This window comes from Furipterus horrens, unplaced genomic scaffold (assembly GCF_987537825.1).
Source record: "Furipterus horrens unplaced genomic scaffold, mFurHor1.1.pri manual_scaffold_4, whole genome shotgun sequence".
Lineage (NCBI taxonomy): Eukaryota > Metazoa > Chordata > Mammalia > Chiroptera > Furipteridae > Furipterus > Furipterus horrens.
The window spans coordinates 180,880,129-181,168,486 of record NW_028327174.1 but is presented as its reverse complement, the minus strand read 5'-3'; the positions used below and the strand labels follow the sequence as shown (position 1 = coordinate 181,168,486).

Genomic DNA, 288,358 nt, shown 5'->3' with positions numbered 1-288,358 from the left:
GTCAACTTGGCTCAGCCAAGTTGGTCAACCACCAATCTAGATGTCTCTGTGGAGGTATTTTTTAGAAGAGTTAGCATTTAAATCAATAGACTTGGAGTAAAGCAGATCACCTTCCATAGTCTGGGAAAACCATCCAATCAGTAAGCACCCTTAAGAGAAAAACAAACAAACAAACTTGAGACCCCTGAGAAAGAGGGAATTCAGCCAGCAGACAGACTTGGGACACAAGCTGCAACATCAGTTTTTTTAGGGGTTTCCAAGTCCAAGCCTGTTCTGCAGATTTTAGATTTACCAACCCCCACAATCACATGAGCTACTTCCTTAAATCAACCTCTCTACCTCTCTCTCTCTCTCTCTCTCTCTCTCACACACACACACACACACACACACACACACACACACACCTCCTAGTGGTTTTGCTTCTTTGGAGAACACTATACACACAATATACTAGAATAAATTCAGATGGATTAAAGATTTAAATGTAAACAAAAGGATAAAAGTACTAGAAGGCAATATTAATTAAATATTTGGTAGGTGTGGAAAGGAGTGAAGGGCTTTTTAAAAAATGCACACTACAGACAGAAATTGTGAAGGGAAAGATGGACAGATATGACTAGGAAGACTATCTTCTAAATGTCTAGTGCATGACAAACTGGGGGAAATTAGCAATATATATGTCAGACCGAAAGTTAATATATTTAGTGTTAAAAATAAGCTGACCATCCCAATAGAAAAATGGGCAAGAACAAGCAAGTCACAAAAGAAAAATAAGTGGCAAGCACGTGGAAACATGTTCAATATCAAAGAAATGCAAAGACTAATAAAAGGTAAATTTTGCCACTCAGGTCATCAGAATCTTAACAGGTTGCTCATATTCAGTGTTAGCAATGATGTAGCAAAAGAGACCACTCACTGTTAGTGGGGTATGAATTAATAAACCTTGTCTTAGAATTCCCTACATTTTCATGCTTAACCCTGGGGACATCACAGCTGATCTGAGAGATACAAATAAACCTTTTTCTTATATATTGTTATATATATCAGGAGCATAGGTTCAAGGTCATGACTAACTGCGCATTTGTATGTGACTAAAGGTAAGCCATAATGTTTAAGTTGCCATTTGGTTATAACACGTGTCTTGTAAGGGTGTATAATATTCAATAGTAAATTGTGTCAAAATACTTTTGCAAGTGTTGTGAAAAGTATTTATGCCATGAGCATAGCAATATTATTTGAGATGATTGTTAGAAACATTTTGCAAAGCCAACTATTGAAGATTCTGATTAATTAATGTTAAAGACTTTTTGGGGGAGTTGTATTTTTTAACAATATCCATGTTTCCATTATTTGAAAAGAAAATTTTTTATTCTTTATGCTTTTTTATTCCTTTGTTTAATAATTTCTAGATCATAACTGAAAATAAAAATCATGTCTTTTATTATATAAATATAATAAATGCAAATTTGAAGTGTTTTGAATTTTTTTTGCATTTCAGCACATACCAGTAATGGATGTATCTCTCAGATACATGTGACCTATGCTGTAATTTTTTTGACCATGACCTCCACAGGGTTAAGATTACTTCCAGACAGATGTGCAGACATTTATAGAAGTGTGCAAACCCTGACAATATTTATAACTGAGTATAACCAAAAACAACTTAAATGTCCATCAGTATGGTAATAGTTAGATAAATTGTCATAAATCCATATAATTAATTAATTATGTTTATTTACCTAAGCAGATGCCCATTGTATATTAAATAAAAGGGCAGTTACAAAAAAATATGCACAGTATAATTCCAGTTATGAAAATATGTGTAATATATGTGGGTAAACCAACATTCTTGAGTAGAAGAAAGCCTGGAAGGAAATACATGGACATGTTAACAATAGTGGGCAGGCAGGTTATGGATGACTTAAATTTCCATTTGAGCGTGGATATGTGGTGGGGAATGGGGAATATGATCGGTAATATTTTTACTCTAACATTATATTACTTGTATAATAAGAAAAAAATGTCATTCTTCTTCTTATTTTTATTTATTTATTTCTACAGTACAGGATGTATGGGGTGGAGGAGGCTGCCAGGTGGGGAGATGGGGCGAGTGGAATCAGGAACCAAAAAGGAGGGGTGACAACTTATCAAACTTTGTAATAGTTCAGAGACCCCTGTCCTGGCCTCATGTTTGCCATTCTTCTGTTTCCCTGACTTGATTAGCATTATACTTATGAAAAGTAATGCTTACTTCAGGAAGCAGACAATGGGGAAGCAAAGGGGGCTGCACCTTGTTCCATGACTTGTCTGATGGGGTGAGAGTCGGAGGCAGCCCTAGAATAGGGCTATACAGCCTTTCAGAGTCTAAAGCAGGCAATCCTGGGGGCCACAAGAGGGGAGAAGGGTCTGTGCCAACCTGGCATGGAATGGAGGCAGGAGCGGTCTGCCCATTGAAGCTGGGAATTTGGGCGCCAGACACCTTTGGGTTAGATCCACCCCAAACACTTGCCGGCCCAGTGTCAGACACCCTCATACATATCTCACGATGTGCTCTGAAGTTGGAAAACCACTGCCAAATCTATTCACAAAAATCCACCAGGCCTGCATGTACTTCACAAGAAGGAAGAATTCTTCTCTGGAGACCCCGTTTCTAGGTGAAAGATTTGCTCATACTGACACCCCCTGGGAAGAAAGCCAGCTTGCCCAACAGTCAAGCCCATGATTTAACAAGCCTTGGCCATGCAAACACAGCTTGCATCAGCTTTTAGTTCCCTCTCACTAGCCATGAATGGACAATGAAGTTTCATGAAATAGTTAAGGAAAGCCTCCAACATATAAAAGAGAGACCAAACCAAGCAGGGGAGAAAAAACAATATGTGGAGCAATACCTTCAACGTTAGGATTAAAATTCTCCAAGAGGGAAGAGAAGATATGCGTTCCTCAAACAAGAGCAGAAGTGCTATATTTTAAAAAGAGGGACGATCAGAGAATAAAGTGGAACACACAGAAATAAAAAAATATGGTAGCTGAAAGTTTTAGGGGTTCCCATGACTACTCACACATTCAGTGATTCTCCAGAAGGACTCAGGCAATTGTAATCATAGTTATTGTTTATTACAGCAAAAGACTACACAGCAGGATCAGCAACAGAAGTCTGGAGGAGTCCAGGGCAAACTTCCCAAGTGCTCCCTCTGGGTGGTATGGGGTTGTTGCACAAAACACGCTTTGGCTTTCAGCAGTGTAATGTAGAAACTTGTGCAGCGTTTTTGCCGAGATAAGCCCTCCTAAGACTCAGGGTTCAGTATTTTTATTGCTTGTGCAACCAGCCACAATTACTGAAGTTCCAGACTCTCAGAAGGAAAGCAAATGTTCATCCGAAACTACATTATTCGCACAAACAATCTAGGCAGGCTGATAAATAGAATTCAGTGCCCCAGGCACACAGAACAACCTTATTACTTAGTAGCACTGGGTACACACTAGGGGCCAAATCTCAGAAGCTGTCCTCAAAACCTGCGAGAGACAGCGACATCAGGCTTGCTATGAAAACTTTTTGCTGCAGACTGACATAGAAAATTCAATAAATATAAAAAATAAAAACAAAACAAAATAAAAATAAAAAATTTTTGAGTATAGGATGGAAAAAAAAGTAAAGAAATGGAAAATCAAAAAATGATAAAGTTAGGGAATTAGTCCAGGAAGTCTGATATTCAGAATAAACAGAAAAAAATGGATGAAAGGAAATTATAAAAGACATTATAGAGGAGAAATCTCCAGGAGTGAAGAACAGGGGTTTCCAGATTTTAGGAGCCCATTAACAGCACAGCCTGATACAGGCCTATGAAGAAGAGATTGTGAGAACTAACTCCATTTCTGCCTGGGAACTCCAGCTTTTCCAAGCTGACATGTAACCCCCACTTGCCATTTAAAAATGAATTGACATTTTAGTTGATTTCTTTTTAGTGACTTATGTGGCCACCACCACTCTTTTCCATTTTCTGCCCAAAGCAAATGATTTGTGTATCTTATTTCTTCTTGGGGGAATTTGTTTGTGATTCATGTTACTCAGTTGCCTTGTGAACTGAGTTCTTTGATGTACTAAGAGGAAAAATCTTATCTTTTTTGGGAGATTATCTCATTTTTATAAAAAGGTAGGAAGTCTTTTTTTTTTTTTTTAACAGCTCTCTACATTTTAAGAGGAAGTAGAAGTTGCATACTGAGTTAGAATCAATCCTGATGGCAGTGACTGGTGTATCCAACGTTTGAGCCTTTTCTGGAAAAAAAAGTCAGTTTACATGTTAGCAATATCCTCCTCTTCAGCAAGTTTGTTTGCAACTTCCCCTGATTTGCTAAGTCACCCAGGAAAAAGCATCACATCTCTATTTACTTTTTGTCTTTCAAAAGTTCATCCTTATCTTTCCCATTATATTTATTCCTGTGTTAAAAAAAACTTAAAATATTTTCTTTAATATTAATTTATTTGGGTTTGGGGAAGGAGTAAAGATAAATATACACTTTCATTCTGTCATGTTTATACTGGATTGTTGAGTACAACTTTATGTAGGGTCATGAGGTAACTTAGCTTTTTAAAGGTTATATATAATTTTTTTTTTTTTTTTTTTAAGAAAAGGAAAGATTTTCATCCCTGGTTGGTGTGGCTCAGTGGATTGAGTGCTAGCCTGCAAACCAAAGGGTTGCTGGTTCGATTCCCAGTTGGGGCACATGCCTGAGTTGCAGGCCAGGTCCCCGGTTGGGGGTGTGCAAGAGACAACCACACATTGATGTTTCTCCCCATCTCTTTCTCCCTCCCTTCCCCTTTCTCTAAACATAAATAAATAAAATCTTTATAAAAAAGAAAAAAAAGGATTTTCAAACATTGGTATCTTAATTTTTAATAGCAGTGAGGCACCTCTAACCAACCTGTACACCTAAGTACTCTGGGACACTATACTGTTGAGAATTATTGGGCTGATCAAACACCTCAGGAATTTTTGCAAAACTTTCCATTACATTTTCCTCTGTGACTATTTTTTTAAATCTTGAATTACTGAGGAAGTTGCCTCAGCTTTCGTTTGGCTCATAAGCTCTTTATTTTCTGATTAACCATTGATGTGTAAGTTGTTCATGGGGTGTGATTGGCCTGTTTTTTCTCAACACCATTTAGGGACTAATGATACTCATGTAACAAAGGCCTGAAGACCAAAGACCTCAGAGTTCTTTTGTGGAAGCACAAAAAGAGAGTGTGAGTTACGGTGTGAGTGGGCATGTTTTCCTCTCTTCAGGAACTGTGATTTCTCTCCTTTGTTTTTGAACTCAAGTGGTTTTTACAGCTTATTATTAAAGAGAAGTTATTCAGATATTTTCTGTTTAAGACATCTTTCTGCAGTCTGGGGATCAAGAAAATCTTAATAAGTCAGTCACATTTTACAATTTTATTCACTAAGATTTATTAAGCTGTAGTGGATTTCTGTGAGTCTCTCTGTAGAAACTGAAGAAATACACCCCCTTAAAGTGTACAATTCAATTGTTTTTGGTATATTACATTTTAAATTTTTTTAGTTGTGGATATATAGATATAAAAAAATTTGTTATTTTACCATATTTTACCATTTAGGCATTTAATTCAATGACAATTACATTCACAATAATTTTCCCAAATATTATTTTATTATCCCCACATGGAGTCTCTGTAACCATTAAGCAATACATTTGCTTTTAACATATTAGCAATTATTCTATTTTAGATAAAACTTTTCAAAGACCCTCAAATCCAGACTGGAAAAAGACTAGTTTTAATTCCCAATCTCAGTCTTATTAGGTTTGTTATGTGCTATTACACATTTATACACACTCTGTGCATTGTTCTAAGCCTCATCATGGGCACATTAATGGCTCTACAGAAAGTCAGAGCCAAAGGGGTAAATGAAATGTGAGGTTTTAGTTGGATTTATAATTATGAACCACCAGAGAGTCTTCATCCTCCCATCAGCAGGTTTCAATTAACTTTCAAATGAAACCAGATGGCCTTCAAAAATAGTCACTACCTATTGGTGAACTTGGGAGCTCTTGGAGGCAGCAGCCACCAGTTCTTCTCAGGAAGTGATCAGAAAGCTGTTACGGACACCCACTGCTGAGAGATGCTCCACATGTCTCTGGATATTCCCTCAGGGTTTGTGAACTGTTCATGACACAGGAACTGGCTGTTTACTTGCTGGTCCTGAGTATTTCACGTATCCTTACACATTGGATTGTTGCTTCCTTGTATTGTTGCTGAATTAATAGCTGCATGAGATCAGGGAGAAACAAAACTAGTAGAAAGGTTGCATCTGTTTGCATATTGACCATATAAATCGAACATGCTGGCTTTGGAGTTGCCATTTTTCCCTTCCCTTGTTCTCCTTAAGTCCTTTGGTGACACTGCTCCATTATTATCCAGGAATTGCACCAGTGAATAGAGGAAGACTCAGGGAAATAAATTTCATCTGCCCTAAAATAACAAGTAAATTAAACAGTAAAATTTCTACCACTGGATGATTAAGCCAAGATGGGGTCATTAGGTATCAGTGATATAGAAGATCATTCATCAATGCAGTAGGGGATTGAGAAGGATTATCAATAAGTTTCCTTCAGATTCTAAAATTTTATGACATTATTGGCAGCATTGCATTGTGGTAAAGAACTTGGACTTAATCAGATAGACCTGGATTCAAGTTCCGGCTCGTTTACTTAACTAACTATATAGCTTTAAGCAAATTATTTAATCTATTCTAACACTCAGCATCTTCATCAGTGAAATGAGTATAATCATAGGATTAAATAAATTAATGCATGGAAATGCTTAGTATATGTGTTTGGCATTTTCATATATACTTAGTAAATATCAGGTATTATTATGACCTGTAACTATATTAGGGGTAATAAAATTATCCTGTAATGTCACTGCTAAGAATCGATAGTTAGTTGGTGAATTACTATCTGTAGAGTATGAAACTAGAAAATTTAAGATTTCTGAATTTGGGTGTCTAAATTACATAGACATTTATTTAATGTTCTGACTGTAAACATAAATTTTGGATTATAAAGAATTAGGGTGGTCGAGTAGTGGCTCTTTGCCACATTTATAGTCCCCAATTGCATTCTTCCAGCATCAGATAGAGTATCAATGATTATTTTATGAAGTTAGGCAATGTGAATAACCCATTATTATTACAGTAGCCCACCCTTATCCACGGAGGATATATTCCAAGAACCCAGTTGTTGTCTGAAACCATAGATAGTAACAAACTCTATATATACTTTATTTTTTCCTATACTGACATACTTGTGGTAAAGTTTAATTGTACATTAGGCACAGTAAGGAATTAACAACAATAACGAATAATGAAATAGAACAGTTATAATAATATCACGTAATAAAAGTTATATGAATGTAGTTTCTCTCTCAAAATATTTTATTATGCTGTACTCACCTTTTCACTTGAAGGAAGCACTTGACAGCTTCTCTCTGGTGTATTCAAGCTGCCAGCATAATTAATCTTGTGCTTTGGGCCATTATTAAGTAAACTAAGGATGACTTGAACACAAGCACTGTGATATGGAGACAGTTGATCTGATCATTGAGACTGCTAGATGACTAATGGGTGGGGAGCATATGCAGGTTGATATCCTGGACAAAGGGATCACATCCTTGGCAGGACTGAATGGGATATCGTGAGATTTCATCATGCTATTCAGAATCATGCAATTTAAAACTTATGAATTGCTTATTTCTGAAATTGTCTACTTAATATTTTTAAATTCCTGTTGACTGCAGGTAGCTGAAACCACCGAAAGCTAAACAGCGAATAAAGAAGGACTTAGGAAGTGCTGGTTGACCATGAGGGCAGTAAACAGCAAAGGATGTGTTAAGTTCTCAGTCACTAGAATCAGCAGAACCTTAGTGATCATCTAGTCCAAGCCATTCATTTTACAAAATTAGGCAGGAACCCACCCAAGGTCAAGTACCAAGAGCCAGAATGAGAGAAGCAGGAATAATATTCATTTTACCTACGCTCCCTTTGTAAATCTGAAGGTAGTTCACAGCCAACCTGGACATATCAGGACAAAAGTGTACTTGTTGTTTTCTTAAGTAAACTCACTTGTTTATAGTCAAGGATCGTCTTTTCCTTATGCCTGGATGAGTTCATCTATAGGTGTCAAAAACTAATGTTTTTTATACCCCAATCTATGTAGGGATACAATTACATTGTATGAATATACCAGACTTATTTAGCTATTCTATTGATTGACATTTACTTTGTATTCAGTTTTTGAAATGGTAAACAATGCATACAATGAACTTTCTAAAGATTAGAATTTTAAAGTTTTCATCTTACAATTGATTTATTGATCAGACATTTATCAGACATGTACTCTGTGACCTGCACCCTGGCTGGTTTGGCTCAGTGGATTGAGCGTCGGCCTGCGAGCTAAGTGTCGCTGGTTCGATCTTCCAGTCAGGGCACATCAGAGAAGGAAAACTCTGATTCCAAAAAACCTCCGCTGCCTTGCGGCATACCTCTTCAGGGGAAAGGCTAAGGGAGTAAACCCCGACAGAAAATCCGGAGCCGGAGTCCCTAAGGCGGTTTGACGTTGTAGTCAACACCGGCAACTCCTGCGGCGCACCTGAAGCCAAGCTGTATTGACTCCATCTTTCCCTTGGATCCTTCAGCTGCGAAGAGAGGGGGGGTCTGCTGCATGGGCAACAGCAGACCCTCCATATCACCCTGCCCAGGCTCTGTAGCTTCAGCTTCACTGGAGAGGACACTCCAGCGTCATCGCAAGATGTCGATTCAACACGGGAGGAGACAGATACCGTGTCACTCCCGAGTCGGACTGCACAGCCATTCTCGGCGGTGCAGATAGACTCTTAAGAAGCTACACCATCGTCTCTCGAGACGGACGGCTGCCGACAACGACTCTGTGACCTGGCACTGTGCTTTATTTATTTTTTTGATGACATCACCAATTAGAAGAAAAAAACTCTGCCTATCACAAAGTAAAAGTGGATTTCTCTATAAACTGCCCAGCCCACAGTAACCTTCATCGTGAGAGCTAGAATTTCAGGAGAGCCTGCTCTGTGCAGTCACTGTGTCAGACATTTTACAAGCACTTATCCATAGACGGTAAGAAGTATTCTCATTGTACAGATGAAGAAACTGGGTCCTGGAGAGGTTAAGTAAACTATGCAAGGACACATAATGAATAGGCGATAGAATTGAGTTCATTCATTTGTTCAACGTGGTTTTTTTTTTTTTGTTTATTGGTTTGTTTTCCAGGAAGGATGCACTAATGCCAGGCGTTCTTCTAGTCACATTGGGAAGGAATACAATGTTAAGTAAACCAGATATGGGGCTTACACTCTGGATGGCATACAATAAACAAGTAAACAAAGATCAAAATGCATACGGTCATGAGCTGCATAATGATGTTTCAGTCAACAGTGGACTGCACAGATGACAGTGGTCCCATAAGATTATAATGGAGCTGAAAAATTCCTATTGTCTAGTGACATGATAGCTGTCATAATGTCATAGCACAATGCATTACTCACATATTTGAGATGACACTGGTGTAAACCTACTGCGCTACCAGTCATTATAAAAGTATAGTGCATATAATTATGTATAGTACTTAATACTTGATAATGATAATAGAAACCATGTTACTGGCTTATGAATGTATTGTACGATATTGTTATTTTAGAGTGTGCTCTAGAAAAGTGTACTGCAAATCAGTAGGCAGCAGTCTTCATACATTTCATGTTTACGGTGTAATATGAATGCATTATTTTCTCTTGAACTTGATTTAATCTAGTGTTATTTTGTACAGTAATGTGCTCTGCAGGTTTGTTGCCTAAGAGCAATTGCTATACCATATGGCCTAGGTGTGGAGTTGACTGTACATCCAGGTTTGTGCAAATGCACTCTATGATGTTTGCATGAAGGTGAATCACCTAAGGACACAGTTCTCAGAATGTATCCCTGCCATAAAGTGGGGGTAGGGGCAGGAGGGGATTGCTGCTTCTACAGGATGGTTGGAAGGACTTTCAAAGGAGATGACATCTAGTCGAAACTATGAAAAGAGAAGGCAGAGTTCTTCCCGCAGAGGCCACAGCTGACTTGAAGGCTCTGTAGTGAGAAAAAGCTCGGTATGCTTGAGGACTGGAAGGACTCTGATGTAGCTGCAGGGAATGTGCTGGGGTCAGGGTGATACAGGATGAGGATGGAGTGAGGGCCATTCTGACCCTGTGGTATTTACTAGACCATGGAGAGGAATATGAATTTTATTTGCTATCAAATGGGACAGTCATCAAAGGCTTAAGCAGGAGGTGAAATTGTCCTATTTATGTTTTAAAATAATCACTTTGGCTTTTCTATAAAGAAGAGGTTAGAAAGAGGGAAATGTGGAAGTGTTGAGACAAATTAGGAGGAAATAGCAATTTCCAGGCCCTGGATGACCAAACCTCAGGCTAAGGTGGTCGTATTGAGGAGGGCAGGAAGTAGGAAAATCTACCTGGTTTTTGGTGTTACAAATGGCAGGATTGTGTGACCCCAGGGTCTGTCCTTCCCTATGTCACAGAAACTGCACCTCATGGGCTGGGAATGGGGGCTTATTTCTGGAAAACTTTAAGGCTTCTAAAAGTTGAACACTCTTTCAAAAGACTTGAAAATGCCCTTGCCCTCAGTTACTCCACCCACATTGATGATACACTGGTAAAACATTTCTGCAGACCAGGGATATTGCTCACACTGACTCCTGACTTCATGCATTTTGCAAATGCACAGCTCAGTGAATGTGACTTCCTGCTGTTTGTGGCTTACAGTGCTACAAGGGATGACTTTCTATGAGGCAAAAACTGGTAACGGTCTGTTATTTTAAGTTACAAAGAGTTGGGTGGCAAAGGGGGTGGGGATGGAAACCCTAAAAGCTTTCGGTGAATTATTGGACTTATAGAATCTGAAGTGACATTTCTTTTTTCTTCTTTTTATTTAAAATCTTTTTCATTTTTTTTTCTTTTCTCAAAACAATGAATATTGATTACCAGAAAATAATAAACTACAAAGAAGAACAAAACCTACCGTTCCACTCCCTCAGGGGTATCCACTGTAATGCTTCAGTGTATATAAAGTTAACTTTTGAACAATGAATTTGTTTTATTTTTTATTTATATTAAATATCAATTATGCTCATAATGGACAGTTAAGAGAATATAGAAAATTACAAGGAAGAAGGTAATTTACCATTGAATGACAGCTGTTAGTAATGTTTTAGTATGTTTCCAAGTACTTTTTAGTACAGATTATACATAATTGATATCATACCACCTATTTTTTGACCGAATATTGCTATCTCACAATTTTCTATGTTATTTCAAGCTCTTCAAAATTATTACATTTAATCCCTACATAAAACTGAGTTCAGTTTTTGCTACAATGCGTCTTGAATTCCGAACTGTAAAACAATAAATATATATAAAAGTAATACCAGCCTGTTATGAGAATTAAACAGGTTCGATGAGCCGATGAGCACAGCGCCTGATGCGTGGTGAGTGTTCAGTCGGTGTTACCAGCTGTCATCATTCCCTTCCCACAAATTTAGTCTACTTCATTTTTCATAATTATATGTAAATGCTTAATGGAAATCTTTGTGTATGAAGCTCTTTCTGTAGAGATTATTCCCATTTCTTTTAGACTTAATTCCTAGAAGTGGGCTTAGTGGGTCAGACAGTGGGCATAATGTTAAGGAACCTCACATTGTGTTTGCAGCTGTCCCTGTGAGGATATGTTGGGCACATGGAGGTTTGAGGGTGTTATGAGTGGCTGCCTGTGGGCAATTGCTATGAGCAGGTAGGCAGTGTCATAGGAGATGACCTGCAGGGTTAATATTCTGTATTCAGAACAGTATTCATTCTCAGCTACTACACAGGGGAGACGGAGAGATGCCTTCCTAACTGGACGTAGTGGAATCCCCTAGAAGGCTTTTGAAAAATGTAATTCTCACTTCTTCCTGAGCATCCTTATATCCCTGCCACGATAGCCTGGGGCATGCTTTGTTCTTCTGAAAAACTCACCATCTTCTCCCTCTGAAATCACTGATGCAATAACCACTTCATAGAGAGAGGTGCATCATTTCTTTCAGATGTGTTGGACAGGGGAGTCTGGAGCAGCAATCACTGGTTTAAGTGATGCATTTTGTTGTTAGGACTCAGGCTCTGAAGCAAGAGGGGAGATTGCATCTGTTGACTTTGAGAAAGACTGCTTGGTGCATTCCTGGGGTTGCCCGCAGTGGTCCACAGCTTCGCTCTGGGCCTCACTTTAGATGCCCCGGGAGACTACCTGCAGAACTGAAAGTGTGTGGTGCTGAAGGCTGCCGTGGAACCACAACCATCTTTTCTTTCAGCTCTGAGATCCATTTTCAGGCCCTGGGTGCTCGCTTTTAATTCCTATACCCCCAGACCAGTGGACTCAACTTGGCTGCTTTTCCCTTTATCAAAGCTGCTATTCCTGATCTACTTCATCTCCCTCACCTAGGACTATAAATGGCACACAGCTTTTTGGTTTCTCCTTTCCATGTTGTTTGGGTCAGGCTTAGCTTACCCCAGCCCCAAATCTGGCCAATCAGATGATTCCATCTCCTTGGCCACAGTGATTGGTTCAGAGGTAGGCACATGACCCAAACAGGATCAGGAAAGAGAAGAGTCTGTCTGAGGTACCAGCCGTACAGATGATGTAAGTACCAGCTGCTGGAAACCATTGTGACGCTTTCTGAGAGAATAGGCCAAATGCAAAGAGAAGCGGAGCTGAGCTGAGGAAGGAGAAATGGGGAGCTCAAGGACATCGTTTAAGCTCCTGCTTTTAGTTGTAGAAGCTGGAGGCTTCTTTTTAATTCTCCCCATGTAGGTTTTCTTTCTTTCTTTTCCTTTTTTCAACAGTCAAAAGCAATGGTTCTTCCAAAGAGGACCCATGGCAAATAAATAACATTAATTTACTTCATTAAATTTTTTAAAACTGAGGTATAATTGACATATAACATCATGTTAGTCTTAGGTGTACAACATAATGGTTCCGTATTTGTGTCTATTGCAAAACGATCACCACAATAAGTCTAGGTAATATCTATTACCATATGTAGTTAAAATTTTTTTCTTGTGATGAGAACTTCTAATATCTACTTTCGGAAACTTTCAAATATGCATTACAATATCATTTTTAAAAATTTTTATTGAATGTATTGAGACATTGGTTAATAAAATTCTATAATACATCATCTGTATGTTGTATTGTGTGTTCACCACCCCAAGTAAAGTCTCCTTCACTACAATATTATTAACTATAGTTATTATGCAGTACATTACTTCCCCATGACTTATTTACAACTAAGTTTCTATCTTTTGACCACCTTTATCCATTTTACCCCAACCCTCACTGCCTTCTCCTTGAGAGAAACATTGATTGTTCGCCTCCTGTACATGCCCAGACTGGGGATCATATGCATGTGGACTGGGGATCGAACCCACAACCCAGGTATGTGCCAGATTGGGAATCAAACCTGCAGCCCTTTGGTTACAGGTCGACGCTCCAGCCAACTGAGCTACACTGGCTAGCGTGCATCTTTTTTTTTTTTTTAACAATGTGTTTTGGAGTTCTTTTCACCTTGGTAAACACAGAGCTGCCGCATTCTTGTTAAATGTTACATAGAATTTCTTGTCTGGATGTGTTATATATTATTTGACCAGTTTCAGTTTCACTTATAACATATGTTGTTTACAAGCTTTTGTTTATAAACAATGCTAAAATAAATATCCTTATACAGTACATATGTAATTTCAACATACGGGAGGGAGTATATCTGTAAGCTCACTTACTAGAAATAAACTTGTCAGTAAAAGGATATGTACCCTTAAATGTTTGTTAGATGTTGTCAAATTACCCTACACAGAGGCTGTGCTCTTTTGCACTGCCTACAGAAATGTATGTGAAACTTTCTGTTTTTCCACATTCTTGGCTCCAATGTGTTTAGTCTTTTGATCTTTGTCAGTTTGATGGGTGAAAAAAATAGTAACTCATTAGAATGTTGTTGTTTTTAAATTTTTATTAAAGTATAGTTAGCATACAATATTACATTAGTTTCAGGTATACTTTAATTTTAATTTGCACAAAGGAACTTTTAAACTTAAAAAAGCTTTAGGAGATATGATCACAGAGTAAGACTGTGAAAGTCAGAGCACCTGCACTATCTGTTGCTTCTGTTTTGGGGAAACAGTTACTATAGCACTTTCCTTAAGCTAGAATGATCTTTGAAGTTTAGAATTTTGCAACCCTAACATGTTTTCTGGTGTGGGTTAATTCTAAAGGGAATTATAATGATTAAATAACTATTCTATATCAGATCCTCCATTGGTGCTTTCATGCATGTAATCTCATTAATATAAAATACTCCTTATAGCCTGCTGTGGTAGATATTCTGACCCCCAGGTTTCAGCCAAAGAAACAGAAGTTGAAATAATACTTGTCCGAGGTCCCAGAGCTAGTAAGAGGCAGTGACACGTGCAGCCTGTGAAACTTGATTAGAGTCTGTACTTATTTTCCCATGATACCAATTCTACTTCTTGAATAGGATATAAATGTTTTTATTCAAGTCTGTTATGTAATACTGAAGAGCTCCCAACTGCAAGTCCTGAACTACACTACTCAAAACCCTTCTCCACTCCAATTATTTTATACCCTAAGTTTGTTCTGGAGTCTCTCACATTCCAAACCTCCATTTTCTTCTCCTCCTCCTAGTGGTGATGAAAAACAAAAGTAAACAACAGCAACATCAAAAACTACTCACACACATAACATGAAATCTAGCCTCCTGACAGTCATTAAGTATACAGTAAAGTACTAACTATAAGCATGATGATAAAGAGCAAATCTCTGGAACTTTGTCAGATTGTATAATTCCAACTTCATACACATTGGACAGCAAATCCCCATCTCCCCCTATCCCTGGCCATTCTGTTCTCTTTTACTGTGAATTTGACTATTTTGGATCCTCATATAAGTGGAAGCAAGCAATATTTGTCCTTCTGTGACTAGCTTATTTCACTTAGCATAATGTCCTCAGTGTCTACAATGTACTATTTCACTATTCCCATCTTTTATGTAATTCTACTTGATATCTTATTAAGTTCTTCCAATGCTTCTTAGTCATATCTCTACCCATTCTATAGATTCTGCTTTTTAAAACACAGGAACTGGCCCAGCCAAGAGAAAGGGAGAAACTAAATGGAAAATAACACAGATTCCTTTATCCAAAGAGAAGATTATAAACATACATTTATTGAATTACTTCTGTAATAGCCACTGATACATGTCTTAGACAAAAGAGAACTATAGTTTTAACTGAGAAGATGAGAGTAAAAATCAGACTGAAATAGAAAAAAGAGATACAATTGGAACATGTTGTGTCCTAGAACAGCAATATCCAATATAGTAGCTGTTAGCTACATGTGGCTACAGAGCATTCGAAATGTAGCTGGTTCAAATTGACATGTGTTGTAAGTATCAAATATATACTGGATTTTGAATAAAGAGAAGAAAAAGAAAATAGTTTACTAACAATGTTTAATACTGATTATATATTTAACTGATAATATTTTGACTATATTGGGTTAAATAAAATATATTATTAAATTTTACATTTAAAAAATGAGGACGGGGAAATTAAATTTATATATGTGGCATTGCATAATATTACTACTGGATGAGCTATTCTAAGGACTCTCAGTAATCGAAGGGCAAGATGAAGGCAAGCTGCTAGGGCTTGAAAAATGTTGAGGGTCAAGGAGGAGGAAGAAGGACAAATTTGGGGAAGCAAAGGGGCCCTGAGGTCACACTTCTTTAATTTCTCAGTTGTCCCAAGGCTATTCTGACTGTGTTACATGTACCGTATAAACATAAGCACATTCATGTGCATATTTTTTATATTTTACAATTAATTTCATAATTTGGCTTTTTTAAATGATTTATTCTTTTTTCCCTTTGGCTTTTTTATGATTTCATAAATTTCTAGTGCTTTAAGAGAACTAATTTGTGTTAGTTTCATACAGTGATCCTAGGAAATTAATACACTGGGCAAAAACAAATTTAGTTGTAGGACTAATAATTGGAATATCTTAAAATCTTGAAAGTTTGACTTATTCATTCAACAGAATATATCAGTAAAGGAATGGCAGCATAACTATAGCTCACATTGTGATATTGCATTCTCTCTTTAACAGCGTCGATAGAATATTTATTGCAGCATTGTTTTTTTTAACATTTTATCCACATTTACTTTTTGCTATTCGTGTGCTCACAGAAAATGAGAACACCTTAAGCAGGAGTTTAATAACAATTTTTGTAAGCAAAGTTACATTCCATCTCTAAGTCAAGTTGGTCAAAGCATCTCCAATATTTACCAAACATGATAGACAAGATGCTACACAAAACCATTGCATCTGAATATTTTTCCTTTATTCTCAAAGATGACTGGAAAAGAAAGCATTGTCTGCTGTAATAAAAAACATACCACAGTACAAACAGTAACCGTTCCACTTGTAGTACTGCTTTAAATAGAAAACATTGGAAACTAATTATCTAATTATAAGGAATGGCAAAGTCAATTACAGTACATTTATACTATAGAATAATAATCAGCTTTTTAAAATTCATGTTTTTGAAAAGGCTTTTAATGACGTGAGAAATTGCTCATAGTGGATTGAAAATAGGATGAAAATAGTTGTCAGAAATCATCACATTATACATGTAAGATTTTTGCATTTAACTGTTTATGTTGCACAATCTATCTCAAAAAAAAAGAACGACAGTATAAACAAATATACTCTGGTCAATAGATTAGCTTTAAGTTAGCAATTCTTTTCTTTTTAAAAAAATTATTTATTTATTTAGTTTATTTATTTATAGAGAGAGGGGAAAGGAGAAAGAGAGGGAGAGAACCATCACTGTGCGGTTGCCTCTCACTCACGCCCCAACTGGGGACCTGACGTGCAACCTAGTCATGTGCCCTGGCTGGGAATCGAACCAGTGACACTTGGCTCACAGGCCGACGCTCAATCCACTGAGCCACAGCAGCCAGGAAGTTAGCAATTCTTAAACTACTTCCTCTGTATTCTAGGCTTAAGCAAGTAAGTAGATATTTGGAGATAATGGAAGCCAGTTTCTTTCAGCGTTGAGAAGGAAGTTAAAATGTAATGGTGGAAGCTGAGAGTGTACTCAATAAAAGGACCTACAGCTCCTTGGAGAAATAGCAGATTCTAGGACTGGGTCAGGGAAAAACAAGATGAATCATCTTGTACCAGAAAGGAAGAAATTTCTTAAACAACAGTGGGAACATAAAATAATACAAAAGCCAACCTGAAGAACTCCTACTGGCCAGATATGACACAATGTATGCATCATAATAAATAGTGACCGTAATGGGTCATAGCTCATCAAATAAAATTAAAATCTATGAGGTCATACTTACATCAGTAAATGAGTAAATAAAAAATGAGAAAGGAAGAAAGTTCCTTTTTCTAACAAATATTAAAGGAATGATAGAAATAGAAAAATCATTAATGGATGCTAAAACTAGTGGTTGAAGGTTTAATGAGGAATGGAATATTTACATAATCTCAAAGTATCTCCTCATAAATCACTTATTTATTTTAAGGGGGGAAATAGTGATGATGTTAGAGTGGAGAAAACTGGCAGACTCCACTGTAAGAAAGTGCTCAAAATTAACACACCAATATCATTTGTCTCATGGTGAGATGCACCAAGAAGGATATAGCATTACTTTGGTGCTATTGCCATCAAAAAGGCAAAACCCAAACCTGATCAGACAAATCCAAGTCAAAAACACTGTACAAAATCACGGGCTTGTACTCTTTAAAAATGTCAAGGTCAGAAATACACACACAAAATTTGAGGAACTGATTAAAAGTTGTGAGAATTAAATGAACTTAAGATTTGACCTTGGATCAAGAAAAGACCATCTATAAAAGACGTTTATGGGACAACTGATGTAGTTTGAATATAGATTGTAGACTGTAAATTGCATTACTGTTAAATTTTCTGATGTTGATAAGTGTACTGTGGTTATATAAGAGAATCAATGTCCATATTCTTAGTAAATACACACTGATGCCTTTGACTTACTCTCAAATGGCTCAGACCAGATAATATGCTTAAATACAAATATACATAGAATGATAAAATAGATGAGGCTGAATGTACTGGTGAATCTGGGTAAAGGGTTTGTGAGTCTTTGTACTGTTCTTACAAGTTCTCTATAGGGAACATTTGAAATTATATGAAAATAAAAAGTTATAAAAATTGAATACAAATCCTCATACAGTGTGATCATAAGTTTGAAGGAGTAAAACATGAGAAGATGTTTATTTACCTGATTTATATACATAGGAGAAAACTGGAAGGAAATACAACAAAATATTATCAGTGGTTTATTTATAAATTTCAATTATGTATATTTTCAAAATGTTATTGCTTCCTACCACATTCAAAATAAAGTCCAATGACTAAATGCCATCCACCTCTTTAGAGGGAGGTCTTGTTTAATCCTTCATCTAAATAGCCACCCTCCTCTTGCCCATTATTCCTATCCCCTTTTTCTGTTCGTGGTGTTAGGTCCTTTTAATGGCAAAACTTTGGAAACAATCAAACATCCAATCTCAAGGAATGATTATATATATTTTGATACTGCTATATTCTGAACCATTAGGTGGTCTATACTCTGGAAAATCTTTACTGTGTGTTATTTCTTCAGAAGCGCTTGGCTGTCCTATTTTGTTTTTGTTGGCTTGTGACCAAGCTATTAAAACACATTTCTTTCATTTTCTGGCCTTCTTCCCTTTCTTTTTGGGCAATTAGAGATAGCCAACAGAAAACCCAGATTCTGCTTCTCACTGCTTCTTTGCTTACTGGCTGGACGACTGTAGGGCAAATTTCAAGTTACTGAAACTCTAAGCTGTAGCTTTTCCATCTGCGAAGTGGGGAAAACAGTTAAATGCCTCAATGGTCAAATGCTTCTCTTACAAACTCTCATTTTTTTTTTTTTTTTTTTTTGGTGACATCTTCTCACAGTCACAAAATAAGCTGCTTAATCTTCTGTGCTCCAGAAATTTTTTCTTCCTTTTCCTAAAAGAACATTTTTCCGGGATGGGTGAGATTTTTTTTTTCTTTTTATGCTTCTCTTCCTGGCTAGGCTGAGAGTGTCTCCATGAGCACCAATGCACCCTCTCTAGCTCTGAATCTCAGTGCCTGACACAGAGTCTGCCAAACAGCAGAGCTCAGTAAATGCTTATTGAAAATGGGGAATTCCAATTCTAACATTTCTCTCATAAAATCTTTTTTTTTTTCCAGGTTTTAAAACTTTTTATTTGTATATTTAAAAAATTGTGCTTTCCAATAATTAAAATCATTTTAACAAAAAAGTTGGCACTCTGATCAAACTGCATTTTACAGTCTGCAGGACACCGTGGACCAGCTTGGTTTCTACTCTAGATTTCACGTCCTGCCCGGCTTCTTCCTTCACCAGCACGCAAGTTCTTGTCCTCCCCTGCCAGAGGCGGGTGCAGCCTTCGTTGTCAGTTGCCCTCTGATGTGAAAAAAGGCAGCACAGTCATTTAAAGTGATCAGACCTCTTTGGATCTTACAAAGTTAAACAGATAAAAGAAGTAAACTAAGAAGGCGATGCTTGTGGAATACACACTGTATGGTGCGTATAGGCAGTGTGTGTCTCGTGACGATTCGCCAGCGTGCTTCTCCTGTTCAGTTGTTTCTTTTGAAGGCAGTAGATTTTTCTCGTGCGATTCTGTCTTCTTCAGTTGGACTTATCACATTTCTCCATCTCAGCCGTATCGGGCTTGTCAGACACGGTTGCGGAGGAAGTGGAACGAGGCGCAGAGTGAGAGGAGCCCCATCTGCTCAGTGACCGCTGCCCAGTCTCTCATAAAATCTTTTGATCTTCTAACTAGAAATAAATTTTCCTTCTGGTGGAAACTGAGTGCTCTGATCACAGTCTGCCTTGAATCGTAGTTATTTGTGAATGTTTCTTTTTATTTTTAATTTACCTTCCCACTCCCTCATGCAGTGCCCCAGTCATGTGATTGCTGGAACTGCATCTTTTTCATCTCGGAAACCCCAGCAATGTCTGGCCCACGCATTCCATCCTTTGTTTAAGATGCGATTCTTCTTGAGAAAGGAGCAAGGGATATGACTCACACATTTAATGTACAAACAGTTTTTGCCTTTTTTGTGTAGACCTGCTCAGCAAACCACTTTCCCATTGTGCAATGAATTGGAGGGTGGGACTGCTCCCAACATTAAAATCAGTCAGGGTTACCAGAAGTCATTCACTTACCTCTGAATAAAACATCAATTCACAACTTGACCTCAAATCCAGGCCTCTCTATTTAACCTAGAATTTCAGGATAAAAATCTGAATCATTTTATATGGTGCAAAATATAATACAAACTCTGAGCAGGACAGGATTATTAGAACTGATGAGAAGATAAAGTAAACTAGTAATGTAATGTTAGTTTTATAGTTCCTATGGCCACAGAGTTTTTAAAAAGTTGTCTGGCCATAGCACCAATTACATTGCACTTGTACATATGGCTATTTAAGATTAATTGCATTGGTTGGCATTGTATTATATTAAACTTATATTATGGTTATAGGGCAGCTGAATAGAGATTTTGCCAGGGTCCAGCATCACCTTGGTGAATTTTTCATCTATAGAACAAATGTTTACTGAGTTTTTATCATGTACTAGCTCTATGCTAGCAATTGCTGATATGTAAATAAGATAAATCCTACCTTTGCTCTCATTTTTTTTCTTTCTCTATTAAATATTCCAAGTTGACTATATATATCCTGGTCAACAAACTTGCAGAATTGCTTTAAGAAATGAAAATAACATTTGTAAATCAGTTCAGGTGTTTTGATGGGCACTATATAAGGACTCTACATGATTATTCTCCAGCACAATGTTAACATGTTAAAAATCAACCATGAAATTGCATTTCTAAGGTTCTTTTGCATTTGACTTTTAAGTTTTTTTAATAGTCAAGTCCACTGACTCTCATTTGATGATCAGTTTTTAAAATTAAACTTGTTTGCACCATTTAACGAAGAAATAATGTTTTGACTACTCTTGGGATATAAATGTACCACTCTGAATAATGTTTCATGGAGTTGTTTTTCTTTTTATTGAGGTAAAATTGGTTAATACCATTATATAAATTTCAGGTGTGTAACATTATAATTTGATACTTGTATACTTTATTGTGTTTTTCTTTACTAACCATATTTCCTCCTCAATCTCACCAAACACTAGAAGAAAATTTGCATATCATCTAAGTCAATGTTGGTCAAACATTTATTTCCATTTAAAAAAAAATAACATTTGAAAGTGCCTCTTCTCTGAAGACCTGAGATTCTGGAGAATTTTTGCATACCAAACTGTATTTAGTTATTAATTGTGAATATTTCATTTTCTCATTTTCATTGAAGACAGTACTGCCAATCAGAGCTTCCAATTAGCATGAGCTCTTTAGAATTAGCAGTAGGCAGTGTGGCTCTTGATTCTGGAATCAAATTACCTGGGTTTAAATCTTTCCTCCACTACTAACTAGCCATAGCCTTGAGCAAATTCCTTAATTCTCTGTGCCTCTGTTTTCTCATCTGTAAGTCAATGATAACTATAGTACAGACCTCATAAAGTTATGAGGATTTCTGCATTTATCACAACACAAATAAAGAAAAGGGCCCCCTTTGTTATCCTGTCAAGCCTAATGGGTTTCTATATAATATTGGGTTTCTAATAAAATATTATAAATACTTTAGCTTGTGCATATTCATTACTACCTTTCAAGACTTCAAATGATGTTCTAAGATCCCAGGTTGGGATCTGCTATTTGAGAATAGATTTCTCGTTTAAAGATGAGGAGCTTGAAACCCAGAGAAGTGAATTGCCTGAGGACTCCCAGCTAGAACCAGTACTAGACTTTGTTCATAAAGCACCCAGACTGTGTGCTGTGACACAGCTATGGGATGAGGACATTAGAAGCACTACTGTCGCGTGTTCTCCAGACACTGAAAGCAATCAAGTATTGAAATTTCATGTCGTTTGAAATAGCAGAAGACCCTTGACATCTCCAGCATTTAGAAATTCTAAATTGTCAAATATTACTAAACTACATATCTTTCTCTTGAAAATGCATCCAAGAACTGAGAAACTGAAGTAACCCCAGAAGACCCCTAACAAAGTCTATAAATATTAGACGAACGTAACTGATAAGGCTCTTAAGATAAATCTGCCACAGAAATAAACTTGATACTATATTATGATATAACATCATCATTGAAACAAGGCAAACCATCAGCTTGCCCAATGTGCAAAAATTCAGTTATGGCAATGGGTGCCAATGACCAACGCTGCCCAGTAATGTTCTGACGAATGAAGGCAGTGTCGAGAAGTGGTCACATTGCAGGATGACATCAGCAAGCCCTGCTGCAGAGCTTCTACAAGGCTCTGGGCCCACAGCTAGACTCACTGGCTACTAAGTGACCTCATCAGCCAGTCCTGAAAGTTTCCCAGTCCTATCATGACTACATATCATGAGCCTTCTAGGAAGCTTCTGAAGAGTAGACATTTCAAAATGACAAACTCAAGAATACCAAAGGTCTACTGTACTTAGAGCTGGTGAGGACACATTTATACTACATATACTGTTGGGGAGACTGTAAATGGATATGAACTATGGGGGGACAATTTAATATTTTATTATTATTAGTTTAAAAAATATTAATTTCCTTTGACCGGTAACCCATGTCTAGAAACCTATTTTAAGAGAACAATTAGAGACACACGGACAAGCAGATATTCACAGCTCTCTAGTAACATTATACAATAGCAATATGTAGGAAACAATCTCAATGGCCATCAACAAGAAAATGATTTAAAATTATTGTATATTTATGCAGTGTAAAAATAAATTGCCATTACAAATGGTATTTTAGAATAAAGTTTATTGATGTGGGAAAATACTTAAGATATAATACTGAGTCAAAAAATCAGAATACAAATCTATACATGTACATTATGATATCATTTATAACAAAATGTTATCCTCAAATAGAAGAAAGAAAAAAAGGAAATACAGCAAATATAAACAACGGTATATTTTAGAAGTGGGATTATAAGTGATTTTTATTTTTCTGTAATAAAATTTCCACATGAAGTATGTAATATATTTTAATTAACTGGTTTTATTAAATAATACATGCACATATTTTCAAAATTAAATCTGGAATGAAAAGGACACCTAACTCCTCTTCATAGAAACTGTTATTAATAACAGTTTCTTGTGTATCTTTCCCAAGATTCTGTGGTATAGAAGTTATGTGTTTATGTGTACATGTTTGTGTGTATTCACATTCATTTTTTTAAAAATGGAAGAATACTACAAACACTGTCTGATCTTCACTTTTTTTACTTTGAAATACATCTTGGAAATCATTCCACATTAGTAAATATACCACTATTTCATTTTTAATGGCTGCATCATATTTCCTAGTATGGATGAAACAGAATTAATTTAATCCTCTATTGATGAATATTTAAATTGTTTCCTTTTTTTGATATTATAAACAATGTTACAATAAACAGCTTTGTATATATGTCTTTAAGAACAGGTACAGGTATATCTGTACAGTGAATTTGTTGGTATACAGTCATTGAGTCCAGGGCTTATACAAGAAAAAATACATACTCAACTTTAAACATTTATTTAATGCTCATAGCACACAACCCAGAAACACAGTTTTAAAAACTCTAAATGTAATAATCCTAAATATCTTGTTCATTTTTATTAAATATGATTATTTTGTCTATTTTATTTATCATGCCTTCTCCCCACAATCAAACAGCATTTATTGTTGTTTATTGCAGAGGCAGCATCTATCTTGTCCATTATACTTACCGCTGTATCTGCAACCATCTCTGACTCACTCTAGGTAATCTGTTAAATATTGTTGGAATAAATGAATGAATGGAAAAATTCAAATGTGTTTTCATTACTGGCCACTCATAATAATAGCACAATTTAAAAAATCCTCACCTGAGGATATATTTGTTGACTTTAGAGAGGAAGGGAGTGGGGAAGAGAGAGAGAGAAACATCAATTGGTTGCCTCCTGTATGTACCCAGACCAGGGGTCAAACCTGCAACCTAGCTATGTGCTCTGGCAGGGAATCAAACCTGTAACCTTTGGCACACTGGATGACGCTCCAACCAACTGAGCCACCCTGCCAGGGCAACAGCACATTCTTGTCTTAAGTCAAGTCTGTTAGAAGTGCAGCCTGAGACAGGGGTTTGGTTGTGAGTGATTTACTGAGGGAATGCTCACCAAAGAAATCTGTAAGGGAGTGAGGAAGCAGGATGGGCAAGGCAAGGCATCAGGTAAAGATGTCGCTTTAGGTATAGTCTAGCCTTGGCCTGTGCCATGGGGAGCTCGGAAGCACAAATCACACCACAGAGATGGTCCCACTCAGGTATTTTAACCCTATATCACTCAATTTTGGCTGCAGACTGAGGATGAGGAGAGTATAATCTCCTGAGAGAATCAGCTCCCATTCTTCAGAGGGCAATTTCTATGAGCCATTAGCAGTGAGCACTCATAGCAACTGGTAGATACAGAGATACCAACAGTGTCCACAGCACCAATTCAACCTTCCCAGTTTTATTCATTAAAAAAAGTTAATTCATAAATATACTCATTGTTATTTCTAACTATTCACCCTAAAGTTCCTAATTATCTAACATAAAAATACGTGCAGAAAGGTAAGCAAATAAATTTATTGTTTCCCCTAATGAATAAGAGTTGACTCAGTATAATCTTTTAATAAAATGTGCTTGCTTCCTTTAAAAATATATACTCAATACAAAGCAAAATAAATAAAATAAAATTAGCAAAAAAAAAAAAAGTTAAATTTAGTTTAACTTTGGGCAAAGTATTAAATAATACTTTCATTGTTCTCAAGTACACATTTTCCTGAGGTGGACTTTGGTATTAGGTTATGATTGGTGTTTGGGCTTGAGTTTTAATAAATATTAGTGTTTTACAGGTCTTATTTTCCTGAGATGTCTGAAATATTGGCTTCTAGTTTCAAAAAACTCTCCCTGCATTGAGAGCAGGAAGCAAAACTGCAAATACACACCAGAGGTGATGGATAATTAGGAAGAAATCTAAGGATCCACTTATTCGAATCTCTACGTTTACAAGTGCAGAAACTGAGGCTCAGAGAAGAGCGATGATTTAGCTAAGGCTGCATGTTGTGTTAGAGGTAGAAACTGAGTTAGGACCCCAGTTACCTGGTTCTGCTTGTCATCTCTCAAAATGACTAACTGCTGGCTTTCGCAAAGGAACCATTGAGATCGAATTAGCTTGAATTTGAACTTCTTTTTTCTTTTCTTTTTCTTTTTTTTTTTTTTTTTGCCTTGACAGTTTTTCCCAGTGACAATTAACTCTGGGGGAAAAAATAGGAATTAAAATTTTCTGTGACTACAGTGTATTCAAGTGTGAAATGGGACAAAGAGCACAATGGGTTAGACTTGGATACTGCTGTGTGGGGAAATTTATTGACACTTAAGCACTCTGGATTTTTCAGGAAATGCCTCAGAGAGCTGGCTTTCCTCTGTGTTGTTGTTTCTGGAATTGCCATGAGGCTAGGCAAAGAAATGATTTGCAGCAGCTTTCCGTGGGGATCACAGTTTGTCCTTCGTGGATGGATTTGAAGATCCCAGCCCTTCTGCATCTTCACCCTAAAGAGGCTGAGCTCTGAAAGGTTACCCTGGGGAGCAGGGGAAGTCTCAAGGCAAGATATCTATGCAGAAGGTAATTATAGTCTTCAGACAGAAGAGGTTTATGCTTAATTAACAGAGTTTCTTCTTTCCCAAGGGGTCGACACTTGCACAAGTTTTTCTATGGATAAGAAGGAAGAAAGCAGACATTTCTGAGTCCAGGAGGGTATTCTAATTTCTTTCTTGGACTTATAATTTAAAAAGAGGATGGGAGGTAATGCAAATGAGTGAGCTAAGCTCTGTTGAGTTCTGACCTTCCATCTGGTGGGGAAGAAGAAAGAAGCTACCATTTATTCAGAATTTATCACATCCCTGATGCCATGATGGATCCTTCTCCTTCATCATTTCATCCAGTCCTCCCACCACAACGCTGTGAGTTAGGAATGAGAGTCCTTATTTTATAGACAAGGAAACTGGCTATAGGGAGGGTGACTAGATTAGCCAAGGCCATAGAGCTGGTTAAGAAGTCAAACTTTGGTTATAAAGCCTTAGCTGCTCACTTTCCATTCAAAATGACCAAGATGTATTTCTAATGTTTTCTTTCTTTCCAGCCCTCTAAAATGTCTGGGTAAATCAAAGAAAGAATTTGGTAAGGCCAAAGTGGGATTCTACTTGGTTTTTTGTTTGTCTGCCAAAGGATGTTAACCCAGTCTGCTTTCTGTCTCTCAGGGGAAATAAGCTCCATCTTTCATATCTCAGCCAAAGGCCATCTCCTTGGGGATTTCTCATTCCCCTGTGTACTCAACTGCTCCCCTCTCAAACCTTCAAGTAATTCTATGTTTACACAGTCTATATTTGCAGCAGACTTGCCCTGAGTTTTTAGGGTCTGGCATCCTCGGAAAGGCTTGATAAGTCCCGGCTGCTGTGAATTCAGGATGAACTGAGCAGGGCAGTGGTGCGGTGACCACAGTGAGACAGCAGAGCTCCCACACAGTCAGCTGCTCCGGGATGCTCCTCCTCCCACAGCCACCGGATTCAAGTGACACATCCATATCTCAGTAGGGAAGAGGGAGGCAAGCCTGAGGCTCAGACATGAGACCCTTGGCTCCTGTTCCTGGGCCGTTCTTACTCTGTTCCTTCTTACTCTGCTCCTTCATGCTCTGTGCTGAGTGGAAACCTTCCAGCCCAGAATCCTTAGTTGTCAAGTGTACAGCTCTTCATTCCCCTTCCCTGGAGAGGGGCTAGGCTTGCTGCCTGGGGCAACACTCCCCATATTTGCTCTGAATACAATTCATAGTATTTATCACTTATCAACCCGTCCCTTTTTACATATTTATATTATTAAAATTACCCTGTGAGGTAATATTGTACCAATTTTACATTTGGAAAACCAAGGGTTGCTGAGGTTAAGTTGTGTGCTGAAGAGCAGGGGCTCAAATCTGAGATGTTGGACTGCAAATCTCATGTTTTCCCAGGAGCAAGGACTATACCTTAGGCACTTTATAACCTGTGTTGTGCTTCATAAAGAGTATTGTCTCTTACTGAATGGAATGAAAGGCCTTTCCTGTTGATAGAGGCCAGCAGCATAAATCATCCGCAAGAAGCACCAGGAGAGGCAGTTCAATAGGAAAGGGAGTGTGGACGAGGGCTTGACTGTATTTACTTTCTGTATCTCTACCGATAACCTCCTGGCACCAGAAAACCTTTCACTTATAATTCAAAAACAGGAATTTCAAATTCCAACACAACTATAGACTTGATCTGGGAGCTTAAGTTTGGGAAATACTTTCCCTAAAATATTTGCACCTGACATTGAAATTCTCCCATACTTTATCCTTTGAGTTATTCTTCCTCCTTTATTAATTCACTTGGGATATATTTATTGTCTACTATGTGCCAGGCACAATTCTAGGCACTTCATCCTATCTTATTCTCTACCTGCATCCATCCATTCATTCATTCTATGAAGTCACTCATTATTTAACCATGTGCAAGGTATGGAATTCCACTTGTTCTACATTTTTATTAAAATATCTCTAGGATAATTAGGGTAGAAAGAGAGAAACCTAGGGAGAGTTTTCCCAACCAGCCCCCATACCTGCCCTATTGGGGGTGTTGGGTCCAAATGTATAGGGCAGTGAAAAGGGTTGACTTTCAGCCATGAATTTTACCGGTTGTGTGATGTGGGGCTATCACTATTCCCTCAGAGCCTCCGTTTTATCCTCTGCGACATGGGGATCACACCACTTACTGGACGGGGCTGTGGAGGACGTATGGGAGTTCAAGTGAAAGTGTCTAGCAAAGGGCCCAGTGTGGCCAAAGTTCTCAGCACACAACACTCTCAGTAGGGTGATGATGTAAGTCTCCAAGCAGCTTTCTTCCTGCCAATACCACCAGGCAAGCAGCTCACAGAGGCATCTTGAGAGCATTGGACAGCACATGATCTCCCCCAGTCACCTCGGGGAGGCTGCAAGGCAGGGTTACATTAGGGCAAAAAACAGTCCAATTGCAGCCTTTGTCTTTTTCAGCCTGAGTAGAACACAGTTTTGGGTCTCAAGGCGATGAAATTCCAATTCCCTGACTCAAGGGAGGGGATTCTTGGAAAGAGACAAAGGTGGGAGGGGGCCACTCTGCAGCTTTTTCTGTGTCCCTGTTTCCAAGGCCTCCTCTCCTCGGGAGAGGAGCTGAGCTGCTTTTGTTTTTGTGATTCTGAGGAACAGCTGGGGCACTGAGGGGCAGATGCGGGTCGGAGGGGTGTGATTTAGTTCTATGCCCCTTCCTGGGTGATGCTCTTCATAATTCTATGACTTCCACATGCATCGAGGGGGGGCAAGCTCCCAGAGTCAGGAGAAGCAAGGCATTCCTACCCTTGGAAGCTCTCATCCTGTTTTCCAGCTACGTGCACAGCAGAATAGGTGCTAAGTACATTTGCTGAGTGACTGAAAGAGCCCTAATCCAGGAAAAGTCACACACACACAGACAAAGCTGTCATTTCACCCGCTGCCACACACAATTGAGGTTTTCCTTTGGGGCAGTCTGGGTTGAAAATATGTTCATTCCATTGCAACTCACCCAGCAAACACCAAGTCCAACAAACCATGAGCAGTGCATTCTGTCTGGGTTCTCAATGAGCTAACAACCCAACTATCTCCTAGAAGGAGAGGTTATTATATAATTCTGTAGTGGAAACCTGCAATCAGGAAAAATCCATAAGAACTTCTTTTTGGTTCCTTCATTGCCTAGGGCACTCATCCCATAGAGATTAAATCTCTCATTCTCCAAAGGTCTCTGGGGTAGGGGTGGGAGAACCTGAGCTTGAGCTCTGAGTTTTTTAATCCCTCTAAAACGACACAAAATCTCAACTCTACTGGTCTCCGTGTGATCCCAAAACCACTTTCTTGAGTCTCAGTTGCCCCAACTGCAAAAGGGGATATCAGTAATTCCCCCCTCAGAGGTTTCAGGTAAAGCTGGAAAGAGTGATGCCTACCGGGGTGCCATGTAAAATGTGCTACACTTGTTAGTTATTAGCACTAGGGCAAAAAACCAAAAACCAACCAACAAGCAAAAATCTTGAATCAGGGGCCATTTGTAGAAACTGCCCTTTGTTGATTGGATGACCCTGGGCAGTTACACGAACTCACTGCGCCTCAGTTTCCACTTTCGTAAACAGGAGGCCACATTCATAGCGTTGTGACAGTTAAAATAACGCAGTGGCTCGCCCAGCACCGTGTGGGCATACCATTGCCCTCAGTACGTGGTTGTTTACCCTGCACCAGGCCTGGACTTTATTTCCCCATTGAGGGTTGAGTGACAAGAATTTTCCTAGTCTGCTCAATGCCCCCCACCCACTCATCGCCTCATGCATGGCCCCTGCCACGGCTACAGCAGGATGAAATACAGACTTGAAGAAACTTGGGGAGGTCCCAACAAGCCGCTCAGGCCTGAGCCCGCCCGCCTGCACAAGCGTGCCTAGGCAATGGCCCAGAGCGTTGCCTGCTAGTTACCTTTCACCTAGTTCGCGCGGCTAGAGGCGCGGGGTAACTCGAGGGCAGACGCGGAGCCTTGCGCGCTTGCGCGCAGCACGCGCTCCTCTGCGGCAGGGCTTTCAGACCGTCTTTTTCTTTTCTCTTTTTTCTTTTCTTTTCTTTCTTTTCCTTTCCTTTCCATTCTTTTCTCCGTTCTTTTCTTTTCTTTCTTTTGGTGGTGGTTTCCGTTTCTCTTTGAAATAAACGGTTTGAGCTTTGCGGATTTGCCCTAATTTCTGGGTCTGGCGGGGGCTAGACACCATCTCAGGTCCTGCGGGGCTACCGTAGACCCCTCAGCCGTCACCTCCCCCCCGCAGGTGTCCTTCTTGGCCGGGACACCTCGTTACTTCTCTTTCTCTTTCCCCCATATGTTGCCTTTACATTGCCCCTTCTCCCATAGCTGGCCCCTGTTCAGCTCTGCTATCTCTCCCCATTTAGTCTCTTTCCAAAAAGGCAGTTAAGGGAAGGAGCCCCGGGCTTCCGAAAGGAGCACACGCCCGCGGAGAAGCCACGTGGAGGCAAAGTTACTGTTCCCGTTTCTGGCAGGGAGGGGCTCCGACCTAATGACCAGGTTTGAAGGGAAAAGGAGCAAATTTTCTGTTTTTCTCTTCCCAAATGGCTAGTTGAAGATAGCTTCGGCGCGCCCCGGGGTTACTGGCGGGCACGGGGCGGGGCACACTTAGTGCCGTTGGGGAAGGGAAGGCTTCCTCGCCCTCAAAAACCACATTCGCAGAAATGCTGTTTTTAAAAATATCATTTGGTGAGATTTTGAGCTCCCTACTACACAACCCCCAGTGAAGGATTTCAGGAGTCCTTGTTATCTCTTCTGTTCCAAGGGTCCTCCCGCTTCTGCTATTCCTCCTATCTAGGGATAGGAAACACTGTCTAGGATGAGGACTAAGAACTAAATATGTGCGTACAAGACACTGCTCTCCAGTGTGGTGATGATATGTGGTCTTTTGAAAGATATCTCTATAAAGGAACATCCCTCATATAATAGAAAAGAAGAGAGCAAATAAATATATGTATTTTATGTTTTTAGGAAATTTCCAAGGAAGATACATGCTTAAAAGGCTTTAAAATTATTATAAAGATGGTGTGAATTAAAATGTAAAACATGAGTATTAATTTTTTATGGGGGAAAAACTAGATATATGCAAAATATACCTCTTCTTCCTGTGGCCTGCCCACCTCTCTTCCTTCCTCTGGTTCCTGCTGACCTGGGTTTGCCTGGGCTCTGCCACTGTTTGATGTGATTTGGAATAAGCCCTTTTCTCTCTCAAGGATCATTATCTTAACCTGTAAGATGTCGGAGCTAGTCCAAATGTTACTACAGGTCCTTCAGCATTCAAGTTAGGTGATGAAACCTAAAATTTTCAGTTCCATATGTCACACCGTCTCCATTTCAGACAGGCCCAGCAGGGAATGCTATTAAAGAGAATTACCATCAACATGGCAAGTTTGTTCCATGATTGGACATTTTGAGGTTTTCTGGGTTTCTTTGAAAGATTGCATAACTGTCTCAAGACATTAACATTTAAGGTTAAGTATGTAGGTCATTTCACCAATGTACTAATAGACGTGAGGGCACCCACCCCAAATTATATTTCTGTGATTCTGACATTGCCCAAAAATGGTATACAATGCAGCCAATTGGTGCAGATTCATTCTTAATTAATAAAAGAAAATTTGTGACTGGGGGGATAGGGTTCCTATACTCATTTTATTATGAAGAGATTTTTAAAGCTCATGAGCAGATAAATGTGTCACATGAGAAAAAATGTGAAGGCTGAACATAGAGAAACCATTCGGAACAACATTAGCTTGATAAATCCTAAACGAATCTGTACATTTCACCAGAGATTAGTATAAACTCCTTCACTTAGTTTAAAAAACAAAACAAAAAACTAACATACTTTATTTGGGGAATGGAAACTAGGTAACAGTTAATACAGAGCTTCATTACATTTCTACCTTATGTAATCCTTATGATAATGCTGTGAGTTAAGAGAGTGCAAAATTATAGTTTCTGTTTTTCAGAGGAAGAAACTGAGGCTAAAAGAGGTTGAACATCTGGCCCAAGGTCACATAGCTAGCATGTGATAAAACTGAATCCAAGGTTTCTAAGGCCAAGCCTCCTGCTTTGGGAGAATGCCTTCCAATAATGGGCATGTGTGTGAACCTGGGTACAGGCTCATGTGGAGGTGGGGGAAATGGAGAAGTAGAGAGATTAGATTTGTACAGAAGTGGGAGAGAAGATGGGCAATTATAATAATAATTAATATTACAGCTAATATTTATTGAACTTTATAATGTTCCAGGTATTAGGTTAGCACCTTGCATGCATTCATTCACTTAATTTTTCTAACAGCCTTATATGGTAAATAATATTATCGTCTCTTTTAGAGCATCCAGGGAAACTGGAGCCTAAAAAAAAGAGGTGAGTTGTCTAAGTGTCACAGGAAGTGGGAAGCAAGGACTGGCCCTGGGACTGACTCCAGTGTTCAAGGAGGACCTTTGTTTTTAGAGGTTTCTGTTGGCTGGAAACTCAGGATGAATCAGCAATGAAATGTGGTTCGAGGAACCAAAGGGACCTCAGGTTGTGTGACTAGAAATCCAGGGTAAAGAGTACAGTAGAGAATACTGCTCTCCTGTGTGCTGGTTCTATCCCACCTGGAAGGCTGGGCTCAGGTCTGGGCACCGTATATAAATAAATGGACACTAAAGATGACAGCCAGGAGCACAGCTGGGGTCTGTCCAAAATGAAGGGCCCAGGATGAAGTTGCATTTGGCTTCTCTGCTCTCTGCCACCTCTTTGGGACACTAGAGTCCCAAGGCCAACCACAATGTATGATGAAGTGTGGTACAGTGAAAGTGGTGAGGGATTCCAAGCCAGACCCTCATGGCCTTGAATCTGTTCAGCCTTTCTCAACTAGCTGATCTTGGGTATATTCTTAACTTCTCTGAGCCTCAGTTTTCCCAGTTGTGAAATGGGGAGGATCAGACCTACCTTGCTGCATTGCTGTGAGAACTAACTGAGATAATCTGTGTTTGGTAGCCATCCTCTGCCCATTTCCCACCCCCATACAAACACAGAGCAAGGGTGAGTTTAATCTGTGCCAATAATTTAATGAAGTCCTTAAATAGGATCATTTCAAATTGTCACCAAGGTCATGCTGAAGCAGTGGCCTTTAAGGGTTTAGGCATTTTTTGTTCGTTTTTGATTTTTAAATATAGGGGCTAAGGAGAGCTTAAGGGGTTTTTCTGTGCAATGGAACAAGGAGAATTTGGAGTTGCAGCAATCTGAGAGTGAAGGTTTGAGGAGGAGAGATGTTAGGGGAAAGGATGAGAGAGGGATTAAGGAACCTAGCAGGAGGCTGGATCCTAAGATGTGGACATGGTCAAAGGCCTTATAAAGAACAGGGATGACCGATGCTGACTTTAAAATTGATTGGGCTGTTGCAAGGTAAATCGTTCATTCCCTAAAAGGTCTAGTAAAGTTTATGACCCACATGAACTCTTCACTAAATTTTGGGTGGATATTAATTTGAGTTAAATATTTGCGGGAGACAATGTGCAGAACAACAAAACAACCCCCAAATAGAAGACTTCCAAAGAAGCTGGTGTGTAGAGCCTGAGATAATCAAGAAATGTAAAATACACTTGGGAATTCAAAGAATTCTTGGGAGAGATTATTAGGTTTTTCCATACCCATTGAAAAGAAGAGCTAATGCATCTGAAGGGTCAGGGTAACCCCAGCTGGATTTCAGATGTGAATAACCTAAGGTGGAGCAGATACTTTTAAAAGTAGGTAATTTTAGAAGTTCAGTTCTATCCTTATATATCTTTTCTGAGTACTGGGAACTGTCCTAAATACTATACATATGCAGCACTTTTAATTCTCGTTACCACTCCATATGTACTATTACCCTATTTAAAGATGCATATACTAAGCCACAGAGAAGATAAGCGATTTGCTCAAGCTACCACAGCTAGCAAGTGGTGCTGCCTGAACTCAAATACAGGCAGATAGTTACTAGCTATTAATTATTATGGTCTACTTAGCTATAATTGACATTACTTTGCACTGCCAAGCTTAGGCAAGGGAGCTCCTTCTTCTGTGTGTATAGGCACAATTCTAAGCTCATGGATGACTGATGATGTAACAGGGCAGGGCAAGAATCCCCAAAGTCCCCACAGCCCATGGTTCTGGGGACAGGGGAAGGAGGTAATACAGCTTTTAAGGTACTTTGCATATTAGTGAGGAGGGTAGCTGAGCCTTTTCTGAAGGAGAGAGCCATAAGGAAAGCAGCCAGGAAAGGAGGGAGCCAGAAGGAAAGGGCTCAGCCAGAAGGAAGGGGGCCATGCTGTTTGAAAGGATGAAGAAGGGCCCCACCGTCCAACATGAGAAGAAGCACGATGGAAGAAGCATGTTAGAGCAGCATGATGGGGCAGTAGGTGTAGCAGCCATGTGAGAGAAGTAGCCATGCAGTTTATAGCTGAATTCGGCCATGTGGCCTGGATTAGTAGGAAAGCAGGCAGGCTGCTGCTTTGATTGTGCTGCTCCAGCTGACTCTGAAGCCACCAAGGACTCTGCCTTGCAGACCTGGACTCTATCTGGGCTCTTGGAACTCAGGACATGCAGAGAGGACACTCTCTCAGGACTTGGGCACCTTCCTGGACTCCACCATGATCCAGCGTAACATGGCACATGCTTTTCTGGACTATTATGTAGAGACTGATGACAACTTACCCCAGATCCTGAAGGAGAGAGCTGACAGATAAGGAGTGGGGAACTTTTGGGCTTGGTTTTGGCTTACAGCCTTTTGGGGAGCAAGGAGAGTGTTGGGTTTCATGGGAGAACAGGACTCTGAGCTGAAGTGCTCTCGGCCTCCCCTACCCCAAGGTTGGAATACTGTAAATAAAGACCTGTTTTTCTCAACACTAATTGTTGGGTCATACACCAAGGGCCACATGAAGGAGCTCCCCTTTGCTTGGTAACAGTGATAGACGAGGTTCCCCTAGGCTAGAACGTCATCATCAGAGGAGGAAGTAGAGTAGATGTTTCAAGTCTGAAGGCTTTCTGCCCACATATGAAGGAGTATCCGTTGGTGTGGTTAAGGATGACCCCATTTCCCCAGGCTGTTTGTTCCCCATAGTGGAAATTCTTTCGAGGAAATAGTAATTTGCAATAAGCAATTGCTTTCCTGACCACTGGCTGAAGTGTCCAGAGGGAGATAGAAGAGGGCCTTTTGAGGGATAGGGTACATAGGATGGCCGGAGGGCAGCCTAGGGGCTCTTGGGGGACATGCGAGAGGGGGCAGCAGGAAGTGTGAGCTGCAGAAGAACAGTAGGGCACTAAGGACACAGAGTCCGCGAAGCCCAGGGAAGCTGTAGCTTAGTTTCTGGTAGAACTGCACTCTTCTGTCCCCCTCCTAGCACTCACCCCCCATGTCTGGTCCCCTATGTGACCTTAAGTGGGCTCAGATGGTCTCTTAGTGTCTTTGAGAGATGTCAGGACCATGGAATTGGCCTGGAGAGAAAAACATCATTGAAACCGAGTGTATGTTTGGCAGAGATGGATCCCCACGAAGCCCTTTGTGGGATCTATAGCCACAGAGGCACATTTATTGGAGGAGCCAAAGAGAGGTGGTATGATAAGACACAGCCGGGTGTGGATAATGCTGTCAATTACCTTCTCTGAACTTCAGTTTTCTCAAGTACAAAATGTGGATAATGACACCTCACAAAGTTGTTGGTAAAGTAAAGTGAGACACTGCAGGTGAGCGTGCTTTGAAAATATAAGCACACCACATAAATGCTATTTTTGTTGCTGGGAAAAATGAGTTTGGGGACATTGTTCATCAACAGTCAAGTCAATTTCTAGCTATTTTGGTAGTGAAGATCCAACCTCACCCCCAAAGAGAAATCAGTAGCCCCTCATCAGAACAGAAAAGAAGAACACTTCAATTTGTTATTAGTTTGTGTCAGCTAGTGCACTATTATATATTCCACACTGTGTTACACGGAATCTTTCCACTGTGGTACAAGCCAAAAGAGAGATGAGGTGAGCCAGCTGGCCACTGGGGAAAGTGCTTTCTCATCTATTAAAGTATCTTCCTCATCCATCAAAGGGTTTACCTGTGATTGGGTGCTTTTTTCATCTGCTCCCTCTATTTTCCCTCTGGCAAGACTTTCTGTCTTTCAGTAAAACTGTAAATAATTTCCCAGATATAGACTACCTCCTTCTCTCCGCTCTTCCGCCCATCCCATCCACTTTGCTCTAAGTGCTGACGCCCTTGCCCTCTCGCATTCTGGCACCCGCAGCTCCCAAATAAAGATGTTTAATAGCCATTCCTGCTCTATAACAGAAATCAATATGCTAAAGGAAAATATAGATTTTCAGGACGGAACAAAAAGCTTCTAGGAGGCAGGACACTTGTCACCTGCATTTGCTGTGCCAAAGCTTTTCATAATTGAGGCAGTAAGAGTTCATTGCCATTTTCTGTAGACGTCTTTCACTTTATGGACATTTAGGGTAAAGAACAATGACTATTTGTTTCATAGTCATTTGCTGGATTCAGAATTACCAAGTACATTTGTGAGAAAGATGGGATTTAAAAATATACAACTTGGAAGCCTCAGTCATAAATGCAGCATCATCTGAAGGCAAATTATGGTAATCAGCATGTGAAGTTTCTGGGCTTGAGGAATAGGGAGTATCCTTTTTTAAATGTAAAGTTGATATGAAGCCTAAAAACTGATAAACACCCAAAGCAGTTATATAGGTTATTGTATTTGGTGCCTTAGTGACTATTTGAACCTACTAAAGCTTTAACTTTCACCTCATTTGACACTTTCATCCATACCAGATTTGAGAATAGCTATAATTATTGAACACTCATTTTCTTCTGAGCACTGGGCTTATCATCATATATACTTCATCTCATTTAACCCTCATAATGTTACCCAATAAAGTTCTATTTATTTCAACTTTGAAAAAGAATGTGTGGGAGTAAGGGGTTGTTAAGTAATTTGCCCAACATCATCATTTTTTAAAAATCTTCACCCGAGGATATATTTATGGATTTTTAGAGAGAGAGGAAGAAGGGGGAGGGAGAGGGAGAGAAAGACAAATCAATGGAGAGAAAAACATCAGTTGGTTGCCTCCCGTACGCACCCTGACCAGGTATTGAACCCACAACCTTGTGGTGTATGGGATGACGCTCCAACCAACTGAGCAGTCCAGCCAAGGCCTCACATCCCCATTTTAATACTCAGCAGTTCTGCCAAGTAGACTCAGCTTGTCTGGCTCCAGTACTCTGCAGCATTGTTGAGAAGTCCTTCCCTTGTTGCTGACACAGTATCTTCAATCTTCCCCTCCATGTCTGGCTTCTGTACTCCTCATTCCGATAAGCTACCTTTGTAATATTACTTTCCTCTTGAACAAAACCAGTTGTTGTAATAATTACAGTATCTATTATTTCAGAGGGTTTACTGTATGCCCATGACAGGGCTAGACTCACAGTTAAATTCAGATTCAGTGAACCCCCAACTCTCCCATCCCCTTTTCATTATCGTCATGTGTCAGGAAATCAGGAAACAAAAATGGAAAAAAAATTGGACTGAGAAGCAAAAGTCCTGGAATTCCTTAGGCGCAAAATTACAATAGCCGCTTTCTGTTTATTTCATAGAGTTATTGTGAGGATTAAATTAGATGATGAATATAATAGTGCTTTGGAAACTGGCCAGATTGCTATAAAGCATTCTCATAAGCTGTGCTAATACCCAGCTGTGTGACCTTGGCCAGTTAACAGCTCTGAACCTGTTTCATCACCTGCAATGGGAATCATAATTCCTACCACTCAGGGGTGTGGTGAGGATTAAGTATGGCTTAGTCCACAATGCAGGGCAATTACATCTGTATTTCACTGACACTCATTTAAAGTGTGTTTTAAAGGCTATTTTCAAGTTTCTTGTGTCTCTCTTCCTCCTCTTCCTGGTTCTCCTTTGCTGGCAGTCTCATCACTTACCTCCCCAAGTCCAGTCTGAACCCTCAGCTCTCTGACCTGACTGGATTCATTTCCATAGGGAGCTCGCTGACTCTCAGGAGCCCAACTGCCACTTTGTCCAGAATACACTCCCCTCTAGTCCCTGTTCTGTGCTACAAGCCTCCTCAGTTTCTAACATTTCGCTGTCTAGCCTGGTTCCGGAGGTCATGTTATAAATGCAGATTGTGATTCAGGAGAAATGGGGTGGGGCCTGAATGTGCATTTCTAACAGGCTCCCAGGTCTTGTAGATTATGCTGGCCCAGGACCACATTTGGAAAAGTGAGACTCTGCCCTACGTGCTACCCCATGACCAGCAGAGCTCTGATCCTGGAGTCCACACAGCACCTTCCTGGGTCTTTGAAGTTGGCTTTTCATAGGCTATTAACCTGCAGCCCTCTATGACAGAGGCTCCTCGGTCCATTCTACTCCTTTCTCTGTGGTGATAGAGCCTCCCCTGCCCAATGTTAGTTAGCTGGTACCTGGCCACCTGGAATGAAGACATGTCCTGGTCTCCCTTCCACAATAGCTATATATGGCCATAAGACTGTTTTCTGAGTGTGAGCCAAAGAGGTTTGTGCTGCCTTGAGAAGTATCCTTCTGGGGTGTGTCCTTTTTCTCTTTTCCTCTTTCCTGTTGGTTGCAGTGTAGTCATGGTGGCTGAAACTCCAGGGCCACGAGAGGGGTGTGACGCGCTGAGCAGGGGCAGAGCAATGGCATGGAACAACCCTGAATTCCTGACACCTCCAGGCTTCTTCCCCATGAGCGGGGAAGGCAAGACTTGCTTGGTTAAATCACTGATATTTGGGTTCTCTGTTTCCCAGAGTTTAATCCTGCTCACCACTCAACTGCCCTCCTTTCCCGTGTCATGTAGTGTCGTCCGGCGTGCTCCACCCCAGCCTCTGGGATATATGACAGTTGCAGCCCTCCTCCAGCCTCCATGTAACTCATTTGTCCAGCCCAGAGGCCTTCCCAGTTTCTGTTTTCCATTATACTCTTTCCCCCACACAAACTCTGTGTCAGTGGGGACACAGGGACTGGCTGGTGGCCCTGTTTGAAATATAGACTGCCAGGCCCAAGTCTGCAGCTTCTGGTACTAGGCCTTGGGGGACAGGCAGGAATCTGCATTTTAACATATATCTTCAGTGATTTTGATGCAGGTGGTTTGTGGACCAAATTTTGGGATACACTGCCCAAGTCCTGTTTTGTTTTGCTAATTTTTAAAATTGTGAAATATTTCAGCCACACAGAAAAACAAAATGAGCAATATAGCAAATCCTTTAGTACCTACCATCTAGCTTTGTCAAATTCCACTTACTTTAACTGTTGTAAAGAATTCCACACTATATGGATTAACCAAAATTGATCTATTCCTCTGTTGATGGACATTTAGGTTTTTTCCAAAGTTTGGCTGTTACAAATAATTCTGAAATGAACATTTTTGAATGTATCTTCTTGTGCACACTGGGAGGAATTTAAAATACACTATATGTAGAGTTTATCACCATCATCATAATTATCCAGGGCACTTTATATATGTGGTCCACCTTAAAATCTTAAAACCTTGAGAGGTTACATGGAAAGCTTTTCAGCAGCAGCTCTTCTTCCTTCAATTGTTCTGGTCACCACTCAGCATGTTCTTTTTCTGCACCACACATTAATGTGTCTCTGTAATTCACGTTGAAAACAATCATTATGGTGGATATTACTCATTCCTACTCATCTCATATCCATTTGTTCTTTTTTTCATTATTACCAGAGTGTCAGCTTTGTTTGGAATGGCAGTATGCCTAGTTTTTAAAAAACAAACACATTACTCTATTCCCTTATCTCCCATGCCATGAGGTGGGGGGAAGGGTGAGGGAGGGTGGGGAAATCTGGTCTTGAGGTTACATGGCTTGCTGGGGAATCTGCTGGACAGTTACTGAAAAATCTTGTTTTCCTCTTACCTGTGCTGGCCCCTTCCTCCTCCTCCCCCGACTCTTTTGTCTTTTTTGTTTGAAACAAGGATGAGAGGCTAGAGGTGGAGCCCCCACATTGAACCATGGGAAACTCTGGGATGATGCACATGTCTCTCCCACCTAGCCATGCTGACGGTGGTTTAGGTTCCATACCCCAAGACCACTCTTCTTCCTTTTACTAGCAATGGCCTAATAAGCTCTTTCTTTTAAAAAGATTTTCAGCTGTGAAAATTAAATTTTTTTTTATTTAACAACATCAAAAGTGTACAAAATTATAGAGAATAGTATAATGGATCCCTATTATACTATTTCGATCTTGATATAATTTGAGTATTTAGAGTGACTAGTGAAATAATTTCATAACTGACATAAAAATATAATGATTTACATTTATATATCCTATGGAAATGAGAAAAGATAATTCCTTTTTCAAAAAACATAATAGGGGCCTTCCCATTTTGGACTTTTCAGTCCCAAAAATATTCTAGTGTACTTTCACAGCTGTCTGATTTCACGGGCAGCAGGGTCATGACATCGGCCACTTCACTATGTCATGTGAACATCAGAATGTGCTGGTCCTCTCAAGAACATTTGAAAGAAACACGAAAACTTAATTCATTTCAATGGTCACTCACCCTTGCACTTTAGCACTTTTAGACAAAGCAAAGATAATTAGGCACTGAGAACTATTAAAAAAAAAGCTTTGAAAACAAAATTACTAAGATACTTAGCCAAAGAGATACTTACATACAATTCTTTGCATATGTTGGCCTGCTTCCCACCCCTAGGCCTTCGCACTTGCTATACCTCGGCCAGATGATGTCCCTGGGTTGATCTAGCAACTCCCACTTATCCTTCAGATCTCAACTCAACTGACCCCCCCTTTCCAGAGAAGTCATTGCTGACCCTCCTACTCTTCACCACCGACATAGATGACCTTCTCTGTGTTCCAGTGTTATCCTTTGCTAAACTCTGACCCTGTACTTGATTTGCTTCTGCCTTTCTAATTGTAAGCTATATGAGACTAGAACCATTGGACCGCATAGAGAGGCACCATAATGTAGGACTTAAGCAGCAACATATAAGCTACAGAGTTTATGAGACCTGGGTTCAAATTATGACTCCAACACTTACTGACTACGAGGCCGTAGGGAACTTCTTGAATTGGAGCTTGGGTTTTATCATATTTTAAGTGAAGATACTAAGACCTACGTCGCAGAGTTGTTAGGAGGGTGATGAGAAATTTTGAGTATAAAGCACTTAGAAGAATGAGTACCTAGCACATTCTTACTGCTCATAAAAATATATTGAAAGAAAGAAAAAGAAGGAAAGAAGAAAGAGAGGAAGGAAAAGATGTGAATAACCACACAAAAAGTGAATGGATGAAAATTTCCCACAACTGTTAGTAGATTCTGCACTTGAGAACTGGTCTTCTTTGTTTAGCTATGGTGAAGTTAGATGTACTTTTTAACAATTTTAGGAAAAGATTTATTTTATTCTCATTGGAGAGAGAGGGGAATGAGGGGGAGAGAGAGAGACAGAGACAGAGAGAGAGAGAGAGAGAGATAGGTTGCCTCCTGCATGTGCCCTGACTGGGAATCAGATGGTGACTGACATTTGACCTTATGATTACAGGATGCCACTCCAACCAACTGAGCCACACCAGCCCAAGTGGACTTTTTAACATTTGAAGGTGAAATGCATATATTGCACTCCTTTTATGGGAAAAAAAGATACTTTTCAATCTTTTGTTTTTTAATCCTCACCCGAGGATATGTTCACTGATTCTACGGAGAGAGGAAGGTAAAGGGAGAGAAACATTAATGTGAGAGAGAAGCATTGATTGGTCGCCTCTTGCATACTCCCCCATTAGGGGTTGAACCCACAACATAGGTATGTGCCCTGACCAGGAATTGAACCCACAACCTTATGGTGCATAAATGATGCTCCAATCAACTGAGCCACCTGGCCAGGGCACTTTTCAATTCTTTATATTTCACTACCTTGAGGGAGAATGTGTTGATCTGCCTTTCCATTACTTATCAGTTAATGTGATTTTCGTCTTTCACCTGCTCTTTTACATCTTTGGGCACATTTTCTTCCTAGGCTTCATATCCTTATTAATCTGAAAATCACATTTATTGGGCACCTACTAATACAGAGCATTACAGCTAAGATAAATGTGAAACCACATGGTCTTTTCAACTTTGCCTTCCTATCACCCAGGAGTTGACAACACTTAACACACAGGAGGTGAAGTCTGGGTTAGGGGAGTCAACATGTGTAGCTCATGTGCTTGGGCATTTCATTGTTGGAAAAGGGGCTCTGAGTGAAAGGTACTTCATCTTTATCAGAAAAGCTCAACTTTGGGCATCTGCTGTATGCCCAGCACTGCAGTCAACACTGCAGGGGACACCAAGGGAAGTAAGGCTCAGCTACTATTGTCAAGGAACTGACCACTGAGTAGGGGGGATTCGATACTGAGAATAGTACAAGCTAAAGAAAATGTCACAGGATAAACACAGGGAAAGTGCTCCAGGTTTCAAAGAGGGGAAAGGTGATACTACAAAAGACTATTCATTCATTCAGTGAAAAGTATTTATTGGGTACCTATTATATGCTAGGCACTAAGTTAGCTATTAAGAACAAGAGCTAAATGAGCCAATAGACTTAATAATAAAAGACTTAATAATAAAACAGGAGGGACACATAACTAAAAGAATTATGCAATTTGTCCATTCACTCATTTATTCAACATTTAGTGTCTGTTAAGTTCCAAGCTCAAGGATGAAATAAACATGGTTCCTATTGTAAAAGAATCCATAGTATAGTTCAGGAGATAGGTGCATAAACAAAAAAATTCAATACAGTGCGTTAGGTTTCATAATAGGTATGTTAAAAATTAGTGTCACAAGGTGGAGGTTGAAGGGGCCAGGCAGTTTTTTTTCTGGCATCAGGGAAGGCTTCTGTAGGGAACACAATGTACTACATGAATAAGAAACAAGAGTGGAGACGTATTAAAGATAGAGGCCAGATTGCAGAGGGCTTTGAAGCCCTCAACAGAAAAAAAGGAATGTCAAGGAGCGAAAACTGCTCTTACTCACCTGGACCAGGTGAATAACAGCCCAGGAGGGCCTGGAATGCATGTCAGGGAAAGGCACAGTGGAACAGGTGCCCAAGGGTCTTAAATGATGTTTGGGGACTTGCTAGGAGACCAGAAAAATAAAAGAATGCAATTAGAGAAAAAAACAGCATTCCTCAGGAAGTCGTTCCCTCTTCTTGGATTTTGATAGATGCACATAATGGAGAGAAGGAATTCCAGAAAGAAAACAGTTTGAGCAAAAGGAAGAAAGCTCTCTCTCTCTCTCTCTCTCTCTCTCTCTCTCTCTCTCTCTCTCTCACACACACACACACAAATTGAATAGTAGTGAAAACCTATGGAAGCAGAATTTCAACTCACTCTAAGTGTCTGCCTCTGACTTTGACCACTGTACAAATTAACAGAGCAGGATGTCTTCCATATACTCCTTTCTCATCTTCAAGGGTGCGTATTGGGTATTCAGTGTTTTTGTTTGTTTGTTTGCTTTAAGTTAGGGGACCAGACTTGTTTTTAAGGCCTTCAGCTCTATAGTGACTGCTACCTGGCTTGAGGGTCCTATGAGACAAAGGGCCTTGAGGCTCCAGTCAAAAAGTGACCACTGGGCTTAGCTTTCCCCTTCTGCCCCCTCCAGTTCTACATTGCACTTTGTATGTGGAGACACTGAGACTCTGGGAGCTTTAGAATCCACTGAGACCACACATCAAATTACAAGAGAAGCTGAAACTTGCCCTCTTCTCTCCTAACACAAAATTCTCCTTGAGAGTCAGCTTATAAGCCACAGAAGAAATGATCTCATAACTCTATGGTAGTGGTTGTTAAACTTTTTTGAATCATGGAGACCTTGGGCAATCTGATAAATGCTAAGGACATGATCCATCAGGAAAATACATATACAGTCAAAACTTCCACACATTCTAGGATGAGAATCTCTGCCCTATGTAAAACACGCACACAACTTTCCTCCAATTTCAACTGTTAGGCAGCATGATCGTCTTCCTCATCCTCTAGACCTACATCCAAAATGACTTCTGGCTGGTCCCAAATAGCAAATCTCCAAAGGACGACATGTTCCTTTGGAGTTACAGAAGGATGTGATGTAAGCTCAAAAAATATTTCCACAAAAAGCATTCCAAAGATGTTTGAAGAAAGTACAGCTTCCCCAGATAATCACTTGGAAGAGGATAGTGTCAGAACATGAAGGCAGCTAGAATGCACACCTGGACTTTTGATATATACTAATCAACCTGGGCCTGACCTGGGCTCCCAAAGGATATGCTGATGGACCTAGCCCATTCCCAGAGGACATATTAACTAATGGGGGGAGGGGGCAATGAGATGCAGATAACCCACTGAATATGTTGATAAGCAAACTCACCCTCACCAAAACTTGTGGTTGACAAGTATAAAAAAGGCACCTGCAGAAGTGCAGGTGGGACTCCTATGGGCCCACGAGGAGGACTGGGAATCCCCATTCCCTGTTCCCTTGCTCCCCATTCCCCTTGCTCCTATCGGCCCTCGAGTCAGTCAGTGAGTTGCCTCTCCTCTCCACCCGCCTCCCCCTTTTCCCTCAATATACCCATTGCCTGATCCCACAGTGGTCTCTGGGTCATTTCTCAAAGCAAGGCTGCCCTGACAGGTAGCATCTGTGTTCCTGTTCTGCTCCACTCTTTTTTTATTTTTTATTTTTATTTTGGTTTTTCAATTACAGTTGTCCCCTTTTTGCTCCACTCTTAATCAGCCCCTTCCCCTCTCAGACAAAGCTCACAAGGAGGCTTTAGTGTGATAACTTCCTATTTGCTAATTCAAAGAGGGGCAGTTCCAAAGCTTAGCAGATGCTGCTTCCTCCATGCAGGCTTCAGGAGCCCCTCCAGGGAGCTTTGTGCTTCTTCCTTCCTGTCCCAAACCCTTACATAAATGTGCATCTCTATGTTCATTTCCACCTCTTCCAAAAGATTTGGGCTACAGACCTGAAGGGCAGACAATGGATCTATGCATTTCATCATTTGACATTCACTAAGAGGCCACCATGTGTTAGTACTGCAGACACAATGGTGAACAAAACAGCACTGCAGACTCTCAGGAAAGGCAAACAAGAAATCCATAACAAGCTGTGCCTAAAGCTGTGCTGAGATATACGGGGTGTGTTCCATTTCTGAGCTCTTCAGCCAGCCACATGCTGCCCTTTCATATACTGATGCCCCCTCCCAGAGCAAAGGAAGCTATGAAAGCCATTTGCAAATTTAAGGACAGTATCTATCTATCCAACCATCTAATCTATCCCAGAGCTGGTCCCTGCTTTGTAAGGGAGGAAGAGGGCGTGGTAACCATAAATTTAAGAGAACCTTAGAGGGGACCTCGCTTTGCAGGATCTGTGCCTCAAGCCTTTCGCAGCCTCACGTGACCTGGATTTGGCAGGTAGGGGGCAGTTTGAATTCCAGGCGGGCTAAAAGGCCTTGGCTGAGAAGCTTTGGCAGATTTCACGACACAGCAGGTCAAAGCTTCCGACGGAGAGACAGCTGGGGAAAGCGGTGGGATGGGAGAGTGGGGGTTGGGTGGCCAGGCAGCAGTTCGGCACACTGGGGAAGGGTAGGAGGTGGCAGAGTCCCGAAAGGCAGGATGAGGCAGGACAGGAGAAGACCTCCCTGATTAACGGATAGCTTCCCCCATCTCCCCGCTAACAAAAACGACTTGCAAGCAGTATTATCTCAAACTTGACAGTTGCCCTTTGTCCCCCGCCCCCAGTACCCCTGAAAAACGCGGGTGGAGCCGAGGCCTCCCGGTCACCCGCGCATGCGCGCCAATGGTGCTGCCACTCAAACACTTTTTAGACGCTCATCCACGGCGCCCCGATTTTCTCCTTGTGTCTTCTGTTGTGTTTCGTGCTCAGTGCACAGCAGCTTCAGAGTCCGTTGGCTGCTGATGTGCGGTGGGGGCAGGATGAATCCAGAAGAGAAACGCAGGGGCCTGGAACTACAACTCCCAGCAGATATAGCGCCGGCTCCTCCTCCTTGTGGGCGGGCCCGAAGCACTCGGCGGCTTAAAGCGGCGAGACCTCTGGGGCCGCTGGGACCCGTGGCCTCTGAGTCGCGCTTCGCGTTACCACCCGGGCAGAGAGGGAGCGTGGTCGTGTCTTTCAGTTTGCGTTTGTGCCTGAAGTAGCAAGCAGCACATCACAGGCAATAATTAAGCCGGTTTAGAAGTTTCCCTCAAGTTCAGCCACTTGTTGCTCCTACTTCACAAATTGCAAATTGTAGTTTTAGCAAATGAGAAGCTGAAAAATTGTGTGTTATATTTCTATAGGATGAATTATTTTCTCTATTATGTCAGAGCAACTATTTTCTTCTTTGGTTGGCTTATGTTTATAGTCTCACTTATGCTTTCTACACAATAAGTGAAAGGGAAGGCTGTTGAAAGAAATCTTGCAGTAAATTATCCTGAAAAAGTAAGAGCATATTTATTGATTTGATAATTTTTTACTTTAATTTTCTAGGTTTTACCTTTTGTCATGAAGTGTCTTTAAAATGTAGCACACTTGAAATCCTGTTTTAAGATACAGATTTTAAAAATCAGCCTTGAATTGTAACCTCATCTTTGAATAAGATGTAGAGGGGTGGAGTTTGAAACTGCTACTTTATGCTTCTTGAAATAGGGGGGAAAAGTGAGGGTCTTAGATGGCTTGAGGAATAGCTACCAGAATACTGCCATTAGTGTCCTAGGCCTTCCCAACTGGAGTGCGTTTCTTGAACAAGAGGAGTTGTTACTGATTCAAGGCTTGTGTGCCCAATTCTTCAAAAGACCAATAAAGAAACTTCAGAGTTTGAAAATAAAAGTCATTTAAATTAAAAGAAAATGAAACCGGAAAAGCCGGTGTCCATGCGGCCTGTCACCTACCAGACCCAGTAAGCAGAGACAGGGATTGAATCTTTATGGGCGCTTTATTCAGATGGTCGGCGATCTGAGAAGACAGTGGGTTTGTACCATAATAGACTGTCTTCAATTCCAGTATAAATGGGCCCTTTTAATAAAGGAAAGAGTGGGTAATGGGTTTGGAATTCAGGGAAAAAGTTAATGGGATAATTGGGTAAAAGCTGCAGCATTCTTTCCTCTGTGCCCTGGGCAGTGGTCTTTGTGTCTTGGGTGGTGGTCGTCTCACCCTGGCTACCATGGCTCAGATACCATCTTGATTGCTTGCCATCCCCCTGAGGCACAGAGGTGGAACTGCTAATGGTTTCCTGGAGTCAAGGTGGGTCATACCTCCTGTTCCTGAAACAATAGCTTTTTACATGCATTGATTACTAAGCTTATTAGCTGTTACCTGAAACTAAAGTTTTCCAACATTTCAATCCCCCTTCAAAAAGAAGAAAGAAAACGTCAGTTAGAAGAAAAGGTGTATTGATGGAGAAGGTGCCAACTTGAGAGGCTGTGGGGTCTTAAACCTTCCTTAAATCCATCTGAAGAAAGCCCAGAATTTAGGCATCTTTTATGACAAGGGAAGGGAGAATGGGTGGGGTAGGAAGTTTGTGACACCTAGGCGCCCACAGGGATCAAAGGAAGAGCAGGAATTTCTAAACCTTTTTGTTCCCTATTCTGTTGATCCCTGCTGATCTGAGTCCAGCCTTGAGGCTTCTGCAAATTTCAGTCAAAAGCTCAAGCCTCAAGCAGAATCCCTCTCATAAATAGCACATCTATAGCAGGGACTATTGCCTGAAGGGCAAGGAAGAAATGGAATTAGCATTTTGCTCTGTTACAAAGATATTATGATTTAAAAAAAAAAAAGATTTAAGATTTTGTTGGCTTTAAGTCACTAAAATTGAAGAACTTCCCTACTTCCTAACCCTGATTTCTTACAGCCTCTAATAAACCACCTCCACATTCGAACAATGAACTCCTTTTGTTTTTTGCAAACAAGTACATTTTAAAGGCCTCGAAGGGAATCAATTCAGAACTTGAATACAGAATAGTTTTAGAGTTGGGTTTTTTTTTCCCCTTTGTTTTTGGATGTCTCAGTTTGAGCCTGTTGAGTTTTATGACTATGTATGCATTCAGTCTTTTTAGTGTGACATTTGTAGATAGTATGAAATTGGCCAACTTTGCAAAATATTAACTAGACATATAATTTTTTATTTGTTCTTTGTGTGGGGGTACATAGAAATAGGCTGGAAATAATAGTTGATGTATAGTGATTTTTGAGATGACAAAGCAGCTATTGTGCTCTGAACAAACCCTCCATACATTCTGAAACATTAAATAGAGTGAAAGCAATGCTCGTGATATTTGGTAATATTTAAGTTTTTCCCAAATTCTCAAGTGTTCTGTTTGTAGTCATGAACAGAACAAGTTTGATGGCTATCAACTCTTCTACTAAACATTCAGTTTATCAAGTCTTAGCCAGAAGAATAAGACAAGAAAGATAAGATAAAAGAAAATGCTATTGTGTACAATAATATTTTAAGAGAACATACAAATTAAGAGAGGCAGCAGGAAATGAGTGCGATATTCAGTAATCAAATTTATTTCTTTCACCATCAACAAAGGACAAACGTCAATTTGACAAAACATACCACTTACAGTAGCAACAGAAACAACAGGAACCAAGAATAAATCTAAAAAAGGATGTGTAAAATTTTAATGAAAGAAGTATAAAACTTTATTGAAAAGCATTTAAATAAATGGAGGGATATATCATATTCATGGATGAAAGGACTCTATTTTATAAAGCTATCAATTCAAATCTATAACTTTAATGCAACCTAAATCAACCTCACAATATTGATTTTAGTGTGTGTATATTTACATATGCAAAATAAATAGTGTATTTAGAGGTTGTGTATGTGTCAAGCTTATTAAATAAAATTTGTGTTTTAATGAATAATGTGGGACCCTACTAGATAACAAGGGTTTGCCCTACTAGATGTCAAGACATCTTATAGAACTGTAGTGATAAGACACTGTGGTGTTGTTGCTGGAACAGGCAAATAGGGAACAGAACAGGGCCTATGCATACATGGGGACTTATGTGATAGCTCATTGGGAGAAGATGGACTGTTCAGTCAATGGTGCTTGGAATAATTGGCTAACTACACACACACACACACACACACACACACAAAAGATCTCTCTCAACATACAAAAATAAATAAACTCTAGATAAATTAGAGAATTAAATATGAAAAGAAAAACTTAAAAAATGTTAATGTTTTTCTATACATTTTTATGAACTCAGTCTAGGAAATGATTTCTTAAACAAGTCATATAAATCTCAAACAATGAAGGAATAAATAGGTAAGTCTGACTGCATTAAAAAACAAGCAAGCAAGCAAACAAAACTTCTGTACATTAGAAAGCAAGTGAAAAGTCAAGGCACACGCTGGGAGGACATTTATAAAAGACTAGTATTCAAAACATTTAACTACTACTACAAATCAATAAAACAATGACTAGTGATACAATGTAACGATATAATATAATAAGAAAGAAAGATAGGAGTTGGCAATTATAAGAAGAGGAGAGGAAAACTGGCTAATTGTGAGAAGATACTCACCCTTTCTGCTAATAAGGGAAATACTAATTAAAACAACAAGAAGACATCATTTCGCATTTATCTGATTGGAAAATTTAATAAGACCAATTATATTCAGTGGTGTCAAAGATATTGAGCAACAGATACTCTTATCTACTGCTAATGTTAGTATAAATTTGTTCAGTTAGACAATATCACAAAAATTAAGATTACAGAGCAAGTCCACTTTGGGTATACATTCTAGAGACACTCTTGTTACATATGCATAATAAAATGACAGATTGGAAAATATTCACAGTAGCACTGATGATAGCTAAAAATAGAAAGCAGTGAAAATGTTCCTCAAGAGAAGAGTGGATAAGTAAATCAATTAATTCAATGGAATACTATAAAGTAGTGAAAATGAATGAATTAGAACTGCATTATCAACTGCATTAAATCTCAAGAAAATAATTTGTGCAAGAAAGCAAATTACAGATTGATGTGTACAATGCCAATATAATACCACTAATACAGTTTGGAACATACAAAACATACTAGTTATTGATTATGGACACTTTCATATATAAAGTATAAAAACAATATAGGATTAATAAACACCAAATTCAAGGGGAAAGAATAAAATTGGAAGGAGCTTCAAATTTGTCTAATATCTTATTTCTTTATTTTTTTAAATTAGCCATTAAAATAAAGACTAGCTGACCTGTTTGGTGAACTAAAGTTACACTTGCATTTTAAAATAACTTTGAGCTTCCCTTATAATTCAACCCAATGAGTCATCACTCTCTATAGGATTCCTTGGCACTGAGACCTAAGGCATGTAGGGGTCTTGCTGACAGCCATCTGCCTAGATTTCTGTCTCCACATCCCTACAACACAGTGGGACTAGTAGAGATAACATGGTTAGCTGGCACTGAGGAGTTTCAATTTGGCTGAGAATCTTTACTCTAGGGGCAGGACAGTTGCAAGCTAAGAACATGGCTCTCTACTACTGATCTGTAGTGGATGCAGATAGAAGCTGTAATTTTAAGCAGTTGAACTCCTCAGTTTTCCATGGGCATCTTCCAACAAAAATGGGCAAATTAACCTATTGGAGTCCCAGATACTAGTGGGATGGCAATTGAGCCAAATTCTTAAACAAGGTTTCCCTTTTTCCCATCTGCAGTCATTTTTCAGTTTTAGAAAAAATTATTTTAGGGGTGGGCCAAATGGATGAAGGTGGTCAAAAGGTATAAATTTCCAGTTAAAAAATAAATATTATAGTTAATAATACTTTTTGTATATTTGAAAGTTGCTCAGAGACTAGGTCTTAAAAAATCAAAACAGACTTCTGGGCAAGATGGAGGCCTAGACAGACACCCTGCATTTCCCTCCACAAATAAGAAGGAATACAACTACCTCAAAACTAGAGACAACCAGAACTTCCAGAAAATTGAGCTGCATGGGAAGTCCAACAAACAAGATATAAAGAAGAAATACTCATCCAGACAGGTAGGAGGGGCAGAGTTGGGTTGGAAAGAACATGATGTGTTGGTGGCAGCGGCGTGGCAGCGGCAGGCCAGCAGAAACTGCAGTCACACATTTTAAAAAGTCAGGAGGGACACCTGGGGAGTGTTCCCAGCTCCTCACTAGACTGTGCAGCTCATGGTCCCAGCGCTGGGGAAAATCAAACCTTATTACTTCTGACTGTGCAAACCAGTGGGGGTTGGGGTGGAGGCAGAAACTGCTGGTCTCTCAGCAGAGTCCGCTTGTTTAAAGGGCCCCTACAGTCCTAGAATGTCTGAAGACCCACCCACTCTGGGAACAACAGCCAGGCAACAGCTAGAGAAGTGCCAGGCCCATACAGAAGAGGGAGAAGTGCCTGGAAAAGGGGCGAGTGCCGAGCAAGTGGCATTGTTTCCTCTCAGACCCCTCCTCCACACACAGTGCCACAACTTGGTGAAACGGGTCACCCTGTACTGACGAATACCTAAGGTTCTGTCCCTTACAACGCAACATGTGTGACAGCTCTACCTAAGACACAGAGACAAAAAACACAGGAGCCTGTCAAGATGAGGAGACAGAGAAGTATGGCCCAAAAGAGGAAATGGATCAAGGTTCCAGTGGGAGAACTAAGTGACAAGGAGATAGCCAACCTAACAGATGCAGAGTTTAAAACACTGGTGATAAAGATGCTCACAGACTTGACAGATATCTTAAGTGTGGCAAACGCATAAGGGGAGAAGTAAAGGTTATGCTAAATGAAACGAAGAAAAATTCACACAAAAACAATGGTGAAGAGGAGGAAATCAGGGTTCAAATCAATGATTTGGAATATAAGGAAGAAAAAAACAGTCAACCAGTACAAAATGAGGAAACAAGAATTTTAAAAAATGAGGAGAGCCTTAGGAACCTCTGGGACAACTTTAAGCATGCCAACCTCTGAATCATAGGGGTGCCAGAAGGAGAAGGGAAAGAGCAAGAAATCAAAAGCTTATGTGAAAAAATAATGAAGGAAAACTTCCCTAATTTGGTGAAGGAAATAGACATATAAGTCCAGGAAGCACAGAGAGTTCCAAAGAAGCTAGACCCAAAGAGGACCACACCAAGACACAGCATAATTAAAATGCCAAGGTTAAAGATAAAGAGAGAATCTTAAAAGCAGCAAGAGAAAAGCAGAGAGTTACCTACAAAGGGTTGCCTATTAGACTATCAGCTGGTTCCTCAAAAGAAACTTTGCAGGCAAGAGGGGCTGGCAAGAAGTATTCAATGTGACGAAAAGCAAGGACCTACAACCAAGATTACTCTACCCAGCAAAGCTATCATTTAGAATGGAAGGGCAGATGAAGTGCTTCCCAGACAAGGTAAAGCTAAAGGAGTTCATCACCACCAAGCCATTATTATATGAAATATTAAAGGTACTTATTTAAGAAAAAGAAAATCAACACTATGAACATTAAAATGACAACAAACTCGCAACTATCAACAACTGAATCTAAAAAGTAAAAACAAAAACGAACTAAGCAAACAACCAGAACAGGAACAGAATCATAGGTGTGGGGGTCACATGCAGGGTTATCAGCTGGGAGGGGAAGGGGGAGAAATGAGGAAATGGTGCAGGGACTAAGAAGCATAATTAGTTGGTACAAAATAGACAGGGTGAAGTTCATAATATAGGAAAGGGTGAAGCCAAAGAACTTATATGCACGACCCATGGACATGAACTAAGGAGGGTGGGATTGCTGGAGGAAGGAGGGTATTGGGAAGGGCTCTTGCTCTTTCCCAAGCCCGGGATGATATAATTTGTCTAACGAAGATAAACTTTCTCTGCCCCCACTCCCCACTCTCTCTCTCACCCGACAACACAAGTTTGGCACCGTTCAGTCATGTGGTCTCTCTCCATAGCAGCCATGCAGGCCTAACAGCTGCCTGGGACCTGGCAGAAGCACCGGCCTCAAGTGCGGGTCTGGGCACAGCAGCACCAGCTGGCGCGCCACCTGGAGCAGAGACGCCACTAGCCGGACAGCAGCAGAGGCTGAACTGAACTTAGCTTTGGCATGGTACAGTATTTCTGGATCCTGCCTGTATTTCTGGGCTTGATGAAGTAACAAGGCTGGACTTTTTCCACCATGGAATGGACGGGTAAGACACTGGGAACCTGGGGGCTGTCATTTACTTTAACTCCAGTCTTACCGCTACACTTTGTCCTGCCATGCGTGGGTCCCTGGAAATGCTTTTCTCGCGACTCCGTGAAAGGATTTCATTTCCATTATCAACAATTATGCTGTACACCTGATCTAATATAATGTTTATGTCAATTATCTCAATTAAAAAGAAAAGAAAAAGTACTTTTAATATTCTTTTAAGAGATTGAAATGTCAAGACATCCACCTGCAGAGAAATTATTATATGTTGCTTTACTAAAGACACTTCATTGTGAAAATTCAGTTTGGCTGAAAAGTTTTAATCCTTGTTTTCTTATTATTTTGATAGTACACAAGTCACTACCATAATTGGCTACTGAAAAAAATGTACCCAGTCTTTTTTTACTCCAAAAGAAGAGCACTTGGAACGAACACTTCATAGGACTTATTGGCTCTTTACCATCTTCACCTTTATACCTTGAAACACAGGTCCTCCTGGATTCTCAAGTGATGTGTATAGCCTTGGAATGTTTTCCCACTCATCAGCAAACAAGGCTTATTAATTAGGCACCCACATTTGCACAGTACTCTACTGAGTATGTCATAAATAGGTTTTAAAGAGACACTGTCTTTGCTCCATGGAATTTATAATCTAAAGTCCTACCAGTTGTACAGGGCTGTTCAGTCTTCTTCTTTGGCCACACTGTCATTGCTCAGTCCTTTATAACCTTCAGGTTGTTGGAACCACTTGAGCCCAGGGCTGTAGGGTATCCGTACTCCACTTCCATCCCCCAGTCAGGCAGCGGGCATTCACTACTCACTTTGGCTAAGGGTGGTAGGAAAGTGTTTCCCTGTCTATAGGGAAAGTCTGTTAAGCTTCTGCCTTGGGCAATTGGCTTTTATCTTCTCAGTTTGTTTTAAACACTTGGTTTTCTATGGGCAAAAAGCCAGATATAATTTGTTTAAATAGAGTTGCACCCAGAGAAGAGAAAGTAGTCCACATTTAGACTCCAGGATGGAGCTCCACCAAGCAAAATTCACCAAGGCGATACCGAAAGCTCATAACACCCACCCACGTACACACTTGAATTCATTTTATGGGGCTTTTCCCTTTACATGGTAAAGCAAAAAAATAACAACCATTCACCTGCATAAACATGATAAACGTCTAGTATAATACCACTGAAGTAAATGCAGCAGTTTAGAAAAAAATAACTTCTCAGTCAACAGAGGTATGATCAGCACAGTTCAATGTGAAGAGTCAATTTCCATCAAAAAAGAGTGATGGTTTTAAGAGTGGTTTCTGTCTTCCAGCTCATTCATCAGTTAGTTTATCAATTCACAGCCCAGGCTGCCCCTCTCTTGAACAGCACAGCTTTCCAAGGCAGGGGTTTCAGACTCCAGGAAAGCTAGGAGAAGGACTTCGTTCTCTTGGAGAAGTGAGGCGGTAAGGCTTTCTAGTGTAGAACAGGAAGTCAGGCAACTATTACTGAGGGTCGTGGAGACTTGTGGAGCCATGTGTATTTGGGGGTCGAGAGGAGCCATCAGCAAAAGGCATTGAGTACCTCAACACTTTTCCAGGAGGTCATGTAAAAATACTATTTCTTTCTCTACCTTTTGTTGGTGGAACCATGTAAGGTATTATTAATCATCAAACAAATACTATCCACATGAGTAGTGGAAACCTTTGTTAACATGGGCAGGGAGAAGTTCCCACTTAGCTGGGAAATCAGACATGTGTCACAGCATAGTCATTCCTAATTTTCAAGCACTCTATCCACATGATGTCAAAAAGAACTATTTCCTTCTTTCCATTTTTTTCTCTCTCCATTTCCCTCTTCCTTTCCACTCATCCATTCATTCACCATTCACCCATCCATCCAATATTTACTGAGTACTTTCTATGCACCTAGTTCCTTTGACCAGTGGCTGTGGTCCAGGAATAAAAAGAGTGGAGGCTTGTTTAAGGGCCAGCCCATGGTGATAGAGAGTAGGGCAGGAGGTGAGGGAGTTGACAAGACATGACAAGCAGTAGGAGGTGAAGGATGATAAAGACCCAAGGATAAGTCCTGACTGGAAGACTCTTCCCCACCCCCACCAAATTTTGCAGAGGTCTAGAGTCCCTGCCAGACACTCTGGAACTTGGGTGCCACCTGAAACAAACAAAATGTGATAAATACAACAATCTTCATACATGTATTTATAATGCTCAGACATGCTGCCCCCAAGGTTCTACTGGGCAAGGTTTCATTTAATAACTATAGTCAGCTACTCTGCTATCGTCCAGTGATTGTGTATCAGTTTACATATTTAAAAGTTATAAGGAGCTTAAGTAGCTAAACCATATACTTTTAAATAAAATTTTGAACCCCCGAAAATCACATAAGAAAAAATAATGAAATATAGAGCAATCAGATAATCCAGGAAACCAACTCTAAAGACAGAGACCACTAATGAAAGAGAAGGTATCAGGCACGAAACTCATAAAAATGCCCTGGGATGAATCATATAGAAATCCTGAGGGCAAATCATTAACAAATCTGGAAAGGCATAAAAACAAATATTTTTTATTACAAAGAGCACTTTAATGCAGTAGCTAAAAATATACACTAAAGACTGTTATGACAGGATTTCTCTGGATCCTCTGCTTTAGACACCTGTGCTATCACAAGAGTTGGTCCAGGGGACACAAAGCAGAGCCAAAGGCTGCAGAGAACACAGACAGAAGGACGACCAGTATAAACATCTCTGTGTCACTAAATCTAATCACAAACACCCGTCTGTTGCTCCCTCAAGATCCTGCTTATTGAACTCATTAAGCATATCTAAGAACATAATTGTTAACTGTGCTTATAATGAAATGTATGAATAAATGAATACATTAATACTTTAGTAAAACCTATTAAAACATGATGGCTTGTGGAGATGTAAAACAGCAGAGGAAGACCAGGAAGGGAGAGTAAGCTACCTTCTGTGTCCCACAGTGTGTAGGTCCCAGAGACATTGAAACAATGCAAAGCTGACATTTTCCCCCTGGATGTTCTACTTTCTAAGGCAGGCACATCTTTTAGAGTGATTTTACTTATTTATTTTTTCCAGGTGTATACATTTGTTACTGCTTCATTTCCTAAGTTAGTGCAGGTGGTGGTGTTATCTGGGGCAGGCGATGCCTGAACAAAGGTGCTGGAGGTGGATTGGTATGCCATTCGGTAGGGTAAAGGAGTTGGAGGAAGAAGAGCAATTTCTGTGGGTAGAGACGGTGCTGGTACAGCTGGTGGTGGTGGAGGTGGCCCTCCAACTGCCTGTGGATGGGGTGGAGAAGGTCCTGGAATTTATGAGCAACCTGCAAGTCCATATTCTTTGGTTTGATGTTGCTGGAATTGTGTTTCAAGGCCTTTCCATTTTTATTTCTGATTTTGCAGCTCTTTTGGAACTTATGGATGGTTAGTTTCAGAATTCTCCATTTTTCTGTAATGATCATCACTTACACAAGTGTGAGATCAGTATCTGCTCTTCATCTGTGCTTGGACCCTGGGTCTACCCCACTGCAGTGCCGCAGAAGCTCTGGGTCACGCTTTACATTTTTTTACAAAACTGTGACCTGGCTGAGGCCACACCAGAGGAGAATACTGGTTCTGCTCTGCTGCTCACATGGGGCTGCCAGGCTCCTAGAATCATTTCAGAAAGATTGGTAGTGATGAGAATAAAAGCAAAAATAACTTTTGTCTGTAGGGCTAGAAAGGGGAGTGGAGTTAGCAGAAGAGAAACGTAAGTCACCTGAATCCCAGTCCAGCAGTCTTCCTCCTACATCTCATGATGACCTAAAATTTTACATTCATTTATTTTTATATAAGGCAAAATTCACTTTTTTAAAACTACAGAGTCATGCAACCATCATCAAAATTAAGATGCAGGATAGTACTATCACCCCCAAAACTATACTGTATGCCTCTTTGTAGTCAACCCGTCCTCCCACTTTTAATTCCTGGAAACCAGTGATCTAGTCATTGTCCCTTTAGTCTTGTCTTTTCCAGAATGACATGCAAATGGAATAATACAGTAACAAACAAACAACCAAAAAAGTATATATAGAGAGAGCTCATTCCTTGAATATTCTAGTTAAGTGAAATTTACTGAGCCAAACTCTTCACATCTTCCTAGTCCTTCTCAAAATGTTTTTCTTGATTGAAGCAACTTTTGTTTCTCCCCTTCGGTCATGACCCTTGATTGCTTAAGAATCTGGGGGGTAGCTTTGCTATGTGGCGATGCTAGTGAGTTTAACTGTACAGAGGAGACTTGCTTTGTAATATTCTGTCTGAGAGAGAGGCAGTGTTGTGCTTTTCTAAAAATTGAATAAAGTCTGAATTGCAGAGAACTCACTGCATGGAGTTCAGTTAGAATTTTCCTGCAAGATAGCAGACAAGAAGGGTGTGGGAAGCACAGCTCTGCACATAAAAATTAGAAAAATTCTAAGGGCTTTCATTTACAAAGGTCATCTTCCTACAAAGGAATATAAGATTCCTGAAACATGAAATCGTGAGGCATGCAACGGAAAGCCAATGCTTGTGGGTTGGTGTGGATGCACACATGAACTCCATGCGTCCGACAGACCAGCTCTGAGTACAGCAGGACTTAGTCCCCTTACTCTCTTCATTGCCCTTTCTCCTCTTCCTCTTCATGATTGGGAACATTAAATATAAAAACAAATGGCACAGGAGCTGGATTTTACCTTGCCTTTTCTTTGGCAATTATTGGTTTTTAAACAGTAGATTTGGGAATGTGGGCTTGTTTTGTTCCATTCCATGAAGTATGCAATCGATAACACTTAGTTATCGGGAGTAAGAATGGGGTAGAATGTAGGCCGCTTCCTGCCTGCTCCCCCTGCATGGACGGTGTTCATTGCACATGCATACCGAACTGGGATGGTTGTTGCTTGGCTGGTGCTATCACAGGGCAGTTATCTTCTTTCCAGTATGTCACCTTGGTTTCCCTGCCAATTGCTTAATCGTTCGTGTCAAACCTCTGTGTAGGCCTGCTGCTGTGGGCTCTGCCATTGTGCTCATCACCAGTCCTAGACAAAGGAGCAGTGAAGGGCACTATAGGAAAACACTATATAAGCACAATAATGAACATAATGGCATGGGGACTTGCGGGGCAGTGTATGCATATGATGCCCATATTTTCTCAACTCTCAAGTTATGACCAAATCAGGGCCTAAGTGAGGCATTAATATATATTTTTCTTTGTGAATGTGTTATATACAAAGTGTTACCCAAACCCATTATGCCTAATTAATAAAAATAAAACAAAATTCAGACCTGCATGTAACATATCTAACTTACATTCATCGAACCGGTGGATTTGATGTACAATCAGTGGCATCAGGTGGGGAAACAGATGGTCTGTAAGCACATGGCAAAGGAAACAGCAGGAGTTTACCCACAGCAAGCCATGCTAACCTAACCTTCTTCTCCTCGGTTATACAGTTGACACTGATAGAAAAGAGGAACTCCTTACAATCAGCCTATCTTGCTTTCAATAAGATTAAATAGTTTCCTTGAGGACAAGAGGGAGGAAACCCACCTGAATGATAATGTGGTAAATATGTTGCAAGTTAAACAAGGAGCTAATGGGCCAAGGGCAACCTTCAGTGAGGCGTATAGTAGCATTCAGGACTCTTAATTGTTCTCCAGTTTTGTCAATAACTTGAATGAAATTTGTACATGCCTTTAAGGAACATTCTGAGAGATACTGAATACAATGAACATAAAGATCAAGTTTTTTTTTTTAAGAAGCAGAAAAAGGGTAAACTGAAATAACACCCCTAATTAATACATGATTTTTAAGTTTTATTTTTTTATTTTAGTTTAGTTTTGTTTATATATATATATTTTTAGAGAGAGAGGCAGGGAGGGAGAAAGAGAGGGAGAGAAACATCTATGTAAGAGAGAAACATCTATCAGTTGCCTCCTGTACGCGCCCTGACCAGGGACTGAACCAACAACCCAGGCATGTGCCCTCACCAGGAATCAAACTGGTGACCTTTTGCTTTTTGGGATGATGCCCAACCAACTGAGCCACACTGGTGAGGGCAATAAATGACCTTTAATGAAGACAAATATGAAGTCCTAAACCTATGTCTTAAAAAATGCACGAGTAGAGAATGGGAGAGAATTGACTTCTTGTGGGTTCATGAAAAGAAGACATGGCTATTTTAGTCAATTTCAAATGTAATATGAGTCAACTGTCTAAAATGAGGCTCTGATATGATGGTGAGGGTCTGAAGATCCCATGACAAGAAGAATGGGGGGAAGCATCAACATGTACAGAATGTCTACTTTGAGCACAAGAGAGGAGACAAGGCTGGAAGTAGAAAGGAGGACAAGGTAAAGCTAAAGGAGCTCATCATCACCAAGCTATTACTATACAGAATGTCAAAGGGACTTAAGAAAAAGAAGATCAAAACTATGAACACTAAAATGATAACAAACTCACAACTATCAACAACTGAATCTTAAAAATAAAAACAAAATCCAAATAAGCAAACCAGAATAGGAACAGAATCATAGGTATGGGGATCATTTAGAGGGTTGTCAGCTGGGAGGAGAGAGGGAGAGAAATGGGAAAATGGTGCAGGGATTAAGAAGCATAATCGATTGGTTGAAAATAGGGGGAAGTTAAGAATAATATAGGAAGGGGTAAAGCCAAAGAACTTATATGCATGACCCATGGACATGAACCGAGGGGGGTGGGATTGCTGGAGGGAAGGGGAGTACTGGGCAGAGGGGAGCAAAGGGGAAAAAAAATTGGAACTACTGTAACAACATAATCAATAAAATATACTTAAAAAAAAAAAAAAAAGAACAGGTCAGCTCCCTAGAGGTTTATCTGTAGATATGTAGGAAGCAGCCCTGGAACACATTTTAGAACAGGGAAGAGTTAAGTAGGGCATTCTACAGCTGTGACTCTCTTGCCCTGAATAAGGGTAAGAGTTGTGTGCATGTGTGTGCACACATGTATGTGTGTGTTATATGTCCAGATAAGTATGTAGCTAGGAGATGATCAGAATGTATATTTTAATCAGTTTGGGCTGCTATAACAGACTACTACAGAATGGGTGGCTTAAAAACAACACAAATATATTTCTCACAGTTATGCAGGCTAGCAGTTTATAATCAAGGTGCCAGCCTGGTTTTGGTGAGAGCCCTCTCCCACGTTGCAGACAGCCTACATTTGACTGCGTCCTCACATGGCAGAAAGAGGGTGAGAAAACTGTCAGTCTCACACATGAGGGCTCCAGCCTCATGACCTAATCACCTTCCAAAGGCCTCGCTTCCTAAAACCAAGACATTGGGGGTTAGGATTTCAACATGTGAATTTGAGACCATAACAGTGTATACTCCTGCTCTCTCTGCTTTCAAAATAGCTTCCCCCAGGAGGATCCTATTTTTCCTCAGACACATTTTTCATCATCCCATGTTCACTCTTGTCACTTAGTCCCAGACCTTGTGGTAGGAATTGCAGAACAAGGATGAATAAACCCAGATGCTACACAAAATGAGCTCACAGTCTGGAGGGAGGTGGGGGATGGGTGCTGTACCTGCAGATCAGCCCACGGAGAGCCTTTAGCATAAGGTTAGGAGTCTGGATTCACTCATAGTGTAGAGTCACTCAGTTATCAGTGAAGTGACCAAGTGTCATCTTCACAGACTCTCAGAGCTAGAGGGAATTTTGCATGTCTGCTCAGCGCATGGTTTTTAAACAGTGCCTTGTGGAACCCTAGGGCTTTTCCAGAGCCCTCATAAAGGTCGCTGTGTGTGAGAGACAGATTGAATCAAAAGATGTTTGGGGCCCTTCCTGACTCACACTTCTACCAGAGCAGTCCACTTCTGTTTTATTTATTCACTATTCATATATGAAATTAACTTGAAGAAAGGCTTCTCCTGCTGATGTGTTGAACCACACTGCAAGCCCACATGGAGGATAAAAACAGTCACCAAAAGGTATTGTGATTTGCTTGTTGTAATTAAAGAAATGTTTTTGTTGTATACCTAATATGTGCTTCTCAAGACTATAAAATCTATTCTTTTAGTGATTTATTGAAATACCATATAAGCAAAGGTTCTATGTTCTTCTAAACCATCCTAGGATCTTCCCTTGGAAGTTTAGATTTTTTTCATAAGACTTCAAACTCCCTGAGGGCAAAAACTTGGCCTTACTCATTTTTCTTTCTCAAGTGAATAACAAGGCATAGCATATATGTGCATTCCAAATTTTTGCTGAATACGTGAAGAAGGAATTAAAATAATGTATTAACTGGACCCAGAACAGATCTTCTGACTCATTATTAAAAACAAAATAAAATTCTAAAACCTTATTTAATCCTCATTCACCCTATATATAAATATAGTACTGCATCAGCAGTAATTATAGCAATTAAATTACATATTGATTGGTGTCAGAGAAGAGCTGAACATTTGGTTCTGAAGCAGTCTCGTTTCTTCCATCTGTGAAAACTCAGTCTCTTGTCTCTTCTTAGTGAATCCTGGGATCTAAGTCATAAATAATAATAGAATTCTGCCAAAGATATGTCTCAGAGGAGGGACATGTAACCAACTTCCTTTCCTGTGATGCACTGACTCACTAAGCAGCTACCCTTGTGAATTCCAATTAGCAACAGTTCTTTTTCTTTCTGGTCAGACTTTCAGGCAAATCTGAAATCTTCAGGATTTGTGTAGCCATTTCTGAGTGAGGGCTGGAAGCATTCAGACACCCCAGAGGCACTTGGTAACCAGCCGATCCATGACTGTCTGGCTTGGGCTTAGCCAGACCGAAAGCTGAACATTGTGGCTGTCCTCTGAGAAGGTGCCTCTTGGCTTTGAAATAAAAACAACATGACAATATAGTGCATGGGAGGAGGGGGTGCTTTTCCAACTTTTACCAAAAGTGTTAACCGATAAAGCTGCTACCAGTACACACACGCACAACACAGACACACGCGAATAACCGCTGATATTAGTCATGGAAAGAGTCTTTAGTAAAAGATGAAAGCCAAGATGTTATGTATAGACCAAAATTGGGGAGGGGGGATGTTCTTGGCAGGGAGCTGACAGGCAATAAGCTATAAGTTATCCCAAGAAAGCAAAGAAAGACGCTAAAAAAACTAGGAAAGTGGTTAAGGATCCTGTTTTTGATTAGCAATTCATAACCCTTGAATTTTATACAGTCTTTTAAAGACTTTCCTTCTCTATCTAGAGTAGATGAAATATTTTATGTATTGTTCCTCAGACTCATATTCGTATATTCTGAGAACATGAGTTTTTATTCAAGTGCAGAATGGGTGTACTGTTTCCCTATGAACTGAAATAGAGCAGGAAGTAGAAACTCATTTTTAGCTACAGTACTGGTGTCAACAGTACCTGTTTTCCTCAAAACAAGTCCCAAACCTCAAAGATGGCCACTACCTTTTCAGTGAAGCTCATCCTTTGGAACTTGCTTTTCAAAAGCTGGAATTGTGTTTTATTCTTTCATCCATATTCAGTACCTAGAGAGCCCTGATTATAGGCCAGGTTCTGCAGATATATTAGTTAATTAGCCACTGTCCTTATCTTCAAGCATGTACTGGGAAAATGGACAAGTGTTCCCAGTACATATTGCTGCCTAAAAAGCCACCTGAATTTAATGTTGAAAACAAAGCCAATAATTTATTTTGCTCACAAATCTCTAATTTTGTCAGGGTTCAGAGCATCGGCTCACAGCCCATCTCTGTTTCGTGTCTTCCGGTGAAGTTCAAAGGCCGGGGGCTGAAATCACCTGGTGGTTGCCCAGTAACCTGTCTGCACATTGATGCTGGCCGTGGGCTGACATCTTAGCTGGGGCTGCAGCTGCAGCACCTAGATGTGGCCTGTCTGTGTAGTCTTCCCACTCCTTCACTGCATGGTGATTGGGCTCCAAGAAGGAGTATCCCAAAAGAAACCAGCGGAGATTGCGTGTCCCTTCCTGACTTTGCTTTAGGAGCAACACAGCATCACTTCTGTGCATTCTGTTCCTCCAGGCAGTGACAAAAGCCCACGCATGTTCAAGCGGAGGGGACATAGGCTCTACCTCTTTGTTGAACAAGAATCAATATGCACATGTGTTTTAAAACTACCCCAAGAATAGCCCTGGCTGGTGGGGCTCAGTGGATTGAGTACTGGCCTGTGAACCAAAGGGTCGCTGGTTCTATTCCCAGTCAGGACACATGCCTGCATTGTGGGCCGGGTCCCTGGTTGAGGGCTCATGAGAGACAACCACACATTCATGTTTCTCTCCCTCTCTTTCTCCCTCCCTTCCCCTATTTCTAAAAATAAATAAATAAAATCTTACATGCAATGGGGACAGTGCTAAGCAGAAAGGATAAGCACCGAAGCCTGGGTAGGACCTCAGATTAACACCTAACTCCATGGTGGGGGGCAGAGAAGGCTTCCTAAAAAATTATACAGGAGCATAGGGGCAGCATGATGGAAAGAATGGTACGTGTAGAGGAAAGTAAGAAAAGACCAAGCAAGTTTACAGAACTACAAGTAATTTCATAGAGCCAGGTGTAGAGTATGAGTAAGAATGACAAGATATGAAGCTGGACAGGTGGCCATGAGAGACCTTGTAATTTATTATATGGGTCTGGACTTTATACTGCAGGCCACGGAAGAGTCATTAAAGTCCTTTTAAGCAGGGAATGACATGATCAGATTTGCACTTTATAGAAAACACTGTGGCTGTAGTGTTAAGAACTTAGTAAGGAGGAGGGATGGGGGTAAGACTGGCAGGAAACAACCAGTTCAAAGGCTGTTGGAGTGACCCAAATAGGAAATGATGGTGGAGTGGGTTAAGGTAGTGTTGATGGAAGCAGAAAGAAAAGGACCAAGTTACAAGTTAGAATTGATGGGACTGGGGTTGGTGGGAGGAATAAAAAAGAGCCAAGGGTCAGAACAAGATTTCTGCTCTGAGCAACCAGGTGATATCTTTTACTCTTGTATGGGGCCCAAGAAGAGGAACCATTTCGGTGGATGGAATAATGGGATGCTGCTGAATTCTATTTTGAGTTTGGAGTACTTATGAGAAGGTTTCAAATGGAGCTATTCAATAAGCTGTTGGATATGTGACTAGAACTCATATAAAATGCATGAGCTTTGAAAAAAATATTTGCTAGTCATCAACATATTGAATTTATAGATGGCAATTGCAGAGTTGGGTGAACACAGTAAAAAGAAAGGCAGGAAGAAATCTGAGTTTCACCAGTATTTAAAAAATTGGGAAATAGAAGAGAATCCCATAAAATAGATGTTAAAATAAGTTAAGAAAGTAGACAGAAAGCCAAGGATTTGGGCATCCTATAAGCCAAGGGAAAATTGTTTCGAGAAGAGAATGGTGAACAGATGGAGGTTGTAGGGAAGTCAAATAACTTGAAAGTTGAAGAGGCTTCTGTGTAACTGAGACAACTGGCCCCTTCACCCTGGAGAGGTTAATCTCAGAGCACCGGGGTAACCCAAGTAACTGTCATAATCAACTCCAATATTATCAATGCATGATGTGGAATTGTACTGAAGATTTTATGGGAAGGTGGAGGTGTAATTGCATACCACCCAGCAAAACTTCATGAAGATCCTTTTATTCATCTTTTGTCTTTCTCCAAAACTTACCTTCCTTTACCTCCTCGCTCTCTTCTCTGTGCACAAGCCTCTTTCTCCAGGCTGTTTAGTACAACATTCCCCCAATTTTTGTCTTTTATCACCCCTTTGCATTTTATGGAGCCATTAGTAATAAGAAAAATTAGAAAAATGTGACAGTTGTGTTTAGTGACTAGTTTGGAAACTAGGCTAAGAACAATTTTAATATAGTGGTTGGGATGGAGGACACAATATAATTGTTGAGAATAAATTAGGCTTCTCTGTTAAGCAAGTTAGATTCCACGTATTCATTTATCTCCATTCCTTTTTCAAACCTCACTAAAATGACAGCTGTAACTTTCACAAAAAAGTGCTCTTCAGATTTCCTGCTCTTTGGAACATAATTCACCATTGGCCTCAGTTGAAACCCCTCTAGATCCACCACTGCCTCCACGCCAAGGACACACTTTCTGCAGGCTCTTCTTGATGGTGCAAGTCCGTTACTGTGAGACTTTATTCCCCCAATGGGAGACATTGGCAAGAATGCTCCTCAGTGGCCTGGTCAAATCTTTCTTGGAACCACGATGTAATCCTGGGCTGTTTCTACTCAATCCTTAAGTCCTTCCCTCCTTCCTTTCACAAGCATCCTATCTGCATGGCAGTTGGAAGGCTCTGCTGCTCCCCCCCCCAATAAATCTCTTATAAATCTAATATAATCTTGACATCTGCTTCTTAAATGACCCAAACTAACATAACTGTAAAATAAAAAAAGGTAGGCATTCACAAGGAAAAAGAGATAAGATGGTAGCAGGAGAGAGATGTCAACAAAATTCTCAAAGCTGGAAAGTCAGGGCATGAAAGGTAACAGCTTTACAGAGTAGAAAAACAAAACCTAGATGCGAACAGAGCAACTAGCCAACAGGAAGGAAGCTGATTAGCATTGTGGAGTTGTCAAAAGGCTTAGGAATTAGAGGCATGAAGCACTGGGTTAGGGCTAAAAATACAAGGAAATTGGTTGAAAAGTCTACATGAAAGAAGAGCAGTAGATCACTAGACTCCTTATTTCATCAAAAGAATGCAGGGGAACTACCTCTCCTGTCATCCTGTAAGGAGTAGGGAGGTGCCAATCTTAGAAACACCAGGCACAGGGAGAGAGGGATTGAACTGTAAATCTACAAACTGGTGAGAATTACTCCCCCAATCCTTGGCACACTAGCAGCCCTCTCCTTAAGAAAGGACCTCAGAATGTCAAATGCCAGGCTTATATCTCCCCAGATAGGAGACTAAAGAATTATTTTCTAGAGGAACTAGTGTACTCATTTTGGGGGGGTCTCTAGAAAGCCCAGAGAAAATAACTAGCGCTGCCATCATTTGGAGTCCCCCAAACACAATCCCTAGGGCCAGAGCCAGTCATCATATGGTGAAACTTACCAGTCCATATGCTAAATCTCTATAGAGAATAGACAAGCAGAAAGAGATAAAAGTAACTCAAAGGAGAAGAGAAACAACACAGCAGCTGGAGAAATATTTAAATATAAACCTTGTTCGTTTCTTTTTTGTTTTCCCAATTTTTAATTATCTTTATTTCCCTCCCAAAGGTTTTCCTGTCCTCAAGTTACATTTACCGCTGAATATGATAAAATTTAAAAATGCATTACTAATCTAAATTTGGTAAATAACCTAGGATTTTACTTATCTTTTATTTATTATTATTTTTATTATTTTTAAATTTATTGAAGTGACAGTGTTTAATAAAATTATATAGGTTTTAGGTATACAATTTTGTAATACATCGTCTGTATATTGTATTGTGTGTTCACCACCCCAAGTCAAGTCTCTGTCCATCACCATTTATTCCCCCTTTACCATCTTTTACCGCCCCCCCCCCCCTTTTTCCCTCTGGTAATCACCATGCTGTTGTCTGTGTCTGTGAGTTATTGTTTTGGCTTAATCCCTTCACCTTCTTCACCCAGACTTCCAAACCCTCCTCCTCTCTGACAGCTGTCAATCTGTTTTTGTATTTATGAGTCTGTTTCTATTTTGTTCATTAGTTTCCACGTATAAGAGAAATCATATGATACTTGCCTTTCTCTGACTGGTTTATTTCACTTAGCATGATGTTCTCCAGGTCCATCCATGTGGTCACAAATGGTAAGATTTCTTTCCTTTTTACTGCTGAGTAATATCACATTGTGTAAATGTACCACAGCTGATGGACGCTTTCACTGCTCCCAAATCTTAGTGATTGTAAATAATGCTGCAAGGTACATATGGGTACACGTATTTTTTTGAATTAATGTTTTGGGCTTCTTTGGATATATCATCAGAAGTGGAATCACTGGATCATAAATATAAACCTTTTAGTTAGCAGGCTCAGAGAAATAAGAGTTGTTTTGTACCCATGAAATAAAAATAAGATTTCCAAAAAAAAAAAAAAGAAAGAAAGAAAGAAAGAAAGAAAAGAAAAAGTCATGAAACAACAACAGCAAAATCTTTTGGAAATTAAAAAATGAAGACAGAAATAAAAAATTAAGTAGAAAGTTTGATGAGGACAATTGTGGAACTATCCATTAAAATAAAATAAAAAGTCAATGAGATTAAAAACAGGAGGAAAAATAAGCCAGAAAATGGGAAGATCAATCCAGGAAATCCAAATCTGAGTAAAAACAACTTTCAGAAGAACCATAAAGAAGAATAAAAAAAGGAAGAAGAGGAAAAGGAGAGTTATCAAATAGAAGAAAATATCCCAGTATTGAAGTCACTGTTTCCAGAATGAGAGGGCACACTGAACACCCAACACAATGAATGCTACGTTTTTGTGGAATTTCAGAACCCTGGATCAGAGGAGATCATAAAATCTTCCAGAGAGAGAGCGAGCGAGAGAGAGAGAGAGAGAAAGAGAGAGAGAGAGAGAGGAGAAAGAACAAGAAACTGATCACACACCCAGCATTAGGAACCAGAATGATGTCTAACATCTGAACAACAACCCTAGACTTTAGAAAACCATGAAACAATGCTTTCAAAATTCTTAGGAAAAACGTTTTCCAACTTTTAGTGCTACACTCAAGCAAATCTACCAATAAAATACAGGCTGGAATAAAGATAGACAAGATTTTAAAAATGTACTCCCAATGCGACCTTTCTCAAGAAGCTACTAGAGGATGTGTTCCACCAGAGAGAGAGAGAGAGAGAGAGAGAGAAAGAGAGAGAGAGAGAGAGAGAGAGAGAGAGAGAGAGAGAGAGAGAGAGAATAAACCAAGAAAGTGATGCAATGCAGGAAAGCTGTGGGTTTCTTTATTTAAGATCACCAATCAAGTAACACCCAAGACGTATCAGGGGCTCCCCTCTGCTATCATCACTTCTTTCCCAGCCCTCCCTTCTCTCTTGTTGCAGCCTTGCAAATTCGAAACCCTAACTCTTACACAATTATTTGACTAATGTCTAAATTGAAAGGACAAAGTCAGCGCCATTTGCCATTGTGGCATCATTTGCTGAGCAGGCCTATGACCTTGTTAAACATGACTGCCATTTTACCCTTCTGAGCTTCTGTCCCCAGGACTGGAAATTATTGGCAGCAAGAACAGAATGTGAGTCCCAGAAGATAACATTGGCACAAACTGCAGCCTTGTGTTACAACGCCCCAACAGCCTAGGGGCCACCCAACAGCAACACCCCCCCACCCTTTTTTAGCTAATTATAATCCAATAATAGTTCAAAGCTCCTACTCCTCAGTGCTGGTGTAGCTCTCCACACCATGCTTCTCTCCTCTCTTGGAGAGGGGATAAAATCTTTACTCTCCACACTTTCTTCTCTTTGTGAATTCTTTCACAGCGCCCATCACCAGCCACCCTAACGTAAATCCCTTCTTGTTATCAATCGATTATTACAATGACCTGGTCCAAAGATTTCTTTAATTCATTTATTAGCTCACTCACCCACTGAGTGCTCACTATACTGCAGTTGAATTTGGAAGGAAAAAATAGGAGGAACAATCATTCTTTTTTTTTTTTTTTTGCTTCTCTTTGCATTTCTTTTTCTTTTTAAAGTATATTTTATTGATTATGCTGTTTCAGTTGTCCCAATTTTTCCTCCTTTGCCCCCCTCTGCCTGGTACCTCCCCATTCCCTCTAGCAATACCCCCTTAGTTCATGTCCATTGATCCTGCGTATAAGTTCTTTGGCTTCTCCCTTTCCTATTCTGTTCTTAACACCTCCCTCTCTATTTTGTTCCTACCAATTATGCTTCTTAATCCCTGCACCTTTTCCCTCATTCTCCCTCGTCCCCCTCCCAGCTGATAACTCGCCAAATGATCTCCGTACCTACGATTCTGTTCCTATTCTGGTTATTTGCTTAGTTTGTTTTTGTTTTTATTTTGTTTTTTAGATTCAGTTGTTGATAGTTGTAAGTTTGTTGTCATTATAATGTTTATGGTTTTGATCTTTTTCTTTTTCTTAAATAAATCCCTTTGACATTTTATGTAATAATGGCTTGGTGATGATGAACTCCTTTAGCTTCACCTTGTCTGGGAAGCACTTCATCTGCCCTTCCATTCTAAATGATAGCCTTGCTGGATAGAGTAATAGTTAATAACCTATGTTTAACTTTGTCTCACTTTCCCTACTTTCTCACTGTTGCATCCTGGGATTGTCTTTCAAATGCGTATTTACTCCCATTTCTTTCTCAGCTTTTACTTTTGGTAAACTAAGTCAGACATTACTTAGAAATGATTATCCTCTCCACCCAACCCCTCCCCTGACCCCCAGCCCAGGGGGGATTTATTTAAGCTTATGATGAGTTTGTGATATGATTCCTTCAGCTGTAAAGGCATATTCTCTCTGAGGCAGAGCTGGGACTCAGATGCCTGTGGTGCTCAGGGTTAGGAAATTACTTCCTTCCAAAGAAACACATATGGGCATTATTTGTTTTTGGGGTGATTGAGAACGGAGGTGTTACGTATTGTTGCTCCTGGTATTTATTTGTTTGTTTGTTTGTTTATTTATTTTTGGAGAGGCATTTGGGGTGTATGAAGGGAGATAAAGACCTTGGAAGGATAGGAAGGCAAGAATTGTCTAGGTAATCTCAAACTTTTCCCTCACTTTGGTCTCCTCGCTTGAGGGCCTGCTTGTGAGCCCCTGTGGGAAGGGTGCCAGGGCAAGGAACAGAGAGTTTGTGAAAGAGATAGGAAGTTTAAGATACACCCTGTCCTGCTTTGGGACCAAGGTAGCTAAAGGCAGCACATGAGTGACACATGTCCTACGCCGTCCTTTCCCACCGTGGCCTCAGCCCTGGCCACAGACCACAGTGCTCATTCTGGGTCAGAGACTAGTCTGCAGAAATGTGCGGAACTCAGTGGAGCATCAGGGAAAACCCAGGTCGGGGAAGAGCAGGGCAGCTATGTCCCCCTTAAGGGGCTGGTGGTTTGCAGGTCGTCCCTGAGCAGGACAAAGCAAACACCCTGGGTAGGGAAGACCTGGGGTTAGGGGTGAGTTCCTGAATGAGCAGGCAGAGACACAGAACTGACAGAGTTTACGAGACTTTGTTCATGTGACCTACTTTATATTCACAGGCAGGTGAAGCTCGGGCTATTTTCAGCTGTGTGATTGCCATAAGCTTGTTGGCATCCACATGATTTAAACACCCTGTCAAGCAAGAGGCCTGGCAGTCAGTTATCCGGGTCTCTAGCTTTGTCACTAACAATAACCTTGGGCCAGTTGCTTGACTTCTCTGTGCCTCAGATTTTTTCATTTTACAATGACCTCATTGGGCAAGATGAAAACTGAAGTTCTTTTTAATGTTTCGATAACCAGAATTCTTCCCCCAGAAACTGTTCTTGGACACACGGAAGCCTGGAGAATGGCCCATCGCATGGCTCCTGCCTTGGAGTTCAGAAAGTGGCTGTGGCCTGGGATCCTCTTTCTCTTGGATAAAATATGCCAGGTTACGACCAGACACCGTGGAATTGAAGAATGGTGTCAGTCACAGCTTTTGCACGAACGTCTACTTTGGGCCTTCGTCTTAAATGTTTGAGAGACAACTCTTAAACAGATGTTTTATTGTCCTCGAGCCACCATTCCTTTGTTGAATTATTTGTAGATCATACATTTAAGCATGAAACACAAGTTTGCTAAGCTGGAAACCAACTGCACTCCTTTGTGGTTAGTTTGGAATGAACCCGAATGTAGCTCTTGCCGCCCTCTGCTTATTTTCTGCCCAGCCTCTGATTTCTCTCCCATGCTTTATATCTGACACCTTTTTATTGTTTTACTTCCCGCAGACTTGGCAGATTGCTGTTTTAGAAAGTTAAATGGAATGCTTCCAGTGGAGGTGTGATATCATGGTGGTCCCTGCTTTGGAGAGTAAAAAGTCCATTTCCAGAGTGCCTTAATCTGGGGGCTCCAGGCTGAGATTTTTCCAAGTTAACGGCCCCTCCTAGCCCAGGCTGTGTTGTCCAGGGCACAGCTCAACTGGCTGTGAACTGTCCATGCATTTCTGATTAGGAGCCAGGCTGGCCAGTGATCACACAAGACCAATCTGATAATAGTAGATGGTACTCAGCTTCAGAAGTAATTTTTAAGGAAGGATATTGCCCAAGGAGGTGGGGGGAGGGGGGGGAGGAGGAGAGGGGGCACCCAGCAGGGCTGTTGTAAGAAAGCAAAATATCACATGTAGTCTAATATCAGAGTCAGTGGGAAAGTACATAATGGAAAAGAAACTATTTAAAGCATAGTGTTAATTCTGAATATGCCAGTACAATCTCATAATAATACTCTAATATTTATTGAATGCTGACTATTTATCAGCTATGTTCCAAGTACTTCTCTATATAGTAACTCATTAATCCTCACCACAAATCGGTGGGGCAGGTACTATTATCCTCACTTTCTAAATGAGAAAACCAAGACACAGAAATAAGTTGGCCAATGTCACGCAGCTACTGAAGGGTCAAGGCTGGGATTTGAAACCCAACCATATGATTTCAGAGTGTTCATACTTAATCACTCTATTGTTTCCATCCAAGTGACAAATGAAGAAAGAAGCACAAACTATAAGCATATTTCAGGCCAAATCAGAAGTGGAGGAGACATAAGAAAAAAAATTTTTTTTTTAAATTTATATGAGATGAGGGAGGTTAACTAAACTTATTGTGGTACTCACTTCTCAATGTATGTAAGTCAAGTCATTATGCTGTACACCTCTTATACGGTGCTATATATCAATCACATCTCAGTAAATCTGAATGGAAAAAACTAAAGGAGGGGAGAGCCACAGTGAATTTAAGCCTCTGGCATGGCTTCTCTGCCCTTCCCCAGATGGCTTTTTCCAGTCTTCTACCTTGTATGCTGCCACCTCCCACTGCATGACACTCCTTGGCTCCAGCCGCAATAGGCGACTTTATTTGAACCCATCCTGATTTGCTCAACTCCCTATGTTTTTATGCCTTCACATACTTTTCCATCTAGGTTTGAAGAAATCCTCAGGTTTTCAGACTCAGCTCTGATGTCAACTCTTCCTCAAAACTTCCTCTGACCTTCCAGGCTGGGTTGTTTCTCCTCATGCCTCCTCAACACCCGGCTTCTCCCTTCACCATAGCTGGCTTCAGGTAATACTGTAATTTCTCTCTCCCTCCTCACTGAGCTGTGAGTTCCTTCAAAGCATGGTAGCACCTGGCACAGTATGAGGCACATAGCTGGTCCTCCATAGATGTTCAGTGAAAAAAAAATGCCTAAAACAAGTTCGACCATTCGACGTACCACCGTTCGACAATTATGGGTATCCAGAGATTCTGCGTTCAAACTTATGTAAAGAGCTTTATTTTTGGCTCTATATCTTAATCATTTTGCTTACTTTGATTTGTTCGCATAAATTGTTGACACTTTATACATATTTGGCTAATGATGAGATGATACTAACATATGACTTAAACAACCACCCTAGTGATGATGTTGTTGACAATAAAAAATACAGGGTGGAGCAAAAGTAGTTTTACAGTTGTTTGTATGGAAAATAATACAGTACTTAATAAATAATAATACAAGAATAAACTCTGTTTTGTGTACTCACAACTGTAAACCTACCTTTGCCCAACCTTGTATATACAAGTCACACCCTTAATCCCAGGGCCAATCATGAAACCCTCCCTTTTTCATTCTTCCAGGTAGGCAGACACGCACGGAGAAACTGTAGGAGAATATGTTGTGCCTGTCCTGGACATGACAGGAATTTGGAATTTTTGAGATAACTAATGAGCATCGGAGGTTCTTAAACAATCTTTAAAAGTGGCATTTGTTTGAGAACAATTTGTTAATAAAATATAGGCAAATCATCAGTTGATTATACTAGCCAGTGAAAAATTACAACTGATTACAAATTCCGCTTTTGCTGTCCGTATGGCTCTACTCTTTTCCCTAAAGAGTTGCTGACCTCAGCAAGGATACCTGGCTCAGAGTGACTTAGTCCCCTCATCTTCTTTGATCTTTTCTCTGCCTTTGTCATGGAGTGTGCCATCTCCTGCTACAATGCATTAATATCTCATCATTTGCTTGGCAGCAGATCTTACAGACTCCTTTCTCTCTTTTAAAAAATTTTTGTATTTATTTATTTTTAGAGAGAGGGGAAGGGAGGGAGAAAGAGAGGGAGAGAAACATAGATGTGAGAGAGAAACTTCAACCCATTGCTTTTTGCAAGGCTCCCTGACTGGGAACTGAACCAGCGACTTTTCGGTCTGCAGGTGGGTGCTCACACCTGCCAGGGAAGACTCTTTTCTTACTCGTAGTTTTTATTTACTACGTTTTTCCCCTTGTGCAGTTTACTCTCTTGCTTATTAACTTTTCCTCTTCTGTGGTTTGTTTCCTTTGTTCTTCTTAGCACTTGACTGGGATCTTGGAACCTCTGCTTCTACCTTTATCCTTCAGTTTACCTTTGGACAACCTCTACTTAGCTCAGCGTTAATCCTATTTACTCACTAAAATAGTTGTTTGGGGTGTGTAAAGTTTAAATCAGAACTTCTAGTAATTCAGTCTTGTTTTTTAGAAAGGTCATTTTCTTAATCTCTGGGGGAAAGAGACAGAATTCTTGGCAAAGTTGCCCCCAAGATGGTCTCTCTCCACTTTCACGTCTGTCCTTCCTCAGGACAATCTCCCTGCCCATGAGACATCTTGGCTTATTCACTTTACAGCTAAGCAGAACATTTTACGTAATGTTTTCATGCAGTTGTATAAAACTGATCCCTGCTGACAGAGAAACAGTTTTTGAAAAAAGTTTTAATTTTCAAACAATGAGAATGAGCTGACTCCCCTGACCCTTACCCCATTTCTGAGCCTCCCCTCATTGGGCTGTGGTGGGAGCAGTTAGTAATAATAAAGTTCAGTGTTTAACAATTTATGCAAATGATTGAAGAAACCTGATTGAATATTTCTATAGTCCTGAAATGAAGAAGGCTCTGTAAACCTAAAACCAGAAACCTTAAAGGAAAAGATTTATAGATTTAACCAAGTTAAAAAAAAAAAAAAAAAAGAGAAAGATGGTAATTTAGGAAAAATATTGCAATGCATGTCAATGAGTTAAAACACTTGGTTTAACATGTGTTCAACAAATAAATCAGAAGAAAATAAATACTTGAATAAAAAGTCAGTAAACACACGAAAAGATCTTCATTCTTCTTAGTAATCAGAAATATAAATCAGAACAAAAATAAGTTAGATTGGACATAATTTAAAGACTGATAAAATGTTGATATGAGGGTGAAAAACTTAGACATATTTATACCAATATACACCTATTAGAATAGCTAAGGTAAAATAATACTGACAATATCAAGTGCTGACAAGGAGGTAGAGCAATTGCAACTCACAACTGCAAAATGAAAGAGTGACACTGGAAAACAGTGGCAGTTCCTTGCAAACAGACACCTACTATATGACCTAGTGCTCTCTCACTCCTGGCTATTTACGCTAGAGAAATGAAAACTTATATTCAGACCCACACACAAACTGTATGTGAGTGTTTATAGTGACTTTATTCATAACTGTCAAAAACTGGGAAAAAATATCCTCCAATGGATGAATGGATAAACAAACTCTGGTATATCCATATAATGAAATCCTACTTAGCAATAAGAAACCCGCTGGAACTGTCGACACATGTAACAACTTGGATGAATCTCAGCACTATGATGAGAGAGAAGTCAATCTCAAAAGATTACATCTTGTATGATTCCATTGATATGATATTTTTGAAAAGACAAAATTATAGGGACAGAGACTAGATCTGTGGTTACCAAGGGTTTGGATGTCAGGGGAGGGAGAGGTGTGTCTATGAAGAAATAGAATGAGGAAGATTTTGGGGAGACAAAACTGTTCTATATCCTGATGGTGGTGGTGGTAACAAATCTATATATGTGTTAAAATTCATAGAACTTCATACCAAAAGAAAAAAGTAAATTTTACTTTATAACAATTATTTAAAAACTAGGCAGTCTCATATCCTGTTCATACATTGGTGTCAACTTTATGGAGAATAATTTACCTACATGTATCAAAATGCAATGCATGTCTAGTCTATTACTTGACAATTCCAAATTTACAAAAATGTTCTAAGGAATCTTTGCATAGTCCGAAGATGTTCATGGCTATATCATTTATGGTATTAAAAAGAGCTGCAAACTGTATGTCTATCTGTAAGGATTTGGTTTTAAGTCATGATACATGTGTACAATGGAATATTATCCATCCATTTAAAATGATATAAATCTACGCTTGTTTACATGGAAAATTGTCCATAATATGTAATGAAATAATAGTTTACAAATAGCATATAGGGCATGCACTTATTTTTTAAAATAGGGGGAAGTATATATCTAAATATATATTTATTTATAGAAAAACTTCTGGAAGAAGACACATTGACAGACATCATCTCTCGGTAATGGGCTTACAGTGATTCTCCCTTTTCTTCTTTATACTTTTTCTATACTCTTTTTTCTTTATACCTTTGTTATAGTGTTAACCTTTGACTATGTGTATGTATTACTTATATATTAAAAAAAATTTTTTTTTTACAAAAAACCCTTGCAAAGTTTGAAGGTTTGGGTTTTAGACTATGAAAACATTTTCTGCAATCAAAACAGGTTTATTCAAATGTCATGCACACCCCAAATGTATATTTCTAGGACTGCTGAGACCAGCAATATTATTTCCATTGTTTAACTTTTCACCTCCAATTCGTGTTATTTATTAACAATTCCTCATTTTTGATGAGTTGTCTTTGATATTTAAAATGTAATTCTGGGGCTGATAGAATATAACTTGAAGGTGTTTATAGGATTAAACAATAAATAAAGCACCTGGTTTAGCATAAAACTATAAAGTACGATTCTATGCATATGGTGATTGGGAGGACAAAATGGAAAGGTTACCTATTACTAAATTTAGAAATTATGTCCTGATAGATTTGATGGTTGATTTAAATATAACTTCTTGTCAAGCATCTGTTTTTCGAATCAAATTACTATGACTCTACAGGTTCCTTGAAGTCTCAAAGTTTCACATTTCTGTTTGCCTTTGCCTGGTTTTAAGTAAATGAGAGTGAGAAAAAGGCAAAGGTAATTTTCACTGTATCAGATGTTCTATGACACACTGGTAATTTCATAGAAATATAAGGTGACAAACAAGTTGTCTTCGGAAGAAATAATTGCCATTATTTCATAGAGTCTTAGGTCATTGGAAACTCTCACACACACTGCAGATTCCGTTGGGAATGCTTTTTTCTTCCCAGCTGCTCACATGTTTTCCTGATCCATCTCTTCTCCAAATTTGCCTTATTGCCCACCCTCCAGTGAAATGCTGCCTGCTTTTTTCAATCTTGCTTCTTTTGTTTATCTCCAGGGTTTAATTCAATAAACACAGAGTCTTGGACCAAACTTGGGCCTCTCATGGGTTTGGATGTATTTGTTTGATCTCATTTTTAGTGACCAAAAGAGAGTGTTGCTTCTGACCTCTTTGACATTTCCCTGCTGATTTTACTAGGCTTTTGATACTAGAGAAGGGTGAGATTTTTGAGGAAGTGGTATGTCTTTTGTTAGAGGTGGTGATGCCTTTTGCTGCTCTGTGACTCAAGTTGGGTTCTGTTCCAAATGTAATTGTGTGCCTTAAAAAAATCAAATTCAAGCTAGCAAAAGTAGAAACCCAGGGTTATAATCTCTAAGGAAAGATGCAATTCTTATGAATGCAGAGAGTTCAGTTATATTGTAAAAGGACTCTCAGATAGATTTAAATTTCATCAACATTTAGGTAAGTCGGGCTGTTTAAGAAAAAAACAGGTATTACTGGGGCCTTGGGCAAAGCGCAAATGGCATATTCCATCTAGAGAGACTCTCTTTTCAGTGTCAGATCATTGTTACTATGTAGGAATAGGCCTCCTGTGGTCAGGTCCTCCACCTTTTCAACAGAAGCAAGAAATAAAGATTTTTGTGTGTTATTTCCAATCTTGACAACTATTTCAAATAAGACACCAATACACTTTATCCCAAACCATGTGTCAGATTGCTGCAGGCAGCCATGGGCTGCCAGTGTACAAATTCTGATAAAAACTAAAGTGCATACACTTTGGGAGTCTAAAAGTTGGGTACGACGAACGCTGTTCCATGGTCAGGACCTAATTCCAGCAGTGAGCTTCGAGGCACCAATTTTCAGTGGTACTACTGTGTGATAGTGACAGAGCAACTGGCTGGTGATAGCTAGATTGTTGTGGAAGTTCCCAGGGCTCTTAAGCAATTCTGGGGGAGAGAGAGAGGGAGGGAAATCCCAAGAAAGAGATGTTGAACTTCCAGCTAATAGGCAAGTGGGTATTTGAGGAATTAAATAAAAGATTGAAAAGAGATATGACCATATTTGTATTTGAACTCCAGGCTGATGATGTAGTTTATATTGGTTAATCTGATTAAAAACATCAATTTAAAAATCCACAAACTGGAATTTTGGAAAGGAGTCACATTTGTTAAGTTTTTAGTAGGCATTGAGGAACAGTTATATTGTTGTTTGGGATAATAATAGTAATGATAATAAATGGTAATAATAGTAAAAACAGCTGTCGTTTGTTGAGCACTTACCATATGTGAGGCACAGTACAAGCACATCACATGTACTATCTCATTTAATACTCACAAGGTAGATTCTACTATTACTTCCACTTGATAGATGAGTAAACTGAGGCACAGAAAGATGAAGCAATGTGCCCAAGGACACACAGATATGTTACACAAATAAAGAATTTTTCACTTAGCCGTGGACCCTTAAGATTGGTTTAAAATCCTCTCATTTTATTTCCTTTTTAAACAATTTATAGACCTATTTACCAAAAAAGTTTTAGCTGTCTTAACCATTTTCATCTCTCCACATTTTCTTCTGTTTTTCATTACTGTGTGTACATTCTTCTGAAATATGTTAGGGTTTACTGTTTCCACGTGGTAATTCATGGTCTGCCTTTCTGCAGTTGTAAACTATCTCCTCCCACTACTTATCTACAAACTTAATGCCATTTTTCTTAGCTAAAAAATAGACTATGTTTATCCTAGAAGTTTTGTAAAATATAGACATGTATAAAAAATTTGCTTCTAATTGCACCATCCACAGCAAATAGCTGTTAACTTTAGATGACATTCTTTCCATTCTTTCTTAAACACATATATTTCAATGAAAAGAGTAGAAATATACTACTAATTAATTTTAACAAATATAAATTATTTATACACATAACTGTATCTTTGCTTTTTTTTATTAACATTTATCATAAGCAGTTTCCCATATCACTACCTTAAAAATTATTTTTATTTTAATGACTACATGGAATTTTGTTATATGAGTTTATCAGAGATTGTTCTAGAATTTTCATGCTGTTAGATGATTAAATATTTTAAAAGTGTTCACTTCTGCAGATAACATAGTGACAAACATTTTGAACATAAATAATTGATCATATATTTGGTTCTTTCCTTAGCATAAATTCCTCCAGGCAAAATTAGTGGGTCAAAGCCTCTTAATACATATTGCTAAGTTGCCCATCAGAATGTTGGACCAATTCACATGTCACTGACACCCTCAGATTTTATGATCTTCATTTTTTACATAATTTTCCTCTTTCTTTAACCTCTGATTTTATTTCCTTATATGTCTTAGGACTAGATCCTCAACTTAGCTTTTTTTCCTCTTCTAGGAGGGTGTTCAGGCCTGCCTACTCACAGTGGTGAGTAGTCAGAAGTGGGGACTTCCTGCTGAGCTCTGCTAGGTCATAAAGTGAATCCAGAGCAAACCAGCTTTAGGGTCAGCTCTGTGGAAAGCCCCTGGCCTCTGGGAATGGAGCTCACTCTCTGCCAATTTACATCCTTGTGGGTGATTCTGCATGTGTAGGTTTCTAGCACAAGTAACCACCTAAGAAATTGCTCACACTTCACTGGACAACATTAGTCAACAGGAGCATGGCAGCGAAAATGGAAGTAAAGGCCTGCTTCTCTGGTATGGTCACAGCATGTCATCTGGGGAGCTAGTCTTTGAGGGGACAAAACATTCATTCTGTCAGACACACTGCGGAAGCCATGAAGGTACTGGCACTAGAGCAGGTCAAAAGCCCAACACAAGGCCACTGAGGGGCACATCAAAGCGAAGACCGTGCTGCTTCTGAAGGAACAGTCCCCAAAGTGCTGAAGGAGAAAAGAGAGGCTTGGGGCCTAAGAGAAAAGGGAAATTTGGAATATTTTTTAGGATTTCCTTTTTTTTAAAAAATGACTTGGTCTCTTATTAATATGCTGGAGAGAAGGAAAGCTCCTGGCTAAGAAATAAAACACAGCCAGAAATGTGGATTCTTAAGAAGTGTCAAAGAAGTACTCTGAATAAGGCGAGAATAATGCAGATGCATCACTTCTGTTACAATAAATGCTTAGTTTATTTTAATCCACAAAGTCCAGTTATTTTCTTTTCAAACTTAAGGGTACTGTCTCCCCTCTCACTTACTAATGGATCTGAGCTGAGGGTATTATTTGTCTATTAATCTGAGTAATATTTCTCTCTCTCTCATATCTACCCTCTACCTCATACTTGCCATCTAACGGGGGGGGGGAAGTGGTTTCTCTCTTTTTTTTCTGTCGCCTTTGCCTCCTGCTTCCAGAGTAATAGCACATCAGAGTTAGTTATTTAATTCCATCCATCTCTTTCAATACGTACTCTTAAACAGAAGGACAGAGTGAAGATGAGAAGGATTTCCAAGCAATGGGAAACTACGCGGAAGTCTGTGGAAGAGGGGATAGGCAGAGACAGCATGGGGAAGAAGGGCCTACAACTAGGCTGCGTACACCTCCAAACGTCATGTTTGCAAAGGTCTTTGTAGATTTTTTAAAGGAAATTTGCAGGTATGTTTTTCTTTGTAAGCAATGGAGCATGGTAGAAAGCTTTGAGGAGAAAAAAGATAGACGATTAGACAGTTTGGGGATTTGTATTGGTTTGCTTAGCTCAGTGGTTCTCAAACTGTGGGTCGCGACCCCTTTGGGGGTCGAACGACCCTTTCACAGGGGTCGCCTAAGATTCTCGGAAAACACATAATTACATATTGTTTTTGTGATTAATCACTATGCTTTAATTATGTTCAATTTGTAACAATGAAAATACATCCTGCATATCAGATATTTACATTACAATTCATAACAGTAGCAAAATTACAGTTATGAAGTAGCAACGAAAATAATTTTATGGTTGGGGGTCACCATAAAGGGTCGTGGCATTAGGAAGGTTGAGAACCACTGGCTTAGCTTTTTTTGCCCCCAAGCAAAAATGACTCCCCTGTGGTAGGGAAGGTAAATAGGAAGGGGAGGAAAATAAAAGCAGGCAGGAAATGGCGTTTGGAGGTTACTGCAATACAGAAGCCCAGACGTTTGGCTTGGACTTAGGCAGTGGGGGTGAAGATGAAGGAACACACTTAAAAGATATTTAAGTCTGTTTGACCTGACTTTGGTGCTTTTCAGAATAGGAAGAGAAAGAGACAGAGCGATGAAGAACTAAGCAAGTATGACTATGATTTCCCCTAGTTGGTGTGTGGATGATAATGTCATTAAGTGAAGTAAACACTAAAATGCAGGTGGAGGAGGGAGATTTAAAGGGAAGATTAAAAAATTGGCTCAGGGTTTACTTGGTAGAATGTCCCATTCACTTTTGTGCCGATAACTGTCAACAACCGGCTTTCTGAAAAAGAAAAAGCCCTGATTGTATTGGATTTCCAGTGGGGTAAATATTCCCACCCCTGGTGAGTTTGAAAGTGGACCAGTGGAAGTCACTTATTGCTGAAGTGGGGAGAGATACACACCTTCAGCTCTTCTGAGCTGGAGTGAGCACATCACAGGTGCTGCTGACTGCTCTACGTGTGTTGGGGAGCATCGTCCAGGAGCTTAGCAAGGAGAGGAAAGCTGGTGATACAGGGTTTAATTGAAGTCACTGGAGGGGAGTGTGTAGAAATAACGAAGAGAAATAGAAAGAGGAGTCAGGAAAAGAACATTAACCGACAGGCAGAAGAGTTAGAAGAGAACCAGATTCACGCAATACAAGAGAACTAGTTTCAGGAAGGAAGGTGTGGTCAGTAGTGTCAAATACCAGTGATCAGGTGGCCTAAGGACTTAAAGGAGGTCATCAGCAATACCAATTAAGCAGGTGTTGTTGTTGTTGTTGTTTTTTAAATAATGATAAAAAAGAAAGCACTTAGCCTTTCTTGCTCTCTTTTTAAGGAGGTCATTGATGAGTTTGGATGAAATGGACTCAGTGGTGGGGGCAAGAGTTTGCCTGAAATGGGCTGGAGAGGGAATGAATGGAAGGAGTAGAAATGAAATCTTTTCAGCAGTTTGGCTCTTAAGGGAAGAAGAGCATGAAGGGAGGCAGGTTGAAAAGATGGCTTTTAAAAAAGAGTTGTAACTCATTGATGAATTAGTAATTCAGGGACTATACCTGTTTATAGGCCAGAAGAATTTGTTGGTCCCACTGATAAACAGAACAACCATCTTACTCAAGCCCAGAGGCATAATGGTTTTGAATCATGTTTAGATGTCAATGGGAGTCACATCAATACACAAGGGGACTGCATTGGTCCAATTAAATTGAATTTGTAGGTATCGAGAGCTTATGTAATATATGGCTTCTCCACAAATAATGGTAATTTCTCGTGTTTTTGTTGGTTTGAACATTGATTGCTTGATAATTTGTTTATGTGTCTAACCATGCATTGGAATTAAGCTGACTCAAATATGAACTATGGGTGCTTTTGCGCCTCCTTATACGATATGAAAGTATTACCTATTTTTCTAAATTTTATTTTGAGGCACCTCTCATTGTCCAGGAATGCTATAAATAAACAAATAAATCCAGATATTAGGTCTTTTTAATTGTAAGAAATTCAACTTGAATTTAGAACACTCTCTTTTTTATTCTTCATTGACTGTCTGTAATGGTTTTTTTTTTTTTCCAGAGTTTCCAGGGACCAAACAGAATATATAATAACCAAACTACATTTATGATGAAAATCATTTATATTTTAAACAATGTGTACAAAGGGGACAACTGTAATTGAAAAATCAAAATAAAAAAAATAAATAAAATGAAAAAAAAAACAATGTGTACATGTACATTTATATAGAGCAGTTAACAGATATTATATATTAAAGCAACGTCCAAGAAAGCCTTTTAGATAATCCCTAATTGAAAAGTCTCAATGAAATGATTAAATAGAGCTTCTCTGTAGCTCCATGATTTCTATCAGGGTCTCCAAAGTCACAGCTGCCTGAAGGGCAATTCTGTGATTAGGAAATGCCAGGGTCATCTCAGAACAGAAGCCACCTGGGCTACATTTACAGAATCAGCTTCTTCAGAGCAATAGAAACTCAGAAGGCTCTTCCCACTTATTTGGAAACAGTCATGTGAGGTGGAGACTTGGAGTTTTGTTGTTGGTGTTAGCAAGAATCTAAAGACTTGGAGGAAAGTTCACTAAAATGTACTCAGGAACAAATCAACCCACGGCATTCAAGGGAAAGAATTCACACTTGTAAACTTTCTCAAGGGACATGTTTTCTCAGGCTCTAACTTTTGCAATCCAGTATTTTAATCATATGAATCTGTCACAGTTGGCAAAGAATGGGTTTGGTGTCATCAGACTCATGTCCCTGTATCACCTGGCTGAATTGTTACTGAGCAAAAGCGGGCTCGTTCACGTGGCACCTGGTGTATGACCCAACAATTAGCGTTGGGAAAAAGAGGTCTTTATTTACAATATTCCAAGCTTGGAGGGGGGAGGTGGCTGGGAATGCTCCTGCTCAGAGCCCTGTTCTCCCACAACACCCAGCACTTCCCTGGCTCCCTAAAAGGCTATAAGCCAAAACCAAGCCCAATAGTTCCCTACTCCTTATCTGTCAGCTCTCTCCTTCAGGATCTGGGGTAAGTTGTCATTAGTCTCTACATAATAGTCCACAAAAGCATGTGCCATGCTACACTGGATCATGATGAAGTCCAGGAAAGGCACAAGTCCTAAGAGAGTGTCCTTTCCTTGTGTCCTGAGTTCCAAGGGTCCAGAGAGAGTCTGGGTCTGTGAGGCAGAGTCCGTAGTGGTTTCAGAGTCAGCTGGAGTGGACATGATCAAAGCAGCAGCCTGCCTGCTTTCTTACTTGCCCAGGCCGCATGGCCGGATCCTGACTACAAACTGCATGGCTGCTACATCATGGCTCTTTCTCCTACACACCAGAACGAGTAGTCGACTCCCGTCTACACCCTTTCAGACCGCGTGTCTTCTCTTCATCCTTTCAAAACTACATGGCTCCTTCTTCCACACCAGACTTCATGGTGGACCATGGGGTCCTTCTTCATCCTCTCAAACAGCATGGCCCTCGCCATTATCGCTGGTTCCTTTTCTCAATGGCTCTTTCCTTTTCTTCTGGCTCTCTCTTTTCCTTTGGCTCTCTCCTTTAGGAAAGGCTCGGCTCTCTCCTTGTCACTGATATGCAAAGTACATGTATCTTAAACAGTATCATCCATCCTTTTATGGCCCTAGCTACCAGCCTGCCATAGATATGCAAAGTACCTTAAAAGTTGCATTTTTTTCCTTTCCCCATCCCCAAAACCATGGGCTGTGGAGAGTTTGGGGGTCCCTCCCCAACTGTTACAAAGTCATTTAGTCTCTGTGGAGGCTTGGGCTCTTTTATTGTTCGAAATCAATGAGACTTATAAACAGGTCTCAAAAAGTACAGTGTGCATGCATTCATTGTAGAGGTAACATCACAGGTTGTTCAAGTTTGACTTTGAGGCTGTTGACTTATGTAATTAGAATCAATGACTGTCCTCTATCTGGGGCTTTCATCTTCTTCTTGGGCTCATCTTCTTTCTCCAGCATCCTATCTGTGTCATTTGCATAGGACTTACTGTTGCTCATTCCCCAGTAGAGCAATCTAAGGGACTGCTTTTTAGTAGGTGTGGTCTTGGGAATAGTAGCCTTCAAAATTCTAAAAGGAATAATTTGGTGGTGGGATTTTAAGCACTGTGATAAGTGGGTGGGTGCAGGGGTGGGGGTGGTACAGGGAATGAAGAGTCAGGGAGGCCTAATCACTCCCCCAAAACACATGTGGAATGGTAACACCTCCTCCAAGAGCTTTACTTTATATCTAGAGGGTCAGCGATAGACCTGGAGTTTTAAAAGTTTGGCATGGGAATAACTTTATAGGCCATGGCTGGTACCTGAAACTGACATTAATAGTCATCTAATAACAACCTCTTTGTTTACAATGCCATTCTTTCAAGAAGCTTAAATGAACAAAATTGGTGAGGTCAGGAGTGAATACATATCTTCTCCATTTATAGATGAAGAAACGGAGGCAGAAAGTTGTGGATCATAGCCTTGGTCAAGTTGCCCCAGTGGTCTAAGCACCTGCCTGAGAAAGTTGTGGATCATGTGGTTCAGTAAAATTTGACCCCAGAATCCAAGTCTCTTGGCCAGGGTTGTCCTTTGACCCAGGCAAGAGGGATCTTTCTCCTGTACCCTGAGCTTTACAAGGCTTGGTTCTGGCCCTCTGCAAACTCCATCCCTTCCTAAGTGTGAGCAGTCCACAGGGCCAAGGGACCATGACACCAGAGTGCTAGAATCCCAGAGTTCCTTGACCTAAGGTCCCTAAGTGCACTTTCCAGGGTCGGCATGGGTCTCCTCACTGGTGTATGCACTTAAGCTCAGGTTGTGGCTTTAACTGTATGCATGGAGGAAGCTTATGCAGCTGGGAGGCCATATGCACACAGTGGAGGTTCTGGATTATGATGGGGCTGGAGGTGGCAAGAGAAAGGGACTGGGACAGGCTCTCCCATTTCACCACCTTCTTGCTAAAACTCAGGGCAAACTATAAGGAGTTTGAATGTGAACCTACTCTTCCAGATTGCTTCTAAGTTATCTTTGTCAAGGCAGGAGACATTTATTCTACAGTTCGTTGTCTTGATTTATAACTTAAATATTTAGACATAAGTATGTGTGCCTCCATTTGAAATCTTGCCTCTCTGTCCGTCAAATTTTATGCGCCGTCTTGCTCCTGACTCAAAGCCAAAGCTAGAGAAAGAAGTTGGAAATCTGGCACGGTTATATCATTTTACACAACTACGATTCTCTAGCTACACTTTGCAAATCTATGGAAGCTAAAATACAAGCCTTGTGCATTTATCACTGGGACCCTGACCAATACATTGAAAATAAGAGGGGGCTGATCCATATTGTCCTGTCATTTGGGCTTCCTGCCTTTTCTTAGTTTATGAAGAGAAGAAGCAAGATGATTTTCATTAGCCTACCCAGGGACCTGGGAGGCCCAGGCTAGAAATCCCAAAGGCAATAGCTTGCCTATTGATTACCAAAGTCTGGGTTTGTGGTGAAAAAACACATAAATAAATAAAACGACCAGCCAATTATCTAGAGGACTGTCCGCCTTCCTCCACACCCTAGGCATCTGGAAGGAAAGAAAGACTGAAGGGGTGGGGTCAGGATGGTTTTCAGCCTCGAGTTCCCACTCACTGAGTAAACGGACAAACAAAGGGGAAAAAAATAGCTGAAAGCAGGAGTTCGGTGGAAGGGATTTTCACCAGCGCTGCTGGCTGCCAGAAACATGGATGAGACAGGCAGTGTCCCGCGCAGGCACAGTCTCCTCGTTTCCAGCTCGGGCCGGGTCAGAGGGCGCAATCTGAGCAGCGGGCGCTGCCTGCAGCTCCCCTCTTCCCCTACCTTTCACCCGCCGCCTTGCGGGGAGCTGAGGGACGTCGCCCGTTTAAGGGGCGGGGCGCGGCTCCACGTGCTTTCTGCTGAGTGACTGAGCTACAAAAACAGAGGCTGGGGAAGGGGGCGGGGAAGGAGGGAGACAGAACAGGCTTTGACCGATAGTAACCTCCGCTCTCAGCGCAGCCGAATCTATAAAAGGAACTAGTGCCGGCAAAAGCCCGGTAATTCCGAGGGCGAGTGAGTGGGACTAGGACCCACAGAACCAAGCCGATACCTCTCTCCCCGGGCGCAGGTGGGCAGGGCAAGGGGCGCCGCAGGACGAGGGCTACCAGAGCCAATTTCTTGGGGCTCTCTGTTCCTTTCCCCCTTAATTTCCCTCCCTTCTTCGGAAGGGTTTCTCAAGGGGTGGGGAAAAGAGACGAAAACACAAAAGTGGAAAACAGGTAAGAGGCTCTTCAGTGACTTAACGTTATTGTTTTGTTTTGGGGCTGAGGAGGTTTTGGGAGGCGCTAGGTTTTGGGGACTTTAGTCCGAACCCCCATCTCTTGCAATGTAAATGGTGCGGGGGTGGCATAATGCGGGGAGGACGTCCTAGGGACAAGCTCTGGCGACCCGAAGACGCGGCGCTGCTGCGCTCCGGGCTTGCCCTGCGGTGGAGCCCGGGGAGCATCTGTGGGCGTGGAGACCTGGGCACAATGCCTCGGGCTCAGTGGGTTGGGGGGCTCCTGGTCGTGCTGAGGGCGCTGTTGCCGGAATGGGGAGAGTGGCAGGTCCTGCACCGAGCGCTTCCCATTGTTTGGAAGCGCCCGAGTCTGCTAGAAACCCCACTGGCTGCGGGTCAGCGGGCGCCCACCGGGATGAATGCCTACACTTGGTCCCCACTCCGTTCTTAAGGAACTGGGGATCCACCCCGTGCGCCCTCAGGCCGGAGCGGCGCGTTCTCATTCCCTAAGAACTCGATTGGGAGGTGTCCCAAACGGGGTCCCGTGGCGGTATTACTCACTTGAGGCCTCAGGGGCTTTGTTTGACTTGGGGGTCCTGCTTATGGTCTCCTGCGCTCACGCGAGCTGGCGTCCCAGGCGCCTCGGGATGGACGAGTTTTGTTATTTTTAAAAACAAGACTTGGAGAGCCTTCGCAAACCTGGAGCTGAGGTGCCCATTCCCCCTCCACCCAACCCCCCCACATCTTCTTGCCCTTTGCTGCCGGTCTCTTGGGGGCAGCCTAAGACACGGATGGAGAAGCTGGGGCGAGATGGTGCAGAGGAATGACCGAGAGTAACCCCGGCGGGCGGTGCAGAACTGGGAGCTCCGCGGCTGGGCTGGGCTCTGCGGTGGGGGTGGGGAGAGCTGTGCTCCGGCTGCCGGTGGCCTCGAGGGACTGGCCCGCAGCGCCTCCTGGCCTTGTGGCTTGAGAATCCGCCCGGTGGCGGGAGCGGAGCCGGGCTCTGCAAGGCGTTGTCGCTCGCGGGTTCCAACCGAAATCCTGTGAAGAAGGAAACCTGGGAGATCAGGCGAATTCTGGTTGTTTTTTGTTAGAATGTTTCTTGACTCCCAGACCATTGCTATTTTGGAAGGTTCTTGGGGTGTGGGCTACTGCCAGAATTGTGTGTAGGTGCCTCTTTTCAGCACTTATTAGAAAGAAGGAAATAAGATTAAAAAAAGAAAAAAAAGAAAAAAAAGCTGGGGAGGGGGAGAAACTTCTGGCAATGAAGGTAATTGATCCTTATCTTTTACATTATTTATAAAAAAAACCTAAGGCTTTTCAGTGATACTTCACAAAGTGCGTGGGTGGTATTATATGCATTCATATAATAGAGGACAACTTTGATACTTAAAAAAGTCACTTTCTAAGGCCCGAACCTCCCCCCACCCCCGCCCCTTCCAAAGGAACAGCTCACAAAATTTTCCAAGTTCCAGTGCGAAGTTTTACTGGTTCTTTTAACAGTAGTTGGGGACCCAAACCTAAGTTTTGATCTTCTTTTCAGACAAAACTTAAATCTCAACTAAAAGTGCTTAGTTTCTCATCTCCCTTTCATTCCAGCCCTTTTTTCTCATACCTACCACACAAGTAACGGAGGCTTTCTGTTGTTCATATCATTCTGGTGAGACACTTCTCCCAAATCAATGAAAGTGTGAAAGGATGGAGAATGTTAAGGAGGAGAACCACTTCAGATAGTATAATAATTTTCAAGCACAAAATTTCCATTGTCAGCCTGTTCCCCAAATGCACCTATAAAGCATTAATATAATTCATGATAGGGAGAATTTGGAAAACATTGCATACACAGAGCATATCAGTATCAACTTGAGCAAAAGCAGTAGAATCAGAGTGATCAGCCTTAGAGGTGACCCAGTCCGTGTATGTAGTCAGAATAATTCACAAGCCCCCTTTCAAGGACAAGCCATGTATCTAGTATGACATGTTTGTGAAGGAGACACCTGTGATATGTGTCTCCCCTCACATGAGTATTTGAAATCTCAACCCTTAACAAGTATTTTGATTTACATATAAATAGAGGCCTATAATGGATGCTGGACACATTTTGACTTAGGACTCTGTTACAGTTCATGTGAGACAGTGATTAGGATTGGAAAAGGGTGATTGGGACTTGGTTGTTTTCAACCTTGGCTCTAGGAAGCCTCAGTGTTTATATTATTAAACATTAATGAAACTGAATGAAACAATGACACAGCTTTTTATTATCTTCTGCAGTATTTACCTTATATAGAGAGAAGTTGTAATGATTACTCAGTTCAATTTTTTTTTAGGGATCTTCTGTCCCATAAAGCAAGTTGTTATGCTATATCTGTAGTGGTCATACATTGTTAATATCTTATGATTTCAGTTTTTAGCTCTTAAAATAATTAAATGAACATTGCCTTAGATCAGTGGTTCTCAACCTTCCTAATGCTGCGACCCTTTAATATAGCTCCTCATGTTGTGGTGACCCCCAAACACAAAATTATTTTCGTTGCTACTTCATAACTGTAATTTTGCTACTGTTATGAATCGTAATGTAAATATCTGATATGCAGGATGTATTTTCATTGTTACAAATTGAACATAATTAAAGCACAGTGATTAATCACAAAAACAATAATGTAATTATTTATGTGTTTTCCGATGGTCTTAGGCGACCCCTGTGAAAGGGTCGTTCGACCCCCAAAGGGGTCGTGACCCATAGGTGGAGAACCGCTGCCTTAGATTCTTTAATTATGAACCTTTTGGAGATCTAGAAAATACCAATAATCTCAAATCCAAATCCATTTTTATTTACTGTCTGGATACTAAAGAAATAATACATGTATAATGCTCTGTATCGTCAATTACTCCAGCATCAACTTTTAAATGATCTTTCTGAAACTTTGTTTTATTTAACTCTTCTAGAAGAGGGCCTACACTAAAAACTGAGACCCTCTCCATATCTTCATGTGGTGATCATCATAAATGCCAATGTTATTGCAATGTTTATTTAATAAACACTGTTAAATAGTACCATATGCCAAAGCACTGTTCCAAATTCTTTTCTAACACTAACTTAATCTTTACAACAAACTGATTTATTATTCCTATTTTGTGGATTAAAAAACTGAGAGACTAACTAACTTGTCCCTGACCACACGTCTTACAAGTGGCAGAGTTAAGATTTGAATCTAACCAGTGAGCTCCAGTTTTTTAAATCTCATACTAAGCAGTGAGGTCGTACAGTTTCAGCTGCTGCTGGCAGAGGACTTTCCAAGGATGCTCACTGTGTTCTGGTATGTTCGTCTGCTAAGTCCTTATCAGAATCCACAGCCTGTGTCATATTTCCCTTGTTTCTGAGTGGGCCAGCCAAGTTCTCTTCAGCTTATTGGGACATTGGTTGCATAGGGATTGCAACATCATGGAAAGAACAGACAATAAGATTTATTCAACTCAAATTCTTGGTTTAAAATGAAAAATGAACTGTTGCTTCAGCCAAGTATTTGTGAGTAGGTATATGATCTCAAAATGTTTCCCTGTGCAATACACAAAAGATGGAATGACAGAGTATTGGGCTATAAGAGTATGAGGAACAAAAGAGAACCCCTAGTTTAACTGACCATCCTAACTTTGGTGAAAAATTTTTAAAACTTGGTTGTTATACAATACAATTCCTGTCTGTTCTGTCCTTCTTATGTTGTGGACCTTTTTAAAAATTTTTATTATTTTAATCCTCACCTGAGGATATGTTCATTGATTTAAGAGAGAGAAGAAGGTAGGGGGCAGGGAGAGAGAGAGAGAAAAGAGGGAGAGAGAAAGAAACACAAACGTTAGTGTGTGAGCTAAACCCGTAACCTAGGTATGTGCCCTGATCAGGAATTGAACCTGAAACTTTTTGGTGTATGGGGCCACACTTCAACCAACTGAGCGAGCCACCCAGCCAGGGCTGTTGTGGAGCTTTTGAAATGAGCTGTTTCTCTTAACTGCCATTACTGCCTAGGAACCAAATTTAGCCTTTTCTAAAGGCATTTTTCTCTGAAAATAAGTATAGTTTCAAAGTCTGCTTTATAAAAAATGAAATCGGATGGGAAACTTTTAGCCATTAAATTGGTGTAGCAAATTACAAATAAACTCTTGGAAAACATTTCTTCTTGGTAAAAACAGTCACATTGTTGATTTACTGTATGCTGGATGTTTTAAGAATTTTACATGTAATAATTCAGTTCATTCTCAGGAGAACCACATGAGGTGGCTACTGTAATCTTTCTTTGAGGTGTAAACAGGTTAGATAGCCTGATCATGGAGTTTGTAAGTAGTGGAGCTGAGGTTGCATTTCAGGCAGTTTGGTTTCCATGAATTTATCAATATCAGGGTAAGGACCCATCAATATCAAAGTTCTGACGATTGAAGTACCAACAAGAGGCAAAGAGTGAATACCCATTTTCACTTGGATTTTTTTTAAAAACTGGAAATAGTTCCCTGAATACATAACCAGCCTAGATGTTGTTGGAGAGGTACAGTTTAGAAATATTTGAAGCCAGAGAATGAAAATCTCATATTTAAAATTGTTTTCAGATAGAGCCTTCCATTACTCTGCATTCTGTTGAGGTGATAAACTGTATTAAGGAGTGTTTACTCTAACAATGAATGAAAATGCATAAGACTCGGATCCTAAAACAAAATGAACTTTGAAACCCTGTCTTTTTCCACTTTGAAAACCTACTTTAAAACCTGATTTAAATACCATCCTCCTCATAAACTCTTGTGGATTCACTCTTCCTTGCCAACACAGAGTTAAAATTAATTATCCTCTTCTTTTTCACTGCCATAAGATTGGATTACAGCACTGTTCTTGTCATGTATTCAATTGTGTTTCGATACCGTTAACATTTATTTGTCTTCCTCTTAAGTGTATACTTCTCCAGGAGGTGGTCTTTGGTTGTTTCTTCCCAACCCTTAATTCAACCCCTTTGATATAAATGCTGACTTAAACAAGTCAAACAAAGAGAGTGGGAAACTGGTGTTTGTTTTCTGTATTGTAAAAGATGAATTAAAATGATGAGATAATTATAGAAAAATATTAGAAATAGAATTACGTGAGAAGTAACTAGTTTAAGGTTAGGTTTATGACGGAGGAATTTTAGCACACACTTAAATTGTCTAGACCAGCTAACTTTGTAGGACAAACAGTTCTGATTCCATTTAGTTTCACTTCTCTTTTTGAGGCGGCTGCAGTTTGAGAAGCTGTAGTCTGACATTTCACATTTATGCACTTTGATTTGCACATTAATTTATTTTTAAAAGAACGAGATAATTTACTAAGCAATTTACAATTTAAATGTTTTTTAAAGACCAGAATAACCTTTATGCATAGACTATTACGCTCAGCGAAGTAGTCAGAAAAGCTGAGAACCATATGACTTCACCCATATGTGGGATATAAAACTGAAGCTCACAGACAGAGACAGACAACAGCATGGTGGTGACCAGAGGGAAGTGGGTGGGGATAGTAAAGGGTAAAGGGGGCCAATTGTATGCTGATGGAGGATGATTTGGCTTTGGGTGGAGGGCACACAATGCAATATACAGATTATGTTTCCTAGAAAGGTATGACTGAAACCTATATGACCCTATGACCCCATGTCACCCCAATATAAACCTACCCCCAAAAACCCAAATAATCTTCTATGCATAGGGTCTTCTATTCTTTCTCCTTTTCTGTCGCTCTCTCTCTTTGTGCGTGTGTGTATACATATTATATATGTATGTGTGTATATATATAATTCTTATGTAATATATATAAGAGCAATCAGTGGTTGTATTTAGTAGATGAAGATTTTTGACTACCTTGCGAATATGATGAAAGCTATGGGTTCTCCAGAAAAAATATATGTAGGCTTGTAGACTCCACATTTTACATATGATTACAATTTTACATATAATTGTATTTTGCATATAATTCCAGTAACTTACTAAGGAGCCACGTAACCTTAGGCAAGTCATTTTACTTTTCTGAGATTTAGGTTCTTGGTTTATAAAATTAAAGAGGCTGTGGTACTTTTAAGGATCCCTTCAAGCTTTTACATCCTCTAACTCTAGGTCTGTATTTAGCAAATACGGATCCTTTGATTGGAGCTGCCTAGAATTGTGCCTTGAGGGACATTAGTGTAACAGAGTTTGAGAGATAAAGGGGAAACACCCAAGGAATGCATTAGAGCACTCTCGATGGGAATAATGACAGAAGAAAGGAAGATGATGGGGGGAGAGGAAGGAGGAAAGAAAGCTGTTGGAATTGCCTATTTATGTGCATTAGGTGGATGGAGACCGGAATCATAGAACCAGAAGGAAATTCTCATATGAAATGAAAAGGAGTTCGTTCGTCTCAATAAATTTCACTAGAGTGAACGTGATGTAGTGAGACACTGTGAGACGTTGTTCTTATCTTCGACTCACCACTTGGAGAGTCTCTCTGGAATAACTTCTTCATTTGGGCTCTCCATCCTGGATGTCTCCATTTTGGGAGTAGGTTTTACTTCTTATATTTAAATTGCTGTCCTGTTAAGCCAATATGGGATAAAAAGAAAAGCTAACCGAAGACTCCTTCATCCTTTAAGAAACGAATGTTAATTTTCATCCTAGAGTAGTGATTTTCAGCCTTATTCATCTGATGGCCCACAGAAACTAATTCCTAAAATTCTGCAGCACATCAAAAAAAACCTTTTTTTTGTTTGCCAATCTGACAAAAAAAATAGGTATAATTTTTGTTCATTCACATTGGATGTCAACTGTTGCATTGGCTGTTGCCATTTTTTAATTTAACAATCTACGGGAAAAGAGGTCAGTGCCCCTGACTAAATAGTCAGCTATTGCATGCATTAAAAATTCTGAGGCACATGGGTTGAAAATCGCTGTCCTAGAGAATTGGACTAACCTTAAAAGGATATTTCTAAAGATCTCAGAAGACTCATTGCGGATAGGTGGGCAAGACACAAAGCTTTCTAAAGCATTGTCCTAAACTTGTTTCAGAAATCATAATAAATTAGAAGTAGAAGGAAGAAGAAAGGAGAAAAAGGAGCAAGAGGTTTCAGGACTAGGGGTGGAGCATGGGAGGAGAAAGGAGCTGCTAAGTTGTTTGCGTGTCATATCCTTACACTTGCTTTGCAGAATTCCTGTAGGGTGCCAAGTTGGGAATAATTGTTTCTGCCAATAATCAAACCAAGCTTGTTTTCTTTAAGAAGCAAGTCCCCAGGGGTATGGCAGCTTGAGATTGATTTGCTCTGGAATTTAGATGATACAAATCTGACATAAAGGGAGCACTGATGGAGGGAGCAGCCATCCATGGAAAGGCAGAGAGAAAGTGAAGACCCAGACTAATGGGTTTAGATTGGACTGTAGACCCTTTTTCTCTCCCAGAGGTAGGTCCTTGTGATGGAGGCTGCAGTGTATCTTTGCTGGGGTGAGGTGTGACCTCTGATCCTCGAAAAGGGAGGGAAGATAGAATATTAAAAAAATATGTATACATATAAACTACATAAATTAAGTGTGTTAATATACAGAAAATACCATTGAATTTTTCGAAGACTATGTAAAGTACTAGGTGCTGAACAAATGTCAAGACTTTAAGGATCTGCCATCATAATGACCCTTAGCTTGCATTCAAAGCTCTTTGAAATAAGACTTTTTTGACAGCTTTGTCCTTGACTGTAAGAGGCATACTGGAAGGAACTGGTTTTCTCACCAGCGATTAGCACATAGTATGACTCAATAACTTATCACTGAGCCTACCTCTACAGGTTTTCTCTGACTTCTACTTGAAGAACAGCTTCTTGCTGTTTCTTGGCTCCTCCTCGTTTTGGAAACTCACATCCATCTGTGGTTGCTTTTGTTTGCACACTACCCTCTACTCATATTCCTCACTGGCTGCAACGGTGCCCATCGACCACGAGTAGGTGAGGGCTCAGCGTGGACTGGGCCTTCCCCGCATTACCGTGTTTAAGCTTCACTGTGGCCCTGAAATGGGCAGCGTATAGGCCACCCAAGTTATTTAAATTGACTCACATTTTTGTGATCGCCAGTATATTTTTAAAAGTTAATGTTATATTGGTTTTCTAAATTGGAAACTGGTGTCACTTGTCTTGAATAGAAGGTAATTTTTTAAAAAATCAAAATAAAAACCACCTATTTTTTAAAAGTCTGTCTATACAATAAAATTGCCTTCTGAAGGCCCTGCCTGGCTCAGACTTGCTCTTATTTCGTTAAAAAGGGAAATTAGCCTGTGTTAAAGAGGTGTTGAAGGGAAGATCAAGCAAAAACGTTCTCTTTCATGTGATAAAATTTGTACGAAGGCTAAAGAAGTGCTGAAAAGAACAAACTTTTCTCATTCCCTGATTCAGAGTTGAATATTGTGCCTGTCCGTTTCCTAAAATCTAAGTAGTGCTTAAATTCATCTTGTATAACTCTCACATTTGGGGAAATACTGAGTTGGCCCCTTTCTTCAGATGGTGCATCTGATACAGAAAGAAGTTAAATAACATGTTCGTGGTTTACATATTTTGGCAGAGCCAGGGATTCAAACTAGGGTCTGATACCCTAGCTACACACAGTTTTTTAGACTAAGAAGATTATCTAGTGCAGCCTCCTCATCATATATGTGGATGTTTTTTTCTGTTCTGTGGCTCAGAGTGGTAGAATGGGTTGTCCAAATTCACTCCCCAGCTGTCATTGACTGGCAGTTAAAATCTTGACCTTTTGCCTTTTTAATCCAGGCTTGTTTACACCAGAATTTTGGCTAATATTTTAGGGTCCTTTTAGGAGAGAAGTAAGCGATTGTGTCTACAGAAGCCTGTCCATCTCAGCTTAAAATGGACCCTGAAGCCTTGAATATGGACTGGCCTCATGTATTTATTCTTTCTGTTGGTACAATCTGAATAATCTTAAGGGGTTTCTCAACTGAATTTTTTTTCTCTCTCACAAATAAAAGTTGCTCTTTGGCTGTAGATTGGAATTGGAAGGACATCGCCACAGACTTCCCCCCGATGGTTGAGTCTTTCCTAGGAACCGTTTCCTTTAGGCACAAGTACAAAACCTTGTGCTAATTTTGGCCAGTTAAGACTAATTGTGATTCAAGGCAGGATTTTTTTTCTTTTTTTCTTTCTAAAAAATGTTTGTCTTAATTGTAGTAAGGACCTTGATCAAGATAAAGAAAGCCTTTGGTCAAGTAGGGTTTGCAAATTTAGGGGAGTTGGTACCATTTTCTGTTTCTAACGCCAGTCACATTTCCCATGATGACAACGTCTCTGACACTTGGTTCAGGTGGCCTCCGTGAAGGGGAGTGGGTGTGCCCAGGAGGCTGCAGGCAGCAGCAGGACTCTCTGTCCTTGGGTGGAGCTCCATTTGGGGACTCCTGGGTGCTCACCTGATATAGACACTTAGCACATGGTCCCTTGGGAGACTGAATTGTTTGAACGTTTAAATGCCACTACAAAACTACAGTCGGAGGCTGACAGGACTTCCACTCCATACTTTATCTTCCTCTTTCCTTGAGCACTTTCTAATCTGGCACCGAAAATGGCTGCTTTGTGAAAAACTAATGACAGTAGTGCTTTCTAGAAGGGATTCTCAGAATCTTGATAATATTGGCATGATACTGATCTGTTTTCTCTGGGAGAATCCTCTCAGACTTCAAATAATGGAGTTCATGGTGCCAGTATTTTTTTTTTTTTTTAAACAGCCTCCAGTTTTTGCTTTTCAGAATCACAAGTATGTAGATTTTAACTTGTGATTTTATTCCCCTTTTTTCTCCTCTTAATTTATCAAGCCACCTAGCAAAGCACTGTGTTTTTGGTTATCCTAAAGAAGTCATTTACCAGGTTGGGAGGGGAGGGCTTAGATCCAGACCCTCTCTGCTCTGGAACCCTGACCGAATACCCACCCACCTAGCTAACTGGTCCTGGCCAGGCTGCAGAAGCAGGGGTGTCTGGGACCCATGATATATGCCTGCACTGCCTGAAGACCTGGCTGGTGAAAGGCGACCTTCTGAAGAAGGTTGCTGGGTTTGGTCATATACACTATGAGCTAGAACTGGACAAGGGCCTGGCGATTAGACCACGGGTTTTGGCGGAAGAAAAGGGAATTAAGTGTTGAGGTAGAAAAATTGTATTCAGGTGTTGCGAGGCTTCATTAAGTGAGTTCTTGACTTGAGCCTATGACTTTAGAGTTCAGTGTTCTTGACCATTGCTTGCCGACAGTTCTGGTATTCAGGATTGAGCCCCTGAATACTGGGGGGAGTGCATGTTGGTTGGCATATTTACAAGGGGGTTCTCGAGCCTCAGTCCAGTGAATTACAGGTTCTCCTTTGCTCACATGAAATCAATGAAAATGAATGTCCTTTTAAACAAATTAGAGTGGCTTTGAGGAAAGCCAAATTAAATGCATTCCTGCTTGAACCTGTGTTTCTTTGAACACAGGTGGAAAATGTGTCATGGTTTTAGGCTACCCAAACCTTTACTTTTAATGACATTTCTCCTTTGTTGCTGTAGGGAACCTGTGTTAACTATTTTTTTCCATCCCTGAGGTCCGACTTTAGAGAGCTTCATTCTACAAATGTGTCCCGAGCCCCAGTGTGGCAGGAAATAAGAAGATGCTGAGACACATTAGCTTGCTGTCCATGACTTACAGAGACCACCTGTTAAGTGGGTACGCTGGAGAAGATTGTGGGGAGAGCTGAAAAGATGAAGGAATTGTAAGGCCCAGGTTGCAAATAGGTAATTGTCACAGAGGCTGGAGGAAGTAGGGTGGAGGGAAAACTCAGTCAGATACTGAAGACTTGGAGGAAGGGAGGCCGTGTGCCTGTAAGGAGTAATGTAAGTGAGTGGTGGGAACCCCCCAAAAGGGGTTTTATAGTAAAACAATGGCAGAAATGGCGCCACTATACCTGGGTAACCTCTTTACATCTTCCACTGAGTTGGGCATGAGAGAGATCTTCAGTTTGTTCTGGAAAGGCCTTTGGGGGTCCTGGGAATAGCACCTTCTGTGAATAAAGGAGACAGAAGAGAGATTTCTTTAATAAACTGCCCACTTTGTGTGTCCCCCCCCCCCCCTTGACGAGTGCTTTATCCTGTGAAGGCCGTCACACTAATAATCATAATAGCTACCGATTACTGGATATCTACTTTGTTCCAGGAACTGGAGAAATGTTTTATGTACATTACTCGCTTTATTTTAATGGACAGGATACAAGGGGCTCAGAGTCCCGAGGGTCCCAGAGCTGCTGAGGAGCAGTCAGGATTCGAACTCAGATTTGTCTGATTCCAAAACCTTTATTTCTACTGGGCCAGTTAATTCAAGAAAGTAAAAAGAGTTGAGGATATTTGGGGGCATTTGCTGCATCATAGCACAGGGCCAAATGAAGGGGAAGGCAGCGGAGGGATTTGGGTTTGTGTGTCCCTCAAATCCTTTGAGCCCTTTTGTAAAAACAAACCCCTTAGGCCGGGAGACGAATGTCTGAAGATGCTGACCCTTCAGAGATGTAAGCCAAACAAAATGGGCTTTGCTGATTGTCACTAAGCCTTTTATCTTAAAATTCTCTTGGAAAGCCTTCCTACAAGAGGGAACATTATCCAATCAAGTTTTTCTGCAAATAAAAGACTGTTTGTGGATGCTTGTTGGCTTGTTTCTATAGCTCAGGGTGACTTCAGTAGTTTCTTCCCTGCAGTTCCCACTTATTTTGGCATTTTGATTGTGGTTGAAATTTTCTGATTTTTTTTTTTTTTCTATGACAGGTTGATTTCTTTTCTAGGGGAAAGGTTCTTTTCCCTATGTTCTGCATACCCCCAACCAGGGAAAAGGCAAATAGTTGTATTGTTTGATGAAGTCTTCCTTTGAAGGTTGCACTGTGTGTGTTTAGCAGAAATCAGCAGGGGAGTAAGGGCTGTCTCTAACACTTTGTTAGAATTTCTCCATAATTCTACAACGATGAAACAAGAACTTGGTTACAGGGCAGGTTTGCTTTCAGAAATCCTGGCTCTTGACAGTTTTAGAAGTCCCAAGACTGTTTTAGCTGGAGAAACTGTAATGTTGAGTGTTAGGTAGGATCTTTGGTTGTACAGATATCAGTGACATGATAGAAATAGATTTAAATCTTTTAAATTTCCTTTAAAATAGAATTTAAAAAATTTTAATTGATTTTTAGAGAGAGAGAGAAAAACATTGATTTGTTGTTCCACTTATTTTATGCATTCATTTGTTGATCTTGTATGTGTCTTGATCGGGGATTGAACCCTCAACCTTGGCATACTGGGACAACGCTCTAACCAACTGAGCTACCCTGCCAGGGCTAAAGTATTATAGTATCGTTGATGCCTGAGAAGTTAGAGATTTGTACAGTATTCATGGATCTCTTCTAACTTTGAGATTTTGTGTATTTATTTCATAGCCCTCATTTTGAAAATTAGCTATTAGCAAATAATTTTGTCCAGGAAATTGAATAATGTATTCCACGGTAAAAGAAGAGTGTGCAGTTATGTATAAACTTATTGCTACAATAACCAAGTAAATGGGGTGCACTTGGCAATCTCAAAACAGTGCCACTAAATTACGGATTGCTGGACTTGATAAAATTTACCGGGTCTCTGTTATTTAACTGGGTAGTACAATAGCAGAGTCTCTTTTAAAATGATAAAATTCTTCTAGAATAGTTGAATGGCTTCATTTTATTCTTGGAGGTCTTCTTACACCTATTGCCTCCTCAAATGTGAGTACTTAAATATTACAGTGTATGTAGAACAAAATTTCATGGGTGACTGAGTACCAGCTTAAGGTCTTTCTGCAGGCCTCTAAGGGCCCAATGGCAACTGAGGGCAGTTTCACTGAAATTATGGGTAGTGTATGGGGGTAGGATTGAAGGGCTAGCAAGGAGAGCCTTAAGAGTAGAGTGCTCAGTAGCAACTGGAGGCCATGAAAGTTAGACTGAGGCAGTTAAATCAGCTTCAGGCTTAATAAAGTTGATATGTCAACCCGGGAGAAATCGCAAGATGACTCAAAAATCCCACCTTGCCACCACAACAGCCACGTCCTGTCTTTAGTCATGGGCGTAATGAGCCTCTTCTAGCCTGGTCTTCTGACTTTCAGTAACCTCATGAGCCTTTTTCCTGAATGTGGCTCCTGATCCAGCGACATATGCTCAGGGGCAATTAAAGAACAAACTTCTCAAAGGAAGCGTGCTCCGTTGGGTTTACAGGTTTCACATTCTAACTCTCCAGGACCCTCTGCATCTCCCTGGAGATGAGATGCATAAACATCTGTGATTCTTGCTTTTGCATTTACATCTCATGAATAGGCAATCACTTGAGCTTTAGCACCAACACATTTTCAGTTCGTATGTGATATAGTTAAATCCTGCCTTACATCTGCCTCCTGCCTTGTAGGTTACTGGCTAGCTGTTTATTGATATAAGACAGCTAGAAACAATGTCACGTGATAGATGTCAGAAATTTCATCTTCTGTCCTACTTCTGGTCACCATGTGGAAATTTGCCTGGCAAAGAAGAACACACACACACACACACACACACACACACACTCTTAATCAATTTCAAGTTTAGAGAAAGACCTGTCATAAAACATAAAACCACTGTTTTGATGGATGAAAATGAGTTGCTGAATGCACAGTCTCGGTATATGAACTACGTATTCAGAAGGGCAAACTATTGCAGCAGAAATATTGCAGTGGGGAAGGGCATGTGATAGTTGTTGAAAAGTTATTTCCTGAGAAACCTGGGGGTGATTCTGGGCAAGTCACTTGCTTTTGGGGGGGCTTCAGCTTCTCTATAAGATCTGAGTAGGTGTGTGGTAAGAGCAGGTCTCCTAAACCCCATTGAATCCTTTTTATCTGCTAATACAAGATTTAATGTCTAAGGAAATGTAATAAGGAAAAAAAATGCTCACGGGTGCACTGCTACCAGAAACTTGTAGTTTGTGCAGTAAGGAAAGGGGCAGCTGGGCCTTTTCCTGCCCGCAAGAGCACTAGGAGCACATGAGGTCGTGCCCTCTCGCTTTGGAGTTGAGCGTTCTTCTAAGGAAGACATGCTACAAGAAAAGGCAGTCACAAAAAGTAGTTCCTGAATTTTTTTTTTTTGGCTTGCCAAGTTGGGGAAAAAGGAACCAAACCCCTCCTACCTTATGTTTTTAGCATGTCTTCCTCTCTCTTTTTTCTTTTTATATATCTTATCTCTCTTTGAAACTTACATGTGATATTCAGAAGGGTCAAATGTTTTGGTGAGAAGGAGGAGGGGGGAAGTGGACAGTGGGGTAGGCGCCGGCTGGGGTCACCATTTCCCCCTTCATACCAGCTTCCTGAGGACCAGCATGTCAGTCTTTTGCCAGCATCACTGAGTGTCTGGCACTTGTGGTTTTTGTGACCCTTTTACGAGTACCATATGGCCTATCCTCTCTTTTCACTGTCCCCAAGGTGCTTCATCAGAAAAGTTAGCACCGCCATTCCTTTCTGACCCCTTACTCTGCTTTACTTTTCTTCATTATTCCTTCCATCCTCTGCCTTCACAACCCACTGTTGTTTATCTGTTTTCTACTTCTTGCTAGACGTTTCTCGAGAGCAGGAACTCTGCTTTTGTTCACTGCTGACTCGCCGGTGTCTAGAACAGTGCCTGACGCGTAATAGGAACTCAATGAATATTCGTTGCTGTAAAGGCAAGTTTGCAGTTGTTGGTTGAATGAATAGGCGGTGAATATTTTATTCACTAGTCACCTCCCTAGGGAATCACATATAGTCAAACTTTACACCCTGCAGTTCTTAGGTCATCCAAGGTATGATTGGACTTGTGGAGTATGTTAACTGTTATAATAGAAGGCAAGTTTTTATTTTGGTGGTGGTGGGGTGTGAGTCAGGTTATTGATGTATAATTTACTACATACAGTTAAGTTTGTCTCCATTAAGTGTATGGTTTGATGAGTTTTAATAAATGTAAGTAGTTGTATAACCACTGCCAAATCATGATGTAGAATATTTCCATCACTCAGGGCTCTTTGCCAGTCCGTCCCCTCCCCACCCATAACCACTGGCCACCAATGGTCTGATTTCTGTCGCTATTGTTTCACTTTTGCAGAATGAAATGTAAGTGGAGTCATACAGTATGTCGTTTTTTTTGTCTGGGTTATTTCTCTTAGCCTAAGGCTTCTGAGATTTATCCACTCTGTTGCATATATCAGTAACTTGTTTCTTTTTATTGCTGAGTAGTATTCCGTTGTAATTTATTCACTAAGTTGATGGACATTTGGGTTTTTTTCAATTTGAGCTATCCTGTGTAGGACTTCTACAAAAATTTATGTACAGTTATGTGAGCATATGCTGTCATTTTTGGGGGTAAATACAGTAGTTTCTCTTTATCTGTAGTTTCATTTTCTATGGTTTGTTACCTGTAGTCAACAGTGGTCCAAAAGTATTACATGGAAAATTCCATAACAAAACAATTTATAAGTTTTAAATTGCGTTCCATTCCGAGGAGCGTGATAACGTCTCACACCATCCCATTCTGCCCTGCCTGGCACGCGAATTATCCCTTTGTCATGCATATCCACGCGTTATATGTTCCCTCCCCACCTGTCAGTCACTTAGACTTCTCGATGATCAGTTTGACTGTTACCATATTGCAATGCTTGTGTTCAGGTCACCCTTCTTTTACTTAATGGTGCCATATTCACATGACTTTTACTATAATATATTGTTGTTACTGTCCTACTTTATTTTTAGTTACTGTTGTTCATCTCTTAGTGTGCCTAATTTATAAGTTAAACTTTATGATAGGTATGTATGTAAGGAAAAATCATGGTGTATAAGCTTCAGTACTATCTGTGGTTTCAGGCATCCACACTGGAGGTCTTGGAACATACCCCTTGTGGATGAGGGGGCACTGTTATATGTAGGATGGGGTGCCTGGGCTGTATTATCAGTCTGTGTAACTACAAGACACTGCCAAACTGTTGTGCCAAGTTGCTGTTCCCTTTTACATTCCCACAAGCACTGTATGAGTGTCTGTTGCTTCACATTCTAACACTTTAAAATTAAAACAAAGTTTTCGTAGTCCTAGTGGGTTTGCAGTGGTAGTTCATTGGGGTTTTTAAAAATTAAATTATTATTTTTTTAATTACAGCTGAACCTGGTTTTGCTTGGGTGTTCTCCTTTTGGCCGAAGTAAAAACTCGAGGTCTATTGCAACAGCAATAAAAAGCGGAGGGAGGATTTTGGCTGCTTTTTCTTACTCTCTTTTTTAAAATTTTATTTTTCAATTACAGTTTACATTCAATATTATTTTGTATTAGTGTTAGGTGTCCAGTATAGTGGTTAGACAATCATACACTTTATAAAGTATTCCGCCCCCATCTCCCCCTGATATTTCCAGTACCCCCCTGGCACCAGACATGTATTGCAATATTACTGAGGATATTCCCTGTTCTGTACTTTACAACCGTGACTATTTTGTAGCTACCAATTTGTACTTCTTAATCCCTTCACATTCTTAACCCATTCCCCTACACACCTCCTCCCCTCTGGCAATCATCAGTCTGTTCTCTGCTACTATGAGTCTGTTTCAGTTTTGTTTGTTCATTTATTTTGCTCTTTAGATTCCACATATGAGTGAAATCATATGCTCTTTCTCTTTCTCTGGTTGACTCATTTCACTGAGTATAACACCCTCTAGGTGCATCCATGCTGTCGCAAAGGGTAAGATATCATTCTTTTTTATGGGCAAGTAATACTCTGCAACTATAGGGGTTGCACATCTTTATTTATTTTCAGAGGTCATGTTTTAGCAGTCTGTTGTATTTTCTGGATATGAATAACTTTAAAATATCACTAGCATCTGAAGTAAAACTTTCTGTAAAAAATTGGCCGGAGTTTGAACAGTCACTCCTTCCAGACTCATACTGTACAAAAGGAGGTCAGGGTTTGGAAACTACCTGTTGGATTTGGGCGAGGGGTGATCCATCTGGGTGACTGATAACAAGACCTGGAGCGAGTGCACACAGGACTTGAACATGGAACTCAGCAAAGAGCGTATTTCATGGCTCCATTGGCCGTGGGAGGGTTGGCTCCACGCTTAGCTAAACCTGCTGTTTGCGGGAAGCAGACCAAGATTCAATTAGTTTCCCGGATGCCTCAGGAGTCACCTGGGAAGCTCAGCAGTCCTCTGTGGCTGTCAGGAGTGTATGGTAGAAGCCTGTAGAACACAGAGCTCCCTCTCTGGGGACAATTTATTTGAATTAGTTAATCAAGCTTGAGAAATCGGTTACCACAGGCCCAGAAGTGCCACCACCTTTATATTCTGTAACCCTATTTCTCGTGTCCATCTCTTAGTTAATTAATTAAGCAAACATTCCCTGAGCATTTACTGCATTGCCAAATACCTTTTTCATACCAGGCAGGGGCAGGAATGGTCCCTACCTGGACTCAGCTCCTGGGAGAAGTGTGGCAAGGGGCAACTGGCTGCCCGGGAGCACCTTGGAGGGGCCCCTAAGTCAGGTGTCAGTGCAGGGGTGACAGGAAAGGATCCTGACCAGGAGACAGCTAAGTGGAGACCCAGGATTTAGGAAGAGTTAGGCAGGCTGATGGGACAAGGAAGTCCCAGTGACAGGAGAGAGTGTGGGCCATTCAGAACCTGTAAGTAGTTTTCCAGGGCGTGTGGAGGTGGGGGAGTGGTGAGAGGGGAGACTGGAGCTCACAGGGACACTAGGTAAAGATGTGAGGCTTGAACTTTATCCTCAGGGGGTTGGTTTTAAGTGGGGAAGTGGCGTAGTTAGATATTTGGTTTCGTTGACTAAGTTTGGTTGCTCTGTGATAAATGGATGGAATGGGGCAAGACTGGGAGACCAGAGAAGTGGCTGATGTGGGATGAGAGTGTCCTCTCCATTGGCAGTGACTGGAAAGTGGGATCCTTTCCAGCCAGTAACTGGAAATGTGTAGAAGGCTAGAAGTGAGTGTGCTCCTAGCTTTGAAACATTGAGAAATCTAGTACACAGTACTTACTGCCTTCTTTTTAGTTTTGGTTTGTTTGTTCTTTTTTTTTTTTTGGAAAGCTGATGTAGAAATGTCCCTTTGGCTTCAGTTACCTAGCAGAGGGGTCTGGGCTTTGCCAAACCCTTCTCTTTGCACAGCATTGCTCCTCCCAGTGATCACTGCTTTCTGAGGTAGGAGGAGGGGGTTCTGTAGGCGGCCAGGGCCGTGCCAAGGTGGGTGGGGGAATTGGGGCAAGAAGCCTGACTGTCTGCACCCAGCAAGGCCCGGGCAAACCTTCTACTGCTGCTCTGGGCACATTCTACTGCTGCTCTGGGCTCCTTCTTGCTAACCTTCTCTGTGTGTCTCCTGGAGGGTCTCTAGGGTCAGAACCTGTATCTGGAGACCCAGAAGCTCTTAATTTTAGGAAAATACCCTCCCCAAAATCTCCTCCTGATTTTCCTCTTCTCATGTACCTTCTATAGAGGTATGTCTTCTCTTCCTCTGAGATTCTCCACTCAAGTTTAGTGGAGGCAGTACTGTGCTCTGGTTTGGCCCCATCCACCACCAGGCTCTTCATGTTTGTCCTTTCTACTGTGCCCTTCTTGCCTTTCCGGACACCCACAGTGGATTTGCTAGAAATCCATTGGAAATTATGTAACCATTTCTGCGCTAGAGGGTACTAATAGACCAGAGAAAGATAAGTGAGGAGGAAGGAACTAATTTCTTTGGCACTTATAATGTATCATGTACTGTGTTGGAAACTTATTTATATTATCTCATTTAATCCTTAGGACATGGTGCAAGGTAGTATTGTCATCCCCATTTTATACTGAGGAAATAGATGCTTGGGGAGCATAAAGGCTTGGGCAAGGGTACACAGGTGGAAAGCTGCGGCTAATTCATGTCTGGGTTCTTTGTACTAAGTTGCTTTTCCCGTTTTTAATCACAAACTTGTGTTCTAACCTTCTCATTGTTGCCTTGGAAATCTGAAAAGATTCACATAGCTTCTAAAGCAGCTCAGTAATTCCTGGCGAGTAGCTTTTGCCTGAGAAAAATCTAGCTAATTATTTATGTCACTGTTTCTGGAATGCAAACCCTGTACTAGGCCACTTGGAAACCTTTTGGGATTACAAACACAATGGCATTCTGACTCTTAGAGGCCAGTTATCCTTTAGACAACAATTACACACTGATTCTGTGCTGGTTTAACTCTTCTTTGTTTTGGAGTGAGGATGTGCGCCTTTCTATAGGTTTGCCGTGTAAATATATCCTAAGTCTTGAGTACTTCAGAGGAATTTCTGATTTGTGGGATTGTCAAGGAATGAATTTGACGACACGATGAATGACTGGGCCATTCCTTCTATGTGGATTCTGCAAATTTCTCCATTTTCTTTTCTTCTCTAAAAGTTTTTAATCCAAGTCCTTGTGGAGTGGGGGACAGAAGGGTAAGGTCCTACTACACATTGATGTTTGTGCTGAGATCTGATTTGGATTCATGGACTTCTGGTCTACTACTTCGTTTTATATCCACAAGTGGTCACTACATTCTTAGCTCTTTTTGCTCTCTGTTCCTCATGCCTAATATCCCATTCTCACCTCGACTCCACTAGAGACCACGATGATTAACTGAGCCATTTTAAAAGGAAAGCTGGTTTCTGGTTTCCGCTGAGGGTTCCTGACTATGAAGTGCCAGCAGAGTCTAGCTTTAACCTGTGTATCTCTCCCTTCCTCCTTCTTCCAGTTTCTATTTTTGTGCTCCCCTCTCCCCCCCTTTAATTTTAGTATGACTACTTGGGATCATTCCAGCATTAAATAAATGCAGTTGTTGAGTGGGCAGTTAGGGCACATAGAAACGTTGTATCTCCCTCTTTATGAGAACTTGCCCTTCTTGTAGCACGGCGAGACAGCCCTCTAAGGGGGCACCTGTGACACCTGGCAAGGAGCAGCCGGGCCCTTGGTGCCGGTGCAGCCGGAGCAAGACCAGAGGGTGCAGATGTCTAGACAGTGGGAGCTTGTCAGTTTCGCAGGCACTGCTCCCGCCTGCCTTAGCTGACTTGTTTCTCCACAGGATGTTGTTTTCTTTCCACAGACACACATCACTGGGGTTGTCCTCTACACCTGGGAGCCAGGTGTCGTGGCATTTCCTGGGTGTTTATTTCCAGTCATCTCAGGCACACAGCGGCTTTCCAGATTGGGAAACTGCTTTCTCAATGGAGCCGTTTATCATTTGAATGACTCCACTTTGTGGCCAGATGAAAACGTGGTCTGCAGAGAATTTCAGGGAACAGCAGAAATGACTCCAGGTTTGAGGCAGAGTTTATAAATGCTGCTGACGTTTTATGTGAGGGGAGGCATTTTTTTCAGAGAAGGGAGGCAGGTCTCTGGCATGCCAGTATTCCACGTCCACCCTCAGCGTTTTGACCACCTCAGATTGCTCACTTAAGTCTGTTTTCCTAAGTGTATTTTTCATTCCCCGATGATCACCCCAGTGGCGCTAAAATGAGTCCCTGTTGACTGGAGAAGGCTGAGGCCGGAAGTCGAGGACCCATGACCTTTTGAGAAGCGGTTATGATGCAGCCCTGGGACTGAGGTCTCAGGTGAGGGGGCTGGAGCCCCAGCCCTCATTGGCGTGTGTCTGGCTTTGCAGCAGTAACTGACCGCTGTCTCCCTTCCTGCTTTATCTTTCAGTTAATGACCAGCCACAGCGCCTCTGCTGTGAGCTCCGGCCACTGCCTCCACGGGTTCCGGGCCACACGCAGGCTGCTGTGGGTGCCGCCTGACGGAACATGGCGTGCTGGCCTCAGCTGAGGCTGCTGCTGTGGAAGAACTTCACCTTCAGAAGGAGGCAAACAGTAAGCTTGGGTTCTCGGTGGGGGCACGGGGATCTCCTGTGCGTTTCTTCATGGCGTTGAGTTGGGGATTAGAGGAGGGAGGAAAGAAAGTCTTACTAGTTTTCTCAAAGTGATGGAATGAGGTGGCTCTGGTGGCTCTGTCACTTGTCACCGAGGGCAGGTTTGCAGCCAGGCAGATACGTCAGCTTTGGTTTGTGCTGCCGCCCAGGCATGAGTTCTGACTTCTGGAATCTGGTGCGGATCGCCCTGCCCATCCCACCGGTTCCGTTTCCTGCGGCCTCGGGGGCCAGCGGGGTCTACAAGAGCGCTTACCGGGCCCCGGAACTTCTGAAGTGAGCTAATGGCCCAGCTTTTAGAGGCTGAATCTTTTAGTGTCTGTGCGGACTCTTTCGGCTTTGACTGCAAGCCTGGAGGAAAATAAGCCAGAGACGTGCTGTATTTATGTGTAGGGTCCTAAGCCATTCCCTTCCCAGATGGCACAGGAATTCTTGCAGTAATCCCGAGAAGATCTTCTTTAATGCACAGGTGAATGGTATTTTTCCACAGAGGAGGGTGAAAGCTATAAGACACGGTCAGCTCCTGGAAGCTCAGATGTCAGCTCTTTGCTTCTCTATCTGAACACTCTTGGAAATCACATCTAGTCTCCTGGGTTCAGCTATACCTCTCTGTAGTTGGCTTCTAATCTGTTTCCTGCTCTGCCTTTTGCCTCAGTTCGGAGCCTGCCTTTCCACTTGGCTGTCATAACGAAGCTGAACATGTCTATAAGCAAAATGATCATTTTCTTCTTAGACTCAAAGAGCTATAAGGGACCTTGGGGATAAATTAATTTAGTGTTTCTCAAACTAGAATAATGTTTGGACCCTTTTTAAAAGAATAAAAATGTTAAGGTCCCTTTGTGTTCACTAAATTTCTTTTTATTATAATGTTACTTAGATGTACATATGTGGAAGTAGATACAAACCCCTTATTGTATCTGATGTTATATTACCACATGATTCATATATAATTACAAATTAAATGCAAACAAAATCGCAAAATCAATACAATTCCAATGGATATAGTAAGACGGCACACATTGTTTAGCTGAAACCACATCCAAGTAATAACATGAATATGGTAATGAAGGCTGCAGTGCCATCCTTTTGAGTCTGGACAGTCTTATGTTCTAAGCATTCAGTTCTCCAGCCATTTTTCCCATGGCCTTCATTTGATATCATTTGACTTTCATTTGGACCACCAACCTCATCATTCATAAATCATGTCTGCATCTGTTCCTTTCTCATTAGTCTGCTACAATTATGTTGGTGCCAACACAGTCAAACACAAATATAAACTTAGGCTTTGAAATCTTGTGCCAGAACTTGTTATGAAGTAGGCATTTAGAAAATCCAGATATGTTTGTTCTAATTTGTTTAGATGACCATTGAAATGAAAATACAAAATGGTTAAAATGTTCACAGGGAACTCATATGTAATCCATCAAGAATACATATACATACCCCAAACACACACACACACACACATACACAGATTCTAGTTTGAGAAACAATGATTTTGTCCAGTCCTTCATGTTATTAGTGGGAACGTGAATCTCAAGGTCACTAATGAGAGAGTAGGAACTAGAGTCTAGATATCTAACATACCCCACCTGTCTTAGTAATAATAATGGTAAACTATAAAACCTGTTATTATGTAAGGAAAGAAAACACTTAGAGTGAGCTTCCATGTGCTAGGTACTAACTAAATAGTGTATTACTAACTGGATTATCTTTTTGTGACTCCATGAAGTACTGTTATTTCTTTGTTACAGCTATGGAGATTAAGTAATTTGTCTGAGGTCCACAGAAGCACATGTAGGGTTCAAATCTAAATCATCTGACTCCAGAGTTGGTATTCTAAACCACTATGTCAAATTGCTTTTCCATGGTATCTTTTATTATGTCCTATCCTTTGTCTCAAGATCTTGAAGTTTCAGACTTCTTCGCCTTTCCTCCTGCTTTCTATGGCTTTTCCCAGGTTCTGGTGTCCCAAGTCCAAATTCATCTCTCATCCTCATTTCTTAGGTCCAGGTCCCTTGTCTCTTCTCGTCCTGGTTGTAACAGCCCACGTGGTAGGAAACCATTCCTGCCGTGGTGTGTCCATTAGCCAATGAGTAAGTGGAAAGAATCATATCATCTTACTGATGAAAGGAGGTCTCAAGGGCAATACAGCCCAAAGCCTCTCATTTTACAGTTAAGAATACTGAGGCACAAAGCATGGAAGGAATTTCCCCATGGACAACAAGGAATCAGGGTCATGGAACAGGGTGTGGGGGTTGGGCCCATTTCCACAGTACGTGAACTTGTTGCTTCTTGCTCATGATAGCTCTTGGGTTTTAAAAGAGTTAAGGTTGAAGAGACAGGCAGTCTTAGTCAAAGGCACTCTGTGGTCTTGTGGCAGAGTTCCTACTGAAGGAGGAAGTAGGGGCACAACATCCTGACACCAAAGGGCTTTTTTAAATGATCTGTCACTGCCCCTTAGCTTGTCCTGGTGATCTTCCTTCCTGATTTCTAAAGGAAATGTATTTTGCTGAACCAGAAAGAAAGGTGGTTTATTTCAGGTTGCAGGTGCTTAGATTGTCAGAGTTGGAAAGATCTGGCCTGCCCCCACTTACAATTGACAGAGCTGGGATTTGGGACAGGGGACAGGGGTCCAGAGTGGATCATTCATGGAAGTAGCCCCAGAACGAATTTCCCGGTGGTCCTACAGGCATAGGCCCTCCTTAGCAAGTTTTGCTTTATCTGCACTAAAGGTTTAGTGCCCCTGGATCCTAAGTTCGAACTGGTGGCTCCTTCCCCATGTACCTGGCTTGGGTTCCTGGATTCTGTTGTTAAACAGTGGAACCTGTTAAGGATTTTGGTGCCACTTTGTTAGCCCGCATAGTCAGAACTAATCAGTGTACAGAAAATCATTGCTTGTTTTCCTTCCTGTGCGATCCTAGAGTGTACACGTGGCCCCAGAGCCTGGCATCTGGGCTATGCTTAATAAGTATTTGCCGAATGAGTGGTGAATGCATTCAATGGGCCATTAGTTTGCAGGTCTGAAGGAGACTCCCCTGCTCCAGGGGCATTGTGGGCTGCTACCAGGAAGAACAGAAAGAACATGTAAAAGCTGGGACCAACCAGTACTCCCCAGAGCAACCCGGTTGAAAAGCGGCTGTTTCCCCTTTCGCTCTGTGTCCTCATTTGCTGGTGAATTCTGGGGGACCTCCCTGTGGTGCCCCCATTGTGCAGACTCATGGGGACCATCAGCCAGAGTTCACTTTCTTCTGTTCTTGTTGGGCAAAGAATTCATTGAAATTGAGTTGCGAAAGTTGGGTGCAAAGCTCAGTTTGGGTCCAAAGTAACGATTAACTAGTGTGGGTGGCAGTCATTCAGCACAAACAGGACAGGAAGGGCGAGGGGCTTCAGAGTTTTCAGGATCCTCATCTGGTTTTAGGATGAACCAGAGGCCAAGGTCCCCATGAAACAGATGGGACAGAGTGTGGCCATATCATTATTTATTTATTTAGCTTTGCCTTTGCTATTAAATATTTTCTTTTTCTTTTTAAATTTAATCTTTATTGTATTTTTTCCCATTCCCATTTAGTCCCCTTCTACACATACTCTCCCCGCAGCAATCACCACACTGTTGTCCATACCCATGAGTTCTTTATCCTTTCTGCAAACTGTGGTACTGTGTTGGGTGCTACCAGGCTGTGGATGGGGACTTCATTTAGAATGGAAGGCCGTGACATTTATACTGAGAACTCTGAAGTTCCAGCAGCAGTTAGCCAGGGGAACATCAGGAGCCCAGAGATGAAAGGCACTGTATTCCAGGCAGGGCCAGATCTTACAGGGCTCTGCAGTTGGGAAGGGCATTGTGTTTTCTTTTATGTGCCAAGGAGCCCCTGGGGCCCAGACTGTGTGTGGTCCTTGGCACTGAGAGGACTGGAGTGAGGAGAGCCCAAGGAGACAACTGAGTCATGACCTTCATGGGTTCCATTTTATGCTGTTTCCCTCTTTCATGTCACATTATTGGCTGTGTCTGTTCTCATATTTCCAAATAAGCTTCATATTTATAATGATTCTTGGTATGTAGGCTGTGTTTTGTAGTTTTGAAAGTACTTTTTATCCATTATCTTGATTTTCACAGCAATCCTGAGAGGTGTGCATAGCAGTTCCTGTTTCACAGTGAAGAAAGCATTATAGGTTAGTTAGTAGGGTGGTTACAGGTTAGAGGAAGTGCTGAATCTTTTGGTCCCAAAGTTACTATGGGCTGATTCCATTGACATTTCTAGTAGCTTCATAGTAATCCATCAATACAGTTTTTATTTTATAAGTTCATACTCTATTGCCAACATTTAGATTGTTGCCAGTGTTTGCTGTTATAAATAAATTACTATAAAGATTTTATACATCTAGTCTTTTCATACTTTTGTATTACTTCCTTATACCAGAATCTCAGGACTACAATTAACAGGTCAAAGGAACATGGCCCTTGAAATCTGTGATCAGATGCCCTCCCAAAGGATTAAACCAATTTAAAAAGCCACCATCAATGCATGATTATATAGTTTTGAAAGGAGGGCAGGTCTGATTTACAAAATTGTTTTTCCCTCTAGCATTTCTGATTGAAGCTTAAAGATTTCACTTTAATTTACGCAGACCTAATTGAGGTATATAGTTTCAGGGATGGTTCTAAAAATAATTTTTCTTTCACTCATATCATGTCATTCCTGCAGCTTTTATTAAACAGTGATTCCTTTTCTAGTTAATTTTTGGGATATTTATCAAAATCTTGTGTCTGTAAGGAGCTCTTTGGGGGTTATTTATTTGGTCATTTGCTAAGTATTTTTTTATTTTGATGCTAATATAGCACAGAGTGTGCTATTACTTTGAACATGCTGAGATCTGGGGTAACTCATTGTCTCAATTTTACCCTTTGTGACAGCACGGATGGACCTGGAGAACATTATACTAAGTGAAATAAGCCACTCAGAGAAAGACAAGTACCATATGATCTCACTCATATGTGGAATCTAATGAACAAACTGGACTAACAAGCAAAGTAGAGACAGACTCATGGATAGAGAGCAGGCTGACAGCATTCTATGGGGGAATGGTAGGGGGTGAGGGACTGAGCAAAAAGGAAAAAGGACTCATGGGCATGGACAACATTGTGGTGACTGCAGGCGGGGGTGTAAGAGCACTAAATAGTAATGGAAGAAAATACAATTAAAAAAACAAAACTCAAAATATAAAAATAAAAGACCACACTTCCTTTTTTGTCTCTCTGAGAATATACTTTGATAGTTTCATCAGTTTCTTTTTCTCATTGAATCTTATTACCTTGTCAAGTTCTAAAAGGTATTTTAGCACTACTTTAATGCCTAGGGCCATTTGGTAATGTTTGGAGATACCTTTTGGTTGTCTCTGTCCTGGGTGAATTTTGTGTTCGATGGCAGAAATAATTTTAGAGGTACAGAGTCAAAGGGCATGGATTAAATTTTATTTCTCAAAAGTTTTTGGTTTGTGGGGTGTGAGCTCTGGAGGCGATCTCTTCATCTATTCATACATGCTAGTGACTCAGGTTAGCAAGGGCTTTGAAAGATCAATAATTTGGATACTCTGGTAGGAAGGCAGGGGGCATTTGGGTGCGTAGTGGTTAAGAGCAGGACCCTGGAATCTGACTGGCTTGGAATCCTGGCTCTGCCATTTAGCAACCTTAAAGCCTTGGGCAATATATTAACTCTTTAAGCTTCAGTTTTTTCACCTGTAAAATGAATAATAATAGTACTAATAGGGTTGTTTGAAGATTAAGTGAGTTAATATATATAAAACACTAGTATCCAGTAAGACCTATTTAAGTGTTAGCTATTATTCTTATTCTTTTTCTTTTTTCCTGATCTGCTCATACCCACTGGTTTTGGAAGCTGGAACGATTTGTAAGATTTTCTTTGTTCTCTTTGCTTTCAGAGTCATGGGGAAGATCCATTCTCTTTTTTTCAATCAACCAACATATTGTGAGCCTCTGCTGCCCTATGGGGTCCTAGATGTGGGGGCTGCAGAGGTGTCCAGGAATGTAAGGGTGGATTCATTGGGTCAGGTCAGTGCTCAGGAGGGCTACTGAGTGAGAGACTAAGTGGCCATCTTAAAAGGTGCATGTCCCAAACTGGTTCCATCAGAGGCAGCGTGATGAACGCAAAAGGACACATAAAGGGGTCAGCAGATTTGGGTTCCAGTGCTGGTGTGCTCTCTTAACCAGGATATGGGCTCATTAACCTCTTTGAACCTTAGTTTCTTCACTTGTGCAATGGTAATGATACAACCCATCTCACAGTTATTGTGAGAATTAAATATCAGAGATGAGATATATAAAAATTCCTGGTACACAGTATGTACTCAGTATTGGCTGTAACTATAACAAATCGGTGGAATGAGTTGGTGTTTTTTGACCATGCCACTTAGTGGAGTCATTTCCCACCTGAACTACTTACTGTGCCAAAGAGAATTTTATGTGGCCTCAGGGGTTGGGAAGAACTGGCCGCTGACCTCAGTGCTGCCACTGACAAGCTCTGTGATTGCCCTTCCTCCAAGCTTTGGCCTCGACACATACAAAAGCGAGACAACAGTGGTTCCTACATCACAGGGCTGTTCTAAGGATTTAATGAAATAATCCACATACAATGTGCCTACTACATATTGGGCTTGAAATAATGGTAGCTACTCTGTCCTAAAAGTACAAATCATAGTTTCAGAGCTTGAAGGCTGATGACTATCTTACTCGTACTCTTTATTTAATTTTTTTTCTGAGTTTATTCCTCTTTTCTGAAGTGATTCACAGTTGTGCCATTTTAAACAAGTTTTATTCCTGTCTGTTAATATTTGTGATTTTATACAGCTGTAAGCTTTGAGTGGATACAATATTGTGTTTTTTCACTTAATATTATATGGTTAATAGTGTCTGCATTTCATAAATGTTGTTGTAATGACTGCATATACATTGTTGAGTAGATGTGCAATAATTTAATCATTTCCCTATTGCTGTGCAATTGTTTCCAGTATTTCTCAATTATAGCGTTTCAACGAGCAAATAATTTCATCTATGTAGCTTTCCATATTTTGAATTTAGTTCTGTAGGATATATTCTCAGTGGTATTACTTGGTCAAAGGGGATAAACATGTCTTTTGATACCTGTGGCCAAATTGCTTTTCCAAAGGGCTCAAGTGATTTGTATTTCCATCTTCATTATTTGATAAACTTTAGTTCATTTTCTTACTGAACACGGTTTTTAAAGTCCTCATGGTGTGGAAGTCTTAGTGAGGCGACAGTAACACTGGGGAGGAGCTCCCATACAAATAGGGCCTCTGCTGTGCCAAGTGCTGATAAGGGCGGGGAGCACCTGGGGGGTGCCCCCCAGGAGGGACTTCCACTCAGCTGGTAGAAGAGGCCACTGTCACTTGAAAGTTTGGAGATTTCAGTGTGTGTTGCTCCTGTTTGGGATTATTTATAGAAATACTTAGCAAGCCCCGTCCTGTCTTTGGCCTTGGAGACCCCATTGATAGCATGTGTTCTTTCAAAGAGGGACACATCTGTTATTTTTTTTTTCCTCCTGGTGTGCTATCTATAGCAAACTATGAGTCATTGTTATATGGCAACAGTAGTTTTTTGTTTTATTTATGGAAAATGTAGGAAACACAGGAAAGTATTTTAAAAAATTGCCCATTTTCTTATCACCTCAGGACACCCACTGTTGTTATCCTTATATTTCCTTCCAAAAAGAAGACTTTTAAAAAAGAGGTTAATGTGGAACCATAAAAAGGGCATTTGGATATTAAAAATGGACTGTTTAAAATTCTAAAAACTCAACCACAAATAATAAAAACAAAACAAAACTCAGAACAATCTGAAGCATCAGCAATAGCAGAAAGGTTAACTTAATTATGATCCATTCTCAGTGTGGAATATTAAATGGTCATTAAAGGCCATATTGCAAGGGAATATTTATATCATAGAAAACACTCCCAGTATGATGTTAAATGAAAAAGAAAAATATAAGACTATATATGATATATAATCTCAATTTTGTAGAGAAAAAATATTATTTGTGTATGCATAGAATAAAAGACAAAAATATTAACAGAGAACTATAGTTAGCTCATTTTACTAGGGATTCTCTCTGTGAAGTAGGATTAGGGGTGATTTATATCTATTTTTTGATTTCAGTTTTTCTATAAAAAATACATGGACTTGAGGATCAAGAAAGAAATTCTGTTAAAAGAAAAAGGGGTTTTTCATATCAGTGTTCTCTTGGCTTTATGGCTCTGAAGCCACAGTTGTGATTACTCCTTTTTTAAATTTAAATTAAATTTTATTTTATTTATCTGTTTTTAGAGAGAGGGGAAAGGAGAAAGAGAGGGAGAGAAACATCAATGTGTGGTTGCCTCTCATGCGCCCCCAGCTGGCGACCTGATGTGCAACCTAGTCATGTGCCCTGACTGGGAATCGAACCAGCGACACTTGGTTCACAGGCCAGCGCTCAATCCACTGAGCCACAGCAGCCAGGCAGTTGTGATTACTCTTAACCACAAGACCCCGCGACTCTTTTGGGCTCTTTGGTGTTCATCCTAATTAGAAATGAAAGGAAGAAAGAGGTGAGAGATTTTAGGCAGTGGAACTACAGATGGTCCATGACTTACAATAGTTTGTCTTACAATTTTTCGACTTTACCGGGGTGAGAAAGTGAAATCCATTTGGTAGAAACTGTACTTTGAATTTTGAATTTTGACCTTTTTCTGGGCTAGCAATATATAGTCTGGTGTTCTCTTGCGATGGTGGCCAGGCCGCAGCAGTGAGCTGCAGCTCCCAGTCAGGCACGCAATCACCGGGGCCAACACCCCATACTCTACAGTGTATTTATTGTGTGAGATGATTTTGCACAACTATGGGCTACTGTAAGTGTTCTGAGCATGTTTAAGGTAGGCGAGGCCAAGCTATGATGTTCAGAAGGCTGGGTGTATTAAGTGCGTTTCGATTTACGCATTTCCAATTTACAATGGATTTGTGAGTTTACATAACTCCATTGTAAGCAGATGAACATCTGTAGTTGTCTGAACACCTCTGGTTCAATTAAATTATGTCTAATGATTTCCCACCTGTCCCTGTGATTATTTATCCCTTGGTAACTCGTCGAGGCAGGGTTTTCTTTTAGAGAAACCTCATTGCTTTAACCAGTGCATCATGCTTACTTAAAAAGTTAACTGATTTTCTAACCTACCAGACCTTGCACTCTTCCCAACTCTTTCCAGTCCTGGTTGTGTGGAGGTCAATACGGAACTCTGTGTGAATTTCCATTATTCTTTGGAGCCCTGTCCTCAGCCCCTTCCGGGCAACTTTGTGTGCATTTAGAGGAGCAGAGCGGGTGTGTATTTAGCACAGCAGGGCCTGCTGGCCCTCCTCTTTCAATAAATGGTCATTACCTACCTGAAACTGTGCTAATAATGCTGGGGATGCAAAGAGGCCTTGACCCACTGCTTGCCTTCAGGGTGCTCATGTTGCAGCGAGGAAGCCAGTGATAGAAACAGATGATTTGCATTTGCAGGGCTCGGTTACAGTGGGAGCACAGGAGAAGGGCTTCTAGCTCAGTCTGAGATTTTAGTAAAGGAGATTATGCCTGGTTGAGTCTTGAAGAATGAGCAGAAATGAGCCCGATGGAGCAGGCTGGGAAGCCTCATCCCTTTCTTAAGGAAAACTCAGAGGTATGGAATTGTATGTTACAGGGTAAGAACAGCAAACAGTAAAGTGTTAGGGAAGCTCAGAGAGCGCTGGGAAAGCCTGGAGAAGTGGGTCTGTTGTTTCACGTTTCTGTGGATGTCCCCAAGCTCAGTAACATCAGGCCTCCATGTTACTGTTTAAATTCACCTTGCTCTGTCTTCTTTCCCACTCAGGGTCAGTTATTGCTGGAAGTGGCCTGGCCTCTATTTATCTTCCTGATCCTGATCTCCGTTCGGCTGAACTACCCACCCTATGAACAACATGAATGTGAGTATCTGAGCATCCTGCCTGAGACTTCCCACTGGCAAGTGCATGCAGGGCATGGGCTACATTTGACTTTTCCTCAGATGCTGCCTTTAGGAAACACTGTAAAATGGTTTGAAACAGAAAAGCTAGGTTCCCAATTTTTTCATAAGGCGTGAACTCAGGCAACTATTTGCAGTCCTAGGGAATGGTGATAATAGTAACTGTAATAATAGCCAACGTCTGTTTCATACATTATAAATCATAAAAGTAAAATAACCTTACTGATAGTTCAGAAAGTAGTGATTAGAAAAGACCCCTAAGGCAGCCCCTTACCTCCACTGTCATCTGGTCCCTGCCAGTCTTTTTCATATGCATGATGTCTTTATTGCAGTGCAGGTTCAAATCATGGAACACATAATTTTAAGCAGTCTTTGTGTGGAAATTCTCAGATTGGCTAATATTATTTGATTTGATTCTTATAACAACCTTGCATATTAGACTTTATTATTATAATTTGCTTTATAAGTGAATTGGGGCTCAGAGTAGGGCAGGGACTTGCACAAGGTCACACATTAGTAAGTGACAGAGGTGAAATAAAGCTGAGATCATCTGACTCCCAGTCCTGTGTTTTGAGGGTAGCCTTTACAGTGAGTATGGAAAATACAGCAGTGGCCAAGAACACAAGCTTGTGATGTCAGGTTCCTTGGGTTTGAATCCTGGCTTCAGCAATCACTAGGTATATCATGTTGGGAAAGTGGCTTGGCTTCTTGGTACCTCATCTCTATAATAAAACCTATTCTTTATGGCTCTCAGTATCCCACGATTACATGTTTCTCTCCTGGCTTGGCTTGCTGGAAGGATTGGCACTGCAGAAATGTCCCAGTCTAAATGATCAATATTTATGTAGGAGGTTTATCTGGAACTTCTGTTCCATGCCCTATAACTTTTCCTACCATTGACCAGCTCCACCCATACCATGCCAGCCCCATAGACTTAAAGGATGCTGATCTTCAGGAAAGAGATGGCTCCAGGGTCACCCTTTGATTGTGTTCTTGGTCTGGTCAGTGGCCCATAGAGTCAGTTACTTACCTACTAATTTGCTAGTACACATTCTATTCAGAGGCGGGCACGGTAGGTTTACCATTGTGAGTATGTAAAACATAGAGCTTATTCTTGTACTGTTTATTAATATTACAATTGTAAACCTACTTTTGCCCACCCCTCTATATTCAAGTTTTTAAAAACCCCACAAAACCACAGGGGCATTCTACTAGAAGTGATTTTTAGATTTTACCAAAAAGGAAAAGAATATAAAATGAAATACATACTCAATTTGTGGGCCCAGGAGATAATTCTGCCTTCTCTTTTGGAACCCCAAAGATGAGTGAGCAAATGCATATTTGATTTTATTCAAGAAATACCCTAAGCCCCACCAATGTGCATGTTTTAGGGAAACTCAGTTTTTTCATCTGCTTAGCTGTTCTCTCCCTGGAATGATCACATGTAGGCAAAATGGTGTAGTAGAAACAGGCAGACTTTGGGTCAGACAAATTGGGGTTTGTTTGTAGCCTGTCTCTGACACTTATCGAGGTTGTGATCTCAAACAAGTTGTTGAATTTTAACCCAGACCCTGAATCTAGACCATAGATTCCCAGAAATGTGGAACTGTTATACCTATCGAAGGCTGCTAAGACTCTTGCCTCCCACCTGTGCACTCCTTGTAACCTCCCCTCCTGTTTTTTACTACCCTAGGGACCTAGCTGGAAGGTGGATTGCTAAGGTGAATCTTGCAGAGGTGTCTTGTCTCTGCAGATAAAGGAACGGTGCATAATTCTTCTGCATAAATCATTCCCAGGTTGACCCAGAGTCATCAAGGTCCCCATGACTTTCCTGGCTCCTGGGATTCCATTACGCTATGTGATTGTCATTCTGTGCACCTGTGCCAAGTCCTTTCCCTGCTTTTGCTTGCAGATAAGGTGGACACACCACATAGGGGAAGGTCTTTGCTTCACCCACCGAGGTATAGCCTGAAATACCTTCACCTTCCATTGTCCTGTGGTACCTGGACCACCAATACCTTGTCCTCAGTGCCAGAATCTCTGGGAGGTTAAAGGGGAGACTCCCATGGTCCTTTGAGTACTTGGCTGGGTTACATAAATCTCCCCTGTATGAGGAGCAGCTGACAGAGGCAAGGGATCTTGTTTGGTTTTCCTTGAACTATTAACGGGGAGATAAGGAGGTTAACTGTGTAAATGTTGAACAGGCCAGAGTCCCTGCAGACTGGCCACAGCGATCAGATCTTGTTACATCCTTGCTTTGGATGTTGCCTCTTTGGTTGGAATATGGATGGAAGGAAAAGATGGATAGAAGTGCCGCAATACTGAAATGCAGTGTAGCAAGTCCCGGCTCTGGGTTAAGTTCTGGGGAGACTCTATTAGCATCTTTGCATGAAAAGAATAGTATGAATAACACAGGGTCCCTGCTTTGGAGGAAGGTTGTAGCTGTGAGATTTGGAGTGTTCCCAGCTGGACAGTAGCAGAGTGAGTACTGCTGTAGGCTCACTGCTTGACAGGCCCATTCCCTGAGCCTTTACCCTGGGCTAGGCACTCTGCTACCTGCTTTGCCGGTCAGAGGTCATGGAATACTCACTACAGCTCTGTGGAGTCGGCTGTGTTTTTATCACCATTTTACAGATGAGGAAACTGAGAGTTAGAGGTTCAGTGACTTGGTCAAAGTCTCTGCTCAGTGTGTTGTAGGGATTGGATGTGAATTCCAGCTGGTCTGATCCCGGAGCCCCTGGAGCTCCACAGGTCTTGGTTCTCAATGGTTGTTTCCTCTCTGGGGGTCACACATAACCCAGGAATATGATGAAAGCCGCAGCCATGACCTTTCTGTCCGAAGGAATTCACACACACTTGGTCCTCAGCTTAAGAGCGCCTGTTCCAGGGCGCATGGCACATGTATCTTGGTATCCTCATAAGCAGCCCCCATGGCAGACCGCCACAAACCAAACTCTGCCTCTGACACCCAGTACTAGCCAAATACCCCCAGTCATGCTGTCTGTCAGAAGCTCCTCCGCAGTGAAGGCAAAGGAGAGCGAGCAGACGACCTATTGATTGGGGCTCATGGTTTCGATGCGGGACGCAGCAGCAGCAACAAACGGAGCTTTGCAGGCGGCATCTGACCCCGTGTTAGCATGTTTATTAGGTGCCTTTGAGGAGCTTGTGAGCTGGCAGAGGAGGTGACACGAACATAGGTGTGACCAGCAGAGGACAGTACAGAGGGGACTGAGAACGGCTCAAGTATAAAGGGGGGCGCCGGTGGGAGGGAAGGAGATGGACTTGGGTCACGGAAAAGTGGGTTCTACCCCTGGCCCTGCACACTGAGTGTTCTCCACCGACCACTCTTTCTTGCCCTAGTTTCCTCCTTAGAAATGAAGGAACTGAATTGGTTTCGGTCACCCTCAGGGCCCCTCTGGGTCTCTGAAAAGTGAGGTGGGCTGTGAAAGACAAACTAATACACTAGGCTCTTTCTGTATATGGTCTAATCCACCCCTCTCGCCTCTTCTCCAAGGTTTGTGCCAGGAATCGCATTCTACCAATGACGTCAAGTCGATTACGCTTCACTACCTGATGCCAAGTTTCCAAGTCAGGGTCAGATCAGTTAGAGGCGTCAGGTCTCTGGGATATGGGGAACGTGGCCGACAGGTTTGGGATGGAGAATGTAGGGAACCAATAGAGATAAAGATCAAGTCCCAAACTGCTTCAAAGAACTAATGTTTCTCCTGTGTTTTTCTTCTCCTCAATGTCCACAGGCCACTTTCCAAACAAAGCCATGCCCTCTGCGGGAACGCTTCCCTGGGTTCAGGGGATTATCTGCAATGCCAATAACCCATGTTTCCGTTACCCGACTCCTGGGGAGGCTCCCGGAGTTGTTGGAAACTTTAACAAATCCATGTAAGTACCAGATCAGGTTCTCTTTCCTGCATTTGCCAGTTAGTTCTTTTCCTCCCCTTCTCAGCCTCTGGAGGGTTTTGAATGGTTGGATTTGAGTGAAGTTGCTTTCATAAAGGTTTGTGTATGAATCAGTAAAAAAAAATGTTTGTGTATGAAGTCTGCGTGTGCAGAATGAGGGCAAGGACCATTGCTGTCAGATTTAAGAACCCCCCTTTGGTGTCTTTTAGGAGTAATGATGTGTCACTGAAAGTTATGTGGCTGGGGTGTAGGGGGCGTTCCTCCCCAGACTGGCTGATATGTTGGGAAGGAAAGAGAAGGGGTGCGCTGGCCTCCTCCGGGGAGACATCTGCTCCCTTTGTTGGTCAGCCCACTCATTTAGCAGACATTCACTGTGCCTCTGAGCCCGACCTGGGAGCTGGGAGAGGGGTCTGTGCATGAGTGGGGGCCTGCCTTCTGGGAGCCCACAGCCAAGGCCTCTGAGTCCACAGATCAGGTCTCTTGCTCTGTCTGTGCCCATCATACTGCAGCGCCCCATTGCCTGGTCCTTCTCTTGCCTGGTGTAGCTTCCTGAGGGCCAGGATACCACTTCCTTAGCTTTTGTATTCCTGGCTCCTGGCTTCAACACCAGATACAAGCATGGGCTTAATAAGCGTTTGCTGAATGAGCCACTGAAGAGTCTTGATATGCACAGGACCATGGTATGAGCTAGAATGGACTGTAGACCATGGTTTTTTTTTTTTTTTTTAAGTAAAAGATTTTATTTATTTTTAGAGAGAGTCGGGAAGAGAGGGAGAAAGAGAGGGAGGGATATATCGATGTGTGAGAGAAACATCGATCGGTTGCCTCTCACGTGCCCCCAGCTGGGGACCTGGCCAGCAACCCAGGCATGTGCCCTGACTGGGAATTGAAACGGTGACCTTTCGGTTTGTAGGATGACGCCCAGTCTACTGAGCCACACCAATCAGGGCACAAGACAGTTCTGAGGAAGCTTCAGCTAGGGCAGGCAGGGCCACGTTGTATGGACCTTGGGCTTTGTAACTTTCATGGACCCCTTCTTCCATGCAGAAGTATTTAAAACTTTATTTTATGAGTATGTCGGTCTAAAGATGAATATAATCCAGGCTGGATCCATCTTATACAAATCCTGAATTTTGGTTTTTATTCTGAATTTAAAAGAAATTAGAATTATTTTTGTGGACCTTAAGAATGTCCTGAGCCCTAGGTATTGATTGTACCTCCTGTGTCATGGATATGTTGGCCCCGGGGGAGTGTGTGTGTGTGTGTGTGTGTGTGTGTGTGTGAGAGGGAGGGAGGGCTTCCTGGGGAGGAGGCACACGGGCTGGGCCTTAAAGGAGATGGTAGGAGCTGGTGGACACGTGGGAAAGAGTGTTTGGGGCAGGGCTAGTGGGTGGGTGTTTAGAAGCACTGGGTACCAGCGAAGCTGGGCGTGGGGAGCAGTTGGGGTGGAGGACCAGGCGCCCAGGCTGAGCTTGTGTACCAGGCAGGTACTTTCTTTACGTGGGAGAGGCAGCTGGCCTAACCAGAGTGTTTGCGCTTTTCCTGTCCTCCCTGCAGCGTGTCTCGCCTGTTCTCAGACGCTCAGCGGCTTCTTCTATACAGCCAGAAAGACACCAGCATGAAGGATGTACACCAAGTTCTGAGAACATTACAGAAGATCGAGAATAACACCACAGGTGAGCAAAAGCCTGGCTGTGTATTGGTTTGGAATTGGGAATTGACCTGCACCAATGAGAAAGCAACTCAGGCGGCCTGGTGCTTGTCCCTTTCAGCTCCTCCCTCCTGGGGTTTCCTCCTCTATGGCTGGGCTGTAAGGCCTTTCTGCAGGAGGCATTTGAGAAGAAGCTGGAAAGGCAATGAGTGCGCTAGCCTCCTTCGGGGTGACAGGAGAAAAGCCCCCAGAGAGGAATGGCGCAGGCCCAGTGTTAGGACAGTTCGGGGTGCAGGTTGCTTTGGACTTCATTCCCTTGGAGATGGCCATATGGTTGCAGTGAATTGGGCAGATTTATAGATGGGGACACTTCTGTGCATATAAGGGCAATAAAGTTGCAGCTTGATATGGATAAGCGAAAGTAAGCATTTATTTCCAAAAGGAAGATGCACTTCATCTTCCTCTTAGTCTGATGGACATTTGAACTCTGATCTTTAAAATGTGAACTCTTTATCTCTAATCTGATGAGTGCCCAGGAGTGCCATTAAGGAGGTGTCTGAGGAGGAGGCAGGGTGCTGACTGGGGTGTTGGCTGCAGAAGTCAAGGCACAGCCTCCCATGCAGTGGCCTGCGGGGGGGCCAGGGATGTGTTAATGGTCCTCTGGGTGCGGACAGTGATGCTGTGCATGGTCTGCAGGGAATTTAAAACCAATAACGAAGCCCACTAGAATACATTTTATCATCACTATGCATCCGTGGTTGTAAACAATTCAGTGGTAAGTGACTCCCCACTGCTGTCACTGCCAGCTGCTGTCACTGCTCCAGGAAGGTACTTTTTACTCCATTTGGTGCTAGGGAGGGCTGCGGTGGGCTGGCCTTCTCTGAAGGGCCTCCCAGTTTTTGATCTGCTTGGCAAAAGAAGAAATGGTGAAAAGTCTTAGAGTTTAAACCAGACTTGGATTGGAGCTTTCTCGTGGGCAGACAGAACTGGCCTTTTTCTGGGCTGGAAAGGAGACAGTGGGCAGTGCGGGGCTTGTGGGCAAAGGGAAGCAAAGCTGCGTGAATGCTGGCACGGAGGAGGTGTCGCTTCGCATCGGAGAGTGGAGCGGTGTGACGGTGCTCAGGGTTAGCTCTGAGGGGCCCCCAGCCGGACCTCTGTTGGCTGCGTGGCCAGGCCACCTGGGGGCTGTTGCCTTCCCTGTAGGCTCCTGGTCCTGCACATATGTGTCTGTCCCAGCACAGGACACAGAGGGGAGCAAGCACCAAGCAAAGAGCAGTCAGTCCCTCCTCATCTACTGAAGGACGCCTGCCTGGTAGATGAGAGGCAGAGCGCAGGCACTTTCTTCTACTACAGAGAGACGGTGTGGCCCAGAGGAAAGAGGAGAGAGCGTTAGGATATTTTACTTTGTAGTTTGGTGACTGTGTGAATAAGTCACTTAGGCCCATTTGGCTTCTCATCAATGAAACGGGGGACAGTAGGAGAACCTGCCTCATGGGATTATTTTGAGGAATAAATGAGATATAACATTTAGTTGCTTAAAAATAGCATCTGGCACATAGGAAACGTTTTGTGACTATGAAGTGTGTTTATTTGGGAGGGGTGACATCTTGGTCAAGCTGAGCCTTCATTTCCTCAGCTAAAAATTAATAGGTAACTTGAACTGTAAAATCTAAGTGTCTGGCACATAGTAGGTGTTCAATAAATGAGACCCAGTGTTATTCTTACGTGTCAGTGATACATTTCTGGGCACCTGGCCTTGCTCTTCCGCTCTCACCTTCATCTGGAGAAACTGATTGGCTGATGGGGGGTGAGTTGTTAAATTGCTTCAGATCTCCGCAGGGGGCTTCCTCAGACATAGAACTGTTTCTTCTTTGAGTGACTAGCTTTAGGAGTTGGAGTGGAGGAGAGAAACCAGAACTGCCTTAGGAAACCTTTAACTGCACGGCTCCTCTGATCTTGATGGTATCCTATCCGTGCTCATTTCTCCATTCACCCAGTGTTTCCTTTTCTGCCCTGCAGCTGTTTCTTACGTGACTTTCCCATTTCTCTGACGGTCTTGCAGCACAGAGTTAGGCCTCGGGCTAGAGGGAGAAGGGCGATGTTGCTTCTTCCTCCGTGAAGTTGGTCATTTTTGCTGAATTTGCCTAGCACCGGGGGTTTCAGGGAGGATTGGAGGCTGAGGGCATGCCAGGGTAGCTCCTGACTTTGAGACCTGTGTTTAGCTCTCTCTCTCTTTTTTTTCTTAAAAAATTATTTATTTGTTTGTTTGTTTTATTTATTTTCAGAGAGAGGGGAAAGGAGAAAGAGAGGGAGAGAAACATCACTGTGTGGTTGCCTCTCACTCGCGCCCCCAACTGGGTACCTGACGTGCAACCTAGTCATGTGCCCTGACTGGGAATCAAACAAGTGACACTTGGTTCGCAGGCTGACGCTCAATCCACTGAGCCACAGCAGCCAGGGCTCAGCTCTCTTGCTCTGTCACCATCAGGGTGGGAAGGACCCTTGATTGGAAGCATCCTTAGTTGGAAGCCTTGCCCTCCTCCACCTTCTCTCCCATACACCCCTTCCTGAGCTGGGGACTTACCTCCCACACAGCGGCTCCTTTTGGGGTATTGACAGCTTTAATTACCAGGAAATATCCACTACTCTGCTATACCTTATAGAAAATGAGGCTAATTCTATTTCCCTTGAACTATTTAAATATGGCTCTCGTTTTTTACCCCTTCTCTCCCCAAATTTGTGATTTTTCTAGACTTCTGGAAGGATTCCCGCCCCCCTCCCCCACTCCAATTTCTGCCTCTCTTCTGGTTGCGTGTCAGTGTGTCTCTGTCTTTCTTGAAGTTTATCAGAAATTACACCAGTATTCCAGCTCAGTGTAAAAGGGACTTTCGCCTCCTTTGCTCTGAGCCTGCATCTCTGTTAACGCAATGGGAGGTTGCAGTAAGCCTTTGGGCACCAGCGTCACGCTGTTGACTCATAGTCCACATGCAGGCAACCAGAACTGTGGAGTCTGTTAAATACTCACTATTGCAAGTTACTTGTTCTCCATTTCTTAATTGTGCTGTTGGCTTTTTGAACCTCAGGAAAATATTTCTCTCTTTTCTATTCTCCGTTTTTAGATACTCTAGGTCATCTCGTCCTACCAGAACCATTTTAGATTTTGATGGTGCCACGTACAGTATTTGCTGCTTCTTGTCGTTCCCTGTCATCCAGCTTTTCGATAAATAGCTCTTTCTGTGCTGCACCAGGTTAATGATGACGGTGGGACTGAGGCTTGCGGTTTGGGTCAGACCACTGGAGACTAGCAGCCCCTTTGGACACTCCCACTCCGCATCTTAAAGATGTACCAGCCTACGTTTTCGTTCATGCTCGGCTGTCGAGCTCTTGCGTCTGTGATCCAGTTGGAGGACTTTCCTTCAATTTGCATCTGCTACATCCTTTGGACTATCCACAGATAGTCTGTGCATATGGAGGTCTCTACTCAAACACTCTCTTTTAGTCCCTGGTTTTCTGGGCTTTATTTTCACTTCCTGGGTGAAACCTTAGAGGCCGTTAGTTCATTTTATAGATAAATGGGCTGACTGATTCAATCATCAACCCGAGGTGTTAGGACTCAGAGGGGTACAAATCAAATACGCCCCCTGTCTATATGGAACTTCTAAGTTCTAGACAAGAAGAGGGAAGTGGCTTTCCCAGTTTCACAGCCACAGGAGGGATATTCTGGGGAGAGGACACAGCTAAACCTGCAGTTCTCTTTCTCCAGTGCCGCCTGGTGCTGGCCTGGTCATCTTCCAACTGGGAAGTGCTCTTAGTTTTAAAATTAAGTCATAGACAAGTCTAATTATCCTTGAAGCCATCCTGATGAGAAATCCACGTAGAAAGCCTTACAGAGGGACCTTATTTGGTTTTCTCATCACTGGAATTTTTTGGACATTTTATTATTTTCTTCCTAAACGTACGAACACACAGGTTGAGTGGTGGCTGACTTAACCTTTGGGAGTCAGTGTGAGGAGCATTCACTCTTCCTAAGTCCCTATCATTGCTACGACCCGACGGAAATATAAAAATTATGCCAATTTTCAGGAACTCTAGAAAAAGGGACAGATCTAGATTTTGTTTCTGGGACATGCAGACTGTCACGGGGTGTTTCTCTGAGTGAGTTCTGTGCGGTATCTACAATGATTTCAGGCAGCACACAGATGACATTTCATTTTAACCCATATCAATCGCCATTTCTTGGGTATGATTGCTTAGGAGGATGTTAAATAGGAAAAAATTAAAGTTGATTTAAAGAAGACACCCTTTTATGTGGATATGTTAAAACTGAGAAAGTAGTTTGTACATGATTGAAGATTGGAAAACACCGGTATAGGAGAAAGATAATAGGGCTTTGCATTAAGATTCATTTTGGGAATAAATTCAGCTTTGTTATGTGTGAACCTTAGGCATGTTTTAATTCTTTCTGACCTTCAGTTTGCCTGAAAAGTGTAGATTAGCTGCCCCGAGGGTTGTTGAGCGTTAAACTGGATGAAATCTGTGCGTGACCGGTGGCAGGGGCATAGCATGTTGTTGACACACCATGAATCTGAGTTGGTTTACCACCCCTTCTGTTCCTGGCTGACTCTTTGGCTTTTGTTTAACCTCCATGGGCCTCAATTTTCCTCGCCTCAAAATTGGGACTTGGGCAAAACCACCTGGAAATGTTTTATCTTGGAACCTTGGTCAGTGCTTGGATGGGGGATCACATGGGACTCACTGGTGATGTGGGGGCGGGGGGTCCCCTATATTGCAGCCCCTGAGGGCAGGATCGGCCCGTATTCTTGGTCTCTCCCCAGCATCAGCACAGTAGCAGGCAGGTACTAGCTGCCAGTGAATATCTGTGGAATGATGGTGAAAGAAGATACCTGTCCTGCCCTGACTGTTATGCTCAGTGGGTTGGGAGTCATCCCACAGACTGAAAGGTTGCTGGTTTGATTTCAGTCAGGGCACATGTGGGCCAGGTCCCTGGTTGGGGGTGTGCAAGAGGCAACCGATCGAAAGAAGATACCCATCACAGAGATTTTAAGGGTCAAGTGAAAGTGCTTTGAAAAGTATGAAGTCCCACTGCGTGTAACTTTCGAGTTGATTGCCTTATGTGAACCCACATCAACAGGACTTGAAATGAATAATAATGACAAAAGTTCCTAAAACAGTCTTGGCTTTCTTCTTCTCACAAGGTTTACACTTCCAGAATTTGATTGGAAGGGTTGCCATGAGCCAGAGGCCCGAAGTGGATTTACTGAGAAGAGAAAAAAGATTCCCATTCATAGTTCCCTTCCAAGGCCCTCGCAGGGATACTAGAAATCAAACATTGCCAAAGTAGGATTATAAAAAAGTATTCTTTTTCTTAAAGAAAGCCCCCCACATCTGCCCCTGCCAGAGGCACTGGAGAGATGGAGAGCACTTCCTCCTTCCTCAGCCTCCTTCTCCACTCCACCTGCCAGCCTCTCACCATCCACCTGCCCCCACGGTGGTGAATCTGGCAGACAAGCCAGAGCTAAGGCCTCCCAGATGGGGCTGGTGCCACGTGGTCAGGCCTGGGCTGGAGAAGGCGGTCTCCCTTTGCTTCTTTGTTTTTACTGCTTATTTCCTTTTGAGCTCCTGGACTGCATCTCTTTGTGCTACCTGACGAGCTCATCAGTCTGCTTCCTGCTGAACATTCTGCTCAGACACCCGCTTTGCCCCAGTGCCTTGCTTCTTTCCCAAGTCCTTCATCTCCAGGTGATACCATGGGCCAAAGCCCCTCCTGAACTTGCACCATGTATAGTAGTCAAGGCTTTCTACTTGGCTGGAAGTGGGGAAGTACATGTTCTGGAGCTGAGGCCTCTTGCCACCCTTGGGTGGACCGTCCTGTACATCTTGTATATGGAGTTTCCCCAACTCCCCTGCTGTTCGCCATCCCCACAGGTAGCTGGGCTCTTGCCCACTGCCGCGTCCCATGGCCGCGACCTCAGCATCACCATTGCTTAGGCTGGCTGGGGACAATCCCTGGGTGTGGGAGGGTGCTGTGAGTGTTCTCTGTCTTTATCAGCTGGGGCCTGGCCCAGGGGACAGGGCTGTGGGGTCTGTGGTGGGGCTGGATGCCAGATCCCCAGTCTCCCCTGTGCAGGGGGCTCAGCAGCTTCCATCCTTAGCCAAGATTTTACCTTCCACGTGCCAGGCCCTGTCCCAAATTATAGCCATACCAGCACCTTTTAACAGAAGCCCAGAGTATGCTCTGTGGGAATTCAGGAGATGATTTTCAGACCTGATCAATTAGGCCAGGCCAGGTAGGTGAAGAGGGATGGCTTTCAAGCTCTTTTCTGGGCTGCCGCATTATCTGTTTCCGTGGCTTCCATGCACACCGTGGTCCACGTGAATGGCACTTCCCATGAGAATGGTGCCCCTGAAGTTAGGTAGTGCACAGCCTATGTGGCCTTTGCTGTGGCCTGGAGTACCTTATCTCAGCTTCGTACACCCAGGACTAGGGTGACAGCTGGCTTCCCAGAGCCCCTGAAAAGGGGTTTCTGAAATACCTTCTGTCCAGGACATAGAGTCCTCTGAAGCTTATGAGAACTTTACTGGGAAAGAACAAGGAAGAACTTTAGGCATTTTGTGGCTGGGCTGGCGCCATCCCTTTGGAGGACATTCCACATTACTGAGGTCAAGGTTGGAAAGGGGAGGGTCTGGAGAAGAGATCCAGAGCAGCGCTGTATGCATCCTGGCATCCTGACTTGGGTCTTGAGCTTTCCCATACCTTTGGCTAGATTTCTGAGTGTCGCTGGTGTGGTTGCCATTTTCTGTATTTTCATGGCACAAATCTGGTTTGTTTGGCCTGTCTGATGTGCTCTGTAAGACTTTTGTGAAATAAGTCCTGGGTGTTATGCTGGAATTTATTTAGGGGAAAGGGTCATAACTTCCTGGCTGTTGGATTTACTGGCAATACCGAGAACCAACTATGTGGAGCTTTGATTCTGCTTTGATCTTTGACAGACATGGTCCCCGGAGGGCAGGGCAGGCTTCAGTGACATTGCAGTGTCGTTGTCTGTGGCAGAGTGTTGAGCGAAGGAGATGTAAAATTATCATCTTGTAAACATCCACTGGGCAGGGCAATTTAGTGTTAAGGCAACAGACTTGGCAGCCAGACTGCCTTGGTTCAAATCTCAGCTCTGCTGCTTACCAGCAGGTCATTCCGTAACATTTCTGTGTCTCAGTTTTCTCAAAGTAGAAATATTAACAGAACCTCTCTTAGACACTTCGTGGGGAATGAGTAAACTAATAACATAAAGCATTTTAGTACAGTATCCGGCACATAAGAAGTACCAGGCTTGTACTTGAGTTCACTGCACTTTCATGACTGTCATGTGGGGTAGGGAATTTTGTTCCTTTTTTTGCACATGAAGGAGATGAAATTCAGAGAGGCTAAGTAACTTGTCTAAGGTAGCACAGCTGGGAAGAGGCAGGAAAAGGACTACAACTTCAGTCTCTCATACTCTGCTGTTATTGCATCCTAACGAGAGCAGTGCAATATAGCCAGAAACTTTTCCAAGGCCACAGGATGGGATGGGGTCACAAAGGAGACAAGAGGGCTTCTGAAGGAGAAATGCCAGACTTGCTCCACTTCTGGGCTCCGTGGGTGACAGGCATGGGTGGAACGTTCCCCGTGGCCCGTGCAGGAAGAACATCCTGTGACTCACAGCCACATCTTCCCTGCCTGAACCCTCTCATCCCCTTGAGCAGCCACTTAAGTTGAGGTTACAGCCCCAAACTTTGTTTTTCGCCCTTGTGGGCCCCCTGTCACCTTGTTGGGAGATCTGATGACATGTGTCAATATTACATCATCGAACTGGAAGTTCCTTTAAATCTTTGAGTGATTGCAATTTATTGTCTGTATGTACTTGTCAAAAGTTCTAATTTAGAGTCTTAGGGTTTCACGTTGAAACCTTTCTACCTAGCGTGAGTAAGTTTTCCTAGACCTCCCCCAGTCAGGCTGTATCCCAGAGCCCAGGCCACTGGCTTCCATCCGGGATTGGGGCTGCTCCCAGCCAGGCTGTAAGCAGGTGGCTGCCAGGCTGCAACGCTGTGTTGAAATATTGCTTGAACCAAGTCACATCAAAGGTCACTTATCCCAGGCGAGAATAGAAAGCACAAGTGAAGTCAGTCACAGGACAGCCTGTACCCCACAGTATCAGACAGCCTTTCAGCATTTGGATTGTTATTACCCAGAACAGTATTGAAAAAACACACACAGTATTTTCTGACTTGCTTTTCCAGTATAAGATTTATTTATGATCTTATAAACTTAAGATTCTATGTATGATCTTGGGGGACAAAGAGCAGTTTGGGAGTCCAGTGTGTTTCTAGTGGAGAGCTTCCCGTTTCTGACCCCTTTATCATCGTTGTCCTTGGGCACAAAAGGGCAGTGTCAAAGCGACACTTTGTCCAACAGATGAAGTTGCATCAGGTAATGATGATGCCATTTTACATTTTAATATACTGTAATCTTCAAGATGTACACTGGCAGAAGCAGGTTGATATTATCATCCCCATTTTATTGACGAGGAAACTGAGGCTGGAAAGGCTGACGTCTGTTGCCCAAGGTCCTAGAATAAAGCTGTGAATTGAATCCAGGTTTGTCTGAGCCCAAAGCTCAGCATCTCCCCACCACACTATGCTCTCATTTTCATTCCAATACTGAGAAGTAGCAGTGCATCGTTAGCTCTTGGTGCTAAAATCATGACGGGGCATTTTTTAAAGAGTATAAAGAGATGTACTTAATTCCCGATATAGTAGAGAGATCCAAAGCTTTGCAGCCAGAGCTGATTGGTTTCAAATTTACCATTTGCTTGCTCTGTAACCTTGAGCAGGATATTAATCTCTCTGGGTCTGTTTTCACATTTGAAAAATGGGAGTAATACATTTCTTGTAAGTTTGTTTTAGGGATTTAAAAAAATTAATACACATAACATGTCTGATGATCAGTAAATGCTTCTCACCTTCCTCTGGCCACAAATCCCTACCTTGTCCCTTAATATATTTTATTGATTTTAAAAGAAGAAAACCTAAGCTATTTATACATTATATATATTAACACTGCTTCCTTAGTCCAGCCCTGGAAAGGCTCCCTTCTCAGCCCCTAACTCATAAACTCATTTTCCTTTTAGTTCCAGAACTCATTTGGGCCAAAGCTGTCTCCTCAGTGTTACCTTCATTTCCTTGTGGGCTTCCAAAGCCAGGCCCGACTGTGCCCACTACCCCCATTGCACCAGAAATGCTCCTGGCCAGTGTCAGCAACTCACCCTCTTCCCTGGGGCTCCAGTTTCCATGGCTCTTTGAGGACCTGGTGACTATTCAGGTGCTTAGCAGTTGATGTGAGTCCTCTTTCCAGGGGCTACCAACAACCCCTCTTGCCTTGGCCACTTCTCAGGAAGACATGCATGTGCTATTGCCTCAGTAGATGGATCTGGAGAAAGATGGGTAGTATCTCTCTCCATCACCTGATTTCAACAAGGACTGATTCTGGAGTGGCAGAGAGGGCTGGAGGCTCACCACTCTGTTCATTGACCTCTCTCCATCTGCTCTTGGGAGGCAGGGGGAGGGGTCATGTCTTTAGGTAGCATCTCTTTTGTTACGGGCTCCTGCCTGCAAGGAGCGCCGAGAAATATTGCTGCTTTGAACAATAGCACTAGTGTTTGGGGTTCAGTAGTTATTGAAAAGTTTGTTCAACTAATACAAGTTTACATTACATGTAAAATACTTTAAGGACTCTGGCTCCTAAAGTTACAGAACTCCCAGTTGTTTCAAGAGAAGGCTCTGGCTTCCCCAGTACTTGCCTCAAGGAGGTCAGAGAGCATAACCCCAAATTTTCTGGTTTCTTTTGGGAACCCTTCACATAATTGTTATCATGACTTTATCAGTAAAGTCACAAGTTTATTTTGAACTTGTTTAGTTTTCAGCTTGTATTTGCTCATACATAATGAGTCAGTAGTATTCAGGGTGCTTTACACACTTAGTGTCGTTAGTGCTTACCCCGCGTGAGACAGACCTAGGCCGGCTCAGAGAGCCTAAGGGACCTCTGCAAGGCCACAGAACTGGAAAATTCTGGAACTGAGATTTGATCCAGGTCAGCCAGACTCTAGAACCTGAGATCTTTTCGTGATGTCTTAGTATCCCTCAGCAAGCCTTCCATGTAGAGAAGGAAACCTCTCCTGGGATGGGAACCCCAGGCTCAGACACTCAGCAGGGGGGTCCTGAGGCTATGGGCACCCCAGGATCCTGGCCTTCTTTCACTTGCCAAGGGGGTCCCCCCAGGGAATAACCAGGTCACACTGCTTTACCTGCTTCTCCAGAGCCCTGAACTCCCCAGAGAAACCCTGGTCTTCCCAGAGGAGGGTCCAGTCATCTCAGTGAAACAGGCTGTACCCATTTTTGAAGGAGAAAACACAGCCCTAGCATCAGGAAAACAATCCAAACAAGAACAAGAAAAAAAACCAAACAAACTAAGAAGACACCTTAGTGTGTTTGTTACCAGCCCTTTTATAGCAGAGAAATGTTTCAAGGTCTTGTTTATAAAGCCAGACAAGCTCAGGCTGAGTTAGACTTTGGCCCAGGCCCCTCGAGGTCATTTGACAGGGCGAGGGCTGGGAGACCCTCCTGGGGTCCTTTTAAGAAGAGTATCTGGGCCTTGGATGCTGACGTGATCTATCTCATTCTCCACTTCTCCTTTTTTCATTTGCCTTCTCCACCCACTTCTCAAGCAGCTGATTGCTGTGGTTCCTTTTCATGTTGAACAAAAGAGACTACAGCGATCTTGAAATCCGAGCAGGGGACTGGAGGGCGCTGACCGAGAGTAACCCCAGCTCTCTGGCTGAGGGCTTCCCTCCTCCGCCTTCCTGCCGCTGCCCTCCCTTCTCCCCCCTTCCCCCTCTTCCCTCTTTCCCTGGTCCTCCTCTGCCGGCTCTGGCGGGCTGGAAAGAACCAGGCTGTGAAAGCAACCCCCAGGTGCAGGCCTCTCCCCGTCACACCTCTACCTGCTTTGGAAGTATTTCCTTAGTTTGGTCGGAGAGGTCTGGCCCAGAGAATCAGCAAGAAACAGGATTCTGTCCTGTTTTTCCTCAGCCCACAAAACACACACTTCACTTGTTTTGTTCTTTAGACTCCAAGGTCCTGATTTTTTTTTTTTTTCTCCTTTCCTTGGCCCCACCTCACCGCACCCAAAGAAGCTCTTGGGAATTGGACAGGCCACCGTTTGCGCCTCCAGGCAAAAACTGAGGAGGCTGAGTTCAGTGGATCAAGTATTTAGCACCATGTTGGAGAGATCACAGCAGGAAAGCTCTTGGCCTTTTGCTGGGTAGTGACTTGCTGTCTTCTCTGCGGGCAGCAGGGACTCACAGGGTTGTGACCAGTCCAGCTCCCCGATGGCCATGTTCTGTGACAGTATTCATACCTTCTCAGTTACCTGTGGAAACTCTTGAGGCTCATCAGCTCTTTCCCTACAAAAGACTCCTTTCACAGCCTCAATCTTGGTTTTTACAACCACCTCTGAGTGTTAATAGCCCCCTTTTATATTCAAGAAAACTGAGGCCCAGAGAGATTAAGAGTGAGGTTCATGGTTACACAGTTGAGGAACAGCAGAGATAGTACTTGAATTCAGATCTTCTGACTTTAGATGCAGTGCTGATTCCTGTACTTTCTAATACCATGGATGAGAAGACCCCTGAGATAATCTTCTCAAGCCACATTTTACAGACAAGAAAACTGAGGTCATGTCAACTCACTCGGGCAAAGTTAAATGGCTATGGGACTGCCTTTTCCACTAAGTGTTTCTGTCTTCTTCTAATTACTAGGTCACTTTCCGGTCATCTGCCACCAGTGCTAATCCTTGTAGTGACCTCGTAAATGTGATCTTTCCCCTTGATTCTCTTTAAAATGCTAGATTTATTTATTCGTCTCTAAAGTTCTGAACAGATAAATCAGTCAGCTTCAACCTTTTCTTTATCTTATAGACAGGATCAGCAGAAAGAATTAAGTAATTCTGTCCTGCTCAGGAACTCAGTCAGTCACATACATAACACACACACCCATACATGCTCACACACTCACAGTCTTAGATCATGAATTCGACTTCTCCATTTAGTTGGCAAAGCCACTTCTGCATTTTTGTCTGTTCTAAAGGCATATGCTTTCAGGACAAACTGGCAAGTAAGCTAATGAAACCAGTATTTTCTGAAAGTGATGATGATAGTAGCCATCTTTATTGAGCCCCTTTCTTGGTACTTGGCTTTACACTGGGACTTTACATACATTTTCTCATTTAACTGCCAGCTCAGTCCAGTGAGGTAGATGCCATTGTCATTCCCATTTTTTCTGTTGACACTTCCCCACTCCCTGCTTCCAGCTTCCACTTGCCTGTCTTCTTGACCTGGGCTCATGCAGCTGAGGCAGCTCTGAGAAACTTCAGTGCTATATTCATCTGGTTTATTTCACATTCATGCCCTGTTCCACTTGTCCCTAACCTCTGCAAAGTGAATTAACTTCTCCAGTTGGCCATTTTCCAGATCATCTCAGTTCACTGGTTAATTCACTCATGTGTGTTCATTCATTCCTTCATACACCCACCATACACTGAGTGCCTCCTCTGTGTCAGGCACTGCTGCACCCCAGAGCTGCAAAATCCTGGCCCTCAAGGCACTTCTGTTCTTCTGGGGAGAAAGATGTGTTCTCAGACAATTGCACCTTAATCTGTGCGGTGCTCGAGGGAAACATAGGATGCTGTGAGCGCACTGAGGAAGGCCACCTAACCCAGTTTGTGGATGGGAAAGTCAGGGCAGGCTTCCTGGAGGAGGTGAATCATGGCCCAAGTCATAAAGGAGGGGTAGGAGTTAGTGAGGCTGAGAGGAGGAAGACTGTTTCAGACATCTGGCTTTCTCATAATTCTTGGCTTCTCCACTCATTTTCCTGCCAGCCACATAATGGCGAAAAAGGAGACCAGATATACAAAGCCACCCCTCTCTGGCCTCATGCCACATTCCTTCCTCTTCCTTCTCATCCTCATTCCTTTGGTTTTGAGGAATCTCCTTTTTTCTATGTTTATCTGCATGCTGATAATTTATTCACTTGAAAACCAGTTTTGAGAACCTACCGTGTGCACAGCACTATGACGATACAGTATCTAGGCCCTGCTGTCGTGAAAGGCCTTGCCCTCTTCTCACCAGCCACTGCCTCAAGGGAAGTGTCGCTCTCTGTCCTCCTCCAGAATTTGGCTTCAGCCTGACTCCCCACCATGAAACACTTGCAGATAAACTTCCTCTTGGTCAAGCACTTCCAGGGACTGTCTTCCTGGGCTTTCTCATCCCTCCTTCTGTTTTATTGATTTGCCTCTTCATCTCCCTTATTAGCCATGGGCATTCCTTGAGGGCAGGGACTGCATTCTTACCTTTTCTCTATACTTCATTGGTAAAGTTGCATGAAAAAACCCTTTTCAAAATTACAAATTACCATTTATTGAGCACCTACCATGAGCCAGTTGCTCACTGTTGATGCTTTACATATGAATACCTCTAATTCTCATATCTTTGAAAGGTGGATACTGTTGGCCTTACCTCTTAGGTATGAAAACTTGGGCTCATAAAAGCAAAATGGATTTCTCAAAACCACACCATTAATAAACAATGGGGTCCAGAATCAAATTTATGTTTTTACGTCCCATACCGCTGATCTTAGTACCATATTATTGTCTGGAATCACCTGGGGAGTTTTATAAAATTCTGATGCCTGGGTCTTAGCCCCGGTTCTGGTTAGTGGTTGTGGTTGTGGTTGTGGCCTTGGCATTGGGATTTGTGTCAAGCTCCCCAGGTGAGTCTCATAGGAGCCAAGGTTGGGAACCTGAGCACTGCACCACTTTGCTGGTCGGTGTCCACACTGGTGCCACTGCTGTTGATAGTGTGTGAGTCTAAGTGTCCACATGTGTGGTGTCCAAGTGACTAGGATACAAGTTCTTTGTGGCCAAGAGTCTTGGGCCTCCTTGCTGCTTCCCTACCCAGTGACCTCGCCACCTCTGCACGTGCACTGCCGAGTGTCCTTGACTGTTTAATTAGCTTCTTGGTTCTTATGTCTCATCCAGGGGAATTCACTGATAGGTGGCTGGAGTTTGATCGCATCCAGCTGTTCTCATCCTCAGAGCTTGTTGACACAGCAGAAGAGTCTTATAAACACACCGAGCACACTCGCTGATCTGGAGAGTGTTGCTCATGACCTAGGCCTGTTGCAAGTGCAGCCAGGGCCACTTGCCGCCAAGGCCGGCCCTCCCACACCTTAGCAGCCTGGCCCGGGTGGGAGGAGTCTGTTCTAAAGTTCCCTCACCCAGTGTCCACACACTGCTCTGGTTTTGCGCCCTCAGGAGGGATTTGTGGCCACCTGGCCAGTGAGAGTCAGCGCATGCGCATGTTCTGTTTTGTCCAGAGCCCCAGTGAGGTCTGACGCAGTGCGGTACTTTCCTTTATTCCACAATGCTCAGTGTCTGGCTTTTGATGCCAGGCCTCAGGTGAAGCCACCAGCTTTCCTATATTCCCTCCTGTTTCCCCTACCACAGGGAGAGTGGGACACCCCGGGTGTCACTTTGTGTCCCTGGGAGTATAATATAATATTAGCAACTGGGGATCCTTTCTACTGCTAGGGGGTGAGGGGGGCAGTTATGCTGACACCCCTGGACCCTTGCTGGACCTGTCAGCTGAAAGGAAGTCTCCTGTGGTTCTGCTCACATCTTCTGGAACCTTCCTAGTCCTAATCCCATCTCCTTATATTTATTATTCAGCCCCCATTCACTGACCAGCTGTTCTTGGGCAGGCCCTGATCTGGGCGCTGCGATGCGGAACTAAAACACATACCTGTGTGCCAGAGACAGAGTCTAGTGGATACAGTATACAAATAAAACAACGTTCCTAGAAGTATGGTCCCCAGAACCCCTGCAGTAGAGGTATAAAGGGTGCTTATTAAAATATAGGTTCTTAGGCCCCCCTTCTAGATCCGCTGCTGCAGGATCTCAGGACTGGGCCCAAACGGCTACATTTTAGCTTCGACAGTTACTGCAGTGAGCCCTAGGGTAACAGCACAGTGTCATTTGTGATGGTGAGCACGCGCAGTGGCCATCTGCGGGCAGGAGTGCCTGTTTCGCGAGAAGGAACACCAACTGGGCAAGGCCAAGCAGCTGCTTGAAGGTGTCATGAGGAATAACTAGATGTAGCCAGAGAATCACTTCTCTAGAGATGTGCACTGTGCTTATCTCCTTTCTGTGAACTCCGTTCCTCAAGTCTGCTTCAGCAGAATGTACTGAGATCAGGTGGCCTTGAAGGCAGTCTGCATGGGCTGTGGGGCCCGCCTACTCTGTCTCTGCACACGTAGCTCCAGGTTTGACTCCTGTCCTTAAGCCTCCTGTTGTAGCCCTGTTTTCAGATCTAACCTCTCTTTTGCTTCAGTTAAATGCTTTGGGTTTGCAGGGTTTGCCCCCTAGAGGTCGGGCAGGGTCTAGGCCTATGGGCTGCGGTCTGCAGGTGTTGACTGCTCAGCCACGTGCTCAACTAGTTTTCTCTTTATTGGAAGAAGTTGGGTTTTAAGAGTGGAGCAGGAGAAGAAGTGCATAGTCCAATGAAACAGAGCAGGGAAAATGATGGTGTTTTAGAGTCGGGGGACCCCTACCCAGCATCTGGTCAGAAACCACTCAGTTTGGAGATGAAGAAGCTGAGGTTCAGGATGATGATAGGAAATAGCCAGAGACACCATATGCACAGCCTCCAATCCTGGGGACTAAAATTCTGGATTTCTGGCCAGTGCTTTTTCTGCTTCACTACACTGGATTGGAGTCTTTTATATATGTATGTGGAGGGCTTATTGTTTAAAGGGGTCTGGATAAAACCCTGCAGTACTCCAATTATTAGTTGGGGTGATTTTTAAATATATACTTACGTGTTTCCTTAAAGCATGGCAGACCTGGATTTTGGAGCTCCATTATCACATGTTGCGCGTTTGAAAATAAAACAAGACCATGTCTGCGGAAGAGATTTCATATGGTTCCCAAACTGGGATCTCTGGCCCTGCAGCGTCAGCATCACCCGGAAGCTTGTTAGAAATGCACATTCTCCAGCCTCATCCTGGGCCCTCTGAGTCAGAAACTCTGAAGTGGGGGGCCAACAATCTTTTAAACAGGCCCTGCAGGTGACTCTGATGCCCACTCAAGCTTGAGAACCATGTTCTTTAAGAGGAAATCAGCCCCGGGGCTTTTGGGAATAAAACTTTAAATATCTCTGATGGCAATGAGAGGCAGGGGCAGTGGGTTTAGCGTCAGAAATCCCAGGTCGGGTGGGTGAGATCATTTGAAAGGTTTGGCTTTTTCCTTGAAAAGCAAGGGAAGTGCGTGTGTGTGTGTACGTACAGGGCTGCCTCCCTGTTTGAATCTAGGAGCACATGCTGACTTGCGGGTGGCTCTCCACCTCTTCAGAAAGCAATGTGTTCATGTCATTGTACATATGACGCAGCTCCTGGACCTCGATTCTCGCTGTGTGCTTAATTAAGCCAGAAGCCTGTGGCTGTCAATTAGTTTAAAACAAGGCAATCAATATTATGATATTTCTCTCCACTTGCCCCATCGTGCAGAGTTTTTATTTTTTATTTTTGAGTTACTTATTAAATGAAAATAAAGCGCCACTTCTTGGCAGGTTTGACGCTTCAGGATTTCCTGGTGGACAATGAGACCTTCTCTGGATTCCTGAATCACAACCTCTCTCTGCCAAGGCCGACTGTGGACAGAATGCTGGGGGCAGGTGTCAGTCTTCACAAGGTAAGCTGCGACTTTCAGCTTCCTTGGAGGGGCCGATGACAACAACATTGTTCGAGAGTGCCTGGAAAGAAACGAATAAGCCAGTCTTTGTAATGGTGCTGAAGGAGCGTGCTAGGTCAAATTCACCTGTTTTCACTCCTCTGCTCAGGCAGGCATTGCTAAACCATTCAGAGAGTAAATGTGCAACCTGCTGTCCTGGGCCAGCTGGTTGGAATAAAACTGATTTCCTGCCTGTCAACGGGAATTTGTTTATAACTTCCCTCTACAAGGGACGTGAATTTAAGTTGATAGGGATTAAGCATTTTCTTTAAAATTTCACAGTTTTGAGACAATTACCAGGATTCAGGATTATTGAGCTGGAGCAGCAGCTCTGTCAGCAGATTAAAAAAATTAATATTTCCTTTAAAGAAAGATCTATAAGAAGACAATGTGTTCTTTTCTTATTTATATAACCAGGAAGTAATATTGGTGTTCATAAAGAATTTTAACTTTACATTCTTAGGAAACTTCCTCTGGTATCATCCAATATCACACGGCTCCTGTTAGTGGGTAGTAGACCCAACTCGTGTGGTTATTGATTTTCAGAGAAGCTTCTCAAGTTGATTCTCTGGCAGAAAGGGGAACTGCTTCTTTAACCTGTCTCATGTCCACATACCAGCTCGTCTTTTCAATAAGCAGAAGTAGTGGAAATGATTATGCCTGAAAATAAGAGCTTTGCTGTACGTGCTCTAGAACTTTTAAAATTAGAAAAATGTGCTTACTGCTCGCCCTTGTGAAACTAGGGAAAAACATGCCTTGTGTTAAGCAATTGTGTGGTCGGGAGATGGGCCAACGGCAGCACTATTTTCATACGAAAATACTTGCATTGAGCATGATTCCCATTGCCCCCTGCTGGATCTGTCGCATCTGATCAGCTTAAAGTAGGGGGTCTCCTAGGGATGGAGATGGTCCTTGAGTGTAATTAGGTTCCATGTGTCGCCAGTGCTCTTAAACACTGATACTAAAGGTCCGCTGACAGTGAGCCAGACTGAAGTGCGCTCAAGTATCTGGCAGTCGGGGAGAATTTAATGGAAACCGTGGCAGGCCAGATGCTCTGCGGTGTCGCAAAGCTGCATGGGTTTTGTGAAGCTGCTGTCTCCTCACTCACAATAGGTTGTACTACAAGCAGGTCCAGCTGCACTAGTTTAAACCAACAGGGGAGATAGTAATGGGGTAATGAAGAGTCTGCACCATCCATTCATTTTCCACAAATATTTACTGTTCGTCCTGCTCCAGCACTGTGGACACAAACTGAGTAGGAAAAGCAAGGTCCTTCATCTTACCGAACTTACTGTCTAATGAACAGTAAGGACCATACATGAGGCTCTGTTTATTTAGGCCCAGAAAAGCTAATTAGGTAAACAAAGTAAGGTCAAGCAGAGGCTCTTTAGGTTATTTGCTATAATGAAGAGATAAGAATGTCATAGAATTGTCCTATCAGTGAAATGAGAAGCTTGGCTTCCTGGTACTTGGCTCTGGGGCAAGTAAAATGAATAGCTCCAAATTCTAAAATTGCTTGAATAGTTCTTTATGTCAGTTAAATATCTGTACCTACAAATAAATAGTATAAATGTTTTTTCCCATAATTCAGCCCAACCCCAGTTAAACAAATTATAAGTTCCAAAATAATGAGAATGTTTTTCTCTAATGTAAGTGGTTTCAGGAGTTCCCACTCTAAATTCCTAGTCACTGAGTTGTGTGTCCCACTTTTGAGAAAAGAGTTGGATTCGGGATTTCCCTTTTCAAGGACGAGAGAGTGGGAGACAATGAGTCAGACACAATGTTCAGGTTTTAAATGTCCTGTCCGATCATGCCTTGATACATTCTGAAGCTCATTAAAGAGACCAGGTGCACTGGACTATTGCATTGGCATCTACTCTTCAAAGCTGTGCTGATGTAAAGTCCCCCAAAAGGCTTCCAGGACCCAGCTTCCCATCTTTGTAATCCAGTTTTGCCTGTCTCTCTTTGCATGAAATGCTTCCAGGTATTTCTGCAAGGCTACCAGTTACATTTGACTAATCTGTGCAGTGGATCAAAGTTAAAAGAGGTGATCCAACTTGACGACCACGAAGTTTCCACGCTTTGCAGCCTACCACGGGAGGAACTGGAGGCGGCTGAGCAAGTGCTGCGTTCCAACGTGGACATCCTGAAGCCAATCCTGGTGAGTAGGCGTGCTGGGTGGAGAAGCTTCAAGCACTAATTCTTTTGGAATGTGACATTTTTCCTTGGACAGCATGACTTTGTTTTTGTAGAAACATAGAGCTGGCTGGGAGTTTGAGATGTAATTTAGCCCAGTGGTATTCTAGCTGTTCTTTCAAACTTTTGGGCTATCTCCCAAAGAGTAGATGGAGGAAGAATGAGTTGGGTGTGACTCTGAGTCTAAACCCAAGGTCCCTTGTGACTGTTTCAATCAGAGAAAACCTGTTTTTCTTTTTAATTATAATTTGAGATTATAAGAGTTCATTTGAAGAAAGAGTTCTCAGATTAAAAAAAAAAGCTCACAACTATTGATGGACAGATAGATATCTATTCATATTAAAAAGCCTATCAGAAAGGAGATGTTATGAGCTGTCAAAGAGGGAAAACATTGGAATTGAATGGAAGCCCATTCAATAATTAACTTAATCAATGATAAAACTGCACTTATAAAAAAAAAATGCTGATGAAGTCTGATTAGTCTATGAACCAATAGTTCGGAGAAGCAGTCCATGAGAATACATGTTTATTCTTATTCAAAGAATGAGGATGAACCTGAGCATTGAAGTCACTGGAATGTTGTTGTATATAGTTACAGAACAGGTGCTTTTTGGGAAGTTCTGCAAGACCTCTGGTGAAATGCCCTACCAACAATATCATTTCATGTTCTGGTTTTTTACTCAACAGATAGCACTCTGATTTGTCAGTAGTTTCTCTTAAAACCAAAGGAAGAGCCCTGGAAGAAAGATGTGCCTGGAAAGAGATGTTCCTCATTATAATAAAAAGAAATTGGAGTTCTCTGTGACTTCGTGACACATCATTTCTTTATAGAGAGATAGTCCTCCCAGGAGTGCTATCTCTCTCTGACTTCCCTTTCTGCCACATCTCTCTGCCTCTGGCCAGGGAAAGTTCACTGCCTTTCAGGGCTCGTGTGATGAGATGGGACATATCCAGATCATCCAGGGTAATTCTAATTTTAAGGCTGAGATAGGTAACTTGAAGAATTTCTCGCAAGTACTGGGGGGCTGTAGAGTGAGGGCTCCCATCACATTTTCACCGATGACCTCCCAACAGCTCCCTGATGAGAGCCTCTGCCAACACCGGACACTGGGAGCCACAGTGAAAAGAATGTGGGGTTAGCGAGGCTTGGCCTCTAGTTCTGCTCATCACTGTCTCGGTGATGTGGGGGTGGTGTCTGATCTTTGAGGTGAGGAAATAGAGTCTGACTCTTGAGTTAGGAAGGATAGGCATAATTTACCTCCATTTCATTAACAGCTTGGATTGCCCATCCAATGGGACTAGAGTTAGCCTTGACCTCTGATGGTACCTTCACCCTAAGAGGGAAAGTTCTGTTTCTGTGGAACAGAGAGTTCTGTTCACATGTCTTCTGATTCATGCAGCACATTCTCGCAAAGGCGGAACTCAGTTTATGGGACAAAGGAGGTGCAGTGAGTGGTGCCTTGAGGTTCCCAGAAGGCCAGTGATCTCATAGCTGGGCTCTGTATAGACCAAGGGAACAGATGGAGGAGGGTCAACAAAGTCATCCTTGTCTTGAAGGGTCTTTGTTTGCTGCTTTTTGACTCTTAGACCAGGACTCAGAATACTGATGGGGCTTGGCTTGTGGCTTTCTGGGGCTAGATACTTCAGCTGGTCCCATGCAGTCCTTAAAGCATTTGTGTGGATTCTTTTGCAGGAGAAAACACTTGCTCTTTCTCCTCTTCTTCATGAAATTCAGACATTTATGTGAAGTATTAATTTTGTTCAGCTTTGTTTAACTTGGTTGCGCACCTGTTTACAACATATGCTTTCGCTCAGCAAGCCATTGCAATCCTCACGATTTGGTAAATGGTCGAGAGACATGCCTCGTGGATTTACTCTTCAGACTCTGTGTTCACCTAATTCCTATGGGAAAAGGGGGGCACAAAACTGGGGATAAATATTTGGTGAATTTAGCAGTGTGTTAATATGACTACTCAACCCCATCTGTACATTTTTGCCTCAATTATATTGTTTGTGCCTTGAAAAGTACTGCCATTTCTTAGAGGTTTGATTTTTTTTTTTTTTGGTCCTGAGCTATGTGGCAGTAGGTATATTTAAATGTTTTAAAACAGAGAAAAGGGAAGTATTTTAATGCATTAAACATATCAAGTTAAAAAGTTAATATTCAAATTATTGAATTTTCTTAAAAAATGAATGCCTTCCTCAGACATGAGTTTTATAATTTACTATTTTGATTTAAAAATATTAAAATGTTCCTCAAAGGAAAATTTTATTGTCATGTAAATCATTGGAAAGAGACAGTGGTTGCTTCTGGGTGGTAGTAGTCATGGATGTTGGTACGAGGTGGTTTATTTTCAACCTGAACTACGACACAAATCCTAGTCCTGAGCTGGAGTTTCTGAATATGGGCAAAGTGAAGGAGGGATTTTAGTCTACTTTACGAGAGTATTTAAGGGAAGTTTGAAAGGTCCCAGTAAATGGTAACATGCATTGGCAGGAGGAAAACAAAATTCTATATTATGTTGAAAATATGTCCACATTACGCTTTATTTCCTGGTAGAGTCCCTGAAAAATTTCTGTGTAGAGAAGACTTTTGTAAATTGAAGAGTGTTCAATTACATTTTATTTCACAGATGTTCTGTCTCCTATTTCTAGTTGGCTGTGACTTCTAATGCATTAGGAGTAATGCTTCCCAGTCTTCATTTTGTATAGTGATCCTCTATAAACCAACACATTCATTCAGTAAATATTTATTGAACCCTGATCTGTGCCATGTACTGGTCCAGGGAGACAGTGGTGAGGTGAGCAAGGTACAACTTTTTTTCAGAGATTCCCTGCTCTTGGGGGAGTTGATGGGACAGACCAAGCAAGGAGCAGATGCTATGCAGAGAGATAGCCCCTCTGCGAGGTGTGGGCAGGGCCTGACGGGGCCTCTTAACCGAGACTTTGAGGATCAGGAAAGAAGCATTCTCTAAGTTAGAACCGAAGAAGAGAGATGAGCCAGGTAAAGAACAGGAGAAGACTGTTCTAGGCAGAGGATACGGCATCCGCAGGCATCTGGAGGGGAGAGAGGAGAAGGTGGTACCTTAGGGGAACCGACCACAATGGAGAATCTCAGAGCGGAGTGGATGTAGCTGTGGGGAGTTTGATGGGAGAAGGAATGTGAGACATGATGCTGCAGAGGCAGGCAGAGGTTAGCTGATCACAAACCTGTTAGGCTATTGGGCCTCATCGTTAGCGCAAGGGGAGCCGCCAAAAGACTCTAGAGGGTGAATGACTTGATATGAGGTGAGTTCAGAACAGGGTAAACCTGTGAATTTGAATGACCTTTGAAGCAGGGCTCACTCCAGTCCCTCTAGGCCTCCTAATGTGCTTCTCCCTTTCTTTTGATTTTTCTTCCACATTTACTGGACATATGGTTATTATGTGCCAGGAACTGGGCTGAACACTGAGTTGAAATAAAACACCAGCTCAGAAATTAAAGTCAAATTGTCTTTTAAATATTCAGTCTTTTACAATTTAACTATTAAGCTAGGGAGGAAAGAAAAAAAATAATGAAGTTATCTGTTAAACTCAGGAAGGACGGGGCACGGTGGCCTTTGTCATTAAGTGTACAGCAGCACCGAATGTCATGCATTTAGGAAATGCTACTCTGCTGCGATTGATACATTTTGCAGAAGTAGGTGGGAGCTTTTGAGTAATGCAATAAGTGTTTGTGTATTCTTCCTCTAATGATATTACAGTATTTAGTTGCGATCTAAAAATATTGAATAATACATGAACTCCTGTTAGCTCAACACAGAATGTACAGTTCTTCACTAAAGGATTTATTTTCCCTCTTTCCCCTCCTTTCCTTCATACAAGAAAATCACTTACCTCCAGTGGTCATAGCCAAGGGAATGTTTTTGGTTAGGAAAAATAATAGTAGGAATTCCAGACTGAATTGTTTACCGAAGCTCTTCGGAAAAAGGATTTGGCAAGGTTTGCCGGCCTTTGTCAAGTATGAGTGGGAGACCGCAGTTAATAGTACTGCAGGCACATGGTTCTCAGACTTCATTCTGTGGCCTAGTTTCAAAGCATGTTTCCTGGGGTTAATGTTATTCAAGGAAGTAATATCTTTCAGCTCTGACATGCACTCAAGCCAGCTTATGTTCTTCGCCCTTCCTTCTTTCCTGCGCATCTCCCTCCATTCCTCCTCCCCCTCTTGCTTCTCTTTCATTGAATTAAAAAGCAAAATTAGGAAATAGTACAGATATACACAAAGGAACAGAGAATAAAAAAAAGAACACGCATGTACCGCCATCCATCATTTTATCATGCTTGCTTCGGTGTCTTGGCCAGAAATAAGACATTACAGATACAGTTGATGTGCCTGTGGGATCCCTGCCTCTTCCATCAGAGGGAACTGCTGTCCTGCAGGTGCGCGCTTCTGGGCAGATGCCTGGATATTTGCATTCTGTTAATAACAGAATGCTGTGTTGCTTTGCGTGTGTTTCCATTGTATTAATGTGCACATTCATCTGCAGCTTGTCTTTTTCACTCAACATTAGATCTTTGAGATTTATCAGTGTTGATACATGTGGCATCTGGTTAGTTTTAACTGCTGCATGGTATTCCATTTTTATACTAAAATTTGAAAAAAAAAATCTTCAACTCCCTCTCCCCCTTTGTTTATGGTGTCTTTTGGTGCACAGTTTTTACTTTTGAAAGTTGGAGTCTTTTTTTTTTTTTTTTTTTTTCCATTTGGTATGGACTTTTTAAAATATTTTGTTTAAGAGGGCTTTTCCTACCCCAAGTTCACAAGTATATTTTCTCCTATATTTTTGAAAGTTTTACTTTTAGCTCTTCATTGAATCTACCTCAAATTTAATTTTATATAGTAGTGTGAGATGGAAAATTTATTAATTTTTTTTATATGAATAACTAGCTGTCCCAGCAACAGTAATTGAATAGCCATCCTTTCGCCACTAACTTGTAATATTGTTTAATGATTTGCATCAGTTTATTCTTTGCATTTTTAAAATGTCCAAGCAAAGAAAAGTAAAATGGAGTCTTGAGCAAAGTAATAGCTCAATAGATAATCTAAGTTTTAACCTTGGTCTGAATTTGAATTGTGTGTGTGTTTTTTTTAACCCTGTGACATCAGCCTACACTTGTGTAACTCTAGCCAGCCTTTCTTTGAAAATGGAAATTTGTATTGATTATAGGCTGCCAATACTGTTAAAGAATAATGATCATTTATCTCAAACAGTGCAAAAAAGATCCTAGAAATAGCACTGATTGTTCTACCCATTAATTATGGATGGGTTTAGCTAATGTTTCTCTGAGACCAAAACCTAAATCAATAAGTTAAACAAACATACCAAAGCTCACACTATTGACAACAGTCATATAGTAAGGTACGGTATTGCATTGGTGTCAGATATCCACAGTAAATGTCACGAGGTCCTTGTATTTATGTCCATGGTCAACTGCACTCATAGGTTAAATAGTCATGCAGGAGGCCCTGCTGTGTGCATGGAGTTTTGCTGAATTATGTAGCTTTTAAAACAGGAAGAATAAACTAGCCCCAAAGTTAAGACATGCAAGTTGAAAAACCTGAAGTAAAAATCATTACTTATGCAGTTGTAAATTCATTCAGATGTCAAAGACACATTCTAAGAACAGCATGAACTGCTCAAGGATTTGTACCCTTCCAGGGAAAGATGACTGCTAATGATGACAGGGGGGTGGGGGTGGTGTTGAGTCTGCAGGCTTAGAAACTGGTCTTCTGCACTTGGTAATTGATGTACACAGTTGGTATGATTACCTGGCCTCTTGTGTGCTTGGCACCAGCGTGGATCCCACTCGGGACCAGGTAAACTGATTGACTTCACTACTTCATGATCCAAAGACTCCAGTATTGTGTGGGCCACGTGTTGAATGCACAACCACCTTCATGCAAAGAATACTTTAAAAAATTGGTGTGAACATTGTTTCAGTTCTGTGTCTTAGTGATTCTTAAACTTCAGTGTGCAGTGTTCCTGGGTAGCACTCCGAGCTTCTGATTCAGTAGGTTTCTGAAGGCTGCATACTTAACGAACACCGCAGGTGGCCTGGTATAGGAGCTCTGAAGACCACACTGTGTTAGCAGAACCCAGTCATTCACAAGCCTCTGTCATGATTGTGGTATTCAAGTGCAGTTGGTACTATTTTAATTTAATATTTCCTCCTATATAAGTTAGAAAGGAAACTCTTAACACTACATAGAAGTAAAATCAATATCACTATATACATAGAAGGTACACATAACTAGCTACTAAGATAAAGATGTGTGTGTATATCTGTATATGTAGATATAGATACATACATATATATAATCACAACTTTGGGGCCAGTTTGTATTTGTGTGTGTATAGTATAAATATCCTTAGCCTTGAACTGGGCAGTATTTATAATTTTAGAGACAGCACATTGGAGTGTGGCCGATGTGCTTTGAGATGAAAACTCTTAGCTCTGCCACACAGAGAGGGCACCTCAACAGGAGAAAAAGTTTAAGAGCTAGCCAAGAAGCAGAAGGGAGGATTGGTCGGTGAAATGATTCCTAGTACCTAATGTGACCACTATTGACCTAAGCGAGCTGACCTGATGACCAGTTCATCCCTGGAGAGAGGTGGGCCTGGATCACCTGAAGGGAATGTTGTTGCGCGGAAAAGTGGGACCAGTAAGCTGTTTATTGCTTTGGATTACACAGCTCTTAACAAACCCGTGCCATGTGGCTACAAGCCCCCAGTGTTAACGTGTGCTCCTTGGTTGTATGTATGCTATCACACCTCCTTCTCTTTCTGGTGTGGAGCTCTACCGTCTTGCTGCTTAAGATCCTACTTCTGTCCATAAGTTTCTTTCATAAACTCCTGTGATTCTGGAGTTGCCAGCCTCTTTCTTTGGTCTCTTGGTCCCCGGGAAAATTTTCCAAGGATGTATGTCCTTTTAAGAACTAGAAAACTCTGTTTGCAGATAGAGCCCATCTGTTTTAATAATAAACTGTTGAGGAAGGGGAGGCAAAGGCAGGGACAAAGTAATTTGTGATTGTGAGGACTTATGTGGCAGGCACTGTGCAAGATGCTTTGCATGGGGCCTCTAATGTCCGTGGAAACGTGACGATCCATTCACAGCATTATTTACTCTGTTGTATAGGTGAGAAAATAGAGGCAGGAGGAATCTGAGTCATTTGCCCAGGGTTCTGTAGCTACCCCAGGTCCCCACAACCCAAGAAGAGAGGGCAGAGTGACAGGAATCAGAAGAATCTTATTTCTATTCATACTTTATAGACGGAAGGGACTGATTACCAAATTTTAAGTTTTAAAAATTTATATCCATTTCACTTGGCATTTTTTATGTTGCTATGCAATCCTAAACATATATCATCTTGCATGTCCCATGGTAAGCACAAAAGTACTTTACCTCCTATGTCTTCCAACTAAGACCTCTCAGTTTATAAGTTTTCCTTACTTCAAGTTCTCTTGTAGGGTCAACTTCTAGTGTGGTCACTTTTAGTTATAATGTAAACTTGAAGAGAGAAAAACTAAAACTAAACCAACTCAAACCAAACCCAGCCCCGGCTAGGTAGCTCAGTTGGTTGGGGCATCGTCCTGTACACCAAAAGATTGTTGTGGCTTCGATTCCCGGTCAGGACACATACTTAGGTTGTGGATATGGTCCCAGTCAGGGCATGTACAGGATGCAACTGATTGATGTTTGTCCTGCACATCAGTGTATCCTTTTCCCATCTCTCTCTCCCTTCTTCTCTTTCTGAAATAATAAGCGTATTTGCTCATGAATTACTTCATGGAAGGAACAGTCGCTGACATAGTCTGTGAGCTGTGTCACAGAGACCTACCTGAGTACAGTGTTTAAGGGGAACCATAGGTCCATTAGGGACTGAGCGCATGCAGATGCTGGATGCTGCTGAGTAAGCCATTCTGGAAGAGATCGAATCAGGCTGGACAGATTCTTGTATGCAGCCTGTAGACAGGTTGTCTCAAAGGTGTACACTGAGGATTAAGCTTAGATCCTGTGATGATCATGATGAATGTGATGATACTCTGCATTTGGGGTACTTATTAAAGGAAAACAACCCAGGCTATTGTTTCTCAGAGATAATAATGAGGTCCATCCACTTTTAGCCATTCTCCTTGCAGTCTGATATTGAATAAAGCAATGGCCATAGAAGCACTGAGGAAAGATGGGTTTTCCCTGAAGAACTTTATTCCCGCATTTGACAAATAAGAGCAATGAAACTGGCCCTGTGTCTTTTTCCCTTTGGAAGCCTGAAAACTCAGAACCAAGTCTGAGGCTCCTCAGCCATTGTGGGCCTGTTTTAACAGTGCTCCTTTTCTTCTCCAGCTTAGGTTTTCTGCCCTAATGGATCTTTTCCTCGGGCCAATTTAATTATTTTCTTATATGTGCTGTGTAGCTAGGTGGTATATAACAGCAATTATATATGTATGTGAATAAATAGAAAGATTTGACTAAAACTAGATGTAAGTGTTGTGTGTTAAAATTCCAGTGTTAGAAACAGTGCTGACTTTGGCAGCATGAAAGAGAATTCTTCTTCCCAAGGTTTTGGTACCTTTAAACTTGATATTTTCTCCTTTTCTTGTTGAGCTATCACCAACTTGATTTTCAGGGTTATTTCCACATTCCTGTCTTGCAGAACCATAGACAGAATTGGGCATTTGTGGTCAGGGTTCCGTTTGGATACATTCATACCCCGCACATGAGATATTTTTATCTATTACATATTAACTAATTTTTAATATATATATTTCTACACTATTTGAAAGCATTCATCAGAGAATTAGTCATTCTTATCTGAAATAAACAACCTGCAAATACAGAATAATTTCAATGACCTATTTAGGTTAGGATTGGGTTTTTTTTGTATTTTAAACTCAAGGTTGTGAATGGTTTTAATTCTCTTTTTTATTTTGAATAGAGACTAGAGGTTTATATTTGAGCTTAAAAACAAAGTATTTTTTCTCATTCCAGACAGGACTAGATTCTATATCTCCCGTCTTGAACAAGGAGCTGACTGAAGGCACAAAAACTTTGCTGGATAGTCTCGGGACTTTGGCCCAAGAGGTAAGTTCTGTCTTTCAGTGACCAGAAGGCAGACCATCCACTGTCACTTTTTTTATCCTAACTTTGCCTAACAGGGTTCTTTTTATTTGAATATCATATGAAATATACAATCAATAGTAGAGGCTTCAGTGATCTTAAAAATGATATGGTTTGATCTGCTTACTTTAGAGGTGAAGAAACAGACTCATTGATGTCTCAGAGGTGATTAGTTAGTGGCTAAAGGCCCAGTAATCTGGTCTAGAACTTTCTTCCATGTTTACCCCTGCTCCTAGCTAATAACGCCTTTGGAAAGGTCTTTCCCCCTGGCCCCCCATGTGCTATGTTTGTCTGACCAGCAGCTTCTCCATATTTCTTCTTCAGTTGCAAGGCCAGATAATCTTTTTACCAAAACATTGGTTTGCTAACTAATTCACATCTTTCCCTTGTACACACTTGGCCTCTTTGGGAATCCTGTCTCATGGTGAACATTAAGTTGAGTTTGCCTTTCAGGTCCACATGTTGACAAACGTATCAGAATAACCTTTGTCGTGGGATCACAGGCCCTGTAGGTGCCTACAAAAGCAGCTCACCTTTCCTTTGCCTCTGAGCCAGGGTGTGCTTCACCTTCTGACACCCCCACCGTGTTTCACATTGGACTTGGAAAGGAGGGGCTGGCTGGAGTCCAGTGTGTACAGCACTGAGCCAGTGGGCAGTGACCAGAACAAGATAGGCCTTAATGTGTAGGACATTGGCTGGGACTGCTATGTGGGGAAATTTTCTCAGACTTGGCCCAGCCTTTATTTATTTATTTATTTTTTGAGTTGCTTCACTAATTCATATATATATATATATACATATATTTTGGTGTTTGTATCATTTTCCTCAAAAATCAAAATTCACTTTGTTTTCTGGGAATAAAACTATTGTATGTTCACTGTGGAAAATGCAGAATGCTTGGAAAATATAGAAAACACCAAGATCAAACAGTTGACACTTAGTATATCGTTTTTGGTTTTCCCCAAAAGAAAAAATGTTTTAATTATGCTCATGTGTCTGGCTGAAGAGGCTTGGTTTTTGCATCCCTTTCATGGGAAAAAAAAAAGAAAGCCCTCTCCCAGCCTGCCATTTACTAAATACTTCCATTGTGAATGCTGGTGACATGTCTGTAGGTGGAGGAGCTAGGTCACCTGGGGTTCTTCCAGGAGGCAGAAAGAGACACAGAAACTGCCCTGCAGGTCCATCACTTTCTCCAGGGTCCTGGTAGCTGACCTTGACAGCCCAGAACCGACTGCTGATCTTCTAGGTGCTCTCCCCGCCTTGCAGAGAGCAGAGCAGGGACTGTAACATGGGAGGCTGCCTCTCAACTCAGGGTCTGGGTACAGCTATTTCCTCTTTCATCACTGGCCTGCCTTTTGTCTGGGGTAAAAAAAAAAAAAGTAAAAGCATGTGATGTTCCCCCTGCTGATGTGACGGAAACTTTCCAACTGAGCCATATACATTTATTGGCAGCTGTTTCCGTGTGTGCTGCTTGCTTCCTGGTCTGGGGCAAGCGGGGCCATCTGGTCTCTCAACGTAAAACCCTCTAGTCACTTGACCTAACTTGCTGTTTCTGTGGGGCAAATGGGAGAAGAGAAATAAATAAATGCACTTGTTTATCTGTTCAGTGTTTGGAGAGCAAGTGGGTTGTCTTGACCAAAAAGCACAACCCTTGAAGGAAGAGGGAGCTAAGATGTTCTGAGATGCTCCCCTGTGTGTGTAGTTCCATGCAGTTTTCCTGTATGATCCATGTGACAGATATGAGTGAGTCTTATTGTGCCCATTTTATACACGACAGGCTCATAGAAGTTAGACACTGCCCACATTCACCTAGCTAGTTAATGGGCAAAACTGATATTCAGACCTAGGACTGGTGGACTCCAAAGCCCATGTTCTTGCTGCCACAGTGCACTTGTTGTCTGGTGAACGCTGATGGTAACTGGTATAGAACAGAAAGGAGACTTGTCAAAGAAGGAAAATACAGATAAACAGGACCTGACAGCTGAGCAGATCCAGATGAGTCAAAGCTGGCAGGAACTTCCTGTCTGGGTGACAGGGCAGGTGTGCCCGATAATATTGGGAAGGCGGGACAGGGAGCAGCATCTGTTATCCACCCAGCAGCACCTACCAGGTGCCTGGCATTGCTTGATGTTGGGACTCAACAGTGAACACAGTGACGTCCCTGTTCTCCTGGGGTTTGTGTGGGGTGGGAGACAGGTCCGTGTATACTGTGACAGCAGGGATATGTTCAGTGAAGAAAAATAAAGCAGAGGGAGGGAGATGGTGATGAAGTGTTGTTTTAAAGGGGAAATTAGGGACGTCCTCTCTGATAAGGTGGCAGTTGAACCTGGAGGAAAGGACAGTGTGTCATTGGAGAAGGAGGAACACTTCATGCAGGAGGAACCACAGAGACACTTCTGTAGGGCATAGTGGGAATGTATTTAAAGACCAGGAAGGACAGGGTAGCCAGAACAAGGTGAGCAGGTGGGAGGCTGGTTGGAGGTGTGAGGTCAGAGGAGGAGGTGTGAGGTCAGAGGAGGAGGTGAGAGGTCAGAGGAGGAGGTGAGAGGACAGAGAAGGAGGTGCATGCAGGGAAGCCTGATCAGGCTGGGTTTCGGCTAAGTGAGGCAGGAAGCTGGCAGGCAGGGGGTTTAGAGCAGAGGGGCGGGCTTATGATGTGACCGAGAGTGTGAGACTGTTTACGTTCTGGCTGTTAAATTGAGAAGAGATTGTGGCGGGCACACCTTGCAGTGGGCTGAGACGGCAGCCAGTCTGTCGGCCATTTGTTGACACCACAGAAGACTATCCCACCCACCTTCCGATGTGGCCACCTCCCACCATGAGGAGGAGGGCTTCACGGAGGAGGTGTGGAGCATGAGCTGAGGTGCAGAAAAATGAGTAGGCATTTTCCCCTAAGACAGGTACTGGGAAGAGGCAACCGTTTGGAGTAACTTGATCATCTGGGGTGCTTCTGTCCAAAGATGTGCTCGTTTTATGTGAGAAGAGATATATTCCTTTGGTTGGGGCATGGCAGGATGGCAGGGGTGAGGCCGCCTGTGGGAAGAGAAGTGAGTGGCTTCTACTCACTATTATTTAAAAGTCTCCAGGGCTGTTCCACCCACCTGCCAAAGGAAAGGTGGTCTGGCATCTTTCCCTTCCCTGTCGGTAGACCTCAGACAGGCTGCGAAAAGATAAGGAAACACTCACCACCTAACTGTGTTCTCATGGTATGTGTTAGATGCTCCCTCTCTGGAGGGACAAACGTTTGTGGCATCCGACCCACCCCCGAGTGCCTGGTTCCCCTCTGGAGGCCGAAGGCTGTTAGGATGTACAGCATCCAAGCCTGTGCTACCCACCGGGACCAGCAGTCTCTGTGAGGCGGGCACATGGGGTCCGATTCCAGGCCTTCTCTAAGGGGCGGGCAGGGTCCCCCAGCCTCTGCCCTCCACTCTCAGGCTCCGTCTTCCAGGTGGTGAGAACATGCAGTGGCTTTTCAAAGAATGTAGGGATCTGTTAATGATTCACTGTGAAATGTGTGGAAATACGAAGTGCTCTATAAATATTTAATTGTAAGAGCCGTTGGGCCAAGAACTGCACAAGGTGCCGGAGTACATTTGTATGGGAGACAATGCGCTTGTTGAGTGGAAGTCAGAGACGTAGCGCCCGGCTGCCAGCAGCGTCTGACTCATCGCTTGCAGGGCCCCTCTCGTATATCATGTGATTTATTCCTCACCACCACACTCTGTCATCGTCTTGATGACAAGCTGGGCCATAGAGGAGTGACCTGTCTAAGGCTGTAAGCTAATGAGAGACATAGCTGGGATTCAAACTGGGATCTCCCATCTTAGGCTTTTTCCACTGCCCAGCACTTCCCTGAGGTTGCACACGGTAGCTTTTCTCCCAGGGGCAGAGGGTCCCTGTTTCCACACTGAAGTTGGAGGTGTGGCAAAAATGTGTCCGTGATCGAGGGTGCGAGGGGTTCCTGATGTGTGTATATGAACGCATAGCTGTTCAGAGAAAGCATTCTCTCCTGGCAACCAGAACATAATCGGAATAAAATAAAGCCCATCACCAGGGGCTCCATCTGGCATGCGCATGAGCATCTTGCGAAAAGGCAGCTTTGACTGGTAGAGTGACAGACCCGAATCTGCATCTTAAACCTCTCAGGTTTCGCTGGTACCGGTGGCCCCCCGGACCACACCTGGCATGGTCCTGCCAACCCCACCACAAAGCTTCGAGGAGACGTCATACCAGACAGATTCTGGGCTGTGGCCTAGGCGAGGTCGAGAAAATAAGATGTTTCTTTCTCTTCTCTGTCTCCAACCCTTGCCCTGTGCCTTTCCTCTCTCCCCTCCCCTTTTCCTCCTGATCCCTGGCCTCAGCTGTTGAGCATGAGGAGCTGGAGTGACATGCGGCAGGAGGTGATGTTTCTGACCAACGTGAGCAGCTCCAGCTCCTCCACCCAGATCTACCAGGCTGTCTCCCGCATTGTCTGTGGCCACCCTGAGGGCGGGGGCCTGAAGATCAAGTCCCTCAACTGGTATGAGGACAACAACTACAAAGCCCTCTTTGGAGGCAATGGCACCGAGGAGGATGCTGGCACCTTCTATGACAATTCTACAAGTGAGTGTCTGTGCAGACTGAAGCCCTGGCCCCAGCCTGCCTTAAAGGGTGACTCAGTCCGTCCTGTGTCACCGCTTCCCTCGTGCTTACCCTCATCCTCTGGAGCAGCATTGGATGCGCACATGCCTGTTTGCCCTCCGGGCTGAGCTCCTGGAGGCGAGCAACTCTCCCTGCAGAGCTGACTGTCTCCACTTCTTTGAACGGGGCCTGGCACATCTCGGGGACACAGTGTGTTTATCAAATGCATGAATGACAGAAAGCCAATCTCCCAGTGTTCTGGGGGACACTGGAGAGTGGTTCCCAGAGTAAGCAAGGCTCTTCTTCTCCTCCCTCTCCCCCCCTTCAAAGTATGCCTTATAATAAACACTTAACAATGACAGCAATAACAATAACATACAAGTAAACATTTAGGGAACATTTTCTATGCATTCTGTTTGTTGTCTCATCTAATCCTTACAACAACGCTTCAAGGAAGGTTTCATACCCCGCATTTTATAGGCTCAGAGAGGTGAAGTGACTGTTCAAAGCCACACTGTAGCCAATCCATGAGAGCCAGGATTAAGCCCAGGTGCTCCAGGCTCCAGGCTTTTTTCTCCTGTAAACCACATGGCCTCTGAAGTACCTGTTAGTGTTGGCGTGTGTCTGCCCGCCCACTTGGGTGTGGGATCAGCTGTTTGTTTTCGGTTCTTAGCCGCAAGGCGGTGTTAAAGAACCTTGTAACTCCATATCTGCTCCTCACCCCTGGGCAGCTCTGTGGGCATGTGTGTCCTGTGCCTGGTGGCAGTGAGGAGCCGGCGTTACAGTTTCAGACAATGGCATCCTTTTCCTTGAAAACTTGATGCAAGCGAGCGTTTCTCCATTTCCGACCGCAGGTGTGTCTTTCAGACATGGAGTGAGGCAGCTTTTTGTGCATTACTGTAACTCAAGAACCTTTTTATTTTTCTCTGGAGTAAAGCACTCCAGACATCGCAGGTGGCTTTGCAGGCCTGGAGGGGGTGGCATTACAGGCAGTTTTCTGAAATGCCATCCCCTCCACACCCTTGCTTTGCAAGGCAACCCAAGGGAACCTTTTTTAAAAATTATATTGTGTTTGCAGCGTATAGAGGATACTTGGTGTCTGTAAGAACTCAGAATGAAAGTTTTTTAAAAATCTGGAATCCTTCTGGAAAATTAAACCCCAATGTCTCTTATGACTTTGGATTTCTCACTTTAGGATTTTTATTACATTTATTACATATACTTGTGATGACACTTATTAAATAAAGGGAATTATTTGGTTTTTGCCTGAAAACTAAGGTCTGAGTGTAGTCCACTATTTTCAATGAAAAAGTGATGAGGCCTGGCATAAGAGTATGAATCTAGAGACACGCAAGTTTGTGCGTAGTAAAAATGTTTTCTACACCGCCTCAGTTGTGAGTTTTCCATCATTAGTGCTATAGTAAGCTCTGATTATTTAGCAAGCATTGCTCTAAGAGCTCTACAGATAATATCTCAGTTAATCCTCCTCACATCTCCGCCAAGGAGATGTTATTAACTTTACTTTTATTGGGAAGCAAACTGAGGCTCAGATTGATGAAGTTATTTATTATATAGCTATCAAGTGGTAGAGCTGGGATTTGAACCTAGGACCATCTCGCTGGCTCCAAAAGCCCTGTTAGTTCCCACAAGCATATGACCATGCATGTGAATATTTGCCTTTCCTCTTCATAGCTCCTTATTGCAATGAGTTGATGAAGAGTTTGGAGTCCAGTCCTCTTTCCCGCATCATATGGAAAGCTCTCAAGCCTCTGCTTGTTGGGAAGATCCTGTATACACCTGACACTCCAGCCACGAGGCAGGTTATGGCTGAGGTAAGCTGCCAGGCCCAGGAGTTCCCCTCCAGGATCCTGCTAGAATTATAGGCAAAAACGTAAAGGCAGTTCCAGATGGAGTATACTGAGCAAGCTCCTGGCTTCTCTGGGATTTCCAGAGTGAGGGCCTCAAGTCCCATCCAGGCCGGAGCTGACAGTTGAGGTCCGGCTCTCCAGCCTTGGGTATTTGAATCGGAGCTGCGGGCAGGCACTTCTTGGGGATGGGAGGTCTGGCAAAGGGCTGCTGTGATGGAGCAGTTGCCTTTCTCATGTCTCTGCCTCTCCTTTTTTCCTGCTCGCCATGGCTCCCCTCCTGGCTCCAGGTGAATAAGACCTTTCAGGAACTGGCCGTATTTCATGATATAAAAGGCATGTGGGATGAACTCAGCCCCAAGATCTGGACCTTCATGGAGAGCAGCCCAGAAATGGACCTTGTCCGGGTGAGTGTCCTGATGAGTATGTGCCTACTTGATGCCAGAGAGGTGGGTTTCTGGTCACGTTCCCAGAAGTGACTGACGTGAGAATTCCTTATGTTTAACCAGAATAAACATAACAGAGCAGAGCTCAAGCCACAGGTTGTCCCCTTTGTAGAGCTAGAGGTGACGGTGCACAGACAACACTGTTTTCATGCACATCAGCATCAATGCATCTGGTGATCAAAAGTCAGTTTTCTAAGAAACTGAGTGAGGGCTGGTATTTGGAGCAAGAGTTTGGTGATTGCAGGGCCCTGACTATTTTCCTTTCCGGCTCTAGAGCCAACCACAGCATCTTGTTTAGCCTTCCTATGTCTTGGTAGAACTTGGACAGAGGTGTGGGAGCAAAGAGCTCATCTGACCCATAGACTGGTGTGAGATCCTCTGAAGTCACTGCATGAGCACGGAGCCACTATTACCACATGGGTGGGAATTGTGTGCACTTACTGCTTCCAGATCACTTGACAGGGATTAGTGCTCTAGAGACAGTTGGATTCAAAAGCCAAGGAGTCTGAGCGAGAACAGAACGTCTCCTTTGCTTGAGCTTGAGTGCCATTTAATCACATCATCCCTGCTTTAGGCTGAGTCAGAGAATCATTAGACTGTTTCCTATCTCCGTGGTGAAGGAGGCCAGGTCCTCTTGTTTCTGCTGCCATTAAGAAGCAGGAATGGATTTGGTCAGGTTTCTTGTCTTTGACACCTCATTCATCAGAGGGGCAGCTGGGTTTTAGAGGCAATTCCTATCTGGAAGGTACTCTCTCAGGCTTAAGACTGTCCCCTGATACCCTGGGAGGGGTGATCCCCAGGGGACCTTCTTCTAATGGGAAAGCTGGAGTCATCTTTGTTGTGGGACTCTTAAAATCAGGGCTTTTAAAAACCAAAGGGCTTTCGTGAGAAGAACATGAGCAATAATTTTATGGGTTTACTGAATAATTCCTTACTAATATTAAGAACAACTCATGCCCTTCAAGTATGGGTCTCTGTTTGGCTCCTGTCTCTTCTCTATCGAAGGATTCATGTGATCCAGCCATGGACAGCGACCTAGACCTAGGTGTGATCTCAGGCCTCTTCCTGGTCCTCCCCTTGCAATCGACGTCTCTCGCTGTTGAACTTCTGTCCTTCTGAGTCTCAGAGGGTTCCATGAGTCTGAAGGGCTTCCATGAGGTTGAGTTGGTAGGCAGATCGATGCTTTCCCTACTCTGAAGTGGAAAGTTTGGATTGGATGTTCCAGCCACTCCTAGGCTCCCAGTTCTGTGGGACAAAGCCTCATCAATGTGGCTGTAGCATGCATCAGGAATCCTGCTGGGAGAACCCAGGATGTGCAATAGGAAATGTCTGAGCTGTGGCTGGGGAGAAAGGCATGGTGTGTAGTTTTCTTAGGACCTTTACTTGAAGCTCTAGGGGACCTTGAAGGGGTTATAAGCAAGGGCAGAGGCAGATAACATTACTCTGACAAGTGGATTCAAGATGGGGCAGATGGGAAGCAGAGGCCAGGATGGAGGCCATCCCAGTGGATGGCCAAGGCATTGGCAGGAGGTGAGGCATGATGACTGCTTGATTGTGGAGGGGAGCAAGAGGGGGAGGCTTTAGGATGAGTTTTGATTTCTAGCTGGTGGGTGGTGGGGATGTCCAATAGGCTGATAGATATTGGGGCCTGGAGAGCAGGGGGTGGTTAGGCTGGGGATGCTGACTAGGGGCTTAGCAGCCTGTGGGTAGAAATTAAAGGAGGCTTCTCCAACTTCCCTTTCTCTTGTTAAGGAATGTTTATTTCACACCACAAGCTTGGGATTCTCAGTACGTGCTCTGTACCCCCTGTAGCCTGGTATCTGTGTGCATGGCACCTGAGGCCACGCCTGAGGTTTCTGCTTGTATTGTGGTATCTCTCTCTCTATCTCCCCCACTCTCTCCCTTCTTTTAACTTTATTGAGGAGTAATCAACACATAAAAATTGTATATATTTAAGGCGAACGACTTGATGTTTTGATATACATATACATTGTAAACTGATAACCACAATTGTTAACATATGCATCCTTTCACATAGTTACTGCTTAGCAAATTTCAAGCAGAGCATGTGGTATTGTTAGTATAGTCACCATACTGTACCTTGGATCTCAGATTGCATAACGGAAACTTTGCACCCTTTGACCGCCCCTACTCCCCTATCCCCAAACCCTGGCAATTACCGTTCTACTCTGTGATAGTGCTTATCTTTCTCTTGTCTGTGGTTCTGTCTATACCTGTTGCATCATCTCACAGACTCGAAATCATTTCTCTCTTGCATCATGGAATCCCCTGAAACTAAATGGTTCTGGTTTCTAGCTGCTCTCTGCCTTTTTCATCTCAAGGCCAAGCTTTCTTCCTAGCTACCATCCCTAAGGGTGAAATGAGGTCTTCTGGTCCCCTCAAGTACCCTAGAATGGCCATGTGATCAGGGATTTCACTGGGCTCATCTCTTTGTTTCCTTGGCCATATGACTGAAAAGCCACATGGGACAGGGTCATGTCTTACCCCAAACACCATGTGTCTTCACTCAACTCTTATTCACTTACAGTCTCCAAATAAAGTAATTCCAGAATTCCTAACCCAAACCCCCGTGAACTTTTGTGAGGTATAGTTTTCTATCTGTTTACGCTAGCAAAAATACTTATCTTACTGTTGACATTATAAATTGTTTTTCCCTATTGGAAAGCAATTTGGGATGAAAATTGCAAGAACCAGAAAATAGGTGCTATCCTATTTACCTCCATTCCATACACCCTCAGGGATGTAGCCTACAGAAATAATTTTAAAATAAATCACTGTAGGACAGAAAATGTTATTACTATAATAATTGTTATTGTGAGAAATTAGAAATAGGCTAAATGCTTAGCAGTATGAGAATAGTCAAGTGAAATTATAGTATATATAATCTATGAAATCATTGTGCTTCCATTAAAATAATAAATATGAAGTCACATGGGGAAAGAAGCCTGTGCTAGTGGAAATGATACTGATTTAAAAAGCAGCCATGTTTGGCCCTTTAGAGATTCCGTTTCAGCAGAGCCAGGATTTCATCGGCCCCTGCGAAGCTGCGAGAGGAGCTGCAGCTGCTGCTCCTTCTCCATGAGCTGAGCCATTGTTTTGCGCTCTGCGCCTGCTGGTTGAGCACCAGATTGGCTTGTCCTTTTTTTCCATGTTGACTCACATGGGAGCCAACCAGCTAGGGAATAAGGAATGGAAGACCGACCTTTTTTGCATCATGACCTATGTGTCCTGCAGTTGGGAAAGATCATGTTTTACTTGATTTAATAACAACATTGTTTTCCTAAACTAAACAGCAAAAGTGGGTCTGTCTTCATTCAGTCTAGGGATCAGGGTCTCTGCGAGGAGTCATCAGATGGGTTCCAAAGAGGGGAAGGAAATACAATGCAGTGGGAAGGTGCAGTAGAATCAGAGACCCCATGGTTCATATTCTAGCTTTGCTACTTATTAGCTGTGCAGCCTTATGTTAGGGAGTTGACCTCTCTGAGCGTTTGTGTTCCCGTCTTTAAAATGGGAACTATTAAAGATGCTTTCCTCATGGAGTTGTGTGAGGTAAAGCATAGAAATAATTCAGTATAGTAATTGTGCAGAGTAAGTATGAGTACTGTTGTTACTGTAGATAATACAGTTAAGCTAGCTTGATTGATACAGTGGAAAACATGGGGACTCTGGGTCAACTGGTCTGACTTTGAGTCTCAGGTCCATGGCTATTAGCATTATGGCTCAGCCTTGGTTAAATTCGTATTCATTTATTTTCAACGCCAATATTCTTATCTTTAAAATGGGGATACTTTTACTTCACTGCCTTCTGTGAAGATAAAAATAAAAAGGAGACAACATTTTGAAAGTCATAGTTGGTGTTTACTACTTGTGATTTCTCATTGAAATGGCAGACACTCTTGAATGCCAGAGGCTATGACCACTTCTGGGAACAGCGATTGGCTGGCTTAAATTGGACAGCCAAAGATATTGTGGCATTTCTGGCCAAGTACCCAGAGGATGTGCAATCAGCGAATGGCTCTGTGTACACCTGGAGAGAGGCCTTCAATGAGACCAGCCGGGCCGTCCAGACCATATCTCGCTTCATGGAGGTGAGGATCTGTTCTATGGATCATTTAAAAAAGGCTATGGTTTCTATTTTTTTTTTTCCCTACCCCCTCTGAGATGGTGCAATAAGTCAGATTAGAAGAATGTTTAGAAATAATGTACAGACTTATTTACAGTAGCATTCCTCAAACCTAACACAGGACTTGGTGTACAAAAGGCACTCAGTAAATGTCAGTTGAATGGTCAAATGAGTAAATAAACAAACCTAACCCAAGCATTATTCTGTCTGACTCCAGAGTGTTTCTATCCATTGTCTTCTGGGTTTTCTTATGTTTCCATATTTTAGTACCTAAGGGCAACAAAGCAGTCCCTTAAGGCATTGTTTATGAAACTTATCTACAACCTAATCAGACACACTACATTTATAAAACATTACTCTTAAAAATTATGTCACTTAATAGGGACAAATAAAAGGTTTTTTCCCCTCTATTTATTTGGTTAGTTGTTAATGACTCAAAATTGCTAAGAAAACAAAGAGGAAAAGGAGACATGATCATTGTTTGAACCTCTTTTCTGCCACAGAAGTCAGTATAAATAACTTATCTCTAAATTTCAGTTAAAAAATATGAACTGTTTTTGGTTGAATATTGGAAAATGACTTTTGGGAAGATTTGTAGAGTGAGGATAAAAATGACACACAAGTTAGCCCTTCCCTCTTAGGGTAGGGTCTGCCTCGGTCACTGCTGCTTTGTCTGGTCCCCAGAGTTCTCATGGTGGCTGTTCTTCCTTCAGTGTGTCAACCTGAACAAGGTGGAGCCAATAGCAACAGAAGTCTGGCTCATCAACAAATCCATGGAGCTGCTGGACGAGCGGAAGTTCTGGGCTGGGATTGTGTTCCCCGGAGTCACCCCCGGCAGCACTGAGCTGCCCCACCATGTCAAGTACAAGATCCGAATGGACATTGACAATGTGGAGAGGACAAATAAGATCAAAGACGGGTAAGTTGAGTCCCATCACCCCACCAGCCATGGGGCAAGGGGGGTGTCAAGCACAGCTAAGGTGACTCATTTGGTAGAAACTCAAATTAGTGGCATGATTTTTGTGAAATGGCCAAAGTTATTTCAAAGGTCATAAAATATCATTATCTTTTTATAAAAATATTATTATCTTTGATTTAGCATGCTCACTTAAGGGGCTTAATCCCAAGGAATTAAATCAACAGGAAAAAAATAAGAAAAAGAGTTTGAGTTCCCTATGTTAACAATTTTACAAAAAGGGGCAAACAATCGATAGGAAAGGGAGTGGTTAGGCAAATTTTGGTATGTCTACTTGATGCGATATTAGGTAATCAATGGAGGGGAAGAAACCAAACTAATAAGTGATATGCTTTTTCTGACATCTATTTAAAAATATATGTACATACCAACTTAATACCAGAAGGTAAGCTACAAAAATAAACAGTGGCTCGGGAGTGGTGGTGGATTGTGGGTGACTGGATTTTTTTTATTGTGTGGTTCTAAGAGACGTTTGGTCACCTGTGGTTTGCTTTTAGATACTGGGATCCTGGTCCTCGGGCTGACCCCTTTGAGGACATGCGGTACGTCTGGGGTGGCTTCGCCTACCTGCAGGATGTGGTGGAGCAGGCCATCATCAGGGTGCTGACGGGCACCGAGAAAAAAACTGGTGTCTACATGCAGCAGATGCCCTACCCCTGTTACGTCGATGACATGTAAGTCACCAGTAAGCCACCGTCTTTATTTAGCTGACTAACACGTTACCCAGATGGAGCACAGACACACACACACAGACACACAGACACACACACACACACAGACACACAGACACACACACACACACACACACACACACACCCCCAAGGGAGGAGACAGAATGCTTTGATCTTATTTACTTTACACGGGTGTTGATACCAGTCAAAAATTGTTTTTGAAATTCTGTGAAGATTTCAGGAAATAAGATGCCAGATGTGGGCGGTTGACAGTTTGGCCCACATCAGAGACACATACCCATGCACACACTGGTAATCAGAACTTTATTTGTTTTTTACACTCTTTCGGTCAACATTTCCCATTCTGTGCCCTGACAAACACGCAAGCGCAGGCACAAACACACGCATCCCCCAAACACAGAGACAGCGTTCTAGACCTATAAAAGCTGACTGCATGTAAATTTGTCTGCCTCCTCTATGTAAATGGTAAATCACATTTTGAAACAATCTAAATAAAACTGAACAAGGCCTTTTTTGTCTTAGACTTCTAAGATAATCTTTTAGTGCTTGGTACATGCTGCCAAATTCTTGTGCGAGATGTGTCTTTGGATCTAATGGTTTCTAGGAAGAGAGAATGAGGAGAGGTGTAATTATTGCAGACATCTGAAATACATAATGTTTCCTCCAAATGGGAAATTCTTTATTCTCTAGTGTGTGTGTGTGTAGAGACTGGAGTACGGAAGGAGCAGGGTTTCTCTCCTTGTGTTTGCTCTCTGCTTTGCATTCAATAGTCTATGTCTTTGTATGGCTCATTCTGGCTTTTCCACATCACTCAGAATTATCTTGATTTTTATTTTCAGAAAGTTTAGCCAGAGCTTTCCAAAGGAAGACTTTTCCAAAGGTCCCCTAAGCCCAGACTTACTCTAGAAAGGATGGCTTAAGATGAGGATGTGGTGGGAGCTCAGAGGCATTTAGAGCCATTGCTGTTGTCACACAGCAGTAAGTGCAGAAGTGGTCGCGCGGGGAACCTGAGCCTTGAGTTTCAGGATCCAGACTCCGTGTCCCATTTACTTCACTGCATTTCCTGTTCAGTGTGGAAATATTCCTGACAAGAGCTGCCTGATATGTATTTGTCATCGTGGTTATGCAAGGCAGCTTAGTAATGAGATGAGATGACCTTGGAGATGGTGAACTTTATCATGTGAGAATGAATTGGTTTTTTTTTTTTTTAAACTATTTTTTAAATAATTTATTTGTTTAATTATTTTATTTTTAGAGAGAGGGGAAAGGAGAAAGAGAGGGAGAGAAACATCTCTGTGTGGTTGCCTCTCACTCACGCCCCCAACTGGGGACCTGACGTGCAACCTAGTCATGTGCCCTGACTGGGAATCGAACCAGCGACACTTGACTCGCAGGCCGAGGCTCAATCCACTGAGCCACAGCAGCCAGGGCTGAGTTGTTTTTTTTTAGTTTTTCTGTTTTAGCACTTTAAAATCACCTGCATTTAGCTTAAGTGACATCCTATAGTTACCTAGTTACTAAAGTAGGCCCCCAAAGAAGCCGATTTTGGCGATACTTTGTTAGTCTAATTTTTATCAGTACAGTGCACCGCTCATGCAGTGTTTGATAAAATAACCTGCACGTTTCAGAATCCAGAGGGCCTGCCATCTTTGGCTCAGTTGCGGTGCTTTCTCTTGCATGCATGCCTGGAGGCGCTGGCTCATGAGTCTGGCTCACACTTGTCTTTAACTCTTCCCCCTTCCCTTCCTTGGGGCCTCTAGCTTCCTGCGGGTGATGAGCCGGTCCATGCCTCTCTTCATGACACTGGCCTGGATTTACTCTGTGGCTGTGATCATCAAGGGCATCGTGTACGAGAAGGAGGCGCGGCTGAAGGAGACCATGCGCATCATGGGTCTGGACAATGGCATCCTCTGGTTCAGCTGGTTCCTCAGTAGCCTCATCCCTCTGCTTGTGAGCGCCGCCCTGCTGGTGGTCATCCTGAAAGTAAGGCTTCCTCCTTGGCTCCTCCCTGGTGGGACCTCCTGAACAGCCCATCATGGACTATATGAGAAGAAGAAAAGCCAATATTCTTCGGGAGGGAAGGGGTCCGACATACCATCTGCTGCAATGCCCTCATTTTATAGTTGGGAAAATTGAGACCCAGAGAGGGGCAGTGACTTCCCCAAGGTCAGCTAACCAAGAGTAAAACCCGGGGTGCTTGCTTTCCAGGTTAGCACACATTTAAGTGTGCCGTGCAATCTGCTTGGCAGAGGTTCATGGTAGCATCTGAGAGCTATTTATTGCCTTATTCATATTGGGTGGTGATTCTTCTGCAATATCTAGAAACTATAATCAGAAGGATGCATATTGTTGCAGGTTAGGTTTTCTGGAAGCAGAGGCTGAAACAGAGTTTGGCGTATGAATCTTTATTAGGGGTCAATGTCTCTAGAAGGGATGGAGGGGATGCAAGATTGAGCAGAGGGAGTTGAACTGCAGTGGAGGGTCCACCCCCTTGCTCTTAGGAGCATATACAGCTTGTCAGAATTGTCCCTCATGGAGCTGAAATGTCCAGCTCTTTAGGTTCTTCCAAGGCTTCCTGCCTTGACATCCCATGCCCCTGGCCCCTCAGTCAGCCACTGAAAGTGTCTCTGCAGCAGTGATAAACCCAGGGGAGTTGACACGTGGAGGCTGGGACAAGTCCCCCCATAAGGGGACTGTGGGCACAGTTCTGTGTCCGACACCACATATGTTAATAGTTTATATGCCAATTTTCTTTCTCCACAATCATTTCATTTAAGGATGCATAAGATGAAGAGGGGGTAGTGCAGGCCCTGGCTGGTGTGGTTTGGTTGGTTGGGTGTCGTCTGCGAGCCAAAAGGTTGCCGATTCAATTCCGGATCAGGGCACATGAATAAGTTGTGGGTTTGGTCCCCTGTCAGGGTGCATCCAAGAAGCATCTGATTGATGTTTCTCTCTCACATCGATAATTCTCTCCCTCTCCTTTTCCTTTTCTTCCCCTCTCTCTAGAATCAATAAAAGAAAAAAATTAAAGAAGGGGTAGTGCAATGGCATAGGAACTAACATTTAATTTAATACTAGTTACTGTTGACTGCAAATGAGCACTAACTGGTTGCCAAGCCCTGTTTAAAGCACATCGCATGTACTGTCTTAGTATTTCCTCACTGAATAACCCATTTAACGTACAAGGAGATGAGGCAGGGAGGGTCACGGACTTCACTGAGGTCATCCTACAGTTCGGCAGAGCAGTTCTCGCTCAAGTCAAACCTTCTCTCGTGCTCTGATATCTGACTGCAAGGGCTGGAGCTCTGTGGCAGGGTCGTGGTCCTGTGGCAGGTGCTTGGGAGCTGCTCTGGGACAACTGCGTGCTGGCAGAGCCTGCTCAAATATACCCCGTTGCTAGAGAGAAACTTCAAAGTCCACAAGAGTTTAGCTGATTGTGGGAATGCAGAATCCATGATGGGTTATCAAGGGGGATATTAAGATCTCCTTGGCTTTTGGAAGGAGAAGTCGTGTGGGTTGCTGTCTCCCCCAACTCTTTCTTGGCGCCAAGAATCATAGTTCTTATAAAAGAGGAAACCAGGTAATATTTCTTTGAGAAACAAAGAACAAAATTGTTGAGATGAACCTTGATGCATATCAACCCTGGACTCTGCTCTGGTCCTGACTTTACTACTGTTTTGCTGTGTGGTCTTAGTCTAGTCATTTCCCTTCTCGAGCCTTCAGTTTCCTCCTCAGAGAGATGAATAGCATTGCTCCTCGATGCCATTTTTAAGATGAGTAGGAATAAGCCCTGCTTCTTCTCATAGGTCATGTGAGGATGTGCTCACTTGTCAAAGCGGCACATTTATTAGGTTTCTTCCTTCCCAGTTTGGAAACCTGCTGCCCTACAGCGACCCCAGCGTGGTGTTTGTCTTTCTGTCCATGTTTGCCGTGGTGACCATCCTGCAGTGCTTCCTGATCAGCACGCTCTTCTCCAGAGCCAACCTGGCAGCAGCCTGTGGGGGCATCATCTACTTTACGCTGTACCTGCCCTATGTCCTGTGCGTGGCGTGGCAAGACTACGTGGGCTTCACGCTCAAGATCTTCGCGGTGAGTGACTCTGGCCTTCTGCAGTAGCTGCTGTCACAGCCACCCCTGGTGTTTCACCTCTGTATTATAGTCCACGCTGAGACAAGAGGATGGGAGTCACTTTCCCACGATGCGTGAACGTCAGTGCTATATCGTACGCTTCTTCACGTCGGGGGTTATGCCTCGTTAAATTGTTTATCTTGAATCCTCTCAGTGAATGCTGGTCGAATTGAATCGGATGGAATTTTTTAAAGCTGGATGGTCCCCTAAATCCATCTGGAGACGTATGGCATTGGGGACCCCCTTTTGACAGTAGATGCCATCTCCACCTTTTCTCTCCACCTTTGTTGACCATGTTCAGCTCACCATAAGGCACAGCTACAAAAAAAACCTGAAAGCTCTTGGGGTCACAGCTGGTTCCTTCTTGACTCTTGTCTTCCTTGTGTCCCGTATGGGGTTTCGCTTGAGTAATGTTTTCTGAAATGAAAGAGTGAGGAGCAGGTGCCCCATCTCCCCAGCGGCCACTGACTTCAACACTTCCTGCCCCTTGTGCAATCCTGTACAAATAAGGGCCAGCTGCCAGCTGTCCCCTGGGTCACTTGTAAGAGCCACATGTGCCTCAGTCTGGGCCCCTTAAATATCAGCAGCCCCCGGCAGGCTCCTCTGACATGAGGCATCACTAGGCATGCAGGACCTTGATGGATGTATGAGTGTGTGTGACGTGCAGCATTGTTGAGCCCTTCGGGGCATGTGTGGAAACAAAAAATTCTTAAAATTTTGTACTTCATCTTACATACGTTTCTGAAATGCGTATGCGTAATGAGTGGTTATAAATAGAATCATTTCATATACTGCCATGGAGCCCACTCCCCTAAAGGGACTCCGTAGGTGAATGCTTCCATGTCTTGTAATTGACCCACTTTGCACGTTCAAATTTCTCCAGGTGAAATTGACATTAGAAGTATTAGAAAAATGAAACAGGAGGTGGATGGGTGACTTTTGCCTCTTTCTCTCAGAGCCTGCTGTCCCCTGTGGCTTTTGGGTTTGGCTGCGAGTACTTCGCCCTTTTCGAGGAGCAGGGAATCGGGGTGCAGTGGGACAACCTCTTCGAGAGCCCTGTGGAGGGAGATGGCTTCAACCTCACCACCTCGGTCTCTATGATGCTGTTTGACACCTTACTCTACGGGGTGATGACGTGGTACATCGAGGCTGTCTTCCCAGGTACACTGAGCTCCCACATTGCTTTAGCCACCTGCTAGGGAAATAGGAGTTTTAGTGGAAGAGCCCTTTCCCTGCAGTTTCTGCAGGGCCTGGAGCTCTCTGGAAAGTGGCTAGGACTTTAGGTCTACGGCAAACACACAGACCAAGGAGAAGCAGCTGGTGCTAAAAGTACAACTCTCACTACTGCTAGAGCTCATTTCTTGAGCACTGTGTGCCAGGCACTGTATACAGTGTTTGTATACTTGGGTTCATTGAAAATCCTCCTAAGCCTACTCTGAAGGAGTTACTACTGTAACCAGTGTTTGCAAATGAGAGAACTATGACTCAAAGAAGTTAAGTTATTGCCTGTGGCCACACAGCTGCTAAGTGTTCGTGCTTGGAGGTGATGCTGGGTTATACTGGGTGGGCTCGTCCAGGAGGTGCCTTCCAGTGCTGACCCAGTGGAGGTCCTGGTGGAGGTTCTGTTTCTGCAGCACAGCTTGTGAATAATACAGATATTGGTTCTAAGCCCTGGCTTGCAGTTTAATTGAATTAGTATTCATATAAATTTATTTGATTCCTGTCCTTAATAAATCTCCTTGACCAAGACCTGCCTTGGAGGCATTTTCATGTAAGATCAAATTCTGAGAGATGAAGGTTTAACTCTGGTTCACCTTCTAATTTTCCTCTCAGGGGGCGGGGAGTATGTGAAATATTTATGTACCCCGACCTGAACATCCTGTATAGGATATGCCGTCTTGTATTATACAGATCTGGACTCAAATTCTGAATCCTCCGCTTACTGGCTGAGTGATCTTGGGTCAAGTGTTTATCCCCCAGTTCCCTCATCTCTAGAATGGGGACAATAGCTGCTTCATAGGGTTGTTGGGAGCTTCAGAGACGTGCAGAACTTATGTCATATATGGTAGGTCTCACCAAATGTTAGCTCCCTCTTCCCCCACTTCTAGTCCAGTCTGTCCCGTCTCCAAAGACAGAGAGAGTGGGTCTGGCTGGGGTATCTTGGGAATGCTGGAATGTGGACAAGCTTGATTTAAACCTGTACTTTGCTTTCAGGCCAGTATGGAATTCCCAGGCCCTGGTATTTCCCTTGCACCAAGTCCTACTGGTTAGGTGAGGAGAGGGATGCGAAGAGCCATCCTGGTTCCAGCCAGAAGGGAGTATCTGAAAGTAAGTGCTGCTGTCCCCACTGAGTGTTGGGGGCAAGAGTCTAAAGCCACTCCAGGGGCAGAGAAACTGCATGCAATGTCCCTTTGCACGTTCTCCCATGCTGTTTGTGTGTAGTGCTGTTGACTTATCAGGGAGTCACCGTCTGAGTCCCTGAGGGACGTTGTCTTTGTTTTCTTGGAATCTTGAAAAGTGACTCTAGAGCTCCCCCGTCCGGCTCCACCGCCCACTTTTCATGCTATCCTAATAGCTAGAAGGAAGAGATAAAGAAAACTATGACTGTGGAGCCGTAACCTCACTGCCTGCCTTGTCACGGTCATAGAGGTGGGAACCCATGTAGGCTGCCCCCAGGTGGCTGCCACCGAGCTCAGCTTGTGCTTCTTAATGTTCTCACCCTTCATTGCCCAGAGCCCTAACCCCTCCCAGTCACCAGTGGGAAAGTGTGACTTTCCTTAGTGTGGTCTTCTTACCTGACCTCCTCCCTCCATTTGGCTTCTGCATCGGCCACCAAAACTGCTCACAGCTGCTGGAACGCGTCTCGTTCTTCCACGCCTCCCGGCCTTGCGTGTCGTTTTCTCTCACAGGAGAGGGTTCCCAAGCTTGCCTGCCTTTTAAACTCCTCCTTGCTCCTCAAATCCCTTCCCCCGAGTAGCCCTCCTAGCTTCCCAGTCAGTCATTTCCTTCTCTGAAAGTCCATAGAGTTAAAAAACACCCCCAAACCCTTTTATTTTAAACTAATTCTAGACTCACAGGAAGTTGCAAAAAACTTGTACCTTTCACCCAGTTTCCTCCAATAGTGACACCTAACATAACTACAGTATAAGTCTCAAATCCATGACATTGGTGCACTTCACAGACCTTCAGATTTCACCAGTATTACTGTACACAAGCATTTGTGTGTATGCGTGTCTGTTTAGTTCTGTGCAGTTTCATCACATGTATAGATTCATGCCATCACTGGCTCAGAGACAATGCAGAACTGTTTCATCCCCACAAACTCCCTCGCGCTGCCGGCTCCTAGCCACAGCCTCGGCCACCTCCCCCATTCCCCGACACCTGTCAATCAAGCATCTGTTCTCCTCTTCTATAATGTTATTACTTCCATAATGTTATGTAAATGGAACCATACAATATTACTTCTTTGAGATTGGATTTTTACTCAGCATAATTCCCTTGAGATCCATCCACATTGAGATGTGTATAAACACATCTCATTCTTTTTCATTGCTGGGTAGTACTCCACAGGATGGCTGTGTACCACAAGTTCCGTGCCACTTTAAATGTGTTTTTTTGAACAGTTTTTAGCATCTTATATTTTAATTGTTTGTCAAGTCTTCCCTGCCCGCCCAGTTGAATCCTCCAGTATCATTGTATTCTCATCCCCAGCACCAGTGCCCAAGCAGGCCCTAAATAAATACAGGTGGGGCAAAAGCAGGTGTACAGTTTGAGTGTGCGAAACAGAGTTTATTCTTATATTATTATTAACTTATTAATTCGTGTATTATTTATTAATATTAACTGACTTTTGCCCACGCCTGTATTTCTAGCCTGCCTTCCTTCCTGAGGAACCTGAAGTAGCCGTGGAGAGAGGACAGTCCTAAAAGTACACACACTTCTGCTGTGTCTTCACCTGCCTCTGTTCATTGCCTTCTGTGGGGTCATTGCTATTTTCTCTCTTCTCGCAGTCTGCATGGAGGAGGAGCCCACCCACCTGAAACTGGGTGTGTCCATTCAGAACCTGATGAAGGTTTACCGAGATGGCATGAAGGTGGCTGTCGATGGCCTGACCCTGAACTTCTACGAGGGCCAGATCACCTCCTTCCTGGGCCACAACGGAGCCGGGAAGACCACCACCATGTACGAAGAGGGTGTGGCTCTCTCTGAATCAGCCTCAGGAAGGGTCTTTAGTACAGTTAGAAATTCATACCTAAGAACATGGTGTTGGTTGCTGGGGCAAGGGCGGAACACGTGAGGAGTTGATGACTGTAAAAATATTATCTAATCATGACAGTGCTTTCCAAAGGCTTTCTTCTGCTGTACATTATTAATTCCACCTAAAGCAGTCTGGGGGTGGTTTCTTTTTGTGACTGTTCCCATTCAGTTCTCTGAATTCAGGAGTGTTCCCAGAACCTGAAGCTGTGGCAGCTTTGGGAAAGGTTCTTCTTTGGAGCTGATTTGCTCAGAACTGTGAGGCAAAGATGTGGGAAGAAAGGCTACACGTGTTGGAGGGAGGTAGTAGTCTTAAGGAACTCTGCCTCTAAGCAGATGGGAGAAACAGCTGGGCAGCTGGTGATATGATTGTCTTCCCTGGGACCTACAAGGACCTTATTGTGGGCAGCTTCAGAAGGGCGCATGGGCCATACAAACACCAGAATTAGCTTCAGTGGCTTTCAGTGTGGTCCCTCATCCATTGCAAAGGATATATCATTGAGGGTGACCTTATTTTCCTATTTTATCTTTTTTTAAATGCAAAATCTATATATTATGAACATTGCAGAAAATCTTTTAAAAAGGTGTACAAAAATCCCACTACTTAAGACCGACAAAATGCTTTTTATCTTTGAATAATTTCTTACCATTATTTTATCTGGACATGATCTTAGGCAGACAAAATGTGTGTCTTAAAGTGTATTTTCCATTGCAACTTGGAATTCATGTAAAAAATGCTCATACTGAAATGGCCATTTCCAGCGCGTGGGCCCACTCCCAGTTATTCATTAAAACGAAGGTTTCTTTGCTTTGTGGGATGTCAGAGTCCACTAGGAAGGAACGGGGGGGGTGGGAGGAGGGCGATGCTTGATGCACCTGGAATGCGCCGGGAATGGAGCATTTCTGGGGAGGCAGGGTTAATGCTGACACCTGTACTTCACAATTTTTGTCCTCAGGTCAATCCTGACAGGGCTGTTTCCTCCCACCTCGGGCACCGCCTACATCCTGGGGAAGGACATTCGCACTGATCTGAGTACCATCCGGCAGAACCTGGGAGTGTGTCCCCAGCACAATGTGCTGTTTGACATGTGAGTACCAGCAGGCACACCGAGGAGCAGGACCTCTCAGGATGTGTGTGCCCTAAGTCGTGGGTGGGGTAGGACTAAGCGTTTGATGTTCTCTGGTGAGGCAGGCTTTGCCTGGGCGTTTTAAGACCTAGTTGTCCTTTGATTTTAGGAAAAGGAGGAGGTAGACTGCGTGGGAGACGCTGCATCAGTCCAGGCAGGGACGGGGGCTTGGGAAGTGGTGCTCTCCGTTGCTGTCCTCCAGGAGCATCAGTTGGCCCATCCTTTCTCCTGCCACACCCCTCCCTGAGGCTGGCTTTCCCCATCAGCCATAAGGGGCCCCCAAGGGCCCTCCTGGTGGAGCAGAGGAAGACCTGAGCTCTGTAACCTTGGCCAAGGACTTTTTTCCCTCTGAGCCCCAATTTCCTTTAACATAAAGTGAGCATCTCAAGCTCATGTCCTCCACAGGGGTCTGTCTCCCTTCTCTCAGGGTCTGAGGTCCTCTGAAGTTTACGGGGGCTGCTCCAGATTAATGCAGAGCCAGCTTCTTGCTTGGGGTCCTCTGAGGACTTGTAGTTGCCTGATGGCCTGCTCGGAAAGGTTGGAAGTAACCTGTCACATCTCAGCTTCAGTATCAGAAGCAGCTCATGGGGTTGCTTACTGCTGTCTTCCTGGAATCCTTCCTGAAGTTTATTTTTCAGAAGTTGGTTAAGTTAAAAAAGGGTGCGGGAAAGAAACATGTGCCCATGCCCTTCTCTTCTGGGTCAGGAGGCACTGTATTCTAGTGCGTCCTGCAGGCCCCAGGACTGACCTGCCCCTCTGTTCCCAGGCTGACTGTCGAAGAACACATCTGGTTCTACGCCCGCCTGAAAGGGCTCGCCGAGAAGCCTGTGAAAGCGGAGATGGAGCAGATGGCCCTGGATGTCGGCTTGCCACCCAGCAAACTGAAAAGCAAGACCAGTCAGCTGTCAGGTGAGGCTCAGAGTCCCTCCCCTCCCCCCTTCTCCTATACATGCACCCCCCCCCCCAAACAGTTGCCCCAGGGTCCCCTACTGGGAGGGGGGCTCAGAACCATGTCCCTGGCCTGTCCCAGACGGCCTATGCGCCTCCATTCTTCTCTCACCACCTCTGCCTTAACTCGTTGTCTGGCGCTGGTCCTCAGCCTGCCTCTCTCTTCCTTATAGGTGGAATGCAGAGAAAGCTATCTGTGGCCTTGGCCTTTGTTGGGGGATCCAAGGTTGTCATTCTGGATGAACCCACAGCTGGCGTGGATCCTTACTCCCGCCGGGGCATATGGGAACTCCTGCTGAAATATCGACAAGGTAAACGATGTGCATTTATTCCGTGTCATAGCTCGTGGATGTTCTTGCTAGAGCAACAAAATTGCTTCTCAAGGAAAAGGGGGAACTTGTTTCCTTAAAGCTCTGTGATCACCCTTAATGTGGAGGTGGGAGTCCTGGTTTATCAGATGCTTAAAGCTTATGCTTCCATTACCTAGGGGCCCACAAAGAGAAAGGAAACAGGGATAAAGGTCACCTCCTCTGGGCACCCCCCGGCCCCCAGCACCATTTCTAGCAAAAAACTTACCCACGTGTCTTATAACCGTGTGCCCTACAGACTGAGGTTCCCAAGAGCAGAGGCTGTGCCTTTGTTCATCTCGGTCCCCAACACAGTGCGTTAAATATGTTTGTTGAAAGAGTGGATGAATAAATGAGTTGGGGTGGGGGGAGGCACAGGAGCATGATTGGCAATCTGCTCAGAGATACAGAAGATATGGAAGGTTACCACCTGTGGTAACATAATGCAACGTATGGGCTTTGGACTAGCTCTGGTTGGCCCAGAGACCTAGGAAAAATCATTTAACTTTTCTCCATCTCTTTATAGTAGTGCTGACCTCGTAGCGGATCACGTTAAGTAAGAATGTGTATAGGCTGCTTAGTGCACTGCCTGGCAGGTGGTAGCTCCGAGATGTTGCTGTTTTTATTTTTATGAGGATGCAGTAGCGGTCCTCACTCACAGCCTTGCCTTTGTCAGGGTCATGACCACACAGGCTTCCAGGGCCTTCTCCTTGCCTCCCCCTGCTAATAGTTTTTCAGTTCTATCCACTTCAGTCAGTGGGAACTGACAGGTGTCTCCTACCCCGTGCCCTTGTGCTTGTGCCCGACAGGCCGCACCATTATTCTGTCCACACACCACATGGACGAGGCGGACATCCTGGGCGACAGGATTGCTATCATTTCCCATGGGAAGCTGTGCTGTGTGGGCTCCTCCCTGTTTCTGAAGAATCAGCTGGGAACGGGCTACTACCTGACCCTGGTCAAGAAGGATGTGGAATCCTCCCTCAGCTCCTGCAGAAATAGCAGTAGCACTGTGTCGTACCTGAAAAAGGTGAGCTGCGGTGTCCGTGCTGGGCTGGGGCTGCGTCTGGGTCTGGGGAGTCAGGACTTGCTGGCTGTGAATGGCTGCTCTGCCTCCACCCCACTCTGCCATGTTGACGCTGCCCTCTCTGCGCTGTGGTCCCTTTGGAGTCACATCAGACCGCATATGTGGAAAGCTCAGGAGACTTCTGTTCCCATCAAGCTAGCTCTGTTGGGTCCCATTTTCTTTTTCCTATGGAAGCACATAGGATGAGTGATGGAGAAGGTCCTCAGAGGACTCTATTATGTGGAAGAGAAGAGACTTGTTAAGAGTTAAGAGCCTTGACTGCAGAATGCCCTGCTGTTTCTGCCCATTACCTTGAAATGTCATTGACTTTACCTTTTAAACTGCAAAGCAGCAAACATTTACTGAGCACTGATTTCATGCCAGGCACTCACTTTAGCGGACTCTGGGCATAAAAGAAAATAACGATGATAATTAATTCTTTGCAGCATTTGTTGTTACTTATGCATTTTTTAAAAAACATCATCTCAAAGTGCAGAGTAGTAACCCTGGGAAGAAGATACTGTAATTACTGTCCGAGATGAGGAATGTAAGGCTTGCAGTGACTTGCTGGTTTATTGGAGTTCACCCAGCAGGTAAATAATATAAGTGGGGCCAGAAACCAATATTCAAGTATGTTTTCCGCTGTACAACAGTCCGTGCCTGAGATTTGTGTGTTGAAACCAGTGGCACCTAAAATGTTTACATCCCAAGCCACCTTGAACTCCTGTCCTTTTATGTACCTTTTCACTAGTACCTGGTTACTCCAGGCGTGGTCTGAGAACCAGCCACGTCGGGGATCACTTGGGAGCTTGCTAGAAATGCAGAAACTTGGGCCCAACTCATACCTACTCAGAATCTACATTTCAGCCAGGTGTCCTGGTGATTAAACACACACACCAGCTTGAGGAGCACTGAAGTCGACTGGTAGCCAGGTAAACGCCATGCCTCAGGTGGCCGACGAATGCCCGCCTGTGGCATTCACACTCAGGCCACAGTTCTGTTAGCTCTGCTTGCTGGCTTTCTACTCCAGGAAGGGAGGCTGTCTGACAGCGGCCTCAAAGCCATGGCCGCCCCGTGCATGCCTCTCAGGAGATGCTTTATGGTCTGGCTCTCACCCAGCAGAGCCTCTCAGAAGCCCTCCCTGGCCACGGTGGCGGCGGCTGTGCCTTGCTTGGCCCCTGACCCATTCTCACCTCCTTCTTTGCCATCAGGAGGACAGTGTTTCTCAGAGCAGTTCTGATGCTGGCCTGGGCAGTGACCATGAAAGTGACACGCTGACCATCGGTAAGGATTCTGGGGTTTCTTATTCAGGTGGTGCCTGAGCTCCCCCCAGCTGGGCAGAGTGGAGGCAGAGGAGGAGAGGTGCAGAGGCTGGTGGCACTGACTCAAGGTTTGCTGCGGGGCTGGGGCTGGGGCTGGGCGGCCGTGGGAGAGGGTGCTGCTTGGTGGCAGGTTGGCCTAACGCTTGCTGGGAAGCCTGGGGCTTGGTCTGGGAATGGACAGGGCAGTGTCCCAGCGAGCTGAGATGATTAGGGGTGAGGGGGTCCCTTAGAGGGGGTGGATCTGGCTGAATACTGGGGCCCAGGGATGCGGAGCTAAGGGCGAAGCCAGTGAGCAGGGACGAGAGCTTAGGACCTACAGAGGGTGTGAGCCCAGGAGGTCAGGACTGGCCTGGTGGGTTTTGCTCTGGAAGTGTCCATGAGAGGCCAGTGTCACCAGTACTGTATATTGGACAGAAGACTTTACCACGGTCATCTCTGCCCAGTCCTAATAGCCGACACTTTCTAGGAAGACTTCTCTAGCTATGCACTGTTTGATTAGCCTTCTCTTGAGGTAACTAGAAGGAGCCTTCTTTAAAGGTTAGGGAAGGGTGAAGAGTCTTTTAAAGTTTGTTTCGTCAAGTTTTCCATTGAGGAATCCTAGAGTGGAGGCAGTAGACACCAGGCTTTCATTTTACAAGTGTCTGGTTTTGGTGATACATAGTCCTTGTCCCCAGGGACTCAGGCCACAGATGAACATGTGGAGGGACTTAAGTATCTGAGACAGGTGTGGTGTATGGCCAGTGGGATAGGCAAAGGGAGAAGGCAGGGGATGGCCGGCCCTTCACATGGGGCCGCTGAGTTGGCTCAACCATCCTCGCGCTTTGGTCTCTACAGACGTGTCTGCCATCTCCAACCTCATCCAGAAGCATGTGGCCGAGGCCCGATTGGTAGAAGACATTGGGCACGAGCTGACCTATGTGCTGCCCTATGAAGCTGCCAAAGAGGGAGCCTTTGTGGAGCTCTTCCATGAGATTGATGACCGGCTCCCAGACCTGGGCATCTCTAGTTATGGCATCTCAGAGACAACCCTGGAAGAGGTGAGTTAGAATTTAGCAGGGCCAGCAGTCTGAGGGCTGGACGTGCAGCCTCCATGTCCACTGGGAACAAGATTCCCAGGGAACTTGCCATTGAGTCCTTAGATCTTCGGCATCTGGGTAATCTGGGTCCTGGTTAACCCATTAAGGTTGTAGTGGGAAATAGTAGGAAAGAAGTATTAGAATTGCTCCCTGGTGTGACTGTGTCTTGCCATGCACAAGAGATGGCGAGCATTTGTGGAAAATCTCTGTGCCACGTGCAAAGCTTGGTGTCTTTTTAAAAAATCATTATAACTTCGTTTAATCCTCATAACAAGATGAGAAAGTGGATACTCAGAATGCTGAGCTAGGATTTGAATCAGGGAATTTGGGCTGCAGAGCCCATATTATTTTTATTGTGCAGCAGCAATACCTCCCTTTAGAGACACAACATCACAGGCCTTGAGGGCTGGATGGGATATCAAAGTTGTCTGGCCCAGTGGTCCCCAAGCTTGACTGTGCAGCAGTATCATTTGGGGATATTATTGACAATAAAAATTCCAAGGCTCAGCTCCAGGTTTTTTCCGTCAGAATTTCTGGAGGTGAGGCCTCGACGCTTGTGCTTTTACTGCCTGCTCCCTAGGCAGTGGTCTGTAGATCAGAGTATGGAAATCATCGGCCTAGTCCAGGTTTTCTTCTGAGGTTTGAATCCCTGCCAGCACATTTCTAGAGACGGGGGGACGCATGGTCTCCTGATCATCCTGTCCTGGATAATGCGTCACAGTGCTAGCCCCCGCAGATATCTGGGGCCATACCCCTGGGAGAAGCCACTTGGCTCCTTCTCTTTAGGCTCGGAACGAATTTCTTCTGCTGCCCTGTCCTAATACTGTAGCCTTCATGTGGAAATGATTGTTGGATTGATAGTCTTACCACTGAGGATATGTTCTTTGGTAAAACAAAACAAAACAAAATGGCTTCTCTTCCAAGTGATTCTGACAAAGTGGAATTAATAAATGAAGCTTCTACGTTTTTGTCTTTAGGGTCTAGCATACCATCTAATAAAGTAATAATCATAACAGTGGTGGCTGCTGTCATCACATGGTGCTTACAATATTCTCAATTACTCTTTATTTTTCAGATCTTTCTCAAAGTGGCTGAAGAGAGTGGGGTGGATGCTGAGACCTCAGGTAATTCTCTGGGACTGCGCGCTCCAAGCTGTGCCTCCTGCAGGCTGTCTTAGCTCAGCCGTGTTATGCCTTTCCCTTCGAAGGAATTGTTTCAGTACATCCTTATTTTTAGTGCACAAGTTTGCTATGGATGTAGAGAGTTTATTTCATTACAAATAAAATGTGGGAATTCTTTCCCCTTGCCTTCAGATGGCACTTTGCCAGCGAGACGAAACAGACGGGCCTTCGGGGACCGGCAGAGCTGTCTCCGCCCCTTCACTGAAGACGATGCTGTTGATGCCAACGATTCTGACATAGACCCAGGTCCGTTTGGGCGAGATCTGTGTTCCGCTGCTTGAAAGTGACTTTTTCTCTTTTGTTCTTCTCTGGTGTTATCTTTTGGTGGCCTTGAACCAGGGTGATAGATGCCTGCAGGGTCCAAAGGGAAGTGAGAAAATGAGAAAAGCCGCTTTCCTTTTCCCAGTGTTGTATGTGCGGTCGAACCTGAAAGAGCCTGGCCTCATCACTGCCTTCACTGTGCTGAGATCTTCCTCTCAAGATACACGTCAAAAGACGATCCCATTGGGGGAAAAGGGGACAACTGTAATTGAAAAACCAAAAAAAAAAAAAAAGACGATCCCTCCATCCTCTGAATCCATTTATTATCTTTTTTGTAGACCCCTGGTTTCTTGCATACATTAGGTGGTTTGATGATTGACTAAATATTCTTTGAATGGATGGATGATTTTGAAAGACTTAACTGTCCCCTCGACTTAGTTATTTTGGACAAGTGTGTCTCCCTGTGTGTTTGATTGGGAATGGAGGAAGGGAGGTAAGAAATGAAGCAGATACTGGTAAGATGTCAAAGCACTACAGCTAGGAATCGTTTGTTTAAGATGAAGATTCTTATAATTAATTTTTAGGAATGGAAACCTTTCTGGCTCTCCCTGCTTATGTGAGTGTATGGCTCGCCTGTTCTCCCTGACTTCAGACACTGTCTGTACTTAGATCACTTGAATGTGTCTACCTTTTACCAAAAGTATAATAGATGGAAGACAAATGATCATGGTGTGCTCTCCAGCATGTCAGCCTATGTACATAATCTGTTTCATAGAATATTCCCTAAGTAATTGAGGGTGACTTGATTCATCTGAAAGACTGGATGTAACACCCAGTCGTGTGTGGAGACAGCTGTCTCAAGGCAGCTTAATTTTCTGCACTCATCAGACAAGAACCAAAAGGCAGAGCCTGCTGCGGTTGCACATTTGGGGCCCTAACATTGTCTTGGATGTGAAAGCCCTTTACTTCTGAAATACTTTTACCTTCAACTTCAACCTCCCAGGAGGTGCTGAAGATACTGGAGGGAGGAGCATGGTGATGTCAAAGTGCTGAAGATAGTAGGTGACCTTCAGTGTCGGCTTTTTGCAGAATCCAGAGAAACAGACCTGCTCAGTGGGATGGATGGCAAAGGCTCCTACCAGGTGAAGGGCTGGAAACTCACACAGCAACAGTTCGTGGCCCTGTTGTGGAAGAGGCTGCTGATTGCCAGACGGAGTCGGAAGGGATTCTTCGCTCAGGTGAGAAGTGCTGTTCTGGGCCAAGGACTCGAGCCTCCTGGGTGGGCTGCAGGCTTCCTGACCAGTGAAGGCAGGGTACCATGGTGATTATGATATGGATGCTGAAGCCAGATTATCTGTGTTTCACCCCCAGTTCTGCTTCTTGTTGCCACTCATGTAACTGCTGGCAAGTTACTTCTCTGTGCCTTGATCTCATCTGTAAAATTGGGATAATAATATAGTACCTGTGACACATAGTTGTTATAAAGATTAAAATGAGAAATACTTAGGGTGGGCCTCACATTCATAATTACTGTGTGTGTGTGTGTATGTGTGTATTGTAGAGGAGAGCATACTGAGGATAAGGTTAGAAAAATTAGCTGGGCAAATTAAACTTTCATGACTTGAAGGTGATATGACCAGTGCACTTGGCATAATCAACATATTGGAAACTTGATTTTTCTCTAAATGATGTTTAACTGCAAACTGATAGAAAAGATAACCAGAGAGGTCAGAAAATGTTGACAGAGAAGACTCATCACATTATTGCCTGCATGTTAGTGTTTGCACGCTAACTCACTAGGTTAGAAGGGGTAAGTTATTCCTCTCCAGAAAAATCAGCAAGTATAAAGAGTCTGCAGAGATTCTTCCATGCAGAGTATAAATTTGAATCATACAAACCTGGATTTGAATTCTGGTTCTGCTACTTATTGGCTGTGTGAACTGGGACAAGTTACTTAGTCTCTCTGAGCCTTGGTTACCTTGTTTGTTGACTGGTATAATGATACTACTCCTTAGGGTTGTAATGATCATTAGATAAGAGAATTCTCTTAACTGTACCTTTCCAATGAATTAATCACTCAGTGATAATTTTCAGCATTGAAACCCAGAACATTAGAACCATGGGTATCATTTGAATCTTTAAAGTTTGTTTTTTTTAAGGAAGAATAAATTTCTCAGGAATAAGTAGAGAATTAGAGTTTACTTATAAAGGGTGTACAAGTTATGGCTTTCAGAGAAGGTACGAGTGTGAAGTTTGAGGTGGTTTAATAAGGACTTAGATAATTATACTTTTTGAGGCCATGGGGGAGACAATGGTGGTTATTCCCTTTCAATGGAGATGTTGCTGTAGAGTGGTTTTATCACAATATCATATCTGAATGGGTCTGCTAGTCTCAGGCCACAGATTATGAATGAGAAAACCAAGGCCAGCGGGGGAAGTGACTTGACTTAGACAGAACCAAGTTCTGGTCCTCTGGCTCCCAGTCCAGGGCTTGTTTGCTCAGCTTTCCTGAGCTGAGCTGGGTTCATGGCTCAGTGTGGTCTTTCTCAGATTGTCAGGGGGAAGAGGGCAGGACCCAGTGTTCCAGATCACCCTGACATGTGACACTGTTTACTCTCAGCGTGGTGCCCCAGCCAGATGGCCATAGCCTCTTGCCTTGTGCTTCCAGCTTTCAGCAATGCCCTGGAGGGAAGAGGTTTAATTTACAGGTTCCAGGCTTCCAACCTGCCAACAGTGCCTTGGCAGTTTGGCCATGGGTCTTGTACTCCTCATCTATGCACAGGCTGGTCTTGGGGGGCTGGCTGGATTCATGGGGGCTCGTCCTATGGCTGGCTGCCTTTCTAACATTTGTCCCTTCCTCCTCTCCCCTCTGGCTATATAGATTGTCCTGCCAGCAGTGTTTGTCTGCATTGCCCTGGTGTTCAGCTTGATTGTGCCGCCCTTTGGCAAGTACCCCAGCCTGGAACTTCAGCCCTGGATGTACAGCGAACAGTACACGTTTGTCAGGTATGTATTTGCCTTCTATGCCCAAGGAAAGAGCAGAGCTCAGGCAAACCAAGGGTCTGTGCTATGCTGAGGGCCAGCGGAAAGGGGACTCAAGAATCACACAGTGGACTGGATTTTACCATCTGGGGCTGAAGCCTCTACACAAACTAATATTATATGCAAAGGATATCAGTGAGCAAAACCTGAAGAATAGGCCAGTCTCTTATTGCCACATTTGAGTTCCTTTCCTTCTCTTCATACTGCTGTTGTCAGGAACAGATATGTGTTTTACGTAAATAATCTCCCCTTGCCAAAAAAAAAAAAAAAAAAAAAAAAAAATCTATGATTGGGCTATAATATATCTAGATTTTCATAGCTGTGTTTTAATTTTGTGGTTTAACACAGGGCTTCCAGACACTGCCAATGCTGTATTTTTTGTACAGTACGATTTGTGTATTTACTATCTAGTCTTCTAAGTTGTAGATATTAGCTCGTATTTGTGCTTTAGACAAAAATACCAGCTCCTCTATGACAATCTAGTGTGTTAAACAAAAGGAAAAAGAATTTCTCCATCTCGTTACACAGGCGTTTTCTTCAGTCCTGTGGTATTTGTAGTGTTTCAGTGATGTAAAAGAGAAGCTAAAAAAAAACAAAAAAACCCCAGAACCCCACAGAAAAAATTCATAACCATGTGAATCAGTCTCTTTTTCTCTGACCCCCACCCTTCCTTCCTATTTAGTGCACGTTTACTTTATTCTTTCCTTTCCCAGGTGTTGACCCGCGTTGCCCAGGGCTGTGGAAGGTGGGCTTGCTTTGTGTGTGTAACCTGAGCTTATTATTGTCTGTGTCCCAGTTGTCATGTGAACAGGCAGCCAATAGAGTCTTCCTGCCCTTCCCTAGAATAATCTGGTTATCTGTGCCCAGTGGGTAATGTGAAAGTATTTTTGAAAATACTTATCCTTAATGAATTCATTTACTTCATGTTAAAATATGTATGTCATTATGTATAATTATGTGTTACACGTGCGTGCATGCACGCGCGCGCACACACACACACTCTTCTGTACATATAACTTATTTACACAGCTCCACTTTGGAGCGCTGTGTGTTACTGTGATACCAAATATATGGCCTGAGTCTGAGCTCTGTGTGGGTGGGCTCTGTTTTATTCACTTCTGTTTTGAGCTTGGCCCACAGGAAGTACTTAATAAAGTATTTATTTTTAAGACACTTTTCTTCCTTCGAATTTATGGTTTCAATGATGTGCTGAGCTGGCTGCCTCTTGTGTACCCACAGTAATGACGCGCCTGAGGACAGGGGCACCCAGGAACTCTTGAACGCCCTCACCGGCGAGCCGGGCTTCGGGACGCGGTGTATGGAAGGAAACCCAATCCCGTGAGTGCCACTTCAGCTCCGGCACCCTCCGCACTGCCTTCTGTGCTTGTCGCCGGCTTTGGTCTCTACTGCACTGCATTGATCAGTGGTGTGCCACACTGTGACTGCCATCATTTGCCCTTTGAAGCATTTTTTTATGTTTAAAAAGATGATAGAGTAATTTAATAAGACCATCTAGGAACAAATGTAACAGGCTAGGAGACTATAGCAAAGCAAATGACTATAGATGCTTGTTTACTACTTTAGAAATTAATGTTTAATTTAAATAGCACTTCATACTTACTGATCAAATGTTTTTCCCTTCTCCCTTCCCACCCCCCGACTCCTCTTCCTCCGTGCAGAGATAGGCTGCCTTATATATAATTTGCAGTTTTGCTTATCAGCTTCTTTACTTTAATAGCCCGAAAAGATGACGTAGTTTGTCTTTATAAAAGTAAACATTTTCTTCTTTTAGGGTTACATAGTTTTACTGTATTCTCCTTCAAGATTCTTTAAAAAAAAAAAAGAGTAGGCAGTGTATAAATAAATCCAGTTAAATACCTGTAGACAAAGTAGGTGTGCGGGGAAGGTCTCTCCAGAGGTTTTAGTGAGTAAGGACATGGAGCGAAGTGAGCTCGTGGGAGAGCCCGGTGATGGTGGAGGGGGGTCCACGTTTCCAGGCTCAGGTAGAAATTGCAGTTGAGGTTGTTAACCACCAACTGAGGAGTTAAGGAGAGTGTGGGAAGGTGCGGCCACGCTGAGGAAGGGCTAACAAACTCCAGGTTTTAAAGGGAAGATACTCACCCTGCCAGACTCCCAGACCAGTGAGCATGACACCTGTGTACGCCAGGCGGTGGAGCACGTTTCCGAACGGATAGCTATTATGTACTTGTTATGTCTTATTAAGTGGATACTTACTAAGTGTTTGTTAGTACTTACTATTTAATGGGTAGTAAATCCTAGCAGCTAATATCAACTCCTAAAGAATAAGATGACTAAAGTGGAGAAGGACAAGGAGACATCCTGTCTGGATTTTATAAGACTTTCGAGGAGATCCAACTTGGAAGTTTTGCAGGCGACGCAGAAGACTGAGATGAGGTGATAACAGACTTAGATGGATTCCTCACCTGCCAGCTGGACAGTGTGGACGCCTAGGTTAATGTCAGCCTAGCGAGGACTGGTCGGAGCTGGGTCTCAATTGAGATCTCACCTACGGAGACAAAGGAGGCAGGACCCGGGCATCGGAGGGGTCCTGGCCTTGGGGCCGAGCACCACTGAACGTGGGTCGGGGGCAGTCTGATGTAAGGGCCCCGCTCTGGAAACTTTCAGGATTTTCAGAAAGCAGCGGCACGAAGGGATGTTTGACCGGAACATTTACCTGTGGCATTGACCTTGGTCTCAGCCCATCATTGTGTGAACGGTTTAGAATGTGAGATTTAGGAGAGCACTGTGTCCTAGAAGTTCCCATTTCACTGGGGGCACTTGACAGAGAACTAGGGAGCCAGCCCCAGAACTGTTCATTTGCTCCAAGAATAATTTAAAGACTCTGGCTGTGCTTTAAATTGTAGAATTTTGGAGCTGGAAGAGATCCTAGAAATGGCTTGTTGAAATATGACTTGTTGAAACAAGTCATTCTATGCTTTCATTTTATTGGAGGAGAAAACAGGCCCGAGAAGGCAAGTGACTGGATGATCTCACAGTAATTCAGGGCTCAAGTGAGGCATAAAGGCTTTGTCTGTTGTCACCAGGGGCTTGCACACAACCTAGCTCTTCATGTACCCATCGCTCTCACCCCCATTCAACCCAAGTTCTCTCCTTGCTTTGAGACATAGGTGAATCTTGACATTCTCTACCAGACGATCCGCACATTGAGCATCACATTGAGACTTCTTCCCAGGCCGATGTCATCTGGCTCCTGCCTCCTTCTCTTCTTCACAGCTTGTCACATTCCAGCCACACTGTGTTCCTTTGTCCCTGAGACAGAAAACTCAGGGCCTTTGCACCTGCACTTCCTGTTGCTTCTGCTTGTAATGTTCTTTCCCTCCAAATGTCCGCCTGGCTGTTCTCCCTCATTGGTTATATTTTGGCCAAAGTATAGCAAAGTATAGCATCTTTCAGTGGCTCCTTTCTTACCAGTCACTTTCCCTGTATCTTGCTACATTTTTGGCCATCTTAAGATTATATTACTTAGTTGTTACCTACCTCTTTGATGGGAACACAAACTCCGTGAAGGCAGGTACTTTATCTTGTTCACTCTAGACTTTCAAATGTGCAGAAGAGTGTCTGGTATTAGAGTTGATGCTCGATGAATAGTTTGGAGAGAACACATGGGTGAGTGATCGAATGTTGGTGGGTTGGATCGACTGCAGTCTGGTCCACAAGCATTTAGGCCCTCTTTGCAGTCCATTGTTCTTATTTGTGAAGTGAGTTTGCAGCTTACAAGTATATGGAGAGATCAAATAGTCAAATGGGGAGAGAGGGAAGCTTATCTGCAGTTATTGGTGGATCCTGCACTCCTGAGGCAACAGGAAAGGCCAGGCCCTCTTGGGTGACCCTACCCTTGCTGTCACCTTTTGCAGAGACATGCCCTGCTTGGTTGGGGAGGAGGAGTGGACCACTGCCCCAGTTCCCCAGACCATTATGGACCTCTTCCAGAATGGGAACTGGACGATGGAGAACCCCTCACCCGCCTGTGAGTGTAGCAACGACAAAATCAAGAAGATGCTGCCCGTGTGTCCCCTGGGGGCTGGCGGGCTTCCTCCTCCACAGGTGAGTCCCTCACAAGGTAACAGAGCAGATGGGGTGCAGGGTGGGCTAGGGAAGAAGGGATGGATGACATATCAGGAGGGTCTCTTTTAGTCTTGATCTTAATTCTTTTCATAGGGAAAAACACGTGAGTTTTGAGGGGATAGAACTTAAACCACGTTGTTCCTAATATCTGAGGGAGCTTAGCCTGTTTCTTTATTTTGAAAAGTCAGCCTAGGTTACTTGTTTGAGTTAAAACCAGAATGCAACATTCTGGATCAGTGGGCCATGGAAGACACACTGTGGTCTTTCCCAGAGTGGTGGTGTCAAGGACAGACCATGACAGATCCATCTCTATCCCAGGCTCTGCCACCAGTGTGCTGGTCACCTGCTATAGGCCACTTTGAGTCCCTGGGCCTGTTTCCTCACGTCCGAATTAGGGAAGCCGGCCCATGACAGTTCTGCATTTTACCAACGCCGACTGTCTCTGAGAGTGAGTGTGTGATGTGGTTCTGAGTCATTCTTTTCTGAGAACAATTTTAGGGTGAGGCTTGCTTGTGATAGCTCTCTGCTGCTTCGTCAGCATCCAGGTTGCAGGGCGAGGACAAGCAACTTTAAATGGGTGTGCGAACTTGAGAAGCTCTGTTTCTCTCTCTTTAAAATAATAGCTAATCTATTCATCAGTATAACCATTGAACAAAAGAATTCACTAGGCATAGTCCATGATACTACTCCCTAAAAACCTTTTGTGGAGAACCATATTTTATTAACTGTTGTTGAGTTGTCCAGAATAATTCCCTGGGGCACTTCTTGGCTTAGCATAAGTATATGGCCAGAGCCAAGGGCAGAATGAATTGGGCTTTGGTGGTTGGCTTGCTGGTGCCTGGGACTTGTGAGTAGGGTCTGGTCACACTGTGGTACATGCTTGAGGGACATGTGTCAGTATAGTTCATAATTTGCTTTTTGTCTCAATTCTGGTCCATAAAAACACATGTGCTTGGATTTTCTGTGATAACAGAGAAAGCAGAACACTGAGGACACCCTTCAGAACTTGACGGGAAGAAACATTTCAGATTACCTGGTGAAGACTTACGTGCAGATCATAGCCAAAAGGTCATTATTCACTAAACTTGGTCTTTGCTTTCTCATTGCTGATCAGAGGAATGTGAGTCCTAAAAATAGTAGGCTGAGTGGTGGGGGAGACATCATATTTTGACCTGATGACAAGATGAGAATTATTATGAACATTCAGCTTCAAGATTAAGTCTGCCTGGTTCCAGAATGAAAATAAATCTGGATTCAAATACTAATTCTGCCACTTACTAGCTCTTTGACCAGGGGTAGCCTGTTATCCTTTTAAAGCCTTAGTTCATGTAAAATGTGAAAGTAATGTTGCTCTTATGGGTTTGTTGTGAGGACTGCATGAATAACATACATGAGTACCTCGCAGAGATGGTTGTGGAGCCTTGGAAGAGCCATGTAGTTCCCTGGGCATTGGCAAAATGTTGAGTACTTAGCTGATGCTCAGAAAATGTTTGCTCTGGTTTCCTTCCCATTGATCTGGTTATTTGGGCTTCTTGAGAGTTCTCAGTGACTTTAAATAACAGTTACTGTGAGTTGGAAAAGAAAGAGGCATAAACTCTTCATATGGCATCCATAATTGATGTATTACTTTGAATTTCAAAAGTTTCTACTTTGATCACATCTTTGTCAATAAGTTGGTTTCTGAATTGGTTTAATCCAAGGCATGGTTTTCATATACCTAAGTTTTTAAGAATGGGAGCAGAAACAGCATGCTGATTAGGGCTATAACCACCAGCCTGATCATAGCTTTATTTCTGCCGCTTTGTTGTATCCTCAGGTAGATAGTTACTTCCTTTGTATCATCAGGCATAGGGTCAGTGTTTCTTTGAACTGACTTTTGGTTTGCCTTTGCCTCCTGCAGCTTGAAGAACAAGATCTGGGTGAATGAATTTAGGTAAGTGGCCTCTTTCTGTGCTTTCCTTTGCTTTCCCTGGACTCCTGTAGTTCAGGAGGATGATTTTGATGCCAGTGTCTTGGGATTCTGGGAAGTCGTTAGTGTTGGGATTGTATTGCCCTTAATGTTTCTGCTCACTGCCAAGCTGCCACTTCAGAGGCATCTGAAACTGGCATCCTGCCTGATTTCCTCACGCAGACTCAGAAGTTTCTTATGAGTCTCTAGCGACTTAATGGGAAGCACTATGTTGTGAAAGGCATACATATGCTAACTAGACTATGCCCCCACATCAGATTTCCCCGGGGCCTCTTCGATGAAATAAGGGGCATCAAAACCATTTATTTTCACTCTGCTTCAACTCACTTATCCCTCTGGGTTTTGAAGGAACGGGTGGGACCAGGGAAGAAAAAAAGGAAGAATCCTTGAAGCTAATTAACACCTTATGAAAAATGGGACAATGTATCTGGCCGCCTCATGACTTGTTTCTTTGACACTGCTTTCCACTCTTTGCCTTTTTCCCGAGGTTCAGAACCCACAGAACTCTTAGCAGAGCAGACTAGGGCTCCCAGAGTTGTCCTTATGCCAGGAAAGAGTCAAGGCTCCTCTAGCCTCTCTGGTCAGTGAGTGTCCCTCACTGCTTGTCCTGGCTTCCTGTTTGAATACCTTGAGGCACAAGTTCAGGCCTGAGCCACCAGGGTGGGAGGCGCTTCTTCGATATGAATGATCATTATTTCTGTCTATAATCAGGCCCAGATCCTTCCTACTTGGGCAGGAGCCATAAGGGTAAAGATAGAGGTTGTCAAATTCTTTAGAGAATGTCAAGTTGTAACTTTCCTTGAGTCTAACTTCAGTCCTGCTTCAAATAAAATACACGCAAGTGGCGTCTGTTAATGAGTGATGTGCACTGTGCTATCTATGTTTTAATGTCAGGCTGTTCCTCTAGGTACGGCGGGTTTTCCCTGGGTGCCAGCAATTCTCAGTCTCTTCCTCCAAGTCAAGAAGTTAATGATGCCATCAGGAAAATAAAGGAAATCTTGAATCTGGCCAAGGTACAGTATCTATCCCAAGACATGTCAGAAATGGGCTCAGGGTTGCTGGTGCATGGGAGCCGTTGGCAGGTAAATCTGGTCACCTAATACCTTATGGTTTGAGACTTACGAGTACAAAGTCGTCACCAGCTCTTAGTGTATTGTGCCGGCTAAGGCTGCGCTACGACTCAGTGACCATTTCCTCTCTGAAAGTGTAGACCAAAAACAAATCCAGAGATTAAAAATCTCTCACACTAACTTAAATTTATGAATTTAGCCAGTACGTAAATAAACTCAGCATCAAGCTTGCTTTTCTAAAACAATCACTGGTTAAACAAGAAATGAATCATTTTCTTTTAAGTTTTCATCAGGTTTTAGGACCCAATAAACATTCACCATTTCTCTGTATCTGTAATTTCCTATTTTCGAGTAAGATTTGGACACTGGGATCATAGACAGCAGTGATATTCCGAGTCTGTATCTCTGCTTTGGAGGCACCGACCCCATGAGTCGGATGTGTCTGCACGTTGAGTGTAGTCTTGGGTCTTAGGATGACGCCAGGGGAGCATTTTGAAGAATCCTCACCAACCAGTTTTAGAGAGACATCGGTGTCTTGGGACTTTGAATCACAGGGCTTGCCTGTGATTCCTTTAAGACTTGTGACCCGTAGCAACATCAGCGCGTTAGATTTCTGGTCTCTTGTTTCTCAGTGGCTTCAAATTTCATTTTAATGAACAAAGTAGGTGTGGTGCCCTCCCCAAGGTAGCTGTGTTGTTCTTAGGAGCCATTTCAACTGAGGCAGGTTTCTGTTGTTCACAGGACAGCTCTTCAGATCGATTCCTCAGCAGCTTGGGCAGGTTCATGACAGGACTGGACACAAAAAACAATGTCAAGGTAAAGCCCATTGTTCCAGTCACTTCTTGATGAATAATAATTGTTATGTTCCCTGAAGTACTTACCAGCTCAGGATGGCCCTGACGGGGCAGTCGTGACAGAGAGAGCAGTCTCGTAGGTTTGCCAGGGAGGACCTACAGTACAATGATTACGAGAATTCGTTTTGCCACCAGACATACCAGGCAAACTATTGTGACTTGGACCAAATTACTGAATCTTCTAAGTCTCAATTTCTTAATCTCTAAAACAGAGAGTAATCATGGCTCTCTCAAAGCTGGGGTGAAGATTAGGTGAGTCACTGGAAGAGGTAATGAGTACCGTAAAGAGATAAGGTAGCTGGCACCTTGCCTGGCCTTGGTGCTCCGCACACCCTCAGTGCTGTGATCACTTTGCCATGTTCTCTGACCATAATGTTTTGTTGTGGTGTGTGACCGGCATGTTTTTTTTTTTGTGTGTGTGTGTGTGTGCACCCACTTCCAGGAGCAGGGTTTGGAAGCATTATCTTATACTTGGTATGTTTTCTTTCAGGTGTGGTTCAATAACAAGGGGTGGCATGCTATCAGCTCTTTCTTGAATGTCATCAACAATGCCATTCTGCGCGCCAACCTGCAGAAAGGAGCGAACCCTAGCCAGTATGGGATTACTGCTTTCAATCACCCCCTGAATCTCACCAAGCAGCAGCTCTCGGAAGTGGCTCTGTAAGTGCAGCTATGTCTGAACAGGGCAGGTGGGGACGGGAGAGGGTATGGGGGAAGGAACCGTGAAGCTGGTGGTAGAGTAGCAGCTGGGGAAACACTTACTTTGTGGTGTGTCTGGGTTGGTCCCAGCTCAGGATAGACGACTTCTGCTTTATGAATTGGCTGGCAGGGATTAAAGTGCATAAGATAAATGACTCGTACATGTAAAAACCATGACCTTTAGGGAATTTGTATAAGGTAAGTTAAATTGCTAATAAAATCCTAAAAATATTTTAACTCACCATCAATACAGTGTTTAATAAAAAATCAGTTTCACTTGTTTTTATACCACTGGTTTTAAACTTGGTGAAAGATACTTTTATCAGCTTGTGTTTTGAAGGCCGGAATTGTGTGTGTATGTGTGCGTGTGTGACAAGTTAAAGCCAATAGGAAATAGGCCACGTGTATATAGCCCCTGGATATTCTATAGCCTTTGGAATCGTGAACATCTGGGTTTGAATCTGGTTTCTAAACTTTCTAGATGTATGATGTTAAACAAGGCAATTCATGTAAATTGCCAAGTCTAGCACTTGGTATATAGTTGGCATTCAACACACGTTGGGCCCCTTTGCTATGTATGGGGCATGGCACAGTCATTATTTTTGCTTAACTTGTATAAAATATCAATATATGTCACTGGGATCTTTATACCAAACTTATATAAAATTTATATATATATATAGTTTATATTAAACATTGTTTATTGGGCTTACAAGACTGTTCTTATAACCATCTGATAGACATGTTAGAGCATATGTGTTAGATTGATATGCCACCCGCTGGTGTTTTCAAATTTATTTACAGCCAGGAATGAACTTATTTGAATAGTTTCATACTAGTATTTCAGCTTTATTTAGTTTTCAAGCTACACTAGTCCTTTTTGTGAAAATTTGCAGCTTATTGCTCTCACAAGGTCAAGAATAGTGGAACAAAGAGAATGCCATTAGGCCACTCTTGGACGTCTCTGAGTAGTTTCATTGGACAGTGGACTCCTTATAACCTCAGTTGAATTAGTTTTGCATTTGAATGGTCATATTTGAGTATTTTTTTTGTTTTGTTTTTAACTTGAATATAATAATCTTTAACCCTGAAAAAATATATTTGGTGACCAGGTTATTTTTCCCTGGGCCATGCTTCAGACGTGTGTGTGTGTGCGCATGTGTCTCCTCCTGAGTCTTCAGTTGTATCAGGGGACCCTCATATCCTCACTGCCTCTTTTATTTATTTATTTTTTTCAGGATGACCACATCAGTGGATGTCCTTGTGTCCATCTGTGTTATCTTTGCCATGTCCTTCGTTCCAGCCAGCTTTGTCGTGTTTCTGATCCAGGAGCGGGTCAGTAAGGCAAAGCACCTGCAGTTCATCAGCGGAGTGAAGCCCGTCATCTACTGGCTGTCCAACTTTGTCTGGGACATGGTAAGACCGCCAGTCTGCTGCTGCTGTAGACATCTCCCTCAGGGCCGTGGATGGGATGAAAGAGGCCCTGGCTCTTGTCAAAGTGTTCTCACTAGTCTGAAGGTGAATGAAAGGAAGAGACAGAGGCAGTTGTATGCATTCACATCCCCAAACATGGTGTTAAGTTCAGAGCTGATCTCACACCAGAGAGAAAAAAATCTGTCCACACTGACTGCAATTAATACTACCACCACCACCTAATTTCCTCATGGGAAATGTTTCAAAGAAACGTTGAAGTGGAAGATTTAGGCTTGTCTGATAGGTTTTAACCTCCAGAGTCAGGCTGTTCTTTGTCTCACAGGGAAATCCATCATTCGTTTGAAAACTCTATACATTTTACCAGAAGCTTATTCATCAATTGCAAATAACTTTTCATGCCAGCTGCAAGGTATTGCTTTTGTTCAGACCAATATGGAGGGCTTCAAAGAATCCCAAAGTTCTAATTTTTATAAAGTGGAGCTGAAGTATATCTCCCTGTGTATTCCATTAATTGTAAGCCATACAGAGCAAATTTAATTCTTCTCCCACTGGATAGCCCCTCTGATATTTAAAGGCAACTTTCATTGAACCTAAGTCTTCCTAGATAAGGTGCTATATGAGAACACATTTTGTAATCTCTAAAGCACAGTACACATATGAATGATGATCTGATGATGATGATGATGATCATTATGTCTGTGCTGATTAAAGCAAACCTCTCAGACCTGCCACTCTTTGGATCTGATTGCCTTTGTATGGCCAGGCTCGTATTCTTAATAGCCCTTTTGAAGAGCAATACCCAGAATTAACCTTGTGGTCCAGGCTGTAGTCTGAATGATTATGGTCTGAATGGGTACCAGTCTAGAGGGAGTTGATCTTTATCCTATCCTTCTATTAGCCTAGGGCCATTACATTTTGGAAGTAGCACTGTCTTGTTGACAGTTTGGTAGTGAACTGAAACCTCTCTTTGACAGGTATTGTTAAGTGGGTCTCTTTCACTCTTTACTAATGCAGCTGACGTTTTTGAGCCTAAATGTTATATTTACCCCTCTTTTTTTATAATTAATTAATTAAAATTATTATTTACTTATTTCTAGAGAGAGGGGAAAGAAGAAAGAGAGGGACAGAAACATCACTGTGTGGTTGCCTCTCACTTGCGCCCCCAACTGGGGACCTGACGTGCAACCTAGTCATGTGCCCTGACTGGGAATCGAACCAGCGACACTTGGCTCGCAGGCCATATATTTACCCCTCTTAAACTGCATTTTGTTAGTGTCCATTTGCTTTTATCTTGATTCAATAATTATTTTATTCAGTAAACACATACTCCCTTTGTGTGCGATTCTGCCAGGCACAGGAGATTCAGAGATGGAAGATCAAGTCCCTAACAAAGGAATGTCACTTATGTTCCTTTGCAATGTCTGTCCCTCCCATGCTTTAGAGCCTCTGAAGTTTGCTATAATCATGTCTTCTTCTAAGTTGTTGATAAACACATTGAGCAGAATGAGACTGAAGCAGAGCCCCGAGGCTGAAGCTGCAAATTCTTCTTACAGCTGACAAATGCACTGTCACGTCCCTGCCTGTGCTTCGTTCTGCCAGCAATGAATTCTCATCACTGTCTCATGGTCAGGGCTTCACTTGTGCATTTTTAAAAAATTTATTGTTTAAGAGAATTTTTATAAGACTTTATTTGAGCCAGACTGATGACAGATGCTGTGGAGCAAGATCTCAGATGCTCCCTATTTGTGCCTTTTAATTCTTGACACTTTGTCTGGACAGACTTTCAAATTATTCTCAGTGTGATGAAACAGATCTAACATTCATGTTATAAGCATTTACCTCATAAATAGATTACACATGAGATTGAACTTGGGCAGACTGTAATATAGCATTCACAATGAAACAGACACAGTCATCTTCGGGAAGAATAATGGAAGCTTATTTGCTGTCTGTGAAATCAAAATGTCTCTTAGCGGGAATCCATTGTTCAGCAGGTTTACTGAGCGTGACACTGTGGCTCAGCTGTTGGGAAGACAGAAAGGGCATTCAGTTTATAAAATCAGCCAAGGGTAAAAACGCTTGTCAAAATGTATTGTCCAGTATATTGATTAATATTTTATGTGGCTTCATTAATTCAAAGGTACTCACCAATATGTCTACCTGCCCTTGTCCAATGACGGTGAAGACTTGGGAGGTGTTGTGTCTTTGACATAGGGGTGAACTTGGTTTCCTTGTTTCACTTTTAGTGCAACTATGTGGTCCCTGCCACGCTGGTCATTATCATCTTCATCTGCTTCCAGCAGAAGTCCTATGTGTCCTCCACCAACCTGCCTGTGCTAGCCCTCCTCCTTCTGCTGTATGGGTAAGGCACCTCTGGGTGGTGATGTCGGTGGGTGAGGCACGTGACGCCCCATGTCAGAGAGAAGGCAGGGGACACCCGGTGGACATTTGTCCTTGTGTCTCACCAGGTGGTCGATCACGCCTCTCATGTACCCCGCCTCCTTCGTGTTCAAGATCCCCAGCACTGCCTACGTGGTCCTGACCAGCGTGAACCTCTTCATTGGAATCAATGGCAGCGTGGCCACGTTTGTGCTGGAGCTCTTCACCGACAACGTGAGTGCTGCGGGAAGAGCAGCTCCTGCTGGGAGGAGCATCAGCAAGGACAGTGTTTGATCATGACCTTGCGCCGCCTGTCTGTGGGACTGACACCCCCCACCACTCTGTCCTTTTTCATATTCTCTCTTCCTTGGCTTGTGTAGTACCTTCTTCCTTCTCTTCCTTATATGTCCCCGATCAAACCTTTCTATTTCCTTGGACAAGTTCTTTCTTACTCCTTTCTGTTTAAATATTGCTTTTCCAATATTTTTTCATCTGCCGTCTTTGCCTACCACTTCCGATGCTCTCTCTGGGTGGCACCATTCATTCCCGTGAGCTTTAGTCTCACCTTCTCACTTGTGTGGTGCATAGCTCTGTTCCGGTAACTTACAGATACCCCAGACCCGGTATGTCCTAATTGTCTTTCTCCTTAGAACCTAACATTTCTCCTGCCTTCCCTGTCACGCTTTCCTGGATGCATTCCCATCCACTCAGCCCCTCGAGCTGGCAGCAGCTGAGCCATCTTACGCGCGTTGCTTCTGTTTATTTCCAACACTCAACTGGTTACCTTGTCAGTTCCTCCAGTTGCAGATCTCTTTAACAAGGGTCCCTGTCCTTTCCTGCTGTCATTGCTTTTGTCCAAACACCTTAACACATAAGGCCTTCTAGAGGTGCACAACCTTTCCTGGCCTTTTCCCACCGTACCCTTCCTTTCCCAAGGGGCTGTAATCTTCAGCTGAGTCGTCCCTTAAACCCACCAAACTCCCACATGCCTGGCTTCAAGTGCCCTTCTTCTGTCACAGGGTCTGCTGGTGTCTGACCCTTCAAGACTGAGCCCAAATGGGAAGCTTTCCTTTCCTGCCGTCTGGGAGGGGCTCTCCCTTTTCCCTGGGCCCCCAGAGCCCTCAGTTCCTGCCTCCATATGGCACACACCCATCTGTGTAGTCATTGCCTGTGTGCGTGCCATCCTCCTCAGAAGAGGGACTGTTTCTTACTCACCTCTGCTCACCTGTGCCCTGCACAGTGCATCCAGCATCCAGCAACTTCATCAGTTGTTGGATATTTGGCTACTGTTGGCTTGACGTATTTAAGAAGAATTACTTAAATTTTCACAAAATCCTGAAACTGAAATACTGACCCAGACATGAGCAATATACTTTTAAAATGCTAAGCAAATATTGTGATGGATTTGCTTGTGGTTAAACATAACCGTGTTTGTAAACTTCCCTCCTATTTCTCCATATTCATAGTATTATTCCAAATTTTCTAAAGAGCAAAATTTTTATTATGTTATATATCATTAGCTGTGGCTGCTGCTGTTTATTGATATCTGAATTCAAAGGTTCAGCTTGACCTCAGGGTATCCAATTTTTTCCTCCACTCCCATACCTCAGACTTTGATAACATTTTTAGCGTCAACCATGAATGACATTCAGTCTCCCTCTGTCTTCTTTATTTATTTATTTTAGAAGCTGAGTAACATCAACGATATTCTGAAGTCTGTGTTCTTGATCTTCCCACATTTTTGCCTGGGACGGGGGCTCATTGACATGGTGAAAAACCAGGCCATGGCCGATGCCTTGGAAAGGTTTGGTGAGTGACACAGTGGTCAGAGGGTGTTCTCGTAGAGATGGCAGTTTGCATGGGCCTTGCCAACCTGGCCTTTGTTTTGCAAAGGGGCTGGTGACTGGGCCCAGGTCTTCCCCCCACTGATAGGGCTAATGATAACGTAGCTGTTGGTAGCACGGGTCTTGTGACACAACCATTTGGGCCTGTGACAGCACTGAGAAAAGTAAGAGGGCAGTTTTGGAGGAAAGGAAAACGTTGTCTTTAGCTTGAATCTAGTGCTGAATGCCCCTGGTTGGGATAGTCAAGGTCATTGCAAAAGTCAAAACACAGCTTTGAGAATTAGACACAGACCAGAGAATCAGTAGGAAAGATGCAAACTTGGGCTCATTAGGAAAATCATGGGTCTGTAGATGTGGCTGTATATTATCTTCTATATAGTCTATAAAAAGTTAATTTACTGCAGCTCTTTCTACCTTTATAGCCTTCAGAAGTATTTTTCCTGTGGCTACATTACTACTCTATACCCTGGCTCATATAAATTAGATGGGCATTGCTCTTTAAGGGACATAGAGCAGAGATCTTTATTTATTTATTTTTTAAATTTGGAGGTACAAAGGAGATGAATAAGGAATTTAAAGGAACATTTACATAGAACTAGGTGATTTGATTGTGTTTCTAGGTTACATTACATGCTACTGAAGGAGCATGTTTTTAGAGTGGCCTCTAATCTTAGTGAAACTTACAATTTGTTGAAATAACTGACACGAAAATTTACCCTGGATTGTTGCCTTTTTTACAAAGGATTTTGGCATCTCATAAAAAGGAGACATTACATATCTTAGATGATGTTATAGATCTAATACACATTGGCTCTGACATTCTGATTGATACTGAATCACAGTGTATTTCCCCAAAATCTTACCCTAGCCAGACTTGGAGAGTGGTCATTCCCTTACATTTTTTCTCCTTGTCATGGGTGACGGCCATTAGTGTTTCCAGGAAGAGAAGGGCATTTGAGCCTGAACTTGAGGAAGGGCTATAGTCTTTGGTGCTTCTATTCTGACCAGATCTCTGCATTGTTTCTACCAGGGGAGAATCGCTTCGTTTCGCCACTCTCTTGGGACTTGGTGGGACGAAACCTCTTTGCCATGGCCGTGGAAGGGGTGGTGTTCTTCCTCATCACTGTTTTGATCCAGTACAGATTCTTCATCAGGCCCAGGTGAGCTTTTTCTCAGAACTCATGGAGCACCTGCTTGAGGGTCACAGAGAAGCACGTGGACATACTTGTCAATGACATGGGGACCGAATTGAACTCAAAACAGATAATCAAACTGTATTCCTAATGGGGACTTCCCCAGGCCCCAACACTGCCAGTCCCGGACACTGTGGAGAGTAGGTTTTATAGGACTGCTTTAGAAATGATCTTTCTCTTGAAAAACAGCTTCACAGGTTGACTTTTCTTACATTTTTTCCCCTAAGACCTGTAAAGGCAAAGCTTCCTCCTCTGAATGATGAGGATGAAGATGTCAGGCGGGAAAGACAGAGAATTCTTGATGGTGGAGGACAGAATGACATCTTGGAAATCAAGGAGCTGACTAAGGTGAGGAAATGAATATAGGCTGTGATAATGTGTCTTAAATTTTTTCTGATTTATATGTTGGAAACTAGCATTTTGCTGACTTGCTTAATGAAAGGAGCATGTGTCTCAGCATGTGCATCTACTCCAAGATTTGTCAATTTAATTTTATTTAAAAATATACCATGGACATTTCTTCATTAAAGAAGTCCTACTGAGAGTACTTTTGTAATGTGAATTCTTATTCTTGAGTGTATTTGTTTTTCACCCTTACATTTATATATTAAATACTAAAACATTCTAATATTGTATACCTAGTCAAAGCTAAGTAGGGAGACTAAATGGTTGATTTGAGTTTCATAGTCCAGAAGGCTGATCTGTCACCATTGCTCAGGAGGAGGGTCTGTTTCAGCCCCTCTAGGTGCCAGAATACCAACAATTCACTTTTCTGTAATGTGTACAGTATTTGCAATGTTTTTACCCTGTATAATTTAATTTTTAAACATCTATACTATATATATCAGGTAAATGAAAATGTTTGTAGACATTAACAACCAATATGTTTTGTAAAAGGTTGATATTAGATTTAAAAATAAAAAGAAATTCACTTACATTTTGAGCTTCAGAGTCATTCCAAAGTTGGTTGCCACAGAGACCGACCAAAAACCAAGGCTCTTGCTTAGCACATCTAATATGTGACTTAATCTTATTGATTAGTGTTATCTCGTGATGTGTTTGGGCTACAATTCCCTTTTCCATAGTTGCCTGGGATAGCTGTGAATTGCTGTGGCTCATGAATTTTTGCATTTTGTTTGTTGCAGATATACAGAAGGAAGAGGAAGCCTGCTGTTGACCGGATTTGTGTTGGTATTCCTCCTGGCGAGGTAAAGGCACTTTGCCTACATTGTATTTGTCCCTATTAATTCAGACTGTCTCTACCCAGTCAAACCACAGTATTTGTAAGGGGATAAAAGTGGCTTTTAAAGGCTTCTCTGTTTGTGTCTATGTGAAGCAATCAGTCATTGAGAGGGATGTGGAACCCATATGTCAAGAGAATGATTTTGGATAATCTCAGACAGAAGAAGAATATGCATGCCCAACATGTGATTTTGTGGTCTGCTCAAGATGATGATGAAATTCAAATCGATTTTTAAAATTAGGTTTTCTCTTTTCTCATTCATGTTTGTGTTCTTTTATGCCCTTTAGCCAGCTTAAATAATGAAATTTGACCAGTTGGCCTTCATTACTGCTTTTCACTCATTAGCTTTGGCCTCAGCTTAAGGACTTGATAATATTACAAAATACACCCACATTTAAAATGATTCCATTCATCATTAACTACCTGTTTAAATGCCTATGTGATTCCTTAAGACCAAGAAAATATTTGACTCTTCATTGATATTTGAGAATGATGTTTTTGGATCATGTTATATAAAAACTGAGCTGAGGTGACTATTTCATAACGGTCATTTATATTCAGATTTTTCATACTTTGCTTAAACCACTTACCTCATTCTTTTCAGTGCTTTGGGCTCCTGGGAGTCAACGGGGCTGGGAAGTCATCAACTTTCAAGATGTTAACTGGAGACACCACTGTGACCAGAGGAGATGCTTTCCTTAACAAAAACAGGTGGGAAAAAAAGTGGTCTGTATTTTGCTACAAAGACTTTTATTACTTATTTAAATATATTGCTTTTTATAATGATCACATCTAAAAATGGTGAAGTACAATAAAGTGTAAAGAAGAAAATCAGAATCATCCATAATTGCACTGCCTAGAGATGACCACTACTTACATTTCCTTTCAGCTTCATTCTGTTCTATAACAGCTTTATTCAGGTATAATTTACATATCATACATTTTTTTTTTTGTTTTAAGAACACAATTTGTGATGTTTAGTAAATTTGCAGTTTTGCAACCATTGCCACAATCCAGTTTAAAACATTCTCATCACCCCAAATTTATTTTATATACACATATAAATGTATTTTAAAATTGAATTATACAGTATCTATATTTTTAAAATTAGTTTTCATTGTTAATGAATATATTATGACTATTTCCCTAAAGGGTACATATTCTAAGATGTAGAATTTTATATTTTGCGTAAGATTCCCCTGTTTCCTATATTATAGTTTCTTTTATCAATTTCTTGTTGTTGGACATTTGTTAGTTTCTGTTTTTCACTATGTAAGTATGGCCCGTACTCTCTATGATTATCTCCTCGGGGAAAATCCCTACAAGGTAAAGACTGTGCACTTGCCAAGCTGCTACTATCTGAAGATGCACAGGTCACTAAGCAATCTGATCACCAGGGATACAGCTCCCCTTTAAAGACCTGTAAGCAATGGTACAAGGCAGCAGCTTTTGCACTTTTCTGACCATGACCCATAGTAGCAAATAGCTTTTACATCTAAACCCAGTAAAGACAGAGACATAAATGAGCATATAATAAAGTTGTATAAAACAATGCCTACTTCTACTACTCATAGGGCATTCTGATATTCCTTATTCTACTCTCTACACTGTGTTGTTAAAAAATACTAGTATGACCCAATACATATGTTTCACAAGCCACGGATGGACGATGACTCACAGTGGAATAATGGCTGGAATGGCAGAGGGGGCTACTGGCCTATAAAATTGAGGAGAATAAGGAACTTAATATATTTATGGGTCTCCTCCCGTACCTCTAAGCAGTTTTTTCTGCAGCAGTGTGAAGGAGGTTTACGAGAAGTCTAGAAGAGCAGGCCTAAGGCACAAACCTGCTTCCCCAGGTGCCAGGCTCCTGGGGCATGTACCCACGAAGGCAGTAAGTGGCCCAAACTAAGGTTATAAGAGCTCGCTTGGGCAGTGTAGCTGTGAGGGGCAGGACGTGTCCGCGGGCGCCTCAGTCATAATTCTGGTGGATCTAGAAGCACTCATTAGATATGCAGAGAGGAGCAAATACTGCTGAAGGGCCAAAACTCAGGGCTGTTCAGCAGTGGTGGCTGTCGTGCATCTTTCAGATTGGATGTGGACTCTGAGCTTCTCCCACATCAGGGATTCTTAAAAGCCACCCCACCAATATATATGTAAAATTGTGTTTATAGGTTTATTTTTCCTATCACCTTAAAAACCAGGAGGCTGCCTCAGCTGGATGTTTAGCAGGACTGGGGGTGGGGAGGTTGGAACACTCTGTGGCCGATGGGCAGCAAAGTGCGGAGGGAGGTCACACCCAGAATTGCTGGGCCTCCTCTGGATCTGAATGGCCCTGAAGGAGACTTTGGAGCAGCCAGGCACTTGGTGCATATGACTGAACCACAGAGTCCCATCTGGGATAGAAGTGAGTGTTACAGCCTCAGAGTTGTATGACTGAGGTTATTGGTAAAGATGGTGCTGTGCTTGGGATGGACTCAGGAATTCTAAAATGGGACTGAGCTTACAGATTGAAGTGTTGTGGTGACCAGATGCAAAGACTGGGCAGGATAGAGGCAGGAACCCTGACTGCCAGGAGGGGCTGGCATTCTGGGGCAGAAAGGCTATTCCTACAGCAAGCTTGCTCACTGGTACTTTGTCGCATACAAGCAGACTTTATGGGAACATTAGGCAAGATTGTCAGATCAGAGTATCTCTGAATGCCCAATACCTGACCAGTTTTGTTTTTCTTTGCAGTATCTTATCAAACATCCATGAAGTTCATCAAAACATGGGTTATTGCCCTCAATTTGATGCCATCACAGAGCTGATGACCGGGAGGGAACACGTGGAGTTCTTTGCCCTCTTGAGAGGAGTTCCAGAGAAAGAAGTGGGCAAGGTACCGTGGGCACCAGCAAGCTGGCCTGCCTCATTTGGCGTCCTGACAATATACCTTATGGCTTTGACTTTCACATGACCACTGGCTTCAGGCTGTTTTTCTTCATCGATGCAGCAATGTGAAATGCTGGCTCTTTGCCCTCACTTTCAGGGTGGGTCTCCAGGGTGGTGGTGGAGTGGGGAGCGGTGGGCAGGCACACGCTGGAGGGCAGAGAGGTGGTGCCATTCTCCCTGCGTTTGACTCTGTGGCACTTGTCAAGTCGTGATTAGAGACTCTGCTCTTATTCAGTGAAAGAATTTTCCTATGTGAGTATAAGAAAGCATGAGAATGTTACCAAACCAGATGAACGTCAGGTCGCTTCTCATTGCTCTAGGTCGGTGAATGGGCAATTCGGAAGTTGGGACTTGTGAAGTATGGAGAAAAATATGCTGGTAACTACAGTGGAGGTAACAAGCGCAAGCTTTCGACAGCCATGGCTCTGATTGGCGGGCCTCCTGTGGTGTTTCTGGTGAGTGTGTCTGTAAATGGGAAACTATTCTGGCCTGAATGGAAAACAGCAGTTTTCTAAACTGTACGTCCAGTGATGTTGCATGACTTGCATGCCAATGACAAGCACCCCTCTGCTCACCAGAAACAGCAGAGCAGTCACAGAGAACCAGAGGGAAGCCCCCTTGGCCTCTCCCTGACACACCCCAGGGTGGTTCTTCCATGCCCTCTGAGGCTCCGAAAGGGAGATGTGACAGGAGCCTCGTTTCTCTGGCATGGAGAACCCTGACAAGTGTGCCGAGGCTGGGTGTGTGCTTTGACTTTTCTCTGAGACATTCTTTTTTATTGTCTATGTGTTCATCCCTGAAAACGGGGAGGGTGGACCCGGCTTCGAGATCCCCGAGGTAGCACCTGGGCCATAGTTCCTCACATGCAGATGGAAAACAGAAGATTAGATGGGCCAGAGGCCCTTGACCCTTTTCTCTGGGGAAGAGCACTGAAGTTATTACAGGAAGAAGCCTGGGGTTGAGGCTTTAATGTTAGCCAGGCCATTTGGATCTGGAGTTTGTTTAAGACTAGCAAGTACAATAAAACAGGCTAAGCTGGAGTGAGCAAAAAGAAAAAAAGGAGAGACGGAATTTTACCAAAACCCTATACTGACCTCCATAGAGATTTCAGCCAAAAAGAATTTTTAGTAGATGTTTGTCAGTCATGAAAAGATGTTTGAAACTAAATGACTTGTTTCCCCCTTCCTTTTCTTTTTTTTTGGAGAAATTTAATTCATAAAAATGTAAGTTGAGTTTCCTGCTTCAGTGAGATTTTTATAAAAGTGAACTTGTTCTTGTATGTAAGGTCTGGTTCTTTGGTCCATCAATGAAGGACTATAATGGTTGAGTTAAAACTTAGGCTATTTCAGATATGCTTCTGCCTCTAAAACGAAATCTTTCTTTGATGTGGTTTCTTTTTTCTTCATCAAATAATAGGATTTATTTTCTTCTAATTACAGGATGAGCCAACCACTGGCATGGATCCCAAAGCCCGTCGATTCCTGTGGAATTGTGCCCTCAGTATTGTCAAGGAGGGAAGATCAGTAGTGCTTACATCTCACAGGTCAGTAGGAAAGACCTGGCTTGTCTTCTACAGGGTGTGATGTTAAAATTTCTAATTGACATAAATGGCCGTTGTATAAAAGTTAGAAAATACAAATAGGCAAAGAGAAAAATAATTATAGTCACCTGCATTGCATCACTTGTAAATAACTGTTACTATCATTGGGCAATAATATGTGTGCCTTTTTCTTATGCAAATCTATGTATAGAAGCGTGTGTGTCTCTGTGTGTGATTTATGAACAAAAACGCAAGCTTAGTGGAATACTGCTTTTTTTTTGTTTAGCAATATATCATGAACATTATTCCAAGTCAGTCATCATTTCTTATAGCTGGATAGTAATCTGTTAGAATACATTCCAAATTTATTGAGTAGTTCTACCTTTTGTAGACATTTGGATTGTTTCCAGTTTTGTCCTGACTGTAAACAGTATGGCAGTGAACAGTGTTATCACCGCATCTTTGTGTGTTTGTAACACGTTGTGGTGATACCTTAGGAAGCTGGGAATGTTTCTTTGAAATGTCGGATGTTGTGGTGATGATCTAATGGTTACAGGAGCCTCTCTCTAAAGCTTAAACCTCATTCTGTTTTCCCACAGCATGGAAGAATGTGAAGCTCTTTGCACTAGGATGGCAATTATGGTCAATGGGAAGTTCAGGTGTCTTGGTAGCGTCCAACATCTGAAAAACAGGTAACGAAGATCATTTCTTTGGGATGGCCCCTACTGAGAAAGCTTGTGTTATCTGTTTGTTTGTTTATTGAGTGAGTGAGTGTATAAACAGCGGCTCTAATATAAAGGGAAATAAACTGAACAAAATGGTATAGCAGTAAGAATGAGGGCTTGGAAGTCAAACAGAGCTGCATTCCAATTCTGTCTACCTTTCACTGGTTGTGTGGCCTTGGGCAAATCCCTTCCCCTTTGAGAGTCCATTTCCTAAGGAATATTTACCTTCAGCGTTGTTATATAGATGAAATGGAAAACTTGATACTTGCTCGTATGGTCAGAACATAGACTTTGGAGTCCAACAGAGATGGGTCCACACCCTGGCCCTACCCCTTATGAGCTCTGTTTCATGGGCAAGTGACTAAGTCCCCGGGCTTCAGTTTCTCTGGAACATCTGTCAGGCTTCACAGGTTCAGGCGAGGATTCAGTGATATCATGTGTCTGAGGCCCTCAGCATGACGCCTCATAGAGCAGGTGCTCAGTAAATGAGACCTAGTTCCTTCCCTCTGAGGCTCCATGCTGGGCCTGTCCGGGACCAGGGACCTCTTCTTTATTCTTTTGAGAAGTTTCCTGAGGATCTTCCATGTGGACTTTATTTTTTCGCTTTCAGGTTTGGAGACGGTTACACAATAGTTGTACGAATAGCAGGGTCCAGCCCTGACCTGAAGCCTGTCCAGGAGTTCTTTAGACTCGCCTTTCCAGGAAGCGTCCTCAAGGAGAAGCACCGGAACATGCTGCAGTACCAGCTCCCGTCCTCATTGTCTTCCCTGGCCAGGATATTCAGCATCCTCTCCCAGAACAAAAAGCGACTCCACATAGAGGACTACTCTGTTTCTCAGACAACACTTGACCAAGTAAGCGCTGTGAGGGTCAGAAATAGACTTACGTTCTAGTGTGCAGAGTCCTGATCCCTTCCTCACCCCACTGTGGACCCCAGAGCAGTGTAGATTATCTGAGCTTGAATTCCCCATCTTCTACTAGCTGTGCTTTTTATGAACCCTCTCTGAATCTGAGAAGGGAGATGATGCTCCCTACTTTATATGGTTATTATGAGAATAGACTGTAATAACACTCTTAACAACTACCATTTATTGACTACCTACCATGGACCAGACATTTTGCCAGGTGCCTTATCCTATTTAATAAATAACAGCAAATGGATCTTGGCAGTTAGTAGGTATTCAGTAAATGTTAGCTTTTGTCCTTCTTTGGCTTACATAATCAAACCTATATGAGCCAAAGTAAATAGATGATTGAGCAGTTGGTGATTTTGGGGTCAGTATATAGTTTTTAGTTTTTAAGTGGTTAATGCTTTTTCAAGTATTTCCCTCTCACACAGTTTTCTAGTTAATCTTTTTATGCACTCTTATATTTTCGTACCTGACCTAATATTCACATAGGGAAGAACACAACTAGCCCTGGCAGGTGTGGTTCAGTGGATTGAGCGTCGGCCTGTGAACCAACAGGTCGCCGACATGATTCCCAGTCAGGGCATATGCCTGGGTTGTGGGCCAGGTCCCCACTTGGGGGTGTGCGAGGGGCAACGGATTGATGTCTCTCTCGTACGTTGATGTTTCTCTCCCTTTCTCCCTCCCTTCCCCTCTCTCTAAAAACAAATTTTTTTAAAAAAGAAAACACAATTAAAGATAAAACCAAGGGGGTCTCTATAAAGGTCTATCTTTCTTTCTCTTGACAGGTATTTGTGAACTTTGCCAAGGACCAAAGTGATGATGACCACTTAAAGGACCTGTCATTACACAAAAACCAGACAGTAGTGGATGTCGCAGTTCTCACATCTTTCCTGAAGGATGAGAAAGTGAAAGAAAGTTACGTGTGAAGAATCCTGGCCATACAGGGTGGCTGAGAGAAAGGAGGAACTTGCCCTTCCTCTGCACAGCGTGAAGAGTCCAGAGGAAAGAGCTGGACGTTTCTGTGGGAAGAAGCAAACTGAATACTGTACTGATACTATTCAATGCAATGCAATTCAATGCAATGAAAACAAAATTCCACGACAGGGGCAGTGCCTTTGTAGCCAATGTCTTATGGCTCTCGAGTGAACAAAAGACTTGAATTTAGTTTATTACCTTATACCAATGTAAAACTCTAGTAGGGAACCCAGCGGACATATGGGTTTGAAATCATACCTTTTTTTGTTCCATTGTATTTTCACTGGGGTTGCAACAGTAATTCATCAAGTAATCCTGGCCAGTGATTATTTACCCAAATCAAAAGACATGCATGCACATCGTCACTCACTGAGCTGTGCCATGCTAGGAGACCAGTGTCCTGGTGACACCTCCATTGGTGGCAGTGAGTGCACCGGAATTACTAGTGCCAAGTTGTGCTCAGAACGTTCGAAGCACCATGGTGTGTCATGCACACTTTTGTGAAGGCTGTTGTACTCAGAGTCTGTTGACATTATCAAACATCAGGTGACAAAATGGTGCCATGTGTGGGAGAAAGCCCTGCTTTGATTCCCTCGTCAACAAGCTGCTCTGGCTGTGGTAACATGCACGTTGTGGGTGGCCCTGGACAAGCGAGACTTGGTTTCGTTGTTACGTTGTCTCTCACTTGGAGCCATGCGTCTCCAGGGTCATCTTTCTGGGACTCTTTAAATGTACTTGTGTCCTGGTAAGAAGCAAAGAATCAGCAGCCAAGTTGTTGGGGCTGTAAGCTGCTGAGGCCGGGCCACAGGATTCGAGAGATGGTGTGTTCGAACCTGGGCAGGCCTGTGTTCACTTGCCCTGATTGTCTGCCTACACGGTACACTGCATCTCAAGATCTCATTTGACACAATGTAGTATTATTTCTGGCTTTTTTTGATTAATCTAGAATATGAAAAGGTGGAGTTGTATTTTGACAAAAATCTTTGTACTTTTAATGTTATTTGGAATTTGAAGTTCTGTCAGTGACTTCTGAAACCTTCAAGTGGCCTCTTTGTAGAAGCCTGTGGCATAGAGGAGTATGCCACACGGCCTTGCCAGCTGTATTTTCTTATGTAAGTTTGCAGATGGGTTGTCTGACTAGTGCCTTGTGACTAGAAAACAATGTGATGGTCAAGCTCTCGTGATATTATATTTAAGTTTCTGTAAGATCATTTAAAATGCTCTTAATCTCAGTTCATTAATCAAGTTTATTTCTTGAGTGTGTTATAGCTGAATGAGGACAGATGGACGGATGGATGGGGTGGGGAAAAATTAAGTTTCAGGTTTCCTGTGCCATGTTATTCAGCTAACTGGTTTACAAATATAGGTGGTTGTGTTGTGGTGGCTTGTGGGATCCAAAAGAAAGAAACTGGATAGCCCACTTTTTGAAAATGGCAATGCAAAAAGTCAGGAGGGTTTAATGTTGTAAGGGTCACAAGACTTAAACTATGAATATATTTACAGAGGAGATAGCTAGTTTTAAAAGTTATTGAACAAGACAATTTGTGCTTATGGCATTTAGTAACTTCAAATAGTTGGCTTTGAAGATCTGAGACACTGCATTCGTAAAATCTCAAATTTGTCATTTCTTCAGTCACTAACATATCATGAAACAAATAAAAACAACAGATGCTCCCACGTGAAGTATATTTCAGATTTTTCCAACCCAGTCTTATTTTTTTAGTCCGTAAACACTTTAAAAATATGATTTTACTAATGCTTAACGTTATCTGTCTTGAGATAACAGAATTAGGGAACTTCTATTTGGTGAAGGTCTTTTATTACTTGTTTTCTAAAATTTATTAACTTTCAGATCTTTTAAATTAATTTATAGTTTTTTAAAAAATTTACAGAATGTTGTTACATAATCATTGATTGGAAAATAATATTCTTTTAGAAATTAATGCCATTATTGTTTTCTAAAATGATAAACAAATAATGAAGGTGTAGTTCCCAAACCTAGAAATTATAATGAGATCATTTTACTTAATGCTATCTAAAATGATATAAAATTCATATAATTTAGTTTCTCCTTGTTTAATATTTTTAAAAATCAAACTTCTGTTAGTTTTCCCATTTCATTAGAACCAATGTTTGAATTTTCTACTATATCAAATCCATGAGCAGATCCTTGCTTTAATGACTGACTTCAAGGCTATATTTTAAAAAAATTCAAAAGACACTGAACAATTTTGAAAAAAATACGATGTTTCAATATAGATTTAAAAGGATCTCTTCTGAAGCTAGAAACAATCTACAGTTACACAACTTCATTAATACTGTTATGTTTTAGGCTATTTATATAGTGGTAATCTACTAAATTTTCCTGTGTAAACATAATAGAAATTTTTACCAACTCTATACTCAAGTAAAATTTCTATATATTCCCTGTGGAAATGTTACTATGTGAGTTTCAGACATTCCCAAGTGTTCAAAGATTTCTGCTTTTGCTTCTTTTGGACATCTTGGAAACCTTATTAACAACTGTGAATATGAAATATACAAATAAAACAATAACAAAGCCCTGTGTACCTAAATGCCCAGCAGTTGTTTTTTTTTTTTAAACCAAACCTCAAACTACTGTATTTCAATATCTGTACTGAAAACAATGCATTGTAACTATTAAATGTTGCACATCATTCATTCACTGTATAGTAACTATTGACTAAAGGGATTTGTCTGTGTTTTCTTCTTGTGGTTGTATATATCAGGAAAAATTTTTCCCAAAGAGCCATGTGTCATATAATATTGAACCACTTTGATACTGAGATATTAATTTGTACCCTTATTACTATTTACTAGTAATAATATAGTACTATAGTAATTGCTCTAATTATCTTTAAAATTGTTGCATCCCTTTTATAGAATGTTTATATTCACATAAGGAGTAAGTATTCTATTCTTTCTTCTTATACCCTAGGATGAAGCTATGTTTTTGTGCTTTTTCTTTATCATTGGCCCTTCATTCCAAGCACTTTATGTTGTCTGTAATGGGATCTATTTTTGCACTGGAATATCTGAGAATTGCAAAACTAGACAAAAGTTTCACAACAGATTTCTAAGTTAAATCATTTTCATTAAAAGGGGGAAAAAAAAAGAAAAAAAATGCATTTGTCTGTAACTTTATATGAAGTATTAAAGGCATATTTCTATGTGGTAATGAGTCACGAAATAAAGCTGTGACGTATCTGTTGGTCTATATAATGTGTGTGTGTGTGTGCATTTGTAGCACCACCTACTGTTAAAGCAATTTAGAAAAGGCTAAATGTCCTATTCATCACAAAAGAGAACTGAAGGCACTACTTTGAAATATTAAAAAGGGTGTTTTGCACTTTCATGATTCAGTTAAGACAGTAACTGAAATTAAGTTTAAAAGGTTTTTAGTTAACCCTATTCTGCTTAATGATTGATTATGAAGCTGTGGAGATTTCTGAAAATTCTGTAGCTACGCCTGTTCAATAAAAGCCTCATTTCTTCATTTGGTATTAAGGAAGCTACAAAGGCAGCCTTCAGTGCTCTTCTGTTTATTCCACCAAAAATACAAGGATGCAGGGTGGCAAGTGTATGGCGAGGTGCTGGGAGAGGTGGAAGGGTGAACACATGGGGGGAGGGGAGAAGAGTGTGGGCAGAGACGTGATACTAACATCAGAGACGCCTTCCCTTCTGTAAAGTGCTGTGCAGTCTACACCCGAGATTATGTAGTGCTGTGATGAGACGGGATGTACTTTTCACAGCTAATGAGCAATAAAAGTCTCAGAAATGACGTCTGTTTATTTTGGTACTGGAAGAACGTCTGTCCAACACCCCCGATGCAGCAGCACAGTGGCGTCGTGGCTCTCCTTGTGACCTCTTCTGCACAGCCAGGACGTTCTGGAGCGGGCAGTCCTTAGCCTAAGGTATGGGTCTGAACATTGTGTGCGCCCAGCTGACCACGCAGCATCAGTAGCACCACTGTGTCTTCCCCCTGGTGTTCACACTGCAGCGTCTTCAGTGAAACTGATAGAAAACTGTATTTCTTTGTGAAAAATGACAACCGAGGGAGAGAAACAAAACTATTGAAGAATGAAGAATTAATTTAGATGAACATGTTACCCATGAGTCTTGTCTAAAACTTTCTCTTATTTAGAGAAAAGCCACTATAAACATTTACAGACGCAAAAAAAAAAAAAAACAACTGGAAACTTTGGAATGTTAATGACTACATTAAACGTGAAAAAGTACAACAGAAAATTAGCTAACTTTTCCAAGTGTTTATTGCGTTGTCAGGCACCTCATTTAATCCTCAGTTGATACCTGCCCTATGAAGTAAGCAGCACCATTTGACATACAGTAAATTGTGACTCAGGATAAGGAACAGCAAGTAACGGGCAGAGGGTGCTGCTTTTTCTTTTTAAAGTTAATTTATTTTTAGAGAGGGGAAGGGAGGGAGAAAGGGAGAGAAATATCAATATATGAGAGAAACAACCTGCAACCTAAGCATGTGCCCTGACTAGGGATCAAACCAGCAACCTTTCGCTTTTTGGGACAATGCCCAACTATCTGAGTCACACTGGCCAAAGCCAGAGAGTTCTTTTTGGTGAAGTTGGATATCAGTTAAAATTATCCTGATCAGTAGGGCATCATTATATGATACTTCAACAAGTATTTATTGAACTCTGTTGTGTGCCAGATATTTTGCTAGATTTTGGGCATCCAGTGTTGAAGACGACAGAATTCCTGCTCTAATGAACATAAATTTCAGTGGAAAAGTTATATTCACATTCACAATGGATATGTGGACAGACAGATAGAGCGAATTCAGGCAGCAGTAAGCACCAAGAAGATGAAACATGGTAATGGAATAACGATGCAGAGGAATCAGAGATGGCCCATCTGAGGAGTGACATTTAAGCTCTCATACCTGAATAAATTGAGCAGAAAGGCACTGGCATTTGGAGGTGGGCAAGAAGAACATTCCTGGAAGAAAGAACATGTGGTGCAATAACCCCAGGCAGGAAAAAGCTTGGCAAGTTGGGGAGCAGGGGAGAGAATCGCAATGTCTCCAGAGTGGGAGGGGATGTACTCAGAGATGCAGAACCAGAGCTTGTAGAACCTTGCAGACCACGTTAAGGTACCTGGATTGTATTGTCAGTGCAATGGGAAGCCCCTGGAGAGTTTTAAATAAGGTAGTGGTTTGACCTAATCTCCGTCTTCAGAAAGAATGCTGGCTGCGTGGGGAGAAAGGAGAGTAGGGAGGCTAAGTAACATGATGGTGGAGGGTGGTAGTGACAGGTAAGAACAGGAATATTCAGGATCTGACAGGCCGCATGGAGGGGATGAGGGAAAGAGCTATCAAGGTGACCTTTAGTTTGTGACTCAAAAACTAGGTAGGTGGTTGTCTTAAAAAAGCAGTTGGTGTTTCAGATTGGAGTTCAGAGGAAATGATAGGAAAGAAGATAAAAATATGTGAATCATCAGCCTTGGGACTGAATGAGCTTATATTGAGCTCCAAGATGCTACCACATTTAGAAGAGAAGCCAGCAAAGGAAACAGGGACTGGCCAGTGAGGAGGAGGAAGCTCTAAGAGTATGACACTAGAGACTGATGCTTGAATCAAGCGGTTCAGGAAGGCAGAAGTGGTCAATTATGTCCTATGCTGCTGAGAAGATGAGCCAGCTCAAGGCAGCGAGAAGCCATTGAAATAGTAAGACAAAGGCCCTTAGTGACCCTCAGAAGAGTCATTTCAATGACTGACACGGACGTAGGCCTACCTGGGCTGGGCTCAGGGAAGAATAAGAGGTAAGGAAGGGAAGATGGCAAACATACACAACTCTACAGTCTTGTATTGAAGGGAAGCAGAAAACGACAATAGCTGGATTATAAAACTCTTATTTGGATTCTTTATCTGTTATAATAGTATAGGCTGCACCTGAGCATTATCTCACCTTTCTGATTTTTTTTTTTTAACCTCTTAGCCACTTCTTTTGTCAGGATACCTTACACCCTGAATGTTTCTCAAATGTCCCTTTGATGGCTAATTCATAATTTACTCTTTTATTTATTTCTAATGTCTTAGACATGTAAAATAATACCTCTATTAATATAGATTATCAAGAGTGCTTGGAAGTACCAAGCCTAATTTTAGAAAGCAGAGAGGCACTCAAAGGAAATTAAAAGTGTTTCCAGGAAAACCCTTGCCGTCTGTGATGGTACTAAAGAAACTCTCCTTCTGGTGTAACTATCATGCTGGTTTCTCAACATAACTTAACATTCACAATTACGCTGGTAAATTATTACTGTGTCATTACGCTATAGCAACACAGTGAAAGCTCTAAGGAAGAAAATACCAATATAAAACACAAATTGAAAAACCCAGAATGACAATGTAGGCTTTTATTAGGGCAAGCATTTCCATAACCATAAAATTAAAAGACAAACAGATGTCTAAAGTGTCTTCGTTAGTGATCCAAAATGAACAAAAATTAATAAAAATTAACTATAAATGAACACATTTCAGCATATGAAACAAGTCTTCTGAAGATTTTTTTAACATTGAGACCTAATTGACTAATAATTAATGTGAAAACCGTAACTGATACAGATGACACAGGTGTTACTGTACTTTGCCAAGATAAAGAAATACATTTGATCTAATATTCTTAAAAGATAAATAAACTTTACTGGGCAAAAAAATTATTTTAAATCTCAGAAAAAACAGACGTGTTGAAAATACAGACATTGCTTGTACTTAATTTTAAACTACTGTCAGGTCCAAAAATGTGAAAACATCATTTAAATACAAGAAAATGTTATAAAGCAAAGGGTCATCAAAATAGAGAATAAAAAATATTCTGAAAGAAATGAAAACTCAAGATCATGAATAGTGCCAACTATTTCTGTTATATAATAGCCACTGAAATGCCATGGGGAAAAGGACAGAACTATTTTCTGAGGTGGTAATGACAAAGAACAGAGATGGCTTTAAAAATGCAGAGAGGTAGTGAATTAACTTACCACCTCCTTCAGATACAAGTGAGATTCGCCTGGGAGAACTGAAGCACTATGAACAGACACATCTTAGAAGAGTTAATGAAATGCTTTGTCCTTTGGTGGCAAACTATTTCAATGGTGAAAATGATGAAGGAATCAGAAGCATGTTCTGCTGAGACACTAGGTAATTGACACTTTCCCGAACTGGAAAACAAACAATATATAAGAAGGCAGATCAAGTTATTGACTCCATCAAGTTTGCTCTAAGAGTAACTCATGTCCAGTGACACAGCTTACCAGCTGCCACGACTCTGGGGTCCTCGTGAGACTGGTGTCTCCCGGCTGCGCGACTATCTGCATTCTCGTTCCACCAAAGAACGTGAACTGCGGAGAGAAACCAAAGACAGGCTCTAAAGACGACAGCATTACTAAACATAACTACAGAACAATTAATCAGATATGTTAAGTCTCACTCTTTAAATCAAAATAGTATCAAAAAAGTAAAACCAAGTATGTTGGTGATAAGATTTGAGATGGGTCAGAGATATGGGAGAAGTATTTATGAATTGATTAATAAACTGGTTTTACAGATGAAACAGAAAGCTGGACAGGGCAAGTAAAGTTATACAACTAAAGACATCAACAATCATGGCTAGACCCAGGTGTCATTACTTCCTACGGCATTTTACTTTTTTTAAAAGAAGATCATAAAAAAATTGTTTATTACTGAAAATCCACTACTAGGATTATACCCGAAGAATCTTGAAACACCAATTCAAAAGAACTTATGCACCCCTATGTTCATTGCAGCACTGTTTACAATAGCTAAGTGCTGGAAACAACCTAAGTGCCCATCTGTAGATGAGTGGATCAAAAACTGTGGTACATTTACACAATGGAATACTATGCAGCAGAGAGAAAGAAGGAACTCCTGCCATTTGCAACAACATGGATGGAACTAGAGAGAATTATGCTTAGTGAAATAAGCCAGGCAATGAAAGCAAAATACCATATGATATCACCTAATACAGGAAACTAAAGAACAACACAAACAAAGGAACTAAATATAACAAAGAGCAGAATAGCAGTCAATAGGGGGGAGGGGGGAGGCAGAGAAGGGTGATAAGTAAGGGAAGGGTTTAGTCGAAGAACCCGTATAAAAGACTCATGGACATGGACAACGGGGAGGGATATGATTGTGGGAGAGGGGGTGGGTTGGGTGGGGGAGAGAAATTGGGGGAAAAGGGGACAACTGTAATTGAAAAACCAAAAAAAAAAAAAAATTGTTTATTACTGAAAATTTGGATGATACAAAGAATAAAAAGTAGCATAATTTTAAATGGCTAGAGAAAACCTCTATTAATATTTAGTGTATTTTCTTTAAAAAAATATGAGCAAAATAAAATTAAGGTCTTACTGATAGATGATGTATATGATGGACATGTGTATCTATTTGTGCGTTATAAGTATATTATATATATACCCTGATTTCTTTGCCTTTACTTCTCTAGAGCAGCATAACAACAGTGAATTCCCTGAAAACCTGGGGTGCACAAATGAAGCAAAAGTTGTTCCCTAACAACCAATTATTAAACCTCAGAGTTGAGTGATGCCTAGAAGTTAATGAACATCCCCGTCAACTGCTACTCCCCTCAAGCTCCTCAACTGCTTCTACTAAAATCCTGATGTTTAGCTGTAGCTTCAACAAGAAATAAAAATAACTCTCCCTTCCTTTCAGGATCTTAACCCGCCTGGGACCTTACAATGACTGCTTTAAATTTTTCACAAATCATCTTTATAATAATCTGTTTTATAATTTTTTCTGAGAATTAAAAGAGTTCACAGTTTTATGATGTGAAATACCAGATGCCATTTATGATAACATAAAGATTTGAGCCAGGGTTTCTGGAGGTATACCTAGCACTGGGAGGAGTAAGCAAAGAATTTTTGTTATTGTAGTTCCGCGTTGGAAAAGTTTAACATGTGAATATTGATATTAATGTAGATCTGAGAACCAAGTTACGTGTACCATCTACCAGGATGAAAATCTGCACTGAATACTTAAGCTGATGACTCATACCATACCTCCAAGTAAGAAATGCTTTATTCATTCTGCCTCTGAACTCTCTACTCCAGTATCCAACCAATTCAGAGAGAGTTGTCCGAAGGTGTACATTTTTCCCTTCATCATTTCTTTATTCACTTTTTGGCTTAGAAATATAGTTCTTATCCCTACTGTTAAATAAATTTATCTAAATTTTATTTTGTAATTCTATTCCTTTTTTCTACCTCAAGTAATTGACAAGGATGTAGGCCTGCCTCAAGTCATATTATTTAAAAAAAATTTTTTTAAAGTATATTCAGAGGGAAAAAAGATAAAAAGAACATATTTTATTGAGGCTCCTTGTAGATTTTATCATTTTGATGTATCATGGAAAACAACATTCAGCTTTTGAAACAGGCTTCATAATGTGTTAACATTCTAAATAGTAAGAAGTAAAACAGGCTTTTTCAAGCCTTAAAGTAACAAAAAAACCCCCAAAAATTTGGCAATAAAAATTAAAATATATGCCATAATGAAAAAAGAGAGACAAACTGAGCCAAGGAACTTAGTAGCTCACCAATATATTTTGCAGTTTCATAGAAGAAATGGACAATCCTACCTCTGTTGAGTGCTCCATATTCTGTGTGGAAAACTCCAACTAGTTTTGAGTAGCCTAGCTTGACATGGGCATTAATTGCCCTTTTAAATGCGTCACCCCACAGAGCTGGCCCACCTGGTTTCATCTGAAAAGTAACCAGTTCATAGACTCCTAGAGTAGGGAGAAAAATAATTATTTTACAAAAGATATTCCAGAAAATTTCTAATCAGGTTAGTATGGTTCCAGTGGAAGGCTAACATACATATACAAATTTGGAGGATCATACATGTATACATGTTTATGTGGACATGTTTATGAATTCTTTGCATTATTTTTCTTTGCTTTTATGTTTAGGAAGTCCTCGTCCATGTTAAAGGTCTGTTGTTAAGCTTATCATGTGAAACGAAAAGGAAGCTATATTAAGCTATTATCTGAAATATTTTTAATCTATAAAATTTGACAATAAAACATAATGAGAATTTATAATAGGATTAGGATTTTTGAGCTGCCCGAGTCTATACTTTTAGGTAAGAAATGAGTAAGAAAAGAATCTTCTGAACTATATTTCCTTCTTCTTTCCAATTCTGAGAGAAAATACTTTTTTGTTTGTATAATTTCCCTCTATAGGATTCCATCTCTAACAGGAACAGCAAGCAAACAATGGACCCAGAGTGATATCTGAGATTTTGAGGGAAAAAACCCTAAAAAACTGAAGGAGATGGGTTTATTGTTCCTAAATATCCAGGTAAACACTTGAAGAGCATTTTACCTCTGGTAAGAAGGGTGGAACAGATAGAGAGAAAGAAACTAAGACGCAAATAGATTTGAGAAGTAGAAGAAAAAAAGTGTAAATTTACTACAGAATTATGAGCACCAAAGAGGAAGAGAATCAGACTTGACACTGTTCTAGAATCTGCGCAATTCATTGAATAGTGCTGAAAGCTGAGGCGGGGTCTAAGTGGAAGAGGGCCAAACTAAGAGTAAGATAACACTACAGAACTCGTGGGAGAAATAAAATAATATTTAAATTAGTTTATGCTTTTTAATCTGACCTTTATTTAAAACTAGGTTGAGGTAAGTAGTTCCTTAAAGTCAGCAAGAAAGGGAAATCAGCAGGAAGATAGATCTTTAGTAATTATTTTCAAACTGAGAAATAAGAAAGAAGAAAACAGAAAGTTAAAATATAGTAATAGAGCTTAACATTTTAAATTAATTCATTACCCTCCAGTCATTCTTACAAGCAAAGATATACTCAATGTTTTAAGATTAGCTATAATTATACTGAACTATGACAAAATTTCACACATTATCCTTTACCTACCCATGTATGTTTTCTCTGCCCTAACTCCCCAACTTCTCCACCTTTAGTCCCCAACCCATGCCAACTTTTTATATTCATACCTAAACTTAAAGAGCTTTTCCAAATTGGAAAAACATTTCTAATGCTTATTGTCTTAATGAGAAGCAAGGATCTCAAATTCATTTGATGTCTGTAAACAAAATATATTCCTCTCTAAGACCAAGGATTACTCTATTTTTTTTCCTATGAAACTTTAGTTTTTGTACTTTAAAATCTTTAGTAATTTCTTTATCAAAATACAAAGCGACTAGGAGGGAAGGACTTACCTTCTTTTGGAGGCTTTTCTAACTTGCACCATGGTACCAGATAAGTGATCTCACTCTCTTGTTTATCCATAAGAGCCAAATTTGGAATGAGAAATTGTTCTTGCCATTCCTTGTCTTTAGCCAAGGCTTTCCGAACTTCAGTTCGATGAGCATAATTATCTATGGGAAGAAAAGGAGTAAGAGAAATAAAAATTTTTTATTTAAAATCATCTAGACCTTTCCTGGATTTCATTTAATTCAGCAAACGTTCATCAAGGCCACACTGGAACAGTGCGTTACTGCATTGGAGATACCCCTGGCCCTTAAAAAATAGATGTGACATCTGTCCCCAAGTTTCTCATGGCCTAAAAGGGGTATAGAAATATAAACAGCTAATGAAATCCATAGAGTGTTCTTTGTAGCCTCTACCACTCAGTAAGTTGTTGTGTGACTTGGGTGGGTTATTAAATCTGTGTCTGTTTCTTACTCTGTGAAATAGGGATAATGGTATAGTATCTGCACCTCCAGGGTTGTTGTAAAGATGAAATGAATGAGTACTTCGGAGCTAGAACAGTGTTTGGCAGCTAGTTCTCAGTATATGCTAACTATTCTTATTACTTTAATTGAGACATTTATACTGCCAGTTTAGGAAGACTATTTTCCTTGGCTGGTTGTGAAGGTGACGGTGGTCAGGCTGAGGCAGACCTGGAATTCAATTTAACATAAATGAAACTAAAAATGCAAGTTTACAGCTTCATCTTCTTTGAACAAATAGCTTCCAAAGAAATAGTGCTGATTCACGTACTTACTGTCATCCATACTTTTACTTAGTACTATCTCTCTTCTGTTTGTTACCCAAACAGGTCTATGTATTTACTAACATATGAGCCTAGTACGTTTACATTAGGGCCCCATAAGACTCATGGTTCTGGTTTTCCCTTGTTCATGCTGTAGATGAGGAATAACATTCACCTCAGAGCTTAAGTTGGTTAAACCAGGACCTTATTCATAATTTTAATGGGACAGAGTTCTACTTGTTGCACATTTAATTGGGTTTGTTTTATTACAACAGGGAGAACTCCAAAACGTGGCCATATTAAGTAGAAAATGAGCACCTTCTCTATTAAATACTTTATATGACCAAGAACTAAATGAAATTACCAAAAGTGCTTTGGATATCATCAAGTCCTGGTGTGGACTTCACCCAGATTTGACACGGGAGTAACTTTCTGGGGATTCCTGTAACTTATTCTCCTTTTTCTACTAAACTAGGGGTAGGTCAGCTGCAATAGGGGGAGACTGATTCCTTTGCCTCTATTTCCTTAGAGCAGTGTAACAATGGTGAATTCCCCAAAATCCTGGGGTGCACAAATGAAACAAAAGTGGTTCCCTAAACATAACAAATTATTAAATCTCAGAGTTGAGTGATGCCTAGAAGTTAACTATCATCCCTGTCAGCTACTACTACCTTCAAGCTCCTACATGTCTCAACTGCTTCCACTAAAATCCTGATATCCAGCTATAGCTTCAGCAACAAGTAAAAACAACTCTCCCTTCCTTTCATGATCTTTACCCACTTGGGCTCTTACAATGACTGCTTTAAATTTTTCACAAGTCATCTTTACAATAATCTATTTTATAATTTTTTCTGAGAATTAGAATCTAGTTCACAAATTTATGATGTGAAATACTAGATGCCACTAATGATAACATAAGGATTTGAGCCACGGGTTTCAGAGGTATTCCTAGCACTGGGAGGAGTAATCAAACAATTTTTGTTGTTGTTGTTCTGCTTTTAAAAACTTTAACCTGTGAGTATTGATAGTACTGTAGATCCGAGAACTAAGTCACATGTACCATCTACCAGGATGAAAATCTGCACTGAATACTTAAGCTGATGACTCATACCATACTTCCAAATATGAAATGCTTTATTCATTCTGCCTCCAAACTCTACACTCCAGTATCCAACCAATTCAGAGTGAGCTGTCCGAAGGTGTACGTTTTTCTTAAAATTTTCCATAAACTCATTCATCTTTGAAGGCTTAAGATAATAGGTACGAAATTCATAGAATGTTCCATTGTCTTGTCTAGGTCCTGTAGCAAAAGATGAGCACACCTGAAGAGAGATAAGGCAAATTCAAGTATTTGGGGAAGGTAGGGTTTATAATATTATGTTACAACCAAACCTGAATTGGGAAACAAGGGACACTCATTGAACTCATAGTCCATGTTTGTCCCTCTGCTGTCATTTCTCTGGACCTTTGTATAGAGATGTCAATAAAGATAACTACTCTTAAGTATGCTGAAGACATAGCTAACTGTTTCTGAGCAGAGGTCCACCATTAGCTACACCATTAGCCACCTTTTCATGAGAATTTAGACCATAAGGAGGCAATGGGGTCTGAATCGGAGTTCTCTACCCAAGAACTACAATTCAGATCCTAATAAATTTACAAATGTTCTACCTTATTTAGCCAACAATCTATCTTTAGTTGATGCTATATGTGTTATAGCTATACATTTAAATGAACTTTATAAAATATGCAGGTGTTCTGCTAGGCATGATAAAAATGTGTTTACCAGTAAAAAGCTCTATGAATGCTATAAAGGAAAAATCAACAGGTTTAATTATAGATGACTCTGAAGAAGAGCATTTAATACATTTGATTTTACCAGGTTGATAGAAATATCCCTTAAGAACCATTAGTTCTTTTTGTATTAATTATGTCCTCACTATATACATTTTCGCTCTAATTTAGTCCCCCTAAGTCTGAGAGAACTTAACTTTAGGTAGGAAATGAATGTCCTGCCAGAAATTATCCTCTGTGTATTTATATGTGTATGTATACATACACAGGTGTATGCATACACATGCACGTGGCATTTGCATTTACAAACCCATCTTATTGGAGGTTTGGTTATCAACTGTCAATTTTCTGAAGCTGATTAATCACAATTACCTATTAAAAGTTTTGGTACAAAGTCATGGACAAATTATATTGACTACATAATATGTCAAATGAAATCAGCGGACTTTCTCTGACATAGTTTTGGTTAAACACACACACAAGTATCTATGTATTTTATTTCATTGTGTAAATGTTGTAATTCTAATTATCTATTTGAGTTCACTCCATTCATGTCTACTAAAGTTATGTTCCTATTGCCCAAGTGTCTAAGCTTCCTTGGAAAGCAGGTATTCCCACCAAGAACAATTGTAACTACTGTTTTTGGATGACAAGCTTTTTGTGTCATTTTAACTGAATTCTAACAAGACAATGTTATGCAAATAAACAACTGCCTAGTATTATAGTTTAAAAAGAATGATAAATAAAATATATCAGAAGATGGGATGGTGGGGTATCTGTAACAACGGCTTTTTAAGTTGACTCTCAAGGAATGTTTACTTGGAAACAAAGATGTGGTCAAAGGTATGAAACCGAGGGTCCTTATGACTTTGATTAAATATAGTTTTAAATCCTACCTCTAAAAATAATCTTTCTCTGTCTATCCCACTCAGAGACCTAGCTTTTCTACCAGATAATTAGCACCTCTCAGGCAGCAGAAGACAGTAGTCCAGACCTGACTAAGGGTCACAGGGTCTGGACCTCTGGCAGGCTGAAGATAACATCTTGACTTAGGTTCTGTTTTCTTTCCTGATCTCTAAGGTGGTACCACCCACTGGCTACATGTCCATGAGACTCAGCAGAGGGACGCTGGAAAAAACCTCAGAGCTTTCTGCAAGACCTGAAGAAATGATTCATTAGCTCCCAGCACCGCCCTGAACCCATAAACCATAGCGTCTTGTGATTTTGCTCTACATGTCATGAGGGAGTTGGAGCTTTTGAGCATTATTAGCTTCCCATTCTCCTGAGTGGGTCATTCATAATAAAACAGACAATATTTCTCCACTGCAATTCTTGGCTCTGCTAGCACCGGGTGGAAAATCTGTTCTGGGACAGGTACATATTTTTACCTTTCGCAGTAGAAACAGTAACAGGGGAACCCAGTGAAAGGTTAAAACAGCAGTGAGATAAATGTGTGTGCTTGGGGGGAGGTGATTTTTGCTGCATGCCAGAAAGTATAACTATGCTGGGGAAGGATTCCTGGGTGACTCAGGATCCCTTATTTTCCAAGTTCCAGCTCCTTTTCTGCAGCAACAATTTCAACTCACTTGTAAGAGAGCATCAGGTAGACATTTAATAAATTTAAGAATAAAGTTTTAAAGAATAATTCTTGGCCCCGCCCCAGCGCATAGAGAATCAGAAGGATAAAGACTGTACTACTAATCTTGGGTGAATGGGCCATTAATGGCTCGTCCTTAGCCCTCACCAGAGTCAGTCCTTAGGTTAAACCCCTTCCGATCCTGGCCATAGTGGAAGAAGAAAAGTCTAGATATCAAAAGTATCTCTGGTGAGATGTACAGACTAGACCAATTCTCAACAGTTAAGGCTGAATCACAAACTATTTAGTACATTACTCATCTAAGGTTAAATGAGTTTATCATTGTACAGCGTGGGGGAAAAGTAGGTTTACAGTTGTTCGCGTGTTTCGCATGCTCACACCTGTAAATCTACTTTTGCCCCACCTGTATTTGCTACGAGGTTCCTGACCCACACTAGCTTGGGCAAACAGCGCAGCCGGTAGGGCGCCCTGTCTGAGCGTGGGAGTTGGATGGACGCATGCGCAGTGGTCTCAGGTCTGAGCGCGCCAGCCCGGGGGGCGCATGTGCAGGCCCAACCCTTCCTGAAGACACCCCTCCCTCTGGGCGCGGAGCCCCCGGCTGGTACCTGAGGCGTCAACGTCCGCGCCAGAGCCCTAGTGAGGCCACTCCGGAGAACAAGCATGGTGCACGGTTTGGCGCGCAGAGGGCAGCCAGCCGGTAGTGTTCACTAGATTCCTCTTCCTACGGCTTCGCGACTTAGAGAAGCGACCAGCAGGACAGTTGGCCGGACGCAGGCTCGGGGCGGGGCTCGGCAGGCTTATCTCCGCCTCTCGTCGCCTGGAGGCGCGGCCGGCCGGACCGCTCAGTCCGCTAGGCGTCGCAGCCGGTCCAACCCCAGGCATGTTACCACACACGGTTGGGGCGCCCCACTGTTTCCTCAAACACTCGAACCCCAAACGTGAGCGGTGACTTTGGAATTAGCGGAATGCTGATGTCGTTCCTGTGCCGTCTTTCTGGCCCCGTCACGTCGTGTCCTATGCGCAGTTGCGTACAGTTCGTAAATGTTCGTTGTGGTGTATGTCCCTTGACAAGGAAGTATGGGTGCGTGCGTGTGTAATTCTTTGCCATTAAAATCGTGGAGGTTAGTGCCTGGTTAAGTTTTATTCGGTGCGACGGACATAAAGTCGACCGGGGTGCCTTCATTTTTTCAAGAAGTGCACCTTTCTGTCGCCCCCTCCACCATGACCTTGGAAGGCTCCTAATAATGATTTGCATTGTTATTTCGCAGGAGCCCAGAGGAATGGGAGGCGCCGAACTAGATAGGAAAAAGTCGAATTTAAACATGCGTAGTTTGAAATAGAGTGACTTTTTAAGCCTTGAAAACAAAATGGGAGACCTATGATGTCCCCAGACTAACTGCTTTAAAGATTTCAGCTGTTTCTTCTAAGACTTGTTTCCTTTTCCACCACCCCCCCTAAATTATAGGCATTTTCTGGTATTTCTTGATATTTTCAGTTATAGCTATATCTATGGCTTGGAAAATGAGAATTTAGGTCTCTTAACCTACCACTCCCTCCATATACACTTCTCTTGCCACTTCTGCTAATGCCTACATTGAGAATAGTTCATCGTTAAATTAATTTCCATTATATTAATATTCACATTTTTCTTACTAATTAAATTACTACCCACGATACACAAACACAAAATCACACAACAGTTACCACACACATTGAAGTAATACTGCTTACACTGTTAAGACTGGTGAGTTATTAAATTGGTATCACCCGTGGCTGTAGGGCTTGTGCTTGTGCTGACTTTTGAGTCATCTCTTCAGAGGAAGGGAGGCTTTCTGAAATTATGGGTTGGCCAAAGAGGTAGTTTGTTTTTTTCTGTAAGATGGCTGTAGTAGCACTAAGTTGTCTTTAACTTTATTTGAAACAATTTTGTTAGATTGTATTGTGACAGCTGGCATATCAGCAAACATTAAAAAAAACATCAAAATCGGTGAATTTTTGTGTAGCCATTTTAATATTGAAGAGGGAAGAAAATAAGCAACATCTTTGGCATATTATGCTTTTTATTATTTCAGGAAAGGTAAAAATGCAACTGACATGCAAAAAAGGATTTGTGCAGTGTATGGAGAAGGTGCTGTGACTGATTGAATGTGTCAGAAGTGGTTTGTGAAGTTTACTGCTGTAGATTTCTTCCTGGATGGTGCTCCACTGGTTGGGTACACCAGGTGAAGTTGATAGAGATCAAATCAGACAGTAATTGAGAACTATCAGTGTTATACCATGCAGGAAATAGCTGACATACTCAAAATAGAAAAATCAATAAAGTTGTTGATGAAAATGAAAAATGTGTCTTTTATTTTACGGAAAAAACTAAATGGACTTTTGGCCAACTCAATAGTAAGTCTCAGAGGGGGTAATTCCATTTTCTCAGTTGATGGGCATCCATTTCTACCAAGCAATACAAAATAGAGCATCATCTGTGCTCAAATGGGATCTTTATGTTTAAATTTTATTTTCTTAGACAAAAATGAAATTAATTCATCCTCTCATTCAATCCGTATTTATTAAATTCCTTCTATGCTTGTGGCACTTTTCCAGAAACTGGTACAGAGCTGAACAAAAGACAAAGTCCCTGTCCTCTTGGAACTTACAGGTTGGGGGAAACTGATAAACAAATGAAGAGAAAGTATATCAGACAATAATAAATACTATGAGAAAAAACAAAGTAGAATATGGAAAATCAAACGTGTTGGAGGGAGTGAACAGAGACTGCTAGCCATTTCCCAATATAAATTGTTCTCCTCCTTTAAAAAAACTAGTAACAGAACCTATGCAGTTTGATGCAGCCCTGAGACTAAGTCTTGGCTAGTGGGTTGTGTTAGTGTATTTATGACCTAGTGTAAGTGATCTTAAAGCAGTGTTGATTGTCCCTTTCTTATTTCTGCTTGCTGGAATGTGGGTTTAATGTCTTGAATTCTTGAATTATGAAGTAGAAGCCACATGCTGAAGGTAGTAGAACGAGAGAGAAATAGCCTAGGTTCTGACTCCATGGAACATCATGATAGGAACCCCGGACTTCGCATCTCTGGACTTCTTTTGCATGAGAAATCATCTAGTTGAAGGCTATAATCTTAATGAACAGGAAGGTGACTATTTCTTTTTCTCCTCTTTTTTTTTTTTTTTTGCTTTGTTTTCTTTATACTTATTATTTATTAATCAGAGATTTCTTTCTTTCTCTCTATTTCTTTCTTTCTCTCATTCTTTCCTTTTGCCAAAAGAATACATTTCCTTGCCATATGAGTAAATTCACTTATCAGCTATCAGGTTCATTTAGAGTTATCCTTGGGGATTTCTTTGTTCTCTTGCTCCAGTGTGGATTAGTCCTCTAAGATGTCATGGTAGTAATTTAGGGATCTTATTTCACGGATCTGGGGAGTCTCATTTGCCTTGTGTTGGACCTTCTATTTCATGGATTTTGTCTCCCTCTCTCTCTCTCTCTCTTTTTTACTCCTAATTTTTAGAGAGGGTACATGAAAATTAGACTTTTGAGACTTGCATCTCTAGAAATATTTTATTCTGCCAATTCTCTTGACTCATATTTTGGGTGGATATAGAATTCTGCATTGGAAGTAATTCTTACTCATATTTTTAAAGGTACTTCTCCATTTTATTATTAGCTTCTTGTGAGACATTTATGTCATTTTGAATCCTATTCTTTGTGACTTATATTTTTCTCTCTCCCTTTGGAGCCCTTTTTTTCTTTGTCCTTGTGTTCTGAAATTTCACAATAATGTTAGTTGAAGTATTTTTTCATCCATTGTTCCTCATTCAGTGTACCCCCTTAATTTAAACTTTTTAATTCTGAAAATTTTTTCTTAGATTTTTTTCTTGTCAATCTCTGGAACTTCTGTTATTCAAGCAGTGTGCCTCCACTACATCTTCTAATTTTCTTTACTATTTTATACCTCTACTTTTTTTTTTGTTAGTTTTTTTGGGGGTAAAGTACAATTTTATATTTAAACTTCTACTTTCACAAGATTTATTTCCAAGAGCTCCTTTTTTAATCCCTTCCCCAGAGTATTTCTTTATTTCTCACTCTCTTCTTAGAAATAATATCCTTTTTGTTTCATGGGTTCAATATTTCTATCTGAGGGCGTAATTATAGTTTTTTTTTTTTTTAATTAATGTGTTAGGTCTGTCTGCATTATTTGTTTCTTTTATGTTTTATTATGTTTTCTATCATTGGATCTGTTTTCTGTCTAGATACTAATGTTCTTCCTAAAAGGTTTTTTGTTGTGATCCTTGGCTATCAGCTCATCTTTTGAAATGAGACAAAAAAAAAAAAAAAAGAAAAAGAAGAAAAAAAGAAAACTCTTTTAGTATGGGTGGAGCCTGCCAAATAGTGGTCTTCACTGTGGAATTGGCTGACTGCGCTATTTCATTGAGGGGAAATGTCCTTGTCTATTACCATCTGTAAATCATTTCTCGCACTCTAGTCAGTTACCCCTGTCAGGAAACTTGCAGGGTCCCATCTGTGAGTTATAAGCCTTATTGCCCATTTCCTGTAAGCGAGGAGTAAATGTAACAGAACCCATGGGCTGCTCTGATTGACACAGAACCCAGGGGCTGTTTAGTTAGGGGCCCAATTGCCGGCGGCCAGAATTATAACTTTGAATACCAGAGTTTGGTGAAAAGAAAAAATTATTTATTTACACATAGTCCTGCCTCCCCCTCCCGGACCTGGCCAGTCTTAGGAAAGTCAGAAACACCGTTTCCCTACTTCCTAGACACAGTTCAGCTTTACCAGTAGCTGCCAATCATTCAGTTCTGATTGGGGAGGTCCTTTCTGTGCTGTGGTGCCCTCCAGCTCTCAAAGCAGAACCTCCTGGATTCTCAGCCTCCTTGTAAACTGTCTCAGCCTCCTTGTAAACTGCCTTCTTCCTGTAAACCTCGTGGATCTCCACCCCTTCTCAAAACCGCCTGGCGAGAGCTTCTTTTTTAAGCAGCCTGGAGACTCCTTCTCCAAGTCACATGGAGGGAGCCCATGAGGGCCAGAGAGTGAGGGCGTGAGGGCCAGAGAGAGAGAGAGAGAGAGAGCCTGAGAGAGAGAGCCTCCTAGAGCCAGAGCCAGCCCAAAATGTCCATAGCTGCTTCTCTCTTCCTCACTGCCTCCTCTCCCTCACTGCGTCCTCTCAGGCAGTGGGTGTTGCAAACTGTCCTGACCATTTACAGAACCCTCCGTAGGCTCTGTCTGCTTCTTCCGTACCAGCCCACAGTCCAGGACCCCTTCCAGACCTGAGCCTTGGAAGTAAAGGGATCTTTGCAACAATGTTTCCAGCCACTAACTCCAGGCATGCAAAGGCATCCTGAAAGCTGCTTCCTTTTCCCTATCTCCCAGCCACAAACTCTGGGGTTTGTTTTTGATCTCCTCTGTTTCTGTAACATAAAGGGGGCTGGATATCTCAGCATTTTGGAGATGGCCATTCACTTAATGTATATGTTCCTGACTGGGTCAAACCTTTTCAGCTGTATCTGGTATTCATGAATGTGGTTCAACTTTCTAAGAATATATTAAATAGGATAGGTTCAACTATTGTAACAGATAGACACCAAAATGTATAATGTCTCAAACACAATAGGATTTTATTTCTTATTCCTTAAGAATCTAAAATGTGTTTTTTTCTCATTGGCAGTCAGCTCTTTTATACATTGTGGATGGATTAAGGACCCCCAGGTTTCTTCTATCCTGTGACTTTGCCATCATGGATCCCCATCATCAACGGCATCTAGCCACCAAGAAGGTAGAGAGATTTTGCAAGATGAAAATATTTAACAGATAATGAAGATTAGAATTCATGGCAGCAACTTAGAGTGGGGAAGTGTTGGTAAATGCTGCTAGGTGTCTAAGACAATCTCATATTCACTTTCTCACAGGTTTTAGTCATCTTCAAACTCTGTGAGTTAAGTTTTATCTCTAAGTGAGAAAGGTGAAGTTTTGAGACATAATTTTCTCAGGTTCACTGTTGCTAAGTGGCACATCCAGGGTTTAAAGCCAGACTGTAAAACCTATTTCATGTATCATTTGTTTTTAAAAGGTGTGTAATCTTTTAGGTAATTTTAGATTTGTGGTGGAAAATTGCCTTTAAACAGCATTTAAAAAGAAATGCTTTTCTGTGACCAAAAAAGAAAAAAAAATCCTTAAACTGCCTTGAAGATACGTAGAGTAAGCATTTTGAAAAGTATTGTGTACATCCTAAATTTCTGACAACTGATCAAAAGGGCAGGTAGTCCAAAGCTAGATAAATCTGGATTATTAAAATAGGATAATGTGGTGATATAGAGCAACAGGATAGTTATTTTATATATTATGGGTGGACTGAGGTTGGCATGCATCATAGGTACAAAAGTATACATAATGCATCTGTACATTTTTAAGAATGCCTGCACCTCAGCCACCAAGCTTAAGAAAAATATTGTCAGTAACTTAGAAACCCAATACATGTTCCTTTATGGTCACATTCTCCTCCCTCCGATATCCTCTCCAGCCTCCCTCAAGTAACCATGATCCCAAATACAGTAGTCCCTCTCTATATCGCGGTTCACTTATCGCAGCCTCACTGTATTGCAGGACTTAAAAAAATATTATATTTAATTATTTATCGCGGATTTTTCGCTATATCATGGGATTTTGTGGTACTGTATATGTATGTTGTTAAAGTTACGTAGGTTTAAGAGTGTAGAATAAATGTAAGGTTCCTACTTCACAGGGGGTCTAGAATGTAACACCCGCGATAAGTGAGGGAATGCTGTATTATGTCAATCATTTTATTCATTAAAAAATTCAGATACTTATAAATATCTGTAAACAATATATTGCTTCGGTTTGCCTATTTTAGAACTTTCTATAAGTGGAATCAGATGATCATTCTGTCACTTGATTCTTAGCTTTGACATAGATTTTTGAAAATCACATTTTGATGCAGTTTCACTAATGAATATATTTCTCTGCTGTATGCAATTCCATTGTATGGATATATCTTTATTTGGCCAGTCTCAGTAATGAATATATTTCTCTGCTGTATGCATTTCCATTGTATGGATATATCTTTATTTGTCCATTTGACTGTTGTAGAAAAAATATATTTTGAATTTTTAATAGATATTTCTTGTTAAGCACTGCTCTAGGACAAGGATTCTTAATCTTTTTGTGTACCATAAAACCCTCTTAAAATTTTGCGAGCCCATGGAACCCTAATAGTTTTATAAGCTTAGCAAATACATGGGCTTACAAAGAAAACAGAGTGTATTGATCTAGAATCATCAAAATATACAACTAAATTCTTTTTGACAAAGAAATGTACATGCTTCTTTATTAGGTACTAAATAACAAGATCTATCATTAGACTTAACAGCTATCATAATTTTGAAGTAGTGAGCATAAAATAAATTTTTAGATATTTGCAACAACTCTAAATGGAATTTGACAACATCTCATTTCTTGGCCACAAAGTCACAGGTCCTGTTAATAATATTGTGATTTGTTGTTTATATTTTATATTCAAAGGAAATGCTTATTTTCAGTTAGATGTTGATAACAATAAAGATGTAATTTCTTCCCATCCAAGTTTCCAGACCCTCTGAAGTCTATCCATAGACCCATTGGGGGTTACTAAACACTGCTCTAGAGTATATGCTTGGGAGTGGAATTGCTGGGTCATAAAATTGTATTGAGTACATATTCATCTTTACTAAATTGTGCCAAATTATAATTTGATACGCTTAAAAACAGTGGACAAGGTTTTTATGACTGATCTTTTATTATTGCCTATTTGGTTTGATGAGTATGCATTTTTACACCTCACATAATAAATAGGTATCAGTTAAAGGGTGGAGGAAATTATATCACGTGCAAAGGCAACAACTCACTTAATGGTGTTCTTGCTTATTTTTTTCCATAAGTCAGGCTCATGCAGACCTGCAGAGGGAAGCAGAAGAGGTGGGTCCAATGCTGGCCTGAGTAGGAGGGCAGTTGTTCCACGTGTAAACTCCAGATGCTTTGTACTTCGGTGATGCATTCCTGGGTAAGTGCTTTCTTAGTGCTGTATTCTGAGGCCACTAGGTGGTGGTATTGATTAGTTTTTCCTTAATTAGTTCTCAAATTGTGAATAGGTCTATTTTTATTTTTGAGTTCCTATAACTGAAGTTATAGTTATTTAGAGTGGAGTTAGCTTACAGCTCCTTTTTTTTTTTTTTTTTGCATGTGTAATACAGGATTATGTGTTGGAAACATTTTCAGTAAAGGCAAATTACTATCATAATGTTTATAGGTTTCTTTTTGTTATTAAGAATATTGGTAATAAAAATAATTCAATTTTCATTCAATATTCTTTATAAACTTTTCTGCTCACATAAATGAATATTTGTGGAGGCTCTTGTTGTGTATTGAGTATTGAATTAAATGCTGCAGGGAAGGAAAACAGACTGGATGCTGTTTCTTGAACTTACCAACATGTCTTGATGTTCCTGTATCAGCCTCTTTGCTGCAAGTCTTACTAGAATAAGTAGCAGGAAAGGTTTGTGAACAGCTTAATATTAAGTAGAGCAGAATTTATTTAACATTTCTATCAACAAATCAAATTGTTTTTATTACTAAACTCACAAATATAGGAGTTTAATATATCCTTTTTTAGATATCATATATTAACTCATTTTCTTTATGTTGTACATTTGAAAGTGAATTTAATGCCAATGATACTTTAAAACTTCTCATTAATAAATGGAATTATTTTCCCAAATAGGCTATGCAAGTCTATTGTTTTGAGTAATTCTTGTTCCTTGAAACTGGAGTTATGGAGAAATGTTATGGGAGAAGTATTTCTGGGTCTGTGTAATTTGTTTTCTATTTTTATTACTAAGAATGCTGGTTTCTTTCCTAGGGATAAGTTGAGACACCTTTTAGCTTTAAACATTGGTCCACTTAATTCCAACATTTTTTTTAATGAGTTCCTCTGTGAACACCAATTATCCAATGCTCTCTTTTCTCTACAAGTTGTCCCAGATACCTACCAGCTGAGTAATGAATTCACTTTCTCATTCGTTTAGGTCTCCTTGACCATCAGTGTTTGCGTTTGCAGCATCTTTATGCTTTGTTGTTTTATTTATTCTCAATATTGTATTGAGGGCCTGGGTGTTAGTGCAAGGGGCTTGTAGGCTGTGTCCAAATACAGTGGGCCTAGGGTCTCTTTTGCCCTTTGTTGGGTCCTTCAGGATATCACCTAGGATTTTCCCAAACACACTTTGTGATCTAAGTTCAAATGTCTCTGTCTCTTATGAAAGTTGACAGACACGTATTTTATGGGAAATCAATACTACACAGATTAAAATTCCCTCTGAAAAATAGTCTAAGTTTATATCTCAAGATAGCTTAATAGTTCTCTAAGAAGTAGGCTTCATTTTCAAGATGATTTTCTTCTTATATAGAGACACTGGATATTAAAAAATATAGTTCCCGATTTTCCTGCTCCCTTGGAGTCATCTGAAGCACCCACTCAACACAACACAAAAACTGAAAATAGTTAGTGAAAAGCCATAACTTTACAAGCTGCCTCAGTATAAATCCTAGTTCATAGTATTTTTCATTGAATATTAATTGGTCTTGAGCCTGTAAGTTTTTTGGAATAAGACATGTTGGTAGATTCATGCTACTAGGGTCTTTTTTATGGTTACTTCTTTAATGAGAGTTAGACCCTCATTTGGTATGTTGAGCTTTTCTTCATTCCTGTTTAGCTGCCCTCTCATTTTTAAGAAGTTTTAATAAATATTCACTTAAAATTCTCAAGTTGTATATCCTATTCCTATTGCTCTTTCTCTCAGAATGTGAATGATACCTATTTCACAGACAAGAGGCAGCAGTTTCTAATATTCCTGATATCATGTAGAAGTCATGGATATTGTCTTTTACTTAATCCTTCTTATTCTCTTTCATTCACTCTGTGAAACTGATATTTCCATTTTACAGGTTAAAATAGAAACAACAAATAAGAAACCCAAAGAAGCTAAGTGACTATTAAAAAGGGTGACAAAATGAAGTTAGAGCTTGCTCATTAGTTTTAATTGTTCTTCTGTAATCCAGTCTTTGAGTATACTGTAACTTAGTTATTCTTTCCCATATTGATATTTAATGTTCCCATATGTTTATTTTATAAATAATGCTCCCATGAATAACTGTACGTATTTCCTTGGGCATATACCTGTAAATGGAATTAGTCAATTTACTTCACACTTCACTGGCAATGAATGGGATTTCCTCTTTCTCCATATTCTTGACAATTCTTACAAGAGTTTAATATTTTTATATCTTTTGGAAGAGAAATCTCACTGATTTAATTTACATTTCTTGGATTGCATGCATATTAAACACTTAAAAATAATTTTATAGGCTATTCTGTTTTCCTTTTCTTTGAGGTCCCTGTTTATATCTGTTGTTCAATTTTTTGTTTTTGTTGTTCATATATTTCTTATGAATTTGATTGCTTTAAAAATATTTTGATACAATTCCTTTTTTAGGCTGTATTTGTTACTGATATAGCTTTCCATTTGTGCTATTATTTAAATCTTCTTAATGATGCATTTTTTGCCATATAGTAGTTTCTAAATTTGAGTTATCAGAATGAAGGCATTCTCCTATATTTTCCTCTAGATGTTTTAGAGTTATGATTTTGGTATTTAAGTATTTGATCTATCTCAAATTTATTTTGGTTACAGAGTGAGGTGGAGGTTTAATTTGACCCCCCACCCCCATTTTAGTAGTCTGTCATCTAAGTTCAGTTTATTAACTACTTCAATCATTCCCTAGTCATTTGCAATGTTATCGTATATCAACTGCCATTTATTTAGGGAATAAACACTCATATCTACCCCGGCTATTTCTGACTTCTCTATTCTATTTACCTACACAAATACCATGCTATCTGAATTATTGTAGCTTTCTCATGTAGCATATTCTCACATTTTCTTGGCTATTTTTAGTCTTTACTATTCAATATGAATTTTGGGATAAATTTCCAAAGTTAAAAAAATTTCAATATTATTTTGAACATTTTCTAACATGAACAAAATATAGCTCTTCAGTTTGTGAGAGGTTTTCTTTTATTCACTTTAATGAAGATTTATACTTTTCTTCAAAAATTCATTATGCAGCTTTTATATTTTTTCATGGAAATTTTTAACTTCTGTTGATGGGTGGTGAGATATACTTTTAAAGTACATTTCCTGGTTAAAATACTATTGAATTTTGTGTATCGATTTTGTATTTAGCAGCCTTGCTAGAACCTCCTATTAATTTAAATTTCAAGATTTTCTTTTATAGATACTTTTTTCATTTTCTATGTAGACAACCTTATTTGTAGGCAATACTGACAATTTTGTTTCTCCTTTTCTAATCTTTACACCCCTCCTTCCCTCCCTCCTCCTCTCACTCCCTTGTTTCCTTCTTTCCCTCTTTCCTATTTTTCTCTTTTCTTTCTCTCTTCCTCTTTCCTTTCCTTTTTCTGTCTTCTCCCCTTACCTCTTATATTTCCACTTTCCACTCCCTCTTTTCCTTCTCCTCCTTTCTCTTCTGTATCCCCTCTCTTTTTCATTTGTTCCTCATCACCTAGTTGTGCACATATGCTCTTTCAAAATGCTTTGAAATTTAAACCTTTTGATCAAAAACATACAATTTACTGTCAAAAGATCTTTTATCACTAATAACAATAGAGTTTATTATATTGAGTAATATTTCATTCTCCATTTTTAAGTAATCTTATGCATTTCAACATACATCGTCGTCGTCGTCGGCAGCCGTCCGTCTCGAGAGATGATGGTGTAGCTTCTTAAGAGTCTATCTGCACCGCCGAGAATGGCTGTGTAGTCCGACTCAGGAGTGACACGGTATCTGTCTCCTCCCGTGTTGAATCGACATCTTGCGATGACGCTGGAGTGTCCTCTCCAGTGGAGCTGAAGCTACAGAGCCTGGGCAGGGTGATATGGAGGGTCTGCTGTTGCCCATGCAGCAGACCCCCCCTCTCTTCGCAGCTGAAGGATCCAAGGGAAAGACGGAGTCAATACAGCTTGGCTTCAGGTGCGCCGCAGGAGTTGCCGGTGTTGACTACAACGTCAAACCGCCTTAGGGACTCCGGCTCCGGATTTTCTGTCGGGGTTTACTCCCTTAGCCTTTCCCCTGAAGAGGTATGCTGCAAGGCAGCGGAGGTTTTTTGGAGTCAGAGTTTTCCTTCTCTGATTTCAACATACATATTAACATTTATATTCTGTAATCACCTGAATCATTATTATAATACAACCACTGTTAGTGTATTTTATCTTTAACCTATAATGCTTCACATTTGTAATTATTATTTGTCCTACATCTGACATGATTATATAAATAGCACAGAAAAGAAATAGGTTAGTCAATTTATAGGCTAATCATTTGAACTTTCACTTCTTAATTTTTAGTAAAGTTTCAGTTCAAGAAAGGCCTTGGGAAATGTTAGTTATTATGTAATTTGGTTGTTTTAAAAATAACAATATTACAAGATATAAAGGTTATTATCATGTGAATATATAAGAATGGCCTCAATCATATTGAAAAGGTAGGATTGCTTTTTGTAGGAAGGTGAAGGGATTAGTCAAAGAACATATATGAAGGACCCATGGAAATGGACAACAGTGTGGGGATTGACTGTGGGAATGGGGGGGGGGGCAGGCTGGGTGGAGGAGGGGCAAAGGGGGAGAATTGAGCCAACTGTAACAGCATAAACAACAAAACATTACAAAAAGAAAAAGAAAAGGAGGAATTGCAAAATAAATGCTATAGAACAAGCCAAATTTCTTTTGCTAAGGTCTATACAGTCTGGCATGTCTGGGGAATTGGTAGTCCCTTCAGTAACAGCCAAAAACACATGAAGGAACATGGCAAATGACACATCCTGCTGAAAAGTTTGCTGTTATTCTTTTTCCTTATTTCACTAGAACCTGATTCTGGTGAGACTTCTGATACATTTCTTTTCTTTCCTTTTTTCTCCTCTCCTTGTGTCCATCCCCTAGGAATAGCAACTGAAACCCTGACAAAAGTTCAGTATAGGAAATTAAGTTCCACGGGGACCATTAACTTTATTTTTAATTTCTTTTCTGTAAAGAGACATAAATAACCTATTAAAAAGTTTTGCCTTTTTACAATAGTGAAACTTTTTCTTAAATTAGTTTTAAGAGAATTTATAATGGTTTATTTTTTATTCAATTTCTGTGCTTGCCTCATTCATTGATAATGGCATTTATTCAAGAGCTATATTTCTGACAGGCTTTGTGTAATTTTTCCAACGTCGTATTATGAAAAATTTCAAACATAAAGCAAAATCAAAAGAATTTTACATTGACCACCATACACTCAGCAACTAGAGTCCACCACTAACATTTTAGTAGATTTGCTTAGCACATATCTATATGTTTATTCATCTCTTTATTCCCTCATTAAATCTATGTCATTTTTTGATGCATTTCAAAGTAAATTGTAGATATTATTACCCTTTTCCATAAATACTTCAGCATGTATATCATTAGCAAATATGTTTTTCATTTTTAAAAAATTAATTTATTGTTGTTCTATTAGTTGTCCCATTTCCCCCCATTGCTCTCCCCCACTGCGCCCACCCCATCCCCTTCTCCCACAGTCAATCCCCACCCTGTTGCCCATGTCCATGGGTTATTCATTCTAGTTCTTGGACTAAACCCTTCCCTTTCTTTCTCCTCTTCTCCTCCCACCCCCCTGGCAAATCTTAATGTAATATGCATAGTTTTGACAAAGGGATACCGTTGTCCTCAAATTCCTATCAAGATATAGGACATAAACATAACATCAGAATAGTTCCCTCATGCCTCAGCCCAGTCCATACTTCCTTTAACCCCTCCCCAACACAGGCAGTCGCTGTTTTAATTTTTATTTGTTCTGAAACTTCAGTATGTGCTCTTCTAAAACAACACTCTGGCTACTGCACAGAGAATAAATTGTAGGAGGACAAAAGTGGAATCAGGGGTGTGATTCGTGAAGGCACTGCAGTAGTGTAGGTGAGATGATAGTGGTTTAAACTAGGCTGGTAGCAATGAAAGTGGTCAGAGCCAGAGTAAATTAGAGTTTGCTAGAAGTTGCTGGTGGACTGGGTGTGGGTATATGGCACCGCCCCTTTCTGACATGGGGAAGCCTTGACAAGAAGCAGTTTGGGATGAGAAAATTCAAGGTTTCTGTTTTGAACATGTTATATTTAAAATGCCTATCAAATTATACTCCAGGGTCAGTTATACTTATAAACTCAACCAACTAAGTTATTATATGTATATGTAACTGGGTTGGTTGGACTTTGCCTGATCTATTACAAACATTTCTTTAAAAATTTCCTGTAGCTCTAAAAATAGAAGCTGCAATCTGTTTTGGGGGTAAATTAATTTTTTCTTTTGGGAAGGCCCCTGTTGAGGAGTGCTTTGAGTCAGGTATTAATTCCTTTTTATTGGAAGAAGTGCTGATTTTTATGGAAGAGGGAAATGAGTAGACACTATCAATCTTGTAGCAGAAAAGGGGCTAAAGAGGGAAATGGACTTAAGGGGCCCATGTGAATGGAAATGGCTAAAAGATATCAAGAACAGTAATATTTAATATATTTAATATTGGTTTATTTTTCTTACTGATAATAATCTCTTTATTTTATTTTCAGCCTAAGTGAAGGTGTTACACATAGTGGCCTTTTGAATGTGGCTATTTAAGTGACTTATGTATTTTCTTTGTGCATAAAAGGTACTGTTGAGAGCTTACATGACACAGAGGCATACAAGATTATCAGAGAGGAACTATGGAAAAGTTTAGAACAGTAGTGTGGTATAAAAAAGAAAACCAGAAATTATGAAAATGTAAACAGTCTTTAGAAATTATTAGGGAAATGATTGGAGTACTTGCAAATTAGAAATTAGATTATTTAGTTGGTAAAGGACAGGGGAGCCCTCGAAGGCTGGAGGACTTGGGACCACCTAGGTAATATATCCTTATGTGTTTTGTTTTGCCTCAAAAGTGTGAAAGGAGAGAGGGGGCACAAAAGAATACTTTAGTTAGGACTATACAATTCATAATAAGTGATGAAAATTCAACTCAAAATTAGTGTTTTATAAAAAGGTAATTTATTGACTCATATAACTAAAAAGAATAACAGTGAATCTGACATTAGACACAGCTGGATCAAGGAATTATAATAACAGGATCAGACACACTGTTCCTCCATCTTGCAATGTCCCTTTGCCTCTCAGGCTCTCCCACATGATGGTAAAGACTGACTTCAGGTTTACATTTGACCAGTTTAGCAACTCTAGCAGAAAGAATGCCTCTTTTCTCATACTGAGTTTAATTAGCCTGGCAGGACTCACTTGCTAGCTAAATGAATCACTGTGACTACAGGGATTTGCATCTTTAATTGCCTAAGCTTTTGTTCCATGCTTATCACTATTTCCAGAGGTTAGGGTCAACCCCATCTAGCACCACATGGACCTACAGGGACTGACTGTGTAATTATCAAAAGAAAAAACATGCATTCTTTTACCAGAAGAGGGGATGGATGCTGGGTCATAAAGCAACGGATGTTCAATTCAAAGGGACTGAGAAAAGAAGACCAGGAGAAGAGAAGAAAGAGAAAGGAAATAGATGGAGGAGGGGGAAGGATGAGTAGGTGGAGAAAATGGGGAAGGAAAGAGAGGAAAACAAGGAACAGACAAAAAAGGGAAAGGAGAGAGCAGAGAACAGAGAGGAGAGAGATTCATCTTGAGGAAAAGCCATGTGCCCTACATGGCACCAGTGGGCAAAACTACATACAGTTAGAAAACTCAGACAAGGCACTATTCAGAAGGTTTTACATGATCGTTCTGTGTTGAAAAGAATGGGAGACCCACATCTGGTTTTACAAGCAGACAAGTTCTCTTGACACTGGGTTCATGACTTCACTTGTGAATACAAAAGGTTTGATCTGATCCCATACTGAGGATATCACATGTCCCAGGTCCTTTCACAGTTTCTTTTCTTTTTTTAAAAAATAATTTATTTGTTTTTTTAAATTTATTTATTTAGAGAGAGGGGAAAGGAGAAAGAGAAGGAGAGAAACATCACTGTGTGGTTGCCTCTCACTCGCTCCCCCAACTGGGGACCTGACATGCAACCTAGTCATGTGCCCTGACTGGGAATCGAACCAGTGACACTTGGTTCTCAGGCCAACAATCCACTGAGCCACAGCAGCCAGGGCTACCTTTCACAGTTCCAATAAATACAGGTCTGTGCTCAGGACTTTCTTCACTGCTTCTTTTACCTTTTTATTCCTCAGACTGTAGATGATAGGCTTCAACATTGGGGTTACCACTCCATGAAACAGTCCAATGATTTCATCAGGTGCTTTTGTGTCCTTTGACTTGGGCTTTATGTATATAGAAAGGGCAGACTCATAGAATAAGATGACCACAGTCAGGTGGGCTGAACAGGTAGAAAAGGCTTTATTTCTCCTTTCAGCAGAATTAATTCTTAGGATGGATGAGAGAATGAAATAGATGAAAATTAACAGAGGAATCATTCATAAAACAATACTGTACTTGCCACTGTCATGATAAGCACATTTGCAGAGGTACCTACACATATGAGTTTAAGAAGAGCCGGAATCTCACAGGTAAGATGGTCAATGATGTTATTCCCACAGAAAGGCAATACCATGTTCAGGACAGTTTGCGCTAAGGAGTTTAGACAGCTTATGATCCAAGACCGTGCAGCCATGTGCACATAAAGCACTCTGTTCATGGTGAAGGGGTACCTCAGTGGGTTGCATATAGCCACATACCAGTCATAGACCATCACAGCCAGGAGGATACACTCAGTGGAGCCCAAACCAAGAGAGAACCATCTGTGGAGCACAGCCAATGAAGCAGATGGATTTTCTCTGAGACCTAAATATGATGAGCGCTGGGGGAATGAACAATGATGTGTAACAGATGTCCAAGGATGGGAGGTTCCCAAGGAAGAAATGCATGGGGGTGTGAAGGTGAGAATCCAGGATACTGATGATGGTGAAGAGGCTATTTCTCAGGAGGGTTATCACATGCATGATGAGACAGCATGAACAGAAAGCTGGAGCTCTGGGTATTGGGAAAGTCTCACCAGAAAGAATTCGGCCAGAGAATTCCCTATCTCCATATGTCCCCTGTTACCTTCAAGGTTTAGAAAAGACAGAACTCAGGAAATTTCGATTTTTTAAATGCAGATGTATCAGATGACTTCCACTTACATTAGTTTGTTTTATTCTCAGAACAGAACCTGGAATCAGCAAGAATAGGGATATTGAGTAATTTTATTGAGGATAAAACAGGCACTGAGAGAACCATATGCCTGAGGTCACGCAGCAGCAGAGGCTAGGAACTGTGCTGAAAAATTTCAGGCTTCCTGTTAAATAAAGTACAGGGACAAACTACTTTCAAATGTGTTTACGTAAGAATCTTTCCATTCATGAACATTTTGAAATATAACTGAATTCTAATAAAGCTAGATCCAATTTAAAACATCATATATATTCAGTACCATGCCGCTTATCTTCAGTACGTCTAGTTTAAGTTACTTTTTTTTAAGTCTCAGTTACCTCAGCTACAAGTCTTAGCTAGTAAAATATGGCGAGGGGCAGGACAGAGCTATAATTTTGGCAGTTTGTTGTGAGAATTAAATTAGATAACATCTATTAAGTGGTAGGCATAGTAGGTGATTCCAACATGTCATCTAAAATTACACATAATATAGTGGAATACAATAAAATATACAACATCACGATATTAAGTATATGTTCATAAATATTATAAATTATAATTTTTAAGTACTTGATTGAGAAGAAAATTTTTTTTTTTTTTAAATTTTAGGACAAGGGCATTGAAGTTGCAGACTACAGTTAATGGAATGTGAATATTTTCTGATCCAAGAAATAATCTGATCCAGACTCAGGGGACATCTGTCCAGTTAAGAATCTGGGAGTTAAGGCCCGAAATCTGCCCTGCTTTAATATATCACTTCATGTAACCTTTCTTCCTAACTTTTGTGATTTTCCAATGCTTTTCTTCTCTATTCTTCTTTCTTCACCTCTTACCTCTTAGATGCATATTTTGTGTTTTTTCCAGGCAAATTCACATTATTTTATAAGTACTTATTAATATGCATTTTTCCTCAATTTTTATATTTGATACTTTGGAATGCATACACAGGTCTTCCATATTATTTTAAGTTTTGTTCATGGGTCTTCCACATGTGACTGATTGATAATGGCTAATTTTTATTGAGCACTTTGTTGTAAGCCCATTATAGTGTTGTAAACTCATACATTGAATGCATTAACTCACTTAATCTTCAATACAACTCTGGATAACTTTTTTTATTCCCACTTTTCAGGGAAAGAAACTGAGACAAAAGCTTAAATGATGTTTACAAGGTCACAGAGATAAAGCTAAAGACAAAATCCAATACCCATTTGTCTGGCTTCACAGCCAGCCCTCTTAACCACCAGAATCCCTCTCACAGATTCTGACACTGATTGAAAGCAAGAGAAGACAACTAAAAAAACGTTCCTTTGCTATGTTTACCTGAAATAGCAAGCATTACTTGCTTGTGTTCTTTCTGACTGTAAATGGAGTAATTAACTCTAAAGGCTGGATCACAGCCTTCTTCCTGTAGCCTTTGGAGTATGGTGTCCATAGTTTTCAACATCTAATAACTATATGTCCATAGTTTTCTCATAATTATGAGAGTTAGCATAAATAAGAATAATGATATGAGATTTCTTAGCATTACATTTGTTTCTACCGGTCACACATCTGGAATCCTTTAATTTTTGTCTTTATTCTGTAAATTAGTATATACTTTAGGACCTGTAATGGCCCTAATTCTTGTCTTTGTGCCTTAAAAAAAAAAAAAAATCAAACTCATCTTTTGCTAAGCTCTGTCATTTTATACCTTTACATTATTAAAAGCTCAACTGTGCTTCAGTCTTTTTATATTTATTCTAAGATGGCCAAACGTGATAGAGACTTATTATATAAAGGCCTAGGTGTTATACCCTAGTATCCTACTGTACGTTGTTACACCACTGTCATAGGCTGTGTGTAGTGGGCTATGGCGGTAGGTTGGAAATATTGCTGGTCATGTCTTCACACAGCAACCACACATCCTCCTTGGCCTTTTTGTATGCAGAGAGTTTGAAGACATGGATGAGGGGCTTACTCCTTGGCTCGCCGTAATGACAGTACTTCGCAGTTTATTTCCTCTCCATTCCCTTTCCATATCATTTTCCTTCTTCTTGGAATGTATGACCTAGACAGTAATTTTTGTAAGTTGACAAAATAGAGATGATAGCACCAATGTCTTAGTATGTTGGAAAATATTCCCTTCTTCCTGCACCTCCTTTCCTGTCTCTAGTCATGTTGGAATAATTTCCACAAAATAATCAGATAAGGCAGAAGGTTTAATTTGTCTGAAAACACTTGTGACGGAAGAGAAATAGAGAGGGGAAGAGAATGAGGCAGAAGAGAAAGGAGGAAAAGGAATTAATATTTACTGTTAAAGAAAATGCTCTAAACTTAATATTTGTGTCCTGGGGTTGGGATTGTTTGGAAGAAAGGGATGAAGGAGGAATGACTGTCTTTCTCTCTATTCAAAAAAGTTTTCTAGTGAGGGATATTTTTCCATAATCTAGGATGAATAAGAGAAAGAAAGAAAAAACAAACCCAGTAATTTTGTCAAGGACAATTGATCTATCACAAAAAGCCTATCTTAATTCCCTCATTTTCCTTTCTGCCCATTTCTGCCATTGCTCCTCTCCTGATGGAGTCAAGGAAGAAATTATTGAGTGGGCCTTCTCCCTAAGTCTCTTCATCTGCCTTTCAACAACAGTTATCCTAACAGAGAAATACAATCTAAGAAAAAACTGTGTGCTTGCTGTGCAACACGACTTTAAATCCTCTAGCCACTTCTTCAACCACACTGTCACCCCAAGTCCCTCTAATGTAGAAATTCTGAAGCCACTACTGTTACCCTCAGTTCCCTGAAATAGCCATGCTGAATTTATTCTGGTTTCCAAAAATACTGCATTCTCTTTATGCACCAGTACATGCTGTTATCTTAAGCAGGAAGGGCTTCTCTCAACTTAGGTATTATCTTTTGTGGGAAAATTTTCTTACCTCTTTGTCTAAGTAGGATGCCCCTGCTGTGTGCTATCACAGAAGCCCTGTGCTTTCCACTCCCCTAGTATCCTTTATTTACTCTTTTATTCATCACATATACTGTGATGTATGATAGGGATCCCACTGTAAATACTAGACTTTCAAAATGGACACTGGATGAAGAATGCTTGTGATAGTTATTTTATATTTTAAGAAAGAAATAATTTATGTGCTATATAACATGTTCAAATGTGAAAAAGTTTTGGAACACTTTGCAAATTATTTTAGCAAACTAAAATTGCCTTTTTTTACTCAGGCTCTCAAAGAAAGACTGGTCCCACTTATGAATTCATATGCAAAGAATACAAAGTCCATCAAAACTGCCTACTAAAATGATGCCATTTATTTTTATTAATGCGTGGAATTCCAAATTAATGCTTGAAAATATATCAATATAATATACAAAACAAATTGGTAACAAAAATAAAATATATTCTTATCTAATGATACTCCAAAGCAATGATAGAATACAGCATTAATTCTTGATAAAACCTTTTAGTAATCTAGAGCTAGAAGGATAAACCATTAAGATGAAAAAGAGTATTTCTTTCAAACATTGGCTAACATACTTCCAAATGATAAGATGCTGGAGATAATTTCCCTAAAAGTAATTTGCAGGTTCATTATTATTATTAATGTTTTTCCTAAAAGATTCAACAATAGAAGAGAAAAGCAAATGTAAGTGACATTGTATGTAATATATTTCAAGTTCAATCATGCTTCAACAGATGCTACAAGTTTTTTTCTTTAGGCTGCTGAAGTTCTAGTGTGTAGTGATTATGGTATACACATGAGAAGACAATGTCACATGTAATATCACCAGTGAAAATTGTATTCTTGGAGAAGAGTTAAGGACAAGGGAGAATGCTCATGATATGATATTACACAAAAAAGGGAAGCTCTAATAATGGTTGCATTTGGCTTTTTGAAGGTTATGACAATGTTGGAGGACTGGAAACAGAGCTTCCCTTCATAGTCCATTCTTTATGAGTAAACACCAAGTTTTAGTATTTTAATCCCCTCCACATTTATGTTCTTTCAGCATCTTCATAATCATCTAGGTTTTAGGTAGGAGAACATTTACTTTAGTGAGGAGACTTTTTAGCTCATCTATAATAATTACACCATGAATAAGGGGATGGGACACATAATATTAAAAGAGGAACAATCAATTGCACTTCAAATAAACAGAATGTGTTTTATTGTTTATTTTTCTCTAGATGTTTCATAGTCATAGTGTTTTTTGTTTTCTCTTTTATTATCATTTATGTATTTAATTTGCCTCAACTTTATTTGGGGCAAAGTGGGGGTAGATTTTTAATCTTTTAATGTAATACTATTAGTCTAACAGTCAGGCACCACTTATTAAATAGTTCATTAATTTTCTCCTGATTACTGATGCCATTTTATATCAAATATCAAATTTATTTAGGATAAACTTCCATAGGTGCCCATGGTGCTTCTGAATTCTGTACTCTGTTCCTTTGGTATATTTGTCTTTACCTTCACCAGTAGCTCCCTATGTGAAGTACTATAGCTTTTGTCTTGATATCTGGTATATTGAATATGTATTTCTTATTCTAATGTATTTTCTTGCACTTTTTAAATGAACTTTAGGATCAGCTTAACAAATGTAAAATGTCTTATTATATTTGGAATTATAATAAAAAAATTTTTAACTTTATTTTTATTGTTGACTCTGTTACTGTTGTCCCTGTTCCCTCCCTCTTTTGCGCACCTCCATCCAGCCCTACCCGCTTCCCTCTGGCCTTCACCACACTGTTGTCTGTGTCTATGGGTCATGCATGTATGTTCTTCGGCCAATCCCTTTGCCTTCTTTCATCCAGTATCCCCTTCCCCTCTCCCTTCAGACAGCTGTCAGCCTGTTCCATTTAGCCATGCCTCTGTTTCTATTTTGTTCCTCAGTTTATTTTGTTCATTAGATTCCACATATAAGTGAGATCATCTGAGAGTTACATTGAATTTTTAAATGTTGGGGCAAATTAATATATTTATTTTTTTATTTCCTAACAAGGAACAAAATAGAGCTTCACAATTTACTTGGGTTATTATTATTTTTTAAAAAATTTTTAGAGAGAGAGGAAGAGGGAGGAGAGAGAGAGAGAGGGAGAGAAACAGAGAAACATCAATTTTTTGTTCCACTCATCTATGCATTTATTGTGTCTTGAATGTGCCCTGTCTGGGCATTGAACCTGCAGCCTTGGTATATGAGGGTGATGCTCTAATCAACTGAGCCACCTGGCCAGGACTTTCCTTGTTTTTTTTTTTTTAATGTCCTTGAATAATTTTGACATTTGATAGTTATTGTCATTAAGTTGTCAATATTTTGTTTTTTTTTCAGTCTGTTTCTAACTTACCAATTATTTTTTAGTATGTTTTAAATTTCCAGGTTTGAAAGACTATTGGGGGGATTATATTTCCAATATTTATTTTTAATACTTTTGCATAGTGGCCAGAGCTGAGGTTTGAATGATACTGATTCTTTGGTACTTATTGAGATTTGCTTTCTCTTCTAATGTTGCATTAATTTTTATGAATATTTCATTTGGTTTAAAAAATATCTTCTAATGTTTTAATGCAAAGTTGTGCGTATGTGTGTGTTTATTCACATGTTGGAGACAGATATATTAAATTTCCCCTTTTTATTGTAGATGTCTTTTTCTTGTAATTCTGTCAGTATTCAGATTGTTTATATTGAAGCTGTGATGTGAGGTGCATAAGGTTCAAGACTTTTTTTCTTATTGGTAAATTCTCTAATAATGCTTTTTGCCTCAAGGTCTTTTTAGCATAATTTAATTAAAACTGCACTTTCTTTTGACTGGCATTTGTGTGGTATACACTTTTTCATCGCATACTTTCCACCTTTCTGTCTCACATTTTAGGAATTTTTCTTATAAACAGAATATAAATGGTTAGTTAAATTTACTGCTGGCATGAAAGATCATTTTAGCATTAGAAAATATGTTAATGTAATTCTCCACAATATTTAAACACCATCATCAAAATTGTTTAATATTATTTTTTCTGAAATATCCAACTAATAGTTATTTTTTTCTAGGATGCTGAACATCTAGTATGTGGTGGTGGAACATGTTATAATATGTGAGAAAACAAATTTACTTGTTATAGCACTAAAAATTGTTATCTTGGAGAAGAGTTAAGGATAAGGAAAAATGCTCATAATATAATCTTATGTGATAAAAGCAAGTTTTGTGGCATCACAACTGCATATATATGTATCTGGAAGAAACCACACCAAAATATTAATTATGGTTTTCTTGGTCAGACTCTGAAAGATAGAGAGGGAAAAGACCACCTAGGGGCTTTGGGACCCGAGGCACCATAAAGGAGTGGTCTCCTGGGTTTTCTTTTTGCCTTCTGTATGTTCCAGACCTAGTACTAGGTAAGCCAGCCACTTTGAAATAACTATTGGACACAAAAGAAGGACCTAGAAAATCTTACTCTCTCTAGTCATAGGACCAGAAAAGGAGTGGCTTAGCAAGACAGAAAGCATTATGCCAATAGTTGCCCTATTTCAGCCAAACACCAGAGAAAAATACCGCAACCCTACCTCCTCTCCCCCACTTTCAGCTCCAGCCAGGGATGCAGAAGAGGAATAGTGTGGAGTAAAGGCTTTCACCACAGCCCAGTGAAAATTAATCTTCCCACTACTGTGTCATAAAGATCATGTGAGAAGCCTAGACTTCTACCCCATTTGGAATAAATTAGGTAGTGACTCCCTTTCCTAAAGGACATGGTTTTAGAGGAGGCCTGCTAACCCAGAAGATTTGAAGAAGATTTGTTCTCATAGTTCCTAAATAAAAAAGATACGAATGGATATTACTCTTCATACAAAGATTCAGTCATTTTAATTTGAAGAGAGGGTAAGAAGCCTGTGGAACAACTTCAACTGTATGAACATTCATATCATGGGGGTGCTGGAAGGAGAAAAAAGAGAGCAAGAGATAGAAAACCTATTTGAAAAAAATAATGACCAAAACTTCCCGAGCCTGGTGAAGGAAATAGGCATACAAGTCCAGGAAGCACAGAGAATCCCAAACAAGATGAACCCAAATAGGCCCACACCAAGACACATAATAATTAAAATGCAAAAGGTTAAAGACAAAGAGAATGTGAAAAGCAGCAAGAAAAAAGCAGTTATTTATTTACAAGGAGGCTCCCATAAGACTCTCAGCTTATTTCTCCATAGGAACTTTGCAGAAATATTTAAAGTGATGAACAGAAAGCAAGTGCGTACAACCAAGATTACTCTACTCATCAAAGCTGTCATTTAGAATCACCAGACAGATAAATAGCTTCCCGGACAAGAAAAATACTAAATGAGTTTATTACCACCAAACCAGTATTACATAAACTGTTGAACAGTCTACTTTAAGAAGAAGGGAAAAAAAAGATAAAAATATGCAGAGTAAAATGACAATATATACATGTCTATCAACAATTGAACCTAAAAAACAAAATAAACAAAGAGAACAGAAACAGACTCATAGATACAGAGAATATTTTGATGGTTGCCAGATGGGAGGGGTGTTGGGAGGATGGGTGAAGGGGTTAAGAAGTGAGGTTAGTAGTTACAGAATAGTCATGGGTGTGTAAAATACAGCATAGGGAATATAATCAATAATATTCTAATAACTATATATGGTGTCACGTGGGTACAGATTTGTCAAGATGATCACTTAGTAAGTTATATAATGTCTAATCACTGGGTTGTACTCCTGAAACTAATATAATATTGTATATCAACTGCAATTGAAAAATGAAAAACGACTTAAATAAATAAATCAAAATAAGAAACAAAAAACTAATAATACATTAAGTTATAAAATATGTCAATACATTTTGTAAATCAAATTGTAAAAGAATGGGTTCAGAAAATTTATTTGTGCTTTCAAAATCTATATCATTTTCTCTGGAATTATTTTGTATTCCATATGGAATTAAGTATTTTTCCCTTTGTTCATTTTAGAAATGGAGAAAAACTTTATTCTATCATTGTCACAAAAGAATACTAATCTTTTTACCTCCTTATGTCTCTTGTCATGGCTAGTTTTCCATAGGGATCTTAAGTCTTCTGAGTGGCTGCTATCCTTTGCACCTAAACAAAAATTAGATTCACCATCCTTATGGCAGGCTTTTTAAAATTTTTTATTTGCAATAAATTCAATATGTTCTTTAAAAGAATGAAAAGGAAATTTTAGAATTGAAAAATATAATAATGGAATAAAAATTTCAGTGAATGCACCCAACAGCAGAACAGAGATGTTAATATGCTGTTTTTCAGCAATGTTTGATTTTCTGTTATTTTCCTAACTTAGAGAATCAAAGATCATTGTCTAACACATGTATTTTGGGTTATAAATTTTCTTGTAAACACTAGCTTTAGCTGGATCTATAAGTTTTTATTAGTGTCTTCATTTCAAAGTAGTTTTATATTTGTTGTGACTTATTCCTCATATTCTATGTTATTACGAGTGTATTATATAAATTCCTAACACTTAGGGAATTTTTAGTTATATTTTTTCTAAAATTTTTTTTCTTAATTCTATGTGGTCTAAAACATTCGATAAATGATTTAAGTTGTTTGAAAGTATTTGAGGCTTATTTTAAGACCCATATATGATTGTAGTATTCATTCTGCTATGTATTTCTTATTTCAACTGTTGTGTTTTATATCTAGCATTACCATGTGATACTTGCTTATTGTCCCTGGCTGGTTTGGCTCAGTGGATTGAGCGTCGGCCTGCGAGCTAAGTGTCGCTGGTTCGATCTTACAGTCAGGGCACATCAGAGAAGGAAAACTCTGACTCCAAAAAACCTCCGCTGCCTTGCGGCATACCTCTTCAGGGGAAAGGCTAAGGGAGTAAACCCCGACAGAAAATCCGGAGCCGGAGTCCCTAAGGCGGTTTGACGTTGTAGTCAACACCGGCAACTCCTGCGGCGCACCTGAAGCCAAGCTGTATTGACTCCGTCTTTCCCTTGGACCCTGCAGCTGCGAAGAGAGGGGGAGTCTGCTGCATGGGCAACAGCAGACCCTCCATATCACCCTTCCCAGGCTCTGTAGCTTCAGCTTCACTGGAGAGGACACTCCAGCGTCATCATAAGATGTCGATTCAACACGGGAGGAGACAGATACCGTGTCACTCCCGAGTCGGACTGCACAGCCATTCTCGGCGGTGCAGATAGACTCTTAAGAAGCTACACCATCGTCTCTCGAGACGGACGGCTGCCGACTTGCTTATTCCTGCTTTATGCCACCAATATTCTTCCGTATCTCATTAAGGACATTTCTTTTGCTCATTCAAAATTTTTGCTCTCTATGTTCAATAAATTCTGCTTCATATGATCTTGGGTTGTTCGTTTTATTGTCTTTTATAATTGTTGTCACATTATTAGTCTCTATGGAATTCATTTTCTGAAAGAAAGGCAAAAATTCAGGCCCTACCTAATTCATGCTACTTCAGGTGGGTTCAAGTTTGGGGATCCCCATTTGTGTATAAGCAAATATGTTTCCCCACCTGGAAACCATCATCCTAAGAGTACATTCCTTCACCTCTTTCTGGATACTACTCTAAGTCCCTTTTTTCACTGATAAAAATATCCCAGCTTTTACAGTGAGAAAAGGCAGAAGGAGGGACCTCTTTAGGTGGGCTGCTCTCTGTGCCCTTAAAGTGAATTGTTCATGCTTTACCTGTTCTTAGTTCTGTATGACTCTCATGTTACTTTGCCTGCCTTAGTTTGTGAGGGTTAGTGGAGGGAGGGTCAGTGTAATTTCTCCATGGCAGTGCAGTGAACAAGGAAGAATCAGACTCAAAACTACTCCCTCAATCCATCTCTTATCAGTGGCTATATTTGGCTTCCTTGGGTTTCTTCTAGTTTCAATCTATTCTTCAGAGTGATACATTTTAAATCTTTATGGCATTTCCATGTTTGAGTGAGGAAGAATTTAGAAAGTTATATTGATTTCCGCTTCCCAGAACTGGGAATATATTACTTTCACAATAAGTTGTTTATTGAATGATTAATTAGATTAAAAAGTAAATAGTTCCTGGAACAAGGAGGTCTCAATTAGTAAATACGGAATGAACTAAATCAGAAAGGGAGAAGATGAGGGAATAGACTAGGACTTGGAAATGTTGAAGAACAGTAGTTGATCCTGAGTCTCAATCAAGTTCATCCTAATTGTTTCTTCTAATCATATTTGCCCTGGAAAAGGATAGAAGGTTGAGAAACTATAGGTGATATTTATGTGGTGGGTGGGTACATTTGAGACAACAATATATAATCACGTATCTACCAAAATGGCTTAGGAAAATACAGTAAATATTCTCCTCTTTGCCTCATTTAAAAATGTTAAAAATTGTGCTGTCTCACAGCATTGTTGTGTGCAGTACAGCCCAGACACCTGGGCTTTAGGAATGGCCAGAACTAGCCGTGTTGCTTGGTGCGGCAATGTGGGCTTGCACTGGATTCCATGTGAGCCCTGGCCACAGGAAGTTAGGGTTGCCAGGTAAGCAAGTAAAAATACATAACACTCAGTTAAGTTTGAATTATTTCTAATTGCCTTTGCGTATGTACACTGGGATAAAAGAAAAATATTGCACAGGAAAAACTTGTACTAAAAATTATTTGTTGTTTATCTGAAATAAATTATACGTATCTATATTACATACCTTTTTAATTTTATTTCTATAATTATTTGGCTCTAACATTTATTTGTTTTACATAATTTGCCTATAAAACTTCTTGCAGTTACATTTGCAGTGTAATATAGCTTTACTGTGGTCACATCAAAACTATTTAATTCCTTTGTCCACTGAACATTCATTAATGAGAAAACGTGTTCAACATTTGCATTACGAGCTACTATATTGAAAAAGTATTTGCATAAAGTTAAGAACTCTGAGAATTGCTCTTCAAATTTGATTTGCTGAAGCATATAATACCATTTTTCATGGTGTAAGTTGCTTTCCTATTGTTCTACATTATGGTACAGCTTTTGCTCAACAACTTCCTACAAATGTTGTCCACTGACAAAAAATAGTGCTGTTATCAAATTTTATTCCATTCTCTTTAACAGCACACACGATAATTTTAACTGTTTTAATGCTGAAGAGTATTTCATAACACCCATGTAAAATGATTTAATTTTCCAAGATTTGACATTGATTTCAAAAGACAGTCATGACAAGTGTCATAATAATTATCCACTCTAAATCTTCTTACTGTTCCAAGTGACGTACAGCTCTCTCACTTCATGGAAATTGCTGATGTGGCCAGCTCTGTGTTATCTCATGCCAATGTGGGCATGACTGAAGGACAGGGTGGATAAGTCTGGGGTATTGTGTATGTATAGTGTGGGTCAAAAGTAGGTTAACAGTTGTTCATATGGAAACACAATAATTAGTAACTAATAATACAAGAATAAGCTGTGTTTTGTGTACTCACAACTTAAACCTACTATTGCCGCACCCTCTATTTGAACAGAGGACATGAGTGAGGAAGATTAAAATGACTGTGCATACAATTCTGTTTTAGAGAGACCAGTGATAACAGAATGAAGCTTATGGGGTCCGAGACTCCAGGATTTAGAGGGCAAAACAAAGGTGATTAGCAGATAATTTACTAAGAACAGAGCATCATTTTGACTTAGTATTGCATCTCTCCATCAGATACAGTCTATTTTAATTTCCATGTCTTGATCATTTTACCTGGGTAGCAGTTTGAAATTTGGTCTTCCCAGAGAATGTCAAGTCAGAAGAATGATTTGTTTTGTGAGTTACACTTAAATTAAATTGTATTAGCAACCTTGTTTTAATTGCTGCTAAGGGACTTCATCCCAAAAGTATTAGAATGTTTCTAAATTCTATTCAATCCACATTGTGAACTTTAAATTGCTTTTGGGATTTAGAAACATCCTCAAAGCAGTAAAGACTTTAAGTTGCTTTGGTGCTCTATTGGCTGGTTCTTTAAAGGAGCCCCTCATAGTGAAATGACTGCAGAGCCCACCTTTCATCTTTACAGGAAGTCAGTTCTATTTTACCACTGGTAAATTATTATTATTTTTAACAATAACAATGGTAGTACTTGATGTTAATGAAAACTAAGAAGCAGATAGTTTTTTTAGTTATCTTACTGAACTTATTGGGATGGAATATATGACACCAGCAATCTCATGAAATAGTAGGACTTATGTTTCTGGCATTTTAATATAGAAATATTCTATATTCCAGTGAAGTGGGATACAGATAATTATAACATTGTGAATGTTTAGTAATATTTTGAGTGACTTACCCCTCTTTATTATGGGTAATCTGAACATGCAGGGAGAGGGAGATCACAAGAGCAGCTGTTAGAGTAGAGGGAGTTGATTTCTGTGCAAGGAAAAGATAACGTATTTTCTCATACTTAGAAGTAAAAGAGTAAATCCCCTGTCACTTAAATTCTTAGTTTATACATTTACTTATAATTTGGCTCTAGACTGAGATATACGCACTAGAGTTTTTCTGAGATCAACTTGTTATTCGTTAATGTGTATCAGGTAGGATAGTTACCTAAATGTTCCAATTTGTACTGAAAACGACAAAAAAATTTTTATCTAAAAATGTTTTCTTTTACACACACACACACACACACACACATACACTGAGAATAGTGATTTTTGTTAAGGCTAACATGCGAGCTGTGGAGGAATATATATAATGATATAATGGTGGCCAATAATATTTTATATGATTTACATTTGTTTGATCAAAATGTTATGTGATGCTGCATTCAAAATAATTTCAAATTCATAATGTGAGATACATAATTGTAACCCAGTTATGTGTTTTCTGATTTTTTTTTTTTAACAAGGACATTTTTTTTTGAGCTAAAGTCTCTTATGAGATCTAAAAGTCTAACTGATCTTAGCTTAGAAGATTGTAACATTCTTATCCTATCTGTGTATCCAATTATAGGTCCATATTACCCATAAGGAAGCAACTTAAGGATGCACACAACCCTTATGAACACTGCTTTAACAGACCCACATGCAATCTGACTGCTGCAGAATTCCTTTTGGTGAAAGAAAATATTAACATGGGAAATACCAATCAGTCTTCTGTGACAGAATTTGTCCTCTTGGGGCTTTCTGGCGACCCAGAGCTAGAGGCCATTTACTTTGTTTAGGTCCTATGTATGTACCTGGTGATCCTGCTGGGAAATGGAGTCATCGTCATTGTAAGGGTCTATGGCTCCCACCTGCATACTCCCGTGTACTTTTTCCTCAGTAACTTATCATTCTTGGACATTTGCTACACCAGTTCTCCTGTTCCCGTATTTCTCAGCAGCTTTTTAACTTCAAGGAAAACCATTTTCTTCTCTGGATGTGGAGTGCAAATGTTTCTCTCCTTTGCTATGGGAGCCACAGAGTGTGTCCTTCTAAGCATGATGGCTTTCGACCGCTATGTGTGGCCATCTGTAACCCTCTGAGATACCCCATGATTATGAGCAAGGCTTCATATGTGCCCATGGCTGCTGGGTCCTGGATTGCAGGGGGTGTCAATTCTGTGTTGCAAACCTCACTTGCAATGCGGCTTCATTTCTGTGGGGATAATGTCATCAATCATTTTACTTGTGAAATCTTGGCTGTCTTAAAATTGGTCTGTACTGATATCTCCATGAATGTTATTTGTATGTTTGTTGCTAGTGTGATTTTTCTTGTTGTCCCAGTGCTTTTCATTTTTGTTTCATATGTTTTAATTATCTTCACCATCCTGAGGATTCCTTCAGCAGAGGGAAGGCACAAAGCCTTCTCCACCTGCTCTGCCCACCTGACAGTGGTGTTTATATTCTATGGAACCATCCTCTTCATGTATGCAAAACCCAAGGCTAAAGACTCTTCTGGTGCAGACAAAGGACAAGTCACAGAAAAAGTCATCTCTCTCTTCTACGGAGTTGTGACACTTATGCTCAATCCTCTCATCTATAGTTTGAGGAACAAAGATGTGAAGGCAGCTGTGAAGAATATACTATGTCGGAAATACTCCTCAGAGGGAATGTAATGCTATTTTTTTTTTATTTATTGCTTTACTCTGAACATAGGACTAGTTCTTACCTGAAGTCTCAAAAATAAAAATAAGGATTAGTAGTACCATTAATCCCTGAAACTTATTTTTCTGTTCCTGGTATTTAAATGTGAGAGGAATCTAGGGTCTACCTTTTTACTTTATGACTAGATTGAGGAGTAAAGGGACAGAAATTTATGTATAAAAGAATTCTCAATCAAACCACTCACTTTCTCATGGACAACAGAATTTAGTTCTGGAATGATGAGTTTTATAATCTATGGGAAAGGAAATATTATTTTACTACTTTAATTTCTTATCCACTATGTGCATTGGTTTTCTAGTCTCATATCTTTTTTTTTAGGAAGTAGAAAGTGCCTTGTTAAGGGGCAGAATACTAAATGAACTTAACATTAAATAATTCATAATGAGGCAGTTTTTGATTATTTAGATGGGAAGGGTGAGCGCTTTAGGACGTCAGGTGTCTGGCCTAGGTATGTCATAGAGAGACAAGAGTAGAAAAATGAAGCTGTTTTTTTTCCTAGGGCTGATTTTCTTTTGGCTGCAAACTGGCACACACACTTCTCTGCAGAGGTGTTCTATGTCACTGACTAATCCCTACACTCTATAGTATTTTCCCCTCAGCTATTCAGTATTCACGTTGCTCTGCATATATTCATTTGTGCTCACAAATATATTTATGTGTGACAATGTAGGGAGACCTAGAGTCAAATATGACTTTGGACAATCTCTGAATTCACTCATTGTCTGAAATTCAGTTTCATCATTATTAAAATTCAACTTGAATGGATCACTTGGTCAGTGAGCTAGTGAAATCCTTTATGTGAACATGTTGGAAAACTTTAAGTACTAGAAAGATGGGAAATATTAAATTATAATTTTACTCACGTGTTTCTTGATAGCCGGGACTAGATCCTTTATTTCTTCTGTGTTCCACTATAGCCTAGTATTATATCATAGTTTATGTGTTTTTAGGTCTATAATAGGAGCCCCATAAATATAACACATCTTGTTTAGTTGATTGAATTACTGAAAATTGGCTGATTGAACTAAATTTAGACTATATTAATATCAGTGAAGTTAGGTATTTATCATGCTAAGGTGAATGAGAAGATAACTGGAAATAAAGTCACAGACACAAATGCTTCTAGTCCATTCCTTCCTCAATCAGACAAAATGAAGGCTGACTTCCAGAGTCCACCTCCTTTAGCCACATCATCCTCTTTCATCACTTTCTGCTAATGCTCCTTTCCTGTGCCTTATTCAATTGTAAACATCCAGGAATCCACAATTAACTACCCTATTTTTCAGAATTCAATGAACAAATTAGGAAGGTAAGTGATGAGATGAAAAGTAATATTTAAATAATGCAGCATTTACACATGCTATTTATAAGGTAACATATATATACATACTATTCTAAATTACCTTACTATTTCATTTAGATACAGATACCCAGGAATTTCTTGTTCAGTGTCCTTATTTTTAAGCACCAGAGAGCAAATGAGGAAGGCAGTAGATGGATAAGGCATTATTATTTAATTAATGAATAATGAATACTATCAGGTTTGCTGAGTGTCATATATACATTATCTTTTAAAATTATTTTTATTAATGATGATAGGTAGTCTTAATGTAAGTGTTGTCTTTCTTTTTTCAAATTTGTGATTACTTCACTCATTTATTCAACACTGTGTATGTGTCTCTTAGGGGCTGGAAATTCAATGCTGGATATGTTATTTTCCCTACTCTCAAGGATCAGTTCCATATGGCCTTTAAGGTAGATGAGAAAATGTAGGCTCATATAAAAGTCACATATGTCATAAATGGCAGCTAAGACCTAAGCCCGTTGTCTGTCTCTACTTCTATATTAATTTTATAATATGTTTGAGGAGTAAGTTAAATATCAAGAGGTATTTCAGGAGGACAAAAAGAACTGTGATAATTTCTTAAAAAATGAGAATAGGTTCCCTATTAATGATGTGCAATTTTTCTGAAGAAGAACTATAATTTTGAGTTTGAATTTTAATTTTGAATCAGGATCTTTCCATTTGTACCGCAAACTGAATTACCTTTGTGGCAAAAACAAAACAAAACAACAATAAAATTTCTTTCTCTTGCAAGGCATTTTGACAACAGTCTTTAGAAATCACCACCATATATGTAGAGTTAAATTAAAATAGTTAAAAAAAATAAAATCTAAGTTTATAGTTCAGGATTGGAGCAGAAATATAAAATCAGAGGAGCAATGGTATCTTAAGAAACACCATTATATGTTACAACTTAATAGTCATTCAAAGGGGAAATTTTTATGACCTCTTTTGTATCTTCTATTTAATCCTTTATCTTCCATTACATATAAAGATTAGCTGCTATTTTCCAAAAGTATTCAGAATTGTAGTTTGGGGATGAAATATTATATAAAGTATAGATCTTATTTCCCTGTGTTATATTTCAGATATCTGGACTTTATTTTTACTGTTCTTTTTCCATTTTAATGAATTAATCAGTTAATGATTGCCCACTATTTTTCATTCTCGTGGCAATGGGTTTCATAAAGAGAACAGTGAGCCCTGGTTCTGCCATTGGTAAGATTTCAGAAGCTAACACATGGTTATAGCATAGAAGAAAATTGCTGTAGGTGGTTAGTGTCAGGGTAGCATGGACAAGGGAGTCACTAACCCAAGGGAGTATTGGAAGGCTTTACAGAGGATATAACACTTGACCTAGTTCTCTTGTTATTGTTCAGCTTTCACTAGAGAAGAAGGAGAAATGTGAAAATGCAGAGGAAATAGCATGTGTGGTTATCCTTCAGTGAGAAAGAACATGAAATAGTTGAGTAGCTATGCAGTGAGTGGAGCACAGTATTGCAAAGGGAATGAGGGTAACATGGGCAGGAAACAGGGAGGTATAGTATGTAGTTGGAAATGTAGGTTGGGGCCAGATGAGGTCTTTGGGTAAAATGAAAAAATTGACAAGTACAAACAAACAAGTATATCAAAAGTATTTCAAATACTTATATTTGTTAGGTAGCTATATGTGTTATATAGTTTTTGAAAGGCTTAATTTCAAATATTTTTTTCTTGTCCCTATAAGTTTGCTTGTATTTCTTAGACTACTTAGCCCTACACTTTTAAAAATGAGAGTACAGTCATTTTAGAACGTGATATAATTGGACTCTTGCTCTTCAGATTTCTTTCTAACCCTGAAATTCAGTGAGTCAACACATGACCTTCTTTAGTTCTGTTTATATTAAAAACCTGTGTCTCAAAATGTGTTTCTTTTTTTTTGTGTAACTGAACTCAAAGATGTCAGTTTCTCATTATTTTCTCCAGAAACAGGGTCTACTCATTAATTTTCATAGCTCCAGGTATATACCTCCTTATTCCTGAGGTGAAAGATGATAGAATTGAGCATGGGGATGACTACCCCATAGAACAAGGTAATCATTTTTTCTGAAGTCATGTCTTCGGACTTCAGCTTCATGTACAAAAAGAATATTATCCCGTAAGACAAAATCAACACTGTTAAGTGATCTGAGACCATGGAAGAGGCCTTCCCCTGCCCCCTTTAGCTGAATTCATTCTCAGTATAGCATGGATTATGAAAATATAGGAAATGAAAATGAGCACTAATGGACCAAGTGAAAATACTACATTGTCCCATGTTGTTACACTCTCATTCAAGGAAATAGCTGTTGCAGGCAAGATTTATTAAAGTAAATATTTTACGAAAAACTATTAATGTATTGAAGTTTGAGAGACTCTACACTAGATCAGTGGTTCTCATCCTTGATTGAACATTAACATCATCTGATGCCTAATTATGTTAGAAAAGTTAACTCATAGCAAAGAAAAGAAAAGTAAAACTTCTATTTAAATTGTTTTAAGCAATTTCTTTAGGCCTGGAGATTACACACTGAGTCTGAGTTGAACTGCATGTAATTGGGGTATTTTCTACATCTTAGGTGATAACATAACAGATAGTTATAGCTTTTAAAAAAATCGTTTTTTTTTTTTTTTTTTTTTTTTTTTTTTTGGTGCGGGGCCTTATTTGGCTTTATAAAATTATCACCCATGTCCCAGCATCAATGAAATAGGTTGAAAGAAGTAGTAACTAAAACTTCTCTGCCAAGAAAAGTAAAGGAATAATTTCATTTGCTTGAAACATCGTTCTGGTGGGATTTAATTGGGTGCTTCACTTAGGTGATGTTGGATATAGGATTTTGAGGATCCCCTGTGACTTGAGGAGAAAAAAGCAAGAAATGGGGAAGGAGCTCTACTCTTGGGAAGAAAGCCTAGAAGGCTGTCCAGGAAGCAATTCCTTGTGCTCAGGTCACTGAATTTCAGAAACAATGTTAAACCCCAGTTTTAACTTGTTTCCTGTTCAGTGCTGTAATTTTTTTCCCCATTACTTTTAGACCTTAGCAAAAGCCTGTTTTGCCTGGATTAGTGGTTTTATGGTGAACAAATTGCATTCATTACTTGGGTGAAGCAGTTCAAGGAAAGGTGAGCAGTGCTTGTAGAAGTGTTGGGTTGGCCGAAAAGTTTGTTTACTTTTTTTCTGTAAGATGGTTCTAGTAGCGCTTAGTTATCTTTATCTTCGTTCAGAACAATTTTGTTAGATCGTATTGGGACAGCTGTCATACGAATGTGCATTAAAAAAATGTATCAGAATTGGTAAATTTTTGTGTAGCCATTTTAATATTGAAGATGGAAGAAAATATGCAACATTTTGGGCATATTATTCTTATTTCAAGAAAGGTAAAAACGCTACTGAAATGCAATAAAAAAGATTTGTGCAGTGTTTGGAGAAGGTGCAGTGACTGGTCACATATGTCAAAAGGGGTTTGCGAAGTTTCATGCTAGAGATTCTTGCTGAACGATGCTCCCTGGTCAGGTAGACCAGTTGAAGTTGACAGAGATCAAATCAAGACCTTAATTGAGAATAATCAATGTTCTGCCACACGGGAGGTAGCCAACCTACTCAAAATATCCAAATCAATAAAGTTATTGGTGAAAATAAAAACTGTCATTTATTTTATGGGAAAAAAATTAAACGGACTTTTTGGCTGAACAGAATGTGACTGCGAGAACCTCCTAGTTGTTTAAATTAGATAGATGGTTGTTACCAGACAGGCTCAGGCCTGGAGGAGCGCATCTGCCTCAGGCCGGCCTGTAGTGAGTGCATGGGTGCCTGACTTCGTATAGGATAGATTTCACAAGAGTTCAGATGGTTTTGAGGATACATTTAGTAAGGCTGGGGATGGTGAAACAAAGGAAAGGCTTAGGGCAGAAGATGTAAAAGGACAGAGCCTGGGAGAGGCTGCCTTGGCTCTCTAGGAAAGCTATAGAAAGGGAATGAGCCAAGGCGGGGTTGCTGTTAGCTTACCTGGAAGTCACAGAAAAAGGGGGCCCTGGAGACGCGATCAGGGAGTAAGCCTGGGGCCAGCTGCCACTGCCCACGGCTGCCCTGTCTGCAAGTTTCCTTGAGACCCTTAGAGTTTAAGTGGATATAAAAAGTTCATGCCCAAGAAGGAGCAAGGGCATGCTGGGTCTTTGTTCTGAAGGCACTTTATCTTTTTTTTCTGCAGGTGAGGATCTTAGGGGAGGGTTTCAGCAGAATATTCATCAGCTTTCCAGGTGCATTTTTACTATGCCAATGTATTAAAATGAGCGCATAGGGAGGTCAGGGGTATATTCTTCGGTCCGCTATACTGTTTTACTGTTATCTTGGGTCTGTCTGGCTTTTTAATTGGGTTTTGTTATTTGTTCCCAGCTTCATCTGTCCTTGGGTTTAGCTGGCACCCAGATCAATATTCTTCAGTTAGGGAGGAGAGTTATAAACCACTCGCTCTCGAGTGTCCTTGGTTAGGGGAAATAAGTTCTTGGGATTCACCAGCTGGCTGTAAGTTGTTCAGACTGTTTTGCCTTGTTTAATTTTCTTGTCTCAGTATCCCCATTCCACTTACGAACTTTCTGAGTGTCTTATCATGCCTCATGGTGATTTTGTGCCAATTAATCTGGGTGATAGGTATATCTGTTTAGGTGAATTCTTTGGAGATGGCTATGGTATGGAGTGGGATTGAGTTACAAATTAGGTTGTAGAGTTATAATAAGAAAACTGAATAGCTTGATGGTTTATTTTTTTAAGTATCTTTTATTGATTATGCTGTTACAGTTGCCTAATCTTTCCCCTTTTGTCCCCCTCCTCCTTTACCCCCTTTTCCTCCAGTAATCCCCCATTAGTTTATGTTCATGGGTCATGTGTGTAAGTTCTTTGGCTTCTCCCTTTCCTATACTATTCTTAACAACCCCCTGTCTATTTTGTTCCTACCAGTTATGCTTCTTAATCTCTGCATCATTTCCTCCTTTCTCCCCCTACCCCCTCCCTGCTGATAACTCTTCAAATGATCTCCATACCTATGATTCTGTTCCTGTTCTGGTTGTTTGCTTAGTTTGTTTTTGTTTTTTAGATTCTGTTATTGATGTGAGTTTGTCATCATTTTAATGTTCATAGTGTTGATCTTCTTTTTCTTAAAAAGTCCCTTTAACATTTCATATGATAATGGCTTGGTGATGATGAACTCCTTTAGCTCTACCTTGTCTGAGAAGCACTCGATCTGCCCTTCCACTCTAAACGATAGCTTTGCTGGATAGAGTAATCTTGGTTGTAGGTCCTTGCTTTTCATCACATTGAATACTTCTTGCTAGTCCCTTCTTCCCTGCAAAGTTTCTTTTGTGAAATAGCTTATAGTCTTATAGGCATCCCTTTGTAGGTAACTCTCTGCTTTTCTCTTGCTGCTTTTAAGATTCTCTCTTTATCTTTCATCTTTGGCATTTTAATTATGCTATGTCTTGGTGTGGTCCTCTTTGGGTCCAACTTATTTGCGACTCTCTGTACTTCCTGGACTTGTATGTCTACTTCCTTTACCAAATTAGGGAATTTTTCTTTCATTATTTTTTCAAATAAGTTTTCAATTTCTTGTTCTTCCTTGTCTCTTTCTGCACCCCTATGATTCAGTTATTACTACATTTAAAGTTGTCCCACAGGTTCCTAAGCCTCTCCTCCTCCTTTTTTTTTTTTTTTTTTTTTTTTTTTTGTATTCTTGTTTCTTCTTTCAGTTCTGGTTGAATTTTTTTTTTTTTTTGTACCAAATCATTGATTTGAATCCCTGTTTCCTTCCTTCCACTGTTGGTTTCCTGTATATTTTTCTTTATTTCACTGTGTGCAACACTGATTTCTTCCTTTTTTTTTTTTTTGCCATGATCTATGAGTTCTCTGAGAATTTTTATCACCAGTGTTTTGAACTCTGCATTTGATAGGTTGGCTATCTTCATTTTGTTTAGTTCTTTTTCTGGGGTTTTGTTCTGTTCTTTCATTTAGGCCATATTTCTTTGCCTCCTTAATTTGGCAGCCTCCCTGTGTTTTTTTGTGTATTAAGTAGAGCTGCTTTTATTCCCTGTCTTAGTAGCATGGTCTATGTAGCAAAGGCCCCTGTAAATTATGTGGGTTGGAGCCTTAGGTAATCGCCAGGGTTGGGCCACCCACTTCATCACTTTGTGACTCTGCGTTTGGTGGGAAACTCAGAGAGGGGATGATGCTACTGCCTGGCTTCTAGTGATTAGCCTGGCCCTCATCCTGTTTGCAGTCACTTCACCCACTTTCCCTATATGATTAGCGCCCCTCCAGTTGCTGCTCTGGGGTTTGTATACATTCTTAGACCTGCAGGCCCTTTAGGTGATGAAAATCTGGCATTTTCTTCTACCACCCTAAGCCCCACTCATTTTTACAGTCAGAGGTAATGGGGTTTATCTTCCCAGTGCTGTAACCCTGGGCTCTTTGGTCTGGCCTGGGGCTGGGATAGCTCCTTCCAGGGTATCCCTCACTTCCAGGGTATCCATCCTGATTTTAATCCACCACATATGGATATAGGACCACCTATTCTGCCACCACTTCCGCAGCCTGTCTGAGCAACACCGCCTCTCTGCCCTGTCTACGTGATTCCACCCTTCTTGCCCATCCAGATGAATGTGGTTTCTTTAAATCCTTGGTTGTCAGACTTTCGTATAGCTCGATTTTCTGACAGTTCTGGTTGTTATTTGTTTTTGAGATACAGTTGTAAATATTTTTATGGTTGCATAAGGAGGCAAAGTGTGTCTACCTATGCCTCCATCTTGACCAGAAGTCCCTTGATGGCTTCTATGCTTTCATTATATGGTTTCAAAATTTCTGAATTTCTTGTGAATTTCAAAATGCCACACATTCACATACACATATGTAAATTCTGAGTTTGAGTCAAATGCAATAATTTTACATTATTTTGTGTAATAAAATGCTTTTGTCTTTTCTCACTAATGTAAGAAGTTCAAATTAAACATCAATATGTATAAAATTCTTAAAACAATACCTAGAACCTCACAATTTTTATTCTTATTCTTCTTATTAATAACCAACAGTTTAGGTAATTAAATGAGGTCTTGGTACTATATTGTCAATAGGGCATGGTAGGATGAACAAAGGTCTGGACAAACCCATTAGAATAGGTTTGGATTGAGGATTTCAACAGTATCTGACAACAGACTGAGAACAGGATGAGATACATCCTCAAGACTTGTGACTGGTTATTTGAAATGCAGTAATGGATCTAATATAATTAAGTCTTTAGGGAATTATTCTTAAATTTTCAAAAGTTTTGAATATCTTTTCCCTGAAGCAATTTAAAGTTATGTCTTGGAAAACTGCATAAGTCCCTGAGAGCAAGAAATATTTAAATGGCCTTCCTGAGCCTGGAGAAGATTCTTTAGAGAATTTCCTAGTTCTTCAGAATGGGGCAATATTTCCATCTGGGCTGAATGAAGTCTTTGATATTCTCAAATATTCATTTCCTCTTACTTCGAACTAGCAGAACCAAATATTGTACACTTCCTTTGTAATCAATAATACTTGGTTAACTGTGTAGGTTTTAAAACAATTTTGAAATATACTTTTGCCATCATTGTTTTCCAGAAAACAAGTCCTGTGACACTGTCTCCTCAGTGGTAACACCTTCAGAAGTTCATCAACCTCGCAGAAAATTTTGCACAAAAGGCTGCTGCTAGAAGAGCAAGACAAAACAATCTGCTGTGTATGGCAGCCTAGGAGGCGAGTCGACCTTCCAGTTAGAGGTAATTGTAGAAAACAGACTAATAACACAAATCCAAGGGGATGTCAGGCCAATGAACTGAGTTGAAATAGGCCATATGTTTTGGTATGAAATATTTCTTACCATAGAGAGTCTACAGAGAATAGGACTAAAAAAATTCTAAGGGGATTTTCTTGGGTATAGTAAGAAAATCAAGAAAAATTAAACAAATATGACCAAAAGAGTAATTTGGAATACAAAGTAATTTAAATGTCTGAAAAGATGGATATTTATGCTTAGAATTTATCTTACATAATATAAAGATTCCTTTAGTCAAAATATAGTTTACTGGTCCTTAGTGTTAGTCCAAGTGCCTACATGTCTAATGGTGTAATTTTTCACTGGTCTAATGAGGTTGCTGTACAATAGGAGCAGACTGGTACTCTCGATCCAGAATGCAAAGTAGGCTGGTGTCACCCAAATATTGATTCTGTAACAATTCAGTTTTCTTTGGTTCAGTTAGCAAACATTTGTCCAGTACTAATCATGAGCAGACAATCCCTGTCCTGGTGCCTCTCCACTGGGAGTGCTATTTGAAAAACTTTATTACTTGCTCTTGAATGCATTTTTTGATCTGTGCGTAAAGGAAATAAAAAGGAACAATGTATTCTCAGCTAACAGGAAAGAATTTTGACTTTCATAGATATGTTTGCATTAGTCTTTTGGGAATTTTTTTGAGTGCTTTTAATTCTTTTTTGTTGTTGTTGTTGATAATGTATTCCCGTGGTAACTTAGTCTTAATATTTGTCACACACACACTTTAACTCTTAGATGAATGAATTGAAATAGCATCTCTTTAAAATAATGCAAACATGTGAGTTCCTTGTTTTACATGACACTGGCCTCTGCTACACTGTAATTGTATAATGCTCTTCAGTGCAAAGTGAATAGAGTTTGGTGGAATATGCATCCATGTCATACCACAGATCTGATGAGAATTATTAGCAGGTTGATTGTGTAAGAAGAGACCAGATATCTGAGCAGGTCTGATTGTGAAAATTTAAAGGTACTCTTATAAGAGCATAAAACTGGGAACAGAAATCTAAAAGAACTTGAAAAAAGAACAAGTCAAGGGAAGATGAACGAAACCAAATAGTATTTACTATCTGCTAGGAGCTTTACATGCATTGTTTTATTTACTCTTCCAAGAACACCCTGATGATGCTATTAAAACCCCCTGTTAAATATAAGGATATTGAAACACAGAAATTATGTACATTGCCCAAGGCCACACAGCTAGTTACTGGCTTTGTTAAGCAGAGGGGACACGGATAAGGGACCCTAGCACTGAGGTCATTGCTGGCCATAGACAGGTTTAATCCATATAGAAACCATATGGAGAGTGTGTGCTGCACCTAGTCCTGTCATTGATCCAATCCACTGAACAAAGGCTTTCAAGTGAGGACTGAACGGAGCAGTGTGGGATGAAGCTACAGCTTTTAGCTGTTGCAGGCCCCCAGGCAGGACAGGGCTGGGAAGAAGCAAAGCTGGGGAAACAGGAGGTGGAGTCCCCTGTAGCTGATTCTGACTGCAGCACAGACTTGCACCACGCCCTTTTGTTGGACAGTGCTTGGCTTCTTCCTGTTAGTTGTGAAAGCCATCTCACAGCATGTTTCCCTTCAAACTGTAGCTGCCTACTCCTCTCTGTGGCTGGGGCTGTGGAGGAGGTCATTGTATTTATTGTATTGTAATACTTTCAACATTCTGTGACTGCATGCTAGAAGCTTTCTGTTGTTTATAAAACATTTCTTTAGGAAGATTTATTCTGAGGCACATTTGCATGTCAGTAAAAATCTCAATTTCACTTAAAAAATTCATGTTATTTTTAATAGACAAAGTGAGCTTGCTTTGTGAGACAGTGAAATTGCCTTTCAGTTATCAATTACTAGTGTGGGGATTTGGGTGGCTAGCATTAAGAAGGTGATCTGGGACTCAGAGTAAAAAAAGCATGTATTTTTAGTGTATAAAAGAATCTCAAGGTAGAAAAAGGTAGAATTGGTTGGAATAAGGATAAAATAGGATGAAAGGAGAACTACCCTAATAATGACCAAAGGTAGATATAGGTAATTAGGAGCTGGTTGAAATACGTTAAAAGGATTCAATTCATATGTAAAATTTCTGCCAAATTTCCTGAATAAGGAGAAATGGTCTACGTGTTAAGTAAGTGCCTATTGGTTTTGTGAATGAGTTAGAGCACTTTTGATGGATTCTGTGTCCATAAACAAGGATATTGCTGAAAATTAGTGAGCGTGTGTGGGGGGGGGCGTGGGGAGACACTATTTCTGAAGAAAAATGAAAAGGAATGGCCTGAGACTTTATGAATCATGATCTCTGAATGCAAAATCTACCCTTTCTGATTCCTGAGTGATGGCAATAGTTATTTCCCTGAGGATTCACTGAAGGTAAGAGGTGTCAGTGAACTTTTGGAAGATATTGTTTTGGTCATAGGCTTTCTCTCAATTGGACCCAGAAGCAACTAATTAAAATGGCAACTAAATGTGTTTGCATTAGGAGAATGAGAAGACAAGCAACAGACTTGTAGACAATGTATGTGTCATATATCCATAAATGAGTCATAGCCTGAATATGTAAAGAACTCTCAAAACTCAACAATAAAAAAACAAACAACCCAATTAAAAATGGGCAAAATACATGAATGACACTTTACTAAAGAGAATATAAGAATGAAAAAGGTTCCTTAAACATTAGTCATTAGGGAAATACAAATTACACCATGATGAAACATCACAGCTTACGTATTAGAATGTGTAAAAAAAAATATGCTGGCAATACCAAGTGTTGAAATCTTATATATTTCTGGTTGGAGTGCAAAAATGAGATAGCCACTCTAGAAAACTGCAGCGTCTAATAAACTTAAGTATCCATGTCTCATAACATCCAGTATTCTGCTCATGGACATTTATCCTAGAAAAATGAAAACTGTTCACACAAAAATCTTGGCATAAGTATTTATAACAGCTCCGTTCATAATTGCCCTAAATTGGAAATGACCCATATGACTTTCAACAGGTGAATAGATAAACCATAAAATGGAATACTACTCTGCAGTAACAACTTGGATGAATCTCAGTGCTTTATGCTAAGTGAGAGAAGCCAGACACCACTGGCTCATATATTTACATTTATATGACATTCTGGAAAAGGTAAAACTGTAGGGGTGAAAACTTAGTCTTTGCCAGAACTTATGAGTGGGTGAAAGGGGTGGCTATAAAGGGATAGCACAATGGAGTTTTCAGGGTGAGAGCGGAGTTCCATGTCCGATTATGGTGACAGTTGCATGATCTATACCTGTCTTAAAACTCATAGAACTGTATACGAAAGCCAACAAAACCAATTTTATTGTATGATCATTTAGAAAATAAAAATTTAAAAATTACTCTATTTCACCAAAAAATGATATTTACATTGTAATAAAAAGACCTCGTATTATTGGGCTTTCCATGAATTGTAGCTGTGGTTTTCCGTTTTTGCTTTGTTGTTTTGGCAATCAGTCACTAAACACTGCTTGGGTTTATTGCTGACCTTCTCCCATCGGATTGACACATGTCTTTCAGTGTTTTAATATGCAGGGTGTTACTGTTGAGCTTTCCTGACCTGGGAGCTAGGTTATTTTTACAAGTTAATTAACCCAGTCTCTGATACAGAGCATTTCATATTGCTTTTATCGTTCATTAAAAAAAAAAGCTTAATTATGGAAGATAAGCAAGCTTGAGTTTGAGCCTGGGCTTTGCATATGGTAATTATATGACTTCAGACTAAAATAAACTCTTAGTTTAACTTAGATACATTTCTTATCTTTAAAATGATAATAATTGTGGGGTTTAAATGAGGCAGTGTATGAGTGAAACCTCCTGAAGCTGCTGGTGCAGAAAGAGTAGTTGATACAATAGCTTCTCCCTCATACTTCTCTTTCTGTGTTGTTGATTTCTTCACTCCCTCATCCTTTCTCTCCTTCCCTATTTTCTTTCTTCCTTCTTCTCACTGGGTTCATGGCAAGCTTTTGTATTTATGTATTGGTGAACCTGATGTTGCCATAGTAAAGAAATTATTACTTAAAAAATTATTTGAATATTTACAGGTAAAAGAGAAAAGTGAAATGGAATGGGAAAACCAAACTATTCTGGTGGAATTCTTTTTAAAGGGACTTTCTGGTTACCCAAGGCTTGAGCTACTCTTTTTTGTGCTAATTTTACTAATGTATGTGGTCATTCTTCTGGGCAATGGCACCCTAATTTTAATCAGCATCTTGGACTCCCACCTTCACACACCTATGTACTTCTTCCTGGGGAACCTCTCCTTCTTGGACATCTGCTACACTACCACCTCCATCCCTTTCACGCTGGTGAGCTTCCTCTCAGAAAGAAAGACCATCTCCTTCTCTGGCTGTATGGCACAGATGTTCCTTGGGTTGGCCATGGGGACAACAGAGTGTGTGCTCCTGGGCATGATGGCCTTTGACCGGTATGTGGCTGTCTGCAACCCTCTGAGATATCTTGTGATCATGAGCAAGAATGCCTATGTGCCCATGGCAGCTGGGTCCTGGTTTGCAGGGGTTATCAACTCTGCAGTACAAACTACATTTGTGGTCCGGTTGACCTTTTGCAGGAATAATGTCATCAATCATTTCTCCTGTGAAATTCTGGCTGTCATGAAGATGGCTTGTGCTGACATCTCAGACAATGAGTTCATCATGCTCGTGGCCACGACATTGTTCACACTGATGCCCCTGTTCTTGATTGTCATCTCTTACTCATTAATCATTTCCAGTATCCTCAAGATCCGCACTTCTGAGGGGAGAAGCAAAGCTTTCTCTACTTGCTCAGCCCATCTGACTGTGGTGATAATATTCTATGGAACCATTCTCTTCATGTACATGAAGCCCAAGTCTAAAGAGACACTCGATTCAGATGACTTGGATGCTACTGACAAACTTATATCCATGTTTTACGGGGTGATGACTCCCATGATGAATCCTTTAATCTACAGTCTCAGAAACAAGGATGTGAAGGAGGCAGTAAAATGCCTACTTAGAAAAAAAGTTTTTAACAAGTAAATGAGAGAGGGACAGATAATCTTTATAATCACAATGAGGAAATTAGGTAAATCAAAGTGTCAGTTACATAGGTTCTTGCTGCTGTGTCAAATTTATTTCTCACTACTTTCAAGCTCTAAAATATTGTTTTCTGCGAGGGTGGGGGGCAATGCATAATGAAAGTAAGTGAACTTCAGTGTTTTAGGAATGGAGTCAATGATTGTACTTTGTTGTTATGATGAGCCTGATTGTGAGGGCAAGTGGAGGAATAGTATAATATGGAGAGGAATTTCCAGATGAAGAATTACACTAGTATTAAAACTTTAAAATGTTTTGATACAATTATTTCCAAAACCAACTTTATATTTTCTTTATAACAGAGAATGAAACCTTGTTTCATATTTTGAAAACTCAGTTAAAATTATGAATTTCCAATACTATAATTACTAAAGTAGTTTAATTTATGTCACGTCTATTCAGTTATGTAATGATGATTGCCTTCTGTCTAGGTAGCTGTATAGTATTAAAGTTTTTTGGTTCTAAAATACTATTATAACTTTTTGTTTACCTCTAACTAAGAGTCATTAAATTATTATTTTCTGCTTTTAATATATGTGTGGTATTCTTTTTTCCAAAGATATTCTGATGCATAGGATCTAACTGCTTTGGATTTGGACCCAAATAACTGATCTTTAAAGATGTTTGAAAATTAAATAACTTTTGTAGGTTGGACGACGACCATGTCCAGCTTGAAGCAGCTAGAGGAGCTTGAGACCTTCCCCCATTGTCCTTTACAAGATTACAAAGGGTCTTGATATCTGAGAGGGAGGGATAGTTATTTTTTATTGTTAAAATAATTAATCACATATTTACCAAAAAAAAGAGAGAGAAGAGGAAGGGGAATATATGAAAGGGTGAAGCGGGAAAGCTTGTATGTACGAACCATGGGTATGGACTTGGGGGGGGATTGCTGGGGGAGGGAGATGCTGGGTGGAGGGGAGTAAGGGGGAGAAGGTTGGAACTATTATAACAATATAATCAATAAAATACATTAAAAAAAAAAGAAAATTAAATAACTTCTGCACCAAATATTCGCTGATAAGCCTTGAGCTACATCTTTTCCTCTGTCCCATTGACTCTTTACCCATTAAGAATGTTGCTTATACAAGAGGAATTTGTTATTAATCTATATTTTTATTAGCTCTACCTTGCTATTAGATCTCCCTTTTAGATAGTTTTTACATTTGATTTTATCAGGATTATGTATTTTTTCTCTGTTATGGTAACCTTCATCTTTTAAAAAAGTTTATCATTTTATTTCCTCTTAACTGAATTTCATGCTTAAAATTTTTATGTTAGGTTTTACTGCTTATTTTAATATTACATCTCTCTTCTTCTCATCTGCTATTAAATTACCCTCAAAAGTTTTTATTTAAAATTTTATGTAATTTAGCTTATGTTTCTTTTAGAATTTTAGAAAACTTAGATATTGTTACTTGATTTTATTCTTTTATTTCTGTTTGGTTGCTTTAGCTTTTTAATGCCAATTAAAATCCCACATGATTTAATTGTTAATATTTTAATTTAGGTTTTAAAATATTCTTGGTTTAATATTTTGTCCTTTAAATTAAAAAATATCTTGTATTTACTTTTATTGCCAACCCTAGTAATTGTCAATATTTTAATAAGATTATATAGGTATCAAGAGTACTTTTAACTTAAATTAGACATCTATTTCCCCCTTACAGTTCAGAAATGAAGGAGCAGGAGCATTACATAGAACACCACACTACAAAGTGGAGAGTTTAATGGCTTTTTTATTTCATTGTCATTCTACTTCTGTCACTGACTTCTTGAATAATCTCTTAGCTCTGTTAATAATTATTTTCTGAGAATCTCCCCCAAGAAATTTGAGTGAACCACAACAAAGACCTGACTGACTTCATGGAATTGTATCTTTTCTTAAAGTATGAGGGCTAAAACATTTTAAGATGTATTTTCTCCAATACATAAAGCTGTTAAATTTGGAGAAACTGAGCCAAAATTTGTCTCAAACCAGAAGCTGTCGGCATACCCAGGGAAGTCATGAGAGATTTAGCAAAACACAGTGGAGATTTTGTATACAGGTTCACAGCTTGCTTTAAAAAAATTTTTTTTGATTGAATTTATTGAGGTGACATTGGTTAATAAAATTATGTCGGTTTCAAATGTACAGTTCTATAACACATCATCCATATATTGTACTGTGGGCTCACCACCCAAAGTCAAGTCTTTTGTCAACATTGATCACCTCTTTATCCTCTTCTACCTCCCCGCACCCCTTTTCCTCTGGTAATCACCATACTGTTTTTGGTGTCTATGAGGTTTTATTTATTTATTTTGTTTGTTTGTTTAATCCCTTCACTTTTTTCACTTAGCCCCCTAACACACCTCCCCTCTGACAGCTGTCAGTCTGTTTTCTCTGTGAGCCTGTTTCTATTTTGTTAGTTTATTTTGTTCATTAGAGTCTACATATAAGCCAAATCATATGTTATTTGTCTTTCTCTGACATATTTCACTTAGGATAATACCTTCCAGGTCCATCCATGCTGTCACAAAAGGTAAGAGTTCCTTCTTTTTTAAGGCTAAGAAGCATTCCATCATGTAAATGTATCACAGAGTTTTTTTTTAAAAAATCCACTCCTCTACTTATGGGCTGCTTCTAAATCTTGCCTATTATAAACAACTCTGCAATGGCACAAGAGTGCATATATTCTTTCAAATTAGTGTTTTGGGTTTCTTCAGATATATTCCCAAAAGTGGAATTGCTGGGTAATAAGGAAGTTCAATTTTTAAGTTTTTGTGGTATCTCCATACTGTTTTCCACAGTGGCAGCACCAGTCTGCATTCCCACCAACCATGCACTAGGGTTCCCCTTTTTCCTCATCCTTGCCAGCACTTGTTGTTTGTTGATTTATTGATGATGGCCATTCTGATAGGTATGAGGTGGTATCTCATCGTGGTTTTAATTTGCATTTCTCTGATGATTAATGACATTGAGCATCTTTTCATATATCTATTGGCCATCTGTATGTCCTCTCTGGAGAAGTGTCTATTCAGGTCCTTTACCCATTTTTAAATTGTATTTTTTTTTTTTTTTTTTTTTAGTGTTAAGTTTTAGAAGGTCTTTATAAATTTTAGATATTAACCTCCTAACAGATGTATCATTGGCGGACATATTCTCCCATTTAGTAGGTTCCCTTTTCATTTTGTTGATGATTTCCTTTGCTGTGCAAAAAAAAATTAATTTGGTGCAGTCACATTTGTTTTTCTTTTGTTTCTCTTGCACAAGGTGATGTATCAGAAAAAATATTGCTATGAGAAATGTCTGAGATTTTACTGCCTATGTATTATTCTAGGATTTGTATGGTTTTGAGTCTTACACTTAAGTCTTTAATCCATTTTGAGTTTATTCTTGGTATGGTGTAAGAAGATGGTCTAGCATCATTTTTTGTACATATCTGCCCAATTTTCCCAGCATCATTTATTGAATAGACTGTCTTTGCCTTATTGTATAATCTTGTCTTCTTTATCAAATATTAATTGACCATAAAAGTGTGGGCTTACTTTTGGGTTCTCTATTCTATTCCGTTGATCTATATATGTCTTTACACCAGTACCATACTGTTTTGATTACTATGGCCTTAGAGTATAGTTTGATATCAGGTATGGTGATTTCTCCCACTTTGTTCTTCTTTCTCAAGGTTTCTGTGGCTATCCAGGTTCTTTTGGGGTTCAATAAAAACTTTTGGAACATTTGTTCCAGTTTTGTGAAATACACCTTTAGTATCTTGATAGGAATTGTGTTGAGTCTATAGACTGCTTTGAGTAGTATGGACATTTTAATTATGTTAATTATTCCTATCCATTAGCACAATATATGCTTCCACTTATTTTTATCTTCTTCAACTTTTGTCTTCAGTGTCTTATAATTTTCTGAATACAAGTATTTTATGTCCTTGGCTAAATTTATTCCAAGGTATTTTTTGATACAATTGTTAATGGGATTGTTTTTAATACACTTTTCTAATAGTTTATTTTTGGTGTATAAAAATGCAACTGATTTCTGGTTATTTATTTTGTATCATGCTACCTTACTGAGTTCATTTAATCATTTTGAGTAGTTTTGTGGTTTATCTATGTACAGTATCATGTCATCTACCACATCTTGCTTTTACATCAGATATATTTATTCCCAAGATGGTGTTCTTGAGAATTTCTTTTCTGGAAAGGTTATATTAATTATTTTGGGGTTATTCCTTTTCATTACTTTCTTTCATCATGATCATCAATGAGAAGCTGGCTAGAACCAGGTTTGTTCAAAATGAAATTTAAAAAAATGGCATCAGAGTTGTATTACTGATTCATGGTTTTATTACCATGATTTATTCAATACTGGTCAATCTACATCTGTCAAATAGTGAAACTACCATTTTGCAGATTGGCCCTTCTTTGGAAGATGTTTAAGGAGCAGAGAGACTAACAATTTTTGAACATTAGTTGAATTTCTTAGGTGAGAACAACGTACTATTCAGAGTGAGAAAGAATATCTAAACAGTGACTGAATTGTAGCTGATCATTTCTTGTTTCAGATCACTATTTAGGTTTATGAATAGTCATTTCTGCTTGTTCTTCAGTGTCATCAATGTTGATGCAACTCTTTGTGCAGTTTGTTTCATCCCATGCATAGATATACCTTACTTTTTGAACTATAGCTAGCTCTGGGCTTCTATTTACTAACTAAATGAAGATTTGAGAAAGATATAAGGGAATGATAATGCTGAAAAGGAAAAAAGAAAACCCTAATTAGATATCAGATCTCACTGTTCCTAACCTCCACCATAAGCGTTCATAAATAGAACTTATTTTCCAACTCTCTCCTTACCCCCTGGTTTCCTGTTATGTTAATAGGGTTCTCTCTGCCTCAGATTAGAATTATATCTTAAATGTATTATTATCCTGAGTCCCATGAAAGCCTGATATCTTTCCAGAGATAGTTTCCTCAGCCTGACTTCAGGAACTTAGATCTTTGGAAGTGATCAGGTGCAGGCCAAAGCTTAAGTAGTTCCTGTCAGCCAGTGCACAAACAGTACTGTTCTGGGGTGCTGGTAACAAAATGTGATGCTTATCTTTTGGTGGAAGATCTTATGAATTTGAAACATAATGTCATTAATGGAAACAACCTTGGACTGTTGACTCTATGGCTCTATGTGCTGAGAACTACTGTAGACACCAGTTGCCCTGATGCAGTTAGTAATAGTTCTTCTTTTCATTGTCAAATTATCCTAGTTTTGATGACCTAATATGTGTTGACCCTAAACAGTAAGCCCTATTAGAGGCAATAGAAGCATCAAATTCCAGGGAAGTGCACATCATAACAATGTGATGGCAGTGTCTTGAGGGGGACAGAGTAGACACATGTGAGATACTCCCTAGGGTATCTCAAGTTAAGTGGGTGGGTTTTTATTGAGTTTGGAGATATTTGATGGAAAGTTAAGAGATACTATTCATTAGGAAAACATGCTACAAATTAGATTTTAAATTCATTGAAAAATTATATCATGCTCACCCATAATAATAACTTTATATGAACCTATAGATATTTTTTCAAGCAATAATTTACTAGAATGGTTACTATTTATGGTAGCTCCTTATTAGAGTAATAAAACTTCATCATCTGTTTATTAAAATTTTGTCTGCTTTTTTCTTTGTATGGAGGAATGGCAACCAACTCATCTAAAAATAATATGTGATAGTTAAATAACAAGTAAAACAATGAGGGCCCAAAACAAATCAACTCTGTTTTTCCATTGGAAATGTTTGCTTTTTCATCAGAAGATCATTCTTATTGTCTTTGCCTTTTATGAATTGAGGGGTGTAAATAGAAAGTCTGTTTTGAGCTTGTAAACCTTGGCCTATTACTTATCTTGAATATTAAATATTAAAATATTAATGGAGTGATATCTGCAGGAAAATAGGAACAATTTCAAATACCTCCCTATTCATCATTATGGCTAGGGATTCAACAGTTATATTAAGGTAAAATTGCCCTACGCTTAAACATTTGCACATAGATTTTCTTTTATTCTATCTATTTGTATATCTCATTGCTTAAAGACATTCTTTTAGAAGACATTCTTTTTTTTTAAAGTATATTTTATTGATCATGTTGTTACAGTAGTCCCCCTTTGCTCCCCTCCACCCAGTACTTCCCTTCCCTCTGGCAATCCCACCACTCTTAAATCATGTCCATGGGTTGTGCATATAAGTTCTTTGGCTTCACCCTTTCCTATATTATATTTAACTTCCCCTGTCTATTTTCTACCAACCAATTATGCTTCTTAATCCATAAACTATTCCCCCATTGCTCCTCCTTCCCCCTCCCAACTGATAACCCTCCAAATGATCCCCAAACCTATCTGGTTGTTTGCTTAGTTTATTTTTGTTTTTATTTTTTAGAATCAGTTGTTGATAGTTGTGAGTTTGTTGTCATTTTAGTGTTTATAGTGTTGATCTTCTTTTTCTTAACTAAGTTCCTTTAACATCATATAATAATGGCTTGCTGATGATGAACTCCTTTAGCTTTACATTGTCTGGTAAGCGCTTTATCTGACCTTCCATTCTAAATGATAGCTTTGCTGGATAGAGTAGTTTTGGTTGTAGGTCCTTGCTTTTCATCACATTGAATACTTCTTGCCAGTCCATTCTTGCCTGCAAAGTTTCTTCTGAGAAATTAGCTGTCAGTCTTATAGGCACCCCTTTGTATGTAACTCTTCACTTTTCTCTTGCTGCTTTTAAGATTCTCTCTTTGTCTTTAATCTTTGGCATTTTAGTTATGATATGTCTTGGTGTGGTCCTCTTTGGGTCTAGCTTGTTTGGGACTCTCTGTGCTTCCTGGACTTTTATATCTATTTCCTTCACCATTTGGAGAAGTTTTCCTTCATTATTTTTTCACATAAGCTTTTGATTTCTTACTCTTCCGCTTCTCCTTCTGGCACCCCTATGATTCAGATGTTGGCATGTTTAAAGTTGTCCCAGAGGTTCCTAAGCCTATCCTTATTTTTTTCAATTCTTATTTCACCATTGTGTACTGGTTGACTGTTTTTTTCTTCCTTATGTTCCAAATAATTGATCTGAACCCTGGTTTCCTTCTCATCAACATTGGTTTTGTGTGGATTTTCCTTCATCTCATTTAGCATAGACTTCACTTCTTCCCTTATGTGTTTGCCATACTTAAGCATGTCTTTCAGGTCTGTAAGAAGCTTTATCACCAGTGTTTTGAACTCTGCATTTGTTAAGTTGGCTATCTCTGTGTTAGGTTGGCTATCTCTTCATCGCTTAGTTCTCCCACTGGAACCTTGATCTGTTCCCCCTTTTGGGCCATCCTTTTCTGTCTCCTCATCTTGACAGGCTCCTGTGTTTGTTTGCCTCTGTGTCTTAGGTAGAGCTGTTACACCTGTTACATTCTAAAAGGCAAAGCCTTAGGTATTTGTCTGTATAAGACATTCTTGATATTCTTCTTGTGAATGGGTTTTAAGGCCATGATAGACTTTTATATTATTTTATAAGCTACCTAACTTGGAATCTTAAAAAATGAGTTGTCATTTGTTATTCCATAAATTCTGAGGAAGCTTGAAAATATCAAGATGTGTTTGCCATGTCTTTGAAAAGATTAACAATGAAAGCTACACTTCCCACTCTCCACTAGATTGGGGAAATGAGTTTCTGGAATCTGTATTAACCTGGAACAAAATGCACTTATTTACTGTGATCTTGAGTTATCACACATATGAAATATCTTGGGTTCTGAAGGATAACAAGTTTCTCAGGTCTCTATGAATGCGCTATTAACTGTCTTTCTTAGGTTACCTTGAGGGTCTGGGAAAACCATGCCCTGAATAGAGAGTGAGTGCAGATTAACTAAGGCTAAAAGTGAGCTAATATTTTTTCCTGCCAAGTTTCCTCATGAATCATAAAGAATATTATTCTGGACAGATGTAGATTGGTGTTTACAACCTACCTGATACCCATGGAAAATATTGGAATAATAAAATGTGTTACCCATTTAGCTGCTGTTAAAAATTGTTAGAATGTTTAATAAATTAGTAGATCCATACTTATTGAGGAGGATAGGTGTACTCAGTTTTGAATGTTTGGAGTCAGTTAGAAGGGATGTCAGCCTATAAGTGATAACATGGACTCAATTGGTAGAGATCAGAAGAGCTTCTTATCATCTCTGGAAATAAAAAAAAATTATTCTCAGGCACATTTTTTTCACCTTAAGTTTTTAAATAGACTCTATGATATGTCCAGGCCCATTATCTGGACTCCTGGCAGAAAGTAGCTTATTATATAAAATCTTTATGGATATGTACCTTGGTCTATGCTATAATATGTGAAGGTTTCTACTGAGGTCTTGGAGATTCTTCACCTTGGCTCAAATCATTCTGGCTCACAATCTGTTCACATTGCAGATCCACTGGCAGAGCAGATCTACCAAGACTCTATTATAATGATGTTTTCCACAATTTACTTTGAAATTTGTAACTTGCTTTACATTTATTAGACATGAGATAATGACCATATTCTTTTTACTTAATTTTATTTTCTTTGATTCTATCTCACTAACATTAGAAACATGTTTTATAGGATTCCTAGGAGCTCATTTATACCTGATACTAAGAAAATGGACTATATATTTTTTATAATATTTTGTGGCTAGAAATATTTTATGTATTCTGCAATCTGCATGTTTGTGTTGCAGGGAGAATCTTAATTTTTGAAGAACATTAAACCTAATTTTAAATAGTCAATAGCCATTTTCAGGCAACAGTATAGTTTCAAATAAAATTCTCTTATTTTATCTTATTATTTTTAGCTTCTGAATACTCACTGTCATAGTAAATATTGATGATTTCTGCCACAACTATACCCAGGGTTAAGAAATTCTTCCTAATCCAGGATAATTATTGCAAACAGAATAGGATAACACAGGGAGAAAACACCAATATAATTTATTTATTATTTTATTTATTTTTAATGGCATTTGTTTGGTGACATTTGTTAATAAAATTATATAGGTTTCAGGTGTACAATTTTGTAATTCATCATCTGTGTATCATATTGTGTATTCACCACCTCAAGTAATATAATTTAAATTACTAGACATTTGCAGAGCAATAAGCTGGAAACAATCTTCCTTTCACAATTGATCATGTACTGGGTCTACAAGAGATATTCAATTCAATTCAAATATATTTTCTTGTGCCTAATATTTTCTTACCAGTCTTCTAGGTACACACAATACATTGGTGAAATAATAGGCAGACATTTTTGCTCTAATAGGACAAATACTCTATGAGATATACTTTTTAAAAGGGAAGAAAAGTTAACAATAGTGAACATTTAGTTTTTCACATGAGGCATTTGCTGATTCTTAGGCTGCTCGGAGTAAGAGGCCTGTAAACTGGGCAAAAAGGACTAAATACATTAGTTGAGATTTTAGCAGTCCTACAGAGCTTATAAGATAAACACTGAGATCTTGGATTCATGAGAGAGAAAATTCTTCATATGAACTTTAGGTTTTAATTCAGACCCTAGGTAAGTAAATCTTAAAAAGAAGATGATCCATATTTTGCCTAAGCCTTACAAAACCTGAAATTCATCCCCAACTTATCTCAATATTTCTTTGATATATGGCAATCTCTCCTACTTTAGGTCTTTACTTGAGGATGAAGTGAATTTTCTTTGTATAAATAAAGCATCATCCAGAGATTCTGCATTTCTGTTCATATACAAAATCTGGCATTAAGTTTAAAAAGTACCTGAATACCAAGATCAAGGGACAAAAACAGACAACTTGAATACCTTTAGATGATCCAGATATAGTTATTCTTGGACAAAGATGAGGAGTGCACCAAGAATTAGAACTTATATAAAAAAAATCAAAGTGGAATTATGGAGCTGAAAAATACAACTGGAATTAAGAACCACATAGATAGATTTCACAACAGATCAGACAAGGATGAAGAAAATCTTAGCAAACTGAATATATATCAGAAGAAAATATTCATACTGATGCATGGAAAAGGGAAGGAAAATACACAAGGAACTATAGAGCTGTATGGAACATGTTGGAAAAATACATATATATACATACACACACATATATGTATATATATATATGGACACTTATACAGAGAGGAGAAAGAGAAAATGGGGCAGAAGAGAAAATGGCTCATACTGAATGACTTTCTCAAGCTTATGTAAAATATCAAGCTGCAAACTCAAGGAGATCTACCATATCTAAAGAAAAAGACACATTTAGGAACCTCATCATAAAATTTCAGAAACCAACAATAAAAATAAATATTAAAAAAACAGCCAAAGGTAAAAACAAAGACACTTTCCCAAAGAAGCAGCAACAAAACTAAGATATGACTTCTCAACAGAAACAATGGATATTAAAATATAAAGAAGAGCATTTAAAAAGTGTTGAAAAAAATAATTGCCAAATTATAATTATATATCAATGAAAATATCCTTTAAAATTAAAACCAAAATTAAAACATTATCAGATCCTGCCTCCTAAATCCTCTTCTACACACATAAACACACACAGATACACACACACACACAGACACACACACACATCATTCATTTCTAGCCAACTTGCCTTAAAAGAAAGTGTAAAGGGATAACTATTCAAGTGGAAAAAAAATGATCTCAGAAACAAATAGATTGGTCAATCCAAGTGAGTATCAAGTTTAACAAACAACAATCACAAACAGTTAAAGGCTAAGTGGAGTTAAAAGAGTAGCATTTTCTAGAAATAGATAATTAACATATATGTTATATATGATATTACATATATTATAACCTTATAAGTCAGGGACATATATTTTTATCTCTAAGGTTAGCACCCCCAAAAGTTTTAAAAATGAGGGGGAAGTGACAATTGCTCCAAAAGGACTAAGAAAGGAGAGACAAGAGATAAAAGAGGGCATTGGGACTAGTAGAAACCAAAGTAGGCTGTTGGATAAAAATGAATATATATAACTATTTATAATAAATTAAGTAGTAAATTACAAAAATGCATGCTGTCATCACTTATATTCAAGATTGTACTGAAATTCATAATTAATACTGTAAGTAATGACAAAGGATATAAATGAGAAAGAAAAATATGTCATTATTTACTATGTGGTCTATAAACTATTGGAATTAATAAAGTGAGTTTAACAATATTGGTTAATGCAGGTTTAGTATAGAAAAATCATTACATACCAACAACAAAAAGTAGAAAATGGAATATAAAGCACAAGTTATAATAGCATCAGAAACACAAAAACATAAATAAATCTAATATAATATGTTCAAGACATTTATACAAGTAAAACCAATACAACATTATTGAGAAAAATGAAAGCTTTAATGGGTGGAAAAATATATCTTCCTAATTAATTACAAGATTCAATAATTTAAAGATGTTAATTAAAATGTAGGTTCAAGGCAATCCCAATAAAAATTCCAGCCAAATGTTAAGGATGTGCTAAAGTATATCGATGCTAACACAAGCCAAACCATCCATAAAGAATAAAAAGCTTAGAGGACCAGAAATCAAGACTTATTATAGAACTACAGTTACTAAAACAATGTAGTATTGCTGCAAATTTAGGAAAATGGACCAGCACTACAGTACAAGAGGTCTAAAACAGATCCATATGAAAACGCTCAGTTTATGTGAAAAGTAACACCGCAGTGCAGTGATGAAGGGATCTTTTCAATAAATCATGTTGAGTCAGAAAGTATACAGATAGTAAAATATCTTGATATTTGTTTCATACATGCACAATAATTAATCCCAGATGGATTCTACATGTCAATATTAATGATAAAAATGTAAGTTTCCTAGGAAGGTAAAAGGCTTGAACTAATCAGGATATTCTATGGATAAAAGTAAGACAGAAAAATGAATACAATTGTGATTCTTTTAAGAAGGGTAAAGGTCCAAGTGAGTCAATGTTGGATGGCTAATGAAAGCACCTATTGCTACATCAATGTTACATTGCTACAATGTTGCAAAATAATAAATAATCATAAAATCTCAGTGGCATACCAAAATAAACATTTGTTAAAGTCTACTGGAGCCAAGTAATCTTAACTAGATTATCTGGACTCGAGCTAAATGATCTTAACTAGATTATCTTTGCATCTTAAATCAACTGGGAGTTGGCTTGTGTTGGTACCCACTAATTTGGTGAGGATTGACTGACAGCTGGCTCAACTCTGGCAACTTGGGCATCCCAATTCTGTATAATGTGCATTTCATCCCCCAGTTGACTAAGTTGGACATATTCTCATGACAATAGCAAAGATGGAGGAGATAGGGCTAACCTAATTCTAAAGTCTCTGCATGCATTCTGTTTGCTAATGCCCCAGTGACCAAATGAGATCATGTTCCTAGGGCCAAAATCAGACTAGGTGGGACTAGGAAGAAGTGAATGACTGGAGTCTTAATGCAATTAATGCACCACAACTCTATATGATCACTTAGCTAATCAGCAGTTGATCTGAGGTTCAATCCATAACTCTTTTACTTTAAGCCCAGTACTCATTCCAATATACTACACTATCAGGGATTATTATATAATCTTAATAAAATCACATATAGTACTAGGGACTTGGTCTATTCAAGGGGCATTTGATAGTATTAAATTATCTGATTGATCAATGCTTTCTCTTATCTTTGCAGCAATTTAAAAGCTCCATAAGGATGTTTTATTTTCTGTTACTCAGATAACCAAGATATTTGTAGATATTTCTGAAAATAAATGGGTCACTTTAAAAGCTCAAAGATCATATGCAAAGGCATTTCCACAGTTCCATTAATTGCAATATTTGCCAAATAATTCATGGGCAATCCAAAGAATGAATGGAATAGGCAAATAGTTTTCTCCAGGTCTACTTAAGTGCTTTTCAAGAGTCCAGTCTTTTACTGGACCAAATGACTTACAATAATTATTAAAAACTGTTTAAGTTTTGGGGGTCCTGAACTAGTTAATATGGCTTGGAGAAGTACACCCTTGAGAACTAGAACATTTATTAACTTTATGTTTCTGAATCAAAACATTAAATTGTTAAGGGAGTTCCAAGGTCTCTAAGGCAACTAGAGACTAGTAGTCTTAGTTCCGAGGTAGCCCTTTGGAAGTTTTTTTGAGCAGCTTATAGGTGGTGATTTTAGCAGAACAAATCTTCATGTCATGACTTCTCTTAAGAAGTTATTTAAAATTTTTTAGTTACTAGGAGCTATGTATGTTGAGACTTTGAATCAGACAAGAGTTGTGTTAATTTTTGCAAACTAACATTCATATTGTTTTTCACTGCAATCTTCTGAATAAAAATGCCTCTGCACAACTGACTTTAATATAGTTCTCATAAAGTATTATCGTAATTTAAATATTCAGAATCTTTTACTCTTTTGAGCACTCTACCAGATTCATAAGAAAGACTGTGCTGAAGATAACTAATTCTAAACATTGAAGCGTACATTAACCAAAAGGAAGATGCTCATCACAAGTGCTGAGGTAAATGGGAGGAGACATTATCCATCTCTTTTTGTATTCTCAGATTTACAAAATTTATTGATGGGTCTCAGCTAGGCCAGGAAACTAGAATAGAGATATTTACTTTAAAAAGATGTACTAATTGGAAGGAAAATATTGAGTTGAAGAAGTGAGTCATGAATATACAGTGTGGGGCAAAAGTGGGTTTAAAGTTGTGAGTACGTGATACAGAGTTTATTCTTATGTTATTATTTATTAATTGTTGTATTATTTGCCTTGTGAACAGCTATGCTTTTGCCCCACCCTTTATTATAGCGTTTTTAGCGCTGTTATGCCCTTTACCTGAGACATTTCATTAAACTTCTCCAAGCATCTGTCAACTTCAAAGTGCAAGGGCTGGATTAGAAATTCTCTGAGTCTGTTCTGACTCTGACATTTGAAAGAGGGGGAATTTGTAGGAAAACACTGAATTATTTTAGCACTGTAATCAGAAAACAATTTTAGATAAAGGTAAAATATCTAAATAACAGGATAGGTGAGATGGGAAAGGGAATGAGTGGGGACTCAATATGCATGAGAGAAGATCTCATTGTTTCGTTTCTGAAAGGGAGGACGAGAGAGTGGTGGAGAGAGGTGAAAGGGGAGGGAAGGCAGGAGCCAGAGCTAGAGCAAGAAGACAGGGTGCTGGCTGGGCAAAGAACCACAGGGACACCCTCAGTCGAAGTAGTGGGTGTGTACTGACCAAAGTGGACATTAGAGACCAGCCATGTCTAAAATTCACATTCCTGGAAATAATCAGTAAATTGTTCATATTCACCTATGGATTGGGGGTTGAAATTTTATTAGATTTTGAAAAGGTGCAAATCTATTTTATCTGAATCATCCTGAGCCAGCCCTGAAGCAGCACAGAGGCAATTATATTTCTGGAAAGCAGGGAGACCGTGCAATCATAAACCCTTTGTGACTCTTGAAAAATTTTAGAGAAACTGTGGAATTGGGGTAGTGGAGGTAGGACTTAAAACAAGCTCATCTAGATCTCTGATAACTGCACAAGGTAGGAATGATCATCTTTCTTGTATAGATTAGAAAACCAAGTTTCAAAGAGGTCAAGTGATTTGCCTAATTTTACATACAAGGACATAGCATATTTGAATGTCGAGCCCACACCTCACACTATGAGAATAGTGCTCTAACTGCCTACAGAGAAGAATTGGAAAACATTTCTGCCTCTTCCAGGAGTCAAAGGTCATTGTTTTCACCCCCTCATTGTACATCAAATATTTAAAGATAAGAGCTCATCATCTTTATTTTTTAAGTCGACTAGTTTTTTTAATGTTGCAGATAAGATTGCAAATGCAAATGAGAGGTTAAACTCTGGTGAAAATATACTTATTTTAACATGTATCAAAAACTTACCATGTTCAAGGGAGCATTGTGTCATTAAAAATCTTAAATATGCATTATTACTTTGCTAGTATTGTGGGGAACAAGCTCTAGAAAAGCTCGCACTCCAGGGTTGTACACATATGACTATAGTTCAGTGTGATATATTTGAGTAACATAAGTTCGTAGTTCGGCAGCCGTCCGTCTCGAGAGACGATGGTGTAGCTTCTTAAGAGTCTATCTGCACCGCCGAGAATGGCTGTGCAGTCCGACTCGGGAGTGACACGGTATCTGTCTCCTCCCGTGTTGAATCGACATCTTGCGATGACGCTGGAGTGTCCTCTCCAGTGAAGCTGAAGCTACAGAGCCTGGGCAGGGTGATATGGAGGGTCTGCTGTTGCCCATGCAGCAGACCCCCCCTCTCTTCGCAGCTGAAGGGTCCAAGGGAAAGACGGAGTCAATACAGCTTGGCTTCAGGTGCGCCGCAGGAGTTGCCGGTGTTGACTACAATGTCAAACCGCCTTAGGGACTCCGGCTCCGGATTTTCTGTCGGGGTTTACTCCCTTAGCCTTTCCCCTAAAGAGGTATGCCGCAAGGCAGCGGAGGTTTTTTGGATTCAGAGTTTTCCTTCTCTGATGTGCCCTGACTGGAAGATCGAACCAGCGACACTTAGCTCGCAGGCCGATGCTCAATCCACTGAGCCAAACCAGCCAGGGGGAAGTAACATAAGTATGTACAAATAATGAGTGTACTTGAGACAATGGCAAAGAATTTTAATGATTGGATAAAATATTCAAGAAAAGCAAGATAGGAGCTGGGAAGCAAGGACAACTCTAAGTGAATAGACTGCATATAAAAGCCATAAAATATATAAAATGGCATGGTAGGTATGAGTAACCACCAGCTACTTGTTGCTTCAGACCAGAGTATGGAGGTTGGATAAGTTGGCAATAATGAAAATCTGAGTCTTGTGTGTTTGGGAATGAGTTCATTTGAACTCTATCTCGTAGGACAGTAGTTTTAAAATGTGTTGCCATACGTGATGAATTGTGACATATATTGCAAGTAATTTGACTTGCATTATAAAATGCTTACTTAGAAAATGATTTTCTTTCTAAGAAAATACAGGTTCAAGTTTGTTCCATATTCAAAAATGCCTTCTTGAAGTCAGAAATCAGTGTTATAGTGATTGGACTCTTGTCTGTTTTCTACTTACATTCTTCAGTGTGCAACATATCCATCTATTATATTGCATAATTTTCAGCTTTTTGAAGTGCAACGAAATTTTTTCTTGTTGCAGCTTTTATAAAAAATTTCTTTGCCCAGAAAACCTCTCCTGGTCCTTACCTTGAGTAGGTCCAATACATTTTTAAAAAATTATTAAACTAAGTCTCAAAATCTCTCACTGTGCAGTTCCACTGACATGGAGTTAGGATTCTTACTTCATGTTTGCCTAGTACCCTGAGACATACTTATATCATTTTAATCTAATTGTTTATTTACTTGACTGTGCCTCATTTTTTTCTTTTGACTTGTCACTTCAGCTTTATAGATAACAGAAGATACAAAGAGGGCAAATTCTTGCTGAAATATTCTTTAACTAAACTTCTGCTTTCTTTTTTCTCTCTACCCCTGTTGCTTTTCTTTTTTTAAATCATTTTTTATTGTTATTCTATTACAGTTGCCCAATGTTTCCCCTTTGCCCTCCTCTGCCCATCCCACCTCCTGCTCCCACAGTGAATTCCCACAGTTGTCTACGTCCATGGGTCGTTCACACATGTTCTTTGACTAGGTACTTCCCCTTCTTTCCACCATTATCCCCCACCTCATATTTTTAAAAATTTTTATTATTTTTCAATTACAGTTGTTCCAGCTTTCCCACCATTGCTCTCCCCTCCCCGCCCTCCCACCCCTGCTCCCACAGTCAGACCCCACTTGGATGTCCATGTCCATGGGTCCTTTATACCTGTTCCTTGACAAGACCTTTCCCTTTCTTTTCCTCAATACCCCCCTCACCCATCCCCTCAGGTCTCTGCCAGTTTGTTCCTCATTTCCATGTCTCTGGTTCTGTTCTGCTCATTTTTTGTTTGTTTGTTTGTTTTGTTTTGTTTTGTTCATTAGATTCCTCTTATAGGTGAGCACATATGGTAATTGTTTTTCACTGCCTGGCTTATTTCACTAAGAATAATAATCTCCAGTTCCAGCCATGCTGTCGCAGAAGGTAGGAATTCCTTCTTTCTTTCTGCTGCATAGTATTTAATTGTGTAAATGTACCACAGTTTTTTGATCCACTCATCTACAGATGGGCACTTAGGCTGTGTCCATCACTTGGCTATTGTAAATAATGCTGCTATGAACATTGGGTGCATAGGTTCTTTTGCCCCTCCTCATATTTTATTATGAGTTATCTAGGAGCAGCTTTACATCTTCAGTGACTTATAGCATATTCAATAAATGTGAATGAATGGATGAATAATTAAACAGGTATTGCCAGGATAATGATTCTTTTGAATTACCCCTAACCAAAACATCTTAAAAGTTGGTAGAGTTTAAAATTTTAAGTATATTCAACAATTCTTTTATTTATTATGACAGATGAACAAGAAGGAATAAAATGGTCAAGACAAACTTGACAGCTATTTCAAATTTTATTTTTCTGGGATTTGCTCACTACCCCAAAGTTGAAATCACCATATTTGTTCTGTGTTTCCTGATGTACCTGGTCACCTTGCTGGGTAATATTATTCTGATCTCCATCACCATCCTGGATTCCCGACTACACACACCCATGTATTTCTTCCTCTGCAATCTCTCCTTTCTGGACATCTGGTACACTTCCTCTGCTCTCACTCCCATGCTGACTAACTTTGTTTTGGGGAAAAACACCATCTCCTTCTCAGGATGTGCCTCTCAAATGTACTTCTGTCTTGCCATGGGCTCCACTGAGTGTGTGCTCCTGTCCATGATGGCGTATGACCGATATGTGGCCATCTGCAACCCTTTGAGATACCCCATCATCATGAACAAGAGGGTTTGTGTGCAGATTGCAGCTGGCACCTGGGTGACAGGCTGCCTCACCTCCCTGGTGGAAACTATGTCTGTGCTGCATCAGCCTCTCTGTGGAAATAACATTATCAATCATTTCACTTGTGAAATTCTGGCTGTCTTGAAACTGGTTTGTGTAGACACTTCCAAAGTACAGTTAATCATGCTGGTGATCAGCGTCCTTCTTCTTCCTATGCCATTGCTTCTCATTTGTACCTCTTATGTGTTCATCCTCACCAACATCCTACGAATCACCTCAGGGGATGGTCGAAGCAAAGCCTTTTCGACATGTGCCGCCCACCTAACTGTGGTGGTTTTGTTCTACGGGACAGCTCTCTCCATGTACCTGAAGCCCTCAGCTGTCAATTCACAAGAAATAGATAAATTTATGGCTTTGGTATATGCTGGATTAACCCCCATGTTGAATCCTCTCATTTATAGTCTACGAAACAAAGAGGTGAAAGCAGCTGTGAAAAAATTACTGATTAGTAACCCTCTTTGTGCTCTTTTAATTCACAGTAGCAAATAATAGCGATAAACAGAAGGGATGTTTAGTGGTCACTATACACCAGAACATTGGGATAATGGGGGAAGACACTCTTAAGTGAGCTGGGCGATTTCCTAAGTTTCTTCCTTGACCAATTCCTTTGAAATTCTTAGGTAATATAGATATATTTTAAATAAACATATATGAAATCTTATACAAATAGGTCTCATGATAAAAAATTTCAATTTTTGTTCTGAGTTGCGCTGTATTAATATAACTTAAAAATGAACATTAAAAGTTGTATAATGGTTATTCAAAGTTGTATACATGTAATGTACCACTGTAATGGCTCTAGGGGGTTTTTAAAAGCTAATTTTTGACTAACCGCTATTTTAGGTCAAATTGTTTCTCTCCAAAACTCTTTTGTTGACATGCTAACCGCCCAGTACCACGGAGTGTGTCTTTATTTGCAGATATGGTCTTTAAAAAGGTGATTAAGTAAAAATGTGGCTGTTAGTGTGGCCCTCATATAATTTGAGTTATGTCATTATAAGAAGAAATTTAGACACACAGAAATTTATTGGGGTGCTCACGCACACAGGAAAGGACACAGTGAGGAGGCGGTCATCTGGAAGCCAAGGAGAGGCCTCAGAAGAAATCAAACCTGCCAATACCTTAATCTTGGACTTCTAGCCTCCAGAACTATGAGAAAATCAATTTTTGTTATTTAAGTCATCCAGTCTCTGGTATTTTGTTAAGGCAGCTAGCACACTAATACAACCTCTTTTTCAACCTAGCTAAATTGAATGGAAATTATTTCATATTCTATAAATATATGGCTGTGTTTTACATGTGTAGATATATTTGTGCATGCAGCAAGATGGGTGTGATGTGAATGTCTGTGTATAAATGTAAAAAGTCTGTGCAAATACATCATAAATAAAAGTGGGGTAGAGAGCAGTGCTAGTCAGGAAAAAAATTATCAGAGAGTTTGGTAGTATGTTGTTGGCCTCAGGGTGGCTGACATTATTTTGTAAACTCCAAGAAGCTACAGTGTATTTCAGTGAAACTACTAGTACTCTATTTTTTTATTGTGCCTTTTCCTGACAGCTGTTTCCTTAAATCCATGAGTATAAATGAACTCATTAGCACTTAAAAGAAATTGTACGTATATTATAGAATTTACAATACCCCAAACTCACTAAATTGATATAGACTATTGAAACATATAAATACATCTTATTATATACATATTATATAAATCACAATACACAAGGAATTAAAAAATATACACTCAACAGCTTTTATAGTATTTGTAGTTGCCCTCTGGGGTTAATGTGCAAAGCTTATTTGCTCTTTATCATTGAATTGTCGCGAGAGTCAACACAATTATTGTGATGGTTTAGACCCAGGTTGAGGGCTGCCCGTTGGTGTAGAAGAGACAAGAAATGTACTTGGATTAACTTCAGGACATGTGAGAATATCATACCAAAGATATATTTAGTCTGTCTAAAGGGTGGCAACTTCAATACAGGTAGACAGATTGGGATCAGTGGACTGACTAATCATTATCCAATGATAATCCTTGAAGACATTGACCTATGGTCATTGGAAGAGTAAAAGAAAAGTGAGGGAACTGGGGTAATAGATAGGAGAATAGCAGTAAATGTAAGCAACAGCTAACACAGTGATACAAGTTAAAGCTCATTAATCCCAACCAGTCATATTCACTCATTCCACCCTTAGAGGTTTCACCTTCGCTGCCTGCATACGGGCAGGGTGAATATGATCTCTGGATGAATAGATAGAAAGTATCCAAGTTCTACAAACCTCTATTTCCTATGGAGCCTTCCTAAGTAAAGCTTGCATCCCTTTTAAAATTTTCTGTTATCTGCCCTTGGGTTTACTACCTCCAAATGAATACTTTTCTGAAACTGACTTCACCAAATATCTGTAAGCTTATGATGATGCCTTCACCTCATGAAGACCTCTTAAGGCTTTTGATAGGATCACAGGCATTGGTCTTGTGATTTCCTCTGCCTGATTTGAATCAACTTCAGTAGCACACACA

The 288,358-nt window shown here is 40.8% G+C and overlaps 4 protein-coding genes and 2 pseudogenes across 4 annotated transcripts; 4 read left to right on the top strand and 2 right to left on the bottom strand.

Moving 5' to 3' along the window:
• Window positions 1–86,308: 86,308 nt before the first annotated feature.
• On the top strand, window positions 86,309–208,653 carry ABCA1 (ATP binding cassette subfamily A member 1). Its single transcript, XM_090274517.1, has 50 exons — window positions 86,309–86,518; window positions 107,235–107,398; window positions 117,367–117,460; window positions 121,254–121,395; window positions 122,971–123,089; window positions 139,792–139,913; window positions 141,937–142,113; window positions 151,179–151,271; window positions 155,669–155,909; window positions 157,620–157,759; window positions 158,083–158,199; window positions 162,150–162,347; window positions 163,096–163,301; window positions 163,856–164,032; window positions 165,811–166,033; window positions 167,918–168,139; window positions 169,135–169,339; window positions 170,393–170,506; window positions 172,189–172,360; window positions 173,389–173,520; window positions 174,326–174,468; window positions 174,681–174,818; window positions 175,664–175,884; window positions 177,132–177,204; window positions 178,077–178,279; window positions 179,394–179,442; window positions 179,632–179,745; window positions 180,850–180,998; window positions 182,642–182,766; window positions 184,042–184,140; window positions 186,699–186,888; window positions 187,883–187,977; window positions 188,810–188,842; window positions 189,786–189,891; window positions 190,690–190,764; window positions 191,293–191,462; window positions 192,740–192,917; window positions 195,182–195,297; window positions 195,404–195,548; window positions 197,000–197,123; window positions 198,189–198,318; window positions 198,579–198,699; window positions 199,497–199,559; window positions 200,199–200,305; window positions 202,331–202,472; window positions 202,846–202,980; window positions 203,965–204,068; window positions 204,665–204,757; window positions 205,401–205,644; window positions 206,487–208,653. The coding sequence occupies exons 2-50, from the start codon at window positions 107,333–107,335 to the stop codon at window positions 206,625–206,627; spliced, it is 6,786 nt and encodes a 2,261-aa protein (XP_090130643.1). The 5' UTR covers window positions 86,309–86,518; window positions 107,235–107,332; the 3' UTR covers window positions 206,628–208,653.
• Window positions 208,654–213,085: 4,432 nt separating this feature from the next.
• Window positions 213,086–222,842, bottom strand: NIPSNAP3A (nipsnap homolog 3A). Its single transcript, XM_090275942.1, has 6 exons — window positions 222,725–222,842; window positions 219,840–220,050; window positions 217,953–218,111; window positions 216,348–216,497; window positions 213,982–214,068; window positions 213,086–213,888 (listed from the first exon to the last, which is right to left on the bottom strand). The coding sequence occupies exons 1-6, from the start codon at window positions 222,779–222,781 to the stop codon at window positions 213,812–213,814; spliced, it is 741 nt and encodes a 246-aa protein (XP_090132068.1). The 5' UTR covers window positions 222,782–222,842; the 3' UTR covers window positions 213,086–213,811.
• Window positions 222,843–238,432: 15,590 nt separating this feature from the next.
• OR13D1 (olfactory receptor family 13 subfamily D member 1) lies at window positions 238,433–239,361 on the bottom strand (annotated as a pseudogene).
• A 13,181-nt stretch (window positions 239,362–252,542) lies between these two features.
• On the top strand, window positions 252,543–253,507 carry LOC150013495 (olfactory receptor 13C7-like; annotated as a pseudogene).
• A 13,325-nt stretch (window positions 253,508–266,832) lies between these two features.
• On the top strand, window positions 266,833–267,789 carry LOC150013494 (olfactory receptor 13C9). The gene has a single exon (XM_090275941.1). It carries the CDS (start codon window positions 266,833–266,835, stop codon window positions 267,787–267,789), a length of 957 nt encoding a protein of 318 aa, XP_090132067.1.
• A 17,580-nt stretch (window positions 267,790–285,369) lies between these two features.
• Window positions 285,370–286,329, top strand: LOC150013493 (olfactory receptor 13F1-like). Its single transcript, XM_090275939.1, has one exon. It carries the CDS (start codon window positions 285,370–285,372, stop codon window positions 286,327–286,329), a length of 960 nt encoding a protein of 319 aa, XP_090132065.1.
• Window positions 286,330–288,358: the final 2,029 nt, after the last annotated feature.

Excerpts from the sequence above, each read along its gene's own strand:
- ABCA1 (XM_090274517.1), top strand. The coding sequence starts at position 107,333 with ATGGCGTGCTGGCCTCAGCTGAGGCTGCTGCTGTGGAAGAACTTCACC. Across the intron at positions 174,469-174,680 it reads CAAGACCAGTCAGCTGTCAG|GTGGAATGCAGAGAAAGCTA; the intron begins GTGAGGCTCAGA and ends TCTTCCTTATAG. Across the intron at positions 195,549-196,999 it reads TGGAGCTCTTCACCGACAAC|AAGCTGAGTAACATCAACGA; the intron begins GTGAGTGCTGCG and ends TATTTATTTTAG.
- NIPSNAP3A (XM_090275942.1), bottom strand. The coding sequence starts at position 222,781 with ATGCTTGTTCTCCGGAGTGGCCTCACTAGGGCTCTGGCGCGGACGTTG. Across the intron at positions 220,051-222,724 it reads CGCGGACGTTGACGCCTCAG|GTGTGCTCATCTTTTGCTAC; the intron begins GTACCAGCCGGG and ends ATCTCTCTTCAG. Across the intron at positions 214,069-216,347 it reads ATATGGAGCACTCAACAGAG|TTCACGTTCTTTGGTGGAAC; the intron begins GTAGGATTGTCC and ends TTCTCTCCGCAG.
- LOC150013494 (XM_090275941.1), top strand. The coding sequence starts at position 266,833 with ATGGAATGGGAAAACCAAACTATTCTGGTGGAATTCTTTTTAAAGGGA.
- LOC150013493 (XM_090275939.1), top strand. The coding sequence starts at position 285,370 with ATGGTCAAGACAAACTTGACAGCTATTTCAAATTTTATTTTTCTGGGA.